Source organism: Corythoichthys intestinalis, chromosome 19 (assembly GCF_030265065.1).
Source record: "Corythoichthys intestinalis isolate RoL2023-P3 chromosome 19, ASM3026506v1, whole genome shotgun sequence".
NCBI lineage: Eukaryota > Metazoa > Chordata > Actinopteri > Syngnathiformes > Syngnathidae > Corythoichthys > Corythoichthys intestinalis.
Genome location: NC_080413.1, coordinates 36,318,988 through 36,531,861, shown reverse-complemented (window position 1 = coordinate 36,531,861; position 212,874 = coordinate 36,318,988). Strand labels below are relative to the sequence as shown.

Here is a 212,874-nt window from a genome sequence, read left to right as displayed (position 1 = left end):
ATGTGCTACATAGGCAAAACGTGAGGCGAATTTGACACCCAAAGTACTACCGTGCGCTCTCAACTAGTTTTGTTTAGATCCATACAGGCAGAACGTACGAAAAAATGCCTTAAGAAAATACTTAAATGTAGTTGTATCAAATAAGGATGGTTTTAATACGCTACGTAACTGATGTGGTCAACTGCTTTACAGCTACCACAAAAAAACACAATGGTTAAAAGTATGAGAGGGAAATCCAGGGTGACCCCAAAAAAAGTTTACACTGCCATAATACAACTTAAATGCCATGTTTATTCAATTTAGAATTAGAATTTAATCACAAATTATACATTATTGTAAAGAACATGTACAGTACACTCTATTTTTCAATGTGTCCTCCCTTAAGTGTCACAACAGCCTCCAGGCGCCTGCGGAACGCTTGACAGGTCTTCTTTATGTAGGATGCTGTCATCTTTTCCCAAGATCTAACAATGGACCTCTCCAAGGCTGCCACAGAAGTTTGTGGTTTCTTACAGGCACTGTCCTCCACAGTTGCCCATATGCTATAATCCAGGGGATTGAGATCTGGACTCTGGGGTGGCCACATATCACCTTGTCAATCAACTTTTTGGTCCGCACAGAGCGGGTTTTCCAGACCCAGGTTTTCGTGAGGCTGTTCCAGTATCTTTCAGCTTCTTTTTAACTTTGTAGATGGCACATCTGGATATTCTCAGATTTGCTGCAATCTCAGTAGGTGTCAGACCGGCACGCAGCAATTCAGGTACAGCTAAAGTTTTCTTCATTTTCAGCAGAAGCACAGAAATTGTAGAGACGAGAGATTACCAGCTGCATTGAATGACCTTAATGAATCACTTAAACATGACAACCTATTTAGATATGTTTCAATGGCTTTTAAACAAGCAGTCAACTGAGTGTTAACTTTTTTTTGGGTCACCCTGTACATGCAAAAAGTATTTTCAAGGCAATGAAAAGGTAATAAAAAACTCAATAAACGATAAAACAGTGAGTACTCGCCGCACAAAAAAAAACTACAAATGTACTGACTGCGTAACGGCATACGTCACTTTCCCCTGTCCCCATTCATTACAAAGCAGGTAGTCGATGCGAAAGCTTTCGCGCGAATTCTGCAAAGATGGCAGAGCAACAAAAGAGACAAAAAGTTTTGTTTGAGGAGGGGGAAAAAGGGAGGCTACGAGGATATACAGAATAAACATTGCCCAGTGTTCTGCCAAATTTTGCACCCTTATAATATTTTGCTCCCAAAGCTGTTGTGGCTGTGAATAAGCCCTCTTTTACATTCAGTTGGACTCTCAATTTTATCCACATGTGCTAAAATAAACAAGTAACATTGTAAGCATACATGTTCAACACGAATATGGCATAAATTTATGCTTAACTACACGGCAAAGACGTGAACAGTGAGAGAGCGGCGTGCAGTTGTTGTGTGCAGCTAACATGGCAGGATGTGTCTGAGGAGAACTTTTCTACATGTCCGTCCAAAGAAAGTATGTAGTGTTTACTTTGTAATCGCTGTCTTCGCGGCCATTTTTAACTCAAAGTTGAAATTTCTGATGGGGTGCAAAATTTGACAGAACACCGGCTTTCACTTCCTGGCGTGACCCCCCCTCCCCCGGACAAGGTGTGTGTGTGTGGGGGGGGGGCACACAGTTGCTAACCATCATATGCTATTGTTTAGCTATAAATTGATTCATTACCTTATTGCTATTCATCCTTCACACAGCCGCTGGAAACAGAAATGTTGTTTAATCCATTTGCAGGCGACCGGGAGATTGATTTTTGATTGATTGATGATTTTAAGACACTGTGCGGGTGTGCGCCGGTCCTCATGGCAAACGCAGCGCTGGTCCTCATGGGAAATGCAGTCCTCCTTGAGGCAAAAGACTACCGCTTTTGTCCACCAGCGTGGATAAAATCGACCAAAACTGAAAAGTTACGCAGTGTTGCTTTAAGGAGCCACAACAACATGATTTTAAACAGTTTCATCTCCCTGGAATTAATAGTGCAGTTAATCCCAAAAAGAAGAGGCTAAAAAGAGCATCAAGATTTTAAAAGCTGCCAGACAAAAAATGAAATATCATTGACAGTGAATGTTTTATTGGCAATCAATCAATGGTCTTTATTTATGAAAAAATGTCATATATAAAATGTATTTTAAAGCACTAAACATGAAAAAGAAACCATCATAAACAAAGCATTATATTTATTAAGACTTTACCTAGCAGTGCCAGGAGGGCACGGTCGAATAATTTTCAGGGGTGATGATGATTATACAACGCTTGCTCTGACTTGGACTAATCCCATTAGACCATTCTGTGATACAGCATTTGTTATTTAAAAATGGTACATTAAATTAAGCGTAATTCAACCTTAACAGTACTATACAGTAGAGATAGACCGATTATCGCCCGGGCCGATTATCGGCGCCGATATTTGGGAATTTGACGTATATCGTTATCAGCCTTTTTTAATTTTTAAATCCGACCGGCCGATATAAAAAAAATCCATTTAAAACTGGGTTATATATTTGTTATTTCTATCATTTGGTCTGTCAATTAGTCTACACCTGTTTTTCCATTCGTGGTTACATATTTTCAGTGGAAAAAATTCAGAGAGCAATTTATTGAACCCTTTATTGAACTTAATAAAATGTTTCTGAGTCAAGGAAAGTCAGGCACTTTTGGAGCTATTATTTTGGATTTGTGTGCGTCAGTAAACACGTTTTAGGCATTTCAATGAAGTTCAGTGTTTGCATTATTCAATTTTTTTACGCCAATTTTTACACTTTTACAGCAAATAAATAACAGCTGCAAAAGTCGGTTATCGGCCACTTTAGCTACTAACAATCGATATCGGTCCTGAAAAACCCATATCACTCGATCTCTACTATACAGGTATCCCTCGCTACTTCCAGCTTCAAACCTCACGCCCTCAGTTCATCGCGGATTTTTTTTCAATTAAAAGAAAAAAATATATATATTTAAAATTTAAAAATGTTAACATGTATACATGTACATATCATTAATCTCATATATATCTCCTTTATATCATAATTATTACATTTGCAGTGCTTAAAAATATTTATTAACCCCTTCAGACCCGCATTTATTTTGCTCGACAAAAAACCCCGACAAAATCCGCGTTTGATTTTTACGCTACTAAAACACCAGAACAAAGCGGAATTTTTTGGTCGGGGATATTTCATGCTTTCATTGGTTATTTTTAATGTTAATGTGTTTTTAATCAGAAATGAGCACTTTACATTGTAGTGACCACTACCTTATAACAGAAATCACTTATGGAACTTATGTGGAGCATGTTGTGTTCCGGGGGGAAGACTTTGTTGTCGCGCGCGTTTCCGCGCAGACACTAGAGAGTCAGAAGAGAGTCACGAGCGGCCGAACACGGCAATACGTCTACTCAACAAGCTATCGAAACTAAACAACATCATCCGCTACAACATTATCGTATTTGAAGTTGAGTTTGGTCAGCCATTTTCAAAGAACCAAAAATAGCAAAGAGGGCTTGCCAAATCTTATGAAATTTCATCCAATCATCTCCCAGAAGTGGCAGCTGCAACTAAATTCAGTGTATTTATTGTTTTAGAGACGCCAATGCGTCATGTCTGAAGGGGTAAATATACATAAACATAGATGTTTTTTTTTTGTCAATTATAATTTCTTAATTATAATTTTTTTTAACATGTCATATACTGTATGTATCTCTTTAAAATGCTGTTAAATCTGAATACATTGAACAGACATACAAAAAATATAAATAAATATATTTTTAATGTAAATAAGCTCCCATTCACGGCGAAAAACGAGGGATCATTGTATTTTAATTATCAATAGGGTGTTGCTATGATCAAAGCGTCGACTTCTCCCGTCAGCCCTTTTCTTTTCGAGTTGAATTAATTGTAAACACATATAAATGCTGTATGTTTGTTTGGATTTGTCATGCCTGAAGGGAAAATAAATAAATAAATAAAGAAATAATTTTTAAAAAAAAATAAAGCGCATTAAATATATATCAATATATACCGTAATTTTCGGACTATAAGCCGACGCCCACCAAATTTGACACGAAAATAGCATTTGTTCATAGATAAACAGCACTGGACTATAAGCCACAGCTGTCTTCACTGTATTATGGGATATTTACACCAAAAGATTTAAACCAGTAACACTTTATTTGACAGCGGCATCATAAGGCTGTCATAACACCAAATGAACCTCCATGAAGCTTTGAACTAATTGGCTGCAGAGCTTCATTGCTTCAAGAAAATTCATTTCCCCTTCACTGCTCCCTTGGGGGTGATATTCAACCTCTGCTGCCACCTGCTGTCAACGCTGTTGTTGTTCAACATGCTTCCTAGCATGCATTGCAGCGCTACAGTTGTAAAAAAAACAATCAAAAATTCATATTTTGTGCTAATTATTTCTTCAATTATAGTTCAAGTTGTTTCATTAATTGCTAGTTATGATATTTGATAACACTTTATTTGACAGTAGCACCATAAGACTGTCATAAGACCATCATGATTGTAAAATGACACTGCCATGATCATTAATGAATGCTTATGACCAAGGGTGTAGGTTTGGTCTCAATATTGGTAGGGACGATATAACACTATAACCTGCATGTACACTTTTTTGCTGGGGACGGGACATTAATAAGACCAAATATATTTGGTGAACAGGGGTCAGGGCTACACTTCTCACCGATATGAAGCTAATTAATTGACAGGCTAAAGGATTAATGCAAAATAAATCTGTATCGACTTATACTAACTTTCATATGTATTAGTTCAAGTGATACATCGTTCGATTCAAACCTTTGTTTTCAAAAACTACCAAAGAAACATTTTGAAAACCAAAATAAATTTCTTGATTTTTTTTTTTGTTTAGCAAATTTAAATTGCATTATTTGAACAGAATTTGAATTATATTAACATATACAATAATCTCTTAACAATGCAGGAATGCAAAAAATAAACAATTGTCTTAAGACCACTCAACATTGTCCGTTTAGATAAAGAATTTAAATACAACTGAATAAACATCTTAGTTAGGGAATACGAAAGATACATAAAAATGGAACCTTCCTTCAGGTAAAACACCACTGCTTTTGTCCACAAACACAACCAAACTCAACAACAACAACAACAACAAAAAGAAAGCTCATTTGCTGCTTTAGGACCACATAAATAAAATATCAAAATAAGTGGTGTGTTCCCCACCTCCACAACATTGACATCTTTTTACATTACTTACAGTGGTTGCTGCTGCTGGCCGAAACAAAATTCTAATATCCCTCGTCTTTGAAAGGGGCGGAGGAGGCGGGATGTTGTCGACATGTTGTATTTCTGTCTGGGCTGTGAGTGTGTGTGTGTGGGGGGGGGGGGGGGTCATGTCATCAGCCAATCAGACATGTGTTTGAGAGAAAAAAATGGAGTGGGATATTCAGCAAGTGAAAAGGGGATAAATGACAGCCTGAACATAATGAAACTAATTCACTTAATAATGGGAGGGTCACTTCTATCCATACAACATATCGAAAGACAAATCTAAATGACCTATATAACTGAACTCATGATATAATGCCAATAAGGTTGCTCAAAAGTTGGTGGGGACAATTTGAGCATCCTGAAAAGTTGGTAGTGTCATGTCCCTACCATCCCTATGTACATCTGCGCCCTTGCTTATGACAGATGCCATTTTGCGGAACAAAAAACATCCGGAACACTTATCTTACTTTTGAATGGATGTAAAAGATCCTAGCTGGACATAAATGAGTTACTGACATCATTTACAGGATGACACTTAATGACATCTGTCATAAGCATTCAATAACGCCCATGATAGCATCATGTCATAATTATGACGGTCTTATGACAGTCTTATGATGCCACTGTCAATTAAAGTGTTACCTATTAACCCAAATAAATCAGCAAATAAGCCGCACTGGACTATAAACCGCAGGATTTAAAATGAGAGAAAAAAGTAGCAGCTTATAGTCTGAAAGTTACGGTAGTTAATACAAGAAATGATTACATTCACAAAGAATGATTTCCAATTTAGTCGTTCATCAAAACTAAAAAAAAAAATGTTGAAAATGGATGGATTCTCGTGTTTCATGATAAACTACATCATGGTTATATAAACGTGAATTTATGTTGTTCATTATTATTTTTGTATTTCAAATATTTTCCCATATCCATTTAAATCACAATAGAAAATGTATGTGTGTTGCCAAGGTACTGTACTATTACTAGTGAACAACAGCGTAAATATACACTACGTAATTCAAACAACCAATCCCTGGATTCTTAAAAGTGTACAGGAGTACGCAAAGTGCAACACATCGCGGCGAGAAATGCGGGTTGTAGTTTTTGAATGTCTTTCCTTGTGTAGTAATACACGGCTGCGATCGCTCCGTGAAACTACATTACCCAGTAAGCCTTGTGCGCCAATTAGAAACGTCAACGAGCCAGTGAACATTAAGCGGAGCAGACCAAAATCCCAAACAAGGAAATGGTGGGGGAATAAACCGACCAGATTATTTAATTAATGCATGTAATAATTAATATTTTATTTTATTGTAAATTACGACCTATTTATGGGTTAGAATGGATTACGACTTCAAAACAAAGCTGGCTGCCGAGCGAGAAAGAGTAGAAGATCTGTTCGAATATGAAGGTTGCAAAGTGGGTCGAGGCACCTACGGGCACGTTTATAAAGCTAAGCGCAAAGACGGGTAAGATGACAATGGACCTTATTGTTTATATTGACATGGAACTGACCGCCGGATGCTTCTTCTCAAGCAACACTTGCATGTGTTTATGAACGGCGCGTTCGATTTGAATCCCCTCCCAAAGTGATAGCCCGTGTCTGTGTTTTTGTTTTCATGTAACGCGCTCACTCACCAACGCCCCCCCCCCTTCCCCCTGCCTGCTCGTCTCCTCTCCTCTCCAAAACATAAGTCCTACACAACATGATAGCGGCTCAATTGATTTTCAACATCTCCTATCAATAGTGTGCTTGTTATTCAATCGTATGGGAACGCACATGAGCTGCACGGGTGTCGTGGTTTCACGCGACAGCAGCAGTCGAGGCTTCCTTTCGCGGTCAAGCCTCTCCCCCCATTCCCAACCCTGCTCGTTCAAACTTTTTTCTTACTCATAGTTGCATATGATTGACTTGGTTTATTGTTACGCTCAAGCATGTGACACTTACAATCTTTGCGCGAGGTTTGGAGAATCGGCTCCAGATTGAAGGCACGTTCTGGGCTGTGTCACAACCTTAGGCAACTTGAGTTTTACATGTACACATGATTTTAACAGCCCTTTTAGAGATTACACTTTAGTGTGCATCAGGGGTGAAAGTTGGCCACAACGGTCAGGAACGCAGGTCCGGTATAAGATTCAGGGACTGAACTCGAGGTTGGAATCTTTGGGCACCTAACGATTCGATTACGATTTGGAGGCTACGATTCGATTATAAATCGATTATTGATGACACCCACCAACGACCCCAAGCTATTAGTTCCTTTTAATGTTACGTACATTAGTTACAAAAATTGTACAAAAATCCTCTCAGGCTTAAATAAAGACTATTTCAGTATCAAGTTAAAAGTTCAAAACAGTAAATAAAATACCGTATTTTTCAGACTACAAGTCGCACCTGAGTATAAGTCGCACTAGCCATAAAATGCCCAACAAAGAGAAGAAAAACTAGGGCTGTCAAACGATTAAAATCTTTAATCGAGTTAATTACGGCTTAAAAATTAATTAATCGCAATTCAAACCATCTATAAAATATACCATATTTTTCTGTAAATTATTATTGGAATGGAAAGTTAAGACACAAGATGGATATATACATTCAACATACGGTACATAAGTACTGTATTTGTTTATATAACAACAAATCAACAATATGGCATTAACATTATTAAAGGGTATGTAGCGGCAAAGGGGGTGTGAGACATCAATAGAACCGTTATGTGCCAAGATAACAAATATTGATAAAGTTAACAAAAAAATCAATCACATTAATGAGCAATTATCGAAAATAGATAAAAAATGACGAACATTTCCGAAATTGTTCCGGAAACAGCCGAATGGGGCGGAGACGTCACGACAAGTGATTGACATTCGAGGCGGAGCCAGGTGCCATTGTTTTTTAACGACGAGAGAGTAGCGTTGTGGTTTGTTTGACCAAAACATCACAAAAATGGTTCAAAAATGCTGTGCTATGTGGTGTACAAATAGTTATTTATCGGAATATAGTATCCATGAGTTCCTGAACGCGAAAAAAAAAGCTGGACTACACAGACAATGGGTAAAGTTCGTCCGTGCAAAGAGGGCTAATTTTCTAGACACAGCCTCCGGCCCGCTTTTCTGTGGTGCGCATTTTCCACCTGAAAGCTTCTCGAACTATGGACAAGAGAAATCGGGTTTTGCTAAAAGATTGCTGCTCAAAGGAGATGCGGTGCCGACCATACAGGCGCAGCCACCTAAATGTCCCGACATATCAAGAAAGAGGACGATGACTGGTAAAGGAGGCTAAAGCTAAGCAAAGGAGGGGAGCAGCCAAGCTCGAAATGGCCAGAGTGAGTACTCTTTTATAATAAAAAAATGACACGCATTGGATACAGGACTGGACACATGTATAAATTATCGTTCTAAAATATATAGAACAAATCCTCTGATCCCATTCATATTTGTGTCTGTTGGCAGAGCGAAAAGCTATGATAGCGCAATAAATGATAATTATTCTATGCATTCCTTTATTTTGCAGTCACGGTGTATCAGCTTCACAAAAAGAAATGCAAAACAAATCATTGGTGTTTCCCACACGATCTGCTGCCGATGTTTCATCGGTGTCATTGCTCCCCTCAATGACCGTTTCATTACGCTGCATTGGCGTTCGTTTGGGCTCAAATTGGTAACCTAAAACACCAATTAAAGCTTCGTAACTCTCCTCGTCACCATTAGATGAACATTCGTTACGTCCTTCTACGTCGGATTCGTCGCTGAAACTAGAAACGAAATTGTCTGCCATCATCGCCGCCATTCAGTATTAAAGCATTGAGCCTTTTTGTTGTTGAAGAAACACCCCTCACTGTCAATTCTGAATTCTCTTTTATTGACAACGAGGGGTGTTTCTTCATGAGGGAACCTGGAATATGTGCAGGACGAACACAATGCATCAGCATAAACAGCTCAAAACACCCCTAATTCTCCCTTCACTAGAAGGAATTATATTGATGCAGACAGGCGCTGCCCTCCTAGTGGCCGGTGGCACTCTCTTCACTTGTCGTGACGTCACGCACACAATCTGCCAGATCTCGGGCGCCGGTCGTTTTAGCTTGACAATCGAGCCAAATGTCTCTCATTTTCTTGTGTGTAATTACACGAAGTGGCATGATATGAATACAAAAGGCATGCGTTTATGGATAAATGATGGAATATTAAAAATTTCCCAGGGCACTACATACCCTTTAACATTCTGTTAAAGCAATCCATGGATAGAAAGACTTAAGTAGTTCTTAAAAGATACATGTTAGTACAAGTTATAGAAATTTTATATCAAAACCCCTCTTAATGTTTTTGTTTTAATAAAATTTGTAAAATTTTCAATCAAAAAATAAACTAGTAGCTTGCCATTGTTGATGTCAATAATTACACAATGCTCATGGGTGCTTGAGCCCATAAAATCAGTCGCAGCCAAGCACTAGCAGAGGGCGACAAAACTCCAAAAAACACAAGTAACTAGTTGGCATTGTATTGTGCTGCCATTTTAATCTGTTTGAGCGGGGCATGTGCGTTAATTGCGTCAAATATTTTAACGTGATTAATTAAAAAAATTAATTACCGCCCATTAACGCGATAATTTTGACAGCCCTAAAAAAAAAACGTATACAAGTCGCACCTGACTATAAGTCGCGTTTTGGGGGGAAATTTACTTGATAAAATCCAAGACATACAACAGACATGTCATCTTAAAAGGCAATTTAATATAAAAATACAATAGAGAACAACATGCTGAATAAGTGTACAGTGCATGAACAATGAAATGCGAATATACTGTTCTCACCAGGACGCTACGGCTCGGTCCTGGCTATTCAGCAGGCTAAACTCCCAAATGACGATGCTGGAGGTCCGTATAATTAGCTGAATCAATTTCGTCCTCGATACCAAACTGGTTCGCATCGACGTAAATACATGATAATTAGGTGCTTTTACAGCAATGACATGACACAAACGGTTAGCATGCGTTCGCTAGCATTAGCGCATCGTTCAAACAACCACACAACTGTCCGACCGCGGGTGGAAAACACACAACAACAACAGAAAAGATGATGCACACTGGCGTTGCCTCTGTAGAGATATTTTACAAGCATAAACAATGAACGTAGGTTCGCAGCCGTGTTTCTCTCTCGCTAACTCGCCCACTCACTTAGAGCTACGTAGCTGTCGGTCGTCTCCTGGCGTCTGAGCGCTCTTCTTCATGTAAACAAATGCAAGTGCGCCCCCACGTGGGCGTGAAAGCGCCACAAACTAAAAGCATGTATTTTAATATAAAAAAGTAAATAATACAATGGAACACACATTGCCAAAGGCAGAACGCGAACGTGGCCATAGCTATTAAGTTATTCAGATAACTATAGCATAAAGAACATGCTAACAAGTTTACCGAACCATCAGTGTCACTCCAAAACACCAAAATAACATGTGAAATGATATCATAATGTGTTGATAATTTCACACATAAGTTGCTCCTGAGTATAAGTCGCACCCCCAGCCAAACTATGAAAAAAACTGCGACTTATAGTCCGAAAAATACGGTACTCAAGTCCCCATTCTGTATCAGCAGCTTTAAACTACGGTACATTCAATTAATGTTGTGAATCAACTGTTAAAGATGTTAAAATTGCTCCTGCTAATCCATAATTTCCCTTCTGTCTACATGCGACATGGTAAAGTTTTAAAACGGTTTAAAGATAGATTCAAGTCAAAGATTTTGCCGATTTACGAGTATTTTAGATCAAAAGTTAATTAGGTTCGCTTGGAAGGTTTGCTACAACAGCCTTCTAGGGAAGTCTTCTGCTTTAAGATGGCGGCTGTTTACTAACGCCGGCAAGTCTGTCATTTCGCATCTAGTATTCCATACATGTGCTGCTAATGCTGTCAAGTCTGTCATTATGCATCTAGTTCTATATACATATGATATCTATTATATACTGTAGCATTATGTGGACGTAGTTTGTGGCGGCTGTCGGCAGCAGTCAGGTATTATTGTTTTTTTTATCTAGCGACATGAGTTGAGCATTGTCATTACTCGGTTAATGACAAGCATGATGTTTACTCTCGGGATGCAATGCGGTCCGTTCCTCATTGCGTCCCGAAGACCACGCTGATTGTGTTTTAGTTCCACTTTACTTGACATACAGTGGGGAGAACAAGTATTTGATACACTGCCAATCATTGGCAGTGTATCAAATACTTGTTCTCCCCACTGTATTTCAATAATCGGAATTTGGATGTTTGTGAATCGTTCTCGAATCTTCCACGGCCGAATCGTGAATAATCTAAGAATCGTAAATTTCGCACACCTCTAGATGGAACTCAGTTCCGGTATAGGATTCAGTGCCGGAACGCTGTTCCGGTATACGGTTATTTGATTCTGTCAATATGACGGCAAGTGTCAAAATGTTATGTAAAAAAAAAAAAAAAAAAATACAAAGCTGCCACACATGCATTTCATCTCCAAAAAGAAAACAATCTATCAACGTCAGATTTACATACACAAGTGTTAACAACAAGCATAATAAAGGGCTTGTGTAGCATAATCCGTTTCCACCGATATTTATTATTTATTTTATTCCACGGACGGCATGGAGGTTTCCCCAGCTGCTGCAGTTATCTGAGTCTGACGATGACGAGTCACGTCAATGTGCGAATACACTCAGCAAAGCAAAACGCCTCGACTCATTTATCCATTCAATTGGCTGACATACTGACATGTGATCACCAGAGATAGTTAGCTCTGATTGGTTCAAACGTGCGTGTTTTCTGAAACAGCAAAAAAAAAAACTTTGTTGAATTGATGCCACAAAAAAAGGGCAATTCAACAAAAAAAATGATCAAATCTTTAAGAGCAAGGCAAGAGTTAAGGAGGCTTATTTATCATATTTAGTTTTATTTGCTCTGATAGAGAGATTCAGAACATCTTGGCTGTCAATGTGCACTTTGGACTTATATTTGTTCATTTATGTTAGGCTACTTATTCATTTTCTTATGATTTAAAAAAGTCAATGTTTGCGCGATCTTCAAAATATTTTCCATTTCACTCTGCATAATATAAGTCATTGGTACTTATTTTTCTAAATGTATGTTACTTATATCTTTATTGTTAAAAAACACAACAAAAAGTAAATGTTTACATTAACTTCAATTTTAATATTCATCCTATGTTCTTAAGTAGTTAAGATTTGGCATTTAGTATGTGAGGAAATGAGGGAAAATAAACATTAGGTGATGGAGCTTGGAGTTATTGCTGTTTTTGTTAACTCTTATTTTGCAAATCATTGAAAAAATACAATTTTGAATGAAAATGAGTTTTTGTATGTGTGACAGAAATAACTGACCAAAACAGTTTTCTTTGCATTTCAGTAATTTTGCCCCCCACATTCCCCCCCAAAAATATGACAAAATAAGTAAATAAATAAAATTTCTGGCTGCGTGGCGACCTTCACGTCGGGGAGTTCTGGACAGAAATTCTAACCACTTTCACCCCTGGTGTACATACTGTACCTGTCAAGCTGTACGTTTTCGGCGTAATTTGTACAAGTTAGCCCTGATTTTTAAATGTGTTACTTAAGTTCAAAATCTTTTCGTGCATTACGTTTTTTTTTTCTCCGTGCGGATTTTGTCACCGTTTCGGCAACGAGACAATGTGCGTTACTATTCATTACTAAATTGGTTGAATGACGTGAGAAAAGTCAGAGACACGGAGAGAGAAGAGCGGGAAGGAGGGAAGAGTGTTGTGACGCTGTTGCAAACCCGATGCTAGGCTAGGTGGCTCCAATATTTCCTGACTGTAGCCGACAGCCTACAATCTACGCCCACTTGATGCTACACTAGATAGATATCACATGGATATAGAACTACATGCGAAATGACAGACTCGGCGGCGTTAGTAAACGGCCGCCATTTTAAAGCAGTAGACTTCTCAGAAAGGCTCTGTTGTAGTGAACTTTCCGAGCGAACCTAACTAACTTTTTATCTGAAATACTCCCAAATCGGCAAAATTTTGACTTGAATCTATCTTTAAATCATTAAACAGTTTTAAAACTTTCACATGTCGAAAGTAGACAGAGGGGAACTAATGCAAAAACGGGAGCAATTTTAACAACTTTAACGGTTGATTCAGAACATTAAATGACATCCAAACATAGCAAAGGTTACAATGTTTTTTCTCTTTTTTTTCTAATTAAAAAAAAAAAAAAAAAACATGAATGAAAGGTAACACCAGTTACTTTGCCAAGTAACTAATTACTCTTGCATTCAGGTAATTGAGTTACTAACTCAATTACTTTTTGGGAGAAGTACTTTGTAACTGTAGTTAATTAGTTTTTTAAAGTAAGATTAACAACACTGGTCATAAACATGCAGTCTGCAGAATGAAAAGTGACGAAAGCAGAGATTTTATTCTGCCAATTTGTTGCCGAACACAATTTGCCTGCAACTATCGCTGATCACTTCTCAGAATTAGCTAAAGAAATGTGTGACTCAAATATTGTATCGGTAAGTTAATTTTATTAATTGACGTTTTTAATTTATAATTGGACACACTAATGAACTACATTCAAGTCAAACTGAATTGTGAGCTGAAGTGCCATGAAGTGCAGCCATCAAGACATGATAGAAATTGCCAAAAGTGCTACATAGAATTGTAACAAAAGTTTTGGTAATCATGATGTAGCTGAAGGTATTGACTGTTCTTTGATTGCACCAGGTTATACAGTATGTGACAATATTACCAATAAATTCATATTATTTTAAAAATGGAGTATTATTTTTGTTTTGTATTGCACTCTATATAAAACAAGATTTGTCATCAATTTGTAAGGGCATACGTCACTATTTGTAAGATTGCCAACGGCCTCGAGTTGACAGGTATGCATATGAGTGACTTGGTTTATTGTTAGGCTCAAGCATGTGACACTTGCAATGTTTGCGCGAGGTTTGGAGAATCTGCTCCGGATTGAAGGCCCGTTCTGGGCTGTGTCACAATCTTAGGCGACTTGAGTTTTACATGTACACATGATTTTAACAGCCCTTTTGGAGATTACACTTGAGTGTGCAGTTTTTCCAATGCTGGGGTTTTTCAAATTTATGCTCAGGATTTGTTGAAATGTTAACCTCAATCAATTTCGGTTCGATATAATACAAATGCAGTGGTTTGAAAAAGTATCTGAACCTTTAGGAATTCCTTGCATTTCTGTATAAAATCACCATCAAATGTGATCTGATCTTTGTCCAAATCACACAGATGAAAAAAAAACAGGGTCTGCTTTAACTAAAGCCCCCCTAACATTTATAGGTTTTCATATTTTAATAAGGATAGCATGCAAACAATGATGGGGGTGGGGGGGGGGGGGGGGGATAAGTAAGTGAACCCTCTGCCTAAGTAGACTTAAAGAACAATTGAAACCAATTTTTACCAAACAATTTAAGTCAGGTGTTTGCCCACTTACTGATGAGTGGTTTAAAGCTGCCCTGCCCACTATAAAACGCACACATCTGGTAAGAATTGTCTTGATGAGAAGCATTGTCTGATGTGCATCATGGCTCGGTCAAAAGAGCTGTCTGAAGACCTGCGATCAAGGATTGCTGATTTGTATAAAGCTGGGAAAGGATACAAAACCATCTCTAAAAGTCTGAATGTTCATCAATCGACATTCAGAGAAGTTGTCTACAAATGGAGAGTGTTTGGCACTATTGCTTCTCTCCCAAGGAGTGGCCGTCCACCAAAAATAATGTCAAGAGTTCAGCGCAGAATAATCAGAGAGGTAAAAAAAAAAGAACCCTATAGTGTCTGCAAAAGACGTACAGAAATCACTGGCACAGTCCAATATCTACAATGTATCACAAAAGTGAGTACACCCCTCGCATTTCTGCATATATTTAAGTGTATCTCTTCATGGGACAACACTGAAAAAAACGACACAATGAAAAGTAGTCTGTGTGCAGCTTATATAATAGAGTTAATTTATTTTCCCCTCAAAATAACACAAAATATAGCCATTAATACAGGGGTGGGCAAACCGGTCCTCGAGGGCCGCAGTGGGTCCTGGTCTTTGTTCCAACTGATCCAGCACAGAGCCTTTAACCAATTAGGTTTCAATGGAAATAAGAAGCACCTGACTGCAATCAACTGATTGCACTCATAACACACCAGATTGGTGAAAAGGTGTCCTCTTGATGGGTTGCAGCAAAAACCCGCACCCACAGTGGCCCTTTGTGGAATAGTTTGCCCACCCCTGCATTAATATCTAAACCCCTGGCAACAAAAGTGAGTACACGCCTTAGAAACTACGTACATCCCTAAATGTCCAAATTGAGTACTGCTTGTCATTTTCCTTCCAAAAAGTCATGTGACTCGTTACAGGAGTGCTGTCAGCATTGTTGCAGAGCCTGCCCGTCTCATCAGACCATAGGACATGGTTCCAGTAATCCATGTGCTTTGTTGACATGTCTTCAGCAAACTGTTTGTGGGCTTTCTTGTGTACCGTCTTCAGAAGAGGCTTTCTCCTGGGGTGACAGCCATACACACCAATTTGATGTAGAGTGTGGCGTGTGGTCTGAGCACTAACAGGCTGACCCCCCACCTCTTCAATCTCTGCAGCAATCTCTGCGCACATCGCGATGATAATGTTCAAGCAATATATCGTTCAGGCCTAATATAAGGTCATTCGAAGTGCAGCACGAATGAATGTGGAGGGCACATATAACATCGTGAAGAGGAATATATTTTCATGTAATCTTTTACAATTGTACGTTTTGCTGTTCTGATACTGTCTTCAGGCTTGTTCGCAAAGTGTCTATTCCTTTCTGTAAACATTTGAAGTCTCCTTCTAAAAGATATGATAAGGGGGACATTTATTGTTTACCCTTTGTATTTGTCAACCACGTATAAATCCATGATTCAGCCCCTGAGGCTGGGATGTACATGCTCATTTGCATGCAACAATATAAACTCTACCCTGCTCGTCGCTGGGGTCAGTCCCCTGGAGATGGAGCTTTTTTCTCTTGACTCCATCATTGACTGAGAGCGAGGCCTGGGCTGGTTTACAATTGGACTCTAGTTAGGGCCCGAGCACCAAGTGTGCGAGAGCCCTATTGTAATGGAAAGGATTCATTTTATTATTTCTTCTCCTTGGCAAATGAAAATGACCAATCTGGAGGCCTGAACATGCTGGAAAACTCACCAAAATTTGCACATACGTGCGGCCTCATGTAGATTTCGATTATTTTGCAACGTTCCGAAAAAATGTAACAAAATGGCTCAGTGGCGCCCCCTTGAATTTTTAAAAACTGCCTTTCCATTTAGTTTTTTTCAACGTAGAGCGATGAAATTTGGGGAGTCATTGTGCAAAACTGCTCCAAAAAGTCTCGTTCACCCATATTTTAAACCCAACAGGAAATCTGGTATTTTGGATTGAATGTGAAATTTTTATCGATTAACAGGGTGCACTTTTGAGACCTTGGTGCCTAGAGTGTTAGTTGGATCCTCCTCAAAATTGGTGAGAATGTTTATGAGACATGAGATCTTCTCAAAACTGTGAGTTTTCATCCACGGGCCTGACCTGGGCGGGGTGCCAAAGTCGGCCATTTTTTGGCAAAACACTAAATTCAGAAAATGACTAATAACTCCCTCATACAACGTTCAATCTTTTTCATATCTGGCATTTATGTGTATACCAGCCTGAACATGACTGCATTGAAACATTACCCGTTAGGCCTGGTGCCCCTTAGTGGGAACCGGAAATGCCCTTCTTTACGAGACAGGTTCCTCCTCCAAGGGAAAAAAAATCTATTGACCTCAAACCTATTTTAGGGAAGCCTTAAGACATGTGTTCAGGTGCCTAATGAAAAATATTGAGGTTTCGTTGAAGCGGAGGGGTCCAAACAGATAAGTGAAAATGACCGTCGCCATTTCGTCTCGCCACAAATTCTGAACATTCATAACTTGGCAGACATACAACATATCTGCGCCAAACTTCCAGTGCTTGGTTAGAGTTGTACCCTGAAGGGTCCCGTAGGGGTCATTTGCATCAACTCTGTAGCGCCACTTAGTGGCAAGCAACAGAAAGTCACTCATTTTACTTATAAATGTCCAGTTCTTTTCAGGTTGGTCACTGTAGTTTCAAGACCTTTTGTAAGACTACAATTTAAGGCCCATGTCCACACGTCTCTGTCTGTTGCCGTGACGACCCGCTGCTCGCCATTAAAAGGAAGTCAATTTTTTTCAGGGACTTAGGCAGGTTATAGACCCACAAAATTTGGCACACTTGGTCGAATTGCCCCAATTAGAAGATGGATTTTGGTTTTGAATATGGGCTTGGCTGCACAGCTCAGTAGTGCCTCCTTTTCTCTAGGACTGTCTTCAATAGGGGCTTTTTCACCTAGGTGTGTGAATGTATTTGTAATCCCAAAAAAAGGCGAGTTCCGAGAAAGTTAGGTTCTCAGGAGATGATGAGATGGAGATGATCTGCCACCACCCTGACTTGTGTGACGTCCGAGTTGCGCCAAAGTGCGAGGGCCCGTTCAGTCCTGCTTGCAGACCTAGTTAGGGCCCGAGCATTAAGCGTGCGAAGGCCCTATTGTTTTGCAAAGGATTGTTTTTTTTTTAAATTTTTTTTTTTTTTTTTCCAGGGCAAATGAAAACGACCAATTTGGAGGCCTGAACATGCACGAAAAGTCACCAAAATTTGCACCTACGTGCGGAAAATTGTAAATTTCGATAATTTTGTAACGTTGCAAAAGAATGTAACAAAATGGCTCAGTGGCGCCCCCTTGAAATTTTAAAATTCGCCTATAACATTAGGGTCCGTCAGCGTAGAGCAATGAAATTTGGGGAGTCTGTACCTTGTCCAAAACCGCTCCAAAAAAGCATTGGCACCCATATTCCAAACCCAACAGGAAATCGGTTATTTTGGATCGAATATGAAATTTTTATCGATTTACAGGGTGCACATTTGAGACCTTATCGCCGAGGGAGTTAGTTGGATCATCTTCAAAATTGGTGAGACTGTTCAGGAGACATATGAAATCTTAAGTTTTGAAAATGGTGCGTTTTCATTCACGGGTCTGACCTGGGCGTGGTGCCAAAGTCGGCCATTTTTTCGGCAAAATGACAAATTCAGTAAATGACTAATAGTTCCTTGACACAACGTTCAATCTTTTTCATATTTGGCATGTATGTGTGGTATCCCACCCTTAACACGAGTGCATTGAAATCTTACCCATTAGGTCTAGCGCCCCCTAGTGAGAACAGGAAATGCCTTTTTTTACGAGACAGGTTCCTCCTCCAAGGGAAAAAAATCTGTTGACCTCAAACCTGCATCAGGGGAGCCTTAAGACCTGTGTTCAGGTGCCTGATGAAAAATATTGAGGTTTCGTTGAGGCGGAGGGGTCCAAACAGGAAAGTGAAAATGAACGTCAACAATTTGTCACGCAAAAAACTTTGAACAGTCATAACTCGGCAGATATACAACATATCTGCGCCAAACTTCCCGTGTTTGTTGAGAGTCATACCCTGAAGGTTCTTGTAGGGGTCATTTGCATCAACTCTACAGTGCCAACTAGTGGCGACAGAAAGAAGTTTTAAAAAAGGCCTTTCCTATTGGGTTTTTTCAACATAGAGCGAGGAAATTTGGGGAGTAGATACCTTATCCAAAACTGCTCCAAAAAGTCTCTTGCACCCGTATTCCAAATCCAACAGGAAATCGGGTATTTTGGATCGAATGTGAAATTTTCATGGGTTCACAGTAGGAGTTTACATTTGGAGGCATGAATATGCACAAAAACTCACCAAAATTTGCACATACATGCGGCTTTGGATAACGTTCGATAATCTTGCAATGTTACGAAAAAATGTAACAAAATGCCTCAGTGGCGCCCCCTTGAATTTTTCAAAAAGGCGTTTCCTATTAGGTTTTTTTAACATAGAGTGATGAAATTTGGGGAGTCGATACCTTGCGCAAAACTGGTCCAAAAAGTCTCTTGCACCCATATTCCAAATCCAACAGGAAATCGGGTATTTTGGATCGAATGTGAAATTTTTATCGGTTCACAGTAGGAGTTTACATTTGGAGGCTTGAACATGCACGAAAACTCACAAAAATTTAGACATACATGTGGCTTTGCATAACGTTCAATAATCTTGCAACGTTACGAAAACATGTAACAAAATGGCTCAGTGGCGCCCCCTTGAAATTTTCAAAAAGGCCTCTCCATTTGGGTTTTTTCAACGTAGAGGGATGAAATTCGGAGAGTCGATACCTTGTACAAAACTGCTCCAAAAAGTCTCTTGCATGCGTATTCCAAACCCAACAGGAAATCGGGTATTTTGGATTGAATGTGAATTTTTTATCGATTTACAGTGTGCACATTTTACACCTTGGCACCTAGGGAATTAGTTGGATCATTCTCAAAATTGGCGAGACTGTTCATGAGGCATATGAAATCTTAAGTTATCAAAATTCATTCACGGGCCTGACCTGGGCGGGGTGCCAAAGTCGGCCATTTTTTCGCCAAAACACCGAATTCGGAAAATGACTGATAACTCCCTCATACAACGTTCAATCTATTTTAAATCCGGCTTGTGTGTGAGGAATACCAGCCTGAGCAGGACTGGATTGAAAATTTACCATTTGTGCTTGGCGCCTCCTAGTGGGAACAGGAAATGCCCTTTTTTTAAGGGACACACTCCTCCTCTAAAGGGAAAAAATCAATCTACCTCAAAGCTGCATAAGGGAAGCCTTAAGACCTGTCTTCAGGTGCCTGATGAAAAATATTGAAGTTTCGTTGAAGCGGAGGGGTCCAAACAGGAAAGTGAAAATGACTGTCAACAATTTTTCTCTCCAAAAACTTTGAACAGTCATAACTCGGCAGATATACAACATATCTGCGCCAAACTTCCCGTGCTTGTTGAGAGTCATACCCTGAAGGGCCTTGTAGGGGTCATTTGCATCAACCCTACAGCGCCAACTAGTGGCAATAGAAAGTCACTCGTTTTTCCAATACATGTCCAGTTCTTTTCAGGTTGGTCATTGTAGTTTCAAGACCTATTAAAATACTTATTTACGGCCCATGTCCACGTGTCTCTGTCTGTTGCCGTGACGACCCTTTATTCGCCATTGAAAGGAAATATTTTTTTTCAGAGACTCAGGCAGCTTATAGAGCCACAATATTTGGCACACTTGGTCGAATTGGCCCAGTTAGAATATTAATTTTGGTTTTTAATAAGGGCTTGGCTGCACAGCTCAGTAGTACCTCCTTTTTTGTAGTACTCTCTCCAATAGGTTTTTTTTTATCTGTTAGGTGTGTGAATGTAAAGAGGCGACTTTCGAGCTTGTTAGGTTCTAATGAGATGATTAGAGAGGAGGATCTGCCACCACCCTGACCTGCACACAGTCCGAGTTGCGTGACGTCCGAGTTGCGCTAGATTGCGAGGGCCCGTTCAGTCCTGCTTGCAGGCCTAGTTTAATTTGATACTTTGGTCCATATTTTATTTATGAGTCTTATTTTAATTTGTTATGAATTGTGTGTCGACATCTTCTGTTAAAAGAATTGAAAAAAAAAAACCTGTAAAAAGAGAAAGTCGACTCCGGCTATCTTAGTCTTGTCTTTTTTTTTTCCTCTTCAATTGCTCCCTAAAAGACAAAATCATTGGCCATTTTTTTAGATAAGTAATTATAGTGAAAACTATCGTTGGTCATGTTCTATATCAGACAATAAATCCATATAGTAATTATCGTTACAGGCCTTGTCCTTGAATTGGCTCAAATACATTCATTTATCATCCAGGGTGCTGGAACCTATCCCAGATGACGCTACAGGCAGGAGACGAATTACACCCTGTACTGGTTGCCAGCTAATCGCAGGGCACAAAGAGACAAATTTGTGATAAAAAAAAAAAAAGAGTCACAATTTTGCAAAAACATTTCATGTGATAACAAATTAGCAGTGTAATAAGAGGTAAAAATGCATGTCTGAGAGCTCTGGAAAATGCATCGATATCTTCAATGCAAATTAGGCTGAAGTGTGTTTGAACTATGCACCACGAGGATTTGTTTCATCTGTGTGAGCTACTCACTGAATAGTCATTTGATCCTGTCTACACGCTCCATTTGCTATTTAATCCTGCATTTTTGAACCATTATTTTGTTTCTTCAGTAAACCAGTGCTTGTTAAAACAATATTTTCATAAGATTAAAATTGCACTAACGAACTAACTAGGAGTGTGACAATATATCAAAAAGGTTATCTATCATGATTAGGGCTGCAGCTATCGATAATTTAAGTCATCGATTAATACATTGATTAATTGGTCCGATTAATCAAGTAATCGAAATACGAACATTTAATGCGTGGCAAAATACATTTTAGGAGATGTAAAACAAAGAAACAAGTATTTTTGCGTGCAATAACATTTATTTTGGCTGTAAGATTTCACTTTCACAAGAGCATTAAATGCGAATACAAAATAAATTTCCTGAGTGTTTCGTAAATATGCAGAAATGTACTTTCATTTCAAAAGAGCAATAAATGCATTTAAAACTAAATTAAAATACCTTAGCCTCAAATGGTATAAAAAAATAAATGAGGATGAAAGTACAACAAAAGAACTATTTGCTAACTTGCTTTTTTTTTTTTTTTGTACTGTTCTTAACAAACCGTTCAAACACATATTCCCACAAAAAACTGCTAAATATACTTCTAAAGTTAATAACGAATGCATAATCAAACATATTAGCTCAAACAAAAACAAACCTTATGTGGGTCTTAATAAGGAGCAGCTAGATTCGGCTATGTTCGATGAATTATGGCATATTCACTGTTTCCACTAGAGGGCAGTGTTTCCACCCAAATCATTAAACCAAATGCAAACACTTTCAAAACAAACCATTACAACGTCACTCTAATTATACGAGTCCTCGATGCAGCAAAATTTGATTCAAAGCTTTTTTTCTAATCGAATTACTTGAGCTAATTGATTAATCGTTCCAGCAATAATCGCAATACTTTGTAGCCCAAAAGATTTTCAATATGCTCCCACCCAGAATTAATATATTGTTTTGAAAAGGTGCCACTCTTTAACAAAAAAAAAAAAAAACAACAGAAGGAACCAACAAGTCACTATCAAAACCTTCCATTACAACAGTGTCTACGTGTTGGATCTCTGGCTGCCATTTACGGCGCTAGACATCCAATTAATTTTGACTGGATTAGATGTCAAGCGCCGTCAATGGCACTGAAACCAGAGCATTCACAGCCAGTCTGTTGTGATTATTTACAGATCACTTCCTGTTCATTTTTGGGCATTTACAGATAACTTCCTGTTGATTATGAGTCACTTCCTATTCATTTGGCGACATTTTTGAGTCACTTTCTTTTAAGTAACTAAAAATCAGCAGGAGGTGACCTGTAAATGCCCCAAAATCAACAGGAAGTGACCCTTAAATACCACAAAAGGAAAAGGAAGTGACTGAAAATCAACAGGAAATATAGTGAAATGCCCCAAAATTAGCTCATTTCCCGGCATTGCCTGTCACTGATGGCCATAGACGTCCAACGCGTTTGAAGTGGGAGGGATGGCAGCGAATTTCATTCGCTGCCACCCTCCCATTTCAAATGGATTGGATGTCTACTGGTGATAAACACATTCCAATTCACAGCAGAAGGATGAAAAAAGCTTTTTTTCTGTTTATTAGTACTAAAATGCTGTAAAATATTTACTATTTTTCTTCCTACAGGATAGACGAGAAGGAATATGCACTGAAACAGATAGAAGGCACTGGAATTTCAATGTCTGCCTGCAGGGAAATTGCAGTAAGTAACATTTAAAGTTTTGCTGTTACACTTAAAATTGTTCAAAACTTAATTGTCTTGCTGCTTTTGCCAAACGATTAAATGTAAACTTGTTGTAAAACCCCTGCATATTTCTTGTCCCGAGATTCTCATAATGCATATTTGTTTTTATGCTACTTTTCGACAAGGTATTTTCACTTTTATAACTGTTGTTCTGGATTGCTTTCAGAACGCTGTCGGCACAATTGTGTATTTTCATAACTGGTGTCAATAATTGTCATAGTTTGATTTAATGGGGACATTTCGGGGGCCAATATCAGGTGACTTCTTGTTGATTTGGGGACATTTCTGGGACATGTCCTGGTGATATCAGGTCAATGCAATAGAAATGCCCTTGAAAATGAGTGGAAAATTTGGACGTACATGGCTGTCAATGGCATCGACTTATATATGCTTCAATGGAATCCGAGTACATTGGCATCAATAGAATTGACAAACATGGCCTTCAATAGCATTAACGTGCATAGCCCTCATTGGCATCTGTGTACATGGGCATCAATGCAATGTAAATGCCGTTGGAAATGAATGGGAAATTTGAACGTCCATGGCCGTCAATGGCTTCAACTTAAATATGTGTCAATGCAGTCCAAGTACGGTACATTGGCATCAATAGAATTGACATACATGGCCGTCAATGGCATCTGTGTACATGGGCATCAATGCTATGTAAATGCCATTGGAAATGACTGGGAAATTTGGACGTACATACCAATCAATGGCATCCACTTACATATGCGTCAGTGGAATCTGAGTACATTGGCATCAATAGAATCGACATACATGGCCGTAAATGGCATGAACGTGCATAGGCCTCATTGGAATCTGTGTACATGGGCACTAGTGCAATGTAAATGCCATTGGAAATGAAAGGGAAATTTAGACGTCCATGGCCGTCAATGGCATGGATTTACATATGCGTCAATGGAGTCCATGTACTTACATTGGCATAGAAAATTGTAGGACTAGATCCATTCAGATTAAAAAAAAAAAAAAAACGCGTTTTTGGGCGAACGAAAAAGTTTTTGGGGCTGTTTGAAAAATTCCCTGCGTTGCGCAAAAATTCTGGTCGTTTTCGATACTAGAGCGGTGTCGATCGGTCTAACGGTTCGGGCTGTGCGGCGCGCGGAAAAAACGCAGAGAATAAGATGTTCTAAGAAGAATAAAGTTGAGCAAAGCCTCATACAATAACGTTGTGGAATTTGATTATTTGGGCCTTTGCAATACAAAGCCTCATATAACAAGTACATTCTTCACAATTTCAACATAACTGATTTTTATTAGGGCTGTCAAAATTATCGCGTTAACGCGCGGTAGTTAATTTTTTGAATTAATCACGTTAAAATATTTGACGCAATTAACGCACATGCCCCGCTCAAACAGATTAAAATGACAGCACAGTGCAATGTTACTTGTTAATTGTGTTTTTTGGAGTTTTGTCGCCCTCTGCTGGCGCTTGGGTGCGACTGATTTTAAGGGCTTAAGCACCCATGAGCATTGTGTAATTATTGACATCAACAATGGCGGGCTACTAGTTTATTTATTGATTGAAAATTTTACAAATTTTAATAAAATGAAAACATTAAGAGGGGTTTTAATATAAAATTTCTATAAATTGTACTAACATTTATCTTTTAAGAACCACAAGTCTTTCTATCCATGGATCACTTTACCAGAATGTTAATAATGTTAATGCCATCTTGTTGATTTATTGTTATAATAAACAAATACAGTACTTCTGTACCTTATGTTGATTGTATATATCCATCTTGTGTCTTATCTTTCCATTCCAACAATAATTTACGGCATATTTTATAGATTGTTTGAATTGCGAATAATTACGAATAATTAATTTTTAAGCTGTAATTAACTAGATTAAAAATTTTAATCATTTGACAGCCCTAATTTTTTTACATTGGTTGACATGTCCTATGAAACGATGAAGCAAAAAATTAACAATTCTATGGAAATTGATCGGTGCAAAAGTGTATCCACTCATAAAAAAGAGCTGCTTTATCTTGTATTCTGTGTAACATCTATGAATTTTAAGTTCAAGTTCAATGTTGGATGGAGAATAGCTCTGTACTTAACTATTCAGAATTTCCCATAGGTGCTCAATCGGGTCAGATAAGGAGACATACTTGGCCACTGAATCACTTTGACCCTGTTCTTAAGAAATGCTACTGTGTCCTTAACTGTGTGCTTGGGGTCGTTGTCATGTATTCTGTATAACATCTATGAATTTTAAGTTCAAGTTCAATGTTGGATGGAGAATAGCACTCTACTTAACTATTCAGAATTTCCCATAGGTGCTCAATCGGGTTCAGATAAGGAGACATACTTGGCCACTGAATCACTTTGACCCTGTTCTTAAGAAATGCTACTGTGTCCTTAACTGTGTGCTTGGGGTCGTTGTCATGTTTGAAAACTGAACGACGACCAAGGCATGGCGTTATGGTAGCATCTTTTAAAATACAATAGTACATCTCAGAATTCATTCCATCGATTAAATGAAGCTCCACAACATGCATGGCACTCATGCAGCCCCTTATAAGGACTCAATTATAATGTGGATTATGGGCATGGAAAGAAAATCCAGCGTCTTAAAATTTCCAGCCGAGAAGTAAATAAAAGATTTTGGTTTCATTCCGAAACACTTTTTTTTCCACTGAAAGAAAACTGCTGAACCAGAACGTTGTGATGACAAAAGCAAATGCCATTTAAGGAAACACTCTTGAAAATAGAAATAAACTAAACAAAACTACCAAGTCATATGTGACCATTTAATTGCCCCCCTTGTTAAATCAACCTACTGTGGCTGATCATTTTTACTTACCACACCCAAGTCTGATCACCTCCAGACCAGTTCCATCAATAAATTACTTCAATAGAACCTGTGTGACAAATTCAACTGGCCAGAAGATCTCGAAAAGGTCCAGCAAAATTCCACGATCCAAAGAAATGTAAGTATAAATGGAGAAAACATAGAACAGTGGTAAATCTTTCCTACAAAATAAGACCACAAAGGAACTAGGACAACATTTAAAACACTTTGGACCTCCCTTACCTGAGTTAAGGTCAATGTTAAACTCAACAATATAAGACTAAGCAAAAACTGTATCCATCAGTTACAATTTGTTTGAGTTTCAAAGTGAAATACAGTACACAGCTGACTAAATAGAAAAGAATAAAATAGAATAGAATAGAATAGCCCTTTATTGTCATTATACAGTTGTACAATGAAATTGTGGAACATCTCCCTTTACAATGCAGGACAAGTAAAAATCTCAAAAGTGGCTTGCAAGAATAAAAGTATAAAATCTAATAAATATAAAATCTGTATGAGGTAGTCCTATGTTCAGGCAGTGCAAATAATTAAAGTGAAGTAGCAATTGACAGTGAATGCATTGAATATTGCACATTAATATTGCATGTAAATTAGTATTGCACGTAAAATATGTGTGGATAGAAGTTAAGTAGCAGAAGATATTGCACAATAATATTGCACGTAAATAAGTATTGCACATAGAATATGTGTCAATAGAAGATAAGGAGAAGTTGACAGTGAGGCATTGAATTTTTCACTTTGTAAGTATTGCACATAGTATATTGCATGTAAATGAATATTGGACATTGGGTGATGTGGTGTTACATATGGCTGTTCAGGGTGGAGATGGCTTTAGCAAAGAAACAGCAAAGAACATGTTACTACAGCAAAAAAAAAAACAAAAGAAAATAAAATCTTCTGAATAATGCCCACTTTTATTCACTTTTAAGAGAATATTCAATAAACTGACAAGGTGAAAGTTGGACTTTTTTTTAAAAAGTATTTTTAAAAGGTATGCATTAAAATAGTATAATAATAATTCAATAGTAATAATTCATTTCATACTGCGGGACATTTTTTTTTATTTTATGCTTGTTGCAACAACAACAGAGATGAGTGCTTCGGCCACCCGTGCTCAGTCTGCTGGGGAGTCCTTTTCGTTCCCGCAAAAAAAAAATTACCGGTGAAAAAAACGATGTGGTATCACTCCGCCCTGCTTGCCTAGACAGCCTGTTCCCCGCAGAGCTGCTGGATTACAAATTTTGCTGTTAATACTTCAATTATTGACATGAAATGTAAAGTTTTAATAACTTTATCCTGAAAACATAAAAACCACAAAAAACACTATTGATTGCATGGGTCATGTGTGATTCTCATGTGTGCGTATGTTGTTTTTTATCACTATGCGAAGCAGGCAATATTGACTTGTGCCATTTTATTCACTCCGGAGCCCTGAAACTAAAAAAATGACTAAGAAACTGCACAGAATTTGTTTAAATCAACTAAGCGACTAATTAAAGCCCCGCTAACTCAAAGATTAAGCCGTATGTCAAAAATTCTGAGCTTCCCCTTTAATATTGTGGAACATCACTTTTCAGCAGTTTTCCTTTAATTGGGCTTACCTGGGAGACAATTTATCACCGGTGTCTGAGGTTGATGTCTGTGATCTAAAGAGCCTTGAGAGTTTAATGGAAAAACAAAAACATTTTCTTTTTATACTCTTAAATCCAATTTGCATAATAACTTCGAACACAGTATATTTACTGTACATTCAGTTGATCATCTTAAAGGGAACCACGGATAGAAAGACTTGTAGTTCTTTTATAATATAAATATATTCATATTTTATATAATATAATATATGTAATAATTAGGGGTGTAACGGTACACAGAAATCTCAGTTTGGTACGTACCTCGGTTTTGAGGTCACGGTTCGGTTCATTTTCGGTACAGTAAGAAAACAAAATGCAAAATATAAATGTGCTAGTTTTTTATTACACACTTTTGTGATTTCAACAATAGGAACACTAGCCTATACAAAGCTAGAATTCTGCTCAAAAAGTAGCGGGTATTTAAAGATAATCCAACAACAATTTGCCTTTCAGACCCCTCGTATTGGTCAGCTTTCTTTCTGAAAGAAAGAAGAAAAAAGAAGTCCTGTGCTAAAGAGAAAAGCAATCCCTATGACAAAGATTTTAACATGTATTTTACAAATGAAATGCCTCAATGAAACTTTTTTTTCTTATGAACGGTTTTCAAAAGCTTTATTGGTGGATTTTCTCAAGTTTAAGCGCCACACAGAAATTAATAAATTTAATTGTGTAAGCAGGATGTGTGTATTATTCTTATTATTTAATTACAGGTGTTTTAGCTCATTTCAATTTATTTTATTTAAATGGGCTATTATTTATTTGTGTTTATATTTTACAAATGTGATATAGTATTCATTTATATTTATATATTATGAGACCGTGCTTATCAAAGTCCTAAATGATATTCGTCGGAATACCGATGCAGGCAAATCATCTGTTCTGCTACTATTGGATCTCAGCGCCGCATTTGACACGGTTGATCACAACATACTACTCAGCAGATTGGAACAGTGGGTAGGGCTTACTGACACTATTCTTCAGTGGTTCACATCCTATTCACATGATAGGGATTTCTTTGTGTCAATTGGAAACTATCAGTCAGAACGAACCAAATTCACGTGTGGAGTCCCTCAAGGGTCAATTCTTGGACCACTCTTATTTAACATCTATATGCTTCCGTTAGCTCAGATAATGGAACAGTATGACATCTCCTATCACGCCTATGCAGATGACACACAACTGTACATTTCTGTGTCCCCACATGAATATAGTCCCTTAGTCTCCCTGAGTAAATGCATTCATCAAATCAATGAATGGATGTGCCAGAATTTTCTCCAGTTAAATGTGGAGAAGACAGAGGTGATCATTTTTGGGCCAAAAAAGGAAAGGTCAAAGATAAGCAGCCAACTTAGCACAATGTCACTTACAGCTACAAATCAAGTCAGAAACCTTGGCGTAATTATTGACTCAGACCTAAAATTTGATAGCCATCTAAAGTCCGTCACTAAATCCGCTTATTACCACCTAAAAAACATAACCAGAATTAAGGGGCTTCTGACTCAACAAGACATGGAAAAACTTATGCATGCATTCATTTTCAGCAGATTGGACTACTGCAACGGTATATTTACAGGTCTTGATAAAAAATCAGTCAGGAAGCTGCAGCTAGTACAGAATGCTGCAGCCAGAGTCCTCACAAATACAAGGAAGCTGGACCACATTACACCGGTTTTGAAATCGCTACACTGGCTTCCAGTGAGTCAAAGGATAGACTATAAAATACTACTGCTCGTCTACAAAACACTTAATGGCCTTGGACCAAAATACATGCTTGACTTGTTAGATTCCTATGAGACATCTAGACCCCATAGGTCGTCTGGAACGGGTCTTCTGCATGTTCCAAGAGCAAGAACCAAGCAGGGTGAGGCAGCATTTAGTTATTATGCTCCTCACCTCTGGAACAAGTTACCCGAACGTCTGAAGTATGCTCAAACTGTTAGCTCCTTTAAATCAGGGCTAAAAACGCTTTTGTTTAGCACTGCATATCCATAACTGTCTATATATTTCAATCTACCTGCCTTCTATTCCTCTTGTGCTTATCTCTATTGCTGATTTCAATGATTATTAGTAGTAGTAGTTTTTGCTTTATTTTATTTTTGTTTTATTTTTATTTATTTATTTTTAATCTGTGATTAAATGCAATCTTTTGTCTTGTTTTTTACGTTGTGTTGATTTAAATGTGATTTTTATGGTCTTCATGTGATGTAAAACACTTTGAATTGCCTTGTGTTGAATTGTGCTATATAAATAAATTTGCCTTGCCTTGCCTATATTGTTTATTTTATGTTGTATGACTTTAGTTCCTTTGTGAATATTAGTTCCTACTTGTTTTGTTGTGGTAGGAGGGTTATGTATTGATTGGATATTATTATAGCAAAGAAGGCAGCAGTAAATCAACAAAGACAAGTCAACTGTGCCCCGATCTACCACTTAAGAGATCTGATGGACTCAAAAAGTAGATTACGATTGCATATTAGTTTGAAAAGCGACCGGATCCACCGTATTTTTACACGAGTGACTTCCGGCCCGATCCTAGCAACCGGTAGTAGTATTGACGCAGGAGGGCCGCGTCTCACGTCAAATGATAAACTCTGCCGTTCTTTTCGCGTGCGTCGCGTTGAGCCGCTTCTGGGACGCATCTAACACGCGGCCGCACTGCGACTGGTGTGCATTGGCTGATTGACTCTAACGCCCGCGTTTCACTGCGTTCTCCCGGCGGCCACGTTGTCGCGCCGTTGACGTTTCTGGGTTAAAAGCCTACTGTCCTATCGTGTTGGTCCTCATTATAGTAGAGAAGACGGAGTAAATATAATCTACAGTACACAAAGAAACTGTAACCAGATCGACTCGCAGCCTCGAAAAGGGTTATATTACGTCAGAAACTCGTTCGGTACGCGTCCATTCCGAGCCGAGCACCACGAACCGAAACGGTTCAATACTATTACTTGTACCGTTACACCCTTAGTAATAATATAGTAATATATAATATAAATGTTAGTATTGGTTATAGTAATTTGATATTAAAACCCCTCTTGATGTTTTCATTTTTATAAATTTAGTAAAATTAGTTTAATTAGTAGGTCGCCATTGTTGTTGGCGCCGCAATGCACTGTGGGCGGTGACATATACGGACAGCGCTGCCAGGCTTTCAGATTATGACTCTAGCAACGTAAACATATTATCTGTTCAGCCCTTTCAATTTGAACTTGAGAGGAACATTAATGAGCAAGACACGCTGTCGATATTTAACAAAACGAGCAGCAAAAACAAAATGAACACCAAAGACTGGATTAGACGCGAGTAGACAAAACCGGTGTTCTGCCAAAATGTGCTACACCGGCGAAACATCCTAAAAAAGGCGAATTTGACACCCAAAGTACTACTGTGCGCTTTCAGCTTGTTTTATTTAAATGCATTCAGGCAGAACGTACTAAAAATGCTTGAAGAAAATACTAAAACGTAGTAATATCAATTAAGGGTGGTTTGATTACACTACAATGCTGAAGCAAGCAGAAAACAATTACAGAGGGATTGCGTAAAAGCGTTTATTGAACACACAAAAAACACGCGATCGCAAAAAGAGAGACAAAAAAGGGTCTGCGACAGTAGGTTGTGATCAATTAAGAAAAAAAGAAAAAAAAGAGGGAAAACCGGTGTGAGAGGCAGACAAACTAAAAAGCCAAGGGAAGGATGCAACTCACATGGAAGGGGTCAAGAATACAAACTGTCAAATGGCAGCAAGTCAATATCTCCGCAAGTCGCCTAGGATCGGTTTAAAGATTTAAAATTTAAATTTAAAATTGTTTTAAAATTGGATGTAGGTATGTCGGCGGGAACTCATACCACAGTTCTGTGACAAAAACATGCCAGTCGTCATACTAGCTTCGCTTGTAGAGCACAGCTATTCTCCCAGTCCAACTCAACCGCGTAATCACCCCCAGAGTGCATTGCGAGCGTAAAACATGGCGCCCTCCGTGATTTTGATTTTTAAATCAATGGCAATAATATATGTTTTTCTACTAACATATTTTAGTAAAAGAGAACAATTGTGGCTTATTGAGCCTACAAGTCTTTAAGTCCGTGGTTCCCTTTAAATATTAATATGGGGAAGCTGTGCAAGAATATTGAATTTTTTATAGCACTGTTTAAAGAGGGAGCCCAAACGGGTACGGGTGATAAATTGTGAGAATCAAATGACAATCAAAGATAAGCACTTCCATTTGGGGCCCAGACAGAATGACTGCAGTTTTATGATCAATAATTTATGTATCATTTTGGGGCATCAGAGTTTAAATATTGTTACAATTTCAAAGAGTTTGGTAAAATTGCCAGGATCAGAGGGTTGGTACAAATAGCTGTATAATTACACGAGTCCAAAAACAAAACCTTGGGGGACTAGTAGAACAAGAAAAGTGCATTAACACAGTGAGTGTCAAAAACCAATGGACTCTTGCGTTGACAAAGTTTAACATAATCTCTGAACGTTTCAAACAGATGGATAGAGATTTGAGACCACTGCCATTTTGGTAATAAACTAATCTAAAGGGACTTTGATTCTGGCAGTGTTACTCCACTTAATTTACGGGGGATTAGAAAATGGACGCAAATTGTAATTATGTGTGATGAAAATCAAAAAAATTGTAGGTTCACATGAACTGCACAATTCGAAGGTAAAAACAACAGTACAAAAGTTGTCGTGAGATGGGACAAAAATTGTTGTTGGTGGTGGTATTGGTGGGCGGGGTGGCTAAAGGCATATCAGCGTGACACTCTGTCACTCCATCCAAATGGGGCAGAGTTGGAACACGGTCCCTTCGACATTCCATTAACTTGTTATGTAACAGTCTATAGTTTCCACATGGAGGGAGGCAAGTGTATGTACAGTGCGAGTGACACTACGCAAACAAAACACATTTTGTTATATTGTGCAAACATACTGTAACTGAACTCATTCTTGCTTGACACCTAGTAAAACATTAACAGTTATCTTTCTTGGCATATGAAACAATTGTATTTTCACCGTCACAGTAGTTTGTAGATTTTGAGCTATTTGTAGCTCACCATCTACACTGCTGGCCAAATGTATTGGCACCCCTGCAATTCTGTCAGATAATGCTCAAATTGATTTGTATCTCAAACAGGGTTTATGTGGGTCGTTAAAAAGTATCAAAAGTCATTAAATGGATTTTGTCAAAATTCAGGCCTTAAAAAACATTAAACTACAGGTTCTAGGAATTACAAATTATATAAGCTTAATGGTTTAAAAAAAAGTTTTTTTAACATAATTTATTAGAGTTTTCCGATATTATCTGGTAGCCGATAATATCGGCTGATAAAATCATTGATAATTATATCAGAATATATCGAGATTGTTTTTTTTATTAACGGATTTGGCTCAATATGCGTGTTGCCTTCAAACTGAATGTAGAAGCTTTCTGCCTTGATGCAATGGCTGGTCACAGCTTAACGCAGCAGTTATTCTTATTGACCATTAGATGTCTCCAAACTAAGATGCTTGGGATTTGTTATGTGAGCAGACCATTAGCATTCATGGTGCAAAAATTAAATGAACAATAAATGATTAAAAAGTAATGAATTAAAAACTCATTACATACTTTATTTACTGTACTGTACTTTACTGTACTGTAGCTGTGTGCATTTGTTGTTATTTTGAGCCAGAAGCACTGTGTGAGCCATATGTGATATGGCAGTGATATGATATGGTATGATATGATGTAGGGATGTCCCGATCCAGATTTTTGCACTTCCAATCCGATACCGATATTGTTTTGCACTTCCGATCCGATACCGATACTGGCCGATACCGATACCGACCTTTCTGAGCATGTGTTAAAGTTTAATGTTATTTAGCCTCCTTACTTAGTTGTCAGACTCATGTTGAAAAAGGTTTTAGTACTCTTGATAACGACTAGCCAGCTGAATTAGGTGAGTTTGAATAACACACAACGGTTGGTAACAAACTGATCTGTTTATTCAGTGACAAACACAAAACATTATAAATAACAAACAGAAATGGCATAGTCAGTCAGTAAAACGTGCAAATAATATTGTAAACTGTCTTAAAAAAGCAAAACACACCAACAACCTCAGTGGAAATTGTATAAAAAGCCTCTCAGGTTTAAATAAACAACTATTTCAGTATCAAGTTAACATTTTAAAACAGTAAATAAAATACTAAGTCCCCATTCTGTATCAGGAGCTTTAAACTACATTCAGTTCATTTATTTTGCGAATCAACTGTTAAAGTTGTTAAAATTGCTCCCGTTATTCCATAATTTCCCTTCTGTCTACTTTCGACATGTGAAAGTTTTAAAACTGTTTTGAAGATAGATTCAAGTCAAGATTTTGCCGATTTAGGAGTATTTTAGATAAAAAGTTAATTAGGTTCGCTTGGAAGGTTCACAACAGCCTACTAGGGAAGTCTTCTGCTTTAAGATGGCATCTGTTTAATAACGCATCTGGTTTTCAATACTTCAATGTTGCTAACGCAGTCGAGTCTGTCGTGTAGCATCTTTTTCTATATACATATGATATCTATTATCTCCAGTAAAACAACGTTGACGTAGTTTGTAGCGGCTATCAGCAGCAGTCAGGTATTCTTGTGTTTTTTATCCAGCGGCATGTGTTGAGCTAAAGCCGTGAGTTGAGCATTGGCATTACCCGGGTCTAAGACAAGTTATGTTTACTTTCGGGACGCAATGCGGTCAGTTTCTCATTGCGTCCCGCTTTACTTGACATATTTCAATAATCGGAATTTGGATGTTTGTGATTCGTTCTCGAATCTTCCACGGCCGAATCGCGTGTTGGATGGTGCGTCTTTACTTACGTGAGATAACGGCTTGTCATCCAGAATGAATTCTTCGGCAATGACTCCTGTTATTCCCTGGGCTTTGGGACTGTCGAGTGCCAGTTTGTCACGCATAGCAAAAGTTTCTGCCAGTGTTAGTTGCGTAGGACCTTTGTTTTTGTCTTCGATTTTCTTAAAATACTCCTCATATTGCTTGTGGTAGTATTTCGCTAAATGTTTGATTAGGTTGGTTGTATTAAAACTTCTTACAGCTTTACCACCACGCTTGACTTTATTGTGGCATATGTTGCACTCTGCCTCTTCGTCTTTGTCGTACTTTAAGGTGAAATGATTCCACACAGCTGACATTTTTACCGATAAAGTCTCTCGGTAAATTGGGAGACGGTAATGTAAATGTAGTGTGTTGAAGGTGTGCCGTAAAATGCGGCCCGGATTTTAGGGAAACCGAAGCAAAAACTGGAATGGATTATGTAAACCGGTGCACTGGACCGGACTAAAAAAAAAAAAAACTGGATCGGAAGTCTGGATCGGAATTTTTCCCGTGTTCCGATCCGATACCGATGCGCATTTTTTTGCCCATATCGGCGTCCGATCCGATCCAAATATCGGATCGGGACATCTCTAATATGATGTGGCCAATACTTTTGGCCAGCACTGTATGTTAAGTCCATGACTGCATATATCGGTATCGGTTTAATATTGGTGTCAGATTTTTGGAGTTGGACAACATCGGGATATCAGTTAAAAAGCCATTATCGGACAACTCTACTTACAATTTATGTGTGTGAAACAATCTACAGTTGGGCATTGTCAATAAATTACCGGTTTAAAGTGGCATTGAATAACATTAAATGAGATTTGCTGATACCTACAGAAACCCTGTCAAAGCTGTTTTTTGACCCCCCCAAAAAAAAAAAAAAAAATAAATAAATAAATAAAAATGGCAGAAATCGAATTCGGCAGAAGAGGCTTTTCAAAAATCGCTGATCAGGTGGGGCTGTATATACTAGTATAGTATTCCAGTTGAGCCAGTAGGACAAAGTTGACTAGATTATTTGTATAAGAGGAGTGTCAATGGCACTCCCCATTTTTGGAATGTAAGTGTCGGAAAAACAACTTTTAGCACCTAAATTGGTGTCAGATAGATCACAAAATCAGCAAAAAGTTGACATTCACATACTAATTAGTAGGGGTGCTACAAAAAAAACGATTGAGATATGTTGCGATATTACGTCACACAATACTCATATCCATTCATAATCCATTTGTATCGATCCCAACACGTTTTTTTGGCGGAAATAAACAATTCGGTGGCCGCACTTCTACTCCTGTCCAGAAGTTGGAAACGCGCAGCAGTCTTCCTGAAGTAACATTAGACTAATCTGAGATTTGTGTACGTCGCTCTCTAGTTGGTTGCTCGGATTTGACCATTTATAAGTCAGAAATTTGGGCTCATTTTATGTTTTACTTAGGGCTGTCAAAATTATCGTGTTAACGCGCGGTAATTAATTTTTTAAATTAATCACGTTAAAATATTTGACGCAATTAACGCACATGTCCAGCTCAGACAGTATTCTGCCTTTTGGTAAGTTTTACAGCAAGGCTTTTTGTGCTGCAGCACAACAGCGAACTCTTGTGGTCGCTTTGCGACATGGTTTATTTTCTTTCTTGCCAGTTCATATGGCTGCACGACGTCTCGGGCTGAAGCCTACGTTGTAATATTGTGCTTATATGATCCTTGGACAAGATTTGTCCGTAAGTATGGTTGTTGTAAAGAATGTACGTATTATGTTAGTAAGCGAAATGTTCTATTTTTTGTATGAGACGCTTTTTGTTTATGTTTAGTGAACCTGTATAGCGTGCTAAGCTAACGTTGTTGCTAATGCAATGCTTGTGTACTTTTTTTTTTGTAGTTTTATGACGGTCTAAAGAGGACAATGGTTTGAGGCTATTTTATTAATAAATCAGATGAAAAAGGAAGAAGTCTGATTATTAAGGCGTCGTTCACTAGCTGTCTAGCTTTGGAAAAAGTAGACGCTTCGGAGTGAGGACAGCATAGACAGATTTAAATGACAGTAGAGTGAAATGCCCACTACAGTCCTTATGTACCGTATGTTGAATGTACTGTATATATCCATCTTGTGTCTTATCTTTCCATTCCAACAATTTATTTTACAGAATATATATAATTTACAGAAAAATATGGCATATTTTATAGATGGTTTGAATTGCGATTAATTGCGATTAATTACGATTAATTAATTTTTAAGCTGTAATTAACTCGATTAAAAATTTTAATCGTTTGACAGCCCTAGTTTTACTGCAAAAACGGAGGCATGGAGTATTTAGAATCCTGCATTTAATCAGGTTTGGCCTCAAGCAGGTTTGCACAAAAAAAAAATAAAAGAGAAAATGTTATAATTAGGGCTGTCCCAAACAACTATTTTCCTCCCAATTAATCAGCACACTTTTTTTTTAACGATTAGTGGACTAATTTAATAATTACGTTTTTGTTGACACTTCACAAATTTACAAAAACATTTTGGAACACTTAAATTCTTTATTAAAGTACAAATAAACAGGTAAATAGCAATAATAAATCACAAATAAACAATGAGGTCAAATGCTGATAGCATTAACAAGTGCAAAAGAATGGAATGTAAACATTCAGAATGCTGACTTCGCCTTTCCAACATGATTCAAAACAATTCTTAAAAAAAAAAAATCTATACTACTATACAGTGGTACCTCTACATACGATCGCTTCGACACACGAACTTTTCGACATCCGACGTAAAATTTGACTCGCCATTTGTTTCTACATCCGACGACATGCTCGAAATACGACGACAATGGCAGCACCGCAGACGAATGCACGGCGGATTTTCTTGTGTGACAAATCAACACAGGTTTCAGAAAAGGTTGGTACAGGTGGTGAAACAAGGAAAAAGTTGATGCTTACCTTCGAAATGAAGATGCAAATGACAGAAAAATATGAGCGTGGGGTGGGCATCCGTGAAATGGCTCAACAATACATCTCCACGGTCCTCCTCCGACCATTGTTCGCCAGTCTTTATAAATTAAGCTGACAATTCTTATTGTCTCCAAAGAAATCGCCAGCTTCGCCACGTTTTCATCATTTCTTTTACAACTTATTCAACACAAAACGCCTGCTGTCTGCCTCAAATGATGGTGTTCTCAAGAGAACATTCAAAGTGAAAGTGAAACTCAAGCTCACTGGTCTGTTTCTGGCACGTGAGCCCCGCGGTGCGTTCAGGTACACAAAAAAACGTCCGCCTTATTAGAACCCGATTCGTTACACTATTACAGGAATTATTATTATTCTTTTTATTACATTATTCCAATTTTGATTTATAATTTATTTGTTTTGCTACGTGTAATTGCCATTTGTAATAGCACCAGCAGTATTTTTTAAGGATTTAGTGCAGGTTTTTGGGCTGTGGAACGAATTAATGGAATTATAATGTATTCCTATGGGAAAATCCTGCTCGACATACGACCATTTCGACTTACAAACAAGCTCCTGGAACGGATTAACTTCGTATGTAGAGGTACCACTGTATATAATAGTATTAATATAATTATAATAATAATTACTCATTGCCAATCAGGTTTTTCATAAATGGTGTCATTTAAAAGCTATTCTTAGTGTAGAATCTGAGTTCTGAAGTATGTGAAATTAACTCCAGAAATCGTTATTTATATGTTGAACATGACATATTTTTATTTTATTTCGTCATTCCAAGTGGTGTCAGTAATAGATTTTATTTTTCGTTTGCAAATGTTGTTAGCCAGCGATTTTTCATGTTTGAAGTGTCACCTTTTAACAGCAAGTTTGTGTTTTGGAGAAGACTGCCAATGTTTTATGTCAGGCTAAAGTGGTTTGTAGTCTTTTTTTCCCCATTAGCCTTAATGTAGCAATGCTAACGTTTACAGTGTTTAGTAGATGTGTTTCCTTATTTTGTATGTCTGAACTTTAATTCTACGGCGTGTTGATGACCAATAAACATCTTTGAAAGGAACTGGAGGTCTCATATGCCAACAGCAACACATGTGTACAAGCACGCACAAATGTATGCATGCACACACTCTGCGATAAAACAAAACTTCGAAAATTAACGCCCTCATTTTTTTTTTTTTACCGTGCGATTAATGGACTTATTGCATATCGCGACAGGCTTAGCAACTTTAATAAAAAATATTGTTAGATGGACTTACGATCTGCCAGCTCGTCTTCCAAAATTACAACTGGGTGACGGTGCTTTAGGTGTTCTTTCACGGTGGACGATGCAGCCTGGTATGCAAGCTTGGCATTGAAGAGACAAGACACAACAGTGTACCCGCCTTTGTTCTGTTGAAATAAGTCAATGTTTTGACCACTCTGATGCGCTTCTTTGGCCTTTAGAATATCTTAGCATTTTACGTGCTGAAACAGACTAATTTTAACCCTACAATTCATTGTACACGCTCCAGTGTGTAAAAGGCAATGTTGTGTACAAAATATAAAAGACTTGGGCAATGAAACAGCCATGCTGCTATTTATGACTTTCATTAATGTTTAGAAATAAATTATATATAATTGTGTATAAGGGCATGTAATCTGAGTAGTTAGTCTTTATGTTTGGTCATATTTGTATATGTCTTAAATATATTTGCCTTTCCGCCTCTGTTCCTGTGTGACCTGAATGGCTTGTTTAACTTGCTCTGTTGGTGAGTGTAAGTCCACTGGCTTCGTCGCTTTCATTTCTGCCCAAAAATGCAGAAGTGAGTTGTTTAATATAATGTTGACTCCAAATGATTGCACTGAGTCATAAATCATTTAGACTTTTGTGATACACTATGATGTAAGAATCGGTTGGATTTAATTCATGGTTTAATCTCATTTTCGGTAATACTGTTGCTCGAAGACGGGAGAGCCACTTATCATACTTTTGACATTTAGAACCGCATGCTTGAAGTATACCTGCAAAACATCATTATTGTTATCTTAAAAACAATTGGTGAAAATATAATATTTAGTTGCACTACCTCTGTAGGCCGTAATATTATTTTAACAAGTATTTTGGCCAACTCCTAGCTTCATTTTGAATTTTGGTTCATTATCGCATTGGAGGACCTATGAACTGCTCCTGAGACCTTTCTGATTTCAGGCTGCAGATTTTACTCCAGAATGCCTTCATACGTGATAGTCTTTGGATTGAATTGAATTGCTCCTCCTGGGATGGTGGCTCACGTGCAGCAGTTTCATTCTCCACATGACCAACACACACTGGTACACAGTAGTACCAGGACTAATGCTCACGTACAGTGGTATGAAAAAGTATCTGAATCTTTTGGAATTTCTCACATTTCTGCATAAAATCACCATCAAATGTGATCTGATCTTTGTCAAAATCACACAGATGTAAAAACAGTGTCTACTTTAACTAAAACCACCCAAACATTTATAGGTTTTCATATTTTAATGAGGATAGCATGCAAACAATGACAGAAGGGGGAAAAATAAGTAAGTGAACCCTCTGCCAATTTGAAACCAATTTTTACCAAACAATTTAAGTCAGGTGTGTGGCCAAAATTGTTGTTAATAACGGTGTTAGAATATAACGGTGTTTTTCAGTAGTGAGTGATCTAATTAAGTACTTTTCTCATCTTGGCAACGCCGTTACCATTACTGAGGCGGGAAAGGCGTGCGTTACTATGTTGGTTGATTGACACGAGAAAAGTCTGAGAGACGGACTCACGGAGACGAGAGCGCAGAGCAGGAGTGGGGAGGAGGCAAGGGAGTTGTGCAGGCATGAAAATCTCACCTTTCGGCGAAATTCGCCGTTTTGAAGTAAAAAAGGATGACCTACGTGAATCGTGTAGATCCGAGGAGAAATTTTTTAAGGGGGGTGGGGGGTCGGTTGTAGGCATGTGCCGGTTGCCTTCACGGTTTACCATGCTATGAAAACGTCGCGGTTACAAAACCACTAAAATTTTCCGTCATACAGTAGTACGTATTAGTTATTTTTCATGTGTCGAAAATGCAGCCAGAAGTGGCTTGGCGCGGCAGCGCTTACCTCTTCCCCTGTTTGATGCTGCGTGTATCAGTGACGCTATTCCAGCAAACCCCAAAACAAACACTCCAAACACAAGGCGTAAATTCTTCAATTTATTGGTCTCTCAAATCGTGGTAACTGAAATATACCAAATGAATACATTTAAAACATTGTACAATCGTATTTTTCCCCGTGTGAGTAGCTTCAACAGTTTAGCTTCATGAAAAAGTTCGCCAAAAACAAAACACACATTTTCCTTTCAAATTCAATACACAAAGTTACTAAAAACTTACAAAGTCGAATGATAGACAAGGCTTAGCTAGGAGAGCAACTTCATTGAGGTTAATCACAGCCGCTGAGAGAGAAACAAGTTTGTATGCGGGGAGGGAAAAAAAAGAGCTACAAAGATCGCTAATAGCGACAGATGATCTTGTCCTAAGCACAAATTCACGTTCGCTGGACGAGGTGAGGTCTCACTCCCAATTTTTTTAGATGAATGCATTTGCCAGCATATTAAATTTGGTGAGTAATGGATCATTTTCATATTTTGCGGTATGACAAAGTTACTGCCGTTCGTTGCAGCTTGCGTTGAACACTGCCAGAGCGTCCGTTGAAAAAATGGCTCCCGTTAAGGTAGCGTCAAGCTTGTGTATTTAACGGTAATCTAAAAGCAGTGTTGTCAGTAAAGTGTTATGTGAGTAATGCGTAGCTGTAATCTGATTACTGTCTTTCAGTAAAGAACAATCTAACGCGTTCATTTTTCTAAATCAGTAATCTGATTAAAATTACTTTCCTTGATGCCTGTTTGTTACTATTTTGTTATTGCCCCATAATGTATGTAGAATGAAGAATACTGTAGTCATGGGAGTGACATCACATGTCACATTTTCTAATCGGGGATGGAAAAAAAACGGGTCACGTGTATTACCATGATTCGTGAGCCGTGAGCGCTGGGAGTTTGCGGCCAAACAACATAGCCTTGCTACCTCGCCAGGATGCAATTAAATAGGCAGGAGATATACTACAAATAGCTGCATTTGCACACTGGAAACACAGCCATTACTTCACATTTTTGTCCAATAAAGATGACCAAAATATCTCCGTGCGCTGCGAACTTTGCGCTGGCTCAAAAAGACTGTCAACCGCTATAAGCATCCAATTCAAGCACCACTTGGAATTACAGCACAACAGGTAACACGACAGCCAGGACTTTTTGATACTCCTCGGTTCAAGCTCAATTGTCAAATTTGCCACATGTAGACGTTTCGCCGACGGAGGACATTTTGGTAGAACGCCGGAACATATTTCCTCCACACCTTTCTCACCTTTTTAACCCCTGACCCCTTTTCATGCCTGGTTGTGACGCCGATGCAAACGCGATGCTAGGTGGCTCCAATAATACCTGACTGTAGCCGGTAGCCTACAAACTACGCCCACATGATGCTATGGTAGATATCACATATTATAGAACTAGATGCAAATGACAGACACGGTGGCATTAGCAACATGTATAGAGAACTAGATGCGTTAGTAAACAGCCACCATCTTAAAGCAGTATACCTCTCAGGAAGGCTCTGTTGTAGAGAACCGTCCTAGCGTACCCTAGTAACTTTTTATCCAAAATGCTCCTAAATTAGAAAAATCTTGACTTAAATCTATCGTTAAATGATGAAACAGTTTTAAAACTTACACATGTCTAAAGTAGACAGAAGGGAACTAATGCAATAATGGGAGCAATTTTAACAACTTTAATTAAATGACTTCCACACATAGCAAAGGTTACTATCTAGTTATCGCAATATCCGCAATACTCCTGTGTCTAGTTAAGTTTAGGGTAAAGAATTGGGCTAGGGCCAATTGTCCCAAAAACCCTTTAAACCTGTTTTTTTTTTTTTTTTTTTTTCCCCCAAGAAAAAAAACCCCATGAACATCGTCACGAGTTAGTTTGCCAAGTAACTAATTACTCTTATATTCAGGTAACCGACTTACTAACGCAATTACTTTTTGGGAGAAGTAACTTGCAACTGTAATTAATTACTTTTTTAAAGTAAGATTAACACCACTGGTGCCCAATCACTCATTAGTGGTTTAAAGCTGCCCTGCCCACTATAAAACACACACCTGGTAAGAATTGTCTTAAAGAGAAGCATTGTCTGCTGTCCATCATGGCTCTGTCAAAAGAGCTGTCTGAAGACCTGCGATCAAGGATTGTTGATTTGTATAAAGCTGGGGAAGGATACAAAACCATCTCTAAAAGTCTGGATGGTCATCAATCGACAGTCAGGGAAGTTGTTTACAAATGCAGAGAGTTTGGCATTGATGCTTCTCCCAAGGAGTGGCCGTCCACCAAAGATGACGCCAAGAGTTCAGTGCAGAATGCTCAGAGAGGTAAAAAAGAACCCTACAATGTCTGCTAAAGACTTACAGAAATGACTGGCACAGTTCAATATCTCTTTGCACACATCAAGTATATGTAAAACTATGGCCAAGGATGGTATTCACGGAAGAAAGGAAGCCACTGCTGTCTAAAAAAAACATTGTTGCTTGTTTATTGTTCGCAAAAAGGCACTTGGACACTCCACAAAACCTTTGGCAAATCATTTTGTAGACTGATGAAACCAAACTTGAATTATTTGGGAGTAACTCACAACGTCATGTGTGGAGGAAAAATGGAACATCTGACCAACATCAACACCTCATTCCCACCATGAAGCATGGTGGAGGGAGCATCAGGATTTGGGGCTGTTTCGCTGCCTAAAAATCATTAATGGAAGGATTAATACAAAAGTTATCAGGATGTTTTGCAGGAAAACCTGAGGCTGTCTGTCAGACAGTTAAAGCTAAAAAGAGGATGGATGCTGCAACAAGACATTGATCCAAAACACAGAACTAAATCAACTTCAGAATGGTTTCAGAAGAACAAAATACATGTTCTGGAGTGGCCAAGTCAAAGTCCAGACTTGAACCCCATTGAGATGCTGTGGCATGACCTAAAGACAGGGATTCATGCCAGACATCCCAGGAATCTGACAGAACTACAGCAGTTTTGTAGAGAAGAATGGGCCAAGATTATTCCTGATCGATGTGCCAGACTGATCTGCAGCTACAGGAAGCGTCTGGTTGAAGTTATTGCTGCAAAGGGAGGGGGGTGCACAAAATATTAAACGTGATGGTTCACTTACTTCTTTTCCCCCTTCTGTCATTGTTTGTATACTATCCTCATTAAAATAGGAAAACCTATAATTGTTTGGGTGGTTTTAGTTAAAGCAAAGATTTTTTCATCTGTGTGATTTTGACAAAGATCAGATCACATTTGATGGTGATTTTATGCAGAAATATGATAAATTGCGAAAGGTTCAGATATTTTTTTTATACCACTGTATTTAACAATGTTTTGTATCACCATTCCCCCTCTTTTTCTTCCATTCTCCTTTTCTTTCCAGCTGCATTCTCTGAATAAACAACAAAATATAAAAAACCACAATGGGAGTACACCAAACCCCCGTGTTGCACATTAAATCTATTTCTAGCCTTAAAGACACTCAGATTTACCATTCTTCTTGTTAAAGCAGCTGAACAGGACAGGTTTTAATAAAATAAGATTGAGTTGTATCTTGAATAGATTCAGAACATGTCAGTTACAAGATATTTGTGGCCATTGTTTGTGTTTTTCTTTAGTATGGAGACCAATAAATCTGTCTGTAATAAAAATGATCAAATAATTCTCACCAAAACAAAGGAATCTTTGTATATCTGTAATTGATTTAACAACTATTTGACAAAGTTCAACATGGCGTGGCCCCTGGCTGTCTGCGTTCGTTTTTGTTTTGATAGGAAAAATACAAAGAGATGCCATGGGGCATAAACAGTCAGACCTTTACCCACTGAGGGTCACTTTGATCAAAGTAGATTTCAAAACTATGAAATTATTTAATTATTCCTTCAGTATTTCAAGTCACATTGCAGCTTGTTTTACTTCTTCTCGCCTTTCTCCTTTCTGATTTTATCACTTGTTTTATTATTCAGTGTTTAGTGTCCTCATAGGTGCAAGTGTCAAACAGGTTTTAAGTATAAACATTATTTTCCATATGGAGTTGATTTTTTTTTTTTTATTCTCAGTTTTCTGTACTGGGTAAAGTTAGTGGATGCAAATGCTGGCTAGATTCCTTGTCTCTGCCGCACAGCCAAAACGACAAGGGTGGTCTACATTCTTGTTGAATTTGTACAAGTTTACGCAACTCTCTAGTGTCCATTTCTAACGTTCGTATGAAACACTTTGAAAGTACATTAACTACCATCAATTGGCATGCATTTCCAAACATTTATGTCCAGCTCGCTTTTATCACAAACCTCATGACAGCGTTGGCCAGTACAATTTTAACGTTTGAAAATTGTGTGTGTTTTTTTTTTTAAACCTTTTGCTTGGGCTGTGCGAATATGAAAAAAAAAAAGGATAATTTTGATTGACATTGAAATCACTATTAATATAAGGATATTCATGGTCATGGATTTAAATAGCACAACATAGGGCTGCAACTAATGATTATTTTCATAATCAATTAATCAGACGATAAATTAATCGATTAATCGGTTAAATTTCACTTTCAATTAGGTTCACAATTTACGTTGAAGTTGTTTTCGGCATGTTATAAGTAGCAATGAAGACAAGATGTATGACTATTTCCTTCAACTTTATCGATTATCAAAATTTGTTGGCAACTAATTTTTTAAGTGATTAGTTGTTGCAGCCTTATTAAGCTAGTTTAGACGGCAAGATGTCCGAAAATTGGCAAAAATGTGAATTGTTGTTTTCCAAAGTCAAAGCAGATTTTTGTTCATGTCCTACTTTGACTTAACAAAAATATAATGACAAAATCTGATAATATTTACAACTGAGAAGTTAAATATATGTTATAATTTAAGAATTTAGACAAGTTTAAGGTTAATCTATTAACTAATACTGGGGCTGTCAAACGATTAAAATTTTTAATCGAGTTAATCACAGCTTAAAAATGAATTAATCGTAATTAATCGCAATTCAAACCACCTATAAAATATGCCATATTTTTGTAAATTATTGTTGGAATGGAAAGATAAGACACAAGACTAGGCCTGTCGCGATAACAAATTTTAGTGTGCGATAATTTATCTCAAATGATTGCGATATGCGATATTATTGCGCACCCCCCTTTTTTTTTTTTAAACCAATTTACAATAACACAGTGAGAATACAGTATATATATTAATAGATCAACTACACCCATTTAAATGCGATAAATATTTACTAAATCAAGTACACCCATTTAAACGCGATAAATATTTACTCTTAAATTCAAAAATACTTTTTAAGAAATCACAACTAAAAACAATAGACCATGCCTCTTAAGTAAAAGACAACAATATTAATACCGCACAGAAACACAGCATAAATAAAATGTGTTTTTCAAGAAAAAAAAAATTGCACTTAATAACTTAAGCATTTAGGCAAATGAAAACTTTTCCCCTCATAGCTTCTGCAATGGTGTGCCATAGGGATGCAACGATACAGTTAAGTCACGGTTCGGTACGATTTTCGATACGGGGGACACAATTTTCGATCCGATTCAATACATTTAATGCTCTGAAAAAAAAATAACAATTATATTTTTCGTTCTTCGTTCTTTCGTTTTTTTTTTTTTTTTTTGCTAACGAGCAAAAATTAAATTGCCATCACATAAACATGCATTTTAGTGCATAATATTTATGTGCTTACTTCTTACTGATCTGAAAAAAATTTGTAGAAAAGTGCTGAGAACAATTTTTACTGTTTGTAAAGTGAGGCGGGGCACACTGTTTATTGCTACAGCTTTCTTAGCAGCTAGGTTTACTACATGAGCAAGACATCCTATTTGTGGTCCGAATCCATCTTTGTCACGTACTGAATTAACAATATTTGCTAACTTCCATTCAGTCATGACAGTTTAGAATTCATCGATGTAGTATATGGACTACGTGTCCCATAAACACTCTGGGCTCACGTAGCCAATGGCATGGGACGTAGCACATCTAGTTTGCTATTTCATGATATTTAGTGTGTGCGCGCATTAAAAAAGTTAGCAAACCCCGCTGAAGTCACGTCTGCTCATTACTGCACAACACCAGCATATGACAATCGACTTTCATAAACAGGACGAGTTTGAAGCACAGCGCTCTTAATTTGTTCATCATTTCCATTCAGCTGTCCCTTGTCAAAGCGAGGTTGTTCGTAGCAGCGAAGTCCGTAACAATGTTTTGGCGGACTTCGTTGTAAATATCCGGCGTTGTGCCGAAAAATAGCCGCCCCGCGTGAAATGTCACCCCTGATGGGAGCGCCCCCAAACGTCGACAACACCGGCGCGCCGGAATGGTCCAGAGTCAATCTGAAGCACTGACGCGGCCGGTATACGTTGAACAATAGGATATCATGGTCATCATCATCATCCGGCGCTATTTTTTGCCGGACCTGGAACAAAGATGCGTTTTGTGCAGTTGGTAACAAGGAATCCGAACTTTTAACAGCACGTCTGACGCACGCACGCACGCACGCATGTGCACGCGAGGCGATAAATCGCAGCGGAAAAATTACCGCCTTCATTTTTATTTATCGCGCGATAAATGGAATTATTGCATATTGCGACAGGCTTACTCAAGACGGATATATACATTCAACATACTGTACATAAGTACCGTATTTGTTTATTATAACAATAAATCAAAAAGATGGCATTAACATTATTAACATTCTGTTAAAGCGATCCATGGATAGAAAGACTTGTAGTTCTTAAAAGATAAATGTTAGTACAAGTTATAGAAATTTTATATTAAAACCCCTCTTAATGTTTTCGTTTTAATAAAATTTGTAAAATTTTCAATCAAAAAAATAAACTAGTAGCTCGCCATTGTTGATGTCAATAATTACACAATGCTCATGGTGCTTAACCCTTTAATGCCAGCAATATGAAGCAAATATCAGAGAATCCCAAAATTTGAAAAATAAAGTCCGCATGAAACCTTTTTTTCAAATTTGTGAAAAGAAAATTAAAAATGAATATGTGTAATAAGCGCTCAGATATCTATAACCCTAGCTAAATCCTGTTTGTTTTTTTCATGGAACCTGCAGATGCATGTGTTGACTTGCATCTATCATTTTTTTCCCCAAAAAGAAATGTCAAAATTCTGAATTAGTCTCAAAATCATGAAATTTTAGGTGTATCAAATGTGATACGTTTGGCAATATAGGGTTAAACCCATAAAATCAGTCGCACCCAAGCGCTAGCAGAGGGTGACAAAACTCCAAAAAACAAAAGTAACAAGTGGCCATGACACTGTGCTGTCATTTTAATCTGTTTGTGCAGGGCATGTGCGATAATCGCGCCAAATATTTTAACGTGATTAATTTAAAAAATTAATTACCGCCCGTTAACGCGATAATTTTGACAGCCCTAATTAATATTAATAGTAATAGTGGTCTGTGTTTTCCATAAAATCAATTTGATCATATATTGTTTAGGTCCAGTTCTACTGTATATGCCAAGGGTTCCTGTTCTAATGTTGAACTACTTGAGCTGTGACTGTGGGTTTCGTTCTGTTTATTTTAATGTTATTTAAAATATTTTGTTGTTGTTGTTATTTTATCTATTTATTTTAACATTGTATTCATGTTGATGTTCCAATTTGCAGATATGTTTTGAAAAATTTTTAAAAATCCTGTTCAATGGAAAAAAGTTTTTAATTACCGTTTTTTTCGGACTATAAGTCGCACCCGAGTATAAGTCCCACCAGCCATAAAATGCCCAACAAAGAGGAAAAAACATGTTTGAGTCACAACTGAGTATAAGTCGCATTTTGGGGGGAAATTTACTTGATAAAATCCAACACATAGAAAAGATACAGTATGTCATCTTGAAAGGCAATTTAAAATAAAAATACAATAGAAAAACATGCTGAATAAGTGTACAGTATGACAATGTTACATGATGCTTGAACAACAAAATACAAACGTGGTCAGTATGTTAACGTAACATAGCTATTAAGAGTTATTCAGATATCTATAGCATAAAGAACTTGCTAACAAGTTTAGCATAAAGAACATGCTAACAAGTTTACCAAACCATCAGTGTCACTCCAAAACACCAAAATAACATGAAATGATATAATAATGTGTTAATAATTTCACATTTCTCCCGAAATTGCAGTTTCTAGTTTCACACATAAGTCGCTCCAGAGTATAAGTCGCACCCCCAGCCAAACTATGAAAAAAAACTGCGACTTATAGTCCGACATATACGGTATTCTTTTAACCCCATACATCTTAAAATAAAATTTTATAGCTATAATTGCAATACCGTGAAACCGCTGTGTTTTTGCTTAAGGGAATCATACCGTCAAAATCTTATAGCAGCACATGCCTAGCCACCACATATTCCGGTAGTTAGCTGACCCCATTCTTTGAGCACATACTGTTGTTGAACTTAGACCTGACCAAATGCAGTAACCTTCAGATCATAACACAGTTCAGACCCTACTGAGAATCTTTGGGATGTGCTGGAGGAGGTTTTACGCAGTGGCCGGCCTCTACCATCATCACTGCAAGATCTTGGTGAAAAATTAATACAAAACTGGATGGAAATAAAACTTGTGAAATTACAGAAGCTAATCAAAACAATGCCACAGTGAGGACGCGCTAGAGTCGAACATTTAGGCATTTACCTGGCTGTATGTGCTTTTCACTGTGTACATATCCATCAGCTTCTATGCTAATTTGGTTAGTGTTCAAATGTGTTTTTCATTGTGTGTTCAGTGTTAAAATGGCAATTTTTGTTAACTAAACCATAGACATCGTCATTATGAAATCTATGACTAAGCTAAAACCAAATATTTGTGGTGTTTAACTAAAGGCTAAAATATCTAATTATTTTGTTGTGTCTGTGGTTCTACAGTAAACTCAACGAACCACGAAAAGCAAGTAACATTGGCGTGTTTTAAGGAACTTTCAAACTTTACTCGAAACAGAGCAACACAAGTCTATTCAAGGTTCTTTTACAACACTTGAAGTTGTATATAAAGTGCAAAGTGCCCCCCCCACCGACGATTATTATGTATTTATGAATGTCAAAGGCAAAATTGCAGTCCGAATTAAATTTTGATCAGTCACCCTGCCCAAGTTTTCATGATTGTAAGAAACAGACCAATGTGAAAATTATAAACTATAGTACATTATATTAGCATTGGGGCTAACTTGGGACCAGTCTTACTTCAGACCGCATTCTGAACACTCCCAGAAAGTCATTATTTTGAATAGTCTCTGACTGTAAATTCTGGTGTCGAGGAATTCTTGGTCTGGTCGTGGCAGTGGTCTTGATTACAATACAACAGATACATAGTGAGCATCATGAACTACACAGTCCTGTCAAGTTAGCTATGCTAAACCTCTCCATGTAAGGCTGCATGATACGGGTGAGTGTTAATTTGTGAAAGTGACCTCGGATGCAATGGAAAAACAGGTTTTGGCTAGCAAAACTTCACCCATCTGGCCCAATAATTTGTTTATTTTCCACTGTTTTGCACTGATGCTTGAGGGGGCCCAGACGCAAAACCTGTGATGTTACCATAATTCAATGTTTGTTAGTTGTGAGCATCTAGGAAAGTATGACCTTCTTTCTGTTGCTATTTTTTGTGTTGAGCTCAGTGTAAATGATGAGAAAGTGGGATGGGATAGTTATATTTTACAAATATAAAGCAATATTTATATACACGGACTAGGTGTAAAAGAATGCATAATTCGCTTTTTAACAGGCAAATAGTGCAAAAATATTCTGTACTGTGCACTTCAACACTGATATTGCATTAAATTTTATTTCCTTCAATTTAGCAAATATAGTTGCATAGACTACATACAATCAGATCAACAATACCACATCTCCAAACTGATGGGTAAAGTTACAATGGTGGATGAAGTACTCATTTTTTTTTTTTTTACTGCAAGAAAAGTACAGATACAGGTGCAAAAAATTACTGAATTAAAAGTACAAGTATCTAAGAACAATTTTACTCAAATAAAAGTACAAAAGTACTTGCTTTAAAATTTACAAGTGAAAAGTAAAAGTATAAGTATTTTCTCCCGATGCAAACATGTGTGTATATATGTATACATATACATATATATATATATGTGTATATATATATATATATATATATATATATAATAAATGGCAGAAAACACTCAGGTGACGGCCACATTTTGAAATTGTCCTATATGCATGTGTGATACAACATTGGAAACCTTAAAATCCTTAAAAATTTCTGGGGAAAGAAAAATTTTGAACTAGAGGGCATTTTTTGACACCTCAAAACTAGGTCAAATCAGGTGAGTGAAAAATAGGGGAAATTTTAGGGGCTGAATTCTAATACCATAATCATTTAATTTATGCAGTGGGCTTTTAGAAATTTTCAATTATTGATTAAAGAATGTGAATGCAAGATACTGAGAATAAAGGGGACATATAAATGTGGGTACATAACACTATTTATTTTATTTAGCCTTGAAGTGTAGGACTTGGCTTTAGGGTTTCAGCATCTAATGTATCCAATACATCGATATCATCCCACAATAAGGAATCCAAACGGCAACAAGGGTCGAAAAGATAAATCTCACGCTAGCGTTCGACTGCAATGTATGTCTTTTTGTGGCTTTCCGGTAACTCGAGGTGAGTGCATGAAAGAGCATAATTAAAGATGCCATGATTTTAACGAGATATTATCGCGTACTTACCTTGATTCGATTCACAAACTCCGTGTAGCATGTCTCACCGAGTGTCAAGACACAGCTGTGAATGACCACAGCCGGACTTTGTAGGGATTTTATGGGCGAAACACGGTAATATAACAAGGGTCCAATGCAGAAATTGCAGACATAAAGGAGCGGTTGAGATTTTGTTTTTCAAATATTTACCCTTTCAAACTTTTTTTCCCCCATTTTTCTTTGTTTGGATCGATTACTTATCTAAAAAAATCGGGGAAAATGCGACACTGACAAAAATTATATAATAAAGTGATAATTATGGGGTAGATATCTGTGACCTAATTTACAGAGACTATTGTTTTTCATTGTGAAGTAATATGTTTAAAAGTTTAAAATATGCAAGTCAATAATTTTTAGTCTTTTTTTTTTTTTTTTTTTAACTGAATGTTAGCGATAAATTAATGATTTTAAGCTAAAAATGATAGACATTTCGAATAACAAATATAATTACTTCTTTTTATGAGTTGGTTTAAACAAAAGCGTTTGCGCAGTGTCTGTAAACGGGGGTCTCCAGTGTAAAAAGGACAAATTAGAAATAATCCGGGGGTATATGAAACTGCTATGGCAGCATATAGACATATTGTTCTATTTAAACACAACAGTTCTATTTGCTTAAAATACAGCAGTTTATTTTAAAGAGGGGAGCAAGAGCAGAAACAGTTTTTTCAGCCTTATCTGTGTTTTCCGCCATATACAGTTGGGAGAACAAGTATTTGATACACTGTCAATGGGAAAACCCATTGGCAGTGTATCAAATACTTGTTCTCCCCACTGTACGTGTATATCAGGCATGAAAATCTCTCACCTTTCGGCGAAATTCGCCGTTTTGAAGTCAAAAAGGATGACCTATGTGAATCGTGTAGATCCGAGGAGAAAACTTTTAAGGGGGGTGGGGGGGTGGTGGTTCGGGTGTAGGCATGTGCCGGTTACCTTCACGGTTTACCATGCTATGAAAACGTGGCGGTTACAAAACCACTCAAATTTTCCGTCATACTGTAGTACGTATTCGTTATTTTTCATGTGTCGAAAATGCAGCCAGAAGTGGCTTGGCGCGGCAGCGCTTACCCCTTCCCCTGTTTGATGCTGCGAGTGTCAGTGACGCTATTCCAGCAAACCCAAAAAGAAACACTCCAAATGCAAGGCGTAAATTCTTCAATTTATTGATCTCTCAAATCGTGGTAACTGAAATATACCAAATGAATACATTTAAAACGTTGTACAATCGTATTTTTCCACGTGTGAGTCGCTTCAACAGTTTAGCTTCATGAAAAAGTTCGCCAAAAACAAAACACACATTTTCCTTTCAAATTCAATACACAAAGTTACTAAAAACTTACAAAGACGAATGATAGGCAAGGCTTAGTTAGGAGAGCAACGTCATTGAGGTTAATCACAGCCGCTGAGAGAGAATCAAGTTTGTATGTGGGGAGGAGAAAAAGAGTGTCAAAGATCGCTAATTGCGACAGATGATCTTGTCCTAAGAACAAATTCACGTTTGCTGGACGAGGTGAGGTCTCACTCCCAATTTTTTTTTTTTTAGATGAATGCATTCGCCAGCATATTGAATTTGGTGAGTAATGGTTTTAATCGTTTTCATATTTTGCGGTATGACAAAGTTACTGCCGTTTGTTGCAGCTTGCGTTGAACACTGCCAGAGCGTCCGGTGAAAAAATAGCTCCCGTTAAAGTAGCGTCAAGCTTGTGTATTTAACGGTAATTATAAAAGCAGTTTTGTCAGTAACGCGTTATGTGAGTAATGCGTAACTGTAATCTGATTACTTTCTTTCACTAAAGAACAATCTAACGCGTTCATTTTTCTAAATTAGTAATCTGAGTAAAATTACTTTCCTTGATGCCTGTGCATTACTATTTTGTTATTGCCCCATAATGTATGTAGAATGAAGAATAATGTAGTCATGGGAGTGACATCAAATGTCACATTTTCTAATCAAGGATGGGGAAAAAAAGGGTCACGTGTATTACCATGATGCGTGAGCCGTGAGCGCTGGGAGTTTGCGGCCAAAACAACACAGCCTTGCTTCCCCTCCAGGATGCGATGAAATAGGCAGGAGATATACTACAAACGGCTGCATTTGCACACTGGAAACACAGCCATTACGTCACATTTTTGTCCAGTAAAGATGACAAAAATATCTCCGTGCGCTGCGAACTTTGCGCTGGCTCAAAAAGACTGTCGACCGCTATAAGCATCCAATTCAAGCACCACTTGGAATTACAACACAACAGGTAACACGAAAGCCAGGACTTTTTAGTACTGCTCGTGCTCAATCCTCGGTTCAAGCTCAGTTGTTGTTGAAAGTTTTGAAAGCTTAGGTTTAAAGAAATTCTAAATATCCATCTTGCCTCCTCAGCTGTAGTTTTGGCTAAGCAATGCAAACGGCTGTCTCTAAGGTGCTGTAGTCACATGATCTGTTCGAAAAATAATTTGGACCCATTATGAAATAGTTTGAAGAATTCTTGTTCATTTCATTCATTTTTGTTGTTTATTTTATTGCTCTAAAACTTTTATAGACAACATTTTAATGGCCATATTCAATGGTCTTTATTTTAAAGGGGAAGTTCAGAATTTTTACATTAGGCTTAATCTTTGAGTTTGCCGGGGTTTAATTAGTCGTTGGAGTTGATTTGAACAAATTCTGTGCAGTTTGCCAGTTATTTGTTAGTTTCAGGGGTCCGGAGTGGCTAAGCTAGTGCGAGTCAATGGTGGTTGAAATCAACTCCTTCAACTAATTAAACCCCCGCTCGAATATTAAGCCTTATGTGAAAAATTAAAATGGTCAAATTCGCCACATGTAGGACGTTTCGCCGACAGAGGACATTTTGGCAGAACGCCGGAACATATTTCCTCCACACCTTTCTCACCTTTTTAACCCCTGACCCATTTTCATGCCTGGTATATATATATATATATATATATCTATACTAGTGTATTAGGGGTGTGACAAAATATCGAAATGGCAATATATCGTGATACTTTGCATCCCAAAAGGTTATCGATACGCTCATGCCAAAAATTGAGATATCACTTTAAAAAGGTGTCACAAAAAGGAACCAGCAAGTTGCTACCAAAATCTTCCACCATACTAGTGTCTCAGTTAACTCTATGGCTGCCATTGACGGCGCTCGACGCGAATGAACGTTCGTTCATTCTAAACTAGAGCATTTACAGTCACTCTTTCCGATTTTGGGGCATTTACAGGTCACTTTCTGTTCATTTTAGGGCATTTACAGGTCACTTTCTATTGAGTTTGAGTCACTGTCTATTTATTCTCGGGTCACTTCCTGTTCTGTAACCCAAAATCAACAGGAATTGACCCATAAAATGCCCCAAAATCAACAGGAAGTGACTGAAAAATAACAAGTAATGACCAGAAATGGCCCAAAGTTACCTCATTGCTTGGCAATGGCTGCCACTGACGGCCATATACAGTAAGTGGGAGGGGCCTGGTAAAGAGGAGGGGTTTATTATCCGCCACCCTCCCAGTTCAAATGAATTGGACGTATACTGGTGATAAACTTGCAGCAAAAGGATGAAGATGCTTGTTTTTCTGTTTATTAGTTGTTTTGTGAAATATCCCAGAATGATTTCCTGACCATTGTATCGATAATCGTTGTATCGCTATATTGCGAGATCATCGTTATCGTGAGCTTTGTATCGCAAATCGTATCTTATTGTGAGATACCAAGACTCTCCCACACCTATTTTCTATGCTACTGTTTAAGTATGTTGTTTTATTGCCATAATCAACTGATGTTTCTAAATATGTGCCTCACTGTGCAAACAGCTGTAAAGTGTATTTGCATTCTAGGTGGACTGTAAAAGCTCAAACATCAGGTTGCCAGGGATCTAATGAGCTCCACAGCTATTACTACCTGCCACGTTTTAACATTTTTAACAATGTATCAACTGTGGTTTTGTTGAATAGAATGCGACTGTGCAGTCTAATCAAATTCTAATCTGGTTTATCATCAAATTTGGATAAGTCTGCTGTCCATCATTGACACTAAATGGTTGCTGTTGCAACACTTATCTGAGCCAGTGGCTGCCAATTAAATTCATTTTAGAAAGGCTTGGCATTGATGTTGCTCCATAGCTACAGTGTGGCCAGCAGACAGCTGCTTGAAAGGGGATTTATCGACCTGTTCCTGCAAGTTAGAAATCTTTCCTCTCTTCTCTGAAGTATTTATAGGTTGTAGAATTTTTTATAACAACTATATTTCACATTATTACTCTTTATTATGTTCCCGAAATGTGCATAAGTTCAAAACCCGTCATAGTTCTTGTTTTATGTGGCATTTACATGTAAAATGCATGGGCGTTGCCAGACATACATTACTGGAGCACGTGCCGCAGTATTGATAGGCAGTGCCCCAGTATAAATTTCACCGGTTTAAAAAAAAATACTTTGGAGTAGGCCTGCAGCTATCGATATTTTAGTGGTCGATTAATTGATGAAGTAGTTAGTTTGAATAATCGAGTAATCGGATAAGGAACATAAAAAAATCAAAATACCTGAGCCTCAAACAGTATAAAAAATAAATAAATAAATGAGGATCTATGTACAACAAAAGAACAATTGGATAAAGTCCCCTAGCTTAAATGCTATAATATGCTAACGTTATTTTTTCCAATGCTCTTAACAAATGGTCCAGACATGTATTCCCACAAAAAAAAAAAAAAAAAAACGGACAATTATATACATATAAACTAAATTACGAATGCCTTAAAAAATCATTAGCTCAAACAAAAACTTTGCTTATGTTGGTCTTAACAGGGAGCAGCTGGATTCAACCATGTGAAATGAGTTATATCAAAATCACTGTTGCCACTAGAAGACAGTGTATCCACCCAAATCAATAAAACTAAATGCAAACACTTTCAAAACAAACCATTACAACGCCACTTTAACTAATCGAATACTCGAAGCAGCAAAATTTCATTTGAATATTTTTTTTTCCTAATCAAATACTCGAGTTAATCGATTAATCGTTGCAGCACTACTTTGGAGTATTAAGCCTACACAGTAAAGATGCACGATAATATCGGTTACTGATAATTATCGGCCAATAAAGGCAATTATGGAGTTACACCGATAATCCAGATTTTAAAAAAATGCAACCGATAATGCAATCCGATAATGATATACTGGATTTAGCCTCCAAATGTATGCAATCGACACAGTTTTGTCCAATTCTGCGCCGCCGCCTCAATCCCCCCCAAAGGCATTTTTGTGCAATTAAGTATTTACTTTGTGAGTATAATTAATATTAATATACATCGTTTAGATGATGGAATTTACTACTTGTTAACATTTGATGTGGAAAACATAGCAATAAATTCTATTTTTGCAGTAACATTTGCTCTTGTGTATAATTTAAAATTGTACATTTATCTTTTTATAGAATTATCGGCTTGACATAATCGTTTATTGGCTGAAAGGAGGAGGAAATTATTGGTTATCGGTATGGGTTGAAAAATGCATTGTCGTTCAAAACTACTACACAGCATAATCCACATAGGCTATGTTCATACTACAGGTCTTAATGCACGAATCCGATTTTTTCGTGTTTTTCCGACTCGAGTGAGGCATTAACTTGACGGTCTGAACGTGACAAGTCGCATAGAACGGGACCATTTCAAATCCGATCTGGGTCACTTTCGTATGTGGTCTAAATCCGAACTGGGCCACATTTTTCCAGACTGTCGCGGCGGTCTGTACTGTCCAGTCCCGCAAATCGGATTTAATGCAGCAATTACGTCATCAAATAGCGAGAGAGTCGTTACCGTAGCATGCACCTGTGCGTTATTAGCGCCTAGCTTGCAGTGAACACTGCTTTTGAGGAAGGGCTGAGCTTGACAACAGTCATAAACAATAAAAATGGGTTGAGGATAAGCCTGAGAATGCTCAGTTTTCTCTCTGTTCCAAGTGAGCAATATTTCAACATTGCCTCCACGGCCGAGAGTCGGGACAAACTGCCCGTATGTGTGTGTGACGTGCACGGACAGTGCGTGCATGCTATCGATCCATATAAACTTTGAATATAAGCCTAAACGGGGATTATTTATGTCTGTTATTTGTGTCCACCTTTTGAAAAGCAAAATATAATATCCCTGGAATGACGGATGACGTCTGTCATTTGTTTTGGTGGTTCTGCGCATGCGGGTCTTCTTGCTTAGCGCGTGTCGGACTGCGAATTAGTGCGCATGCGTAATACGTGGACGGTCTCAATGGATAAAGGCAGTCTGAACCGGCACGCCAAAAAAACGGATATGACAAAAAATCGGATTCGTGCATTAAGACCTGTAGTATGAACGTAGCCATAATGTGCCTATTTGATAGTGTCATATTAATCTATTCACTTCATGTACACAATCTTCACATGGGTCCTTAATATGTTGATTTATGCACTTAACTTTGGCTGTGATAAGCGTATGAGTTGACACTTCCGCAAAAATATGCTGCGTTCATGTAGGTCAGGATATCGGAGATCCGAAGTTTGAAAATTGCTCTGATGTGTGGTAAAATGGTAAAGTAGGATAAAACATGGTTGCTACAAAGAAGAGTAGCCTCTTTTAATGTTCCAATGGTAAATCACAAGTTGAGTGACTGTTCTGTACTTTTTGTAGGCACCAAGTAATAGAGAATTATTTTTTTCGATTACTCCAACAAGACGTGAATGCAGCATCAATACGACAGTGTGTGTGCCAATTATACAGTCGATGGTGCAAATTGCATCTTCCCAATTTACAGGTTAGTGTTAGATAAACTTGCCCATCCTTGTTGTTTGTTTTTACCTCTGTGTTGATCTTTGTTTGGTTGCCTATTCCCATGAATTGTGAATTTAAATGGTTTAACTTGGCTCTTTACGTATCACGCAATTAACTCGGGTAACTACTATGGTCGCAAATTAAAGTAGCAGATGAGCTGCTGTCTTTTAGCTAACTGGTTTTGAAAACATGACGATTAAAGGTTCTCAATCAAGAGCTTTTGTCTGATATTTTGTTAATATGATATGTGGTATTTGAACTGTACAGTGGTATGAAAAAGTGTCTGAACCTTTTGGAATTTCTCACATTTCTGCATAAAATCAATTTATACCATTTATAGATTTTCATATTTTAATGAGGATAGCATGCAAACAATGACAGAAGGGGGAGACTTAAAGAGCAATTAAAGCCAATTTTCACCAAACATTTTAAGTCAGGTGTGTGCCCAATGACTGATGAATGGTTTGAAGCTGCCCTGCGCACTATAAAAAAAACACACCTGGTCAGAAATGTCTTGCATTGTCTGATGTGTATCATGGCTTGGTCAAAAGAGCTGTCTGAAGACCTGCGATCAAGGATCGTCCCAAGGAGTGGCCGTCCACCAAAGATGATGCCAAGAGTTCAGCGCAGAATACTCAGAGAGGTAAAAAAGAACCCTACAATGTTTGCTAAAGACTTACAGAAATGACTGGCACAGTTCAATATCTCTTTGCACACATCAGCTATATGTAAAACTATGGCCAAGAATGGTGTTCATGGAAGGAAGGAAGCCACTGCTGTCTAAAATAAAAAATCTTTGCTGGTTTAATGTTCGCAAAAAGGCACTTGGACACTCCACAAAAGTTTTGGCAAAATATTTTGTGGACTGGTGAAACCAAAGTTTAATTGTTTGGGAATACCACACAACGTCATGTGTCAAGAAAAAACGGAACAGCTGACCAACATCAACACCTCATCCCAACCGTGAAGCATAGTGGTGGGACTATATTGATTTGGGGCTGTTTTGCTGCCTCAGGGCCTGGACAACTTGCAGTCATTAATGGAAGAATGAATTCAAAAGTTCATCAGGATGTTTCACAGGAAAACCTGAAGCCGTCAGTCAGACAGTTGAAGCTAAAATGAGGATGGATACCCCAACAAGACAATGATTCAAAACACAAAAGTAAACAAACTTCAGATTGGTTTCAGAAGAACAAAATACATGTTTTGGAGTGGCCAAGTCAAAGTCCAGACTTGAACTCCATTGAGATGCTGTGGCATGACCTAAAAACAGGAATTCATGCCAGACATCCCAGGAATCTGACTGAACTCCAGCAGTTGTGTAGAGAAGAATGGGCCAAGATTAGTCCTGATCGATGTGCCAGACTGATCTACAGCTACAGGAAGCGTCTGGTTGAAGTTATTGTTGCCGAAGAGGGGGGGGGGGGGGGGGGGGCACAAAATATTAAATGTGATGGTTCACATACTTATTTTTCCCCCTTCTGTCATTTTTGCATACTATCCTCATTAAAATTTGTTTGGGTGGTTTTAGTTAAAGCAGACAGCTTTTTCATCTGTGTAGTTTTGACAAAGATCAGATTACATTTGATGGTCATTTTATGCTGCTTGCAGCAAGGATAAATCAGCAAGGAGGAATAGAGCGGTAAACTAGGTAATCCACCTAGGCAACATAAACCAGAGTGTAGGAAGAGGTGAAGAAGAGATGGAAGTTGATAAGCATGAGAAGAGGTGAATTGACTATCAACAAGGGATGTCCCAATTTTGATTTTGAATACTGATTTCTGAAAACAAAAAAAAAGTCACTTTTTTACAGAAACTTTTATTTTGGTTTGATTATATACAGTTTGAAGCAATATTTCTGACATTTTATCAAAAATAGTTAAAGTAAAATTGTTCTCTTGCCAGTGTCCTGCTTTGACCCAGTATTGTATTCGGTCTAGTGATGATCCTGGTCAAATGAATTTGTTCTTTTTGTTGGTGATGACGTATCTTTGTTGGAAAAAAGTTGGTTAAAATGCCCAAAAGGCCAAGTGGTCATTAAGACCATTTTATAGGTCACACTGGGCTAATCTCTAAATCTTGTCGTTGACTGTTTTAGGTTTGTTATAATCTCTTTTGAAATGGTTTGCTTGCTCTGCCCCTAAGGAACCAAACTGTGATTTATTAAGTCTGTGCTTTTACTTGTTTATCAGGCATATTTAATATTTTTTTTACTCATCAGTGGATTCATATTTCCTTGATGGGCCCCTCTAAAGGTGAACAGGCAATCCTGGCAGGAATGTTGCTTCATTGTGAATATTTAGAACTCCTCCTGTGAGTGCTTTTCCAGCAAGACTTTTATGAAAACATGACCTATTTTACTCAAAAGAAGGCCTAACAACCCATTTCCTTCCTGACATGTTTGATGGTAGTTTGGTATTTTACATAGGGCTGTGAAAATACAGGTAGTCCATGGGTTACGACGTACCTGACTTGCGTGATTTCGACTTTACGACGCCGGAGACTCATCCGTCATTTTGTTGTCTCCAGTCGTTTTGGCCGCATTGGTATTTTGAACAATGATCTCCAGCGAAGGGCAGTGGGACGGGCGGCTGGATAGAAATTCCATGTAGCAGTCCCAATGCCCCAAGCCGGGCTCTCCTCTATTTTATTGCATACACTGCACTACCCTTCCCACACAATCCCATCACGGTGCTGGGTAATGGCTGCCAGTCGGGGACCTGACAGCCAGAATAATAGGGTGTTAGGTGGGTCCCACACTTATTGTCTATGGCGTGGCTCCCGGGGCGTGGCCTCCCCTCTGCCTGGGCCGTGGGAGTGGGGGTTTGTCGGGGCCCCGGTCTCGCATTTCCCCGTGGCAGCTCCTCGGCGTTCTCCTGCTTCCGCCTTCCCCTCTCTTCTCTGCCTGGATATCCGCCCTGCGATCCGACGCGGGTTGCTGGCTGGATGCCGGTGTGTCGGCGGGGTGTTGCCTGCTCCGGCAGGGTGCCCTGCCCTGCTTTGGGCTTGGTGGGCCATTGGGGGTCCCGCAGTGTATCGTGCCGGTTGGGGGGCTGTGACTGTTGCTCGTGAGCCGGATTGGTGGGCGGGGCGGTGGTGGGCGTGGGGGTTGGTGGTGCCTCCCCTCTTTCCACCCCTGAAGGCCGGTTGTTGGAAGCGTGGGTGGCCCGGGGGACCGCCCTGGATCCCTTGGAGGTGACGATGGCCCCTTTGCTGGGCCGTGGGAGAATGGGTGGGCTGCGCTGACTTCCCCACAGGTTGGCTGGGTGGGGGCCGTGGCCCTGGGGTGGCTTCTCCGCTCGTCTGCGTGGCTATCGCATGTTTGATGGGATTCACGGCTGGATGTTATTGGGCGCGCTCGGGTGGGGGACCTAGCGATGGGACGCCATAGGGTCGGTTGCTGACAGGCTAACATCACAAGGGATTCACATGATTACTGGATTCTAGATCACAGGGCTGATTTGTGTACACTCCACCCCTCCCAATCACTTATCTTCTAGACCCCCCCCCCCCCCCCTTTCCCTGGCTAACAGGCCCCCCCACATGGTGTCAACCGGAAATACATCTCGCTGACGATAGCGCCAACATATTCATAGTTAGTGTAGGCGTTCAATGTGTTTCTTGTTGTTTTTGTTTCTTCTGTCCCTCTCTCCTTCCTTTCTTCTGTTCCCCATAACCCCTTCATGTTTGCAGCTTTGTTTTGATAAACGACATATCTTGTTGAATGATCACAAAAGGAGTAGGGAGAAACTAATAACTAACTAACAAACTGCACAGAATTTGTTGAAATCATCTCCACCAACTAATTAAACCCCCGCTAACACGAAAATTAGTGTCAAATATTCTGAACTTCCGCTTTAAGGTATTTTACTTTTGTTTTTGTTTTCTCTTACGAATACAACATGCCTCCATCCGCTTGTACATTACAAGTAAATTGGTCCACAGCTGGGGGATTCTCATGAAAGCTATACATTACGGTAATGAGGAAGATTTACCAAAACTAGCTTAAGATAGCAAAATGCTATGATGACTCTGTAATTTTTTTTCATCGTCAGTTTGAGCTGTGTAATATTTTATTTACAGAAAATAATTATTTGTCTAAAAACATGTAATATTACACATTGCTAATTATCACCTATAGTGGGGAAGTAGGCATGTATAAAAACATAAACCTAACTATTTGCAATATCAAGAAACACCAAACAATTTTATCTTGTAGCCTTCTTTTGTCTTCCCTTTGTGGTGCATTTTTGGCCAGAATAACTTTATTTAAAAAAAAAAAATTTTAAAAAAAAAGCACCGTGATTATGTCGGTACCATGAATACAGTGCAACAGTGGTAACAAATGGTGGTGAAATCGGCCACATAACAGACCATCTTTCAACTAAAAACGAACTATTTCAAGTTTTCATGACTATATCCCTAAAGTCCTCAGACTTTGTTTTGGTTCGCTTCATGAGAATCACCCAGCTGCTGCAAGGAATATTGTTTTGATCACAATAACAAGTGGCTAATTTAAGACCAGCTATTATGCAACTTTTCTTTTGTGAGCTGAAACCTTATTGTGACCATCAGTTAAAATTCAGCGAAGTCATCAGATTTTTATCCACTAAATACGCTGTGCCAGAAGACATGAGCCGTCAATTGAAAATTAAGACCATCTGGTTTTTGCCTGTCAAAATCTGTTTTTCAGGATTGTTTTGACGAAATCGGCAATTGTCAACACTCCGCCTTGCCTTTGCACAATAACCAAATACCTAACTAAGCTAGACAATGTACACAGGTTTTGCTACATCAGAATGCACTGATATATCCAAACATAATAAAGACAGGTTCTTGATTGACCACATGGCTGAAGTTAATGATGTGGAACTGTTCACTACTGGAACAGAAATGACTATAATACCACTAACAGGGTTTTAACTTGCATAAATTGACGCAAATTTTATTCAGTTGTCATTATTTCGATACATTTATGACATTTATGAGTCAATCGCAGCCAATGAGTCCAACATTTTTACTTCTCAATAATAAAATACAGCAAGAAACTGAACTTTTACGCTTTTATTTAACATTTTTCATTTCAGTGAACCTTGGTGTGGCAGTATTTAGTACCTTTTTTTTTTTATAACTGTTATTATCAGGTATATTTTTTTGCTCTGCACTTTAGCACTGACATTACTTTATGCCCTGGAACAGCACCAAACAAAAGTTCCAGCATCATCACCTTGTCCAATGCACATTTTTGAGTATTGACAAGGTGATGATGATGAATTTCAAGCTTTTTATCTGAGATTGTTCTACATGACAAAATGTCTGAGTGAGTGCTCGTCCGAGTTTGGTGATTCCATCCTTTTTGCTCTCAGTGTTTACACTTGGTACTTAAGGGTGTTTATTATATGGGTTTTGCACTTTATCAACTTAGCTGTATGGATGCTCCAAACAAAGTTTCGTTGTGCTTTTGTTACAATGACAATAAATATTCTGAATCTGAATCTTTCTTCCGGTCGACTGTGAATGTGTCTTCAAAATTTTTAACTCATTTGCTCCCAAAAATGTATAAATACGTTCCATTTTTAATTGTTTCAGTGTCCCAAAGACGTATTTATACGTCTGTTACGTTTTTGTTGACAAGAGACATCTCTAAGTTCTAATTCAACTTAGCTCCAAAGCACAAAGCTGAAAATCCATTTTAAAGCAATAAAACTGGCCACTGGAGGGCAGTAGCGCATTTGGTAAGACTTTCAACCCGATTCAACAGAGCGAATGGCCGCGGCGCCTGCGGAACACGACCGAATAGACGTCCAGGATGCCAGGCGCCGGACGACCGAGCAGAACGACCGGGACCACCAATGCAGTGGATGATACCGTTGAGTCCGTGCTGGAAAGACTCAAAAAATCCATCATTATGAGACAGGCGGCGATGAGGGAAAAGTTTACCCCGGCCGCGGCGGCCACAACAGCATCATCTCTCAGTTAGTTATGTGTAAATAAATTGTTACTTTGCTATCAAAATCTCTATTTGTCTGAATAAGGAAAACATTATTCAGATGTTTGGAATGTAACTAAAGTAAAAAATAGCTGTGTTAAAGTCAAAGTTATGTTTGAATTATATGCGTTTACAAAAAGCTCAATTTCTCAGTTTTTTCATCAGAAATTGGAAAATTGCTCAAACTAAGCTATTTTCTAATGCTGATTTCTAAAGAATGGAAAAATATATGAACTAACTTTTTTTCCTGCTGAAAGAAGAGAGTCTTTCTTTTGGTGGGTTCCATGTGTATATAGCAGTAGAACAAAATTTTCTGTGGGCCTTGTAAAATCAATCAAAATCCAGTAAAACGGCCGGGAGCGAAGGGGGTTGCGCCGGTGAAAATGGCTGGGAGTGAATGAGTTAACAGTATTAAAATATGTGTATAATGCTATGTTATGTCTTTCTACCAAAAAATGAAAAACAATACAGGGAGGCCTTGAGTTACAAACAAGTTCCCCTTCTATGCTGGTGATGTTTACGTCAAAATACTTTAGACAGAAAAACTGAAATACTCTAACCAATTAGGTTGCATGTATTCTTCATTTTTGTTGGCATTGGCTACGGCTTACAGTAGTCATGTTCCATTGCAAATAAACCATTTAAAACTCTTAAAGGGTATGACAACACCCGGGGAAATGCTAATATTCCATCATTTATCCATAAACGCATGCCTTTTGGATTCATATCATGCCACTTCGAGTAATTACACACATCGCAACACCAAGAAAATGATAGAAATTTGGATCGATTGTCAAGCTAAAAGGACCCGCCCACGAGATTCCGGAAATCTAGCATATTGTGTGTGTGACGTCACTACAAGGAAACAACCGGCTCAGTGCTTAGTACTGAATGGCGGCGATGATAGCGGACAATTTTGTTTCTAGTTGCAGCGACGAATCCGACGTAACGAACATTCTTCTAATGGTGACGAGGAGAGTTATGAACCTTTCTTTGGTGTTTTGGGTTATCAATTTGAGCCCAAACGAAAGCCAATGCGGCCTAATGAAAGGATCATTGAGAGGAGCAATCACACTAATGAAACACCGGCAACATCGAGTGGGAAACACCGAATGGTTTGTTTTGCATTTCTTTTTGTGAAGCTGATACACCGTGATCGCAAAATAATGTAATGTATAGAATAATTATCATTTACTGTGCTATCATAGGTTTTCGCTCTGCCAACAGACACAAATATGAATGGGATTCGAGGATTTGTTCTATATAGTTTACGAGCGATAATTTATACATGTGTCCAGTCCTATAGCCAATGCGTGATATGTTTTTTAGTATAAAAGAGTACTCACTCTGGCCATTTCGAGCTTGGCTGCTCCGCTCCTTTGGTTAGCTTGGGGTGGTCTCATCAGAGCCAGTCGTCCTCTTTCTTGATATCTCGGGACATTTAGGTGGCTGCGCGTGTATGATGGCTGCTTTCATCAGCAATTTCTTTCAAAACCTGATTTCATTTGTCCATAGCTCGAATAGCTTTCAGATGTAAAATGCACACCACACAAAACCGTGCCGGAGGCTGGGTCTGCAAAATTAGCCCTCTTAGCATGGACGAACTTTACTCGTTGTCTGCGTAGTCCAGTTCTTTTTCTCGCGTTCAGGAACTCATGGGTACTACATCGCGACAAATGGCTATTTGTAGACCACATAGCATGACAGGTTTGAACCATTTTAGCGATTTTTTGATAAAACACGAACGCAACTCTCTCATCGATAAACAACGATTGCACCTGCCTCGACCTTTCGTTTCCTTGTTATGACGTCTCCGCCCCATTCGGCTGTTTCCGGAATACTTTCGGAAATGTTCGTAATTTTCGATCTATTTTCGATAATTACTCATGAATGCGATTTATTTATTTTTTGTTAACTTTATTAATATTTGTTATCTTGCCACATAACGGTTCTATTGATATCTCACAGCCCCTTAGTGTTTTAATACCCTTTAACGAAATCGGTGATGTCTTTGTACATGTTACAATATAGATGCTGCAGTTGTACTTACCATTACTACTGAGAGATGGAGAGAGCAGGACGCATGTGCACCAACATTTGGTCTTTAGGCAGCGTATCTTTGAAATAGAATAGAAAGCCTTTTACTGCCGTTGTACAGAGTACAACAAGATTTAACGCTTCACCATAATGGCGTACCGCACGCATGCTATTTTTAGACCGTGACGTCGCGTCGTAAAGCAAAAGTAAAGCAGAAGTGGGACATTATAGACCTGCCCTCGCATAGAAACCATGTTAATTCTGCTACTTTTCTCCGGTAATCTTTAAAAAAACGAACGTGTCGATCACACATTACTTTTTTGGAACTTGTAGAAACGACTCTAGACATTACGACATACAAAGGATGTTTTCTTTATACGTTTCCCGAAACCAAAAACTCGGAGGAAAAAATGTGAAGAATAAATCAACTTGCGCGGACTTTTAACGACAGCTCGGTGAATCGCTCGGTTTGCGTGGTCTTTCAGAGGACAAAGAGGTAAGCCATTTTGATATTTTTAACTTATTTTTAGCGTGACGTTGTGCCGTGCTGCTTCTGTCTGACAATGAATGACCTGAAAAGAATTAAAATGGTGTCAGACTGCCACTGTTACCTTTTTTGTTGTAAAAAAACAAACAAAAATACTTTAGTAAGGGGGAAATGTAAATAACACAAAACTAGCAATATAAATTACCCCAAGAACGGTCAGAGACGTAGGACAACCAGAGGATATAATATGTAAGAAAGACAGGGCTGGTGGTAAAGGATAGCTTGTTGAAACGAGAAATTGTCATTGTCAGTCGCGTAAGAAAAAGGTGTCGATAAAAAAGCTAAGGCTATGCTAAAGTCGGCTCGTTTTTTTTTCATCTTTTTCAGCCCTCGACACTCAAGCCATCTCTTTAACTGAACATTTTTATGTTCTTCCACATCTTTGCAAGTGAATTTGGCACCAGGGACATCATTTTCGGAGAGAATTGGTAGGTTTAGCTCTGTAAACATCTCCTTTGTACACGATTTCCATTCATTTACTATTGGGGACAAACGGTGGCGTGTCCTTCCCTAGCAAAAGTAGCTAACGTCAGTAATATTAATGAGCGGAAGTGACGTGTTGCTCCATTTGCACCACATAAAGGAAAAAAAAAAGTACAATCAGGCTAGTATAAAAAGTACAGGTTACAGTGTGCACAGATTGGAAATAAAGTGAATAAATGACCAACAGCAAGTAGTGATGTGGTAATATAACAGTGCCTATATGACAATTTACAGTACTCAGACTAGGAGGCTGATATGCAAAATTGCTATAATGTAACTACTAAGGGTGTAACGGTACATGTATTTGTATTGAACCGTTTCGGTACGTGGTGCTCGGTTCGGAACGGAGGCGTACCGAACGAGTTTCTGACGTAATGTAACCCTCTTTTCGAGGCTGTGAGTCGATCGTAACCCACTTTTTGAGTCCATCAGATCTCTTGAGTGGTAGATCAGGGCACAGTTGGCTTGTCTTTGTTGATTTACTGCTGTCTTCTCTGCTATAATAATAACCAACACGGCCCCGTGTTCAATACAAAACCCTCCTACCACAACAAAACAAGTAAGAACTAATATCCACATAGGAACTTAAGTTATACAACATAAACTATACAATATAAATGAATACTACATTACATTTGTAAAATATAAACACATAGAAAAATCCTGTTTAAATTTTTGAAAACCGTTCGTAAGAAAAAAAAAAAAGATTCATTGAGGCATTTCATTTGTAAAATACATGTTAAAATCTTTGTCATTGGGATTGCTTTTCTCTTTAGCACAGGACTTCCTTTTTTCTTCTTTCTTTCAGAAAGAAAGCTGACCAATACGCGGGGTCTGAAAGGCAAATTGTTGATGGATTATCTTTAAATACCTGCTACTTTTTGAGCAGAATTCTAGCATTGTATAGGCTAATGTTCCTATTGTTGAAAGCACAAAGGTGTGGAATAAACAACTTGCACATTTATATTTTGCATTTTGTTTTCTTACTGTACCGAAAATGAACCGAACCGTGATCTCAAAACCGAGGTACGTACCAAACAGAGATTTTTGTGTACCGTAACTACAATTATTGCATATGCAGCACCCAGGCCATGCAGTACACAGATTGAGACTGATGTCTGAGAATATCTTACTCCGTAGATGCATTTAATAATATTGTGGCATTAGCCATGCAATGACAATGACATTTCAATGCAAATGAGTTAAGTATAGCGTAGGGATGTCCCAACTGAATATTTTGTACCTGAGTCCGAGTCACCTGATTTTGAGAATCTGCCGATTCCGGGAAAAAAAAAGTTTATTTAATTACTTTTTTATTATTTCAGCAAATGTTCCAAACATGTTACAGTACTGTACTGTTTACAGTACATCCCTTCTTTTTCCGGGAGTGTTGCGGAGGATAAAACATATATATTTTTGTTTCCTTTGGCAATGCCATTGTATTTCCGGATTATTTTGTCACTTTTTAGCTCTTTAAAAAAAAAAAAAATGTAAGTGTAATGGCCAAAACAGTGCGTTTCCTTGTGCACGGCCAGCTGACATTGTATGTCCTCCAATAAAATGCAAGACTTGGTCTTTTCTTGTTTTTATATGAAGTAATTTGTTTCAACACAACTGCACAATACACTTGATCGACAAGCTATAAGTATAGGTTAGCTTCCATACAGCAGGATTTATTAACAAATTTCATTCATATAGCTTTTCCGCATAATCACGTTTATACTGCATTTGAACAGGTTGGTATAGAAGTAAAATATTTACATAGTTTCCTAGGCAGAAACGTAACAGAAAGCACTCAACACCGTCAACGTGAATGACAGGCTGTGTACTGTGAAGGTGAATGAGCATGTGTTCCAAACGTCACACGATGGATGCAGTGAATTATTATGACCACAAGGTGGCAATAACGTAGTGTAAAATGTCAACCAGCTTTAAACACTGGCGACTCTAGCCAGCACAATAACTTTTTTTTGTATTATAGACTGTACAGCATAAATTAAAAACTCAATCCTTTTCTGTGTGGTTTTGACAAAAAATGGCCTTAACAGCCCGATTTCCCATCACGTGATCGGATCGGGACATTCCTAGTATGATGACAGCTCTAGGAAAGAAACTGTCTCCCAGTCTGTTTATTTTGGCTGTTATGGCCCAGTAGCGCCTGCCAGATGGCAATAAGTTGAAGAGGTAGAAGCTGGGATATGTGTAGTCTTTTATGATGCTACTTGCCCTTCCTAGGCACTGAAAGTTGTAGCTGGTGGACAAGGAAGGAAAGGGGAAGGCGATGGATGACCTTTTGTGCTGTTTTGATGTCCCTCTGCAGGTGTTCGTCCGTGTCTCTCCTTTTTCCCATCTTTTTATGATGTTAAGCTTGATTTCCGTGGTAATTGCAAAGACCCAGCTTTCTTCTTTGGGGCTATAATGTGAAAAAAGGACAGTTAAAATAAAAAAAAGTAAAGCTAATCCAGAGCAATAAAACAATAAAAGCACTAAGCAGTAGCTAAGCAGAAACACTGGTGCTATGGACTAAATGGCAGATGAGGCATGAGCCTCGTAAAGTTGAGCATATCGTAGGGTCTCAACAACTAGCTTTCTACTTTCAGACCAGACAAACAACCACTTCTTATCAACGAACACATTTTTCACCCACTCAAGACTATCCTTGTCGTCTTTTGTAAACCTTTCTAAAAACCTAGCACTACAAAAATAAACAAAACTTACAAAATGACAATCCACAAATTGTCATATGCATTTCAAGATGCTATGTGGACCATAATCGGACCATATGCGTTCCACAATGGTACATTCTATCTTCTAAAACGCACTTCACGCAAAGTTAAGTTGCCTAGGGGATGAAAAATGATGCTCTGTTCAATGATGTAATCTTTACATACTGTATCTTTTTGACATGACCTAGTCTTCAACAGTCTTTGAGGTCACATTATAACATTGTCTCTCGAAGGACTATGTTGAAGGACACTGGATTGTCATTAAAGAACTGCAATGGTAAAAGACATCGATTTGATTAATACAAATTCATCCGTTTTCATTATCTTCCAAGAGTCGAAGGGTTGAACGCTAAACCTCCCATCGAAACTCATTGAAATAGAGAACACTAAAGTAACAAATTGTAGATATGAATTAAATATTTTTATTAAAGACTTTGTTCTATCCATAGTTGAATGTGCTGACAACAAGATCACCCAAAAATTATCAATGAAAATCAAATGTATCAACCCATAGAGGTCTGGATTTAGAGTTTTACTCAAAATAAAAGTGTAAAAACACACTACAGGCTCATTCAACTTTTACGTAATGTCGTTAAACAAGTCAAATAACATGGTGGAAACATCATGCTTTGGGGTTGTTTTTCTGCAAAGGGACCAGGACGACTGATCTGTGTAAAGGAAAGAATGAATGGGGCCATGTATCGAGAGATTTTGAGTGAAAATGTCCTTCCATCAGGAAGGGCATTAAAGATGAGCCGTGGCTGGGTCTTTCAGCATGACAATGATCCCAAACACACAGCCAGGGCAACAACGTAGTGGCTTCGTAAGAAGCATTTCAAGGTCCTGGAGTGGCCTAGCCAGTCTCCAGATCTCAACCCCATAGAAAATCTGTGGAGGGAGTTAAAAGTCCGTGTTGCCCAACGACAGCCCCAAAACATCACTGCTCTAGAGGAGATCTGCATGGGGGAATGGGCCAAAATACCAGCAACAGTGTGTGAAAAGCTTGTGAAGAGTTACAGAAAACATTTGGCCTCCGTTATTGCCAACAAAGGGTACATAACAAAGTATTGAGATGAAGTTTTGGTATTGACCAAATACTTGTTTTCCACCATGATTTGCAAATAAATTATTTAAAAATCAAACACTGTGATTTTCTGTTTTTTTTCCCCCACATTCTGTCTCTCATGGTTGAGGTTTACCCATGTTGACAATTACAGGCCTCCCTAATATTTTCAATTGGGAGAACTTGCAGAATTAGTGGTTGACTAAATACTTATTTGCCCCACTGTGTATGTACTGTATATATAGTATATGATGGATAGGCCTGAACGCTCACGCTGCTGAGAACAGCCTCTCACTTACCCAATGAGTTTCCACAGACTAGGTTACTGCTTGTGTCAGGCATGAAAATCTCTCACCTTTCGGCGAAATTCGCCGTTTTGAAGTAAAAAAGGATGACCTACGTGAATCGTGTAGATCCGAGGAGAAAACTTTTAAGGGGGGTGGGGGGGTGGTGGTTCGGGTGTAGGCATGTGCCGGTTACCTTCACGGTTTACCATGCTATGAAAACGTGGCGGTTACAAAACCACTCAAATTTTCCGTCATACTGTAGTACGTATTCGTTATTTTTCATGTGTCGAAAATGCAGCCAGAAGTGGCTTGGCGCGGCAGCGCTTACCCCTTCCCCTGTTTGATGCTGCGTGTGTCAGTGACGCTATTCCAGCAAACCCAAAAAGAAACACTCCAAATGCAAGGCGTAAATTCTTCAATTTATTGATCTCTCAAATCGTGGTAACTGAAATATACCAAATGAATACATTTAAAATGTTGTACAATCGTATTTTTCCACGTGTGAGTCGCTTCAACAGTTTAGCTTCATGAAAAAGTTCGCCAAAAACAAAACACACATTTTCCTTTCAAATTCAATACACAAAGTTACTAAAAACTTACAAAGACGAATGATAGGCAAGGCTTAGTTAGGAGAGCAACGTCATTGAGGTTAATCACAGCCGCTGAGAGAGAATCAAGTTTGTATGTGGGGAGGAGAAAAAGAGTGTCAAAGATCGCTAATTGCGACAGATGATCTTGTCCTAAGAACAAATTCACGTTTGCTGGACGAGGTGAGGTCTCACTCCCAATTTTTTTTTTTTTTAGATGAATGCATTCGCCAGCATATTGAATTTGGTGAGTAATGGTTTTAATCGTTTTCATATTTTGCGGTATGACAAAGTTACTGCCGTTTGTTGCAGCTTGCGTTGAACACTGCCAGAGCGTCCGGTGAAAAAATAGCTCCCGTTAAAGTAGCGTCAAGCTTGTGTATTTAACGGTAATTATAAAAGCAGTTTTGTCAGTAACGCGTTATGTGAGTAATGCGTAACTGTAATCTGATTACTTTCTTTCAGTAAAGAACAATCTAACGCGTTCATTTTTCTAAATTAGTAATCTGAGTAAAATTACTTTCCTTGATGCCTGTGCATTACTATTTTGTTATTGCCCCATAATGTATGTAGAATGAAGAATAATGTAGTCATGGGAGTGACATCACATGTCACATTTTCTAATCAAGGATAGGGAAAAAAAGGGTCACGTGTATTACCATGATGCGTGAGCCGTGAGCGCTGGGAGTTTGCGGCCAAAACAACACAGCCTTGCTTCCCCTCCAGGATGCGATGAAATAGGCAGGAGATATACTACAAACGGCTGCATTTGCACACTGGAAACACAGCCATTACGTCACATTTTTGTCCAGTAAAGATGACAAAAATATCTCCGTGCGCTGCGAACTTTGCGCTGGCTCAAAAAGACTGTCGACCGCTATAAGCATCCAATTCAAGCACCACTTGGAATTACAACACAACAGGTAACACGAAAGCCAGGACTTTTTAGTACTGCTCGTGCTCAATCCTCGGTTCAAGCTCAGTTGTTGTTGAAAGTTTTGAAAGCTTAGGTTTAAAGAAATTCTAAATATCCATCTTGCCTCCTCAGCTGTAGTTTTGGCTAAGCAATGCAAACGGCTGTCTCTAAGGTGCTGTAGTCACATGATCTGTTCGAAAAATAATTTGGACCCATTATGAAATAGTTTGAAGGATTCTTGTTCATTTCATTCATTTTTGTTGTTTATTTTATTGCTCTAAAACTTTTATAGACAACATTTTAATGGCCATATTCAATGGTCTTTATTTTAAAGGGGAAGTTCAGAATTTTTACATTAGGCTTAATCTTTGAGTTAGCCGGGGTTTAATTAGTCGTTGGAGTTGATTTGAACAAATTCTGTGCAGTTTGCCAGTTATTTGTTAGTTTCAGGGGTCCGGAGTGGCTAAGCTAGTGCGAGTCAATGGTGGTTGAAATCAACTCCTTCAACTAATTAAACCCCCGCTCGAATATTAAGCCTTATGTGAAAAATTAAAATGGTCAAATTCGCCACATGTAGGACGTTTCGCCGACAGAGGACATTTTGGCAGAACGCCGGAACATATTTCCTCCACACCTTTCTCACCTTTTTAACCCCTGACCCATTTTCATGCCTGTTGTGTAACGAGCCAAACAATGACATTTGTGCCTTTGATTGTAGAGCTATTGATGCTCCGCTGAAGAGATCAAAGCTACAAACCTGTCAATCATTGTTACTTTAGGTACCAATCTCAAGCGGCACTGCTTAGAAGGAGGAAGGGTGAGAAGCTGTACTAGCATGAAGCAGAAGAACATGAATATATCTTTTTAATTAAAAAAACATTTTTTTCAACCCAATTCCGATCCTCTGAAAAATGATGCTATCGGCCTGATTTCTGATCACGTGATCGGATCGGGACACCCCTAGTAGGATTATTACTTGAGTTGGATATCGCTTGGGTTTTATCCGATACTGGTCAATACTCAGTACTATTTACAACTGTTCCGGTGCTTAAACGATTCTTTGGTCTATGTGTGCTGCCTGACTGTAGCTCATGAATTGTGCCACTGACGTCACGCTTGTTTATGGAACAAGCAGGTGGGGTAAAAATAAAGAAACTCAGGCACTGAAATATTCATTTTTTAATGTATGGGTTATCACAAGTTGCTACGGAAACAGTACTAAATTAATACTGAGTTTCGGTACCCATCACTAATTATTACCATCACTTCTTCATGTACCGTTTCTGTAGAGTTGCTGTATCCATTTTATTGAACCTATCCACTCCTCTTGTATCGTGTTTGTAACTGTATAACGATGATCCCATTTTCTGTCATTTTCTTGTGTTCTCCAGCTGTTACGGGAATTGAAACATCCAAACGTGATCGCCCTACAGAAAGTGTTCCTGTCCCACAGCGACAGAAAAGTTTCGCTCCTGTTAGACTACGCTGAACATGACCTTTGGGTGAGTTTTTCCTCTGTGCCCATGTATCATGCCCTGTGCTGTAGTACCTCTGCTCAGTCCCACAGGAATCTGTCAGATGATTAATCCCTCAACACCGCAATGACCCAGAACATACAGCTAAAAATACCGTAAAATGGTTAAGGCAAAACATTGGACTATTGTGTCCTTTTATTACCATCATTTTGGCTTGACCAATTACAGTATATTATTTTGATACAATGCATGATTTTAGTTAGTCATAAAATTATTACTTTTGTCAATTTTAAGGTTTTTATCAGCAACCTTTGTGGGTTTTTGTTTCCATGGCAGACTAACAATTTTGTCTGCAGGCGAACAAGCAAAAGCAACAAATCAGGAGGTTACCATTACTAAAATGACAAATACAGTGGTATGAAAAAGTATCCGAACCTTTTGGAATTTCTCACATTTCTGCAAAATCACCATCAAACGTGAGCTGATCTATGTCAATATCACACGGATGAAAAAACAGTGTTTGCTTTAATTAAAACCACCCAAATATTTATAGGTTTTCATATTTTAATGAGGACAGTATGCAAACAATGACAGAAGGGGGAAAATAAGTAAGTGAATCCTCTGCCTAAGGAGACTTAAAGAGCAATTGAAAACAACTTTTACCAAACAATTTAAGTCAGATGTGTGCCAAATCACTGATTAGTAGAGGTGTGCATCGGTACTGCCCTCACGATTCAATTCGATTACGATTCGGAGGGCCACGATTCGATTCGATTCGATTCGATTCAGAGGGTCACGATTCGATTCGGTTCGATTCGGCAATGCATCGCGATGCCTTAAAGCCTGGGATGCATTAAAATTCTAAAGCAAAGCATATTTTTCGTGAATCATGAGGCAACACAAGCGGTCGGACATTAAACAACTTTTTATTGGCTCTTGTGTCACTCCTGGTTGAAGTCAAATGAAAATCCTTTTAGATATCTTTATCGCAATATCAATCCAGGGATCAGTTCAGTTGCAAACAAAACATCCAACTAAATTGCAATGTAGAACAAAAGTAAAATGTAGGCCTAGCCCACTATGTATGTGCAATCAACTTAGAAATGCAATCAGTAACTACCACATAACAATAAAAAATAATGAATTAAAATGAAGTGCAGCAGCATTTTAGCAGCCATAACAATCTGTTTCAACATGAGGAAATATCATTTTTTTGCAGTTGAGAGAGCAGAGAGATAGTAGAAGTTAGATGGGGCCTAGAAAATCCAGCCCGACCCGACACGGCCCGCTGGGGTTTGAAGCCCGACCCGGCTTGGAGTGACGCGGAAAAAAAAAAAAAACGCAGCAGCAGCAATTTATTTTCATTTCTTCGAGATGGCAGAAAAAACGCATGTTTCTTAATATTTAAATAGTCTACATATTTTTGTGATCATTATAGAAGCATTTACACAACGAAATAACGCTAGGAAAGTTTAATATAAAAAAAAAAAAACATGCGATTTTGCAGACACACAGAGGAGAAGATTCAAAAGGATCACATTTGTGTTACCTTTGTGTGCATAAAAAAGTGTCTTTCGTAACGAATTCTCAGTTGGCAGAAAAAAAATGCAAGTTTTCTTAATGTTTAAATAGTCTACATACAGTGCCTTGCAAAAGTATTCGGCCCCCTTGAACCTTGCAACCTTTCGCCACATTTCAGGCTTCAAACATAAAGATATAAAATTTTAATTTTTTGTCAAGAATCAACAACAAGTGGGACACAATCGTGAAGTGGAACAAAATTTATTGGATAATTTAAACTTTTTTAACAAATAAAAAACTGAAAAGTGGGGCGTGCAATATTATTCGGCCCCCTTGCGTTAATACTTTGTAGCGCCACCTTTTGCTCCAATTACAGCTGCAAGTCGCTTGGGGTATGTTTCTATCAGTTTTGCACATCGAGAGACTGACATTCTTGACCATTCTTCCTTGCAAAACAGCTCGAGCTCAGTGAGGTTGGATGGAGAGTGTTTGTGAACAGCAGTCTTCACCTCTTTCCACAGATTCTCGATTGGATTCAGGTCTGGACTTTGATTTGGCCATTCTAACACCTGGATACGTTTATTTTTGAACCATTCCATTGTAGATTTGGCTTTATGTTTTGGATCATTGTCCTGTTGGAAGATAAATCTCCGTCCCAGTCTCAGGTCTTGTGCAGATACCAACAGGTTTTCTTCCAGAATGTTCCTGTATTTGGCTGCATCCATCTTCCCGTCAATTTTAACCATCTTCCCTGTCCCTGCTGAAGAAAAGCAGGCCCAAACCATGATGCTGCCACTACCATGTTTGACAGTGGGGATGGTGTGTTCAGGGTGATGAGCTGTGTTGCTTTTACGCCAAACATATCGTTTTGCATTGTGGCCAAAAAGTTCAATTTTGGTTTCATCTGACCAGAGCACCTTCTTCCACATGTTTGGTGTGTCTCCCAGGTGGCTTGTGGCAAACTTTAAACGAGACTTTTTATGGATATCTTTGAGAAATGGCTTTCTTCTTGCCACTCTTCCATAAAGGCCAGATTTGTGCAGTGTACGACTGATTGTTGTCCTATGGACAGACTCTCCCACCTCAGCTGTAGATCTCTGCAGTTCATCCAGAGTGATCATGGGCATCTCTGATCAGTTTTCTCCTTGTTTGAGAAGAAAGTTTGGAAGGACGGCCGGGTCTTGGTAGATTTGCAGTGGTCTGATGCTCCTTCCATTTCAATATGATGGCTTGCACAGTGCTCCTTGAGATGTTTAAAGCTTGGGAAATCTTTTTGTATCCAAATCTGGCTTTAAACTTCTCCACAACAGTATCTCGGACCTGCCTGGTGTGTTCCTTGGTTTTCATAATGCTCTCTGCACTTTAAACAGAACCCTGAGACTATCACAGAGCAGGTGCATTTATACGGAGACTTGATTACATACATTTGGATTCTATTTATCATCATCGGTCATTTAGGACAACATTGGATCATTCAGAGATCCTCACTGAACTTCTGGAGTGAGTTTGCTGCACTGAAAGTAAAGGGGCCGAATAATATTGCACGCCCCACTTTTCAGTTTTTTATTTGTTAAAAAAAGTTTAAATTATCCAATAAATGTTGTTCCACTTCAGGATTGTGTCCCACTTGTTGTTGATTCTTGACAAAAAAATTAAATTTCATATCTTTATGTTTGAAGCCTGAAATGTGGCGAAAGGTTGCAAGATTCAAGGGGGCCGAATACTTTTGCAAGGCACTGTATTTTTGTGATCATTATAAAATCATTTACACAACCAAATAACGCTGGGAAAGTTTAATATAAAAAAAAAAACGAGTTTGCAGACACACAGAGGAGAGGATTCAAAAGGATCACATTTGTGTTGCCTTTGTGTGCATAAATATAAGTGTCTTTCGTAACGAATCGCAAGCACCACAGCGGAGGAGAAGAAAAAGTGGGCGGCGCCACTGCTTCATGTGAGTGCACAAGCAAATGCACAATACAGAGAGCCTGCTCTCGGTTTTATCCCCTTTTCTTTTTTTTTTTTTTTTTTTTATAATTTATTGGTCCGGCGCGGGGCGGCCCGACCCGACCCGACCCAAACGTGAATGCTTAACATTTTGGGCCCGACCCATTTGGGTTCGGGCACAAGATCTAACCTCTAAGAGATAGGACATAACATAACAATATCTGAAGCGGAGAAAGAAGGAGCAAGAAAGATTCTTGATGCACCTAAGACATTGAAAGCTGACATCTGGAGACATTTTGGCTTCTATGAGGTTGGTGGGAAACTTGACCAGAGTTATGCAGTGTGTAAAAAATGAAACATGACAATAATAATACAAATGGGGAAACCAAATCCATTGCATCACCGGAATTGCGCAGGGAAGATTTTTGAACGTACTTATATATTTTAAAATGCGCTGAATCGATTCGGCTTGTTGCCCGCATCGAATCGAATCGTCCATGCCCCGCATCGGGATGCATCGCCGCATCGATTATTGTTGACACCACTACTGATTAGTGGTTTAAAGCTGCCCTGCCCACTCTATAACACACACCGGGTAAGAACTGTCTTGATGAGAAGCATTGTCTGATGTGCATCTTGGCTCGCTTGTTCGGGAGTGTAGCACACAACGTCATGTGTGGAGAAAAAAATGGAACAGCTCACCAACATCAACACCTCATCCCTACCATTAAGCATGGTGTAGGGAGCACCATGATTTGGGGCTGTTTTGCTACCTCAGGATCTGGACAACTTGCAATCATTAATGGAAGAATGAATTCAAAAGTTTATCAGGACGTTTTGCAGGAAAACCTGAGGCTGTCTGTCAGACAGTTGAAGCTAAAAAGAGGATGGATGCTGCAACAAGACAATGATCCAAAACACAGAAGTAAATCAACTTCAGAATGGTTTCAGAAGAACAAAATACACCTTCTGGAGTGGCCAAGTCAAAGTCCAGAGGTGGTTTGGCATAACCTTAAGACAGAGACCCATGCCAGACATCCCAGGAATCTGACTGAACTACAGCAGTTTTTAGAGAAGAATCGGCCAAGATTAGTCCTGATCGATGTACTAGGCTGCTCTGTTGCTATAGGAAGTGTCTGGTTGAAGTTATTGCTGCTAAAGGGGGGTGCACAAAATATTAAATATGATGGTTTACTTCCTTATTTTTGCTCCTTCTGTCATTGTTTGCATACTATCCTAATTAAAATATGAATTTTATAATAATGTTATAAATGTTAGGGTAGTTTTAGTTAAAGCAGACACTGTTTTTTCATCTGTGTGATTTTGACAAAGGTCACATCACATTTGATGGTGAGTTTATGCAGATATGTCAGAAATTCCGAAAGTTTAGATACTTTTTCATACCAGTGTATGCTGTAATTTTCGGACTATAAGCCGCTACTTTTTCCCCTCATTTTGTATCCTGCGGTTTAGAGTATAGTATGGCTTATTAGTTGATTTATTTGGGTTAATGGGTAAATCTTTATTTGACAGCTGCGACAACACTGTCATAACACCAACATAATTATGGCATGACACTATCATGGGCATTACTGAATGCTTATAACAGATGTCATGAAGTGTCATCCGGCAAATTATGTCACTAACTCCATTTATGTTCAGCTTGGATCTTTTACATCCATTCAACAGTAAGATAATCTGCCGGATAACACAAAAATGACATCTGTTATAAGCAATCATTAATACTCATAACAGTCATGTCATAATTATGACTGTCTAATAACAGTCCTATGGCACCAGTGTCAAATAAAGTGTTACCAAATACCATACAGTGGTGTGAAAAAGTATCTGACCCTTTTGGAATTTCTCATATTTCTGCATAAAATCACCATCAAATGTGATCTGACGTTTGTCAAAATGACACAGATGAAAAAACAGTGTCTGCTTTAACGAAAACCACTCAAACATTTATAAGTTTTCATATTTCAATTATGTATTTTGACGTATACAATGACATATTTTAATGAGGATAGTATGCAAACAATGACAGGAGGGGGGAAAAAATTAGTAAGCAAAACATCACATTTAATATTTTGTTTCCCCGCCTTTGGCAGCAATAACTTCAACCAGACGCTTCCTCTAGATGCAGATCAGTCTGGCACATCGATCAGGTTAAACCTTGGCCCCTTCTTCTTTACAAAACTGCTGTAGTTCAGTCAGATTCCTGGGATGTCTGGCATGGGTCTCTGTCTTAAGGTTATGTCAAACAACCTCAATAGGGTTCAAGTCTGGACTTTGACTTGGCCACTCCAGAAGGTGTATTTTGTTCTCCTGAAACCATTCTGAAGTTGATTTACTTGTTTTGGATCATTGTCTTGTTGCAGCATCTATCCTCTTTTTAGCTTCAACTGTCTGACAGACGGCCTCAGGGTTTCCTACAAAACATCCTGATAAACTTTTGAATTCATTCTTCCATTCATGATTGCAAGTTATTCAGGCCCTGAGGCAGCAAAACAGCCCCAAATCATGAGGCTCCCTCCACCATGCTTCACAGTGGGGATGAGGTGTTGATGTTTGCGAGCTGTTCCAATTTTCTTCCACACATAACGTTGTGTCGTACTCCCAAACAATTCAACTTTGGTTTCATCAGTCCACAAAATATTTTGCCCAAATTTCTGTGAAGTGTCCAAGTGCCTTTTGCCAACATTTTTTATTTAAAAAAAAATAAATAAAAATTTTAGACAGCAGTGGCTTCCTCTGTAGAGCCCTCCCATGAACACCTTTCTTGGCCATAGTTATATACATATAGTTGATGTGTGCATTAGGGCTGGGCGATATGGCCTTAAGTACATATCACGATAAATTGAGCAGATTTACCTCGATAACGATAAATGACGATAAATTCGCCCAAGCAAACTGTTATATAATTTGAAAATTTGAATCAATGCATGGAATACAAATTAAGTTTCTCGTTAAATGTATTTACCAGCTTTCAATTTAAAAATTGCACATGCAGTCTAAACATTAAGTATTAAAAAAAAAAAATCTTGTAAACAATAAGAATTCTTGTGTGAACATTTATAACAGCTTGTATGACTTGAAAAATATCATCACTTGAATTTCATTAAATTCATTCCGCATTGTTATACACTAGATAGTGGCATGCGTTTAGATATTTAGAATAGATACAAATACGACACATCCACCCGCCCCCCAGAAATTATACTTAATTAAAAAATAAAATGTTTCACAAACCTTTCCTTTCTTTTATTCGGCTCAGTTATTTACATCTTATGATTTTAGAAATCCTTACAGTATGCAATAAATAATCTTCCTGTTCCCAAGCACTGTGCTTACTGTACTGTAATTTTTACAAAAAATAAGCAATACATAGTTACTCCCCGTCATCTAGGACGAGCCACTTACAAGACTAGCACTGTCGTGTTTTACAAATACTGCTTTGAACACATCTTCACAGACAAAAGCAATGACACAGGCTTAAGGAGGTCAACTTTAATTGTGTAAATCACACTTAATGACGACACGATCTCCTGGTTGAAATAGACGACATCCACTTAATTCTATTGAAGATATGTAATGCTGAGGCAATTTGTCAACTTTACTTTTAAAAAGAAACGTGCACTGTTTATCCAATAGATGGGGCTCTTGCAGTGTGTCAAACAGTGATTCAATTTAGGGCAATTGTCTTAAAAGTGGTTCATTGTTTCAGAAAGCCTCGGTTTTTCCATCCCTACCTGGAACCCGTCAAGAGTTTACTTAATGTCGGGTGAAAGTTTGGCGAAGCTAACTTAAGCCCGACTTCATCCCGTTTACTTGTAGCGTTAGCCGCTAGCGTTAGCAGCTAGCGTTAGCAGCTAGCGTTAGCCTACCGGGCTTCTGTTTGATTTGCTTCCTGAAAACCATGTGACTCCAAACGTAAGCGCACTGTCTGCTTTCTTAAAGGGGAATGAACATAGCCGAACAACACAGAGTTAAAGCGGGATGAAAAGACTATATTTTCTTCTTTTATTAAATTACCGAATTTACCGACATGGTCAAAATTACGTCGGTCATCGTGAAGAATTTCGGTAACGGTAAATTTTCGGTTTACCGCCCTGCTCTAGTGTGCATAGAGATATTGGACTGTGCCAGTGATTTCTGTAAGTCTTTAGCAGACAATCTAGGGTTCATTTTTACCTCTCTGAGTATTCTGCGCTTAACTCTTGACGTTGTCTTTGGTGGATGGCCACGGTGCCAAATTCTCTGCCTGTCGATTGATGAACATCCAGACTTTTAAAGACTGTTTTGTAACCTTTCCCAACTTTATACAAATAAACAATCCTTGATCGCAGTTCGTCAGACAGCTCATTTGACCGAGCCATGATGCACATGAGACAATACAAATATATAAATACAACATCAAGACAATTCTTACCATTTGTGTGTTTTATAGTGGGCAGGGCAGCTTTAAACCACTCATCAGTGATTAGGCACACACCTGACTTAAAATGTTTGGTAAAAATTGGTTTCAATTGCTCTTTAAAGTGCCTGTGACACGAAAAAGCATGTTTATTTCATAATACACGCAGTATTTTATGCCCCTGAATGATATGGACCGCTTGGATGTGTGTGGAAGCGATCGCTATATTTATTTAGTTTTTTGAATCCCGCGCCATGAAAATGAGTGACTTCCGGCTTCGGTCTTGCATTGAGGAGGAGGGCGCTGTGACGTGTACGGTAGAAGACGTTCTCTTCACTATACAGTGTACTGTTGTGTATGAGGACGAAGGATTCAGCTGATTTTGCGGATTAATACTTTTATTTTTTGCATCACGCCAGCCAAACGGCTGCAGAAAAATCATTCTGTATGCGGGAGAGGTGTATGCGCCTTTTTGGAGTTTCAAAAGGTTCCCATTCACCGTGGATATTTACTGTGGGACCATTGGACTTACAAGGAAGTGAGTAAACATCTTGTTTTGTATTATGTCAAATACGAATACAGTGATTACAAAGTAAACACTATAAAATTCCTTTAAATAAAGGACTACTTACGTTTGATCATTGATAGGCATGTAAAAAGCTATCCTCATGCTCATTAGCAGTTAGCTGTTAGCACGTTAGCTACACAACAACTCCAGCCACCCTCCTCCAGGGAACGAACTGTAAATTGCTCTCCGCCGGGCGGTTTGCCGATCCGCAAAGAAACTCGACAACCGGGTCGTCATGTCAAATAATCCAGGCTAGTTATGTGTGATTTTCCACTTCGAAGACTTTGAAACATCCCTCGGTTCGGGTTAGCATGTCGGCTAGCTGTCACTCCTTCTGGTCTGTTTACATTCTCCGAAGCCGGGGAAGGGAAATTACATATGTCCGATTTAGGTGTCATAAAATATCGTTCGGGAGGTGTGACAGTAAAGGTGAAGTCGACTGTTTTGACCATTATGGAGTAATTTTGCCATTTCGTCTTGAATAAATGGATTTTTATTATTTTATATTCCATTTAGCACAAGATTGTTATTTGTCATGACCATGCCATTTATTTAGCAATTGGGGAAAGTACTTGGGTAAAAAGAATATCCTGTAAAAATATTGAAGTAAAGAGACAGAAACAATGACATTTTGCCGCTCTCTTCGTCGCGTTTTCCTCATTGTGAATAGTTCCCCCTCGACGGGCTGATTGGTCCTTCTCAAGCCATTTATATAGCTATTGGGGAAAAATACTTGGATAAAAAGAATATCCTGTAAAAATATTGGGAGTAGAGAGACTGAAACAATGACAATTTGCAGCTCTCTTCGTCGCGTTTTCCTCGTTCTGAACAATTCCCCCTCAATGGGCTGAATAGTAAAACCGATGAGCCTCGTCTACCGCTGACGTCATCCACCTGTTGGGGACGCTAAAGCCCTATAATGGTAGGCGTGGCTAACCGGCAGATTAAAAGACTAATTTCTCGTCATCTGCGCTTTGCTAAATTGTTGTATATAGTCGAATCGTCTCAAAATATGATTCTAATTCACATAATAATGCCATTTAAGACTTTTTTTCTGGTGTCATATGCTCTTTAAGTCTCCTTAGGAAGAGGGTTCACTTACTTATTTTTACCCTTTCTGTCATTGTTTGCATGCTATCCTAATTAAGATATGAAAACCTATAAATGTTTGTGTGGTTTTAGTTTAAGCAGACACCGTTTTTTCATCTGTGTGATTTTGACAAAGACCAGATCACATTTCATGGTGATTTTATGCAAAAATGTGAGAAATTCCAAAAGGTTCAGATACTTTTTCATACTACTGTATCAATGAACAAATGTCGTTTTCGCGTCAAATTTGGTGGGTGGCGGCTCATTGTCAAGTGCTCCTTGTAGTAGTAAAATTACGTTACACACACATTCAAACTGAGACATTGGTTCTAGCCGGTGATGATGGTGTTTATTTAGTAAATCATTTAGCAGCCATTGATAATCCTGAATTGGGCTAAAAACTTCGTTTTTGCTGTTTTTGGTTCTTGCTCAATCAATTCAAGGTGGTGTTATGCAGAGTGAAAATTTCATGAGATGAAAACATTTGTCTTTCTGTCAGCATATTATCAAGTTCCATCGTGCCTCCAAGGCCAACAAAAAGCCCATGCAACTGCCCAGAGGGATGGTGAAATCGCTTCTGTATCAGATTCTGGATGGGATCCATTACCTCCATGCCAATTGGGTCCTACATAGGGATCTGGTGAGTGCTTTTTTTTTTTAGCTTCACTGTTCCACTTTCTCATAACTTGAATACAGCCTCGATTGGGCTTTCCTTATAATGCCTTGATTGTTTTTTGGTTGGGGGGTGTATATACGAATAAATAAATATGTTTTATACTCTGCAACACTCCCGGAAAAAGAGAAATCACTGTAAAAAGTGCAGTACTGTAACATGTTTGGAACTTTTGTTTAAATTAAAAAAAAAAAAAAAAAAATTGGTTTCCAGTATCGGATCGGGACTCTGGTATCGGCAGACTCAAAATTAGGTGACTCAGACTCAGGTGCAAAAATATGACATCGGGACATCCCTAGTATATACTGTGTGCATGTAATTTACTGAATCAATTTTTAATAGCCTAGGACCAGAAGTTTCTTTATTCTGAGGTTTGTCGGGCTCAACAAGCTTTTTTCCTGTGTGATGGTCTCTACTACAGGTTTCCCACACTTTTGTTTTTGTTTTCCTACAAATAGGAATATGAGCGCTGGCCACATCCAGACTTTCTTTGGATTAGAATGACAGGATTTCCACCTGAATTAGATCACAGTTTAAAATATATGGGAACAGAAATTTGAGAATTGTAGTGGTCGTGATCACATAAACTATTTCAGCAGTAGGGCTGTTTATTGCGGCTTAAAGCGTATTGCGATATGATCCAATATGGCAAAGGTATTTTGCAATACGCATTGCAACATATTGGGCAAGGCAAGGCAAATTTATTTATATAGCACAATTCAAAACAAGGCAATTCAAAGTGCTTTACATCACATGAAGATCATAAAAAAAATCACATGAAATCAATAGAACGTAAAAACAAAGACAATCGAAACAGGAAATAAAATTACTCATAAAAATCGCATTTACTCACGAATAGATTTTTAAAAAAAATACTGCAGTACTAACAATTAGTGCTGTCAAATTTATCGCGTTAACGGGCGGTAATTAATTTTTTAAATTAATCACGTTAGAATATTTGCACACATGTAACGCATGCGCGGAATGACCCGCTCATGCATTGCCTCAAACCAATTACAATGACACCGTTTTTTGCACATTGAGAGCTAAGGCAGAGAAAGGTGTCCTGTGCTTTTTCTTAACAAAGGTATACCACACGCGACTTGCTGGTACTTTGTTTCTTTATTAGCACATTCAGCTTCAACATTAACACAGCTTACGGCTCTCGGCAGGCCGTAATGCTACTCACTCCTACATCATGTGAGTAAACAACATTGGCGCCGCGTGCACTTCAGGGTGCCTCAGATAATTCTTTATTAGAATATTACAAAAGGTGAGTGAACACAGGCGTTCATAGGACCGTGCTGTTTATTGGCATAAGCTTCGGCAACGTCTTCACAACAAACATAAGTATCATTTAGTGAAAGCACAACAAAAATAATATCTCTAAAAAAATGTTCACAAAAGAAAAGCTTCAATCTGTATTAATGAGGCCCTATTCTCACACAGTTAAACAACAGTGCAAAGAGGACTGGCATTCCCAATCACAATAGCTATGCAAAATACACATAAAACTTACTCAGACTTTGGTCAAACTCTATTCAAACATTTCGTTTAACTCAACAAATACACTGGATGGCAATATTTAGTCACAATATACAAACTATCAGAGGTCTCGTAAGTTGTGAAGCCAACACTCAAATGAACGTAAGGTACAATGAACCCGGAAACTACGGTGTCAGTCGAGCGGGCAAAACGCACTCGTTGGCTATATCTCTAATTAATTTAAAACTCGTCATTGACACCTTGCGGTGTATTTCAATCACTACCTTACGTAGTTAAAGACACTGTGGAAGAACGGCATGGAGCCCATGTGCCAATGGCGAGCTACTAGTTTATTTTTTGATTGAAAATTTTACAAATTTTATTAAAACGAAAACATTAAGAGGGGTTTTAATATAAAATTAGTATAACTTGTACTAACATTTATCTTTTAAGAACTACAAGTCTTTTAATGTTAATTGTTAATAATGTTAATGCCATCTTGTGGATTTATTGTTATAATAAACAAACACAGAACTTATTTACAGTATGATGAATGTATATATCCGTCTTGTGTCTTATATTTCCATTCCAACAATAATTTACAGAAAAATATGGCATATTTTAGAGATGGTTTGAATTGCGATTAATTACGATTAATTAAGTTTTAAGCTGTGATTAACTTGATTAAAAATTTTAATCGTTTGACAGCCCTACTAATAATAATAATTGAAATAGCCATCTCAAACTTTATTATTATTATTATTTTTTTAATGTTTACAGATGAATGAAAAAGAGAAAACAATTCTTAACTATTTCTCTTAATTACATGCTACTGCAAACAAATGTCAGTAATTATAGCTAGTAGCTATAGCCAGTTGGTTGGCCTACATATTAAGCCTGTCGCGGTATGCAATCAGTCAATTTATCGCGCGGTAAATAAAAACAAGGGCGGTAATTATGCCGGCTGCGATTCATCGGCACGTGCGTGGGTGCATACATATGTGCGTGCGCGTCTTTGCGTGTGCTGCTGCGTGCACTTAGCACACGTGCGTGTTGATTGCATATGAGGCACCAGTTCATTTCACAGATGTTTATTGGTCATCAACATGCTGCTGGATTAAAGTTCAGACATTCAAAATAAGGAAACAAAATTTTGTGGCGGGAGGGGGGGGCAATAATGTTGATGACCCCGAAACTTAGTGTCAGCAATAAAATAAGATATATGCTTGGATAGTAGCTTAGCCCATCCGCGTACATACAGGCATCCCGCGTGTGCATGCGCACGTTTTTCCGTCTTGCCTAGTGGAGAAGTAGATGCCACATCCATTTTGACTGAATATTCCAGCCAGGAACATTTATAATAAATCGTTGAAAATGAGCGTTGTTTTATTTCCCATCATTTTTGAGGGTTAGCGTGGAGGAAACAAACTCAGCTCACCATTTTGGCGGTGCTCACTGGCGTTTCATGGCCCACATCTTCAATCCTTGGTTGTCAGTAGTTGTTGTTGCTTTTTAAAGCTTAGGTTTGAAAACAGTACGTATTACATTCATTCATTTTTGTTGTTTGTTTTATTGCTTTACAACTTTTATAGACAACATTTTAGCGGCAACGTCTTCATTTTAAATTCATATATTGGAAAGTCAATTATATGCAATGACGGTTTATGCTCTCCGCCCCCCCCTTAATCTCCACGTATGCTACTAACCAATTCAGCCTGCTATAAAACATTGGTGGTCTTCTCCAAAACGCAAAATTGCGGGTAAAAGGTGACACTTCAAATATTAAAACTTGCTGGTTTACAGCAGTTGCAAACGATGTGAAAAAAATCTGTTACTGACAAATCAAGCATGATGAAAAGAGATGTTGTTATGTTGTTATGTATCCTTTGTTGGCAATAACGGAGGCCAAACGTTTTCTGTAACTCTTCACAAGCTTTTCACACACTGTTGCTGGTATTTTGGCCCATTCCTTCATGCAGATCTCCTCTAGAGCAGTGATGTTTTGGAGCTATCGATGGGCAACACGGACTTTAAACTCCCTCCTCAGATTTTCTATGGGGTTGAGATCTGGAGACTGGCTAGGCCACTCATTTGAAATGCTTCTCACGAAGCCACTCCTTTGTTGCCCTGGCTGTGTGTTTGGGATCATTGTCATGCTGAAAGACCCAACCACGTCTCATCTTCGCCGTTGCTGATGGAAGGAGATTTTCGCTCAAAATCTCTCGATACTTGGCCCCATTCATTCTTTCCTTTACACAGATTAGTCGTCCTGGTCCCTTTGCAGAAAAACAGCCCGAAAGCATGATGTTTCCACCCCCATGCTTCACAGTGGGTATGGTGTTCTTCGGATGCAATTCAGTATTCTTTCTCCTCCAAACACGAGAACATGTGTTTCTACCAAAAAGTTCTATTTTGGTTTCATCTGACCATAACACATTCTCCCAATCCTCTTCTGGATCATCCAAATGCCCTCTAGCAAACCGCAGACAGGCCTGGACGTGTACTTTCTTCAGCAGGGGGACATGTCTGTCAGTTCAGGATTTGAGTCCCTGGCAGCGCATTGTGTTACTGATAGTAGCCTTTGTTACTGTGGTCCCAGCTCTCTGTAGGTCATTCACAAGGTCCCCCTGTGTGGTTCTGGAATTTTGTCTCTGGTGTCCTTTGACAGCTCTTTGTTCTTGACCATAGTGGAGTTTGGAGTGTGACTGACTGACATTGTGGACAGGTGTCTTTTATACCAATAATGAGTTAAAACAGGTGCCATTAATACAGGTAACGAGTAGGGATGGGAATTGATAGGATTTTTACGATTCCGATTCCATTATCGATATTTCTTAACAATTCGATTCTTTATCAATTCTCTTATCGATTCTAATTTGGGGAAAAAGAACAACAAACGTTTTGATTGGCATTGAGTTTGTTTAATCAGAACTCACAACCTTACAAACTCACAACGAGATCAAAAGAGGCCCAAAGCCTCAATGTTAACTGTGGCAATAAGTGGCAAATACACAAGAATGTGTAACATTTTACTGAAACATTTATCTAATAGAAATAAAAAATATTGGTATATATTGGGAGATAGGTTGTTGTTCTGCGTTTGGCAATATGTGTTACAGCAGGGGTCCCCAAACTTTTTCCTGTGAGGGCCACATAACTTTTCCCTTCTCTGATGAGGGGCCGGGGTCAGTTTGTAACAAAAAAAGTGTGACGATTGCAGAAGTGCATAAATGTAAAAAATTATTGTTTTTCAGAAAGCCACAATCAAATAACCCTTTCTGGATTCTTCACGGAATTAAAGTAAATAAAATAAAAATAATAATATAATAATAATAATTAATAATGAAAACACTATTAATTAAATAGATAATAACCAAATAACCCGCTCTGAATTCTTCAAGGAAAAAGGCCAGGAAATAAATAACACGATTGAGAAAAAAAAAAAATTCAAAATGGACGGACCAAATGTGGAGGCGGGACGTATTTGGGCCGCGGGCCGCAGTTTGGGCACCCGAAGAAATGCCGCATCCAAGCGAGTGAGCGTGCGAAGTGAGAGAGGGAAACACTTCTACGAGCCTACGTTCTTTGTTAATGTTAATATCTACAGAGGCAACGCCTGTATGTATAATCTTTTGTGTTGTTGTTGTTGTGTTTCCACTCGCGATCGGACACTTAAATCCAGTTGTGTAGTGGTTTGAACGATGTGCTAATGCTAGCGAACGAATGCTAACCATACTGTTATTAGCAGCTAATCATCGCTGATTTACGTTGATGCAAACCTGTTTGTTATTGGGGACGAAATTGATTTGTTTCATTTCTATTTTTAGTTTCACTCTTCAAGTGATGGTTGAATAAAGTCAGCAAATTATACCAACGTCTTCTGTATCGTCATTTCGGAGTTTAGCTAGCTGTATAGCTGTCTCGGTGAGGACAGTGCAGTCTATTCCCTCCCGATGCAGTTATCTCCACCTTGCAATGACTGCAAGTCGCTTTGTTGTAATTTTTCCTCGTGAAGTGAAGACACACTTTCGAGCGTTTGAAACTACGTGCTGTCATTGTTATGTTTATGGCTGCAATGCTCGTGCTTACCCGTCGTAACCTTTCATTTTCACACTCTTTCCTGGTGAAGTGTAGTCCAACTTTGGAGCGAGTGGTTCTTGGCGCCATGCTAGTTTGATGCGTCTGGACAACAAGACACGTCACGACGCAATACGCGTCTTTAGGAATCGTTAAAGGGATCGTTAAAGCTTTTTCATTGTGATGTCGAGGCCTCGAAACACTCGGAACCGGTTCCGAATTGGAATCGGATTTCGATTCCCATCCCTAGTAACGAGTGGAACCTCGTTAGAAGAAGTAAGACCTCTTTGACAGCCAGAAATCTTGCTTGTTTGTAGGTGGCCAAATACCCATTTTCCACTCTAATTTGGAAATAAATTCTTTAAAAATCAAACAATGTGATTTTCAGTTTTTTTTCCCACAGTCTCTCATGGTTGAGGTTTACCCATGTTGACAATTACAGGCCTCTCTAATCTTTTCAAGTAGGAGAACTTGCACAATTGGTGGTTGACTAAATACTTATTTGCCCCACTGTACATCCTCCAACAGTATTAACATTACAAATTGTTTGCCTCTCAATTGTAGCAGAAGACAAACGTAATTTATTGTCCCTAACTTCCAGTGACCATTTCAAAATACAAGCACGTCATGTTCAACGTGTAGATGAACATTTCTGGAGTTAATCTCACATACATCTGATTGTACACTAGGAATAACTTTAAAATGACACCCATTATGAAAAATCTGATTGGCAATGAATAATTTGGCTTCAAATTTGCTAACGTGCACTTCGCAGGACAAGATGACAGTCATTTTGGATCAAATATACATTTTTGATGGGCTCTAATTGGCAGAGAACAAAAATGACATTGGGTTTCTCACCTTTTTCATATTCTGCACTTAGCTAGCTTTCAAATGACTCGTTATTCATTATGTGTGTTTATTTTTAATATTTATTATTTCAAATACAATTTGTGTGTGTGTTTTTTTTTTAGAATAACCATTTATTGCATTTGAATGGGTGATTTGTTAGGACGTATTGTCACTACATTAGTAGTTGAATTGATTAAAAAAAGAATTGACAATAATGTAGCATATCGGCAATAATTTGTGAGACAATATATCGCCTATTAAAATTTGATATCGCGACAGGCTGACTACATTTTTGATGTTTGTAACAACCGTGGGAAAATCAAGTTTTTAAAAAATCATTACATTATGATAATTGCGGTTGCGTCTGGCCCGCTCAATTCAATAAGGCGTCTAGCATCCATTGTCTATGGTTGCAGCTCATTTCAAAGGAGAGTCTTCTTGCTCATGACCTTCAGCTGTGACGTCACATGGCGAGACGGCGTCTGTGAGAGAAATTGATGAAGAAAACAAATGAATATATATGAAGTATTTTTCACGATATTCACGCAATGTATTGTGAACGGAACATAGCATTGTGATATGTGCTAAGTGTCATGAAGAAACATGAAGAAATGACATTTAACAAATATTTTCTGCATAAATAGGACGTAAAATCGGAAATTTTGAATATAGCCTCTAATTTGAGCAACCCCAAACTTTTACCTTTTTATTGGCACTTTTTCATTTAGTTTGGACCTAAGCAACACAAAAGAAATGATTATAAGCCAGGAATAAAATTTTATTTTTTCTCTGTAACATGGTGTTACTCAGTGAAATGAAACATATTCTTAAGTTTATTTCATCGATTAATCAAGTAATTGGGTAGAAAATTCTTTTGTTAAAGTTCATTGGTCATCTTTAACTGGTCAGTGTTTATAAAATGATTATTATAGTTTACTTGGTATTAGACATGTGCCGATTACCGGTTTCAAGGTATACCGTGGTGTGAAAACGTCAAGGTTTCAAAACCACAAACATTTTCAGTCATACCGTCCCTAAGGTATTAACAATTTTTTATGTCCCAAAAATGCATGGAGAAATCCCTCGCTTGCAGCTGTAAGGCTCAACCCTCCCCCACCCGTTGTTGCTCACTGTCAGCGAGTCAGCTGTGCTACACAATGGCTCGAGGAGGTGAAACTCTTGTACATTTTCCCCCATCAAAGACAACGAAATCGCTGGTATGGAAATACTTCGGCTATAGAAAAGTTACAGACGGCCGCGGCTTTGAGGAGGAGGGCCAACCGACATGTAAAACATGTTTGCGGAGGGTGGATGCCGAAGAATATGATTTCACATTCAACAAAATGAGTTAGCAAACAATGTCATGAACATTTCCCACCAGCTACGAGAGTTAACTGCAGCGTGTTTAGTGTGTCTAGCGGTGGTAAAACGTGTTTTTTCTCTCTGGCAACTGTCTGTGTTGAGAAAGAGAGTGTATGTATAATGTAAGTATGATATGAGTCATACACACAAGGTTATCATCCCTTCAGAATAGAATATCATGCTGACACCGTTTTGGTATTGTTTAATGAGCAGACAAACCATGCAAGCAATAATTGCTAAGCAATATTGCACAAGAGGGACTGATGATGAACCCACCACCATTTTTGAAACTTGAGTGCTACCTTCTTAGGTACCAAAATGCGAAGGGATAAGGTATCCCTGCTGGTATCGATTATTTTAGTAGTTGATTAATCTGTCAACTGGATAGTTCAAATAATTGAGTTATCGGATTATGAACATTTAATGCATTGCAAAATTTTAGGAGATGTAAAACAAAGGTTTGCTAAGATCGCACTTTCAAAACAGCAATAAATTCAAATACAAGATAAAATTCCCGAGTGTTTCTTCAAACTATGCAGAATTGCTCTTTCATTTAAAAATTAGTTGAAATAGCTGAGCTTAGCCTCAAATGGGATAAAAATAATAAATAAATGAGGATCTAAATTCAACAAAAGGACAATTTGGGTAACTTACATAGCAAAAGTCTGCTCGCTTAAAATAACTTTTTTTTTACAGTGCTTTTAACAAATCCTTCAAATACATATTCTTACAAAAAACGGCTAAATATACTTATAAACTAAATTACTAATGCATAAAAAACATTCACACAAACAAAAACTTACCTTATCTGGGTCTTAACAGGGAGCAGGTGGATTCAGTCATGTTATACAGGAATGAAAATCTCTCACCTTTTAGCAAAATTTGCCGTTTTGAAGTCAAAAAGGGTGACCTACGTGAATTGTGTAGATTTTTTTAACGTCGGACGCTTTGTATGCAAGTGGGAAAAGTGACACAAAGCCAAAAAAAGGGCACCAGAGTGGCCAAAACATTGACTTATTTCAACGAAACAAAGGAGAGTACACTGTTGTGTCCTGTCTCTTCTTGCTTGGCTGCACGTCGGCCGTGAATTAACAACTAAAGCGTCGTCACCCAGTTGTAATTTTGGAAGACGACAGGAAACAGTTACAAGCTGGCAGATCGTAAGTCCATCTAACTAACTAACAACATGTTTTATTGAAGTTGCTAAGCCTGTCGCTATATGCAATGAGTCGATTTATCGCACAGTAAATAAACATAAGGGCGGTCAATTTCATGGCTGCGTGTGTTCATACATTTGTGCATGCCCGCTGATGGCATATGAGACAACAGTTCCTTTTACAGATGTTTATTGGTCATCAACACGCTGTAGAATTAAAGTTCAGACATACAAAATAAGGAAACACATCTATATTAAACACTGTAAACGTTAGCATTGCTACATTGAGGCTAATGGGGAAAAAGACAACCTACTTTAGCCTGCTAAAAAACATTGGCAGTCTTCTCCAAAACGCAAACTTGCGGTGAAAAGGTGACACTTCAATCTTCACAAATGAAATATCGCTGGTTAACAGCATTTGCAAACGAAAACAATGAAAAATTGATTACTGACATGACATGCAATGACAAAAAGAGCTTTTTTTGCGTAGTGTAAAGCTTAAGGTTACCTAGCTGTTTAGTGTTTAGCGAACGTACATCGGGTGAACATTTCAAAATATAAGCATGTCATGTTCGTCATATAAATAACAATTTCTGGAGTTAATCCCATGTACTTCAGAATTCAGATTCTACACTAAGAATAGCCTTAAAATGACACCCTTATGAAAAATCTGATTGGCATTAAATAATTATTATAATACTATTATATATATTAGTATACTATAGTATTATTGCTTGATATTTTTTTAAAGAATTGTTTTGAATCATGTTGGAAAGGCGAAGTAAGTGTTCTGAATCTGTTTACGTTCCATTCTTTTGCACTAGTTAATGCTATCAGCATTTGACATCATTGTTTATTTGTGATGTATTGTAGTTATGTACGTGTTTATTTGTACTTTAATACAGAATTTAAGTGTTCCAAAAATATTTTTGTGAATTAATAAGCGTCAACAAAAATTTCATTGCTAAATTAGTAAAAAAAAAAAAAAAAAAAAAAAAAAAGAGGGCCGGGGGGCGGATAATTAGATTAGTCGTAAAAATAGTCAGCTGACTAATCGGGAGAAAATTAGTCATTTAGGACAGCCCTAGTTGTACAGTGTACCGGAACATATTTCCTCCGCACCCTTGTGACCCATTTTCATGCCTGTGATATGAGTTATGTCATATTCACTGTTGTCACTACAGTGCAGTGTATCCACTAGAGCTGGGAATCTTTGGGCACCTAACGATTCGATTACGATTACGATTCAGAGGCTCTGATTCGATTATAAAATGATTATTGATGCACCCCCTCCTTTTTTTTTCTCTTTTTTTTTTTTAATGTTTTGTACATTAGTTCCAAAATTGTTCAAAAATACTCTCAGGCTAAACCACACTACTATTTCAGTATCAAGTTAACATATAGCAGTAAACAAATATAAAAAAATAACATTAAATAAAAAACTCCAGTCCCCATTCTGTATCAGCAGCTTTAAACTACATTCAATTAATTTCATGTTGTGAATCAACCGTTAAATTTGTTAAAATTGCTCCCGTTATTCCATAATTTCCCTTTTGTCTACTTTCGACATGTGAAAGTTTTAAAACTATTTTAACCCTTTAAGGTCTGGGCCTATTTTGTCTGATTTTGCATGCCTTTGAAGTTGCCTTTATATTTCAAAGAAAGAATTGTTTACGAAGGCCTGGTTTGGTCCCTTTTTTTTGACACCTTGAACTTCATGTCCAAACTGTTGTTTCCTTCACTGACCAATTATAAATCATCATTTTGGGCCCAAAAAGACCAAAAATTCCAAAATCGTTTTGTCAAAATTTTTAATTTTGATGTTCAATTGACAACCAAACATGCGTAACGAACCGTTTTGAAACTTTGTAATATTTATTCAACATGTTAGGATGAACATTCAACCAAAAAAATTTTGAATAAGTAGTCTTATATTTGACAATTCAACATAAACAACAGGTATAGCCATAGGCATTTTTTGCCTTTATACATGCTCTAGTCAAAACAGGTTATATACAGCAGACCGAACAGTGAAAAAATATGTACCATCTAACACAAAAAGTGTTTAGAGACCATCTCTTTATGAGTTTAGGTATTGCGGCCCATCACCTGATGAAAACTATGTACACACAATCAAGCTTCTTGAACACACATTTATACACACAAATTGAGAAGACTGATTGTGGGGGAAAAAATATATATAACATTGTGAAAAAAAGTATTTTCAAAAATATTTACAATAAACAAGTTACATTTTTTTCAGGCATGCCACTCCGAAAAGCAGTTTCGTCCTGGAATTCGACACAGGGCGACATCACACAGCCCACACTTCCATGGGGTGTCGGTCCTCTTTCCACCCTTCCATTTTCATTTCACTTTACTTTCATTGTCACTATAAATGTACATGAAAAAAAGTCAGTATTTATGAAAATAAAAGTATAAAATAAAAATATATACAGCAATAAATAATAATGGAAATCTATATGTATGACAATAGAAAGAATACCATAGCTGAATATGTGCTACATCCCTAATCTTCATATAGAAAGAAGAACCCCACAAATGATAAATTCTTGCCTGGGATACACACAGTGCACGTACGACTTTGATCTGATATGCACATTTTATTATTATATACACAAACACACACTTATATTTCATCAAAATTAACTTTGTCTTGCAATATCAAAAGAAACTTTAAAAAAACAACTTTTTCAGCATAATAAAAAAAAAAAGTGAGTTGGCTTACCTCTGCTCGTCGATGGCGTCACCCACGTGTTCAAATCCGTCACTATCTTCACTCGAGGACTCTTCCGAAGAAGACGATGATGACGAATTTGGACCATCCTCTTCCTCAAGTTGATCAAATAGCTCAATTGCTTGCGTTAAATTTAGTTTTCCGTTCATTCTCAAAGTCACACAAAGTCGCTGCTCGATCCAAACGGCCGTTGCTCGCCACCTCGCTGCTTCAGAACACTCCTCCCTCTCGTTCGGTGGAACCTCGCACGGTAGTTATATTTATTAAAAAAACGCATTTTGTGCTTCCACTGTCACTTCGAAAGGGTTCGTTTGATTTGTGTTTTTTTCATGGAGCTTCCGTTTTGAAAAAGGACAAGAAATTATGGAAATATAGATAGACATAAACAAATGATCCATGCAGCGTTTTAATGTTTTTTTGAGAGGACAATAAAATTATAAAACTTAAATGACAATATCTCACGTTTTAGTTGGTCGATTGACTTCAAATAATAACGAGAGTAAACCGCGACTTCTGCACTTTAAAACGAGACCAACCAACGGCATGTGGGTGACGTAATTAAAACGTGAGGGCGCTTCAAAGACGACGTGCGCTGAGGACACGCCGGCACGTCCTTCGACTCTCAAGGGTTAAAGATAGATTCAAGTCAATATTTTACCGATTTAGGAGTATTTTAGATAAAAAGTTAATTAGGTTTGCTTGGAAGGTTCGCTACAACAGCCTTGCAGGGAAGTGTACTGCTTTAAGATGGCGGCCGTTGATAACGCCCGCATCTAGCTTTTTGTAGATGTGCTGCTAACACTACCAAATCTATAATGCATCTAGTCCTGTATAAATGATATCCATCGTAACATTATATGGATGTACTTTGAAGCAGCTTTTCGGCAGCAGTCAGGTTTGTTGTTGTGTTTTTTTTATCTCGTTGCATGAGTTGAGCTAGAGCCGTGAGTTGAGCATTGGCATTACCCGAGGGGCAGGGTAATGGGAAGCATGATGTTTAGCTACTCTCGCTCCGTTCCGTCCCGAAGACCGCGCGGCGCGCTGAGTGTTGTGTACTTCCGCTTTACTTGGCATATTTCAATAATCGGAATTTGGATGTTTGTGAATCGTTCTCGAATCTTCCACGGCCGAATCGCGAATAATCTAAGAATCGGAAGTTTTGCACACCTCTAGTATCCACCCAAATCAGTAAAACTAAATGCAAACACTTTCAAAACAAACAATTACAATGGCACTCCAATTAAACGAATACCCAAACAGCAAACTTTGAAACTTTTATCGAATCGAATTACTCGAGTTAATCGCTTAATCATCACAGCACTAGATACTAATTTGATGTACACTTTTGGAGTTGCTTTAGTTTCAACTACTTGTAAGTTACGGATAAAAATAATGTTTCATTTCACAATACTTTTTTCCTCCATAAATTGATAATGACTTGTTTACTGATCTTTTTTCTGTAACATGTCGGTAATTAACTGATTGAAATTGAGATGTCTGCAAAAGGCTTACCTGTAATTTCTGGACTATAAGGCGCACCTGACTATAAGCCGCCAGCCACCAAATTTGACATGAAAACGGCATTTGTTCATAGATAAGCCACACTGGACTATAAGCCGCAGTTATCCTCATTGTATTATGGGATATTTACGCCAGAAGATATTAACTGGTAACACTTCATTTGACAAAGGAACCATAAAACTGTCATGAGACCAAATGAGCCACCATTAAGCTTTGAACCAATTGGCTGCAAAGCCTTATTGTCACTAAAAGCTTCATTTGGCCATCACTGCTTCCTTGGGGTAGACAGTCAACCTCTGCTGCCACCTGCTCTCAACACTGTTGTCATCCAACATTCCTCCTAGCATGCATGGCGGCGCTACAGATGTAAATAAGTCATGTTCTGTGCTAATTATTTCTTCAGTTACTGTTCCAGTTGTGTCATTAATTGCTAGTTATGGTATTTGGTAACATTTTCTTGGATAGTGGTGCCATAATACTGTCATAAGACAGTCATAATTTTTACATGACACTGTCATAAGCATTAATGAATGCTTATAATAGATGTCGGTTAGTGTCATCCAGCAAATTATCTCACTTTTGAATGTACGTAAAAGATCTGAGCTGGACATAAATGGATTTAGTGACATAATATAATAATATATAATAATATAATAATATATAGTGTCATGTCATAATTATGATGTTTTTATGACAGTCTTATGATGCCGCTGTTAAATAAAGTGTTACCTATTAACCCAAATAAATCAACAAATAAGCCACACTGGACTATAAACCGCAGGATTCAAAATGAGGGGAAAAAGTAGCGGCTTATAGTCCGAAAATTAGGGTAGTTTGATTAAACACAAAATATAATCAGTCTGATTTCAATCGATTATTGTTCAATTAATTTTGACACCTCTTTGAATGCTTGTTATTTGGGTTGATACAGGCGGCGCGTAAATTAATATTCTCTTATTTTAGTTTGACTTGTAGATGTTGATTATTTTCTTTGTACACTTCTTAATAGGAAGTGTCAGCAATTCAAGGGCATAACTAAGCCTGTCGCAATATGCAATAATTCCATTTATCGCGCGGTATATAAAAATGAAGACGGTAATTTTCCTGCTGCGATTAATCGCCTCGCATGCACGTGCGTGCGTGCGCTCGTGAAGCACGCGGTTGCCGCTGATGTGTGGCAGACGTGCTTGACAGCGTTGTTTAAAGTTCAGCTTCCTTGTGCCACTGTTTTATTAACTTCTGGGTATGTTCGTTTTATACATTTGAGTTTGAGTGACCGTCATTTAATGGATGGAGGCAGGGCCGAGTGCACTGTCGGCGCACAGCAATGAGCGAGCCGAATGAGGAAGAGGATGAACCAGTCTGCAAAATGTTGTTTTGGAGGTTGTTTAAACAAAGATGACCAACAGAATAAATCTACATGATCATTTGAAACACTATCATCCTCTCCAGTTTTCACTGCTTAGTATGAAAACTGCATCGTAACAAGCAGAGCCCCCTCCTCGCGTTAATTGACAATTAGAGGTATTCGCTTGATGTGAGAAATACAGATGACACCGCGCAAAATAGCGTTCCCTCAAGGAAAGTGAAGTTAGCTACATTGCTGAAGAAGTGAGACCGTTTTACCTTTGGGAGACAAATTTTTGGTTACTGCTACTTAGTCTATTTTTCTCTGTTGTTGTTGAAGTGCAATTACAGTGACTGCAACTTTATACCTATGTGCCTAAATGCTTGTTATTAAGCGCAGTTTTATCTTTTCTTGAAAAAAGACATTTTATTCATTATGTGTTTCTGTGCGGTATTAATATTGTTGTCTTTTACTTGAAAGAGGCATGGTCTATTGTTTTTAGTTGTGATTTTCTTAAAAGGTATTTAATTTAAAAGTAAACATTTATTATGTATTTATATCTATTCATATATACTGTATTCTCTGTATTCTATATTCTGTTATTGTAAACAGACTTGACGGGACGGGACTTGATAAGCATATGCTTCTCTTGTCAGCCCTTGTCTTTTCTTTGGTTTTTTCGGGTTACTCATATCACATCTTGCAACTGTCAATGATACCGATGATGATGACAATAAATAAATAAAAGCTCCCCCCAAAAAATTTTTTTTTGGGGGTGGGGGGCACCGCAATAATATCGCATATCGCAATAATTTATGAGATAATTTATCGCCCATTAAAATTTATTATCGCGACAGGCCTAGCATAACCTTATCAGTTAAAGAGGGTTTGGCGTCAACAAGTTTTTAATGTTGCTGTCTGCTCTTATGTAATCCTCAGAAAGCCCACGGTAGATGATCATGTGACAGCTGGACGTCACACTTAAATCTTCCGGGATCAGGAAGAATGCAGATGTCAGATAATTGTCTTTTTGCCAGTTTCATTTGATTAATCGTGGAAGGAGCTTTGCTATTTATCGAATTGTAGTGGTGGTGGCTGCTGCCATGCTCTATAATTGCTCTAAACAGTGTCAGTTTAATGGGTTCATCCATTTTCAGGTGGAGTGTCAAGCACATCCTTTTGTAAACTGAGACTGCATTACCATGGTTGAGTTGGTTTTTATTCACTAATTCACCATGCAGACACACTTTGACCTCCTCGAGCTTTTACTTTGGTACTTCAAGTTACCGCTATTTGAATTAGCATACTAGCTAAATTTTTAGTTTCATCCAAAACATTAGGTAGAAAAAACAGATTTACTATTTAAATTTAGATCGAACCTATAGATTTAGAGTACTATAGATTACCGTAGATTTAACATTTAGCTCTATTTGGACACAGCAAATTGTGCAAAGGTTTAATTTCGAGTGTAAAAGTTTGTCTTTCTATACGTGGGCTGTGATTGACTGGAAACCAGTCCAGGGTGTACCACGCCTTCTGTGCATAAGTATAAGCTCTAGCGCCCTCTCGTCATCCTCAATAGGATAAGCGGTTTGGGGGATGACTGAATGAAAGCGTTTAGATTTAATATTGAGATTTAACATTTAATATTTGGGTTTAACTATTTAGATTTAACATTTAATAGTTGGGTTTAACTAGAGTTGTACAGTGGTATGAAAAAAGTATCTGAACCTTTTGGAATTTCTCACATTTCTGTGACACATTTCACACCATCAAATTTGATCTGATCTTTGTCAAAATCACACAGATGTAAAAACAGTGTCTTCTTTACCTAAAACCACCCACACATTTATAGGTCTTCATAATTTAATGAGGATAGCATGCAAACAATAACAGAAGGGGGAAAAATAAGTAAGTGAACCCTCTGCCGAAGGAGACTTAAAGAGCAATTACGGTAAAACCCATTTTTACCAAATAATTAAGTCAGATGTGTGCCCAATCACTGATGAGTGGTTTCAAGTTGCCCTGCCCACTATAAAACACACGCGTGGTAAGAATTGTCCTGATGAGAAGTATTGTCTGGTGTGCACCATGGCTCAGTCAAAAGAGCTGTCTTAAGACCTGCGATCAAGGATTGTTGCTTTGTATAAAGCAGGGAAAGGATACAAAACCATTTCTAAAAGTCTGGATGTTTATCAGTCGACAGTCTACAAATGGAGAGAGTCTGGCACTGTTGCTTCTCTCCCAAGGAGTGGCCGTCCACCAAAGATGACGCCAAGAGTTCAGCGCAGAATACTCAGAGAGGTAAAAAAGAACCCTAGAGTGTCTGCTAAAGACAGAAATGACTGGCACAGTCCAATATCTCTGTTCACACACCATCTATATGTAAAACTATGGCCAAGAATGGTGTTCATGGGGGGACTCCACAGAGGAAACCACTGCTGTCTAAAATAAACATTGCTGCTCGTTTAATGTTAGCAAAAAGGCACTTGGACACGCCACAGAGGTTTTGGCAAAATATTTTGTGGACTAATGAAACTAAAATTGATTTGTTTGGGAGTAACACACAACGTAATGTGTAGAGGAAAAATGGAACAGCTCACCAACATCAACACCTCATCCCCACCGTAAAGCATGGTGGAGGTAGCATCATGATTTGGGGCTGTTTTGCTGCCTCGGGGCCTGCACAACCTGCAATCATTAATGGAAGAATTAATTCAAAAGTTTTTCAGGATGTTTTGCAGGAAAACCTGAAAAACCGTCTGTCAGACAGTTGAAGCTAAAACGAGAATGGATGCTGCAATAGGACAATGATCCAAAACACAGAAGTAAATCAAGTTTAGAATGGTTTCAGAAGAACAAAATAGACGCTCTGGAGTGGCCATGTCAAAGTCCAGACTTGAACTCCATTGAGATGCTGTGGAATGACCTACTGTAATTACAGGGATTCATGCCAGACAACCCAGGAATATGACTGAACTACAGGAATTTTGTAGAGAAGAATGGGCCAAGATTAGTCCTGATCGATGTGCTAGACTGATCTGCAGCTACAGGAAGCGTCTGGTTGAAGTTATTGCTGCCAAAGGGGGGGCACAAAATATTAAATGTGATGGTTCACTTACTTATTTGTCCCCCTTATGTCATTTTTCGCATACTATCCTTATTAAAATATGAAAACTATAAATCTTTGGGTGGTTTAGTTAAAGCAGATCCTGTTTTTTTTCCCTCTGTGTGATTTTGACAAAGATCACATCACCTTTGATGGTGATTTTATGCAGAAATATGAAAATTCCAAAATGTTCAGATACTTTATCATACCACTGTTAGTGTCTTATTGGCACTTTGCACTTGCACTTACTCCAAAAAACTGATGGTTGCACTATTTTGATCTCAACAATAAATATAGTGGTGAAATATTGGGACTTTCCCCCATAGTTTCAGTTGAAGTTTTTTCTCATATTTTTCACTGATTGTTTATGTGGAAAACCTTGAAGTTGTTATACTCATCATTATTAAAGTATCCAGTTGGGCATCACAATACAATTAGCCATAATATGTAAAGTCAACGATCGTATATATCGGTATCGGTTTGATATTGGTATCGGATAGACGATCGGGTCCGATCACGTCATTTTCAAAGTATCGGAATCGGCAAAAAAATATCGGACATGCCTTTTTTTTAATACATATATATATATTTTTTAAATTAAATCGTTTTCTAATTGTATTTTACGTTACAGACATAATATGTTACACTCATCCAGAGTCTTTAGTTTAGGCTTAAGGTAGGGTTATCAAATTTATCCCGTTAACGGCGGTAATTAATTTTTTAAAAAATGTATCACGTTAAAATATTTAACGCAATTAAAGCATGCTCTGCACGACCCACTCACGCATTGTCCCGTTCAATCTGTAATGGCGCGGTTTTACCTATGTATAGAGCTAATAGGCAGTGTAAAATGAGTAGAGTGAATTTTGGCAGCCTTTGGAGCCTTTTTATAATTGGCTAAAGCCTTACAATCCCTCTCCCTACGATTAGAAATATCGTGGGAAGCAATGTGGGGAAGAAAGGTAGTAATTGATCTTTGTCTTAATGCCCTATATTATTTCCCAACGCAGAGAAGATATATCAATTGGTACCACTGCGCACAGTCATGGTTGCACTTCCCATAATGCATTTGAGCAGAAGTTAAATGGCTACAGTATCATTTACTGAAAGCTCAACAAATACACTAGATGGCAATATTTAGTCACAAGGATTGGGATTAGGATTTATTGTCATAATAAACAAATACAGTACTTATGTACTGTATGTTGAATGTATATATTCGTCCGAGTTTTATTCATTTTTTTCTTAATGCATTGCCAAAATGTATATGATCGGTAAAAATTATTGGAATGATTGGAATTGAATCGGGAGCAAAAAAAAAAAAGCAATCAGATCGGGAAATATCGGGATCGGCAGATACTCAAACTAAAACGATCGGGATCGGATCTGGAGCAAAAAAACAAGATTGGAACAACCTTGGTATCGGATTTTGGAGTTGGACAATATCGGGATATCGGTTAAATAAAAAATCAGTCAGGAAGCTGCAGCTAGTACAGAATGCTGCAGCCAGAGTACACAGAAATCTCAGTTTGGTACGTACCTCGGTTTTGAGGTCACGGTTCGGTTCATTTTCGGTACAGTAAGAAAACAAAATGCAAAATATAAATGTGCTAGTTTTTTATTACACACTTTTGTGATTTCAACAATAGGAACACTAGCCTATACAAAGCTAGAATTCTGCTCAAAAAGTAGCGGGTATTTAAAGATAATCCAACAACAATTTGCCTTTCAGACCCCTCGTATTGGTCAGCTTTCTTTCTGAAAGAAAGAAGAAAAAAGAAGTCCTGTGCTAAAGAGAAAAGCAATCCCTATGACAAAGATTTTAACATGTATTTTACAAATGAAATGCCTCAATGAAACTTTTTTTTCTTATGAACGGTTTTCAAAAGCTTTATTGGTGGATTTTCTCAAGTTTAAGCGCCACACAGAAATTAATAAATTTAATTGTGTAAGCAGGATGTGTGTATTATTCTTATTATTTAATTACAGGTGTTTTAGCTCATTTCAATTTATTTTATTTAAATGGGCTATTATTTATTTGTGTTTATATTTTACAAATGTGATATAGTATTCATTTATATTTATATATTATGAGACCGTGCTTATCAAAGTCCTAAATGATATTCGTCGGAATACCGATGCAGGCAAATCATCTGTTCTGCTACTATTGGATCTCAGCGCCGCATTTGACACGGTTGATCACAACATACTACTCAGCAGATTGGAACAGTGGGTAGGGCTTACTGACACTATTCTTCAGTGGTTCACATCCTATTCACATGATAGGGATTTCTTTGTGTCAATTGGAAACTATCAGTCAGAACGAACCAAATTCACGTGTGGAGTCCCTCAAGGGTCAATTCTTGGACCACTCTTATTTAACATCTATATGCTTCCGTTAGCTCAGATAATGGAACAGTATGACATCTCCTATCACGCCTATGCAGATGACACACAACTGTACATTTCTGTGTCCCCACATGAATATAGTCCCTTAGTCTCCCTGAGTAAATGCATTCATCAAATCAATGAATGGATGTGCCAGAATTTTCTCCAGTTAAATGTGGAGAAGACAGAGGTGATCATTTTTGGGCCAAAAAAGGAAAGGTCAAAGATAAGCAGCCAACTTAGCACAATGTCACTTACAGCTACAAATCAAGTCAGAAACCTTGGCGTAATTATTGACTCAGACCTAAAATTTGATAGCCATCTAAAGTCCGTCACTAAATCCGCTTATTACCACCTAAAAAATATAACCAGAATTAAGGGGCTTCTGACTCAACAAGACATGGAAAAACTTATGCATGCATTCATTTTCAGCAGATTGGACTACTGCAACGGTATATTTACAGGTCTTGATAAAAAATCAGTCAGGAAGCTGCAGCTAGTACAGAATGCTGCAGCCAGAGTCCTCACAAATACAAGGAAGCTGGACCACATTACACCGGTTTTGAAATCGCTACACTGGCTTCCAGTGAGTCAAAGGATAGACTATAAAATACTACTGCTCGTCTACAAAACACTTAATGGCCTTGGACCAAAATACATGCTTGACTTGTTAGATTCCTATGAGACATCTAGACCCCTAAGGTCGTCTGGAACCGGTCTTCTGCATGTTCCAAGAACAAGAACAAAGCAGGGTGAGGCAGCATTTAGTTATTATGCTCCTGCCCTCTGGAACAAGTTACCTGAACGTCTGAAGTATTTTCAAACTGTTAGCTCTTTTAAATCAGGGCTAAAAACGCTTTTGTTTAGCACTGCATATCCATAACTGGCTATATATTTCAACCTACCTGCTTTCTATTCCTCTTGTGCTTATCTCCATTGCTGATTTCAATTATTATTAGTAGTAGTAGTTTTTGTTTTATTTTTATTTCTGTTTTATTTTTATTTATTTTTATTCTATTTGTGATTAAATGCGATCTTTTGTCTTGGTTTTTACGTTGTATTGATTTAAATGTGATTTTTATGATCTTCATGTGATGTAAAGCACTTTGAATTGCCTTGTGTTGAATTGTGCTATATAAATAAATTTGCCTTGCCTTGCCTTAAAAAGTCGTTATCAGACAACTCTAGATGTAATGATTTAAGTTGACAAATATTGTTGAAAGTGTGCAAAAAAAATCAATCAACTATTCATACTGTTTTTAATCATCGTTTGAAGCTGAATGTGACAAAATGTTACTGTTATTCTCAGCATGAGTTGCTTCACAAATGGCGCCCCATAAATCGTTCTAAGAATCTGACGTCAGAAAGTAATCCACTTTTACATCAGATGCCATGTTGCACGAATTAATCTCAATCTGGGGTGCTTTTTCATCACTTGAACTTCAATAAGTAACAGTTTCACTGACTGTCTTTAGTACAGAGCCAACCGAACACCAGGAAATTAAACTACTAAGCTTTCTTTATTTTTCCACGTATTGAGCGATTTCTAATTGCCAGGGATTCTCTCAGCATATGATCAGTCTTATTCAATCAGTGAATTAAAAAAAAAAACATGCCTTGAAAGATTGTACATGATTTGAAAACGAGTTTCTGTTTGAATTTAGACTTTATTCCATTTCTTTCAACTGCTATTCCTCTATCTGAAAGGTGGGTAAACTGGTTTGCTCAGTGGAAGGTTGACTCATACTGGTTGTGAGGAAGTACAACATACCCAAGGGCAACGTGGACTGTGCAAGCATTAAAAAAAAAACTATTCCATCACATTTGATGCCATGAAAATAGTATGTGATGCAGGCTTATTGTTGAAAAATATAAGATTTTTCCCTCCAAATTTGAATGAAAATTTAAAAAATATGGTCATTGGGCCATTCTTGGCCACGTATGATGATGAAATTGCTGCAGGCCGACTATATGCCAAATACATACTTCAAGCCTCTCTATAGCTGTAAAAATAAAAACAACATTCAAAATAAGAAGGAATCTGAATGGGAATTTGCCTAGATATTAGCTTGCTAGTTTAGCTGTATCAGTTTGAATTTGAAAGAAAATTGCTTTCTTATACTGTATAAGTTTGTTTCCTTTAGCAAGGTTAAGAAAAGCTGCCCTAAATGTACTATTTTAATATGTACGTACAGATCTTGTCAATAAAGGGGAAGTGTCTTTAACATCAGCTATATTGTATTCAGATGCCCTAGAAACTGTAACAGCGTGACAATAACACTGAAGACTTGCACCCTTAAAAGCCCCCTTGTCATTTACACATGGCCTCTCGATTGTGTCAAGGACCAAGATGATCGTCAACTCCCACTCAGTATGTGCTCACATGAACTACAATAAAACTAACAAAAAAACTGCAAAGTAACATTATAATCATTTTTAAGACGAGAAAACAAATGTTTGCTACAATCACGAATATAAATCAATATTGTAATGTAATTTAAATCAAATTATTGAACTATTAATAGGATTTCTTAGTTGGCACTGCAAAAGTTAAGTCACCCTGGGTAAGCAAAAATTTGCAGCAAAATTCTGATTTTGGGTGTCCGTAAAAAGTGATCCCTCGCTACTTCGCGGCCACAGTTCATTTGTTTTTCCCAATTTAAAAAAAAAAAAAAAAATACAGATGAGCTGTCCCGATCCGATCACGTAGTCTCATTAACCATCATGCTGCTTTTCTTGGTCAAGCTGGAGTTGCTTATTAAAGTTAATGATGATTGACAGACGTTAAGGTTTGATCTTGCCAGTGATGCTTGGAAGCCGGAACTTCAAATCGCTGCATGTGTAAATCATCGTTTAACTTGTTAAACATTTGCTGTGGCAACTCATTTTGTGTAAGTGAGCAGCTTGAACTTATTGATTTATTTGGGTTAATAGGTAATGCTTTGTTTGACATTGGCGTCATAAGACTGTCATAAGACCGTATTGATTATGACATGACACTATTATGGTCATTAATGAATGCTTATTACCGATGTCATTAGGTGTCATCCGGCAAATGATGTCACTAACTCTATTTAAGTCCAGCTCGGATCTTTTACATCCATTCATATGTGAGATAAAATTTGCCGGATGACTGGATTAAGCGGCAGATGATGGATGGATGGACAGTGTCATGTCATAATTATGAATCTATGATGGCGCCACTGTCAAATAAAATGTTACCAAATACCATACCTAGTTATAAATGAAACAACTGGAACAATAACGGAAGAAATATTTAGTACAGAGCATGAATTTTTATTTACATTTACAGTTATTTGTAGCGTTGCAAAGCATGCTACACTCAAAAAAATAAATCAGGCAGGTTGTAAAGTTCACTAAAAGACAGTGTGCATTTTCAGCAAGAAACCATCATGTTTCCAAGGTGAGCATGATTGAATCATGCAGTCTCTACATAAAGATGAACAGTGAATGAGTAGCTAGATTAGATCATGTTGATGCAACATAATGTTAACGTGCCTTTCCAACCAATTGCAATAGTCTCGTCATTTGTCGCGAGATTTAAAAGTAGGGTTGCCAACTCTCTGAAAAAATAAGTGACACCTCATTGGTAGAGCCGGCCGGCCCAATAACCGTCACTATTTAAATATTATTTTGTTTGTGAAAGTGTTTTTTTTTTTTTTTTTAATTAGATGGGGCTTTGCAAGGCACAGGCCCAGCTAGTAAAATTCCTCAACTTTATTTTTCTTTCTTTCTTTCATAATCTTATTATCCACATTAATCGGCGCACTGGAGACTCCAAACCGTTTGACCGACCAACTAAATATTGCCATGTAGTGTATTTGTTGAGCTTTCAGTAAAAGATAATGTAGTGACAAAACTGTTCTGCCCAAAAGCATGATGGGAAGTGGGTAACCCTGACTGTGTGTAGCGGCTGCAAATATTATATCGTGTGTGTTGTGTACAATGCAGGGTGTTAAAGTGATCCTCGATTTTAAAGACATGTAGGCTCTAATAAATCACAATTGTTCTCTTGTATTAAAATATGTCGTTAGAAACACATAAAATGTTAAATCAATGGAAATATTTTATAATATTTAGTGCATATTTTGACCGATAGTTGGCGCCATGTTCTGCGGGCGCGGAGTGATGACGTAGATGATATTTTTCCAATCGTGTAGCGCGTGTACAACAACTGTGTATTACTGGCTTAACTCGCGAAGTAAAATGCCACGATGTGCTGCTTATGGATGCAATTTCGAGTCAAATGGAAACAAGGAGAGTGATGCGAGTCTCCACAAATTTCCTGTTGACAAGAAGAGGAGAAAGGTTTGGGAAAATGCCTGTAGACAAGCAAATCTTCCCAAACAACCAAGGCTTTGTTGTCGCCATTTTTCTCCTACCGCGTTTGAGGATTTTAGTAGATGACAACTAATGAAAGATCTCATCGGAGCGGCTAGATATAAGCGCAGACTAAAACCAAATGCTGTTGCAACTATTTTCCCGCACAAGAAGCCTCAGCCTGCTCGGATATCGAGTGAAATGCGCGCAATGAAGCGAGACGGACGAGACACTCTGGCCACCCTCTTAAGCACCCAAGCCGCTCCTGTCGCTACAGCAGGAGGCGAACCTTCGGGCGTACCGCTAGTCACAGAGGAAGCTAATAATTCACCTCTACTGTCAGTTCATCAGGCAGTGTGTGTTCAGTATTCAGCTAATATGAGTGATGCTGCCACTCAAACTGATCAAATCACGTCCAATGCAATTCATTCAATGCAACACAAATGTCCCAACCCCATTGATAAAGCAATAAATTCTCATCGCCGGAATGGCATACATGTGAAGTCAAAATCCATTTTAGGGGACTCCCTCTGAAAGCTCATCGCGAGAATGGCAAGAGTGCCAAACAGTAATCAGAGAAAAGGGTGGCTACTTTGAAGATACTAGAATATCACACGTTTTTAGTTATTTCACCTTTTTTCTAAGTACACAATACAGACGTGTGCATTTGTAGCAAGTTATAACAGAATTCACCAGCGGAAATTATGTTGGCACGTTGTGTGGTTGGGGGGGGTACTTTGTGAAGGGAACAGCTGGAAATAACTGTTACCTTCCGCGGGTCGCATGCCAGACAGACATTGCTATTTCTTGCAGCCTAAATGTAAATAAAACAACGCGGATTAGCTCCGTGGTTTGATACTCCGCATCCTTCCCTAGCTCGCCACACATTCATAGTTTTATTGCCTTCAGTGAGAGTTTATAATGTCAATGGTCAAGAAAATAAAAAGGCACGAATGCCAATGTGTTTTGGCTTGTACTGTATGTAAAGCATACGACAGCTATGGATGCTAACAATCTACACAATTATATTGGAATGAGTTTGATGACGCAATAACTCACCTTGAAGATCTGCTGACAAAAACCTGAGTTCTCGACAACATACGCTCTCTCGCTCCGTTGTCATCGAGATGCACTTGCCGCAAGTGCACCAGAAGTTTAGCCCAACTCTTGCCTCATCAGGTATTTCTTGCTCTGCATTTCGCCTTTGCTGCTCGTCTTGTGAACGACCGACAGTGCTGTCCTGCTCTTCCCTTTTCCGCTCTGGTTCAAATTGGAAGGGACGAACTGACGAGATGTTGCTAATGTATGACACGCTGAAGTCGAGAGAAGTCCGGCAGCGGGATTTGTGACGTCACAGCACTGCGACGTCAACAACCATGGCGAACAATCAGTTAAAATAATTTTACAAATTTTATTAAAACGAAAACATTAAGAGGGATTTAATGTCAAATTATTATAACTCATACTAAGATGTATCTTTTAAGAATTACTTGTCTTAAAACTAGAGGATCACTTTAAGATTAAGAGCAATTCATGTTAGTTATCCCAACATTGCTCCCCTCAATAGTTAGTCTTGTTGTGGAAGACATGTCAAAGCTTTAGATAAGTAAAAGCATGGCCAAAATGAATGCCTGCATCCACTTTACTCGCTTGCCACTGCCTCCTAACTTTATAAATGCGTAGAACGGCGCCATTGTAGTCTGTTTGCGGCAATGCATGAGAGGGTTTGCTCCGTGCATGGGTTAAATATTTTAACATGATTATTTTAAAAATTTAATTACTGCCCGTCAACGCGATAAATTTGACAGCTCTAGTTGTGCCTTATGTTGGTTCAACATGTGTGCTTTATGTTTAAAGAATTGCTTAATACTTAAGGAAAGCAATTTAATCAGGTGCAAATTATGTATTTCTTTAATGTCGGTTCAACATGTATTTTTGGGTGAACATGAGTTTCTTATGTTGGCTCAACAAGAGTGCGTTATGTTCGCGCAACATAAGTGCCTAATGTTGGCGAGACATGTGTGCTTTATGTTAAAAGGACACAATTGCTAAATGCTGAAGGAAAGCAATATTATCAGGTGCAAATTCTTTCCATAACTTTTTTAAGTCAGTTCAACACCCCATTTTTTTCAGTGTAAGAGGCATGTTGGATGACACTAGTGTGGCAGCAGAGGTTGACTGTCACCCCCAAGGGAGCAGTGATGGCCAAATGAAGCTTCTTGAAGCAACAAAGGTGGTTCGTTTGGTCCTATGACCTATAGGCAGATTTCTCCATGCATTTTTGGGACATAAAAAATAGGTAATTCCTTAGGGACGGTATGACGGAAAAATTTTGCAGTTTTGAAACCGTGACGTTTTCATACCACGGTATACCTTCAAACTGGTAATCGGCACATTTCTAGTGGCAGCTTATAGTCAGGTGTGCCTTTTAGTCCAAAAATTACGGTAATAAAGTGTATACGTAATATCATTAATGAATGTAATTCTGAACTTTGTACATTACTCTGCAAGTTACCATAATTTTCACACTACAAGGCACACCTGACTTAGGTCGCCACCCACCAAATTTGGCACGAAAACGGCATTTGTTCTTAGATAAGCCGCACTGGACTAAAAGCCGCATCTGTCCTCACTGTATTATGGGATATTTACGCCAAAAGATATTAACCGGGACCACTTTATTTGACAGCCGCATCATACGACCACGTCATAAGACCAAATGAACCGCCATAAAGCTTTGAACCAATTGGCAACAAAGCTTTATTGCTTCAGGAAGCTTCATTTGACCATCACTGCTCCCTTGGGGGAGACAGTCAACCTCTGCTGCCACCTGTTGTCAACACTGTTATTGTCCAACATGCCTACTAGCATGCATTGCGGCGCTAAAGATGTAAATAACAATCAAAATTCGTGTTCTGTGCTAATGATTGTTCCAGTCGTTTCATTAATTGCTAGTTATGGTATTTAGTAACATTTTATTTGACAGTGGTGCCATAAGACTGTCAAAAGACCATCATAATTATGACATGACATTGTCATGAGCATGAAATAATGCTTATAACAGATGTCTTTTAGTGTTACCCGGCAAATTATCTCACTTTTGAATAGCTGTAAAAGATCCAAGATCCAAGATCCAAGTTAGTGACATAATTTGCCGGATGACACTTAATGACATAAGCATTCAGTAATGCCTATGATGGTGTCATGTCATAATTATGACAGTCTTATGACGCCGCTGTCAAAGTGTTACCTGTTAACCCAAATAAATCAACAAATACAGTGTTTCCCCTAGGATTTTTTGAAGCTGCGGTGGTGGGCTGCATCAGAGTCAGACTGCCTCACCATGTCGTGCCATGGCAAAATAGCGTCATATCATGCCTTTTTTCCCCCCACATTTTGTTTCCCAAAAACAACTATAACAAAGATCTATTTGAAATATTTCATGAGCCAGACTAATGTCGTAGCTCTCAGCTACGGTTCATGTACGTAAAATGCATAGATGATTACAGTTACATTACACTACGTAATAATACGACTGTTTTTTCCTCGTAGCAATAGGATGACTAATATTTCGAAGTCCTTCTTTTTCCTTTTATTTGGCCCAAATATATACTACATTAACACAATAATAATACTTCTGTTCATGGACCAATGGCGTAGGTTTGCATAGGGACGTTAGGGACATAACACTAGGAACTTTTCAGGATGCTCAAATTGTCCCCACCAAATTTTAAGCAACCTTTTTGCATTATATAATGAGTTCAGTTATAAGGTCATTTAGATTGTCTTCACATATTTTGTAAGTATATAATTGACCCTACCATTATTAAGTGAATTACTTTCATTATGTTCAGACTTACACCGACACCAGTTTTTTTTCCCTCAGACCCACGTTTGATTGGCAGATGACTAAATTCCCTTGTTTTCAATCTACTAGAAATAATTAAAATCATCTGCCATTGCTTTAAGTAAATTTTACTCAGATTTCTAGAAATAAGATTATTTTCAGATAGCTATATTTTAACACTTTTTTAAGCAAAAAAAAAAAAAAAGCTTAAATCAACAAGTGAGATGTTCAAGATGTTCAAAACATTATTTGAAACATTTTCCCCCTTGATTTTGGTGAAAGATGACCAACCTTTAGATGTATGGGCTTAATAAGAACAAATGGTAATATTTACTTTAAGTAAATTGAATAATCTGACCCAGTAATCTGTTAACTAGTCTTTAACACTCAAAATAAGATGGAGAAAGTTATTCAAATAGATTTCAGAAAAATCATCGTATTAAAATGTTCTAAATAGGGTTGTTCCGATCATGTTTTTTTGCTCACGATCCGATCCCGATCGTTTAGTTTGAGTATCTGCCAATCCCGATATTTCCCGATCCGATTGCTTTTTTTTTTTTGCTCCCGATTCAATTCCAATCATTCCTGATAATTTTTCCCGATCATATACATTTTGGCAATGCATTAAGAAAAAAATGAATAAAACTCGGACGAATATATACATTCAACATACAGTACATAAGTACTGTATTTGTTTATTATGACAATAAATCCTCAAGATGGCATTTACATTCTTAAAATTCTTTCTGTGAGAGGGATCCACCGATAGAAAGACTTGTACTTCTTAAAGGATAAATGTGACTTTGTATATTATGACTAAATATTGTCATCTAGTGTATTTGTTGAGCTTTAAGTAAATGATACTGTAGCCATTTAACTGTTCTGCCCAAATGCTTGATGGGAAGTGCAACCATGACTGTGTGTAGTGGCACCAATTGATATATCTTCTCTGCATTGGGAAATAACATAGGGTGTTAAGAAACAGATCAACCACTACCTTTCTTCCCCACATTGCTTCCCACGATATTTCTAATTGTTGAGAGAGGGATTGTAAGGTTTTATCCAATTAAAAAAAGGCTCCAAAGGCTGCCAAAATTCTCTACTCATTTTACGCTGCCTTTTAAAACGGCGCCATTATAGATTGAACACATGCGTGAGTGGGTCGTGCAGCGCATGAGTTAAAAATTTAAACGTTATTACCGCCGTTAACGCGATAAATTTGATAGCCCTACTTTAAGCCAAAACTAAAGACTCTTAATGAGTATAAGACATTTTGTCTGTAACGTTAAATACACTTAGAAAACGATTTAATTTTATATATATACAGTGGTACCTCGACATACGATCGCTTCGACACACGATCTTTTCGACATCCGACGTAAAATTTGACTCGCCATTTGTTTCTACATCCGACGACATGCTCGAAATACGACGACATGACAGCACTGCAAACGAACGCACGGTGGATTTTCTTGTGTGAGAAATCAACACAGTTTTTAAAAAAAAGTTGATACAGTTGGAGAAACAAGGAAAAAAAGTGATGCTTACCTTTGAAATGAAGATGCAAGTTATAGAAAAATATGAGCTTGGGGTGCGCGTCCCTGAACTGGCTCAACAATACAGCTCCATGGTCCTCTTCCGACCACCGTTCGCCACTATTTATAAGTTAAGGTGACAATTATTATTGTGGTAACATTGCCAAGGAAATCGCCAGCTTCGTCACGTTTTTATCATTTATTTAAGAACTTATCCAACACAAAACGCCCATTGTCTTAAGCAGTTGACTGCTCTCAAGAAAACGAAAGTATTATCTCTACCGCACCGACCTATCTCACTGCGACGTCAGCTTCGCGGTGCGTTCAGGGACAGTAAAAAGTGTCCGCCATATGAGAATCAGATTCGTTACATTATTTACAGGAATAATTATTAATTCTTCTTCTTATTATTATATTATTCTGAATTATTTATTTATAACTTATTTGTTTTTCTATGTTTAATTGCCATTTGTAACAGTGGCAGCAGTATTTATTAAGAATTTAGTGTATGGTTTTAGGCTTTGGAACGAATTAATGGAATTATAATGTATTCCTATGGGAAAATCCTGCTCGACATACGACCATTTCGACTTACAAACAAGGTCCTGGAACGAATTAAATTCGTATGTAGAGGTACCACTGTATTAAAAAAAAGGCATGTCCGATATTTTTTTGCCGATTCCGATACTTTGAAAATGACGTGATCGGACCCGATCGATAGGCATCCCGATCGATCGGGACATCTTTAGTTCTAAATTTGCAGTGTGAAAGTTGGTACGTCAATACAGATTTATTTTTGCATTGATCATTTAGCCTATCTATTAATTAGGTTCAAATTGGTGGTGAGAAATGTAGCCTTGACCCCCGTTCACCCAATCTGTTGGGTCTTCTTATTACGGTAATGTCCATCCCCAGCAAAAAGTGTACATGCAGGTTATGCTGTTATATCGTCACCACCAATATTAAGACCAAATCTACGCCCTTGTAATGGATCCATTTCAAGGAGTAGAGGGAAATTCTAATTGCCGTGTAAAGAGATTTACTAGTTTCGGTGAAAACGTGAATATTTTGTTGTTGTTGTAGTTGTTGTTCATGAACTCCATTTTCACACAAACGCTCATTGAGGTACCAATTAGCTTAGCAAGGAGAAGTATGAGAGTCATTTTTCGAGTGTCCCAGAGCTCACGAAACTCGGATAAAAAGAGCACATTTATCAAGGCCTGCCCTTTTGCTATTGAACGCGTTGTTGATATATTAGCGCGACGGCGCTCTCCCCACCTCTCAGCGCAATTTCATTCGAACTTGCCATTCCGTCCAGGACGGCCTGCTTACTTTCGCCGAAAAGTCCGATCCAAAATACTGTAATGCCCCGGATGGGGGGAAGAAGGAGAGGAGTCTGTATTGGCTTAGCCACTTTATTGTGGCAACAATAATAAAGAAAAACAATAAAAATATAACAGTGGGCTTCTGTGACATGCGACCGCTATCTCGCTTCCTTCTACGTCACAGCTCCTCCTCCGATCGTCTCTTAAGGGGGCCTCGCAGAATTAAGGACATTACAATCCACAATGAATAGGTTGCCGCTGAAACCTTCACACTTGGCTGCCGCTACTTTGAAACGGCCTTAATTTTTTTTTCTTCTTTTTTTTAATTAAACCTCTCTTTTGCACGGCGTGACAGCTTTTATTTTGGTGTGACGGTGCGCCACAATAAATAATATGTACGGGAAATCCTGAAATAAGCCGCACTGGACTTTAAGCCGCAGGATTCAAAATGAGGGGGAAAAAAGTAGCGGCTAATAGTCTGAAAATTACGGTATTCAAAAGTTAGTTTTGAAAGGCAATCATTTCATATTTCTTTAAAACTTTGAGTACCGTATTTTTCGGACTATAAGTCAGAGTTTTTTTCATAGTTTGACTGGGGGTGCGACTTATACTCAGGAGCGACATGTGTGAAATTATTAACACATTATGATAGCATTTCACATGTTATTTTTTGTTTTGGAGTTACACTGATGGTTTAGTAAACTTGTTAGCATGTTCTTTACGCTATAGTTATCTGAATAACTCTTAATAGCTATGGCCTCGTTCGCATTCTGCCTTTGGCAATGTGTGTTCAGTTATTAACTTTTTTTATATTGAAATGCATGCTTTTAGTTTGTGACGCTTTCACGCCCACATGGTGGCGCACTCGCACTTGTTTACGTGAAGAAGAGCGCTCACACGCCAGAAGAAAACCAACAGCTACGCAGCTCTGAGTGAGTGGGCGAGTTAGCGAGAGAGAAACACGGCTGCGAACCTTCGTTCATTTTTTATGCTGTACAATATCTCTGCAGAGGCAACGCCTGTGTGTATCATCTCTTCTGTTGTTGTTGTGTGTTTTTCGCCCGCGATCGGACACTTAGAGCCAGTTGTGTGCTTGTTTGAACGATGTGCTAATGCTAGGAAACGCATGCTAACCGTTTGTGTCATTGCTGTAATAGCACCTAATTATCATTTATTTACTTTGATGCGAACCTGTTTGGTATCGAGGACGAAATTGATTCAGCAAATTATACGGACGTTCAGCATTGTCATTTGGGAGTTTAGCTCGCTGTATAGCCGGGACCGAGCCGTAGTGTCCTGGTGAGGACAGTATATTCGCATTTCGTTGTTCATGCACTGTACACTGTACACTTATTCAGCATGTTTTTCTCTATTGTATTTTTATTAGGGCTGTCAAACGATTAAAATTTTTAATCGAGTTAATTACAGCTTAAAAACTAATTAATCGTAATTAATCGCAATTCAAACCATCTATAAAATATGCCATATTTTTCTGTAAATTATATATATATTCTGTAAAATAAATTGTTGGAATGGAAAGAAAAGACACAAGATGGATATATAAATTCAACATACGGTACATAAGGACTGTATTTGTTTATTATAACAATAAATCAACAAGATGGCATTAACATTATTAACATTCTGTTAAAGCAATCCATGGATAGAAAGACTTAAAAGATAAATGTTAGTACAAGTTATAGAAATTTTATATTAAAACCCCTCTTAATATTTTCGTTTTTAATAAAATTTGTAAAATTTTCAATCAAAAAATAAACTAGTAGCCCGCCATTGTCGATGTCAATAATTACTTACACAATGTTCATGGGTGCTGAAGCCTATAAAATCAGTCGCACCCAAGCGCCAGCAGAGGGCGGCAAAACTCAATAAAACACAATTAACAAGTGGGCATTTCACCCTACTGTCATTTAAATTGCGTCAAATATTTTAACGTGATTAATTAAAAAAATTAATTACCGCCTGTTAACGCGATAATTTTGACAGCCCTAATTTTTATATTAAATTGCCTTTCAAGATGACATATCTGTTCTATGTGTTGGATTTTATCAAGTAAATTTCCCCCAAAAATGCGACTTATACTACTCCGGCGCGACTTATATATGTATTTTCTTCTCGTCATTGGGCATTTCATGGCTGGTGCGACTTATACTCAGGTGTGACTTGTAGTCCGAAAAATACGGTAGATTTAAAAAATAAAAATAAAAAACAGGATTGTTGTTATTTTAATAGAATTAAGAACTTTATGGCTATACATGATTTTTTTTTTTTTTTTTGAAGCTTGAAGTATTTATTATTTGTGCACTTTTGTACTTGTTATCCCAGCTACTGCCACAGCTGCATGATATTCTTCATTGTTAAAACCCAATCTAATCTGATTTGATAACAATGTACTTCAGTTTTGCTATTTAAGGCTGGTTCATTCCCAGGGCTTCCTGCCATTGTTGCCACCGGGGTATTGTAATTCTCATAGTTTTGTTATCGTATTTGCCTTTGTTGTCAAAGAATATCAACTGCGAGCTTTTTATCAGAAAAAAACGAATCAAACTGAGGTGTATTGTTTTTAATGGTCTTGCTGCTGTTTAATGTTTAGTTCCCACGCACAGTGGGAAATTTCAATAAAAATAGCGAGGATACACTTTGCTCTATTTATTTCATTCATTCAAGCATTTCAGTGAAGTAAGTAGACGGCCAACAAGCATTCTTGCGGCTATACAGCATAATATGATTCCCCTGGTGTGTGGCATGTTTTGCTTCCCCAACACGCTGAAGCTCATATCAGACACATGCTTTGCATTGCACCACTGCATGTTTCCCCATCCCCCACATGTCCTCCTCCTTCTCTTATGTCCCACCCACCACAAGCTACACCAGAGGGGCTCACTACCCTCCCAGCCGCACGCCCCCACGGGGGTTATGTAACAGCCCCAAGCTTGTGCTGTCAAGATGCTAACTGAGCAACTCTGCCGACCACAGCAAAAGGCTCTGGACTGTACCAACTCTGACTTGTACAGGGAGGAGTCCTGAAGGTGATCTATTGCTGCGGTGTATTTGTGTCTTCCCGCAAGGAATGCTCACTGTCACAAAGATTGCAGCAACAGAACAACCGTGACGTAACGGCTGTAATGAACTATTAATGGAGTAAAAGTGTGACTAGTTCTCACTATTCTTATCAGGCATGACACCATAGATGGAGTGGAATTTTGCAATGGCATTAGCCGTAAGAATAAATCATTACAGTTAGGGGGTGGTTTTCTCGTAGTGTGTTATCTGTCCACATAGACTTCATCATCATCTCATAGTGGAGTCTATGCTGTCCAGTAACGCAATCAGTTAGTTGAAATTAGCAGCATTTATTTTAGATACAGTGGGGCAAATAAGTATTTAGTCAACCAATAATTGTGCAAGTTCTCCTACTTGAAAAGATTAGAGACGCCTGTAATTGTCAACATGGGTAAACCTCAACCATGAGAAACAGAATGTGGAGGGAAAAAAAACAGAAAATCACATTGTTTGATTTTTAAAGAATTTATTTCCAAATTAGAGTGGAAAATAAGTATTTGGTCACCTACAAACAAGCAAGAATTCTGGCTGTCAAAGAGGTCTAACTTCTTCTAACGAGGTTGAACAAAGCTCCACTCGTTACCTGTATTAATGACACCTGTTTTAACTCATTATCGGTTTAAAAGACACTTGTCCACAACTTCAGTCAGTCACACTCCAAACTCCACTATGGCCAAGACCAAAGAGCTGTTGAAGGACACCAGAGATAAAATTGTAGACCTGCACCAGGCTGGGAAGACTGAATCTGCAATAGGTAAAACGCTTTGTGTAAAGAAATCAACTGTGGGGCCAATTATTAGAAAATGGAAGACATACAAGACCATTGATAATCTCCCTCGATCTGGGGCTCCATGAAAGATCTCACCCCGTGGCTTTAAAATGATAACAAGAACGGTGGGCAAAAATCCCAGAACCACACGGGGGGACCTAGTGAATGAGAGATGAGGCTGAGCTACAGAGAGCTGGGACCACAGTAACAAAGGTTACTATCAGAACACAATGTGCCGCCAGGGACTCAAATCCTGCACTGCCAGACGTGTCCCCCTGCTGAAGCCAGTACACGTCCAGGCCCGTCTGCGGTTCGCTAGAGAGCATAGAGAGCATTTGGATGATCCAGAAGAGGACTGGGAGAATCTGTTATTGTCAGATGAAACCAAAATATAACTTTTTGGTAGAAACACAGGTTCTCGTGTTTTGAGGAGAAAGAATACTGAATTGCGTCCGAAGAACACCATACCCGCTGTCAAGCATGGTGGTGGAAACATCATGCTTTGGGGCTGTTTTTCTGCAAAGGGACCCGGACAACTGATCTGTGTAAAGCAGGGGTGTCCAAACTTTTTGCACAGGGGGCCAGATTTCGTGTGGTAAAAATGTGGGGGGCCGACCTTGGCTGACGTCCTTTACGTAGAACAATATATTTAAGCAAATTTTAGCAAGCCATTCTGTGTGTCACATTTGCTTTATATATATATTTTTAATTAATAATTTCAATAATCTCGCACCTCACCTTTGTGGCTTTTTCTTTCGACTCCTGGGCTCTTGCAAAATTCTGGTGCTGTAAAATTAAACTAGCTTCAAGTTGCTTTAGTTTCTAGCTACGTATCTCTCCTGTAATCTTGTCGTACATGTCAGCGTGTCTTGTTAGGTAATATCGCCTTACATTGAACTCTTTAAAAACAGCGACTGTCTCTTTGGAAATAAGGCAGACACAGTTGTTGCGTATTTTAGTGAAGAAATAGTCCAACTTCCATCTATCCTTGAAGCATCGGCCGTCTTTTTTTTGTTGATTGTTGCCATTTTAGGAAATTGGGAGAAAAGGGTCACACAGGGTAATGTTGCTTAAAGTATTGCTGCCTTTTAGTGGGTAAATGAGGAGCAGCATTTAGTGGGTAAGCTACTTCATATGCTGGTAGCAGTACTGCTGACCAATTTATTAAGTCTGTGTGCGGGCCTGATGTTATTGATTTTATGACAGAGGCTGGGGGCCGGATGAAATTTGACCACGGGCCGCATTTGGCCCCCGGGCTGGAGAGCATTTGGATGATCCAGAAGAGGACTGGGAGAATGTGTTATGGTCAGATGAAAACCAAAATAGAACTTTTTGGTAGAAACACAGGTTCTCGTGTTTGAAGGAGAAAGAATACTCAATTGCACCATACCCACTGTGAAGCATGGGGTGGAAACATCATGCTTTGGGGCTGTTTTTCTGCAAAGGGACCAGGACGACTGATCTGTGTAAAGGAAAGAATGAATGGGGCCATGTATCGAGATATTTTGAGTGAAAATCTCCTTCCATTAGCAAGGGCATTGAAGATGAGACGTGGCTGGGTCTTTCAGCATGACAATGATCCCAAACACACAGCCAGGGCAACAAAGGAGTGGCTTCGTAACAAGCATTTCAAGGTCCTGGAGTGGCCTAGCAAGTCTCCAGATCTCAACCCCACAGAAAATCTGCAGAGGGAGTTGAAAGTCTGTGTTGCCCAACGACAGCCCCAAAACATCACTGCTCTAGAGGAGATCTGCATAGAGGAATGGGCCAAAATACCAGCAACAGTGTGTTTGGCCTCCGTTATTACCACAAAGGGTACATAACAAAGTATTGAGATGAACTTTTGTTATTGACCAAATACTTATTTTCCACCGTGATTTGCAAATAAATTCTTTAAAAACCAAACAATGTGATTTTCTGTTTGTTTTTGTTTTTTTCACATTCTGTCTCTCATGGTTGAGGTTTACCCATGTTGACAATTACAGGCCTCTCTAATATTTTCAAGTGGGAGAACTTGCACAATTAGTGGTTGACTAAATACTTATTTGCCCCACTGTAGATATCAGTGACTTTTTTTACAGACGCCAATTTTTGCATTGCGACGTAATTTAAATGTTTAAAATATGCGAGTGAACAATTTTTTAAAGTGTTTTTTTTCTTTTTTTAGACTAAATATTAGACATCAATTAATGATTCTAAGCTAAAAATGACAGACATTTCAAATAATAAATACGATTACTTACCTTCTTTTTATGGCTAGTTTGAAACAAAAACGGTGGCGCGACGTCTGTATACGGGGTTTCCAGGGTAAAACGGACAAATTAAAAATAGTTCAAGGGCTTATTGCTCCATGAATCTGCTATGGCAGCATATAGACATATTGTTCTATCAAACACAACAGTTCTTTTGGCTTAAAATACAGTATCTTAGAGGGGTGCAAGAGCAGAAACTGCTTTTTCAGCCTTTTCTGTGTTTTCCGCCATATAGCGTACGTATATGTATTATTTCAGTTAAAACTTATTTTGTTTTTGACAGGAAAAGCGTGGACTCTCAAGAAGTACTCATTAATTGCCAATAATGTCATGTCATATTGTGGGCATGAACTACAGATCTCATTATTAGTGCTGTTTCCATAGCAACAAGAATGTCGGTCAGACAGATCAGCGTGCAACAAGCTAAAGAATTCACATCCGCACAAGTACTCAACGGGATTTAGGCAGGAGGTATTTTATTTGCCTTGAACAGTGAGCAGCTGCGAACATCAAATATGACATTTAAACAGCATTTTTCCTTGTATTTGCCCCTTGGTGACCACTGGAGTGATATATTTGCGCCCTCGCAGATGTAAATAGTAAATACTGCTTGGTGAAAAGTGGAGGACGTTTTCAGGCACGCTGGCCTAAAATTGACAGTGTTTGTTTTTTAGTTGTTAATTTAAGTGGTGTAACAATATTTGCACAAATAATATTATTAAAACCATTTCTACTCACACAGCTTTAAAATTGGTTAAAACACTCTGAGGATGGATTTATTCTGCATAGTTAGTAAATGTCGCAATACTCTTATACACTGCTTGCTAAAAGTATTGGCACCCCTGCAATTCTGTCAGATAATGCTCAATTTCTCCTAGAAAATGATTTCGTGATACATTCATTTATTTTGCTTGCAATGAATGACCTCAAAAAAGAATGAAAAAAAAAAATCATTTGTAGGGTGCCTTCTCCAAACTGCCATTTTTAGATTTCTCCACAGGTGTTCTATGGGATGCAGGTCTTGACATTGCTGGCCACTTTAGAAGTCTCCAGTATTTCTCTCAAACCATTTTCTAGTGCTTTCTGAATTATGTTTTAAGTCATTGTCCTGCTGGAAGACCATGACCTCTGAGGGAAACCCAGCTTTCTCACACTGGGCCCTAAATTATGCTGCAACATTTGTTGATAGCCTTCAGACTTCATAATGCCATGCATACAGTCAAGCAGTCCAGTGCCAGAAGTAGCAAAGCAACCCCAAAACATCAGGGAACAGGGAAAGTTCTCATCTGACCAGAGAACATTCTTCCAAAACGTTTTTGGCTTTTTCAGGTAAGTTTTGGCAAACTCCAGCCTGGCTTTTATATGTCTCTGCTTCAGAAGTGGGGTCTTCCTGGGTATCCTACCATAGAGTCCCTTTTCATTCAGACGCCGACGGATAGTACGGGTTGACACTGTTGTACCCTCGGACTGCAGGACAGCTTGAACTTGTTTGGATGTTAGTCGAGGTTCTTTATCCACCATCCGTACAATCTTTCGTTGAAATCTCTTGTCAATTTTCTTTTCCGTCCACATCTAGGGAGGTTAGCCACAGTGCCATTGGCTTTACACTTATTGATGACACTGCACACGGTAGACACAGGAACATTCAGGTCTTTGGAGATGGACTTGTAGCCGTGGGATTGCCCATGCTTCCTCACAATTTTGCCTCTCAAATCCTCAGACAGTTCTTTGGTCTTCTTTCTTTTCTCTACACACACAAGGACAAAGGACAGAGGTTTAGTCAACTCTAATCCATTTTAACTGGCTGCAAGTGTGATTTAGTTATTGCCACCACCTGTTATGTGCCACAGGTAAGTAACAGGTGCTGGTGAATACACAAATTAGAGAAGCATCACTCTTTTGTCCGGCCCAATTTTGGAGTTTTGTGTAAAATGATAATGATTTAATTTTTTCCCCCATTCTCTGTTGTTTTTTCATTGCAAGCAAAATAAATGAAGATATTACTACCAAAGCATTTGTAATGGCCATCATTTTCTGGGTGAAATTGAGCGTTATCTGACAGAATTGCATGGGTGCCAATACTTTTGGCCAGCAATGTAAATCTGGAATATTTTGTTGCTTTTAAGCATTTACTGACAGAGATATACATCAAATCCCTCCATCGTCAATGGCAGTCAATGAGTTAATAATTAGATTGGAATAAATAAATACATTTGAAAAACCTGATCTTTTTCACCCGATTCCGACCTTTTAAAAATAATGCAATCGGACCCGATTTCCGATCACATAATCAGGTCGAGGATATCCATAATATCAATGATAATTTAGAGAATTTCTGGAAATAGTGCTAACTAGAGATGTCCCGATCGATCGGGTCCGATCACGTCATTTTCAAAGTATCGGAATCGGCAAAAAAAAATATCGGCCATGCCTTTTTTTAATATATATATATTTTTTAATTAAATCGTTTTGTAATTGTATTTAACGTTACAGACATAATATGTTACACTCATCCAGAGTCATTAGTTTAGGCTTAAGGTAGGGTTATCAAATTTATCCCGATAACGGCGGTAATTAATTTTTAAAAAAATGTTTCACGTTAAAATATTTAACGCAATTAATGCATGCACTGCACGACCGACTTACGCATTGTTGCGCTCAATCTGTAATGGCGCCGTTTTACCTATATAGAGAGATAAAAGGCAGCGTAAAATGAGAAGAGTGAATTTTGGCAGCCTTTGGAGCCTTTTTTTAATTGGCTAAAGCCTTACAATCCCTCTCCCTACGATTAGAAATATCATGGGAAGCAATGTGGGGACACAATGTGGCAATTGATCTTTTTCTTAACAGCTTATGTTATTTCCCAACGCAGAGAAGATCTATCAATTGGTAGCACTACGCACAGTCATGGTTCCACTTCCCGTCATGCATTTGGGCATGGCTACAGTATCATTTACTGAAAGCTCAACAAATACACTAGATGGCAATATTTAGTCGCAATATACAAATTTACAAGTCTTTCTATCCATGGATCCCTCTCACAGAAAGAATGTTAATAATGTAAATGCCATCTTGAGGATTTATTGTCATAATACACAAATACAGTACTTATGTACTGTATGTTGAATGTATATATTCGTCCGAGTTTTATTCATTTTTTTCCTAATGCATTGCCAAAATGTATACAATCGGGAAAAATTATCGGGAATGATTGGAATTGAATTGGGAGCAAAAAAAAAAAGCAGTCGGATTGGGAAATATCTGGATCGGCAGATAATCAAACTAAAACGATCGGGATCGGATCGGGAGCAAAAAAACATGATCGGAACAACCCTAGTGCTAACATTTTTTTCTTTCTTCTACAGAAACCAGCTAACATCTTGGTAATGGGAGAAGGACCTGAACGAGGAAGGGTTAAAATCGGTGAGCTGAATTTAAAAACAATTATTTTTGTGTGTTTGAAAACTGAATATATTTTGCATTAATTATGTGAGAAGTATTCAGTATTAGAACAATAAATATTAAATTGACTGTATTTTCTGAACAATGATGTTAAAAGCGGTTGTCCATTTTCTAATAAACATAGAGACACGTTGTGTACAGTCTACAGGCTGATGGAAGTAAATTGGAGTGAAGCTATAACAATGGTCAATATCATCAATTTTAGGAATTTGCAGGGTTATTATAAGAGTTGAAGGAATCTGACCTTTTAGCCAGATTGCTGGAATCACGCCAGCCGAACCGCCGGACCCGCACTGGAGCAGGTCACACGACCCGGTCCTGCGAGACCCCGACAACCCGGCCAATAGGCCAAACTTTGCGCGTTCACCTAGGTCTTACCCTCTTGTACTGACTCCATTTTGAAAGCTGGAAGAAGGCTTCAAAACACACGTTTACAAAATATTCAGATCGACAGCGATCAGACAGCAAGGCAAACAGCAAATAGGTCCCTGACAGAGAGGCAATTCTGGATCCAGGGTCAGCAAAACAACAAGCACATTGGAATATCCCCGAGAAGCGACAGTGGTTTGCTAAATGTTCAGTCTTTTTGAAGTCTGCGGTACGGTGGGCCGGACGAAGGGTGTGCCTGGGTGTTCTTCTGTTGCAGATTTGGGTGCTCGAGTTTGTGCGTCCCCGTTCGTTTGTGGGTCATGGTTAATGAGGCAACTGAGGTGGGGGGTTCGGCCTGCTTTGACGTCTGAGAGAAGCCGAGCTATCAAACTTTGAGTTGTTTTCGTTATCAGGTGTTGTGGTAGTACAGGACGTCCCGCCATTTGTTCTGGACTGTCCTGAAGAGCTGATTGCAAGATTTGGTGTTGCAGACGTGGGCTTGTAGTTGTCTTGCCTATCAACTGGTAGTCAGCGTCAATTTTGCTCAGTCAGCTGCATGACGCATGCGTTGGGCTTGCGTGGTCAGTAGGCGTCATGTATCTCTTATGCCCGATGTCAAAAATGTTCTGCTTATTTTCTTTAAACTATGATATAAATGCTATTTATTTTATATTGGGTACATTAGAGTAATTCAAACAGTAAATACGAGAAAAAAGATTGATTATATTAGGTGTATTAAAGTAATACAAACAGTCGAACGGTAAATACGAGAAAAGATACTATTCCCTTCAGAGTACGTCATAATCATCATGCAATATGTCAAAAATGAAAAACTCTTGCTTGGACACGTGTTGAACATCAAGTTTTATTTCGTTGTGTTACAAGCCGATATGAGAATTCCTCCCAACCACGCCAAAGCATGTCACGGTCCACCAAGTTGATTGCAGCTGTTAGCCAATCTTTCATGATTCATTTTCACTGGAATTTGGGAACATAGATTTGGTCAATCAGCGATGGATTGGTAGGATAAGTGCTAAAGCGCTCTGCGCTCGACCTGCCAGATCCCTGAGACCTCAGAGTTTAATGTAGTGCCAATAATATTCAATAGGGGCCTTGACCTGAACGAGAGGACAAGACTTTCTTTGTTTTTGACTAACTTGGTCTTGAAATGTATTTGGAAGTTGGCGATAAGCAGGTATTTTCCCAAGGGTCCACGTGATAAACTGGAATAGTTGTCAGGAGACACATCAACATACTAACCTCAGTCACACTCAATATTATTTATTTTAGTGATGCACGATAATACATTTTTCAACCGATACCGATAACCGATAATTTCCTCCTCATTCCAACCGATAACCGATAATGTCAAGCCGATAATTCTATTAAAAGATTTATGTAAAATTTTAAAGTATACACAAAAGAAAATATTACTGTGCAAAAATATAATTTATTGCTCTTTTTTTCAACATAAAATATGAACAAGTCGTCAATTCAAACATCTAAATCAGGGGTGTCCAAACTTTTTGCAAAGGGGGCCAGATTTGCTGCGGTAAAAATGTGGGGGGCCGACCTTGGCTGAGGTTCTTTACGTACAACAACAATGTATTTAAAAAAAAATTTTAGCAAGCCATTGTTTCACATTTGCTTTTTTATTTTAATTTCAACAATCTTAAACATGTGTTTTGGTTCCTTTGACACACTCATATCACATGCAGATGAATATTCACTTAACTTTTTTTTCTTAAACAAACTAGCTTCAAGTTGCTTCAATTTCTCGTAGCGTTCCTTCCCTGCAATCTTGTCGTACATGTCAGAGTGTCTCGTTTGTTAATGTCCCTTGACACTGAACTCTTTAAAAACAGCCTGGCAAATGAGACACAGTTGTTGCGTATTTCAGTAAAGAAATACCGTATTGGCCCGAATATTAAGACAGCCCTGATTATAGGACAACCCCCTCTTTTTCAAGACTCAAGTTTTAAAAAAGTCTTTTGAACACCAAATAAATTTTTATACAGAAAATAATTACAGTAAATCCGAAACAAATGATTAAAACAATATATTTGAGAGAAAAAGCATGTTATTTTGCCTCATTCAAATCTTAATATCTGAACATTTAAATATGTAAACTAAAGTGCCATCACATTCGTAAACGAATGGCTTCTGGTTTTTGAAATATAAATAAACCGATGTTTTGTGATAAAACAACAAAATTGCAATAACTGCATTAGCCATCAAAATGAAGTCTAACTGTAACTGTAGTCTTGAAAAGACTGAATAAGGAAAAACATTGCAATAAAATAATGCAAACTGGTTAAACTTGAGAGTAGCTGAGATCTGTCATGACAGAACATCGCTTCAGTGATATCTGGCGCCATCTAGTGTCGTGAATGGGTATAATGTCTAGACCACGAATATAAGACGACCACCAATTTTTTAGTCTTATTTCAATGGAAAAAAACACCATCTTATATTCGGGCTAAGACAGTAGTCCAATTTCCACCTACCCTTGAAGCGCCGGCCCTCACGGTCAACTTTCCTTTTATGGTTTATTGTCACCATTTTAGAAAATTGGGAGTAAAGCGTCACACGGAGTGATGTCACTCACAGTGCTGCTGCCCTCTAGTAGGTAAATGAGGAACAGCATTTAGTGTAAGCTACTTCATATGCTGCTCAATTTATTAAGTCTAGGTGCGGGCCAGACGTTATGGGTTTTATGACAGAGGGTGCGGGCCGAATGAAATTTGACCAAGGGCCGCATTTGGCCCCCGGGCCGGACTTTAGACACGTCTGATCTAAATAATGACAGATTGTCTAACATTGTGTAATGGTAAATTTTTGGCAACAATTACTTACAGAGTAAATACCTAAGTTGCACAAAAATGCCTTTAAAAGTAAGCCATTCCTAACATATATAACATTAATACACTGCAAAACACACCTCCTTAAAACTAGTCAGTTTTAAGTGTAAATCTATTGGCAATAAGTGAAATTATCTACCATCGCTTCAATTGTATTTCTCTCAGATTTCTTGGAAGAAAAATAGCTAGCTGAAAATAATCTTAACAGCCTTGTTTTAAGCAATACATTATTATACTTAATCCTAAAAAAACAAAAACTTGGAAGAAGGAAAGATTTTGAATAATATTTGTGGCTACAGAATGTTGATTTAAGAATTTGATTATCTACTGTGACTGTAATTGATCAGAGAAATAAGTTAAATAATTTGAAAAGTGATTGCTAACGTTATATGCTTTGTTGCACACTGTGAAAATGATTAACTCAAAAGAGCGAGATGTCATGTACCCATTCTGCAGCGCTTTGTTTACATTTGCGGCTTTCACGACATTTGCTTTACAGCAGCTAAACGGATACACGGCAGGACTATTTGGACGGAGTTGGAGCTCGCATCCGCGTGCGTGTTGTTTTGTGCCTGAGTTTTGTTAAGCCGAAAATAAAGGCAGCGTTACAAAGTCATCTTTTTTTTTTTTTTTTTTTTTTTTTTTTAAACCTGTCCTGTTCAGCTGTTTGACACAGAGAATGGAAGTCTAAGTGCCCAGATTCTGAACAGTTTTAATGTTTCACATTGAGAGTCTGACATACTCCCATTGTGATCATTCAAAATACCTTTTTATTATGACAAAGCAGCGAACAGGAAGGGATTATGGGGGGACAGAAGAAAAGAAATACAAGAGAAGAAGGAAAAGAAACACATACACAAACAACAACTAGAAATACATTGAACATCTAAACTAGTTACTAATATGCTGGTGCTATCGTCAGCGAGATGTATTTCCGGTTTACACCATGTGGGGGCCTATTGGCCAGTGAAAGAGGAGAATGGGGGTGGGGGTGTCTATAAGCCTATAAGCTAAGTGATTGAAAGGGGTAGAGTGTACACAAATCAGTTCTGTGATCTAGAACCCAGTAATCGTGTGAATCTCTTATGAGTAAGCCCGTTGGCGACCAACCCTACGCCGCCGCATCGCCAATCCCGGCACCGGGACCCCCGACCCGAGAATGCCCTACCACATCCAGCAGCACGCAGGCCCCACCGGGCGCGCGACAGCCACGCAGACGGGCGGAGAAGCCGCGCGGGCGCCAACCCAGGGCCACAGCCCCCACCCAGCCAGCCCGGGGAGGGAGGGAGGGCGGGCGCGGGGGCGGGGGGCCATGCGCAGCCCATCCCTCCTCCCGCAGCCCAGCAAAGGAGCCATCGTCCCCCCCCTGGGACCCAGGGTGGTCCCCCGGGCCACCCGCGCACCCATCAACCGGCCTTCAGGGATGGCAGGAGGGGACGCACCACCAACCCCACGCCTACACCCACCCCCGCCCGCCCACCCGGGCCACGAGCCACAGCCCCCCAACCGGCACGGCACGCCACGGGACCCCCAGCGGCCCACCAAGCCCCAGGCAAGGCAGGGTCCCCCGCCGGTGCAGGCGACACCCCGCTGATACACCGGCGCCCAGTCAGCGACCCGCGACGGAGCGCAGGGCGGATGCCCAGCCAGAGAAGAGAGGGGAAGGCGGAGGCAGGAGAACGCCCAGGAACTGCCACGGGGCGATGCAAGATCGGAGACCCGACCCCCCAACCTACTCCCGTGGCCGGCAGCCGAGGCAGAGGGGAGGCCACACCCCAGGAGCCACGCCATATAAAAAAGTGTGGGACCCACCTACCACCCTATTACTGTGGCTGCCAGGTTCCCGACTGGCAGCCATCACCCAGCACCGTGATGGGGGTGTGAGGGGAGGGTACAAAGTCATCTGACCGCTCGTCATTTTACATACTGAATACATTATTGGCTGGCTGACTTCGTTTTCTCCATGTTAAATTATCATCGAACCACTGTGCCGTCATGATAAGTTTGCTTACTGGACATCACTTTATCATGAAGAATGGTGGTCCTGTAAACTGCATTATTTTTTTATCCAGGGCTTTGGTTCTCGGAACATTTCGGTAAAAAAAACAGACCGTGTCTCGTCTCGGCGGCGGCAACTACGTTCGTACCGGATAATCCGCCCGCTCCGACTGGTTCGCCGCGGCGTATTCAAGTCCTGGCTCAGAGGCTCGCACGCCGTGGGGGAACGCTCGAGAAACCGGGGTGTTCGCCGGAGGTCCTGAAGCCGGGAAATCGGGCTCGGCTCGGCCCGGCCTGCCCCGCCTACGGCGAGGCGGCCTGCCGGACCGACGGGCTCCGTCGGAAGACGGCTACCTGCCGACTATCGGTCTACAGTCGTGCCGGTGTTTAGCCTTAGATGCAAATTTACCACCCGCCTTGGGCTGCATCCCCAAACAGCCCGACTCTGTATTGTCACAAGCCCCGTAGTTTAGCTTGTCTTTACAATAGCCTTAGCATTCCCGCTAACAGCAGCCTCGTATTCGTTCCAAAAATCTTTGTGACGCAGTTTTAAACGGCTGCTGGGTTAGTGGTTTTGAATGAGGACGCTTTCTTTCTGCCTGGAACTTCTACGGCACATGTTTTGCAGATGGCGAGAGCGTCGTTTTTTTAGTAACAGCCGCCATAATATTCAACTACTTCTTGTCGTGTAACTCCGCCTCCTCAACCCCTCCTCCCTCAGGGGGTTCAGAGAGGGGAGGGGTTGAGGAGGCGGCGTGCTGAATTCTTCGGTTGCGCACATTTGGAGGCTAAATCAAGTATATAATTATCAGATTGCATTATCGGTTGAATTTTTTTATTATCTGGATTATCTGTGTGACGTCATAATTGCCATTATCGGCCGATAATTATCGGTGACCGATATTATCGTGTATCTTTAATTTATTTATTATTTGTATATGTCTTTACGTAAATAAAGTAGTAAATTGTATTTTTAGGATAAGCAGTGACTATACCTTTGTAGGGCTGTCCCAAACGACTAATTTTCTCCCGATTAGTCAGCCGACTATTTTTACGATTAGTCGACTAATCTAATAATTAAATTTTTTTTATTTATTTATTTATTTTTTTACTAATTTACCAATGAAATTTTTGTTGACGCTTATCAATTCACAAAAAGCATATTGGAACACTCAAATCATTTATTAAAGTACAAATAAACACGTAAATAACAATAATAAATCACAAATAAACAATGAGTTCAAATGCTGATAGAATTAACTAGTGTAGCATTCCGATTGAAAAGATGGTCTCTTAAACTGATGGTTTACAACTTTTATTCCATCCTTGATGTAAACACACTGTAAGAGCTACGGTGCACACAAATAAAGCAACACAATTAGAAATTAACAAAAACTTTTCACCTTTTTCCTTTTAAACCTTATTTATATATCAATGAATTGCCTATATGAATTGCCTTTACCTTATTACCTTATCATTGACAATCTCTCCCATGAGTGCAATCACTGTATATACTGTATATATTTATGACCTTTTAACCTTATATAATTTTCTATACCATAAAATAAACCATAACATGAAATAAACCTTTCAATTAGCATTAAGAACAATACTAATAGCACTTATAGGCCCATTGTCAATGAAACATTATTATTTAGTAAGGCGACAGCACCCTCTGGTGTACAAAAAATGAAAAAAAAAATTACAGACTGCGTGAAGGCGCTTGAGGTGTTTATTCACGGCCGACGTGCAGCCAAGCTTGGCACTGAAGAGACAGGACAGAAGAGTGTACTCTCCTTTGTTTCTTTGAAATAAGTCAATGTTTTGGACACTCTGGTGCGCTTTTTTTGGCTTTGTGCCGCTTTCCCCGCTTGCTAACAGCGCACCCGACGTTCTAACTTTCCACGTATATATAATTTTAACCCTTCATTAACCGTCGACGGGATGTTGTGCTCGTCGACGGATTTACGTCATCGATGACGTCGACTATGTCGACTAGTCGGGACAGCTCTATACCTTTGTAGATGTTGTCCAGTTATGGCCATAAATAGTCCTACTGGGACTGCTGACACTAGGGATGGGAATTGATAGGATTTTTACGATTCCGATTCCATTATCGATATTGCTTAACGATTCGATTCTTTATCGATTCTAATTTTGGGAAACAGAAGAACAAACGTTTTGATTAGCATCGAGTTTGTTTCATCTGAAGTCACAACCTTACAAACTCACAACGAGATCAAAAGAGGCCCAAAACCTCAATGTTAACTGTGGCAATATGTGGCAAATACACAAGAATTTTACTAAAACATTTTTCTAATAGAAATAAAAAATAATGGTATATATTGGCATATTGGTCGTAATCTTTCCCGACGCAGTTATCTCCACCTTGCAATGACCAGGCATGAAAATGGGTCAGGGGTTAAAAAGGTGACAATGGTGTGGAGGAAATATGTTTATCAATGTTTAGCAATGACATTTTTGTTGACGCTTATTAATTCACAATAACATTTTGGAACAATTAAATTCTTTGTTGAAGTACAAATAAACATGTAAATAACAATAATTAATCACACATAAACAATGAGGTTAAATGCTCATAGCATTAACTAGTGCATAAGAATGGAATGTAAACAGATTCAGAACACTGACTTAGCCTTTCCAACATTATTCAAAACAATTCTTGAAAAACTATCTAGCATTAATATTATAATATACTACTATATATAATAGTATTATTGTAATTATAATAATTATTCATTGCCAATCATATTTTTCATAAAGGGTGTCATTTTAAAGCTATTCTTAGTGTAGAATAGTGTAGTATTATAGCATTTACATATTATAGTATTAATTCTGAAGTATGTGGGGTTAACTCCAGAAATTGCTATTTATATGAACGTGGCGTGCTTTTATTTTGAAATGTACACCGGAAGTACGTTCGCTAAACCGCTAACAGCTTCACACATCGCACAAAATCACTTTTCGTCATTGCTTGTGGTGTCACTGTCACTCATAGTTTTTTGTTCTCAATTTTTTCGTTTGCAAATGTTAACCAGCGATTTTTCATGTTTGAAGTGTCACCTTTTAACCGCAAGTTTGCGTTTAGGAAAAGACTGCCAATGTTTTATAGCAGGCTAAAGTAGGCTGTCTTTTTTTCCCCCCATTAGTCTCAATGTAGCAATGCTAACGCTTACAGTGTTTAATATACACGTGTCCTTATTTTGTATGTCTGAACCAGGGGTCGCGTTAATCGAATATTTTCCGTCGTTGACCGATTTTTTAAAACGGTGACGGAAAAAACTGAAGCCCATCCGTCATTTTGACCGGTTGCAATTCACACCCCAGACCACAGGGTGGCGAGTGAGCATATTAATTAGCTATTGTCTCTCTTGACGCATGACGTCGTTGGCCTTACTCTGAAAAATGTCAAGGCAACTAAGTGTCCGAAGTTTCTTCAAAAAGCCCCAAAACGACGATGGTGTTGATAAAAGAGGTGAAAAAACAGGGACTGCACAAGTGGGCACGCAATTCAAGTCCATGCGCACCAGGAGGAAAGTGTGAGACGACGTTCAGGCCACAGAAGGTGAACTGTTAATTTCATTGCTCCATATGCTACATATGGTAGGCTACCTACATACTGGGGCCACAGTCAGCTGTTTTTGTCACTGCGGAGAAAAAGTTACATATTCATCTGCTTGATGTGTGATGGCACGGTGTGGATTCTCTGTTAAGCTTGTTCGGACAGAATATTAATTTAAAATGAATGAAAACTAAATACTATTGAATATGTTGAAGCGGTATGCAATGTTAAGAGTCTTGTTAGCTGTAGGCGCACTATCCTATTCCCCTCACTATCCACTCGCGGGGGCCTGCGCTTGTCAGTGACGTTCCTTATTCTCGCTATATGATTATGCAACTTTAACATTTGTTAATAATACGCTCTGTGTGTAGTATCATCCATCGCTTTTCCTTTTTAAATGGGCACTTATAAGCGAACGCAAGAAGTAACAACGGGAGCATTTTTAAACAGGCATTTCACGGGAGAGCATTTCGACTCTTCGGCCAATCATATAGCGAGAGCGAGTGGATAGTGAGGGGACCGCGCGCGGCTCTTAAGTGTCTCTGTCACGTGACTGTCGTATCGCGCTCGGCCAAATGGACACACAAGTACGGAAGGTGAATTATGCCAAACAAAGGGTCACCACAATGTCATCATCATCATTTTAAAAATTTAAGTGACGGGTAAAAATAGATTATGACCGGATTTTTATGACCCTGTCAGTCAAAATGACAGACAACGAAAAAGTCTAGCGCAACCTCTAGTCTGAACTGTAATTCTATGGCGTTTTGATTACTAATAAACATCTGTGAAATGAAGTCAAATAGTCATCTACACGCACACACAAATGTATGCATGCACGCACGCGTTGATAAAACGCAGCCGTGAAAATTTTCGTCATTTTTATTTATCTTGCGACAAATGGAGTGATTTCATATCGCGACAGGATTAGCAACATTAATAAAACATGTCCTCTTAAAAATGTTCTCGGATCTACACAATTCAAGTATGTCACCCTCTTTGACTTCAAAATGGCGAATTTAGCCGAAAGGTGAGTGATTTTCATGCGTGAATGACTGCTTGTTGTTATTATTCCTCGTGAAGTGAAGAAACAGTTTCGAGCGTTTGAACCTACGTGTTGTCATTGTTATGTTTACGGCTGCAATGCTCATGCTAAACCATCGTAACCTTTCATTTTCACCCTCTTTCCTGGTGAAATGTAGCCAAACTTTGGAACAGTGGTTCTCGGCTCCATGCTAGTTTGATGCGTCCAGGATGCGTCTGGACACAAGACGCGTAACGTCACGTGATGATGCAGTACGCGTCTTTGGGAATCGTTAAAGGGATCGTTAAGGCTTTTTATCTGGTCTTTGCCTTTTTGGCAAAGCCAGATAATGTTATTCTGCGACTTTATTATTATTATTATCTGGTCTTTGCCTTTTTGGCAAAGCCAAATAATGTTATTCTGCAACTTTATTATTTATTTATTATAATTATTATTATTATCAGGGGTGCACATATTTTTTTTGCCCAGGTTCTCAGAGGAGGACCTGGAGATGTGACTTGGTCCTCATTGAGCTTGAGAGCCGACCCGCCTGATGTGATAAATTTATGACAAGCTTTACTTAGAGCCAATTAACTTTAATTAATTATATTAACAATTAATGCTTGGTTAACATCAACTGGCACAACAAAATTGCAATTACTTTGAAGTGAAATGTAAAGAAATAAAAAGCACCAATTCAAAATAAAGGGCATTATGCGGCTCCCACATTAACTCCAAGCCTTTTTAAAAGTGGGATGTCCTCCTCATAAGACCTCATTGAACGTGCATGTTTAGCTTTGTAAAATGCGAGCAAAAACACGTTTGTCAGTGCATGTCGCTGTTCATTACCTTTATTCCGCCACTTGTCCATAGGGCGATTGGGGTCCTGTTTGACATCGATAGTTTGCTTAATTGCCACATGCTCTCTGTTTTTTTCGTGCTTTTCAAAGTTTGGATGACTGAAATTCTTTGACCCTACCAGAGGTTGCGCTAGACATTTTCGTTGTCTGTCATTTTGACTGACAGGGTCATACAAATCCGGTCATAGTCTATTTTTACCCGGCACTTAAATTTTTAAAATGATAATGATGACATATTCAATAGTATTTAGTATTCATTCATTTTTAATTAATATTGTAACGCTTGCTTGGCGGCGAAAAATTAGACACGGAAGTCGTGGTATTTTTCTCCCTTTTTACTCTGCTTACCGCCAACAACTCCGCCCCCAAAGAAAAAGAGGCAACGATATAGACCCCAATCACCAACGTCACACAATGATCTGAATTGTGGTTGTCAGCCCAAAATCTTCTAAATATATATTAAATGCATCTTACCAGATATAAAAAGACTACTACATAGTCTGTGGTGATCGTTTGGTGCCCAGATTTCTTGTCGAATTACAGCAGTCCATCTCGCTCTCATCTTCGGGTCTCTCAGAATACGGTAGAACTTCAAGTCTCTCCGTCTATCTTCTCTGTTACAGCAACCAACCGCCACACACGCCTTCACCATTTTGATTATTAATATTAACGAGCAGAAAAACACGCCGTAATAGGAGGCATGTACGTAGCGGTAATGTGTAAACATGACGAGCTGACACACAATATGGCGGCCCCGATCAGGGGGGCGGAGTTGTGACGTCATGTGATTGGGGTCTATACACAGGCGGTAATCTTGTCCATCAATTGGATGACGCGCTGGCACACCAGGTGCACCAATATGAACCTCGCGTTGATGTGTCAATCACGGTGCCGCCGCCAGACCCCGGTGACGCTACAGTATTCTGACAGAAGAGCCAACGACGTCATGCATTAAGAGAGACAATAGCTAATTAATATGCTAACTCGCCACCCTGTGGTCTCACTGGTCTGGGGTGTGAATTGCAACCTGTCAAAATGACGGACGGACTTCAGTTTTTTCCGTCACCGTTTTAAAAAACCGGTCAACGACGGAAAATATCCGGTTAACGCGACCCCTGGACCCTACATAAAATGCGCTGCTCTTATCGGCGACATTGGGATTCTCACGGCACATTTTGTACCGCATTTCCGTGCGAGCATCATTTGCTTCTAGCCATGGTACCTCCTGTAGCCACTTTTCAGCAAAAGTCCTTTTTTTTCGGTAGCTCCGGTGACGTCTCTGTCGTCTGTCTGTCTTTTGACGGGGGTGGGGGAACACGGAAGTAATTACTCAGTGTGGCCTGCCGCTTCGACATTTTGAGAAGTTATTTTCTCGTGTCCGCCGCAAATACAGTGGTCCGCCATCGGTACGCAAAAGCGTATGGAAGCCGTTGAGGGCCAGCGCGTTTGTCTACGTCCGCGCATGCGGACCACTTATGTGCACCCCTGATTATTATTAATCATCTTATTCTCCGCGTTTTTTCGGCGCGCTGCACAGCCTGTATTGCACCGATTGGCACCGTTCAGGTATCGATACGTCTGGAATTTTCGTGTGACTGTGGCTTTTTGTCAAACAGCCCCGAAAAATTTTCCGTTTTCACGTAAACGCCGATTTTGTTAATTAAAACATTAGCATTGCTACATTGACTCTAATGGAAAAAAGACTTAACCACTTTAGCCTGCTATAAAACATTGGCCGTCTTCTCGAAAATGTAAAGATGAAAACTCGCTGGTTTACAGCATTTGGAAACGATGCAAAAAAAGAAAAGAAAAAATCTATGACTTATACCACATGCATGTCGAAAATTGAAGACAAGTGCACTTTTTTTTACTGAGTATAAAGCTTACGGTTAGTGGCTTAGCGAACATACTTGCACGTCAGTTTTCAACATGTAGATAAAAATTTCTAGAGCTAACCTCATACTTCACATTCTACACTAAGAATAGCTTTAAAATGACACCGTTCATGAAAAATCTGATTGGCAATGAATAATTTGCCTTCAAATTTGCCAGCATGCGCACTTTTCAGGACAAGATGACATTTTGAATCAAATAAACACTTTTAACGGGCTCTAAATGGCAGAGAACAAAAATGACGTTGGGTTTCTCCCCTATTTCATATTCTGCACTTACAGTGGTATGAAATAGTAATTGAACCTTTTGGAATTTTTCACATTTCTGCATAAAATCACCATCAAATGTGATCTGATCTTTGTCAAAATCACACAGATGAAAATACAGTGTCTGCTTTAACTAAAACCACCCAAACATTTATAGATTTTCATATTTTAATGAGGATAGCATGCAAACAATGACAGAAAGGGGGGAAATAAGTAAGCGAAACCCTCTGCCTCAGGAGACTTAAAGAGCAATTGAAACCAATATTTACCAAACAATTTAAGTGAGGTGTGTCCCCAATCACTGATGAGTGGTTTAAAGCTGCCCTGCCCACTATAAAACACACACCTGGTAAAAATTGTCTTGATGAGAAGCATTGTCTGATGTGCATCATGGCTGGGTCAAAAGAGCCGTCTAAAGACCTGCGATCAACGATTGTTGATAGTATAAAGCTGAGAAAGGATATAAAACCATCTCTAAAAGTCTGGATGTTCATCAATCGACAGTCAGAGAAGTTGTCTACAAATGGAGAGAGTTTGGCACTGTTGCTTCTCTCCCAAGCAGTGGCCGTCCACCAAAGATGACGCCAAGAGTTCAGTGCAGAATACTCAGAGGTAAAAAAGAACCCTAGCGTGTCTGCTAAAGACTTATGTAAATCACTGGCACAGTCCATTATCTCTGTGCACACATCAACTACGTGTATATGTAAAACTATGGCCAAGAATGGTGTTCATGGGAGGACTCCATGGAGGAAGCCACTGCTGTCTAAAAAAGAAAAAAAAAAACATTATTGCTCGTTTAATGTTCGCATAAAGGCACTGCACAGAAGTTTTGGCAAAATATTTTGTGGACTGATGAAACCAAAGTTAAATTGTTTGGGAGTAACACACAAGGTCATGTGCGGAGGAAAAATCCCCAGCACCAACACGTCATCCCTACCACCATCCTATGGTGGAGGGAACAACATGATTTGGGGCTGTTTTGCTACCTTGGGGCCTTGACAACTTGCAATCATTAATGGAAGAATGAATTCAAAAGTTTGTCAGGATGTTATGCAGGAAAACCTGAGGCTGCCTGCCAGACAGTTGATGCTAAAAAGAGGATGGATGCTTCAACAAGACAATGTTTCAAAAGACAGAAGTAAACCAATTTCAGAATGGTTTTAGAAGAACAAAATATACGATCTGGAGTGTCCACGTCATGAACCCCATTGAGATGCTGTGGCATGACCTAAAGACAGCAATTCGTGCCAGACATCCCAGTAATCTTACAGAACTACAGCAGTTTTGTAGAGTAGTTTTGAAGAATGGTCAGTAAGTGTCTGATGACACTCTTTGAGCCTGTGGTTTGTCACTTGGGCAACAATTTTCTGGAGGTTTAGATTTCATAGGTCAACTTGACTCAAAGAATAAAAGATGCTATCAAATTCCAAGCTAACAAACGTTGCTCACTTAAAGTTGTTGTTGAGCTTGTTTTTTAAAAGCACATTTCAAGGGCATTTACTCTGCAGCATAAGGTAACACTACCTCTTTATGTATGGTAATCTGATAGAGTCACCTGGATCGATGATTTATGGTTTGTGATGCTTGACTGTCCTAACAGTGCACTGTAGCTGTAATTCAATGTTTGGGATTGTCATACAAACTGCTGAGGTCACCACAAGAACACTCTTGCCTCCAAGTTGGCGTGTTTCTTCAACAAATATAAAAAGTTAAATATTAGGAAACCAAAAGTCTTCAAATGTGTTTAACAAAATATTGTTTCAAATCATATAGTAGATGTTTTTAGTTGTATTCCATTTGAAAACACCCTGCTATTAGTCACACTGTATGTCAACCACCAAGACAACCTATAGGGACTGTCTTGCCAGAATTTGTTTTTCTTACTCTTAGTCATAGCGACAGCCCATCCAACAGGAATTCCTTTCTTATCCTGGATGATAACGTTTTAGGTAGTGTTTTCTAATTGATTGATTCAGATTTGTAGCATATTTCAATTTTACTTTCATTGTGATTTATGACCAGAGGTGGGTAGAGTAGCCGAAAATTTTACTCAAGTAAGAGTAGCGTTACTTCAAAATAATAATACTGAAGTAAAAGTAAAAGTAGTCGTCCAAAAAATGTACTCAAGTACAAGTAAAAAAGTATTTGGTGAAAAGAATACTCAAGTAACATTGTGAGTAACTGCTTATATTTTTGTTATTGGACTGTTGCTATAATGATACTGTACAATAACCCATTACATAACCACATTAAGCCAAAGAAATACAAAAAATAAAAATAAAATCATTTAATTCCAACGAGAGAAAAAAACAACATAAATGAAGCATTATTCGTCCAAAGAGCATGAGTGCCCTCTGGTGGGGAAAAAAGTTCCTTGTTTGAATAGTGAAGCCTTCCTTCATAATTGCTATTTCGAAATTAAAAGGATCATATCTCTGGTTTTCCGTGGTCAATCGGTGCCAAATAAAAACTGGGAGAGGTTAAAATTTGCGCTTTCGATTCATGTTGAGCATGTTGAACTTAATTATTCGTTGACGATATATTTTCGTTACCATCATCGTTAAGGAAAACAACTAGCTGACTGACTAGCACCACACTGGAAATTGATAATCAAAGCAAATTTGTCTGATTTCATTTGGTTACGAAACACAGAATGCTAACATTCAAAAATGCTAACTCATTTCTTTATTGATTCTAAATTGAAAATTGATTGAATAATACACAGCACCTTTTTTACTTCTGTTTTTTTATTTATTTTTTGTTCTATGTGGAAATCTGCTTCCACTTTAACTGCTTTATTTTTTATAAATTTCCTGCAAATGTGCTGCAAACTTGTTAGACTCTTGTCTAAAACACAAAATTCTCTTTCTTGCAGTGAATTTTGACCCTGACAAACTAACTTACTTATACTTTTCATTTCAGAGAGGAGACCTAAACTTATTATACTGAAAAATTATGTTATCCTTTGTGGAACAGGCCAGTCTATTGCCTTTTGCTGTCTAGAAACCATGACTATTTGCTCACTATCTTTGCCCTACCTTGTTTAGCTGACATGGGTTTCGCAAGACTCTTCAACTCTCCCCTCAAGCCACTGGCTGACCTCGACCCTGTGGTGGTGACCTTCTGGTATAGGGCTCCCGAGCTACTCTTAGGGGCCCGGCACTACACCAAAGCTATTGGTGAGTCTGGACACTAAAGCAAAATCTATGTGTTTCTCCAAATGTGCTGGATCTGTAAGAATGTCTGTATATGCAACGTTGTAATTATCTTAAACATGAGAAAACATGTACAAAATGTTAGGGGCCACTTAGTGCTGTGTTATGTTTAGTATATCACTTTTCCACGTGCATTCATGCTAAGTCACATGTTGGAGCATTTCCTGCTTATGATGCTACACGTGATTCGGGGTACTTTTCATCCTATGTCGACTTTTCACAAAAGGTTTGTCCCCCTTCAAGCTTTGTGACGGCACAAGCCATGGAAAGGAAGTGTGTTAGTTATTTATTTTGGAGCAATACCAGTGCAATGTACTGCATATTGAGGAAAAAGGGTTTACGGTATGCAGTGGAGGCTTATTTTTAATGTGTAAACATTTTAAGCAAAGTGAAAGTACAACTATCAAAGCAAAAGCATACGCGGAGATTAAGGGGGGGACGAGGGAGCATATCCCACCGGTGGCCGAAAATGGAATTGCATGTAATTGACTTTACAATTAATGAATTTAAAATTAAGACTTTGCCGGTAAAATGTTGTCGATAAAAGTTGTAAAGCAATAAAACAACAAAAATGAATGAAATGAACAAAAACATTTTTATAATGAGTCAAAACTATTTTTCAAACAGATCATGTGACTAGCACCTTAGAGATGGTCATTTGCTTTGCTTAGCCCCCCCCCCCAGCCCCACAAAAAAAAAAACTGAGGACAGAAGAGGCAAGATGGATATCCGTAATTTTTTCAAACCAAAGCTTTCAAAGCGACAGCAACTACTGAGCGAGAACCAAGGATTGAAGATGTGGATCATGAAAAGCTGGAGAGCGCTGCAAAAATGGCGAGCGGAGTTCAGTTTGTCCCCACTAAAAATGTTAATTGTACAACACAGCCACCACCGGGCGTACCATATTCAATGGACGACAATCTCTGCCAAAAGCATAGATGTCCTAAGCAGCCTGATTTAGAATTCCCCTCAAAAATTATGGGATTTAAAAAAAAACAAAACAAGCAAAACGCTTATTTTCAACGCATTATAATAAATGTTCCTGGCTAGAATATTCAGTCAAAAACTGCTTCTTGTTGGGTTTCTGGGTGAGCGGGGGACCCAAGCGCAGAGATAACAAGCAAAACACAATTTATTGACAGGTTTAGCAGAAGGTCTCGAAATAGTCAGGTGAGCCTTTGCGGTGGTTGAGCAGGTGGGCAAGCACGCAGTCAGGCAGGAAAGTTGTGCAGGATCAAGGGAACAAAAGAAAAATGAGCTAAATAGTAGTGATGGGTCCAGTGATACTAATGCGCCGGTGCGCGCCCCGAACTCATGGAGCAACCCCTGCGTCGGTGCGCGGATCGCTACAAGAAAATCACGTGACCGATGCATGAACTCATTGAACTGTGTCGACACAGTCATGACGCAGCAAACTGGTTCGAAAGGAAGCGCGTCAGTCAACGCAATGGAGCTGCTGAAACAATCCACATCTCAGGTTACTTCCTGGTTGTCTACATGCTATGGAAATGGACGTAAGACAGGGAAAACGCACTTGTCATCTTCCATTCAAAATATAATTAATTTTAAGGTAAATCTTAGTTTATTAGTGTGACGGGTGCAGGTGGATCCGTCGTTTGCGGTGCCTTGCCCTCAAGAACACATTCCGGCATATGACCTGCTAGCTTAGTGGTCAGAGCAAACATCATTCATCCCCCGTCGCGACGTGCGCGTTGGTTCGAGTCCTGGTCAGGACATGTTGAACGAATCGCGGTTCCATAACTTTTGATTTTACAATTGAAGGTTTTTTTTTTTTTTTTGCATTTGTACTTTGTATGTGACCAACCTGTCATATACAAACAGTTGCCACCTGCTCAATGCTGAAGACTTATTGGGCCAAGCATGAAAATGAAGTTTCTGATAATCCCAAAATAAACACAGGTATAGAGCCATTCTTTTACTTTCCCACTGTCACTTTTTTGGTAATTTATTAGAAATCTGTAATTAAGCTATAATTTATTTTTTGTCCACTTCAATTTCTTTCTGATGGGCTATGGTAGCACTTAAATGACGAAGTGGGGAGTCAAGGAGGCAATGCAACTGTAGATGAAATTGCAAAAGTGCAATGACGCATGGCTGAGCCGAACATGGCACGCAATGCCGATTTTCTTCAATACTGGAGGAGCCAATGGACATCTTATCCAAACCTCTTTCAACTAGAAATTCTTGTGCATGCTGGCATCGTTGGTTCTATGCGAGTGTGTTGTCCACAGCAGGCTTGTTGGGGGAAAAAAAAAAAAAAAAAGTAACCAACTAAATTTTAAACATAAAAAAAAACTATGTTTTTGAATAAAATTTTATCAGAACAAAAAGTTCACAGGCATTCATCATTCACCCATTCATTATTACTTACATTTTCACATTATAATAAATGTTCACATAATTTAAAGATATGGAATAATGCAATATGAATGCAAAGACTTAAATGATTTGATTTTACATGCTATGTCATCAGTTCAGTGTCAGTCGTTCAAGTGGGTTGCCTGTAGGGATTTTTTTATGTCCAGCAGGTGTCAGTATTCAATGACATACTGTCCACACTGTGTCAACACAGTGTGTCACTGTGTCGACACGCTTCATGAGGTCTCACGGACCCATCACTACTAAATAGTAGATTTTCAGGTTTTGTGATTGAAGCAGGAGTCACGAACTCGTTGAGTTGAGTTGTTGATCTGGCAATGAGGTGAGGCCAAGGACTGGCTTAAGTAAGCAGTTAACGATGATCACCTGCACCTGGTCCCAGGCTCACCCATCTATCGAATCCTGCAATCAAGGCAGACACCCCCCCCCCCCCCCCCACACACACACACACACAAAGAGGAGGAGCAGGGCTGACGCGGTCCTATTAATTTTGACGTGACGGAAATGGACTGTGATTGGTCCGCTCAGACTGTTGTTTCCGGTTCAGCGCGAAATCAGCGCCATTGTAAAACATTATTTTTCTACACGCAAAAATGGACCAAGCCTACGGGAGTATCATCGAAGAGCAAGTCTCGTCAACACATCATAAAGATTGCCAAATGGCAAGGTCAGCGATTGAATAAAAACAATGGAAGAACCACCGAGACGTGTGTGTTCGGAATCGAGTGGCCACACGAAGCGGTGACCCAGTCGGCCAAAAACTGCCAGCTTTTTATCACTTTATGTTGTATTTTTGGTTGGTTCACTTCATCATTTATTGTGTGCATATGTTTGCTGTGAGTCCGTGACTTATTTACATGTCAAACTTCAAGTACATGAAGAATAAAGCACAGGTTTGGTGTCAAAAGAGTTGTTTTGATGTTTAATTTTCAACAACAGACAGTTCACACACGATACATCATCACTGATTGAGAGTGCCTTGGTGCTTTTTATGATAACGTTAACATCAAGGCTTCCAACGCAGTTTGGGAAGTTCCATAGACGCCAGAAATCTGTTATGGCTTCCCACTGGCTGGTTGTAGGACACGGCAAACAAATCGGGCTGGAGGACTTTGCAGACCTTGGACGCAGTGCTCGATCGACGCCAGTTTGAAGCTAGCCGCCACTGCTAGCTGTCTCCACCCAAGTCTAGAACTCTCTGTGCGGCATCAAAAGTCGGCCAGACCGCCTCTAAAGTCTTCTGCGTCGCCTGCCCCTCAACATTTGTATGATCAACATTTATTCAATGTTGATGAGCTGAAGATTTACATTCAAGCGTTCCATCTTGCATTATTTTTTCTCAGTTAAACTAGACTAGCGGAAGTCAACAAGCATGCCCCAAAACCGTACAAACACACCCCTCTAGTGGCTTGGCGGTGAATTACAGAGCAACGCGTTCCCTCACCGCAGAACTATCGAATGCTCATTGACGCTTCTCCACTCGGTAAGACGGAAATATGCGCGCGCTCACACACGCACGTACACACACAGCTGGGATGAGCGTGTGTACAAGCATGGGCTAAGCTACTATCGGAGCATATATGTATCTTGTAAGTTAATTTTATTGCTGACACTGCGTTTCGAGGTCATCAACATTTTTGCCCCCGCCTGCCACAAAAGTCAAACTCCGCTTATGAGCAAAAGCATACAGGTTCAACACTGATACAACAAGCACAGGCTTGGGATGATGTGGTGTAGGGTGTCAGTTCACAAAATGCTGCATTACAATTGAAAACAATACAAGTTCAAGCAGGGGGGTAACTAAACCTAATACAGTACTGATGAGGCACAGCGCGGCACTGGCGAGTGAGCAAATTTTTTTTTAGCACTTACCTACTTACCTATCATAAAAGTCGGAAATAGCGCTTTAAACTATATATAATCAGACGAAAGTACAAATTTCTGTAAAAAAAAAATGACGTTTAGTTTTTGTTTTTCAGCCATCAGTTTTCAAAAATATAAATTGGGACATCCCTTGTTGTCAGTTCACCAGCTCTGCTCATGCTCATCAACTTCCATCTCTCCTTCACCTTTTTCTACACTCTGCTGCTCTACTTTGTCTGGACAGAAATGAAATCACTGTAACTTTTATGCAATTCACCAGTGTTTCTCAACTGGTAGGTTGTGGCCTAAAAGGGATTTATGTTGCCTGGGTGGGTTACCTAGTTTACCTCTCTCAATCCTCCTAGGTGATTTATCCTCGCTGCGAGCTGCTGCAAAACTTTCTAATATCCATTTGCAAGAGTAATGCTGTTTGAGTCAAATAGAATTTTAGAATTAAAAAAAAAAAAAAAAAAAAGACATTTTTTTACAGATTGCAGGGACTGTAGTAACAAATAAATTGCTTGTAAAATAGCTAAAAATTATGATGAGCACACATACCACACTGTTAGAGTTCATATCCCAAAGTTTTAATTTTAAAATTAATTCATACACATTGGTTCTATTAATTTCTCACATAAACAAATAGCATCCGTATTGATACAGTTCAAATACCACATATTACATCAACACAATAAGCTCTTGAGTGAGAGCGTCTCACTCAAACCACATGTAATTATGAATGTATTTATAGCCAATTAGCTAAAAGACAGCAGCTAATCTGCTACTTCAATTTGCAACCAGAGTAGTTAACCGCAGTTAACTACCTGATATGTAAAGAGTAAAGTTGAACCATTTAAATTCACAATTCTTTGGAATAGGCGACCGTAACAAACATCAATACAGAGATAAAAACGAAGGATGGGCAGTTTATCTGGCACTTACCTGTAAAGCAGATGGGAAGATGTCATTTGCACTGTCAACTGTATGCTTGGTGTTTTGGCACACGCACCGTAATATTGATGCTGCGCTCACGTGTTGTTAGAGTAATCGAAAAAACTATTCTCTACTACAAGGTGTCTATTAAAAACGCCAAACAGTCACTCAACTTGTCTATGTTGCAACTAGGGGTAGGAACCTCGTTACTTCACGATACGATACTATTTGCGTTACAAAGTTCACGATAACGATGATCTCACGATATGGCGATACAACGATTATCGATACATTGGTCAGGCAATCATTCTAGGATAATCTACAAAACAACTGAGAAACAGAAAAACAAACTATCTTCATCCTTCTGCTGTAAGCTTATCACTACTAAACGTCCAATCCATTTGAACTGGGAGTATACAGTGGGGCAAATAAGTATTTAGTCAACCACCAATTATGCAAGTTCTCCTACTGGAAAAGATTAGACAGGCCTGTAATTGTCAACATGGATAAACCTCAACCTTGAGAGACAGAATTTGAAAAAAAAAACAGAAAATCACATTGTCTGATTTTTAAATAATTTATTTCCAAATTGGAGTGGAAAATAAGTATTTGGTCACCTACAAACAAACAAGATTTCTGGCTGTCAAAGAGGTCTAACTTCTTCTAAAGAAGGTCTAACGAGGCTCCACTCGTTACCTGTATTAATGACACCTGTTTTAACTCATTATCGGTATAAAAGACACCTGTCCACAATCTCAGTCAGTCACAGTCCAAACTCCACTATGGCCAAGACCAAAGAGCTGTCGAAGGACACCAGAGACAAAATTGTAGACCTGCATCAGGCTTGGAAGACTGAATCTGCAATGGGTAAAACGCTTGGTGTAAAGAAATCAACTGTGGGAGCCATTATTAGAAAATGGAAGACATACAAGACCACTGATAATCTCCCTCGATTTGGGGCTCCATGCAAGATCTCACCCCGTAGGGTCAAAATGATAACAAGAACATTGAGCAAAAATCCCAGAACCCCACGGGGGGACCTCGTGAATGACCTACAGAGGGCTGGGACCACAGTAACAAAGGCTATTATCAGTAACACAATGCGCCGCCAGGGACTCAAATCCTGCACTGCCAAACGTGTCCCCTTGCTGAAGAAAGTACACGTCCAGGCCCGTCTGCAGTTCGCTAGAGAGCATTTGGAAGATCCAGAAGCGTACTGGGAGAATTTGTTACGGTCAGATGAAACCAAAATAGAACTTTTTGGTAGAAACACAGGTGTTTGGAGGAGAAAGAATACTGAATTGCATCCGAAGAACACCATACCCACTGTGAAGCATTGGGGTGGAAACCTCATGCTTTGGGGCTGTTTTTCTGCAAAGGGGCCAGGACGACTGATCTGTGTAAAGGAAAGAATGAATGGGGCCATGTATCGAGACATTTTGAGTGAAAATCTCCTTCCATCAGCAAGGGCATTGAAGATGAGACATGGCTGGGTCTTTCAGCATTACAATGATCCCAAACACACTGCCAGGGCAACAAAGGATTGGCTTCGTAAGAAGCCATTCAATGTCCTGGAGTGGCTTAGCCAGTAACCAGATCTCAACCACATAGAAAATCTGTGGAGGGAGTTGAAAGTCCGTGTTGCCCAATGGCAGCCCCAAAACATCACTGCTCTAGAGGAGATCTGCATGGAGGAATGGACCAAAATACCAGCAACAGTGTGTGAAAAGCTTGTGAAGAGTTACATAAAACGTTTGGCCTCCGTTATTGCCAACACAGGGTACATAACAAAGTATTGAGATGAACTTTTGGTATTGACCAAATACTTATTTTCCACCATGATTTGAAAATAAATTCTTTAAAAATCAAACAATGTGATTTTCTGTTTTTTTCCCCACATTCTGTCTCTCATGGTTGAGGTTTATCCATGTTGACAATTACAGGCCTCTCTAATATTTTCAAGTGGGAGAACGTGCACAATTAGTGGTTGACTAAATACTCATTTGCCCCACTGTAAATGAGTGAATGACCTACACAGCTCCTTGTGGAATGAACAGAGTAACAGAAATGTGTCACCACTAATACAGACGACTAACACGTGTCTGCTTGTGTGTTTGCGTGTGATCACAGATATCTGGGCTATTGGCTGCATCTTCGCAGAGCTGCTAACGTCAGAGCCCATTTTCCATTGTCGCCAGGAAGACATCAAGACCAGTAACCCCTTTCATCATGACCAGCTAGACAGGATATTCAGCGTCATGGGTTACCCAGCAGGTCTGTGGTCAATATAAAAAACCACACCCATTCATGCATGCATACATATACGTAGGTTTGGTCTCAAGATTGGTCTGGTCTCTAAATGATCAATGCAAAATAAATCTGTAACTTTCATCTGTATTGGTTCAGGTGATAGACCATTGAATTCAAACCTTTGTTTTCAAATACTATTAAAGAAACAGTTTGAAAACTTCCATAATAAATGTCTGGATTTTATTAGCAAATTTCAATTGCAGTATTTGAACATAAATTTTATTGGCGTTCACAATGCATACAAACTTGTTAATAATCTCTTAACTATCCGGGAATGCCAAAAAATAAACTTTTGTCTTAAGACCACTTAACATTGTCTGTCTAAATAAAAAAATTAAATATAACTGAAAAACTTACTTCACTTAGTCCGTGAATGACAAAAATAAATAAAAATGGAGCCTTACTTCAGGTAAAAACAACAGCTTTTTTTCTACAAGCACAGCCAAAACCAACAAAAAATGAAAGCGTCTTTGGGCTGCTTTAAGACCACATAAATAAAATGAAAACGAAAATTAGGGAGAAGGAGGTAAACCTCGGTTCACTACATTTCTCACACTTTAATTAATGTTAACAGTAGAAAACACATACAGGAGGACAATTCTCTCCAAGCAGCTTTCTACCCGAGTTTTGCAGGTTAGCAAGTTCACACGGTTTAATATTATGCTAACGCTGCAAGTCGGACTCTCAGTAGCAAAATTAACGTTGTGTTCCACCCCTCCACAAGATGGGGCGGGGGGCGTGTGTGTGGGTCAAGTCATCAACCAATTGAACGTGCGTTTAAGGGGAAAAAATGGACCGGCACATTCAGCAAGTGAAACGGGATAAATGTACGTAAGTCTGTATATAATGAAAATAATTCACTTAATAATGGTAGGGTCAATTCTATTCCTACAATTTATAGAGACAATCTCAATTACCTATAGATCTGACCTCATTATATAATGCAAATAAGGTTGCCCAAAATTTGCTAGGGACAATTTGAGCATCCTGAAAAGTTGGTAGTGCTATCCAAAAGTATTGGCACCCCTGCAATTCTGTCAGATAATGCTCAATTTCTCCCAGAAAATGATTACAAATTCTTTGATAGTAATATCTTCATTTATCTTGCTTGCAATGAAAAAACACAACAGAGAATGAAAAAAAAAAAAATCATTATAATTTTACACAAAACTCCAAAAATGGGCCGGACAAAAGCACAACCTTTGGACAAAATAACTGCGAACAACCACTTCCAGTATCCATCAATGAGTTTCTGACAGTGCTCTGCTGGAATTTTAGACCATTCTTCTTTGGCCATCAAGTCTCTGAGATTTGAAGGGTGCCTTCTCCAAACTGCCATTTTCAGATCTCTCCTCAGGCGTTCTGTGGGATTCAGGTCTGTACTCATTGCTGGCCACTTTAGAAGTCTCCAGTGCTTTTTCTCAAACCATTTTCTAGTGCTTTTTGAAGTGTGTTTTGGGTCATTGTCCTGCTGAAAGACCCATGACCTCTGAGAGAGACCCAGCTTTCTTACACTGGGCCCTACATTATGCTGCAAAAGTTGTTAGTAGTTTTCAGACTTCATAATGCAATGCACACGGTCAAGCAGTCCATTGCCAGAAGCAGCAAAGCAAAAACATCAGCCGCCATCCGCACAATCTTTTGTTGAAATCATCAATTTTTCTTTTCCGTCCACATCTAGGGAGGTTACCCACAGTGCCAGGAGCTTTACACTTATTGATGACACTGCGCACGGGAGACGCAGGAACATTCAGGTCTTTGGAAATCAACTTGTAGCCTTCAGATTGCCCATGCTTCCTCACAATTTGCTTCTCAAGTCCTCAGACAGTTTTTTGGTCTTCTTTCTTTTCTCCATGCTCAATGTGGTACAGGTACACACAAGGACATAGGACAGAGGTTGAGTCAACTTTAATCCATCTTAACTGGCTGCAAGTGTGATTTACTTATTGCCACGACTATATATACTCCATTCTCTTTTGTGTTTTTTCGTTGCAAGCAAAATAAATGAAGATATTACTACCAAAGCATTTGCAATTGCAATCATTTTCTGGGAGAAATCGAGCATTATCTGACACAATTGCAGGGTTGTCAATACTTTTGGCCAGCACTGTAAGTACATAGGCACAGTAGTTACTATTGAGTACAAATACATATATTTGTACAGCTACAATTTAAAAAAAAAAAAATGTGTGGCTGAGTAAGTGCTGATTTCAAACATAAAGTATAACTTTTAAAAAAATGTACACAAATGTAAAAATGTACAAATTAAAAAATCTTTTTTTTTTTTTTTTACAGGAAATTAAATCTCTGATTAACTTATTGAGTGTTAGTACTGAGGGAAAAAATGTGATGCATATTTTTAGAGACTGACAGGTCTCAAATTCTCACTTTGTTCTTCTAACTGCACTAAACTACACTTTTTGTGGACTGATTAGAACGACATGGTATGTATATTCTAGGCATGTATCCACCTCAGAGCCAGATTTTGAATTTTTTGTCTGGGGCTGATCAAGTTATTATCGTTCAAGAAAATGAACAAAATAGTTTTGCAGTTCTGTGTTCATGCTCAATTTTGACATTTTATCACAAATAAGAGACTTTTGAGTCAAACTGCAATTGTTTTATTACTCAGATAAAGACTGGGAAGACATCAGGAAGATGCCTGAATATCCAACGCTTCAAAAAGACTTCAGAAGAACAACGTGAGTGAATTCTGCAAGGCCCCGGTTATTTAAAAGTCCTTCCACACCACGTGCTCCAAGTGAATCTGGGGCTTGTCCAATCCATTCCAATTGCTTAAATGATAAAAAATCAAATTCAACAACCACTTTGAATAAATGATACAGTTGTTTCCCCTTGTTATTTATTACAGATATGCAAATAGCAGCTTGATCAAATACATGGAGAAACATAAGGTCAAACCGGATAGCAAAGTTTTCCTGTTGGTAAGTGTATAGCATAATCAGACGCATGAACGCACACATGCACCCTCCCTCTCACTCAGTCACTGGGTAGTGACAAGCATAAGTCAACAAACATCCATTTTCCACCCTATCTGAGTTGACTTTGGGCGAGGGACATTGTTGTGCATCCTGGACTGGTTGGCAGTCACATTGAATGTAGTCAAACAATCATTCACTTAGGCAATATAGAGTCTTCAATTGATTTAATGTGTGATTTTGGATTGTGTAAAAAGAAAACTTGCTTGTTTAAAAAAAAAACATAAATCCAAGTATTTAATTTTCCATGTTTTTGACTGTGAGTTTCTTTTAATTAATTACAAGAGGTTTTCTGCTTTCTGCTTTTCAGCTCCAAAAACTGCTAACAATGGACCCTACCAAAAGAATCACATCAGAACAAGCACTTCAGGACCCCTACTTCTTGGAGGACCCTTTACCAACCACTGAGTGAGTTTGAGAAACATTTATGTTTAAGTCATTCCGTTTATTACAGTAGGTGACGTTGTACAGCATTTGTACAAAAACACAAAGGACCTTTATCTGTATTTTTCCCACAGTGTGTTCGCTGGGTGCCAGATTCCATACCCAAAGAGAGAGTTTCTCAATGAGGATGAACCAGAGGAGAAGACGGAAAAGGTCATTTGATATCTCTTTCACTAATCTGAACTTTTTGGGCTTCATTTAAATAAAGGAGCAATATGTAAGATTGGTGGCTAAAAATGGTAAGGCAACCGAGTGGAACCTATTGAACTTCCCCTTTGGGCAGTCCGATAAGTGCTTCGCAATAGAATTAAGCTGTGTTATCTTACCATTTCAATCAGAAACTAGAAATGCAATTTCTGGAGAAATGCGTGGGCAGCTTTGCTCTGCTGCTCGATATACAAGTACACTAAAGTACACATTGTATGAGGGGCCGTACAAGACATTTTTCATTCTGGCCCTCTCACACATATACATTCTCCTTTCACATACATATATATTCACTCTCACACACATATATTCTCCTCTCACGTTCATATATATTCTTCTCTCACATTTATATATGTTCACTCTCATATTCATACATTTTCACTCTTTCATATATTTTAACTTTCACATTCACACATTTTCACTCTCACATTCATACATTTTTACTTTCACATTCATACATTTTCACTCTCACATTCATACATTTTTACTTTCACATTCATATATTTTCACTCTCACATTCATACATTTTTACTTTCACTTTCATTCATTTTCACTCTCATATTCATATATTTTCACTCTCGTATTCATACATTTTCACTCTGAGTGTGTATTTACTGTATGTAGAAAGAAAATATATGTAAATGAGAGAAGAATATATCGTTATAAGAGTGAATATATATCTGTGTGAGGGGAGAATATATGTATGTGTGAGTGAAAGTATAGTGGAAACGGAAGGCAGCTCTGATTGGCTGAGAAGCTGAAGCAATGGCGTACCGCACGCAGGCTATTTTTAGACCGTGACGTCGCATCGTAAAGCCGAAGTGGGACATTATAGACCCGCCCTCGCATAGACCCAACGTAAAAAGTGCTACTTTTCGTCGGTAATCTTTCAAAAACGAACATGCCGATCACGCATTGCTTTTTTGGATCTTGTAGAAACGACTCTAGACATTACGACCATGAAGGATGTTTTCTTCATACGTTCCCGGAAACCAAAAACTCGGGAGGAAAGAATGTGAAAACCGAATCAACTTGCGCGGACTTTAACACCAGCTCGGCGAATCCATTCACGTTTCATATGCAGTAAACATTATGTTGGGTTGGCATGGTCTTTCAGAGGACAAAGAGGTAAGCCATTTTTATATTTTTACTCTATTTTTTTAGCGTAACGTTGTGCCGTACTGCTTCTGTCTGACAATGAATGACCTGAAAAAAATTACAATGGTATCCGACTGCCACTGTTACCGTTTCTGTTATATACAGTGCCTTGCAAAAGTATTCGGCCCCCTTGAATCTTGCAACCTTTCGCCACATTTCAGGCTTCAAACATAAAGATATGAAATTTCATTTTTTTGTCAAGAATCAACAACAAGTGGGACACAATCGTGAAGTGGAACAACATTTATTGGATTATTTAAACTTTTTTAACAAATAAAAAACTGAAAAGTGGGGCGTGCAATATTATTCGGCCCCTTTGCTTTCAGTGCAGCAAACTCACTCCAGAAGTTCAGTGAGGATATCTGAATGATCCAATGTTGTCCTAAATGACCAATGATGATAAATAGAATCCACCTGTGTGTAATCAAGTCTCCGTATAAATGCACCTGCTCTGTGATAGTCTCAGGGTTCTGTTTAAAGTGCAGAGAGCATTATGAAAACCAAGGAACACACCAGGCAGGTCCGAGATACTGTTGTGGAGAAGTTTAAAGCCGGGTTTGGATACAAAAAGATTTCCCAAGCTTTAAACATCTCAAGGAGCACTGTGCAAGCAATCATATTGAAATGGAAGGAGCATCAGACCACTGCAAATCTACCAAGACCCGGCCGTCCTTCCAAACTTTCTTCTCAAACAAGGAGAAAACTGATCAGAGATGCAGCCAAGAGGCCCATGATCACTCTGGATGAACTGCAGAGATCTACAGCTGAGGTGGGAGAGTCTGTCCATAGGACAACAATCAGTCGTACACTGCACAAATCTGGCCTTTATGGAAGAGTGGCAAGAAGAAAGCCATTTCTCAAAGATATCCATAAAAAGTCTCGTTTAAAGTTTGCCACAAGCCACCTGGGAGACACACCAAACATGTGGAAGAAGGTGCTCTGGTCAGATGAAACCAAAATTTAACTTTTTGGCCACAATGCAAAACGATATGTTTGGCGTAAAAGCAACACAGCTCATCACCCTGAACACACCATCCCCACTGTCAAACATGGTGGTGGCAGCATCATGGTTTGGGCCTGCTTTCCTTCAGCAGTGACATGGAAGATGGTTAAAATTGACGGGAAGATGGATGCAGCCAAATACAGGAACATTCTGGAAGAAAACCTGTTGGTATCTGCACAAGACCTGAGACTGGGACGGAGATTTATCTTCCAACAGGACAATGATCCAAAACATAAAGCCAAATCTACAATGGAATGGTTCAAAAATAAACGTATCCAGGTGTTAGAATGGCCAAGTCAAAGTCCAGACCTGAATCCAATCGAGAATCTGTGGAAAGAGCTGAAGACTGCTGTTCACAAACACTCTCCATCCAACCTCACTGAGCTCGAGCTGTTTTGCAAGGAAGAATGGGCAAGAATGTCAGTCTCTCGATGTGCAAAACTGATAGAAGCATACCCCAAGCGACTTGCAGCTGTAATTGGAGCAAAAGGTGGCGCTACAAAGTATTAACGCAAGGGGGCCGAATAATATTGCACGCCCCACTTTTCAGTTTTTTATTTGTTAAAAAAGTTTAAATTATCCAATAAATTTTGTTCCACTTCACGATTGTGTCCCACTTGTTGTTGATTCTTGACAAAAAAGTAAAATTTTATATCTTTATGTTTGAAGCCTGAAATGTGGCGAAAGGTTGCAAGGTTCAAGGGGGCCGAATACTTTTGCAAGGCACTGTATATATAAAAAAACAACTTTAGTAAGGGGGAAGTGTAAATAAATTATAGGATTAAAGTGCCTGTGACACAAAAAAGCATGTTTATTTCATAATACACGCGGTATTTTATGCTCCTGAATGATATGGACCGCTTGGATGTGTGTGGAGGCTATCGCTATATTTATTTAGTTTTTTGAATCCCGCGCCAGGAAAATGAGTGACTTCCGGCTTCGGTCTTGCATTGAGGAGGAGGGCGCTGTGACGTGTACGGTAGAAGACGTCCTCTTCACTATACAGCGTACTGTTGTGTATGGGGACGAATGATTCAGCTGATTTTGCGGATTAATATGTTTATTTTTCGTATCACGCCAGCCAAACGGCTGCAGAAAAATCATTCTGTATGAGGGAGAGGCGTATGCGCCTTTTTGGAGTTTCAAAAGGTTCCCATTCACCGTGGATATTTACTGTGGGACCATTGGACTTACGAGGAAGTGAGTAAACATCTTGTTTTGTATTATGTCAAACACGAATACAGCGATTACAAAGTAAACACTACAAACTTCCTTTAAATGAAGGACTACTTACGTTTGATCATTGATAGGCATGTAAAAAGCTGTCCTAATGGTCATTAGCAGCAGCCCGTTAGCTGCACAACAACTCCAGCCACCCTCCTCCGGGGAACGAACTGTAAATTGCTCTCCGCCGGGCGGTTTGCCGATCCGCGACGACAATAGACGACCGGGTCGTCATGTCAAATAATTCAGGATAGTTATGTGTGATTTTCCGCTTTGAAGACTCTGAAACATCACTCGGTTTGGGTTAGCATGTCGGCTAGCTGTCACGCCTTCTGGTTTGTTTACATTCTCCGAAGCCGGGGAAGGGAAATGACATATGTCCGATTTAGGTGTCATAAAATATAGTTCGGGAGGTGCGACAGTAAAGGTGAAGTCGACAGTTTTGACCATTATGGAGTAATTTTGCCATGTCGTCCTGAATAAATGCATTTTTATTATTTCATATTCCATTCAGCACAAGACTGTTATTTGTCATGACCATGCCATTTATTTAGCAATTGGGGAAAATACTTGGATAAAAAGAATATCCTGTAAAAATATTGAAGTAGAGACAGAAACAATGACATTTTGCCGCTCTCTTCGTCGCGTTTTCCTCATTGTGAATAGTTCCCCCTCGACGGGCTGACTGGTCCTTCTCAAGCCATTTATATAGCTATTGTGGAAAAATACTTGGATAAAAAGAATATCCAGTAAAAATATTGAAGTAAAGAGACAGAAACAATGACATTTTGCTGCTCTCTTCGTCGCGTTTTCCTCGTTCTGAATAGTTCTCCCTCGACGGGCTGACTGTTCCTTCTCAAGCCATTTATGTTGCTATTGGGGAAAAATACTTGGATAAAAAGAATATCCTGTAAAAATATTGGAGTAGAGAGACAAACAATGACATTTGGCGGCTTTCTTCGTCGCGTTTTCCTCGTTCTGAATAATTCCCCCTCAATGGGCTGAATAGTAAAATCGATGAGACCAGTCTACCGCTGACGTCATCCACCTGTTGGGGACGCTAAAGCCCTATAATGGAGGCGTGGCTAACTGGCAGATTTAAAGGCTAATTTCTCGTCATCTGTGCTTTGCTAAATTGTTGTATATAGTGGAATCGTCTCAAAATATGATTCTAATTCACATAATAATGCCATTTAAGACTTTTTTTCTCGTGTCGTATGCTCTTTAAGATGTGTTATCAATGAAAAAATTAAAAGTGTTCGTTGGCTGTCACTGAGTAGCATTTGCGATCGCTACACAAAGCTAACTAAATTACCCCCTAGAACGGTAAGAGACGTAGGACAACCAGAGGATGTATAAGAAAGACAGGGCTGATGGTAAAGGATAGCTTGTTGAAACCGGAGAATGTCATTGTCAGTCACGTCGATAAAAAAAAGCTAAAGCTATGCTTAGGTCGGCTCGTTTTTTCGTCTTTTTCAGCCTTCGACACTAAAGCCATCTCTTTAACTGAACATTTTTATGTTCTTCCACATCTATGCCAGTCAATTTGGCACCAGGCACATCATTTTCGGAGAGAAATGGTAGGTTTAGCGCTGTAAACATCTCCTTCGTACACGATTTCCATTCATTTCCTAATAGGGACAAACAGTGGCTTGTCCTTGCTTAGCAACTGTAGCTAATGCCATGAATATTAATGAGCGGAAGTGACGTGTTGCTTGCGGTACGCCATTCCTGTTGAGGCGGGTCAACATGGAAGAAGAGACGCGAGCACTTCGGCAAGCAGTTGGGCTATTACAAAATTTTTTGTCGACCTCTGAAACGGTCACATCTTTGTCATCCTGTCTCGAGCGGCAGAGGACAGGATCAGCTGCACCCAATGTCAGTCATAATAACGCGATTGAAAGTGAGATGAGAGAAATTTTCCGACCTAACACCTCCCAAATCCCTTTAGCAGTACAAGCGGGCGCTAACGTGACACGTGTCCAATTTGGAGGATCGTCACGGCAGTAATTGCGATATCAGACTGAGCCGCGTTTTCTGACTTTGTGCCAGCCGCACTTTCTTTTCAGTTACATAAAAAAATCATCGCTCTGCCATTATACGGAAGAATGTTCCAGTGGTAAAAGTGGTTGACTGTGGCTCAGACTACCCTGGTTTGAACCGCACGAGAGACCTACATTTATTTACTTGTATTTTTCTAAATAAAAAAAATAATGATGGCCGCCTGACTAATTAAGACACTATTGTGAAATCAAGCACGCGCTTTCTATAATTGTGTCAAGTATTCTGGCAGATCATATTCTATTTGTGCTATGATTCACAGCAACAAATGTGATAATGATAAAAAATACAGTATGTTCTACAAACAGCAAAGTACACGTTTGTATTACTAGTACACACAAGTACACATGTTTGTAGTCGAAGTACACACATGCTTGTAATACAAGTACAAGAGCTTGTAGTACAAGTACACGCAAGTACAGAAGCTTGTAGTACAAGTGCTTGTAGTACAAGTACACGCAGTACAAATGTTTGTAGTATTAGTACACACAGTACATGTGCTTGCAGTGCAGGTACACGAAAGTACACGTGCTTGTAGTACTAGTACACGCAAATACACGTGCTTGCAGTACTAGTACACGAAAATACGCATGCTTGTGGTACAAGTACACGCAAATACACCAGCTTGTACAAGTGCTTGTAGTACAAGTACACACAGTACAAGTGCTTGTAATACAAGTACACATAGTACAAGTGCTTGTAGTACAAGTACACATTGTACAAGTGCTTGTAGTACAAGTACACACAGTACAAATGTTTGTTGTACAAGTGCTTGTAGTACAAGTACACACAGTACAAATCTTTGTAGTACAAGTGCTTGTAGTACAAGTACACACAGTACAAATCTTTGTAGTACAAGTACACACAGTGCACGTGCTTGTAGTACTAATACACGCAAATACACGTAATTGTAGTACTAGTACACGAAAATACACGTGCTTGCAGTACTAGTGTATGAAAATACGCATGCTTGTGGTACTAGTACACGCAAATACACATACTTGTAGTACAAGTACACTAAAGTACACACCTTTGTAGTCGAAGTACACACATGCTTGTTATACAAGTACATGAGCTTGTAGTACAAGTACACGCAAGTACACCAGCTTGTAGTATAGTACAAGTGCTTGTAGTACAACTACACACAGTACAAGGGCTTGTAGTACAATTACACGCAGTACAAATGTTTGTGGTACAAGTACACACAGTACATGTGCTTGTAGTACTGGTACACGCAAATACACGTGCTTGCAGTACTAGTACACGAAAATACGCGTGCCTGTGGTACTAGCACACGCAAATACACATGCTTGTAGTACAAGTACACTAAAGTACACGTGTTTGTATTACTAGTACATGCAAGTACACACATTTGTAGTCGAAGTACACACACCCTTGTAGTACAATTACACAAGCTTGTAGTATAGGTACACACAGTACAAGTGCTTGTATCACAAGTACACACAGTACAAGTGCTTGTAGTACAAGTACACACGGTACACGTGCTTGTAGTCCAAGTAAGCTCGGTACACATGCTTGTAGTACAAGTACACGCAGTACACATGCTTGTAGTACAAGTACACGCAAGTGCACATGCTTGTATTCCTACTACACGAGCTTGTATTACTAGGACACGCGCTTGTAGTACAAGTACACGCAGTACACATGCTTGTAGTAGCAGTACATGTAAGTGCACATGCTTGTATTCCTACTACACGAGTTTGTATTACTAGGACACACGCTTGTAGTACAAGTACAGGCAAGTACACGTGCTTGTAGTACAAGTACAGGCAAGTACACGTGCTTGTACTACAAGTACACGTGCTTGTTGTACAATTACACGCAAGTACACATGCTTGTTGTACAAGTACACGCAAGTACACGTGCTTGTTGTACAAGTACACGCAAGTACTCGTGCTTGTTGTACAAGTACACGCAAGTACACGTACTTGTTGTACAAGTACACGCAAGTACAGTACAGTACAGTAAGTGCTTGCAGTACTAGTGCACGAAAATACGCGTGCCTGTGGTACTAGCACACGCAAATACACATACTTGTAGTACAAGTACACTTAAGTCCACACGTTTGTAGTTAAAGTACACACATGCTTGTAATACAAGTACATGAGCTTGTAGTACAAGTACACGCAAGTACACCAGCGTGTAGTATAGTACAAGTGCTTGTAGTACAAGTACACACAATACAAGTGCTTGTAGTACAAGTACACGCGGTACAAATGTTTGTAGTACAAGTACACACAGTACACGTGCTTGTAGTACAGGTACACGCAAGTACTCGTGCTTGTTGTACAAGTACACGCAAGTACACGTACTTGTTGTACAAGTACACGCAAGTACAGTACAGTACAGTAAGTGCTTGCAGTACTAGTGCACGAAAATACGCGTGCCTGTGGTACTAGCACACGCAAATACACATACTTGTAGTACAAGTACACTTAAGTTCACACGTTTGTAGTTAAAGTACACACATGCTTGTAATACAAGTACATGAGCTTGTAGTACAAGTACACGCAAGTACACCAGCGTGTAGTACAGTACAATTAAGTGCTTGTAGTACAAGTACACACAATACAAGTGCTTGTAGTACAAGTACACGCGGTACAAATGTTTGTAGTACAAGTACACACAGTACACGTGCTTGTAGTACAAGTACATGCGGTACACGTGCTAGTAGTACAAGTACACGCAAGTACACGTGCTTGTTGTACAAGTACACGCAAGTACTCGTGCTTGTTGTGCAAGTACACGCAAGTACACCAGCTTGTAGTATAGTACAAGTGCTTGTAGTACAAGTACACAAAGTACAAATGTTTGTAGTACAAGTACACGCAAGTACACTGGCTTGTAGTACAGGTACACGCAAATACACGTGCTTGTAGTACAAGTACATGCAGTACATGTGCTTGTAGTGCAGGTTCACGCAAGTACACGTTCTTGTAGTACAAGTACATGCAAGTACACGTGCTTGTTGTACAAGTACACGCAAGTACACGTGCTTGCAGTACTAGTGCACGAAAATATGCATGCTTGTGGTATTAGTACACGCAAATACACATACTTGTTGTTCAAGTACACTAAAGTACACACGTTTGTAGTCAAAGTACACACATGCTTGTAATACAAGTACATGAGCTTGTAGTACAAGTACACTCAAGTACACCAGCTTGTAGTATAGTACAAGTGCTTGTAGTACAAGTACACGCGGTACGAGTGCTTGTAGTCCAAGTTCACGCAGTACACGTGCTTGTAGTCCAAGTACACGCGGTACACGTGCTTTTAGTACATGTAAGTACATGTGCTTGTAGTACAAGTACACGCAAGTGCGCGTGCTTGTAGTACAAGTACAGGCAAGTGCGCGTGCTTGTAGTACAAGTACAGGCAAGTGCGCGTGCTTGTAGTACAAGTACAGGCAAGTGCGCGTGCTTGTAGTACAAGTACAGGCAAGTGCGCGTGCTTGTAGTACAAGTACAGGCAAGTGCGCGTGCTTGTTGTACAAGTACAGGCAAGTGCGCGTGCTTGTTGTACAAGTACACGCAAGTGCGCGTGCTTGTAGTACAAGTACACGCAACTGCGCGTGCTTGTAGTACAAGTACACGCAACTGCGCGTGCTTGTAGTACAAATACATGCAAGTACATCTTCTTGTAGTACATATACACACACTTTTTGTACTAAGACAAATGCTTGTAGTACTAGTACACGTGCTTTTAATACAAGTACACGCTGTGTACTAGTACAAGCATGTGTACTAAAACTACAAGCGCATTTACTTGCGTGTACTTGTTGTACTAGTGCACATGTTTGTAGTACAAGTAAACGTGCTTGTACTAAAAGTACACGTGCTATCTTTGCCTTGACTTCGTTTCTCTTCAATATGTATAAACATGTATAAAGTTGGAAAAGTGTACAAAATTATACGTAAAAGACTTTGTGTTCATCGGTCCATGGTTAGAAAAATTGTTTTCGAACATGATAAAATGGAATATGGCTCATGTGACCCCAATGAGAAGTGAATAGGTATAAAGTAGGGCTGTCAAATTTATCGCGTTAACGGGCGTTAATTAATTTTTTAAATTAATCACGTTAAAATATTTGACGCAATTAACGCATGCACTGAATGAGCCGCTCCCGCATTGCCTCAGATTTCAATGACGCCGTTAAATGGACATTAAGAGTGAAGAGAATGCCACTGGCCGCTTGGGGGCAGCGCAGCGCCGTTCCATACTAATGTTATTCCTTCTAATAGTGGGAGAATTAGTAGTTGTGAGATGTTTATGCTGGTGCTTTGTGCTCCACACATATTTCGGTAAGTTTGCTTTCTTTTAGTGGCAATTATGTGTCTCTTGTTGTATTTTGGGTAAGATATGCACAGAGATATATCTGTTATAAAGGCGAGTGGACAAAGGCGTTCTTTGGGCTGCGCCATTTATTGGCATAAGCTTCTGCAACTCCTTCACAACAAACAGAAGTATCATTTAGTAAAAGCACAAAAAAAATAATATTGCTATCTCTCAAAAAAAAAAATAATGTTCACAAAAAGAAAAGCACTTCAGTCTGTAGTAATGAGGGCCTATTCTCACACAGCTAAACAACAATGCAAAGTGAACTGGCATTGCTCAGAGTTTGGTCACTCAATTCTTATTATCGTTATTTTTATTCTTCTTATTATTACATTAACTCTACTTTTTATTGAAAATTGTACACATTTTATTAAAACGAAAATATGAAGAGGGGTTTTAATATAAAATTGCTATAACTTGTAACTATAACATTTATCTTTTATGAACTGCAAGTCTTACTATCCGTGGATCACTTAAACAGTAAGAATGTTAATAATGCCATTTATATTTATACATACATTATACATTTATACAGTGCCTTGCAAAAGTATTCGCCCCCCTTGAATCTTGCAACCTTTCGCCACATTTCAGGCTTCAAACATAAAGATATGAAATATAATTTTTTTGTCAAGAATCAACAACAAGTGGGACACAATCGTGAAGTGGAACAACATTTATTGGATAATTTAAACTTTTTTAACAAATAAAACTGAAAAGTGGGGCGTGCAATATTATTCGGCCCCTTTACTTTCAGTGCAGCAAACTCACTCCAGAAGTTCAGTGAGGATCTCTGAATGATCCAATGTTGTCCTAAATGACCGATGATGATAAATACAATCCACCTGTGTGTAATCAAGTCTCCGTATAAATGCACCTGCTCTGTGATAGTCTCAGGGTTCTGTTTAAAGTGCAGAGAGCATTATGAAAACCAAGGAACACACGAGGCAGGTCCGAGATACTGTTGTGGAGAAGTTTAAAGCCGGATTTGGATACAAAAAGATTTCCCAAGCTTTAAACATCTCAAGGAGCACTGTGCAAGCCATCATATTGAAATGGAAGGAGCATCAGACCACTGCAAATCTACCAAGACCCGGCCGTCCTTCCAAACTTTCCTCTCAAACAAGGAGAAAACTGATCAGAGATGCAGCCAAGAGGCCCATGATCACTGTGGATGAACTGCAGAGATCTACAGCTGAGGTGGGAGAGTGTCCATAGGACAACAATCAGTCGTACACTGCACAAATCTGGCCTTTATGGAAGAGTGGCAAGAAGAAAGCCATTTCTCAAAGATATCTATAAAAAGTCTCGTTTAAAGTTTGCCACAAGCCACCTGGGAGACACACCAAACATGTGGAAGAAGGTGCTCTGGTCAGATGAAACCAAAATTGAACTTTTTGGCCACAATGCAAAACGATATGTTTGGCGTAAAAGCAACACAGCTCATCACCCTGAACACACCATCCCCACTGTCAAACATGGTGGTGGCAGCATCATGGTTTGGGCCTGCTTTCCTTCAGCAGGGACATGGAAGATGGTTAAAATTGACGGGAAGATGGATGCAGCCAAATACAGGAACATTCTGGAAGAAAACCTGTTGGTATCTGCACAAGACCTGAGACTGGGACGGAGATTTATCTTCCAACAGGACAATGATCCAAAACATAAAGCCAAATCTACAATGGAATGATTCAAAAATAAACGTATCCAGGTGTTAGAATGGCCAAGTCAAAGTCCAGACCTGAATTCAATCGAGAATCTGTGGAAAGAGCTGAAGACTGCTGTTCACAAACACTCTCCATCCAACCTCACTGAGCTCGAGCTATTTTGCAAGGAAGAATGGGCAAGAATGTCAGTCTCTCGATGTGCAAAACTGATAGAAGCATACCCCAAGCGACTTGCAGCTGTAATTGGAGCAAAAGGTGGCGCTACAAAGTATTAACGCAAGGGGGCCGAATAATATTGCACGCCCCACTTTTCAGTTTTTTATTTGTTAAAAAAGTTTAAATTATCCAATAAATTTTGTTCCACTTCACGATTGTGTCCCACTTGTTGTTGATTCTTGACAAAAAATTAAAATTTTATATCTTTATGTTGAAGCCTGAAATGTGGCGAAAGGTTGCAAGGTTCAAGGGGGCCGAATACTTTTGCAAGGCACTGTATATCCGTCTTGTGTCTTATCTCTCCATTCCAACAATAATTTACAGAAAAATATGGCATACTTTAGAGATGGTTTGAATTGCGATTGATAACGATTAATTACGATTAATTAATTTTTAAGCTCTGATTAACTCGATTAAAATTTTTAATCGTTTGACAGCCCTAGTATATAGCACTATATGACGTAGATGGTATACTTTTAGCTTAAGATTTGGATTTGATTACGACCAAGATAGTGCGTTTAGGCTTGTTGATAACGTTATCATATCTGTGTTCACATGAAAAAGGGAGAGAGAATACACTTTTGAGGTTGCGTTTTTACAAAATCTGAATCCTTTTTACAGTTTCAGAACAGATTTATTATAACTTTGCTAGTTTAAGTTTAGTCACAGCGTGCCAGCCAGTGGTACACATGCCTGTGGTTGGCCCCTAGTAGAGAAAAGGGTCATTGTTTCTTCTCTGCAACCTCTTAGAACCCTCGGCTCCTCCGTCACATTGGAAAAAAACAGCTGATCCATGTGTGCTGCTGACCATGGACTCGGTCACATTTGGCTGAGCTTACGGGGCTTTTCCTGAAAATTAGACATCACTAAATGTGATTGTTGTGTAGTTGGAGTCACCGTGTTTAAAATCACGTCTCAAAGACCTGTGTTTTAATGTCTACTTAAAAGGTTTAGTTTAACTTTCTTCTCCTTTTTGACATACTGTCTTGAAAAGGCAGCTGTAGTATTGCTGCTACTTTAGTGAAAAACTAAGTCAAGACAAACACAAGGCACAAAAAGATATTTGCAAGTGAGAAGCTAAGAATTTCTCACTGGCTGACTTTTTCCATTCAGATGATTTCCTTGTCGACTTTTGTGCAACTCAATGCTTGCACTTTTCCTGTGTGCTTGCAGAACCAGACTCAACAACACCAGCAGACAACAGGCCAGAACCAGACGCAGAACCAGCAACAAGCGGCGACCCAGCAGGCCCCATCTCAGCAGAACTCAACTCAAACCAATGGCACTTCTGGGGCTACGGTAGCCAACGCTGGCGGGGGTTTACACGGGCAGGACCAGGGCGGACCAAATAAAAAACCTCGTATAGGGCCCTCTGGTACCTCTTCAGGCACCGGAGTGCTCCAGTCAGAGTACCAGGTTTGTATCATGCATTACAGTTTTGTTTTTTTATTTTACACGCATGACACGAATGGAATCTAAGTGTCCTTTTGGTCTGAACAGTTTTAATTAGGGGTGTAACGGTACACAAAAATCTCGGTTCGGTACGTACCTTGGTTTTGAGGTCACGGTTCGGTTCATTTTCGGTACAGTAAGAAAAAAAAATGCAAAATATAAATGTGCTGGTTGTTTATTACACACCTTTGTGCTTTCAACAATAGGAATATTAGCCTATACAAAGCTAGAATTCTGCTCAAAAAGTAGCGGGTATTTAAAGATAATCCAACAACAATTTGCTTTGCAGACCCCGCGTATTGGTCAGCTTTCCTTTCTGAAAGAAAGAAGAAGTCCTGTGCTAAAGAGAAAAGCAATCCCAATGACAAAGATTTTAACACGTATTTTACAAATGAAATGCCTATATTAATCCTTTTTTTTTCTTATGAACGGTTTTCAAAAGCTTTATTGGTGGATTTTCTCAAGTTAAAGCGCCACACAGAAATTAATAAATTTAATTGTGTAAGCAGGATTTGTATATTATTCTTATTATTTAATTACAGGTGTTTCAGCTCATTTCAATTTATTTAATTTAAATGGGCTATTGTTTATTTTATTATGTGTTTATATTTTACAAATGTGATGTAGTATTCATTTATATTGTGTATTTTATGTTGTATAACTTTAGTTCCTATGTGAATAGTAGTTCCTACTTGTTTTGTTGTGGTAGGAGGGTTTTGTATTGAACACGGGGCCGTGTTGGTTATTATTGTAGCAGAGAAGACAGCAGTAAATCAACAAAGACAAGTCAACGGTCCCCCGATCTACCACTCAAAAATCTGATGGACCCAAAAAGTGGGTTACGATTGCATATTAGTTTAAAAATCGACCGGATCCACACGAGTGACTTCCGGTCTGCCCAATCCTAGCTAGCAGTATTGACGCAGGAGGGTCGCGTCTCGCGTCAAATAATAAACTCTGCCGTTCTTTTCGCGTGGGTCGTGTTGAGCCACTTCTGGGACGCGTCTAACATGCGACCGCACTGCGACTGGTGTGCATTGGCTGAATGACTTTAACGCCCGCGTTTCACTGCGTTCTCGTGGCGGTCACATTGTCGCGCCGTTGACGTTTCTGGGTTATACTGTCCTGCCGTGTTGGTCCTCATTATAGTAGAGAAGACGGAGTAAATATAATCAACACAAAGAAAATGTAACCCGATCAACTCACAGCCTCGAAAAGTAAGGGTTACATTATGTCAGAAACTCGTTCGGTATGCCTCCGTTCCAAACCGAGCACCACGTACCGAAACGGTTCAATACAAATACATGTACCGTTACACCCTTAGTTTCAATGCATCAACAAATGTATCACAATGGGAGTATAATATATCGTATTGGCCCGAATATAAGACGGCCCTGATTATAAGACGACCCCCTCTTTTTCAAGACTCAAGTTTGAAATAAGACTTTTTGAACACCAAATTTGTGGGGCAAATAAGTAACAAACCACTATAAATAACCACTAATTGTGCAAGTTTTCCCACTCGAAAATATTAGAGACAATTTAATTGTCAACATGGGTAAACCTCTGAGAGACAGAATGTGGAAAAAAAACCAGAAAATCACATTGTTTGATTTATAAAGAATTTATTTGCAAATCATGGTGGAAAATAAGTATTTGGTCAATACCAAAAGTTCATCTCAATATTTTGTTATGTACCCTTTGTTGGCAATAACGGAGGCCAAATGTTTTCTGTAACTCTTCACAAGCTTTTCACACACTGTTACTGCTATTTTGGCCCATTCCTCCATGCAGATCTCCTCTAGAGCAGTGATGTTTTGGGGCTGTCGTTGGGCAACACGGACTTTCAACTCCTTCCACAGATTTTCTATGTGGTTGAGATCTGGAGACTGGCTAGGCCACTCCAGGACATAGACTGCCTTCTTACGAAGCCACTCCTTTGTTGCCCTGGCTGTGTGTTTGGGATCATTGTCATGCTGAAAGCCCTAGCCACGTCTCATCTTCAATGCCCTTACTGATGGAAGGAGATTTTCAATCAAAATCTCTCAATACATGGCCCCATTCATTCTTTCCTTTACACCGGTCAGTCGTCCTGGTCCCTTTGCTGGAAAAACAGCCCCAAAGCATGATGTTTCCACCCCCATGCATCACACTGGGTATGGTGTTCTTCGGATGCAATTCAGTATTCTTTCTCCTCCAAATACGAGAACCTGTGTTTCTACCAAAAAGTTCTATTTTGGTTTCATCTGACCATAACACATTCTCCCAGTCCTCTTCTGGATCATCCAAATGCTCTATAGCGAAATGCAGACGGGCCTGGACGTGTACTTTCTTCAGCAGGGGGACACGTCTGGCAGGACAGGATTTGAGTCCATGGCGGTCTATTGTGTTACTGATAGTAGCCTTTGTTACTGTGGTCCCAGCTCTCTGTAGATCATTCACTAGGTCCCCCCGTGTGGTTCTGGGATTTTTGCTCACCATTCTTGTTATCATTTTGAAGCCACGGGGTGAGATATTGAATGGAGCCCCAGATCGAGGGAAATTATCAGTGGTCTTGTATGTCTTCTATTTTCTAATAATTGCTCCCACAGTTGATTTCTTTACACCAAGGGTTTTACCTATTGCAGATTCAGTCTTCCCAGCCTGGTGCAGGTCTACAATTTTGTCTCTGGTGTCCTTCGACAGCTCTTTGGTCTTGGGCACCGTGGGGATTGGAGTGTGACTGACTGAGGACAGGTGTCTTTTATACCAATAATGAGTTAAAACAGGTGCCATTAATACCTGGTAACGAGTGGAGCCTCGTTAGACCTCATTGGAAGAAGTTAGACCTCTTTGACAGCCAGAAACCTTGCTTGTTTGTCGGTGACCAAATACTTATTTTCCACTCTAATTTGGAAATAAATTCTTTAAAAAGCAAACAATTTGATTTTCTGTTTTTTTTTCTACATTCTGTCTCTCATGGTTGAGGTTTACTCATGTTGTCAATTACAGGCCTCTCCAATCTTTTCAAGTAGGAGAACTTGTACAATTGCTGGTTGACTAAATACTTATTTGCCCCACTGTAAGTGCAGTCCTTGAATGTAAACACGTTTGAACAATTTTTGTTGCAGGCACTGATGTTTCAACTGTTAAAAAAACACAAACCTCTGCTTATTAATGTACACATGACAACACATGAAACGCAGGATTCGCAAATTTCCACTTTGGTCAGAGTTTTTAAAAACCCTTGTTTTATGCCCAAAGTGTGCGTCTGTGTGTGGAAACCCTGCTATGTGTAGACATGGCCTAATTCTCTTCTCTCAACAAATAAGAGAAACTTCTTACTATTATCGTCATCAGTTAAGGTCCACGTGGAGTAGCTAAACATGCTACACGCCAAGCAAGACAACGAATAGGGTAAAAACCTGTTACATAAATCTAGACATAACTGAGCTACATTTTCAAAATACTTGAAAACTGTTTTCAATCGATTCAGAACTACCAGAACTTGGACTGCTACTACTCCAGCAACAATGATAACCGTGTAAATCTAAAATGACCTTTATTGACTTTGGAAAGGAAGAATATTTGATACACTTCTTGATTAGTAAGCAGCCATGAGGCATGTACGAATGAGTAGACAACAATAATCCATTGATACGGGCCGTATGTTCCGAAGCTGACTGCACACACAGCTGGAGCACATCACCATGGTGCCTGTTTGTTTTTATTTGTGGCCTTCTAACAGCACTAAAATGGAAAAGTTGTGAATTATGCCTCTGTGATATTGATGTGTTACAGTGTTGGGAACGTCACTTTAAAAAAGTAATTAGTTATAGTTACTCACTACTTCTTCCAAAAAGTAACTGAGTTAGTAACTGAATTACTCTATAGTAAAAGTAACTAGTTACCAGGGAAAGTAACTATTTCCATTACTTTAAAAATAAGTTGTTGTATGTCAAAGAATTTGAAATTTTCTGAGCAGTTTTCGAGTCAGTTTAATAGAGAAGAACAGACAGGTAGTTGTGTTATAGACAGTGTTGGGCACGTTACTTTAAAAAAGTAATTAGTTGTAGTTACTACTTTTTCCAAAAAGTAACTGAGTTAGTAACTGAATTACTCTATAGTAAAAGTAACTAGTTACCAGGGAAAGTAACTATTTCCGTTACTTTAAAAAGAAGTTGTTGTATGTCAAAGAATTTGAAATTTTCTGAGCAGTATTCGAGTCAGTTGAATAGAGAAGAACAGACAGGTAGTTGTGTTATAGTACCTTGTAATATTTATTGCACCTCACCAGCAACAGATTTATCCTACACTTGAAGTGCAACAAAAATAAACCGATATGAATTGCTTACCACAGATGTCGACAAAAGCTTTGCCCCGGGACATAAATTATACTTTACATGCACGTTCTTTCCTTTAATTTCGACCAACTTGAAATAGTGTTTATATTTCCACTTCGTAAAGGACAAATTCTCCTCTGAATGCTCTGCCATCATATCCCTCTGCATCTGTTTTGCGTGTGTGTGTTTGCCGCACACGCTATTCCGGTTTGTGTTTGAAAACACCGGCTCTGAAGTTTGTTTGAAAAAAAAAAAACTTTATTAACAACACATATACAAATATAGGGCGAGACAATTCACATATAAACAACCGGCTCTGAAGTACGTGCGCTATTAGGCTCGAGCGTTTACGTCACATAATGGGGGATCACGTGAGACTTGACAACAAATGAGCCATATTGGAAGCAGATCCGGCTCGCGGAACATTAAACTTTAACTTGCCAGTTCGATAAAGAGACAAACTCATTACTTAGGCGAAGAACAGATATGTGATCAAACTTAAGGATGTGAACAATGTTGACCCTTACGAGCAAGCCGAAGACAAATAGAGTAAAGATGTTGTTGGTAGGGTTGTTCCGATCATGTTTTTTTGCTCCCGATCCGATCCCGATCGTTTTAGTTTGAGTATCTGCCGATCCCGATATTTCCCGATCCGATTGCTTTTTTTGGCTCCCGATTCAATTCCGATAATTCCCGATAATTTTTCCCGATCATATACATTTTGGCAATGCATTAAGAAAAAAATGAATAAAACTCGGACGAATATATATACATTCAACATACAGTACATAAGTACTGTATTTGTTTATTATGACAATAAATCCTCAAGATGGCATTTACGTTATTAACATTGTTTCTGTGAGAGGGATCCACGGATAGAAAGACTTGGGACTGTGTGTATTGTGACTAAATACTGCCATCTAGTGTATTTGTTGAGCTTTCAGTTCAGATACTGCAGCATGTCCCAAGGCATGATGGGAAAGTGGAACCATGATGGGAAGTAAAACCATGACTGTGAGTCATGCTAACAATGGATATACCATCTGTGCTTTGGGAAATAATTTAAGGTGGTAAGTCAACTATATATGGACACCTTGCATCTCTATATTGCTTTCCCATGATATATCTCATTGTGGGGAAAGAGTCAGTAAGGTTTTGGACAAATGAGAGATGATCTCAAAGCCTGTCAAAGTTCACTCTACTCTGATGAAGGTGATTGTTACCTCACATTGTAAGTAAAATAGCGGCATAGCAGATAGAGTATGTCGACAAGTGGAATGGTCGTACGGCTCAAATATTATAAGCATTAAATGATTTAACGTGACTTATTTATCAGGTAAGTAAATTCCTCCGTTTTCGGGACATTTATGATAACCCTATGCTATACGTGAACTAAAGACTCTGGATGTGTTAACATATTATGTCTGTAACGTTAAATACAATTAGAAAGCGAATTAATTAAAAATATATATAATAAAAAAAGGCATGGCCAATATATTTTTGCCGATTCCGATACTTTGGAAATGACGTGATCGGACCCGATCGATCGGCTAGTTGTTGGGCTTCCACAATTACGCGAAATGGACATTCTGCTGTATTTATTGTTTGGTGTATGTTACTAAACTCATCAGCGATTCCGAAATTACAAATCGCTACAAAGCTACGGACAGTTTTGCTGCGGATGGGTGCAGGACGTGCACATTATGAGCGTATCAAACGCCAACTCCATCGTTCTTGCAAAGGTAGTCTATGTGTATTTACTATTTTCATTGCCATGAACCTGAACGCACCCCAAGTCTTGGATGACAAACAGAGCAGAGTAGACTCGCTAGGGCTGATAGTTTCTTAATTTATTCACACACCGCTTTTGACCGTCATTAACGGTAACGGCGTTGTAACGGCGGGAAAAAATAATAAGTTAGATTACCCCGTTACTGAAAAAATAATGCCATTATGTAATAGCGTTATTTATAACGGCGTTATTCCTAACACTGTTTACGTATACAATCAAATATGAAGTGCCTCAGAAGTCAGTGTCGTTTTTGGCAGCACTTTTAATTTTTGTCAGTCTTTTGGACGAAAATACGTATTCGTCTTGATCCTATTTTAGTCAGTTTAAAATGATTTCGTATGTATTTAGTAAATAGTTACTCAAAATGTTTTCGTCAGTAAGATTCAAAACTTTTAGTCCAAAAATAAAGGTTTCCAATGATTTCGAATGAAAAAAGGCAGATGAGCACATATTGTAGCATCTACAAGGACAACGCCAACTTTGTGATGATAATACACTCAGAAGGAAATGCAGTACCGTATTGGCCCGAATATAAGACGTCCCTGATTATAAGACGACCCCCTCTTTTTCAAGACTCAAGTTTGAAAAAAGACTTTTTGAACACCAAATTAATTTTTATCCAGAAAATAATTACAGTACATCTGAAACAAATGATTAGAACAATATATTTGAGAGAAAAAGCATGTTATTTGCATCATTCAAATCTTAATATCTGAACATTTAAATATGTAAACTAAAGAGCATTCGTAAATGAATGGCTTCTGGTTTTTGAAATTTAAATAAACCAATCTCTTGTGATAAAACAACAATATTGCAATAACTCCATTAACCATCAAAGTGAGGTCTAACTAACTGTAGTCTCGAAACAAATCTGAATAACGAAAAACACTGCATATAAAATAATGCAAACTGGTTAAACTTGAGAGTAGCTGAGATCTGTCATGACAGAACATTACTCCTCAAGTTCAGCATTCGCTTCAATGATATCTGGCGCCATCTAGCGTCGTGAATGGGTATAATGCAGGGGTGGGCAAACTATTCCAGAAAGGGCCGCAGTGGGTGCGGGTTTTTGTTCATACCCATCATGAGGACAGCCTTTTACCAATCTGGTTTCTTACAAGTGCAATCAGTTGATTGCAGTCAGGTGCTTCTTGTTTCCACTGAAACCTCATTGGTTAAACTGTCTGTGCTGAATCAGTTAAAACAAAGACCAGGACCCACTGCGGCCCTCGAGGACCGGTCTGCCCACCCCTGGTATAATGTTTAGACCCCGGATATAAGACGACTCCCACTTTTTTAGTCTTATTTCACTGCCTAAAACACTGTCTTATATTCGGGCCAATAGGGTACATCATTTTCATTTAAACCTACCTAGAATCCACGAACTGTACGTCAAAAAAATGCCTGATCGTTTAACATCCTCTGGACTTACTGACAAGAAAAGCCAAGTGGATCTGCTTTTGACCTTCCGGTGTTGTAAGAAGACGTTCGCCATTCTGGAGCTAATGCGAAGGCGATCGTGAATGCTACGCTAATGCTAGGAGTTACATTTAGCATCTAATGATCACTCAGCACAGACGAAAACAAATCTTACCGTGTTTCCAAACAACCAAGATCGAGCGCAGCTTAGCTTGAGATACTTTCTAAACTTCGGTGAGGAGAGCGAGGGAGAAGCTTAGCGCATCTCAAATGAGTGACATGACCCAAACACTGCTACGATGCAAGTTGACGTACTCCACGTACATTGTGACAGAAATTATGTCACATGTCGCATCTTGTTGTCGTCTCGCCGTTTTTAGCGTGTCATCGTTACGTCATCGTCATGAAAAAAATGTTCGTCGTTGAAATATTTTCGTCATTGTTGAAGAAAATAACACTGCTTAGAGTGCTATTTTTTGGGTCAATATACATGGACAATACAATTCCATTCATTTGTCCATGGATAGGACATGTATTGTGTATATACAGTGGGGACAACAAGTATTTGATACACAGTCAATGGGAAAACCCATTGGCAGTGTATCAAATACTTGTTCTCCCCACTGTAGCATGTGGCACATGTTAACTGTCAACTACCAGCAAATTTTGTTATTGATTGACATAGCCAAAGGCAGGCAACTGTGGAACATTAGTGTCACTGTTGTCCTACTTTTTCCTGATCATTGATTCCATCCCCACTGGGCAACAGACACCACAATTTTAACGCTGACGTAATAGACACAGTGTTGCAGATGTGTAGCTATTGTTGGATATTTATTCAGGTCGGAGGTACAGTTATTATCAGAAGTTTATTTGTACAGAACTTAGTTATCTTGAGTTTCCCGTTATTTGTACAAATCTCATCAAATACAGATTCTTCTTTGTCACACACACACACAAAAAAAAACATTCAGGAAGTTTGGTTCTTTTATGACTCTATTATGGTTTAACGGAAAAAGTGACCAAAATCTGGTGGATCAAAAATATACACACACGACATTGTCCAAATGTTCTTAATGAGGTTTAAGTCAGGGATTTCTAAAGCCTTAATTCAAGCCTGATTTAACCATTCCAATACTGTTTTTGGTGAGTGTTGGGGGTCATTGTCCTGTTGACACAACTTCGGACTGATAATTTTAGGTTATTTAACGCTGCAAAACCCATCATGTTTTTGGCTTTCAGAACTGACCAGAATCGAGTCAGATGACCCTGATAACTCTGGATAGCTACAATTGAATAGGAACTACATTAGAGAATTTGAAAAATTTATATGGTTCAAATATGGCTGCAACTAACAATTATTTTTATAATTGATTAATTAAACGACAAATCGATTGAATGTCACTTTTTTCAATTACCGTCACAATTTAACTTGAAGTTGTTTTAGGCATGTTGTAAGTAACAATGAAGACAAAATGGATGACTATTTCTTTCAAAAATAATATTTTATTAACAGCTTCCTGACTTAACTGTAATCTACAGTTGTACTGCTAAAACTTGCTAACTTTTTAAATAAAGGTTCTGAGTATAAAACATGAAAAGAATTTCTCAGTACACAAATCAGACAAAAGTCCTGTTCATTCAAAAAAAAAAAAAAAGTGCTGCGGATTAACATTTTTTTTTTCTTGAGGGCAACGTGTTGATATAAATTATGTCAATGATTTATTTATTTTCTTTAAACAAACTAAACAACAAAATCGACTGACAAGGAGGCTGACTGTAATGAATCGGTTTTCTTTATCAAACAGTTGTTCATAAATGTAATCCAAAAACTAAAAGTAACGAACTACATGTAACTAGTGCTGTCAAATTTATCGCGTTAACAGACGGTAATTGATTTTTTAAATTAATCACGTTAAAATATTGGACGCATTTAACGCATGCGCGGAATGACCCGCTCATGTATTGCCTCAAACAGATTACAATGACGCACTTAAGAGCTAAGAGGCAGTGAAAAGTGTCTTGTTTTGTGCTTTTTCTTAACAAAGGTATACCACACGCGACGTGCTGGCACTCTGTTTCTTTATTAGCACATTCAGCTTTAACATTAACACAGCTCACGGCTCTCGGCAGGCCGTAACTCTAATAGGGCTGCAGCTATCGAATACTTTAGTAATCGAGTAATCGACTGAAAATTCTATCGATTAATCGAGTAATCGGATAAAACAAATATATTTTTAGGTGAAGAACAATTATAAATATACATGAGAAAACAAGACATTTCATCTAATCTTGAACCATTTTCAGTCAATCAATGTCTTTATTTTCGATGTATATTGTTAAAAACAGCCAACAATTGCATCTCAGATTAACTAGAATTTAAAAAAAGAGACAAATTCACTGATTTCACTCAAAAAACCTTTAGATCTTATATATATATATATATATATATATATATATATATATATATATATATATATATATATATATATATATATATTAGGGTGTCCCAAAAAAGTAAATCCAGGAAACTAATCTCGCACACCCTCTCAATGCATTCCACTTCTTGCCAAAGTACTGTGAGAAAAAATTCACAATGATCGCTTAATATTTAGGGTTCCCTCAGAGCACATGTAATGTCTGCTATGCCGTATACAGGGGCCAGCCGGGTAGGGGCGTCATCCTGATCTGTTTTCAACTGTCCATTTGCACTCACATGCATAGAACGTATGCGGTGTTGCCTTGACCTGGTGTTGACAGTGGCTGATCCAGAAAAGCAATCAAACTCGAAGGGGAGGGATTTCCCCCCAAAATATCACTGATTTTGAAAAACTCTTCGGATTTGGGAAGCTTGCCACGTGGGAGGTGGTTTAAGCAAGTCTTTTTCTGATAGAATGTGACTTTACTTCGAGAAAATGACACTTTCAAGCGATCATAGCATGGAACTGGTCATCGCGGCTGTCTTCGGCCTCTTCTTCCGATCCTCTGGCCCTAATATTTCCCTGTTCGTCCGCTTAAAAGCAGAATGGAATTTTCTGGACCACTCGAAGGCATCTCCCTTTGACAACCATCCGAACGACAACCTCTCAGAGTGGGTGAGTCTCAAGAAGGACGAAGTCGTCGGGTTTATCGACAGCCAGCTGGAGACCACCCACCATAGGGACGACTACCGCGAGTTCCTCCTCCTCGCCCGCTTCTTCCTCACGGGCCCCGGGACAGAAGTTGTCCGCTTCAACCGGCCGGGCTCGATGGATGGCCAAAGGCATCTACTCGCTGAAAATCTACATCTTCCTGAAGCAGTTCCAACTCACCCCACATGAAGCAAGAACTCTGCGCAAGATCACCGTGTTCGCAGTGACGGTCTACCTCAAGCGGTGGTTTGAAGCTCCAGTGACCGTCAATGCACCTGTCAACGACCTGGAGATGTGCGAGGAGCTGGACAGATACACTGCTGTTGACAGTGAAGTCAGCTCGGCTGCTCTCAAGAGGTTCCATGGGCATCTCTGGTTTTTGAGCGAGGACTTGGCCCCCCTGGCGATGTTTTCAACGAAGACCGAGGAAGAGGAGAAGGCCAAGATGCTGCACAACCTCTACGAGGCTCAGGAGAAAGGGAAGGAACTGCGGCGGGTGGAAGGAAGGAGGCCCCTTACACTCAAGAGGGTTGACCTGGGCGACTTCATCACCCGGAGGTCGCAGAACCTGTTCCACTGCCTGAAGCTGCCTCTCCCAGCTACAGTCGCGGATCTTCGGGAAGTTTCAGTTGTCGTGTCCGAGCTGAAGTCGGTGAATGATGTTGCCGAGCGAGCGGTGAAGCTGGCGACCGACTTCGACCAGTTCCTGACAAAGGAGAAAGACGAGCGGCAGCTCATCTTTCAGGTCGTCGAACATCACCGCCGCCAATTCCCCACGGCTGACAAGGCCAGCTTCCAGTAGTGCAGCTGTCACTTCCCTGTCTTCAGTTGTATTGCACTTCAGTTGTATTGCACCAGTGCATGTGATACCTTGTCCAATGTGAATCGTGCAAGGTAGACAATTGGTCTGGGAGAGAGGCGATCATTAGTCAGAAGAGTGCGAGACCGACACGTTAACCACTGCCAGTCCAGTAGGAATGTCAATGAGGGAAGCCTTAGCAACCAGCTATGGGAGTGAAATTTCGTGTGCTCGGTTCTTTTAGGAAGTGGAATACAATGAAGGGGTGTGCGAGTCCGAATCTGTTAATATGTGATTTTATATAGGGAGCCTGGGACACCCTAATATATATATATACCTAAAAATGCCATTACGCTTGATAACACACATCACTTAAAAGTTAGGATTTTTTTCCCACGTGTTTCAATTGAATTTCTATTTGTGTCAAGCCATTTTTAAGTTCTAGTTAAGTTTTACGCTACTCTAAACTGTAAGTCCTGATAGGATTTTGTGTTTTTGCAGTGTTCAAAATAAATGTATGATACAGGCTGTATTGGAGCACATTAGGGACCAGTGCTACTTGGTGTTTTATCCAGCAATGACTGCTAAGCTAAAATTGATAGTTAGCATTATTGAGTTTTTATTTTACACCCTCATCACTCCACAAAGCTATGTTATGTTAAAGCCTGTATGTAAGACACGTTAGCCACGCATCGAAAGTGGTCATAATTAATAGAAACCTAGCCCTCCGCAGGGCTAACGTTAATCTTATTTATTAGCGTTTAGCGCTCTTTATCAGCGCTTAGCGCTCTACTGCTTTAAGATGGCGGCTGTTTATTAACGCTGCCCAGACGCGGCCGAGTCTGTCATTTCGCATCTAGTTCAACATACATGGGATCTCTATGAGACTCATCAGATGCTACCTGCTACCAACTTAACATCATGCGGGCTAGTTTTTAGCAACGTCGGCGTAGTTTGGAGCGGCTGTCGGCTGCGGAAATGTTTTTTCTATTGTTTTATTGCTTCTTCCTCTACGCACGTGACGCCAGCGCGTTGTCCCGCATTAAAAGTAGTCCGAGCGAAACGTGATGCTTAGAGCTGTCAAAATAAACGATTACTCAAGGTGAATAAAATTACTCGGATCAGTTTTTAAACTCGAGTTACTCGAGTTGCTCGAGTATTCGTTTCAGCTCTAAACTCTAACTTACTAATGCAACATGTGAGTAAACATTGGAGCCGCGTGCACTTCAGGGTGCCTCGGATAATTCTATATCAGAATATTACAAAAGGCTGGTGGACACAGGCGTTCATTGGACCACGCCGTTTATTGGCATAAGCTTCGGCAACTCCTTCACAACTAGCATAAGTATCATTTAGTGAAAGCACAACAAAATAATATATCCCCCAAAAAAATAATGTTCCCCAAAAAAAAAAAAAAAGCGCTTCAATCTTTATTAATGAGGCCCTATTCTCACACAGTTAAACAGCAGTGCAAAGAGAACTGGCATTCTCAATCAAAATAGCTCTGCAAAATACACATAAAAATTACTCAGACTTTGGTCAAACTCTATTCAAACATTTCGTTTAGCTCTTGTTTAGCTCAACAAATACACTAGATGGCAATATTTAGTCACAATTTACAAACTATCAGAGGTCTCGTACGTTGTGAAGCCAGCACTCAAATGACGTGAATTGCAATGGATGGACCAGTAAACAGGGAACTACGGCGTCAGTCGAGGGACAAAACACATTATTTGGCTTGATTTCTAAGTTAATTTAAAACTCGCCATTGACATCTTGTGGTGTATTTCAATCACTACCTTACGTAGTTAAAGACACTGTGGAAGAACGGCAGGGAGCCCATGTGACAATGGCGAGCTACTAGTTTATTTTTTTGATTGAAAATATTAGAAATTTTATTAAAACGAAAACATTAAGAGGGGTTTTAGTATAAAATTACTAAATCTTGTACTCACATTTATCTTTTAAGAACTATAAGTCTATCCGTGGAGCGTGGATCCCTTTATCAGAAAAAATATTAATAATGTTAATGCCATCTTGTGGATTTATTGTCATGATAAACAAATACAGTACTTACCGGTATATACAGTATGTTGAATGTATATATCCGTCTTGTGTCTTATCTTTCCATTCCAACAATAATTTACAGAAAAATATGGCATATTTTAGAGATGGTTTGAATCACGATTAATTAAGATTATTACATTTTTAAGCTGTGATTAACTCGATTAAAAATTTTAATCGTTTGACAGCCATACATGTAACGCATTAATACCACCTCTGACGCTAACTGATACAATCGTTTGTGTGGATTGTTATTGCTGTATCGGCAGCTAATTATAAACGCAAATTTGAATAGCTGTTTTGAAGATGAACCTGATTTAATTTCATTTTTATTTTACTTCTGCAATTGTTGATCTCATGAGCAGCTGAATGTAGTCAGCAAAAAGTCTGACATCGTAATTTCTTAGCTTAGTTTGTTGTTTATCTAGGACTTAACTGCAACATCTTGGCAAAGACAGTACAATGATGTATAATACATGTTTTTGAATAGTTATTTTGAGATTTACGTGGGTGGTATTTAAAGGGTTGATTCCGACTGGCGCGGAAATTCGGGTTACGTGGCTAGCATAGGAACGGAACTCCTGTGTAACCCGCAGGGTACCTGTACCGTTACACTGTTATAGTATACACTTCTGCCCATAAGTAGTGGCACCTTTACAATTCTGTCAGATGATGCTCAATTTCTCCCAGAAAATGATTGCAATTACAAATGCTTTGGTAGTAATATCTTCATTTATTTTGCTTGGAAAGAAAAAATACAAAAGAGAATGGGGAAAAAAATCATTATCGTTTTACACAAAACTCCAAAAATAGGTCGGACAAAAGTATTTGCACCCTCAGCCTAATACTTGGTAGCACAACCTTTAGACAAAATAACTGCGAGCAACCGCTTCCAGTATCCATCAGTGAGTTTCTTACAATGCTCTGCTGGAATTTTAGACCATTCTTCTTTGGCCAACTGCTCCAGGTCTGTGAGATTTGAAGGGAAAAGCTCTACTTTTGTCTCATCTGACCAGCGAACATTTTTCCAAAACGTTTTTGGCTTTCTCAGGTAAGTTATGGCAAAATCCAACCTGGCTTTTGTATGTTTCTGGGTCAGAAGTCGGGTTTTCCTGGGTATCCTACCATAGAGTCCCTCTTCATTCAGACGCTGACGGATAGTACGGGTTCACACTGTTGTACCCTTGGACTGCGGGACAGCTTGAACTTTTTGGATGTTAGTCAAGGTTCTATATCCACCATCCGCACAATCTTTCAATCTCTCGGCAATTTTTCCTTTCCGTCCACATCTAGGGAGGTTAGCCAGAGTGCTATAGGCTTTACACTTATTGACGACACTGCGCACAGTAGACACAGGAACATTCAGGTCTTTGGAGATGGACTTGTAGCCTTGAGATTGCCCATGCTTCCTCACAATTTTGCTTCTCAAGACCTTAGACAGTCTTTGGTCTTCTTTCTTTTCACCATGCTCAATGTGGTACACACAAGGGCACAGGACAGAGGTTGCGTCAAATTTAATCCATTTTAACTGGCTGCAAGTGTTGTTTAGTTAGCCACCACCTGTTATCTGCCACAGGTAAGTAACAGGTGCTGTTAATTACACAAATTAGAGAAGTATCACATGATTTTTCAAAGGGTGCCCATACTTTTGTCTGGCCCAGTTTCTTGTAAAATGATAATGATTAAATTTTTGTTCCCATTCTCTTTTGTGTCTTTTCACTGCAAGCAAAATAAATGAAGATATTACTTCCAAAGCATTTGTAATTGCAATCATTTTCTGGGAGACATTGAGCATTATCTGACAGAATCACAGGGGTGCCAATACTTTTGGTGTACCCCAGACATGTCCAAAGTCAGGCCAGGGGGCCAAATGTGGTCCGTGGTCAAATTTCATCCGGCCCCCAGCCTCTGTCATAAAATCAATAACGTCTGGCCCGCACACAGACTTAATAAATAGGTCAGCAGTACTGCTACCAGCATATGAAGTAGCTTACACACTAAATGCTGCTCCTCATTTACCCACTAAAAGGCAGCAGCACTCTAAGCAAAATTACCCTGTGTGACCCTTCACTCCCAATTTTCTAAAATGGCGACAATCAACAACAACAAAAAGTTGACTGCGATGGCCGACGCTTCAAGGATAGGTGGAAAATGGACTATTTCTTCACTAAAATGCACAACAACTGTGTCTGCCTCATTTGCAAAGAGGCAGTCGCTGTTTTTAAAGAGTTCAATGTGAGGCGACATTACCTAACAAGACACAATGACTAGTACGACAAGATTACAGGGATGATACGTTGCGAGAAATTGAAGCAATTCGAAGCTAGTTTAAATTTACAGCATTACTATTTCGCAAGAGGCTGAGAGTCGAAAGAAAATGCCACAAAGGCTAGTTGCGCGATTGTTCAAATTATTACCATATTTTTCGGACTATAAGTCGCACCGGAGTATAAGTCACATTTTTGGAGGAAATTTACTTGATCAAATCAACACTTAGAACAGATATGTCCTCTTCTAAGGCAATTTAAAATAAAAATGCAATTGAGGACAACATGCTGAAGACGTGTACAGTATGATAATGTTACATCATACATGAACAACGAAATGCAAATGTTGCTGGAATGTTAACGTAACATATATTAAGAGCTATTCAGATAACTATAGCATAAAGAACATGCTAACAAGTTTACCAAACCATAAGTGTTACTCCAAAACACCAAAATAACATGTGAAATGATATAATAATTAGTAGTGTTGCACCGATACCATTTTTTGGCCCCGATACCGATACCTGGCTGTGCAGTATCGGCCGATACCGATACCAATACCATACCGATACCACCCCGATTATATATTATATATATATATATATATATATATATATATATATTTTTTTTTTTTTTTTCCCCAAAGAGCTACATAATTGGATGTGAAATCATTGCTATCAAGGCTTTGTCAGGCTGTTGCTTACCTTTGCAAAATAGGAAAAAGACTAGTACAAAGTATAATACTAGCCCAACAGTAAGAAAGTAAAAATAAGTTCATAATAATAAACTCTGAATGAACTGAGTAAACTTTTTTTAAACCTCTCAAAGGCCAAACAGTGCAACTTTCATGAAATTATTGTCACATTCTGTTGCTGGTTAGGTTGTGTTTTGTTGCTGGGCTGTTAGTGGGGGCGTTCCTGACGTCGCACCTGAATCCAATGCGGCCTTATCAACGCAGCATTTAAGCACGGGTGAGCTCAGAGAAGTCTGCCGAGATATTTGCTTTGCTGATCGCCATTTGACATCTCGCACTAGTCTCGCTACATTTGCTTGTTACGCCCCTGCATTGGGTTTTTTCTGTTAGTGTGCTGCACTCGTTTGTAACCTCTACCCTGTGCAGGTATTTGAGTGTTTTTATTTTGGCTTTTTGGCTCGCTGCCTATCGTCTTAGTTAATCTTCGAGTTTTTAGTATTGAGCTCCGTCGACCTGCTGTCACGGACTCCTTTTGTTATTTCTACTATCCCGCGATCGCGTGTTATTTTTTGTTTGCAATCATTAAACCCTTGTACTTATCCCCCGCTTGTTGTCCGCTTCGAGGTCCAACCTTATTTGCGGACGCTCACAATTATAAGTAATAATAATTGACCACAGCATCCCGTCTCTCTATTAGCCTCGTTTTTTTCGGGAGGGGGTGGGTCCCTTATTTCTATTTCTGAAAGGTGGCAACCCTACTTTGGAAACACTTCCCAAATTACTGTGGCATTTCTTTCATTAAAAGACAGTAAAAGTAAAGTAGACGAAGTGAACTGACCAGAGATAGTTGCTCCGATCCAGCGCCCTGCTTCCTCTGGATAGCAGTCCTGCTCTTGCAGGCTCAAACTCGTTGTGTTCGTTCGCGTTTCGTCTTCAAATGTTTTATCAGGTTCGAGGTATTGAAACTGGCTGATTTAACTCCACATCTCCAAACTTTCAGGCCGCAAATCTTGCATGCAGCCACTGATTTTAATTGACGGGATTTCTATTTTGAAATATTTCCCGACCGCCGCCATGCCGCCATGTCGCCATGTCGGCCATGTCACTGGTCAGAAGTGGCTATTGGCCCGTTCTCATTGGTCTGGAGCAGGCCAATAGCGATAGCTGTTTGGTGTTCACGTGTCATCACACAACACAGAGACAAAGTGTAGTGAGCACCAGAAGAAAAAAAAAAGGCTGCGGTCAAATGTTATAATAATGGACCGGTAAATGGTATCGGCGCCGTCTTTGTTGGTACTCGCCGATACCGATACCACCGGATCGGCGCCCCCTGCCGATACTAGTATCGGTATCGGTGCATCTTTAATAATAATGTGTGAATAATTTCACACATAAGTCGCTCCAGAGTATAAGTCGCACCCCCAGCCAAACTATGAAAAAAAACTGCGACTTATAGTCCAAAAAATACGGTAATTAAAAAAAAAATTAGAGCAAATGTGACACACAGAATGGCTTGCTAAAATTTGCTTAAATATATTGTTCTACATAAAGGATGTCAGCAAAGGTCGGCCCCCCACATTTTTACCACACCAAATCTGCCCCCCTTTGCAAAAAGTTTGGAAACCCCTGGTGTACCCCATGTACTGTTTCACAATTCGATGAAATAAGTTACTTTCCTTTTGTGTCTACCAGCACTCCACTTCCCGCCTTGGTTACCAAAGCACCCAAGGTCCCAATCAGCCACAGAGCACCATGGGATACACCTCGTCATCCCAACAAAGCTCCCAGTACTCCCACCAGACCCATCGTTACTGAAGCTCCGGACCACTCCCGAACCAGCAGAGGGACGGACCTCCTCTCTCTCTTCTAACCTCTACAGATGTCATCATTGGACGCAAGCAGGAAGCGGCTCCTCATCCCGCTTCTCGAGGCATTACATCATTCCAGCGTTTTGACGTATGGTAACATGAAGGCAAACCAATGGGTACCAAAAAAGCAAATACTGCCTCTCCAGTCCAGTGACACATTTACATGTAAAATATATGTGAAGGCGATACACATACTTCAAACTTATGGCACTTATAAATACAACGTTCCTCTCGAGGAAGGATTGCAGCTCCTATATTGACCGTATATCGCACCTTTTTCTATTTGATTTGTTAGTTTTGAAGCTTGATGTCAAGTGTAAATATTACCTACGGAAGCCCTTTAGCGCAATCTTTAGATCGTGAAACGAAAACAAGCTTACCCTGTCCTTTTAAAAAGACCTTTATTATACAAACAGAAAGATCAGCTCTTGGGCTGATGAAATTGCAGGGAAATATTGAACGTGCAATTTAACTTCATCATGTTCTTCTACGGTTCCTATATTCAGAGCTCGAATGTACAGAAGCAAAGTCTTTTGAAGTATAGGGTAACATGACATCCCATCATGCACCCCATTTCTCAACTCAAATGTGCGCATCAACGTACAGGGCAGCTAACGGTAAGCGCCTCCTTATCCAAACCCACCTTTGTTTCATAAGACTGTTACTGACTTATGTCAAACTGTTTTTTTTTATTTTTATTTTTATTGTTGCGGTGGGTGGGTTGGTCTTGGTGTTTTATGCATGTTTTACCTTTGACTCACTAGAAATGCACTGACCGATCTGCAAAAGAGCTGAAACAAATGCTTGTGGGCTCCCTCCAAAGGACCCGTTGTGACACACTCATGTTGAGCATGAGCACAGGTTTGGTCTAGGTTTGGGTGTGTTCTTTAACACAACATAATGAGTGATAGATGCTGTTCTCCTGTCCTCTGTGAATGACCATGTGAAAGATGGTCGCTCATTGTATTTCAGTGTTCGAATCGCATATTTCTTTCGGGCTGCAGCTATCGAATAGTTTAGTAGTCGATTAATCGATGGACTACTTAGTTCGAATTATTGAGTAATCGGATAAGGAACATGAAAAATTAAAATACCTGAGCTGAGCCTCAAACTGAACAGTTTTTTTTTTTTTTAATGAGGATCTATGGACAACAAAATAACAATTGGCTGACTTACATAGAAAGTCTGCTAGTTTTAATGCTGTAAAATGCTAAATTTTTTTTGCAATGCTTTTAACAAATTGTTCGGACACATATTCCCACAAAAAACGGCTTAAAATACCTATATACTAAATTCTGAATGCATTAAAAAACATTAGCTCAAACAAAAACTTAGCTTACGTTGGTCTTAACAGGGACCAGTTGGATTCAGCCATGTGTAAAGAGCCAGACCAGAGAGCAGTGTATCCACCCTAATCAATAAAACTAAATGCAAACACTTTCATAATAAACCATTACAACGCCACTTTAATTAAACAAATACACAAAGCAACAAAAAAAAAAATTTTTTTTTTCTAATCGAATACTCAAGTTAATCGATTATTCGTTGCAGCACTACATTTCTTAGATCTCTGAAAATGGAGAAAATAATGTTTAAACAAAAAAAATGAACACCACTTTTGAGTGCAGCCATTTTGTCTTCTTATGAATTAAAATAATGCAGCTGCAGCAGGGTGTTGTTCGTCTTGTTTAAGAAGAACATCGTCTTCAGGGTCAAGGTTCACTGTAAAAAAACTTGGTGGAAAGCAAATATTGGGCGTATTTTGTTTTTCGACTTAAGTTTGGATGAACTGACGTTGGAAAAAACGAATTAAGGCTCCTTTTCCGAGACGATTCATTTCTAATTTTTTGCTAAGTTTGATGACCCAATGACAGATAAATTTATTTCATGCAGTACAAGGGGATCAAGATTGCAAGAATGAAATAAATTAAAAGTGAAATATTAATAAATAAATAAATAAATAAATAATAACATAAAAATCGGGGGGGGGGCTGGCCAAAAGCATTGGCACCCCTGCAGTTCTGGCAGATAATGCTCAATTTCTGCCAGAAAATTATTGCATTTTCAAATGCTTTGGTACTAATATCTTCATTTATTTTGCCTGCAATGAAAAACACAGAAGAGAATGGGGGAAAAAATTAATCATTATCATTTTACACAAAACTCCAAAAACGGGCAGGAAAAAGTATTGGCACCCTTTGAAAAAGGATGTGATGCTTCTCTAATTTGTAGAATTAACAGCCCCTGTTATTTACCTGTGGCACATAACAGGTGGCGGCAATAACTAAATCACTTTTGCAACCAGTTAAAATGGATTAAAGTTGACTCCACCTCTGTCCTGTGTCCTTGTGTGTACCACATTGAGCATGGAGAAAAGAAAGAAGACCAAAGAACTGTCTGATGACTTGAAAATCAAAATTATGAGGAAGCATGGGCAATCTCAAGGCTACAAGTCCGTCTCCAAAGACCTGAATGTTCCTGTGTCTACTGTGCACATCAATAAGTGTAAAGCCCATGGCGCTGTGGCTAACCTCCCTAGATGTGGACGGAAAAGAAAAATTGATGAGATTTCAACGAGAGGATGGTGGATAAAGAACCTCGACTAACATCCAAACAAGTTCAAACTGTCCCGCAGTCCGAGGGTACAACAGTGTCAACCCGTACTACCCGTCGGCGTGTGAATAAAAAAGGGAACTCTTGGGTAGGATACCCAGGAAGACCTTACTTCTGACCCAGAGACATAAAAAGCCAGGCTGGAGTTTGCCAAAAGTTACCTGAGATAGCCAAAAACGTTTTGGAAGAATGTTCTCTGGTCAGATGAGACAAAAGTCGAGCTTTTTGGGAAAAGGCATCAACATAGAGTTTACAGGGAAAAAAACGAGGCCTTCAAAAAAAAGAACACGGTCCCCACAGTCAAACAGGGCGGAGGTTCCCTGATGTTTTGGGGCTGCTTTGCTGCCTCTGGCATTGGACTGCTTGACCGTGTGCATGGCATTATGAAGTCTGAAGACTACCAACAAATTTTGCAGCATAATGTAGGGCCTAGTGTGAGAAAGCTGGGTCTCCCTCAGAGGTCATGGGTCTTCCAGCAGGACAATGACCCAAAACACACTTCAAAAAGCACTAGAAAATGGTTTGAGAGAATGCACTGGAGACTTCTAAAGACCTGAATCCCATAGAACACCTGTGGAGAGATCTGAAAATGGCACCCTTCAAATCTCAGAGACCTGGAGCAGTTGGCTAAAGAAGAATGGTCTAAAATTCCAGCAGAGCATTGTAAGAAACTCATAGCTGGATACCGGAAGCGGTTGTTCGCAGTTATTTTGTCTAAAGGTTGTGCTACCAAGTATTAGGTTGAGGGTGCCAATACTTTTGTCTGGCCCATTTTTGGAGTTTTGTGTAAAATGATGCAAACCTTTTCTGGGAGAAATTGAGCATTGTCTGACAGAATTGCAAGGGTACCAATACTTTTGGCCAGCACTGTAAATTGATATTATGCAGCTGCAGCAGAGTCTTGTTCGTCTTGTTGAAGAAGAATAACGTCTTTCGCGTCAAGGTTCATCGTAAAAGCAAACTTGGTGGAAAAACAAATACTGGGCGTATTTTCTTTTTTGACTTCAGTTTGGATTAACAGATTAAGGCTCCTTTTCCGTTATTGATTTACCAGTTTTTAATTGGGAAACAGGAGACAATTCAGTTCTCATTTTTTGCACACATAAAAACAAAAAACTGAATTGGGCTCAGTTTTCCGTTTTTTTGTTTTCCAAAATAAGATGGAAAAACGAATGGCCAAAAGGTACAACGACCACGCCAGCGCAAAGAGTTTGATGAGCCAATGACAGATAAAATTATTTCATGCGGCCACACGGGGAACAAGAGTGCAAGAATGAAATACTGTATTTTCCGCGCTATAACGCGCACTGGATTATAAGGCGCACCTTCAATGAATGACATATTTTAAAACTTTTTCCATATATAAGGCGCACCGCATTATAAGGCGCATAGAATAAGCGCGACAGTAGAGGCTGGGGTTATTTTATGCATCCATTTTATGCACTGTATTTGACCAGAGCATGTATAAAGGCCCAAAACGCCTATAACTATACCTACTGCTTATGTTGAATTATCAAACTATAAAACTATTTATTCAAAATTTGGGGGGGAATTTTTTGTCTTTTTGGTCCCAAAATGTTGATTTATAATTGGTCAGGGAAGAAAACAAAGCATGTCTCTTATTAGGAGCCATTTCAGCATATTTACACAAACACACAAATGGAAACGAAACACCGTTTTATATATCCCAGCATGCCTACTTCTTCTTCGGGGGAAAATGGCGTCTTCGGCGGCTGTGTGTGTGTGCGTACAAACATGGCAAACAAGTAAGATTTTGTGTATTATGATGGAGAGAGTTATTTGTGGGTTTCTTATTATAATGGTGCAATTTTATAAGCCCGTTTTTGTTTGCAAATTTGTATAAATCTGTCAAAAGAAAAGCAAAACAAAAAAACTTCCGGCTCAATGTTGATTCATATATAAGGCGCTCCAGATTAAGGCTTTTAGGTGCGCCTTATAGTGCGGAAAATACGGTAAATAAAAAGTTAAATACATAAAAATTGAAATAAATACATAAAGTTAAAAAAAAAAAAAGAAATGTTGAAATAAAACATATATATATATATTGGAATAAATAAATGTTGAAATAATTAAATAAAAATTGAAATAAATGAATATACATTGAAATAAATTAGGGCTGTCATAATTATCGCGTTAACGGGCGGTAATTTTTAAAATTAATCACGTTAAAATATTTGCCACACTTAACGCACATTCCCTGCTCAAACAGATTAAAATGACAGCACAGTGTAATGTCCACTTGTCACTTGTGTTTTTGGGTGTTTTGTCGCCCTCTGCCGGCGCTTGGGTGCGATTGATTTTATGTGTTTCAGCACCATGAGCATTGTGTAATTATTGACATCAACAATGGCGAGCTACTAGTTAATTTTTTGATTGAAAATTTTACACATTTTATTACAACGAAAACATTAAGAGGGGTTTTAATATAAAATTTCTGTAACTTGTACCAACATTTATCTTTTAAGAACTACAAGTCTTTCTATCCATGGATCCCTTTAACAGAATGTTAATAATGTTAATGCCATCTTGTTGCTTTATTGTCATTATAAACAAATACAGTACTTACGTACCATATGTTGAATGTATATATCCGTCTTGTCTTATTTTTCCATTCCAACAATAATTTACTGAAAAATGTGGCATATTTGACAGATGGTTTGAATTGCGATTAATTAGGATTAATTAATTTTGAAGCTGTAATTAACTCGATTAAAAATTTTAATCGTTTGACAGCCCTAAAATGAATAGAAAGTGATATATGTAAATAAAAATAAAAATAAAAATTGAAAGAAATATTGAAATAAATAAATATTGAAATAGAAGAACTTTCATGACACCTTAAATAATGTGTTTATATTGTAATTATGTATTATTTGTTTAATTTTTGCACTCCTGGTCCTCCATAATGGTCTGCTTGCCTGGTCCTTTTCCCACATAGGGTAATTTCCTTCCCCCTTTCGTAGATGTCATTTGGAGACTCAGTTGAATATTTTCTTGGGTTCTCTTTGTGTGGTATTAAATTTGGTTTGATTAACTGAAACCTTTGCGTGTGATAAATAAACACCAAATTAAAAAAAAAAAAAAGAATACAAGTAGAGGGTAAACATCTTTACACGGGCACTGTATGGAAAATAACTGAAGCACAAGTGCATTTAAGATGTTTTTTTCTATTCGAATCCAGAACAATCGCTCATGCAAAACCCTGTTGTGTTAAAGAGGACACCCAATTCTGGGTCGTGCACTATTTTTAGAGGAGAAGCGGCAAGAGATGAGCCTCAAGTCATTACAAACGAGGAAACACTGACACCTAGTGACTACAAAAGAGAATTGGACTTGTTTCTCTTGACGTCACATACAAGGTGCAAGCTGTAGGAAAGACAAATGTTTTGATTAACTACGTTTTCAGTCTCTAGATTAATTGTTCAATCTCATAATAGATGTAAAAATGTATTTATAATAAGGTTTCATACTGGATCTTTTATCTGCAAACAGCTGGGTTATCCTGAGTATTCAAAAACATTGGATCTTTTTAAATGCACTTTTATAGAGAAAACAAACCCATGCAGGACATTTAATATCAGAAGAGATCGGAACCAAGAAACCTGTAAAGGCTTTTCTCCTACTTTGTTCAACGTGAGTATTGCAAGTAGCTGAGATTGAACACTTTAGTTATCAATTCTTCCCCCCACAGCGAGTATTAATGAGAACGTACAGTATGTCAAGACAACTCCTATGCAAATATATCATTGTCAGAATCGAGCTTTTTGTTATGCTGAGGTTTTTTTTTAATGGATGAGGTGTATATTTTCATCACTACAAGAGTCCTACACTTGTTCCAAACGGCGCACACGTGTCTTTTTTTTAAATGCACTCTAAATGAATTTGAATTATTGTAAAGAAATGCATATGTATGATCGTATACAATCATATTTATTGTGTCCATCTTATGAATAGTTTTTTTTTTTTTTGGGGGTGTAAACTTTCCTCTGCCTTAATACAGTAGCTATAGAAAGGGACCTGTCAGATTCCACATTTGTTACTACAGTGGATACACCACTTCAGTATACAGTAGAACCAAGATTTAACACATTCAGTTCCACTGTGTAATGTGTTTTTCTGTTGTTGTTGTTGTTGTTGTTTTTTTAATTCAAGAAGTGTGGACGGTGCCTTTTGTTAGTAACCCTTTATTATTGTTTTAGAGCTAAAGTCATCTTGTATTCCCTTGCCCGTCTCCATACGTTCCAACCTTACCCTCGTTTTCATGTCGCAGTTCCTACGATGGAGTATGACGGACCATAAAAAAAAGGACTACAAATTAAAGTCGTACTTTTACTACTGGAAAAAAGTCTTACGATTATGTAGGAGTAATGTAGCTGAATAATCTGCCACAGTGGTATGATAAAGTATCTGAACCTTTTGGAATCTCACATTTCTGCAAAAAAACACAATCAAATGTGATCTGATCTTTGTCAAAATCACACAGATGAAAACAAAGTGTCTACTTTAACTAAAACCACCCAAACATTTATAGCTTTTCATATTTCAATGAGGATAGCATGCAAACAATGACAGAAGGGGGAAAATAATTAAGTGAACCCTCTGCCTAAGGAGGCTTAAAGAGCAATTGAAACAATTTTTTTACCAAACATTTTAAGTCTGGTGTGTACCCAATCACTGATGAGTGGATTAAAGCTGCCCTGCCCACTATAAAACACACACCTGGTAAGAATTGTCTTGATGAGAAGCATTGTCTGATGTGCATAATGGAGTCATCGTCAAATGGAGTCATATTCTTCTCCAAAAGAGTTTTTGATTAAGCCTAATGAAGCCTCTGGCAAGCTTTATTGGTGCTCGTGTAGTGGTTGAGAGCTATGCCATGACAAAATTTGGAGAATCATTCTTTTAAAATATGTCCATCCACTTTTTAAGTTTTAACGAGAAAATATGACATTTGTTTAAAAAATAAAAAATAAAAATAAAAAATCTATAGATAAGTATCTTCAATATAAAAGCCGTAGGGTACAAATGGAGAGAAAAAAGTAGTGGTTTATAGTCCGAAAAATACGGTACTATTCAGTGCAAATACTGTACATATACTGTGGTATGAAAAAGTATCTGAACCTTTTGGAATTTCTCACATTTCTACATAAAATCACCATCAAATGTGATCTGATCGTTGTCAAAATCACACAGATGTAAAAACAGTGTCTGCTTTAACTAAAACCACCCAGATATTTATAAGTTTGCATGCAAACAATGACAGAAGGCGGGGAAATAAGTGAACCCTCTGCCTAAGGAGACTTAAAGAGCAATTAAAACAATTTTTTTAACAAACATTTTAAGTCAGGTATGTGCCCAATCACTTATGAGTGGATTAAAGCTGCCCTGCCCACTATAAAACACACACCTGGTAAGAAATCTTGATGAGAAGTATTGTCTGATGTTCATGATGGCTCGGTCAAAAGAGCTGTCTGAAGACCTGTGATCAAGGATTGTTGATTTGTATGAAGCTGGGAAAGGATACAAAACAATCTGTAAAAGTCTAGATGTTTATCAATCGACAGTTAAAGAAGTTACAAATGGAGCGAGTTTGACACTGTTGCTTCTCTCCCAGGGAGTGGCGGTCCACCAAAGACGGCAACAAGAGTTTGTCGCAGAATACTCAGAGAGGTGAAAAAGAACCTTAGCGTGTCTCTAAAGACTTACATAACTCATTGGCACAGTCCAATAGTGCACACATCAACTATATGTAAAACTATGGCCAGGAATGGTGTTCATGGGAGGACTCCATGGAGGAAGCCATTGCTGTCTTTAAAAAAAAAAAAATTTTTTTTTTTTGCTCGTTTAATGTTCGCAAAAAGCCACTTGGACACTCCACAGAAGTTTTGGCAAAATATTTTGTGGACTGATGAAACCAGAGGTGGATTGTTTGGGAGTAACGCACAACGGGATATGTGGAGGAAAAATGGAACACCTCACCAACATCAACACCTCATCCCCACTGTGAAGCATTGTGGAGGGAGCATCATGATTTGGGGCTGTTTTGCTACCTCGGGGACTGGACAACTTGCAATCATTAATGGGAGAATGAATTCAAAAGTTTATCAGGATGTTTTGCAGTATAACCTCAGGCCGACTGTCAGACAGTTGAAGCTGAAAAGAGGATAGATGCCGCGACAAACAATGAACATAAACACAGAAGTAAACCAACTTCAGAATGGTTTCAGAAGAACAAAATACACGTTCTGGAGTGGCCAAGTCAAAGTCCAGACTTGAACCCCATTGAGATTTTGTTGCATGACCTAAAGACAGAGATTCATGCCAGACATCCAAGAAATCTGACTGAACTACAGCAGTTTTGTCGAGAAGAATGGGCCAAGATTAGTCCTGATTGATGTGCCAGACTGATCTGCAGCTACAGGAAGGCTCTGGTTGAAGTTATTGCTGCCAAAGTTGGGCCACAAAATATTAAATGTGATGGTCCACTTTCTTATTTTCCCCCTTCTGTCATTGTTTGCAGTGTTGTTAATTTTACTTTAAAAAAGTAATTAATTACAGTTACAAATTACTTCTCCCAAAAAGTAATTGCGTTAGTAACTCAGTTACCTGAATGTAAGAGTAATTAGTTACTTGGCAAAGTAACTAGTGATATTTTTTTTTTCTCAAAAAAAAACAAAAAAAAACAGGTCACACAATGTGAAGCTTAAAGGGTTTGGGGGACAATTGGCCCAAGCCCAATTCTTTACGCTCCACTTAACTAGACACAAGGGTATTGCGATAACTAGCTAGTAACCTTTGCTATGTGTGGAAGTCATTTAAAGTTGTGAATCAATCGTTAAAGTTTGTTAAAATTTCTCCCGTTATTGCATTAGTTCCCTTCTGTCTACTTTAAACATGTGTAAGTTTTAAAACTGTTTCATCATTTAAAGATAGATTTAAGTTAAGATTTTGCCGATTTAGGAGCATTTTAGATAAAAAAAAATTACTTAGGTTCGCTAGGAAGGATCTCTACATCAGGGCCTTCCTGAGAGGTCTACTGCTTTAAGATGGCGGCTGTTTACAAACGCATGTAGTCCTTAAAACATGTTGGCAATGCAGCAGTGTCTGTCATATGCATCTAGTTCTGTAATATGATATCTACCGTGTCATGTGGGCGTAGTTTGTCGGCTATGGCTGCAGTCAGGTATTATTGGAGCCGTCTAGCATCGCGGTTGCAACGGCGTCTTCCCCACTCCTGCTCTGCTCTCGTCCCCATGAGTCCGTTTCTCTCAGACTTTTTTTTATTTAACCAACTTAGTAACGCATAGTAACGCACGCCTTTCCCGCCTCAGTAACGGTAACGGCGTTGCCAAGATGAGAAAAGTAATTAATTAGATTACTCATTACTGAAAAAAATAACGCTGTTAGTAACGCCGTTATATTGTAACGCCGTTATTAACAACACTGATTGTTTGCATGCTGTCCTCATTAAAATATGAAAACCCATAAATATTTTAATTAAAGCAGACACTGTTTTTTCATCTGTGTGATTTTGACAAAGATCAGATCACATTTGATGGTGATTTTATGCAGAAATGTGAGAAATTCCAGAAGGTTCAGATTCTTTTTCTTACCACTGTAGCTCCCAGCTAAGGTACATGTAAGTAAAGTGCGTAACAACTTGTTCGGCTACAGTACCCCTGTGTAATAATACTTTTTTTTCTCATAGTAATATTACTACTCTAATCTCGTAGTCCTTTTTTTTGGCCCTAATATACTCTGTCGTACTTTCCCCATTTACTTTCAATGCAATGTCGTTTTTGGACAGATCCCATTGAAAAGTTCGATTTAGTTATACATTCAAGTGTTTTTTTTTTGTTTTTTTTTAATGTCTTGCTTTCAGGTTTAACAAACTGTAGATACCCGAGTTCACACTTGTATAAATATCTCCCTTTTCCTCCTTTTTGATAGTATTTGCATGATGTGCCTGCCCTTTTTCCTGTAGAAATTATGTGGAAATTATTGTGGTCCACTCTCTACGGTTTGTACAGATCGTTGGCCGCTCTGTTTGCAATGCTTTGGACGGATGTTGGACATTTAAAAGCATTGTTTGGCCAGTTTTCCATTTTGCATGCCGAGATGTAAAATGCTCAATGAATTCTAGTCAGCGGAAATTTTTACTGGGTGGCGTGTCCATCCGTTCTTCTACACTCACCAACGCAGGTTTTAAATATTCATATGGTCAATTATGTATTGTCTTTCCATAGCAATTATATATATATATAACAGCAATAGCTCACCAAGGGAGGACAGAACGTATTAGAAGAACACATTTATTGAGCTGCTTTTGTGAATTTGTCCACTGTACAAATGACATAAATGAGAAAGAAATTCATGTATATTTATTTTATATCCTCTATCGTGATTAAAGAAAAACATCTCTTGGGTCTGGATACTTCTCATTTCATAGCAACCTATTTTATCCTGTAACGTTATTTTTATGATTTGTTTCTAAATACACGAAATGTTTATGCAGGCAAACCACGAAGATTGAGAACGATTTTATACTGAATTGATGAGTTCTAGCTATAAACTGTTTCACCTCCTCAACCGGAAAAATATCATTGAACGGGCTCGACAATACAGCCGGAATGTCTACGATATTGACGGTCCTCCTCCGACCTCTGTTCGGCAGTCTTTATACGTAAAGGTGACACTTGTTATTAATGCAGTACTTCTCAAATAGTGGGGCGGGCCGCCCCAGGGGGGCGCAGACCAATACTGGGGGTGGCGCATGTGACCTTGGGGAACATACTTTTTTTATCGTACTAGAATAAAGTCTAATTGCACATAGGGCTGGGCGATATGGCCTTAAGTACGTATCATGATAAATTGAGCAGATTTACCTCGATAACGATAAATGACGATAAATTCGCCCAAGTGGACTGTTATATAATTTGAAAATTTGAATCAATGCATGGAATACAAATTAATCGTTTCTCGTTAAATTTATTTACCAGCTTTCAATTTAACAATTGCACATGCAGTCTAAACATTAAGTCTTAAAAAAAATCTTCTAAACAATAAGAATTCTAATGTGAACATTTATAACAGCTTGTATGACTTGAAAAATGTACAACATTATAAAAATCAATATGACGACTGTGCAAACATGTCATTCTATCACAAATGACTTGCAGCTTTAACAGTACGCTTCAGACAACTTATTGGTAATGGCTGCTGTGACATAATTATTCAGCACAAGTGTTTACGTCAAGGTTTCAGTTTTTTTTTTTTCCCAGAACATTTTTAATACATGCACCCCCCACACAGACACAACCAGGTTAAAGCTGTATTGCTCTGATGCCACTGAAACATTTAAGGTTTTATGATGGCAGAATAAAGCAAACACATACAAAAAAATAGCTGTGGCCATTAAACTGTCATATTATATATAGGCTTCACTGTTGGATTATACTTTATGCTGAGTGCTTTACCATCATGAAAGCTTTCAGAGAAATCACACAGAGATGCCAAATAACGCGACATAATGATTGCTACATGAAGTCCGTGCCCAGTCCACTCATTAATTTCAGCCGTTTCGACAAGGTTAGAGCCGCTATCCGACTCCATCATGTTCATTTGTAGCCGCTGTTAGCCGCTAGCGTTAGCCTGTGGCTTGGCTGCCAGAAGAAAGCGCTGAAAGCATCCTCTCCTGAAATCGTGAAAACCAGGGAGGACAGCGGGTGAAAGCCCGTCTGGAACCCGCCGAGAGTTTACGAAATTTCGGATGAAAGTTTGGCGAAGCTAACTTAAGCCCGACTCCATCCCGTTTACTTGTAGCGTTAGCCGCTCGCGTTAGCCTATCCGGGCTTCTGTTTGTTTGGCTTCCTGAAAACCACGTGACTCCATACGTAAGCACACTGTCTGCTTTCTTAAAGGAGAATGAACATAGCCGAACAACACAGAGTCAAAGCGGGATGAAAAGACTATATTTTCTACTTTTATTAAATTACCAAATTTACCGACATGGTCAAAATTACGTCGGTTATCATGAAGAATTTCGGTAATGGTAAATTTTTGGTTTACCGCCCTGCTCTAATTGCACATCCACTCAGTGGGTGGGAGTGCCGCTCTGATTTTCAGCATGTGCGCAATATTTTTGATCCAAACGAGCACACAGCAAAGAGCACTGAAGATATGAAAAGCTAAGACAAGGAAATATGACAAATGGTATGTAGCATTTGGCTTTGACTTTTAGTACAGTGGGAGAATAGGAAAGGCCAGTCTGTTTATTTTGTCTAAAAATGTTCGCAGTGGACAGAAGGGATTTTTTTTTTCAGTGAAAACGTGCCGAATATTGCCAACAATCCTCACGCTTTGTCAGTGTTACATCAGTAAACCAGCGAGCATTGTCAGCGTCATATAAGGTTGCATACCAAGTTGCTCTGTGCAAAATAACCCCACACCATAGGAAAGGAGCGGATACTGCCAGCAGCAAAAATAAAAACTCTCCCTCTGTCCAATGATGTAGTCGTTTCTGTTCTATTAATTTTGGGGGGGTTTTCCCCGGTCTAATTGTTTGGCATATTGTTCTCGTGAGTTAATGTTGCTAATCAATTTGAAATTATTATTTATTGATTTTATGAAATTTAATTTTTCAGTATCCAACGTTAAAAAATGTATCTTGAGTGTATTTTTACAGTATGGATGTGTTTTTTTAGGGCTGTCAAAATTATCGCATTAATTAATTTTTTTTATTAATCACGTTAAAATATTTGACGCAATTAACAGACTCCCCCCGCTCAGACAGATTTGAATGACAGTACAGTGAACTGCTTGTTAATTGTGTTTTATGGAGTTTTGCTGCCTTCTGCTGGCACTTGGGTGCGACTGATTTTACAGGCTTCAGCACCCATGAGCATTGTGTAAGTAATTATTGACATCAACAATAGCCGGCTACTAGTTTATTTTTAATTGAAAATTTTACAAATTTTATTAAAACGAAAACATTAAGAGGGGTTTTCATATAAAATTTCTATAACTTGTACTAACATTTTTCTTTTAAGAACTACAAGTTTTTCTATCTATGGATTGCTTTAACATAATGTTAATAATGTTAAGGCCATCTTGTTGATTTATTGTTATAATAAACAAATAGTCCTTATGTACTGTATTTTGAATGTATATATCCATCTTGTAGCTGGGGGTTGGACCGCCAAGGCCCCCGCCTTTGGCTGCCGCCCAACTCTCTGCGCACCCGACCCCTTTGGCCCCTCCCACAGGTGGTGAGCCCATGGGAAGGGGAACCCATGTTGCCTTTTCGGGCTGTGCCCGGCCGGGCCCCATGGGGACAGGCCCGGCCACCAGACGCTAGCCTTCGAGCCCCACCTCCAGGCCTGGCTCCAGAGGGGGGCCCCGGTAACCCGCGTCCGGGCAAGGGAAACTGGAGTTCATGTATTTTTTTCATCATAAGGAGTCATTTTGAGCCACGATTAGTCTGGCCCCTCACCTAGGACCTGTTTGCCATGGGTGACCCTGCCAGGGGCTTAAAGCCCCAGACAACCTAGCTCCTAGGATCATTGGGACACGCAGACCCCTCCACCACGATAAGGTGATGACTCACGGAGGAGTGAGGTGTGAAGCGGTTGGGATGAAGATCAGCACCTCCAAATCCGAGACCATGGTCCTCAGCCGGAAAAGGGTGGCATGCCCTCTCCGGGTCGGGGAGGAGATCCTGCCCCAAGTGGAGGAGTTTAAGTATCTTGGGGTCTTGTTCACGAGTGAGGGTAGGAGGGAGCGGGAGATTGACAGGCGGATCGGTGCAGCGTCTGCAGTGATGCGGACTCTGCACCGGTCCGTTGTGGTGAAGAAGGAGCTGAGCCAAAAGGCGAAGCTCTCGATTTACCGGTTGATCTACGTTCCTACCCTCACCTATGGTCACGAGCTGTGGGTCGTGACCGAAAGAACAAGATCCCGGATACAAGCGGCCGAAATGAGTTTCCTCCGCAGGGTGTCCGGGCTCTCCCTTAGAGATAGGGTGAGAAGCTCGGTCATCCGGGAGGGGCTTGGTGTCGAGCCGCTACTCCTCCGCGTTGAGAGGAGCCAGTTGAGGTGGCTCGGGCATCTGGTTCGAATGCCTCCTGGACGCCTCCCTGGAGAGGTGTTCCGGGCTTGTCCCACCGGCGGGAGGCCCCGGGGTCGACCCAGGACACGCTGGAGAGACTATGTCACTCGGCTGGCCTGGGAACGCCTTGGAATCCCGCCGGAGGAGCTGGCTGAAGTGGCTGGGGAGAGGGAAGTCTGGGCTTCCCTGCTGAAGCAGCTGCCCCCGCGACCCGACCCCGGAATAAGCGGAAGATAATGGATGGATGGATGGATATCCATCTTGTGTCTTATCTTTCCATTCCAACAATAATTTACAGAAAAATATTTTATAGAAGGTTTGAATTGCAATTAATTGCGATTAATTACGATTAATTTTGAAGCTGTAATTAACTCGATTAAAAATTTTAATCGTTTGACAGCCCTAGTTTTTTTGTTTTTTGTTTACACTTTTGTAAGTTCATCTATATAACTTTTTTCTGTAAGATTAAAAAGAACTCAGTGTGATGCAGAGGTGTACTTATGATTATAGGAATTTTATATACAAATGATACGACAGTGTATTTACAGTGGCGGCAGAGTTGGGGGGGCGCGGAACGTCTACGTCTTCCGGGGGGGGGGGGGGGGCATCACAGAAAATAATTGAGAAGCACTGTATTAATGTGAAGTCGGCAAGAAAATCTGTTTTGTCACGTTTTTAATAATTTTTTTCAGAACTTGTTCAGCACAACATGACTACTGTCCGCCGTAGCCGACGCCAACAAAAACATGAAAAGAGAAAGTAAAAACTCTTCCGCACCGTCCGCAATTGGTCAGTCACACACTGCATTCAGGAACAGCATGCAAAACACAACCGCCACATTACAACCCGATTCAATACATTATAATTGAGGTCATGGGTCCAGCAGGACAGTGTCCCAAAACACACCTAAAAAAGTACTAGAAAATGGTTTGCGAGAAAGCACTGGAGACTTCTAAAGTGGCCAGCAATGAATCCAGACACGAATCTCATAGAACACCTGTGGAGAGATCTGAAAATGGAAGTTTGGAGGAGGCACTCTTCAAATCTCAGAAACCTGGAGCAGTTGGTTGAAGAAGAATGGTCTAAAATTCCAGCAGAGAATTGTAAGAAACTCACTGATTGATACCGGAGGCAGTTGTTCGCAGTTATTTTGTGTAAAGGTTAAGGGTGTAACGGTACATGTATTTGTATTGAACCGTTTCGGTACCCGGTGCTCGGTTCGGAACGGAGGCGTACCGAACGAGTTTCTGACGTAATGTAACCCTTACTTTTCGAGGCTGTGAGTCGATCGGGTTACAGTTTCTTTGTTTAGATTATATTTACTCCGTCTTCTCTTCTATAATGAGGACCAACACGGTATGACAGTATAACCCAGAAACGTCAATGGAGCGACAACGTGGCCGCCGCGAGAACGCAGTGAAACGCAGGCGTTTAAGTCAATCAGCCAATGCACACCAGTCGCAGTGCGGCTGCATGTTAGACGCGTCCCAGAAGCGGCTCAGCACGACGAACGCGAAAAGAACGGCTGAGTTATTTGAGTATATTTTGACGCGAGACGTGACCCTCCTGCGTCAATACTACTACCGGTAGCTAGAATCGGGCAGACCGGAAGTCACTCGTGTAAAAATACTGTGGATCCGGTCGATTTTCAAACTAATATGCAATCGTAACCCACTTTTTGAGTCGATCAGATCTCTTGAGTGGTAGATCGGGGCACAGTTGACTTGTCTTTGTTGATTTACTGCTGTCTTCTCTGCTATGATAATAACCAACACGGCCCCGTGTTCAATACAAAACCCTCCTACCACAACAAAACAAGTAGGAACTAATATTCACATTGGAACTAAAGTTATACAACATAAAATATACAATATAAATGAAGACTACATCACATCTGGAAAATATAAACACATAATTAAATAAATAATAGCCCATTTAAATAAAATAAATTGAAATGGGCTAAAACACCTGTAATTAAATAATAAGAATAATACACAGATCCGGCTTACAGAATTCAATTTATTCATTTCTGTGTGGTGCTTTAACTTGAGAAAATCCACCAATAAAGCTTTTGAAAACCGTTCATAAGAAAAAAAAAAGATTCATTGAGGCATTTCATTTGGAAAATACGTGTTAAAATCTTTGTCATTGGGATTGCTTTTCTCTTTAGCACAGGACTTCTTTTTTCTTCTTTCTTTCAGAAAGAAAGCTGACCAATACGCGGGGTCTGAAAGGCAAATTGTTGTTGGATTATCTTTAAATACCCGCTACTTTTTGAGCAGAATTCTAGCTTTGTATAGGCTAATGTTCCTATTGTTGAAATCACAAAAGTGTGTAATAAACAACTTGCACATTTATATTTTGCATTTTGTTTTCTTACTGTACCGAAAATGAACCGAACCGTGTCCTCAAAACCGAGATACGTACCGAACCGAGATTTTTGTGTACCGTTACACCCCTAGTAAAGGTTGTGCTACCAAGTATTAGGCTGAGGGTGCTAATGCTTTTGCCTTGCCCATTTTTGGAGTTTAATGTAAAATGATAACGATTTAATTTTTTTTCATTCTCTTTTGTTTTTTTCATTTTAAGCAAAATAAATTAAGATATTACTGCCAAAGCATTTGTAATTGCAATCATTATCTGGGAGAAATTGAGTATTATCTGACAGAATTGCAGAGGTGCCAATACTTTTGGCTAGCAGTGTATTACTGGTATAAGGCTGCACGCGCGCCAGTGATTAGATTGAGAGAGAGAGTTCACTGCCACACTCAAATGTTAAGAGTTAGATTGTCTTTTGTGTTGTTAGATCCAGCGTGCCTCTGCCAGAAGTGAATAAATGAAGCCAATTGTTTTGTACGTATTCTTTGTTGATGAGACGTTACTACTTAGTACGGAGCGCTAAGCTAGTTAAAGATTATGCTGATCAGTGTCTTAAGTGTCCGTTTGTATTGTGTTTTGGAGAACCATATTAGCTTTTGAGCTATTGTCAGCAAAGTTGTCTCATTTATTTATATACAGAAACCACACACATAAACCCATTCATATAACAACTTTGAGCAGGGGTCGGGAACTTATGTTTCACGAGGAATTACCAACCCATCCTCTTAAATGTGGAACAGGCCGGCTCGCTTGACATGAACCAGCTATGATGAGCTGATGGCACATTCACAAAATAATCTTTGACACTTCAATTGTACGTCGCAAAAATATGCTCCAAGTCAGGTCGCGCGGAGATGGGCGAGATCACCTCATGTGTTAAGTCACCACGCGGGTGAATGCCGAGTCAATGCCGAGCGAACTGGAGTATATAAAAAAAAATACATTGGGGAAAATTAAACCCCGAAAGGGAACCGCGTGTTACCTTAAACACAGGCGTGCTTTTGTGACTTTTTGGACTGTCAAATTGAGCGAGACTCACAAAACGACCCAGACCTGTCTCGGCCACTGTTATGCACACGTCACCCTGATCGTCCCCGATTGTGGTTTCCACTTCCAGGAAATTTCCGCGCCACCACACCATGTTTCTATTTGTTATTTTCCTTGTGGTGAGTGCACAACTGCGCAACTATTGTAACAACACAAGTAACGATGTTAGACTTTCTTTGTCGTTTTCTCAAGATTTATTTCAATCGCAACTCGGCGAGTTCTCGTAAAAGCAGAGCTTGACCAACCTTAGCCTCCCATGTAATGCATTCAAATGCGTTCACGAAAGACACAGTGCTTACAAAACTGACTCGGACAAGCTGGCAAAAGAACATCGAATCTACAGTGTGTTTTTATACATAAACATACACATAGACACACACTGTATGGCTCTTGTAGAATCACATTTTAAAATACCGTATTGGCCCGAATATAAGATGGTGTTTTTTGCATTGAAATAAGACTGAAAAAGAGGGGGTTGTCTTATATTCGCGTTCTAGACATTATACCCATTCACGACGCTAGATGACGCCAGATATCATTGAAGCGATGTTCTGTTGTGACAGATCTCAGCTACTCTCCCCATTCACGACGCTAGATGTAACCAGATATCATTGAAGCGATGTTCTGGCATGACAGCTCTCAGTTTAGTTTAACCAGTTTGTATTATTTTATTGCAATGTTTTTCCTTAATTTGTGTACCGAGAAATTATTTTTATGTTTTGTACTCAGAACCTTTATTAAAAACTTTAGTACATTTTGTGTACCTAAAAAGTACAGTTGTAGACTACAGTTAAAGTGTCTGTGACAGCATAAAAAAATCATAAATAGCGTTATTATGTGAGTTAGAATCATATTTTGAGACGATCTGACTATATACAACAATTTGGCAAAGCGCAGATGACGAGAAAGTCCCTGCCTGTCATTATAGCGCTCTAGCGTCTCCAGCTGGTGGATGACATCGGCAGGGTCACTATTTCATCTGATTTGGAATTCAGCCCATTTAGGGGAAATTATTCAGAATGAGGAAAATGCGACGAAGAGCAGCAAAATGTCATTGTTTCAATCTCTCTACTCAACAATTTTTACAGGATATTTTTTTTTTATCTAAGTATTTTTCGCCAATTGCTAAATAAATGGTATGGTGATGACAAATAACAGTCTTGTGCTAAATTGAATATGAAATATTAATAATGCTTTTATTCAATACGACAGGGCAAAATTACTCCATAATGGTTAAAGCTGTCGACTTGTTGCACCTCCCGAACGATATTTTATGCTACCGGAGTTAGTCCGGCTTTTGTCATTTCCCTCCCCCGGCTTCAGAGAGCGTAAACAAATCAGGAGGCGTGACAGCTAGCCGACATGGTAACCTGAACAGAGCGGTGTTTCCAAATCTTATTGTCACCTTTTGAAGCAAAAAAATCACACATAACTACCCCGGATCATCTCACACGGCGGCGGAGTTGTCGATTGTCTTCATGGATCGGCAACCCCCGGAGGCGAGCAAGTTACAGCTCGTCGTTCCCCTGCTGTGAGAAAGAGAGCTCGTTTGCCATGGAAGCAGCTGGAGAATGACCACCGAACAAACAGGCCGACGTCGGAGGACCGCGTAGCTGCCCGAGCTCAACCCGAGAATAGTGGTCTATTGCCAGGCACACGACGAGGGCAGAGGAGGCTGGAAGTCTGGATGATATAGAGAACCGCACTAGCATAAGCCAAGTATAGTGCTCTCCTGGCGGGCACGCGAAGAGGACCGGCTCGGGTGTGCGACAAGCCGCCGGTCATTGGCCGAGTGGCATTCTCAGTGGACAAGGAGCATTGTCAGCCACAAAATGCAAGCCTCTTCCGTATTAAAACGCGTGCCATGATCCCAGTATTTGACATAATACAAAACACGATGTTTACTCACGTCCTCGTAAGTCCAGCGGTCCCCCAGTTGTTGGACTTGTTTTGGCCAATCTCGGGCTAAATGGGAATTTTTTGAAACCCAAAAAGGCTCACACGCCTATCCCTGGTGCAGCAACAAAACCCATCAGCAAATTTGGCGGACGTGATGCGAAAAATAAAGAAATTAATCCATAAAATCAACCTAATCTGCAGTCCATCTGCATGCTATAAAGCAATGCTGTATTGTGAGATGCTGACCCGGGTGACGTCACATTTGCATTCATCCTCAACCTGAGACTGGAGCCGGAAGTCACTCATTTTTATGGTGCAGGATTTAAAAAATTGAATAAATAAAACTATCGCTTCCACACACATCCAAGCGGTCCATTTCATTCAGGAACATGAAATACCACGTGAAATATCAAATAAACATGCTTTTTGCTGTCATAGGCACTTTAAGTCAGAAAGCTGTATTAAAATTAGGGCTGTCAAACGATTAAAATTTTTAATCGGGTTAAACACAGTTTAAAAATTAATTAATCGTGATTAATCGCAATTCAAACCATCTACAAAATATGCCATATTTTTCTGTAAATTATTGTTGGAATGGAAAGATAACACACAAGACGGATATATATATTCAACATACTGTACATAAGTACTGTATTTGTTTATTATAACAATAAATCAACAAGATGGCATTAACATATTCTGTTAAAGGGATCCATGGATAGAAAGACTTGTAGTTCTTAAAAGATAAATGTTAGCACGAGTTATAGAAATTTTATATTAAAACCCCTCTTAACGTTTTCATTTTAATAAAATTTTTAAAATTTTCAATCAAAAAATAAACTAGTAGCTCGCCATTGTTGATGTCAATAATTACACAATTCTCATGGTGCTGAACCCATAAAATCAGTCGCACCCAAGCGCCAGCAGAGGGTGAAAAAAACACAAGTAGCAAGTGCATATGACCCTGTGCTGTCATTTTAATCTGTTTGAGCGGGGCATGTGCGTTGATTGCCTCAAATATTTTAACGTGATTAATTTAAAAAATTAATTACCGCCCGTTAACGCGCTAATTTTGACAGCCCTAGTATTATACATCATTGTACTGTCCTTGCCAAGATGTTGGAGCTAAGTCCTAGATAAACAGCAAGCTAAGCTAAAAAAATGACAATGTCAGACTTCGGTGTGGTTTGCTGACAACGTTCAGCCGTTAATGAAATCAACATTAAAAATGAAATTAAATCAGTTTCATCTTCAAGAACAGCAATTCAAATTAGCGTTTATAATTAGCTGCTGATACAGCAATAACCATCCACACAAACGATTAGCATGTATACGTTAACGTCAGAGGTGGGTAATGACGCGTTCCATGTAGTCCGTTCCTTTTACTTGAGTAGATTCATGAAGAAAAAACCACTACTCTTACTTCGCTACTTTGGGATACACAACAGTAGTTATGTTTTCCCTCTTTATTCTCGATATTTGATTTAAAAAAAAAAAAAAAAGACCTCCCGTAAACGCGATAATTTTGACAGCCCTAATTAAAATATTTTTTAAGTCATCCATTTTGTCTTCATTGTTTCTTACAACATGCCTAAAACAACTTCAAGTTAAATTGTGAAGGTAATTTAGCCAATTAACTGTTTAATCATCCGTTCAATCAATTTAAAAAATAATCGTTAGTTTCAGCCCTATTATGCAGTAACACAAGGTAGAAGCTGTACTATTTTCAAAGGAATTTTATCCGTCGTGTAAAAGTAAGGATAGGCTTTGGCATTACCAGCCAAATCTGGCCAATTAGAAGGGTTCTGCTTTGTGCCTAATTCGGTGTTTGTAAGCGATTCAGAGAATGAAACTGATCTTTTGTTCGTGTCCACACGGATCTGGATCCTCTGCAGTTTTACGGGAGGATTCCAAGATCCGTATGGGCCATCAAAGATCAGGTATTTATCATCGCAACATCCTATGAGCAATGTGTGTGTGCTCTCTTGCAAACAAGTATCCCCCCATATAACCCCGAGTACCCAGTGTGTGTTCCCTCCCAACTCAACATCCCACACGTGTGTTCCCATGGTCAAAGCAGAGCCGAGCACAGTACTCCACTTAAACCTCTCTGGATTCTTTGGACGCTGCTGTCCTTCTGTCAAACTCACCCCGGTCAGATCTTCAAACAGACCGAGTTCCGGACGGGCTGTGTTTGGGTCAAGAATCACGGGACTATACGGGGCGATCTCCTTCATACGTTCCCACACTGTGAACTTGAGGTTGCCCACATGTTTGACTTCATCCAGCAGAACGCCTCGGAGCCGCTCGGACCTAATGGGCAGCTCTCGGATTGTCGTCATTGTGGTCTGGAAGTTCTTCACGAAGGAAGCGTGGTGAGACATAAGCTGATCCTCTGTGCTTTTGATCACGTGTGAGAGAGCGGCGATGTCTCTGCTGACAGCCTCGATCTTCTCCCTGATCATCTTGCTCTTCATGTGTTCTTCCTCTCTCACCGCAGATAGCTTGGCCTCCTGATCAACCAGCAGGAAATGTTGAAGCTCTTCAAAATCCTTCTTAATTTTGCTGTCAATCCGCTCCCTTTGGACCTTGATGTAGGCCGCTTGTTCAATGCAGTTGTCTCTAACCTCAATAGAATTTTCCAGTCGTTTCCGCGCCAACTGCAGGGAATCCTGGATTATCTTTCGGTCGCCCTGCGCAACTTTATCAAGAGGGCGAAACTTGTGGCCGGCGTGGACTTCCGATTTTTTGCAGATGAGGCACACGGACTCGTGGTGGTCTACGCAGAAGAGTGTCAGTTTCTCGTTGTGCAAGATGCAAATGTCCTCCTCGGCTCTTTCAGCCATGGTCCTTGCGAAGATACAATGCGGTGATACTGTCTTGTTTATCCCACAAATACAAACAACTGCCTTCAGAACTTGGCTTTATTCCTGTAATGTGATGAAACAAAAGTGGAAAACACTTGGGTGAGAGCTCATCTAGCGGGCAGGTTCACAGCACTTTGAAATGTTGTCATTAAGCATGTCGCAATATGCAATAATTCCATTTATCGCACGGTAAACGAAAATGAAGGCGTTAATTTTCCCGCTGCGATTTATCGCCTCACGTGCGTGCAAATGCTCGTTTTACACATTTGACCCTAGCCTAAGGCAACGTTCATACTACAGGTCTTAATGCATGAATCCGATTTTTTTCGTGTTTTTCCAACTCGAGTGAGGCATTATTTTGACGGTCTGAACGTGACAAGTCGCATAGAACTGGACTATTTCAAATCCGATCTGGGTCACTTTCTTATGTGGTCCAAATCCGATCTGGGCCACATTTTTCCAAAATGTGGCTAGCGGTCTGAACTTTCAAGTCTCCCGAATCGGAATTCATGCAGCAATGACGTTAGCAAAGCGAAAGCGGCAGGCAGGACGGGAGCGATGTATGAGGGGCATTCAAAAAGTAATGCACTCAAGTGCATTGCTCGTACAGGATTTTACCAATCTTGTTTATATTTGGCACAAACATGATAGGACACACCTTTTTGCGATTGTTATATGTGTTTTTCTTATTTTCTGATTTTTAAAGCTTAAACTAGCTTCCAAAATGGCTGCCCCTCTTGAAGCTCGTCAGAAACAAAGAGCTGTAATCGAATTCCTTGTTGCAGGGGGAGAAACCTCTCTGAGAATTTACAACCCGCTGGAAAATGTCTACGGTACAAGTATGACACCATAGACTATAGTACTGCAAAAAGATGGGTACAGCGATTTAAAAACAGTACTGAAGACCATGAAGAAATGGGTGAAGCCAGCATAGACGATAAGCCTCGTAGTGGTCGCCCATCCACCTCTGGCGAGCTTCAACAAGGGCAGGCATTTTGGAAGCTAGTTTCAGCTTTAAAAATCTGAAAATAAGAAAAACACATATAACAATCGCAAAAAAGTGTGTTCTATCATATTTGTGCCAAATATAAACCAGATTGGTAAAGTCCTGTAGGAGCAATGCACTTGAGTGCATTACTTTTTGAATGCCCCTCGTAGCTGTGCATTAGCTTCTAGCTTGAACTCTGCTTTTATGCACGAAGCGGGCTTGAACACGGTCATAAAAAAATAAATGAAGAAAAGGATAAGCCTGACAATTTTCTATTTTAATTCTACGCGCCATATGAGCAATATTTCAGTTTTGCTTACATGGCCAAGACTGGGCAAATTGACACACCCACGTCATGTCACGCACACAAGTCAAGGCTTATGTGCGTGCGTGTATGCGTTCTATCAGTCCATATAAACTTTGAATAAAGGACTAAACAAAGATTATTAATGTCTGTTATTTGTGTCATCTTTTTGGAAATCAAAATATGATCACCCTGGAATGACATACAGCTAGCATGTGTAATTAGGGCCCGAGCACTAAGCGTGCGAAGGCCCTATTGTTTTGCAAAGGATTTTTTTTTTTTTCAGGGCAAATGAAAACAGCCAATTTGGAGGCCTGAACATGCACGAAAAGTCACCAAAATTTGCACATACGTGCGGAAAATTGTAAATTTTGATAATTTTGCAACGTTGCAAAAAAATCTAACAAAATGGCTCAGTGGCGCCCCCTTGAAATTTTAAAATTGGCCTATAACATTAGGGTCTGTCAGCATAGAGCAATGAAATTCGGGGAGTCTATACCTTGTCCAAAACCGCTCCAAAAAGCATTGGCACCCATATTCCAAACCCAACAGGAAATCGGTTATTTTGGATCAAATATGAAATTTTTATCGATTTACAGGGTGCACATTTGAGACCTTTTTGCCGAGGGAGTTAGTTGGATCATCCTCAAAATTGGTGAGACTGTTCAGGAGACATATGAGATCTTAAGTTTTGAAAATGGTGCGTTTTCGTTCACGGGTCTAACCTGGGCGTGGTGCCAAAGTCGGCCATTTTTTCAGCAAAATGACAAATTCAGTAAATGACTAATAGTTCCTTGACACAACGTTGAATCTTTTTCATATCTGGCATGTATGTGCGGTATCACACCCTTAACACGACTTTTTTTACGAGACAGGTTCCTCCTTCAAGGGAAAAAAAATCTGTTGACCTTAAACCTGCATCAGGGGAGCCTTAAGACCTGTGTTCAGGTGCCTGATGAAAAATATTGAGGTTTCGTTGAAGCGGCGGGGTCCAAACAGGGAAGTGAAAATGACCGTCAACAATTTGTCTCGCTAAAAACTTTGAACAGTCATAACTCAGCAGATATACAACATTTCTGCGCCAAACTTCCCGTGCTTGTTGAGAGTCATACCCTGAAGAGTCTTGTAAGGGTCATTTGCATCAACTCTACAGTGCCAACTTGCGGCGACAGAAAGGAGATGGCTGATGAAAATTATTGAGGTTTGGGTAAAGCAGAAGGGTCCAAAAGGAAAGTGATAATGACTGTCACCATTCTGTCTCTCCACACATTTTGAACAGTCATAACTTGGGAGATGTAGAGGGGGGCTGTCTGCCACCACCCCGACCTGCATGCCGTTCGAGTTTGCGTGGCGTCCGAGTTGTGCCAAACTGCGAGGGCCCGTTCAGTCCTGCTTGCAGGCCTAGTTTGTTTCGATGCTTCTGCGCATGCGGTCACTTTGCTGAGCGCACCTCGGACTGCGAATTAGTGCGTATGCGTGATACTTGAACGGGCTCCATGGACAAAGGCAGTCTGAACGGGCATGCCAAAAAACCAGACATGACCAAAAATCAGATTTGTGCATTAAGACCTGCAGTATGACCGTAGCCTAAGTGAAGCCAAATTTTTGTTACTGCTACTTAATTAATGTATTTTTCTCTGTTGTTGTTGAAGTGCAATTGTTTGTGTTACTACAACTTTATACCTCTGTGCCTAAATGCTTAAAGTACTGAAGTGCATTTTTATCTTTCCTTGAAAAAGACATTTTATTTATTCTGTGTTTCTGTGCGGTATTGATATTGTTGTCTTTTACTTAAAAGAGGCACGGTCTATTGTTTTTAGTTGTGATTTCTTAAAAAGTATTTTTGCGTCTTTTATTGCGTTTAAATGGGTGTACTTAATATTACTTAGTATTATTAATATAAACTGTATTCTTACCGTGTTGTTGTAAATTGGTTTAAAATCGCCCACTAAAATTTGTTATCGCGACAGGCCTAATTGTCATTATAAAAACATTCTGGACAACCCATTGGTGACGTCACCCATAGCGTTAGCAACCTCTCTGCTTTTCACTGGTAAGGGGATAAAGATCTGACTGTAGCCGCAGCCATACTACAAACCACGCTTCATCCAAACCACGCCCCTCCAAACCACGCCTGCTGTTGGTATGGTGGCGCGACGAATACTTTTACTGTACTATGTGGCGTTCAAAGGGTTTTTGGGACAGTTGCCCCTAGCCCAATTCTTTACCCTAAACTTAACTAGACACGGGGGTATTTTGTAGGGGTGTAATGGTACACAAAAATCTCGGTTCGGTACGTACCTCGGTTTTGAGGTCACGGTTCGGATCATTTTCAGTACAGTAAGAAAACAAAAGGCAAAATATAAATGTGCTAGTTGTTTATTACACACCTTTCAACAATAGGAACATTAGCCTATACAAAGCTAGAATGTTGCTCAAAAAGTAGCGGGTATTCTTCTTTCTGGAAGAAAGAAGAAAAAAAAAGTCCTGTGCTAAAGAGAAAAGCAATCCCAATGACAAAGATTTTAACATGTATTTTACAGATGAAATGCCTCAATGAATCTTTTTTTTTTTTCAAAAGCTTTATTAGTGGATTTTCTCAAGTTAAAGCGCCACACAGAAATTAATAAATTTAATTGTGTAAGCAGGATCTGTGTATTATTTTTATTATTTAATTACAGGTGTTTTAGCTCATTTCAATTCATTTTATTTAAATGGGCTATTATTTATTTTTATTATGTGTTTATATTTTACAAATGTGATTTAGTATTCATTTATATTGTATATTTTATGTGTATATGTATTTGTGAATATTAGTTCCTACTTGTTTTGTTGTGGTAGGAGGGTTTTGTATTGAACACGGGGCAGTGTTGGTTATTATTATAGCAGAGAATTCAGGGATCTGATGGGAGTCAAAAAGTAGGTTACGATTGCATATTAGTCTGAAAATCGACCGGAACCACCGTATTTTGACACGAGTGACTTCCGGTCTGCCAGATCCTAGCTAGTAGTATTGACGCAGGAGGGTCGCGTCTCGCGTCAAATAATAAACTCTGCCGTTCTTTTTGCGTGCGTCGCGTTGAGCCGCTTCTGGGACGCGTCTAACACGCGGCCGCAATGCGACTGGTGTGCACTGGCTGATCGACTTTAACGCCCGCGTTTCACTGCGTTCTCGCGGCGGCCATGTTGTCGCGCCGTTGACGTTTCTGGGTTATATACTGTCCTACCGTGTTGGTCCTCATTATAGTAGAGAAGAGGGGTAAATATAATATACACAAAAAAACTGTAACCCGATCGACTCACACCCTCGAAAAGTAAGGGTTACATTACGTCAGAAACTCGTTCGGTAAGCCACCGTTCCGAACCGAGCACCACGTACCGAAACGGTTCAATACAAATACATGTACCGTTACACCCTTAGTATTATGATAACTAGATTGTAACCTTTGCTATGTTTGGAAGTAATTTAATGTTGTGAATCAACCATTAAAGTTGTTTAAATTGCTCCCGTTGTTCCATTTTTCCCCTTCTGTCTACTTCGACATGTGAAAGTTTTAAAACTGTTTCATCATGTAAAGATAGATTCAAGTCAAGGTTTTGCCGATTTGGGAGAATTTTAGATAAAAAGTTGATTAGGTTCGCTAGGAAGGTTCACTACAACAGAGCCTTCCGGAGAAGTCTGCTGCTTTAAGATGGCGGCTGTATACTAACACCGGCGAGTCTGTCATTTCGCATCTAGTTCTATATTTATGTGATATATATCTGCCCTAGCATCATGTAGCTTAAGGGTGTCAACCCCCGCAAGCCTGCTGGCCCGGATAACATCCCTGGACGGGTACTGAAGGACTGTGCACACCAGCTGTCTTGAGTTGCTGACAGACATCTTCAACGCTTCCATGCAACAACCATCCGTCCCCACCTGTCAAAAGACTGCCACAATTATCCCTGTCCCTAAGAGCTCCGTAGTGACAGGTAGTCATGAAGTGCTTCAAGAGGCTGGTGATGGCCCACATCAAGGACTCTATCGATGTCACTGTGGATCCTCACCAATACTTGTACAGGAAAAACCGCTCCACAGATGATGACATCTCATCGGTGGTCTACACAGCCTTTACCGATTTGGAGCGCAGAAACTCGTACGTCCGCCTGCTCTTCCTGGACTTTTCCTCAGCGCCTGCTCTTCCTGGACTTTTCCTCAGCCTTCAACACCATCAGACCACAGATCCTGGTGCAGAAGCTCTCCACACTTGGATTGAGTTCCACTTTGGGGAATTGGGTCCTGGACTTCCTGACCAACAGACCATAGACTGTCAGGATCCACACAGTCTTCTCCTCCATCACCTTCACCACAGGGCTGTGTGTTGAGCCCCCTCCTGTTCACGCGCATCAACGCACCCGAGCTGTCATGTCGTCAAGTTACGGACGACACAGCAGTAGTGGGACACATCACTAACAACGATCAGTCCAAATACAGAGAGGAGGTGGAACACCTGGTGGAATGGTGCAGAGCTAATAAACTGCATCAATGTGCAAAAGACCAAGGATATAGTGGTGGACCCCAGGAGGGACAGACACCCTCGGTCTCCCCTGTACAAAAGGGGAGCGGCTGTGGACGGGGTCTCCAGCTACCTGACTGTGCTCATATCTGGAGACCTCACCTGGAGTACCAACACTGCCCATCTGGTCAGGAAGACCACCAGCCCCTGTACTTCCTGAGGAAGCCGCAGGGAGCTGGACTCGGGAGCTCCGTCCTCATGAGCTTCTACCACTGTGTGG

General features: G+C 39.1%; 2 protein-coding genes across 4 annotated transcripts in view; one reads left to right on the top strand and one right to left on the bottom strand.

Moving 5' to 3' along the window:
* Nucleotides 1-6,518: 6,518 nt before the first annotated feature.
* Nucleotides 6,519-189,600, top strand: cdk19 (cyclin dependent kinase 19). The gene is made up of 13 exons (XM_057823686.1): nucleotides 6,519-6,777; nucleotides 23,074-23,149; nucleotides 74,187-74,297; nucleotides 84,315-84,455; nucleotides 125,060-125,117; nucleotides 141,058-141,189; nucleotides 148,552-148,695; nucleotides 151,364-151,433; nucleotides 151,604-151,676; nucleotides 152,041-152,138; nucleotides 152,249-152,327; nucleotides 165,240-165,482; nucleotides 183,699-189,600. The coding sequence occupies exons 1-13, from the start codon at nucleotides 6,650-6,652 to the stop codon at nucleotides 183,819-183,821; spliced, it is 1,476 nt and encodes a 491-aa protein (XP_057679669.1). The 5' UTR covers nucleotides 6,519-6,649; the 3' UTR covers nucleotides 183,822-189,600.
* A 9,681-nt stretch (nucleotides 189,601-199,281) lies between these two features.
* The window catches only part of LOC130908071 (E3 ubiquitin-protein ligase TRIM35-like), a 19,315-nt gene continuing 5,722 nt past the window's right edge, over nucleotides 199,282-212,874 (bottom strand). For 2 of the 3 annotated variants that reach the window (XM_057823687.1, XM_057823688.1), the window contains one exon: nucleotides 199,282-206,869. In XM_057823687.1, the coding sequence (XP_057679670.1) occupies nucleotides 205,631-206,785 (1,155 nt within the window). In that variant the 5' untranslated portion in view covers nucleotides 206,786-206,869 and the 3' untranslated portion in view covers nucleotides 199,282-205,630. Of the gene's footprint in view, nucleotides 206,870-212,017; nucleotides 212,276-212,874 lie in introns of those variants that run through there. The other variant, XM_057823689.1, reaches the window with a different exon arrangement.

Excerpts from the sequence above, each read along its gene's own strand:
- cdk19 (XM_057823686.1), top strand. The coding sequence starts at position 6,650 with ATGGATTACGACTTCAAAACAAAGCTGGCTGCCGAGCGAGAAAGAGTA. Across the intron at positions 148,696-151,363 it reads CGTCATGGGTTACCCAGCAG|ATAAAGACTGGGAAGACATC; the intron begins GTCTGTGGTCAA and ends TTTATTACTCAG. Across the intron at positions 151,434-151,603 it reads AAAGACTTCAGAAGAACAAC|ATATGCAAATAGCAGCTTGA; the intron begins GTGAGTGAATTC and ends TATTTATTACAG.